This window comes from Syzygium oleosum, unplaced genomic scaffold (genome assembly GCF_021117445.2).
Source record: "Syzygium oleosum isolate NSW1041296 unplaced genomic scaffold, Sole_v2.1 Sole_v2.29, whole genome shotgun sequence".
In the NCBI taxonomy this organism is placed as follows: domain Eukaryota; kingdom Viridiplantae; phylum Streptophyta; class Magnoliopsida; order Myrtales; family Myrtaceae; genus Syzygium; species Syzygium oleosum.
This window is the reverse complement of record NW_026607513.1, coordinates 4,113,129-4,361,365: the sequence shown is the minus strand read 5'-3', so window position 1 is coordinate 4,361,365 and position 248,237 is coordinate 4,113,129. Positions and strand designations below refer to the sequence as shown.

Below are 248,237 nucleotides of genomic sequence, written 5' to 3'. Positions count from 1 at the left end.
CCAATTTAACGACTCACACACTTTTTCTCTTATACTTTGTGGAGTGACAGTTGATTCACCGGTTTGTACTCCCGTATACTCGCAAAGTATTTATTTCTTCAAGCATCGTCTTAAGTTTCCGTGATAGTCCACTAATGATACTGATTCCCTCTAGTTTGCTCTCCTTATTTGTAGATAGGAGTTGATCTTGAACAGAAGCAAAGGAGATTGAAGAACAATATCGTAGCCTTTGCTAGGAGGTACTTCACTCCACATGAAGTGCAAATTTCGAGTTACCCTGGAGTTCAGCATCAGCATTTTGTAAAATTGTGGACTCTCATGGTGCACGGATTCTCTCTATTATTTTGAGATCTCAAAGTGCATTTTGTAGCATTTTGGAATGATCACCCGCTTTGGTTTTTCTCATTTTATCATGTTCAGTATCAGTTTTGTGCCATGTGGCCTTCAATCAGAGAAAATAGTGGTATTTCTGGTGCATTTTCTTTTTCTTCTGTCCCGAAGGCGATATGCAATTTCTGCACCATGTATCATTAGTGATTGCTAGATGGGAAATATTTTGTGAATATATACTCTGTGTGATGTTTCTCATTAATGGTGAGGAATTTTGGAGAAACTGCATGAAAACCGCTGAGTGTGAGTCTCAAAAGTGAAAAAAAAAATGAAATTGTTTCAAGTTCTGCTGATCAGATTATCTTGCTGCTGAAGACATAAGCAAAACGCATTTATGAATGAAACATTGGTTTCACAAGGCTTAAGTAGCCTTTTCTCTGTAATCTTCCGTTTATATGAAATTCTGCTTCAGGAATCTTATGTGAAGGCATTGGGAAGAGGCTTCTCCGCACTACCCTTTAAAAGATTTTCCATACGATTCAGGAAAGCTGAGAAGAAGGCTCTTGTCCTTCTGGTGAATCACATAATGAGGTACAAACATAATTGTTCAACAGACCTGCAACCTGCTTCGGCTTTCTCCTTTATGCTTCACTTACAAATCTTAGCAAGCAATGATTTGCATCTGTGGCCAAATCTACAAATTCTGCAGCCAGTCCAGATCTGGAATCCTTTTCTCAATTTTCTTACAGGATAGCTGCTGAAATTGCCTGTTTTTGTCATGTTTATCTTGAGACCTAAAATTTAGGTCTGGATTATAGCAAATGCAATTGCAATATAGCAAACATTTTTTATGGGCTTGCTGTGCACTACATTTCATGCCTTGAGACTCATGTTCTATTTGTTCAATTGCAATTATAATCTTCTAATTTACTTGAACGAGTGTACTATAACGTAAAACTGTTGGAAAATATATGCCTTTCCTTCTTTACTTGGATGGTCCTAGTTTGTTGTTGATCTGGTTCCTAAGATATGAATAAATTCCTCTATACCACAACTTACCGATTTGATTTTGTCCTACTCTATTCATTTTCTTCTCTGTGGTTCATCATGTGAAGCCTGTCTTTTGTGAATTTATGGAATTCTAGAGTCTGCATTTCACTTTACAATATGCTCAGGGTGAGATAATTGTGGAATCTCTTGACGACCTTTATAGCTTCAGCAGTAATTGGCGGTTCACTCTGCTGAAATTAGCAGGCTCTCACCATGCTGCCATCTGCATGGAAAGGGGTGAACCTGTCAAAGGTAAGATCTTAGTTTTCACTGTACATTTTAGGGATAAAGCAGGTCCGTGTGCATGAGTCGGACCAAATAATTGTTGCAAAGGCCAGAATGTTTAAGTGTTTGCTATTACTTGCCGTATGTGAGAGATGAACTTGTTTCTGGACCCGGTGCTGTTGTAATCAGTGGCTTGACTTGACGATTTATTATTTGTGTTCTGTGGTACCATTTATGGCTATGCTGTGCGGTAAAAGCTGCCAGCAAGAATCTCAGTAATATGGATGTTAGCGTCAAATCCATAGTCATTTGATGCTCTTGATCCGCTTAAGAATAGACAAAAGAAAGTATTGGTTAATGGAAGATTTTACAGGAGTGGTATAATGGGCGCTTTTAGTGACCTTGAATGGTTAAGTGTGCTATCTCTGTATGGCATCATATTTGTGACTCTGATAATGGGGTCTTTTGACCATTATACAAGCACCATATTACAAATTAATTACTGAAATTTGATACGACAATTGCATTAATCACGAAAAAGAAAAAATTACTTTTCTGAGAAGAGAAGGCAAAGTAAGTGTATACACTTCCTCATATTAAAAATGAAGTGTGAGGTTTATCACCCTCATTACATTGTACGGCTCAAGTGACCCATGCACCGGGAGAAAATATTGGATACACCTAAATGCCTCGTCACCACTAGTGAAGTGAAGCTGATGCCGGGCCTACAGCTTCAGTCAGATGTCCCCATGGGCAACTTATGCCTGAGCTGGCTGCTGGTGCTAGGCGTTTGCTGGCTCCTGAGATTCTTTGGCTCTTCTTTTACAAAGATGCAGTAACTGTTTCCCTCGGTTTGGCTCACAATGTGGAGAAATTGTGTGAATGCTAGCGGCAAGAACACTTTGTCGTGCAATGAACCTTAATATGCATTACCTAGGTAGGCGTTTGCTGGTTCCTGAGATTATTCTTTGGCTCTTCTTTTACGAAGAAGCAGTAACTGTAGATCCTGATGCTCCTTTGGGTTGTCCTAGCTTCCCCATTAGTTCAGAGCAGTGCTCCCAGTGCAGTGAGAAAATTTCAGAAGTGGCATGCCTAGAAGACTCTACAGTTAGATAGATGCCTTTGTGAATACAGATATTGTTGATGGGCTTACATGTTCTGGCCCTTGTATCTTCACTTTGTGTACATCTGTCTGTTTGGATGATATGAGCTGATTACTTGGATGTTTGTTGATTTTTCTAATCATGGCTGTAGAGTGGTGGTGAACAAGCAGCGTGAAATGAGAAGCTAGCTGCCGGTAAAAGCTTTCCACTCCTTGCCTGTCACGAGTATTACTTGTTGCCCTTGGAGAAATTATGTGAATGCTAGCGGCAAGTACACTTTGTCGCGCAATGAACCTGAATATTACCTAGACCCCACCCGCACCCACCCGCCCCCCCAGGTGATATATTATATCTCTGCAACATCTTTATCTCCCTTCTTTCGGTTTTTCAGTTCCTGCTGTCCGCTTTTTGTATGTTTCTTTGTTATTGAAGATAATGTTTTTTTTTTGGGTAAGGATTATTGAAGATAATGTTTGTCTTTGCTTACTGTTAGGAATGTGTAAACAGCTTTTTAATTATTTATTAGAGCTTTGAAGAAGATGAAGAATGTAAAAGCAGTGGGTCTTTGCTGCATACCAATAGAAGTATGGAAGGTTATGGGAGAGATTGGGTATCTTGGCTTGCAACCGTTCTCAATAAAATTTTAAGATTAATTAAAAAGCTGGATGAATGAAGAAAAAGTACCCTGTACCTATCTACAAGAACAAAGATGACATTCAGAATCATGCGAACAACGGAGAGATTAAGCTAATGAGGCATACCATGAAGCTATGGGAAAGATTTGGCAGATGACATAGTGGTGGTAGATGAAACCCAAGTTGTGGTTTACCAGAAACTTGAATTTGGAGGGAAACTTTGGAAGCTAATTGACTGAGCCAGACAAAGAAATATATGGTGTGTAATTTTGATAATGGCAGAAGTTCAAATGACCCCTTTGGTGAAAATTAGAGATAAGGAAGTGTCGAGGAGTGAACATTTCCATGGCAGACTCACAGAGAGGGAGGGCGGGAGGGGAGGGAGGGGTGGGTATGGCTAACGTCTTTTTTTGTAGAAGGGGGGTGTGGACGTGGATGCCCCACCAGGCTTATCTGCCTGATTTTGAATATTTACAGGTGAAATAGCCAAATGGGCTTTATCTGCCTATTGTCCGTGAAATTACGGATATGTGCTTTCGAAGTACAATAAGGCTCTTTTGCAGGTAGAAAAAGTACAATAATGCTGGTCAAAACTCTCCTAAGTGGGCTTCTTTTAAGGATGATTAGTCACAAATAAATATTCCGGGTCAAAGGGAATAAATAAAAGCAAAAAGAAAATAATACCAAATGAAATCCAAATGAAAATTAACGAAAAAAAAATTATATTTTTCTTTAATTTTTCCTCAATTTCTTTTGATAAAAATGAAAATAAAATCAAGAAAAATACCAAATGAAATCCAAAAACTTCCAAAAAATAGTCATTAGTCTTATTTTAATTCCAATTTTATCCCTAGAACTTTAATTTTACAAAATTTCAATTGGGAATATGTTTTCCCCAAATTTGGGTAATTTCATATCCTAATTGAACTAAAAATCCAATCAAGTCATTTCTAGTCATTTTTGGGCTATTTTATTTTCACAACAATTGATTTTGGGACCTTTAATTGCATAGTGGTCAGTCCAATTTCACAATTTGACAAAATAATTGAAAAGCCCCAAAATTAATTGAAAATTAGGGACTTCAGGACCCAAATTGGGAATTTCATTTAATTTGAAATTTTCGATCAAAGCCTATACCTCCCCTAAGGGTGATTGATCATGGGAACTCCAATTTTGGCCTTGGAACAGCCTAATTAGGTCATTTGGACACTTAATTGGATAAAATCCCAATTGAATCAAGTTCAAATTTGGAGATTTCAAGCTTAATTGAAATAAAAATTCAAATTGATCCCATATTTTAGGGTAAAATGTGTCAAGGAATTGAAATTTGGGATCAAAATCATGAAAATGGGTCAAATTGGGGTTTAATTTGAAATTTTAGTCAAACTGGGTCAGACAGGTCGGTCGGAGCCAACCTGACCCGATCCGAAACACCATCTTCCTTACTCGACTCTACCTTGGACTAGGAAGGGAAGGAAAAACTCGGTCTGGCCCGCCCCTTCACTGACCTAATTCCCCCCATTCCAGCATGTGCCGAGGAGAGATTGACAACTGGGGACCTCCAGCTGTCATCGGGAAGGCGGTTAGAGGTCTGAACCACCACGGGGAAGAGATGAAAACGGGTGGGAAAAACAATTTCACACATACAACCTACTTGACAGAATTCCCAAGAGAGAGAGAAAACTAGAGAGAGGGAGTAGAGGTTCCTCAAGGCCGAGTGACCAGTGCCATTCTGATCATAAAGGCGCCGGCAAATTGACCTCTCAGGTGAATCACCTCCTTGAGTGCACAGTGAGAGGCTGATCGGGAAACCCTGAAACCAAGCTTCGATTAGCCAATCTAGAGCTTTCCTGACTAAACCGAAGCCATAACCTCTTGCAACACTCTTCCTTTCTCTAGGCTCCAGGCGAGAGATATAAGAAGCTGGGGTCTTTGTTGAAGCGAAGCAGAATTCCAAGTTCCGAAGATCTCTCTGCCTTTCACATGGGTCGATTACTCCCTTGATGCAAGGAACTATAGATTGATGTACGATTTGTTGTACTATATTATACACCAGCATTAGAATTATTTTCTTGTGTCAGATTGTATTGTCTTTTCTCTTGCTTTGATCTCAAGGATCGATGAGAAACAAAACTTGCGAATTGCATGATAGGTTATTTGCTTTGACTGCTTGATGTTATTCAGCCAAAAAAGAAAAAAATGTTTTACCACGTTAAGATTGAAGATGAGGATCAAGCTCTTTTATTTCTTGTTAAGAAACACCAAAAAAAGGACTTCACTTTCCTTCCATCTGTTTTTGCTATATATCGATATTGGAGGCAAATCATTGCTTACACCCATTTTGTGATGCTTACAACTTCCAAAAAAGATGCAATAATGTCCTAAATTAAGGTTATTCTCGAGCCAAATGAAAATAGCACGTTTCTGGCTATTATACCCGTGTTGCATATGTGTCTGCTATCGGGAATAAAGCACCAAATTGTCCTTTATCATAAAAATGACACAATTAGAAAAACATTATGAATGCACTAGATATATCGATTGTACAAAATGAAAACTTAGGGTACCCCACGATCCTTTGTCCTCCCCTCTCGTTCGAAGAAACCTCCACTGAAAGTGGCAAAGAGATTAAAATGCAACTTCACTTACAAGATGCAAAATTAACCTTCTCAACAACATCATGGAAACTGCTTCACACACCTTATCTACCTTGCTGCCAAACATCGTTCATGATAAATTAAGTTAAGAGGAAAAACATCAGAAGGCTCATTAGGAATATCCGCCAAACAAACAGTTGTATATTTTTTACCATATATATATATAAAAGCAGATGCATAAATGATCTACAAGAAAAATCGTTTGGAGTGTTAGTTCTCATCATTAAAGACAATGATCTCTCCCCCTTCTTCCCTCAAACTTGAACCCAAAATATTAGGAAGAAAGTTCAGTAACTCCCATACAGATTGATTCAAGGCCTTCAGGACCATTCCAAAAGCGTGAGTAAAGTTAATTTCAAAGGTGTTGTAATTATCGCAATAATAAAAATTTGACACTAGTTGTTCCCAGACAATACAAGGACTAGCCGGACAGATGATAGAATGATTAGTTCCTTGGTTACTCATTGCAAAATTTATAAGAGCAGATAAGTTATTTATCTCTTCCGTCTCTTTTCCCTAATTTGTGTCATTATAACTGTTCTCGACAAGTTTTCAGTTTCAGCTTCTTAATGCCATTGCCTAATACATTTCTAACGGTTCTTGTAGGTTGCATTGCTAAGATATTTGATGAAAGCCTTAGATAAGTTCTTTTTTTGGCTAAAAGGCCTTAGATAAGTTCATTCACACATTGCCTAATACATTTCTAACGGCTTCTTAGTGCTGTAGAGCCGCACACCTCGGCTCCTGCGACTCGGACATGCAATCGATTGGAAGAGCTAGTGGCCGGAAGCAGCAACGACAAGGAACCGAACTTGGAGCTCCTCACGTGGAGAGAGCAAGAGAAGTGCGGGATTGAATAGTGATTACTGCCATTGACGAGCATTGATGCAGTTGGTGCGAGGTTTAACCCGGTGGTCTGTATTTGGGATCCGGGCTTTGGGCCTATCCAGACGTAAATGTCAGCCCAACCCATTGTTGACTGTGCAAGTCAGTCATACAACCAAAAAATTCAAAAAAAAGGCGATGATTTTCAGCTGAATTACAAATCAATCTTATGTGAATGCTTTCAGAGCTTCTTGTGTACATTGACTAGCCATCGGAAATCCACGTCTGTCGCGCTGTATGGTTTGCCTAAATACATCGCGTTTGAATTAGGCGAGATCTTGCTAGAATAAAAAATTCATAGTCCCGACATTTTCTTCCTCACATGGTTCTAGAAAATCGAAATCAACTAGCAAACGAACTGTTGCAAAAGCGATGAAAGGAAGAGAGAATCGATGGTACTCGACGCTACATAAACACATTATTGCATCGGAAGTAACAATGGCAATGGGACATGGAGTACAAGGAATACAGGAAAAGAATGAGAAAGGACAAATCGCTTTGCATTGGCGAAATGTACCAAAAAATTCTTAAACCTATTGTATTGGTACTAATTCAGTCATACACCTTTTAATTGGACTTTGCCAGCCCTTCCTGATAGATGTAGCGGCAGCCACCGATGAGGGCACAACCATAGCTGTAGAGTTGAGTTTTTTTTTAGCTTTTTTATTTTTTTAATCTAAATTAGTTTGTGTATATTTTTTTTAATTTTCAATATGCTTAGTGGGTGCCACGTCATCGCCACGTGTCTTAAGAAAATAATAAAATAAACACGCCAGCATTTTTCATTAGCCTAATTGGACAGAGCTAACTGAAGGATTTGATTGAACTAATTTGACAAGTTTTAAGACCTGTTTGTACTTTTTAAAAGTTTTATTACTCAATTGTACTTTTGTGACATGTTTTAAAACTTCTGCGCATGTATCCCTTTATTTATTTTTTTTGGTCACTCATGTATCCCTTTGTTATTTTACTAATTATATACGTAAGATTATGCACTTCGTTTCATTTTCCGAATAATAAAGACACATGACCTATTCACGTTGCAACACTCCAGGGAGCCCACAAAATGGTGCTTTCGCTGCTCACATCAAAATAGTGCTTTACCTGAAACGCCCATTCTCTAATATATTTTGTGATTAGAGAAGATAGTTTGTACACTCAATTTTAATTGACATTTCAGTAAGATGTCTCCGGTTCAATTTCTCATTTTTATATGTACTTTATTAAAATCAATATTCACCAAATTGTCACCATTTATTTGATTTGAGTACGGAGAAAGGCACAGGTAATTCTTGAACTTTTACAAAATGTTCATCAGGTCCTCCGAAATTTATTTATCAAATCCTTGAACTCCTTCTTTTTTTTTTGGTTCGTGTTGGTTATTCAAGATTAAATATGCGTTAAAAAAAAAAAGCTGACATGTATTGTCATTTTAGTGTTGATTAAACCAAAAAGTGTTATTTGTAATATAAAATGTGAGAGAGAGAGAGAGAGAGAGTTCAATTTTTTGTTAATACTTTTTGCTCCACTTCACGCTTTTCGAGTTTTATCTATACATATCTCATTCCAAAAGCTAAACACAAAAATTAGGAGATCAAGAACTCAATAGGCCGCAGAAAGATTTAAGGATTTGATTAAATATTTTGTGAAGTTCATCCGTGACTTTATCCATTTGATTATAAATGTTTCATCGAAGTTTCCAATTACTCTCTTTACCGTAATTTTAACTCTCTCTAATCTTGCCTATAAGAATAAGATCGTTACAAGATTAAGGACTACTAAAGAATTTGAGAAACTAAGAGATAATCAGGTGGATAATGTTCATCATATTGTATTTCGACCTTTATTGTTGCAATGTGGTGGTCATTTCTTACTTTAAATGGCATTCTTAAGTTCTTCGTTCCGTGCATGCATTAGATAATCTGGCAACTCGAAGCCTATGCAATTACGTTGGAAGTTGGTATCAACAGAGAGGTTTTGCTGGACACAAATTGAAGAGCCCAAGAGACGGGCCCACAATCAGAGACGTCGAAATACCGTGAGCTTAGTCAGTTCTGTTTCTTTCCAATTATTTTTAGTTTGCAAACAAAATCGAGTACCGCTTGAACCGGACCGGACCGGACTAAACCGGTCCGGTTCCCCTGAAAACCCTGGTTCCCTTGCTCTGTCTCAAAATTCTCTCCGCTTCTCCACTCTCACACACCGTCGGTCCCCCTCACTCTCGCTCGAGCCGTCGTTCGTTAGGGTTTCTGCGGGCTCGACGATCTGAGCTTCGACCTGATCTGGGGGAGGGAGGGGTTCGCTCGGTCGCCTGGGTTGCAGAGATTAAAGATATTTTTGGCTTATGGAGGCGTCTCAGGTGATTTCTTCGGCCGCGCTTTGATCGCTGTTTCGGTATGATTTTTGCTCAAAATTTCGTGTTTGGAGTTGTGTTTATGCATTAGATGTCTAAGTGAATCACTACTAGAGCATAATGCTTGATTAACGTGTAAGATGAACATACCAGCCGTTGTACAGCAGTATTCAATCGTTGAAGTCACTGGATCCAAATCCTGTGTTGATAAAGAATGTTACAAGCATCCAGATAAAAGTTGAAAGTTGATCATGGTCATTAGCAAAAATTGCTTCAGCTAACCAAGAAATTACACTTGGTAGTATCACTCAAGTCCAAATATTCATCAGGGAAAACAAATCTGTAATGAGCAATACTTATTTATGGCAACACTTCAAATGTCAACCAGGAAATCTGAAAAGGATTTGCAGCATCAATCCAGAAGTTGATTATCAAGTAAAATGTATCACCAGCTTCATAGCAATTGACAATGATAATCAAACTAGAACAATCAGAATGCAAAAGGACTGAACAATAGTAAAATGATTTGTAGACTCACAGTCAATTACACATTCTGCCAGAAAATTCTCGATAGCTGGAGTAATTCATAGATGAAGAGACTATTCCCAAGTATTGATCGGTGGCAACTTCGAAGTAATTCAAAATATCTAGCTCACTCTATGTTACTTAGAATCTTCAGACTGTATGCTTCAGTCTGAAACTTCACAAATAAACTGCAATCCTAATGGCATCTGTAGGTTTGTTCTTTGGATTTTACACTGATAATATCAGATGAATTCAATGCATGTACATATTAAAAATGTTTTTAGAGTTCTAGTTACTATAGAATCCTTACTGAAGTAACTCTATCAATAACAGAAGTTAATCACTGTAGTACTTATGCTGTGGAACTTTCACGAGAAAATGTTAATTTTTGCGCTAGAGAAATGAGCATACAGCATGAATGCGTGCAATCTTGATGTTTTTGTCCACAGCATCCACACCTGTTACTGAAGCTCCCATCCTGGCCAACGGCTGAAGAGGCAAAAAGACAAGTATTAACCGATACCCCTCTCCACTTGAACCATTGAAGATGGATTATGATGTCCAAATATACTGAACGAACTCAAAATGCAACATAAGTGGAATTCAAAGCAAACCAATATTGTGTTATTTCAATAAAATGAGTACACCATCCTCTCTACTGATCAATTTCTAACCATAAATTACAATTGTAGTTCATACACCATTTATGCTCCCACAGCAATAGAATGAGACTCAATTTACAATTCACACCATCCAGCACATTGGCAACAGTTGGTATATGGTACGACAGATGATTAACCGGCCATTTGCATGACAAGTAATAACTAGGCAGATATGTTCCTCTATCGAAATTATGCTATCATTGGTAAATTAAAGCTGTTTTTACTTTCTTAAAATAAATGCTGCTGCCTTCTTGCTTTTTTTATGACTCAAACCATCTGCACTAAATAAACTAAATACTGCAAAAAACAAGCCTCGCGAGTGCAACAGTCCATGTCAAATCCTCATGTCGCTCATAGAGCAAAACCAGCAGCCTTGATGGTTGGGGACCAGCATTTTTGCCAAAAAGGTCATCTTATCAAGCTCCAACATATGGTGCTGCATTCCCACTGCCACACCACCAATGCTAATGACTCGTGTCCATATTCTTGATATTACTGTGATGGAAGCTACCTCAAAGTCCAGCTTCCAGCATCGAATGATAGAGATATTTAGATATAAGAACTATTGAAGAAACTTCAACACAGCCTAAGATAAACTCCTTATTCCTACTATTAAAAAAAATGTTCTCATTGTAACATAACAAAATCAGCCAATAGGATAGCATGTGCAACTGACAGTTGTACACCTGTTTGAGAATAAAAGAAACCTAGACCTCGTTATTGAGCATGATACATTTGCAGCTGTTTACCATATGACAATGACAGAATTAGGTGTACTTAAATGCTCAATTGGAGATAAGGAGAGAGATTTAATGGCCCTAGGTGCATCATGACTTCGTTATACAAGAATAAATAAGACCAACAAACTTGTTCAGCATTTGACACATGAAACCTATAAACTCTGCTGTGTAGGACCTTCCAGAAGGTGGTTACTCCCATTTTCTATCTAGACATTTATGCAAAGTAGACCAACAAGGGAACAGACTCCATACCTCTGAAAGAATTCCACCGCCACAACCAACGTCATGATTCACTTAGACATCTAATGCATCTAGTAGTGGTTCTCGGGTGGGTCCATGGAACAAGCGAGCGGTTCCAGATCCAGAAAAAGCGGTTAATCACTGGATTTTCTTTGTTTGACTTCTTAAAATTGAACTTAGTTTTTCTCGACCTTAGAAGCTCACGAAAATGAAACCACAATTTGCAGGATTCCAATGCAGAGATCGTCTCTGTTGTTGATGCACTAAAACCCCGCTCGTCGCCAACAGATGATCCATCTCACCCAGAGGTCAAGGTATGTGACATGACGTGCATTTTGAATTACCGTCTACATATTGCGACTCTCCTAGGAAATCATTAGCTGTCAGCGTAGGTTATTCAATTGCCCTTTTTTTGTGTCAATATATTCACTTTGTGTAAGTTTATGGTTGCTTTTCATTTATAGGAAGGTGACTTGTTGGGGAAAAATCCGATATCAGAGGAGACTCTTGTAGAATTGGAAAAGAACATGAGTGAAATGAACTGTCGAATATTAGAAGAGACTGTTGTGGAATTGGAAAAGAAGATTAGTGAACTGAATTGCCAGATAAAGTCTCATGAGGGAGAATCGGAAATGAATATGTTTTGGAACCCTCTCTATGAAGATTCAGGATTTAATATGTCTTGGAACAAACTATATAAAATTAAAGACTAGGTTCCGCAAGAAAATCAGCTTGTTGGTGTGGTTGCTTGCTGCTGGACACCGGTTGCGCATGTCTCCTGATACTTCCCCTGGAGAGAAGGTTTTATCAGGTTCTTCTGGTGGTGAACTAGGTATGGATCGGTCATTCTGGATTTTGGATTTTACGAGTTGCTGTGCATCCTGATCACTGGAAAGTCAGATTAGCTGGTTCCTTGGATTCTAATAGTTTGCTTCTATTTTGGCCATTTTGCACCATTACCATTGAGTTTCCTGGGTTTCCAACCATGATTCCCTCGTGGATTCTCCATAAAAAAGGACCGAAATATAGCAGCTTGGTCTGGGCACCTTTAGTAATGAATGATGACTGCATTGTTCAGTTCACCAACTTCCCAGTGATCTAATTATTGAAATATGAACAAAATCACTTTAAAAGAGTGATTTCCAGATCAAAGGTCTTGAAGATCAAAAGCAGCAGCCGCCGCTTCATCGCGATCGCGTTGCAACATCCCAGAGACCACACCCGAAACAAGTGACAACCGAACTAATTGATTGATTCAGGAAAAATGAAAACAAAACAAGGACTACATGTTTGATTCACGAAATATAAACAAATAAAGACGGAGATACAAGGAGAAGAGGTGGACTTGCTACAAAAGAATAAACAAATCAGCTTTTGTCACGGTATCGTGTAAACCTTGTGCACAGAGTTTCACTATATATGGTTGATGATACTGCTCCTTTCTTTTTCCTTTCTTATGGTTTGGGTGGCTCCGCAGCCTCCTTGGCAGGCTCCGGGGCCTCCACGGCCGCTTCTTCCTTCTTCTCTTCTTCGATGACGATCTCCTCCTTCTCTTCCACTACCGCAGTTGCCTCTCCAGAAGTTGCTGCTTCGGCAGGAGGAGCCTCAACATCCTTCTCCTCAGTGATTATGAAGGTGGACACCTTCTCAAATACAAATAACACGGGCCCCGATACCAAGGCTGGTCCATACTTTGTCGACGCTTCGGACACTGGCTTCGATCCAGGAAACTCTGCAAAGCCATAATTAATTACATATAGGTGATCAAGAGTGCGTACATGCAAAATCAGATCATGCATACTTGCTTCTCTCATAGATAAGGATGATACACGTACAGAGAAATACAAGGCACATACATTAAAGCACTTGTACATATGATGCGCACACTAATCACATGAGACATCGATGCATATATGCTAAGTTAAGTGACAAGTCGTCAAAAAAATAAAAGAAAAGAGTACCGATTTTCACGAGCTCTTCTAGGAACTTGTTGACAGCGGCTGAGTGCTTCTTGAGTCCTACTTCCTTGGGCTCCTTAACAAGAGCCTGTTTGTTGCACGGCATACCAAGCGCACTTGTTATTCTTAGGTCGTATGTATAGACATAGGACTAGAGATAATATACACATGTTGGATCGAAGTGTTGATGTTCAACTCGTACCTTAACTTCTACGGAGGAAGCCTCATATATCTCCACTACTTTAGGCTGAAGCTCTGTCTTCTTCTCCTCGAACTCCTTGTCCATCTCCCCCTGTTCAAGGAACCACACAAATCAATAAACCTGTAGAGATGTAATTAATTATGCTAGCTAGCCACGTTAACCAGGCTAGGAAAAACCATATCTCAACCCTCAAGGGACCTTAGAATCATCAAAGGACTTGCAAGCCTCCACAGCCGCAGTCTTCTTTCCGTTCTTGTCAAACACTTTCTTGATCTTCGGAAGCACCTTCGATGTCCAGTAACCCATGTCTCACTCCCTACTATAGAAGACAGAAACAGAAGCAAATCCCCACAAGGTGAGTAAGATGAACAAAGGAAAATAGAAACCTATGAAGTTCAGATATGGTGGAGAGGAATCAAACATTATATGGCGAAGCATCTGAGCTGAACTTACTCGTGCTGTTACGTCTCTTCTTGGTGCTGTCTGTAAGCGAATACGTTCGACCTGGGATGGGGAGGGATTGTTGTGGATTACAGATAGCCCAACTGTCCCTTCCAATCAAGGCACATATAGAGCCCAACAGAGAGAGGGAGAGAGAGGGAGATAAAAATATACACGCATCAAAGCATCACTTCACGTAAGATGATAGAATAATGGACAGGTTTCTTGGTCTTGAAATTCAGAAGAACTTGCCCACTTCATGATTGGTTGGTATCGGCCAACTGGGAGCGAAATGACCTCGGGAGCCCCTCGCTTCAGGTGGCTCGCTCGGGGGCATAGAGGCAAAATGGTCAGGAGAAAGACAGCTGGGCCGATGGCGACGTTAAACAAAGCTCGTTCATTCAAAGGTGGCAATCTCGAGCGCGGGGCCTACCTCCAACGTTGCCCTGATGTCTATCTGTAAAAGATTGATTGAGAGTCAATGGAATCTCACGTGGCTTCGCTGGTACACAGCCCCAATTAGGGCGTCGATGATCCCCCACCTCCTCCCCCATTTTGATTCCCATAACACGACATCCAAATATTAGCTAAGCTACGTCCCACCACCTTCATGAACATTTGATGAAATTCGACCAGCACATTTGCCTGTTTGTTCGTATGCACCCTTGTAATCAGATGCAGAATCTCTAGACAGCACCGGATTGGCTTTTCGAATGGTGGATTTTCCGTTTAGAGAGAGAGAGAGGACAAGTTCAGGCATGGTGTACATGTACGCCATTCGACAGATCATCGTGTATCCAATCCAAGGACTTATACGTATAATGTGACGACTCTCGGAGGGAAAATGTCGAAGGTACTCATTTATTGGTGGGAGAGGAGCTTTCGATGAATTCAAGCTGACCATCCCTAGCAACCTAAGCAATTCTATTTTAAATTATACTTATCCACTCTTAGAAGAAACTGCAACCATCAAGGTGCATAAATACACGTTATATTGAGATGATAGGTCTATGGTCGTAGATAAAGACAAGCAGAAGAGGGAATCAAACCCACATCTTTGGCACCAACCTCCAAACAAACAGACGGGGGGGAAATTTGCCATGAATTTCCCTTGTTCTTGATAATAGACTCGTTAGTGTTAAAAGCAATTCCTTGCAGAATTTCAATGTCAAAACTTTACCTACAAATTTCATCAAAGTATATCCGAAGGTATTTCAAACAACTTGCTTAGCCCCATCTGTCTTGGATGGGAGAGCGCTCAATCAGTGAGCTATTATATATACTTTAATTAGTACGATTGCTTCTAAACAAGTCTCCTGATTGTATCCATACATGCACCTATCTTATCACTATACGATCATGTAGGGATCTTAACGTGTTATCTGAATTTGTTTCCCTCCTGATGATGAAGCTTATACCCACCGTGACTAACCTTGATCTCCATTATCTAATTGTTACAATTTTAGAGTTTGCCTAGATCTAATAATGCTATCACTACTTGCATTACAATAGTGCTTTACCTGAAACACTTTATTCTCTAATATTTTATTTGATTAGAGAAGATAGTTTCTGCACTCAATTGTAATTGCCGTTTCAGTTAGATGTCTTGAGTTCAATTTCTCATTTTTATACACTTTATTAAAATCAATATTAACCAAGTTGTCACCATTTTATTTGATTTGAGTAGGGAGAAAGGCATCGGTAGTTCTCGAACCTTTGCAAAATGTTCATCAAGTCCTACGAAACTTATTTATTAAATCCTTGAACTCCTAATATTTTTTGTTCGTGTTGGTTATTCAGGATTAAATATGCGTTAAAAGAAAAAAGCTGACACGTGTTGTCATATTAGTGCCGATTAGACCAGAAAGTGTTATTTGTAGAATAAAAGGTGAGAAATAGAGAGAGATTTTTATTCCACGTCATACTTTTCGAATTTTATTTGTATATATTTCATTCTAAAGATGAACACAAAATTTAGGAGATCAAGAACCCAATAGGCCACAAAAAGATTTAGAGGTATGATTGAATATTTTGTAAAAGTTCATCGGTGACTTTGTACCATTTGATTACAAATATTTCAAGAGAGTTCCCAATTACTCTCTTTCGCGTAATTTTAGCTCTGCCTATATAGTTAAATCAAATAATTGCACCTTTATTGCGTACTTTGGGCAAAAATATATGGGGATTGCAAGAATTGATTATAATAGAGTTTCAACGGAGGGGCAATTCTCTTATCAATTATAGAAGAACATAGATAATCTTGTGGAGAACAAACAACATTGACCCACTTCACAAATTACCCATGACACATAAGATTAAGTATCCAGAGTAGTGTGCGCTGATATAGACAATCTCCATCCGAACATGTTGATTGTTGTGGGAAGAATTCCCGTATCTTGAAGCGTCCTAAAATAATCTAATCTTATTACGGATTGATGATATTTACCCCGCTTCTTGAACCTTTGCATAATTTACGTTTGCATTGAATGTTGAAAAAGATCGAAAGATACTTTTTATCTTCATGCAATAACCATTCAACTTGGTGCCTAATCTAGACTCCTCTTATCCGGTATTTGACTAATTCGTCGGTGGCTCATCCAAGTCTCCTTCACCACGGGCGGGGGGGATAAGTGAGAAGTCTGCGTCAATTGCTGTTTGCAGGAACCAGAAGATAATTACAAGAAAGATGACGCACTTTGGCTATTGAGTACACAACTCTTTCTTGACATGGACAGGCTCTGTTGTTAGTTAATCCGAGTTTATTGATACATTAGTACAACATCTTATTGACAAATTTCTCCCTGTCTAAATTGGACAAAGTCTCATACATCAGTACAGCATCCACTGACAGTTACGGCTTTTGTTTCCACCACCAATTAAGACCATGCCTGCTTAGCTCAACGTTCAATCTTTCTAATTGGTATCCAATTTCTTCACTCCGCACTTTTCCCAAGCCTAAGTACAGGTTCAAAGGACAAAAGAATGGATGCATTGCATACCAATCATGACAAGGCTTCAGGGAGAGTGAAAGAATTCACATGTCCACTTTGCAAAAAGCTTTTAAATTCATGCCGAACCGAGTTCCAAATTAACAAATACTGGAAACTCGAACTAAACAGACAAGTTCAATTTATTAAGTCATTGGTTGGTTTCAGTTCCATATCATCATCGTTTACTTGATTTAAGTATGCAAAAGCTTTACTAAACTTAAAGATAAGTACATACCCTCTCGAACTCCACCAAAAAACCAGAAAACAAGAACCCCTCTATGATTGCTAGGAAAGAAATAAAAAATTAAACCGACATGTCTTCAAGAGGGGGATAAAGGTTCCTGCTTTCCATAGCAACAAAGAAGTTTATAGTACATTTAATGATGATCAAGACCAGGTGCTACAGGTGGGCTCTTGCTTCTTTGTGGCGATGTCACTTAATTCTGTAGTAGTTACTAAAAGCAACAAACAAGAACCCAAGGAGCATAGATCAATACATCAAGCGTTGGCCTCCAGTCTATATAACCCAATCCAGCATCTATATGTTGGACAAAATAAAGCAGGCAATTTGTCTTTCACTGTTCCGGCTAGCACCAGTCCACAATTTGCAAATATACAGATAGCAGATTTGCTGTGATATTAAGGGAGGCATTGTGCCGTTCATCTAGTCTCTAGTTAGAGAGCAGCATGGTCATAGTTAGGGGCCACGGCCAAAATTCTGTCGTTTCGATTAACAGCCTGTCTAGCACCTTCGCCCTCTGTGGCAGCCTGAACACCATCGTCCAAAACTATTAAATAACCTTCTCTTCTTATCAAACTCTGCATTACAAAGTTTTCGGCATGAGAATGATGATGAGAGCTGTTGATACTTTTGTGATAAATGGTAAAGAGTTCTCAGCAATTGCATCGTACCTCTATGATAGTTTTGACTTTTTTGATTTCACTCGCTGCTTCCTCCTCCGAGATATCATTATTTTCATCAAACTGCTGATGGACATACCACATGATTAAGTCCCTTTGCCTCATTCCAACCAATCCATCCCCTGCAAGAGATAAGGAAACTCATAAAAATTGCATCCATCTGCCAACAAACTTCAAATAGTGAAAGTTCCCACTGGACCATTTATACAAAGAGCAGAGCATCGGGCAATATGTAACAACCAGTGGAAAAAATCAATCTCCAACCGATGCACCTTTAGATCAACTTATATGCCAAGAGGAGAAAGGATTATCTACCTTCTCGCATGACAGCTTCTTCATGCTGTCTTAGGCACATAATGAGTGCTTGGGTAACCTTTTGGAAATACTCATCACTGACCACAAGCTTTTCTCGTTGCTTGTCAGCGGAACTTGCTCCACTGTCTGCATTTCCATAATCAAATTTTTTTGAAACCCAAAATACAATCACAAGAATAATAAGCTAGTAGAGATTTCACACTCACTTGCATTACTAAACTGCGCGTCCGACGCAGCATCTACTGGTTGAGCATCATCTTGGGCGGGAGCATCAGGTCCATTACCGCTGCTATCGCCCAAATCACGAGTTCCCTCTTGAAACTCAGATAGATCAATCTCAGTTGACTCCACACTGTATGAGAGTACAAAAACCGAGAACAAATCACAAAAAACATTGTGATAATGGTATGTGAGATGGGTTGAGTAGTACGTGGCTGCTGAGAGGAGTGAAAGGCAGGGGAAAACACTTAAATGTGAGAAGGAAATCTTAAAATTTTGCTGAGATCTTGCCTTATTATAGATGTTTTCAACAGTTTCCTTGCTACATCAACATGGCGTGGTTGAACCTACAGAGAGCATCAGCTCAATAAATATTACTCGAATATACCAAATTAAGGGACAAGGAACTCAAGAAAAGTACCTGAGTTTCCAAATAACTTCGAGCAATGGCCTCAGACAGCCTGATCAATGCCTCAAGTTGCCTGACAGTCATACGGTAAGCAACTCTGCTACCAGGAGCTGTATCTCCTCTTCGAAGTGCAACATAAGACTCGACCAACACTTTTCTTGCTTCTGAGCTCAGCTGCATTAATTAGTCCGGTTAAAATGATTGATATATACCTGCAGATACTTTTCTGTAAAACAAAGAACAAAGTCACTGCCGAAAAATCAGAAACAAACCTTTGGTTTCAAGGTTTTTGCATATGCAATGTAACGTTTCAGTTGGGCAGTATTAAATGCAGGAACAATAGCTTCTTCACGTTTCTGATGAACTCTCACAATATGGTGGGCAATGTGGTAATCAATCTCATCATCTGGGTCATCAATCATTACATATACCAGATCGAACCTCGAAAGGATAGCAGGAGGTAGAGCTACATTATACTGGGTACAGGCATAACTAAATTAGTCAAGCATCATAAGTCTACAATGCTCCAAAAAAGTCAATTAAGAAAAGGTCTTAACTACAAGGCTTCCAAAAATTCATTCTCTCACCTTGAGTGGTTTAGATTTGTCATAACGGCCCCCTGTTGGGTTGGCGGCAGCTAGGATTGATGTCCGTGCATTTAGAGTTGCCTGAATACCCGCTTTTGTGATGCTTATTGTCTGTTGCTCCATTGCTTCATGAATAGCAACCTTCAAAACGAAAGTCAATTTCAGTCCTAAGTACCAGATTTAAATGTGGCCAATGTCACAGAAGCAAGGAATAAAACTCACCTGATCCCTGATGTCCATTTTATCAAATTCATCAATGCAACAGATTCCATTGTCCGCAAGCATGAGTGCACCGGCCTAAAATAATCATATGATCTCAGTAACCCGCAGTAATTCTTGCACAGGAGAAGTGACAAAAACATCAAAGAAAAGAGAGACAGCTTCCCTAGTTCTGTCAAATTGAACTTTATTTGTCCAAATTCATCAAGAAGATATTATCTTGACAAGAGAATGTAAGAAGATTGAAAGAAGAGGCAATCAAGAAGGTGCCAGTAAACACTCAGTAACAGGTCACGAATGTGCAAAGAGTGAAGCCAATTTCTCACATTTTCAACAGAATCGTGCAAAATAACTCCGAATAAGCAGCCTACTTAAAGGGGATATCTTCCTCAACTCTGCATTTACAACCGCCAAGAAAGAGCCAAAAGAAAATTTTCTTACTATTAGTTACATTGGAGGAGATGAATAGGAAAGGCAAATCTAGGACCATATACAGTTTAAGGTACATCTGCTAATTTCAGAATACCCTCAAAGATTTTGGTACTCTCAGATAATGAACAGATTGCTACTACATTTTGTACTTTACAAAGATGATTCAATCATAATTGCACCGTGCATTCTGCAAGTCCACCTTTTATGAAATGGCTCTAAATTGAGATTCAATAGTCAAACTTATAGCTTCCACGTTATTACAGAAATAATTACCGTTACAATGTTATTGCCTTTTTGTCACTATTGCAAGATCTCTAAGTGAACAGGTAAGAAGTGGACTTCTGCCTGAAGAACCAAGGAATATCCATTTGCAAGCAAAACACAAATAAGTATTAGATTTGGTAAATGTTTGTCATTGATGGTCGACAACATGTCTTGCCAAAAATTTTCATAACTAGAAAGTGTATAAACCCCCATCATTATCTAAAATATCCAGTGATTGCACTTAGTAGCATACAGTTGATATTTCCAATCTCATCATTGAAAAAGATATATACATATTATGGAAAAGGTAGACCCGGGAGATGTGACAGCATATTCAACAAGAATTATTACAAATCTGAAGTCACACCAGTCAAACAAGGTGATTGTTCTTTCATCGGAAAGACAAAACTTTGTGACAAACAAAGTAGACCAATCTTTCCTTCAGTGGGTTCTTCAACTTCCAGCAAGACACATGGTAGAAAAGAAATTGAATTTCGCAGGTACAAAGCACTGCAGCAGTTTAATTCTTCTTTCACCAGGAAAGATGCAAAGACAGCATCGGGCATATTAATGCCAATAACCCATTTGCATGTACTATATCAAACCAAAAGATATTCTAAAAATAATGAATAACAAACAGCTACCTCAATACAAAATTCCCCTGTTTCTGGTTCTTTGGCAACAGTTGCAGTCAACCCAGCAGCAGAGGAAGATTTTCCCGATGTGTATACAGATCTTGGAACTATGCTTGAAGTATATCTGAAAACACAAGCGAGCACATAAATAAGTCCATAAATCTAGTTATACATGAAAACACAAATTCCATTCAGCAAGCATGATCATAGGGTTGATGAATTGGATTAAAACAGACAGCATACTTGAGGAACTGAGATTTTGCACAGCTAGGATCTCCAACAATGCAGACATTGATATCCCCTCTCAGGTTGATGCCTTCATGCGTTAACTTGTGAACGCCACCGACGAGCATAAGGAGAATAGCTCGCTTTATATCTTGATGACCAAACACTGTTGGAGCAATGCTATTGACAAGCTTATTGAAGAAATCGGGGGTATTCCTCATTCTCTGAATTTCATCAATCTCTTCAGCCTGTGACAGACAGAGACGTGAGAAGCTGTTGGGTCAGCTGTGACTACTGTAACTCACCACGATTGCACAAGGTTGCCAGGGAAAGCCCCATTACAGGATAATTGTTCAGGTCAAATGATGTTTTAGCTACTTCGGAAGAATTCAAGTTACCGAGTACCACTAGAAGCGACTTCATACGACTTACAGAATATACTTAGCATACAGGCATAAGCTTTTTGCCTGCTATGTCAAAAAAAAAAAATTTCTTCAACTACAACTTCGCCAACTAAAGCCCAGAATATTATTTCAAAATCTTATATATTGGATTTCGGAATTACGAAAACCCCAACCACAATATACATGATTCAGCTACATTCTTAAGTCGCATTATTGTTCACACTATCACTTCAAAGAAGGTTGTTCATTAGAGACAAACCATGAATTGCTGGTTGTCATCTTCATCAGCACCCTTCTTCCTATTTCTAATGTCAATGTCTCTTCTACCATCCAAAATCTGAACCAATGCAAAAGGAGGTAAAAGTGAGCATTAGCAAATAATCCATGCACAATTTGCTTAATTAATATACTGATCTCCCAAGTGAGCAACCTGCACTGAATTGGCAATAAAGGCAAGCCGATAAGAGAGATCTCTCACGCCTAATGCTCGAAGACCTCTCACACCTTCCTTTCCAACAGATGATGGATTGCGCTGTGAAGCATCCTTTCGGCACTCTGCTCTCTCGCCAGGGGAAGCCAGGGCCAATATGTCAGGTATGACAACGACGGTACCGGTAAAAATAACCCTGGAATCATTCAGATGATCAAATTGATTCAGAAGAAGAAGCATCAAGAAGTACATGAATAAGAGAAGAAGGTTGACAAGCTAATTCTAGACAACTTCCTGTGCTTAATGTGAGTAGGAGAATGTTCCATCACATTCAAGAGTTATCAGTTGATCTGTGTAAACAAGTAGTCTTAGGCATTGTGTTTCTCCAAGAAAGACTATTCCTAAGCATTACACCAACTTTTTCGTTGTTCTTTTTTTTTTCTCACTGAAACTCGCATGTTTGCAAAAAAGCAAATCCAGGTATGATCAAATGGCCTGTGTAGGGGACATAAATTCAGATACACAGCATTTCTTCCGACAAGTCAGACATGGCAAAGACTCAGATCCAGCTTGACAATTGGCAAGCGATGGGCTAGAATTTACAGCAGGAGCAATAATTCTATCACAGCAATAATTTGCAATCTTAATTAGCTACCATCATTTCAAATAGATTGGCACGAGCAAGACCACAGAGTCTGCAATGAACATTGTCCAGAAGAGAGCATTGGTTGGATGTTCACTTGCTGCCATTGGTTAGAAAGACACGCCACATTGCCTTCTGTAATCATTCTAAGACTCGCCTTAATTCACGGGAGATGTTCCAAAGGTCAGCCAACAGGTAGTTTAACCAGATGTATTCTGGAATGAAGATGCTGATATTCGGAGCTTTGAAGGCAAAAGATTAAACTAATCATTTCTTTCATGGTAAGAAATTACATGCTGAGATTGGTAGCTTTCTACTCTAGGATCACCTGCCTGTTACTTTTTGGGATTTCCCATCAAGAAAAGAAATTCTGGAAGACTAAAAACTATAGAAACTATTTAACCAAAAAGATGACTGGACAATTAGGCCTCATAGTGACCCTGAAAAGTGAGCGACCGATCCTTACGTGTCACCAGCTCTAGCCTGCTCAACTATGTCGTGGCGGAGAATCACATCCATTGATCTGGGAAGGGATCCAGCAGGTATCTCTTTGGAGGTCTCCTGCATTCTCACCCTCTGCCAATCTGCGAATTTGCTCTCTTGGCGGAGCAATGCCCACTTCGCTCTATTTGTGCACGTAGGATCCACACAGATCGAGGGCTACAATTGAGCATGACACCACAGGGTCGATAAATATATTAGTAGGAAGAGATAACGCGAACTAGCAGAAAGCACTCGCGATGCATATGCTAGCCAAACCTCGGTATACTTGAATTGCTGCTCCACATTTCTTATGACACCTCCGCAGTCCAAGCACTTGAATGTGCCCTGGAGAAGCTCCGGCCGTACTTCACTCGTGCGAGTGACCACTCCGGTTACCGATACAAGCTTCCCTATTTCTGCGGTAGCCAGTTCCCTTAACCTACAGTTTTTAGATTAACTTAATCATTTTAAAAGTTAACGAATTCAGGCAATAGAGAATCTGACATACATAGGCAACAGAAAGGGCACAGGAATTGCCTCTAAAAATTCAAACTTTACTGTCCTAAAGGGCAAGTAGAAGCAAGGGGCGGGGGGAAAAAAAAGAAGAAGAGACCTCTTGGAGAAGGGGAGATTGAAGAAGGCGATGTTGATGTCCTTGTGGGGATTATCGTCGGCGATGAAGGTGGGCTTCTGCTCCATGACGAACCGCTTGCACGCATTCTTGAGGTACGGCTCGAACCTAATCAGAGACAGCACCCACAACGGTCAAATACTCACTCACAATCGAAGCGGTGGAACAGAGAAATGATAAGAGACCGCCGCTGCCGCCCACCTCAAGAACTCGTCGGAGATGGCGGACTGGAGGAGGTCGCTGAAGAGCATGACGTGGGAGAAGTCGATGAAGATGGTGCTGGACTCGCTGGCCTTCATCGCGTCGATCTCCGCCGAGTAGTAAGGAGGTTCCCTCGAGGTCGGATCCAGCGTGAAGCTGCGCAATGTTGCTCCTCATCGTGAATCGACAGACACAAGCAGAGATTGGACCAAAGAAGGAAGGAAGGGGAAGGAAGGGGAAGGGGTTACCTCTTGAGGAAGTCGAGGAAGACATCCTCGACCTGGACGGCCTTGCGGTCGACGAAGTACGAGTCCATGGCCGCACCGGAACGATGACTTTTCCTTTCTGCACAGCGGTTCCCTTCCGAGGGTTTGGAACGGAGGAAGAAGGAGGAGGAGGAGGCGAATTGGCGGGAAGATATGGAGGGGCCATCCACCGACTCCCGCCAAAAAGATCACTGATGGGCCTGGGCTTTGCTTCTTGGGCTTTTTATGGAAGCCCATTGGTCGTGAATCAATCCAACGTTGCCAAGGCAATGCTATTGATAGATCTAGCACATCACGTGACTTTAGTCAACACAACATCTTTTACCCAAAAACTCTACAGTTCTCGACTCGATCAATTCGTTTGATTTTGGGCTCACCCATCATTTTTCTTGTTTTTGTATGGGCCGTATATGATTGACATTTCACCTGAATTCGACTAAATCTCAGATGAGATGCGTAAAACCAATCGCAAGAAAGCCCCTGGCCGCAAGAGCGGAGGCACCGGCCGGCAGGGATCGTATGGACGTAGGGAAATGGAGGATTCATAGGATCAGAGAAGAGCTCGAGTGCCTATAATATCCTGGAAATGTGTGTGCATTGCCATTTTGATGTATGATCGACTCTATTGTCAATATGCGAAGAGGTTTCGAGATCGATTCCTCAGACAGAGAGAGCAACCGTAATGTTGTCATTAGCAGTGGTCAATGATTTGTAACAGTCGCCAACATTAGTACGTCAGTTCAGCTTTTCGACTAAATCAGATAGACTGCCGAGCAATATGGGCAGCGGCAAGAACTTGAACCGAACTCTCCGCCAAACCGATCGCCTGGCTCATATTTGGTCTCGAGGAGTCGGGGCAATTACATACAAGGTCAGTAGCTCAGGAAATCTCTCCTCGATTCTAAGAGAAGTGACAATACCCTTAATTAACCATTCACCTAGAACAGTACATATTCCCATGGGCCAAGCAGCCAAACTACTAGAACGCAAGAATCAATCTGGTCAGCTATTCTAGTACAGTTTAATCAACTGGACAGTCCATCCTCTAAGTACCGTTTGACCCTTCAAGAACTTCGGCCCGGGATATCGTGTCGACGGACTCGCAGCTAGTGTCCACGGAACGACTTGCACCTACGCTTCTGTTTGATTCAGATATCGGATGAATTTGAGAATTTCTACACAAGGTTGCGCACGGCATTGAGGTTGGAATAAACCATATCAAGACTCTCGAATTTGTCAACAAGAAAAATCCAACTCCAAGAAGTTCTTACGGCTACACGATCCACAACCTTCATCAATCATTTAGAAGAGGATTAATTTAAGTGTAGGGATTGAGACTTGTCTTCTCCAAATCCGTCATCCTGTTGTTGAATATGTGGAAAAGGAGATCGCACGCCTGCCTGGATGATGGCCTCTCTTGTGGGGCAGTTTTTGTGCACTGGAGTGCAATTTCGAGAACTTGAAAAGCTGCATTCTCTTCCCCGGCTAAGAGTGGCCTCAATGCGGGGTCCATCAACTCTTCCCGAGCCGAACCTTGCATCTCAATATGTGTCTCCACCCATCTGACCATGTCCACTTCTAAACCGAACGATTCATCTGCTGGCATTTTCCCGCTCACGAGCTCCATCAGCACAATTCCCATGCTGTAAACATCACTTTTCTCAGTTGCCTTCATGGAGTATGCATACTCTGAGAGAAGGCAAAGCAGCAAGTAAGAAGAGACTGTACTTTCTTTCCATATATTAGGATGGATAAAAATTTAGATTGGAACAAAGTAGCCATACAACCCGCGAACCACAAATTGGACTCGGTGTCGTAGAGATTCGTAATTCTCCACAAGGGATTTCGCGAGCCCAAAATCACCTAGGTGTGCCTCCATGTTAGAGTCCAGCAACAAATTGCTAGATTTGATATCCCTGTGAACGATCTTCGGAGGACAGTCATGATGCAGGTACTCCACACCTTGAGCTAAACCCAGTGCTATGCGTAACCTTGCTTCCCGATCGAGGCTCCTCTGCTTCTTACAATTCGATGGCTTCTGGTGCAACCAATCCCATAGACTTCCATTCTCCATGTACTCATAAATTAACAGATTGGAACCTGCTGCTTTGTTGCTGCAGTAGCCCATCAGTTTCACTAGGTGTCTGTGCCGTACCCTGCCCAGCGTCTTGATTTCCCTGACGAAGCTCCTATTCGATAGGAGATCTTCCCTCCACAATATCTTTTTAACTGCCACCGTTTCCCCGGTAGGCATCTCAGCCCTGTAGATTTTACCGGATCCCCCCACACCAATCATGAACTCATCACTAAGGTTGTTGGTGGCTTCCATAATATCTTCCCATCTATAGTATTGCTTGGCAGCGCCCTGGTGGAAGAGTAATCTCCGATTCGCCTGGGAAGAACTGGTAGAGGACATGCAGTTCACTTCGTTGAATCTTTTGAACACATCTCGCCTGTGCTTCAAGAACAGGGCAATACCAAAAACCAGAAGAGCAATAGCTGCCTAGGTCGACACTGCTGAGATGATCACGACCGTGGATCCACTCAGACCTGACTGACGCTGGTTGCCAGATATATAGCTGTTGCATGGGACAAGAGGACTCCCGCAAAGATGCAGGTTCCCTTGGAATGTCTGAGCTGGCCACCGTGAAAAGTGCTTCCCGAGTTTGGCCTGAAGCTTGTTGTAAGAGAGGTCAAGCTTGCCCAAGCTGCTCATTTCGCCAACTTCCAAAGGAATTTCTCCAAACCGCTGATTGTGAGATAGATTTTTTTTTTTTTTTGGTCGAAATTTTTTGACAGATCAAGTGCTTGATTGTGAGATAGATCGAGTGCTTCGAGTTTTGACAGCGTGGCTATAGAGGGTGGGATTTGGCCACTGAGATTGCTGTGGCTCAGATCAAGGATGCTTTGGAGATTCTGGAGGTGTCCAAGTTCTACAGGAATTCCAATAGTGACGTTGTTTTCCGAGAGTCCAAGCTCATAAAGCTTGCCCAACTCCCCTATGGATGAAGGGATAGGCCCAGAGAGTTGGTTGCGGTCGAGGTTGAGGACATTGAGTGAGGCAAGATCACCAATTTCGGCAGGGAGAGTTCCATTCAGCGAGTTTCCGTCAAGAGAAAGCACCAACAGCTTGGAACATTCGGATAGCTGTGGAGGAACGGGGCCAGTAAAGCTGTTCCTCGAAAGCTTAAGTTCGCCCAACTGAGGCAAGCTCCCAAGCCACGACGGGACTGGCCCGGAGAGAAGGTTATTGTTTAGATCAAGGTGGGTCAATTTCTGACTTGTCTGGAAGTTTTTGTTTTCTTTTTAATCTTGAGTTGAGGAACATTTATTTTAGGAACCGTCTTAAAGGCAATAAGTGCCCTTAAAGTTGCTTATTAGTAGAAATATATTACGTGAGAGGAGCCAAGGTGTCTGTATTTGAAAACAAAGACATCAACTTTTGAGGTAGACAATGTTAACAAATTAGCATCCTATTGTTCAATCACGCTCCAAGTTTGTTGAGCATAATGCATTAATTGGTTGCACAGAAGCTAATTGTGAATGAAACTTGCTAAGGGCAATGATGTTATGATGAGTAACGAGTTTACAAGTTGATAAGTTATGCCAATGTTCTTTTGTTTAATGTTCACTTCCGTAAACTTTGTATGGCTCATCCAAAAAGACATGGAAAGAAACTCCAGTTTATTTGTCAGTTAACATCTCTGTCTTGCTGCTAGTGTGTCTGCTAAATTTGTTAGAATTGCGGTGATATTGTGATAATAGTATAGTCAATTTATAAATCTGAATGATCGACATGCTGATTTGTCTACTGAGTCTCTTTGGGGTCCTCGTGTGAGTTACATTTGTAACAAGTTGGGAACATGTAGCAAATATACTCCTACTTGAGGGTGAGAGCTGAGGAGCTTAGTATAGGTGTTTATAGTGGCATATTTTGTAAATAGTCAGTCCGTGCATATTATAGTTAGAGAAGGGTCCCAACCATTCAGTTTAAATTTCTCATTTGTTCTTCTATTTTCAAAGGAGCAATGTGACAATGGAAGGTGATCATGATCATACATTGAATCGAATACAAATTGCATGCACGTGGAATGTCGCTAATTATTTTTTCAGATATAAGTCAATTTTGAGATAAATTTTCTGTTTAACCCTTCCAAGTGCGCAGAAAGTTTAAAAGTATACAATGTTGCTGCGTTGCTTGTCCCAACAGTTGATGATTTGACGCATACTCACACTAGATACCTCGGCACAATCTTATGAGCCTAAGTTTGATCCGATTTAGTTGACTGATGGAGACCAAATCACCTTGAAATAAAATGAGATTGAGCTTGGGCCCTTGGGGTATTACTTAATAGAGAAGTGGCTTTCTTTTGTTCTCGGAGGAGTTTTATTTATGGAATTTTTCTTCTTCTTCTCACAGGCTTATAGGGCATTGAAACTGTCATGTAGAGCTTCATGTACATACATTATGCATAATTGCCAGTTGCTTGGACGGAATCCTAGGGAGCTCGTTGGTTTGACTAGAGATGCCATTAACGATATTAATGAGGCATGTGCGAGGAGTGCTTTTTCTTTGGATGTTTTCCACCAATGTGGCGGCGATAAGGTTAATAGAGAATGCATAGGTGCCCTCAAAAATTGGTCAATGGCTATGGACTTGGTTCGTGGATTGCCGGGTCCTCTGCCTTTGGTGAAGCAGTGGGTTAAGGTGAAGTGCTGAAAACTCTTTGCTATTTCCTATGTTTTTTATTCTTATTTTTGGTTGTGTTTCAGATTCAATGTAAACAACACAGACATGCAGATGCTGGGGGTAGTCTGCCAATTTTATACCGATTTCTCTCATCCTGCAATTAAATTCCGAAAGCAACTCTTGCCATAATAGCAGAGCAGGTTTGACCTTGTATTGATACTTTTTGGGAAGAAAGTCCTAGTTGCTCTACCACTGTGCATGAGTATGTGTATGTTTCACATGTGTTTTGAAATGAGGCTTGTGCTTTATAATGAATTGAGGATAGTCGTTGCCAGGTGGCTGGGTGGCGTTAGTGTTTGTGCACGCATGCACATTTTTTGGACTACTAATAGTACTCGTCTTTCCTTCTATTGTGGTTAGGAGCTCCTTGCGTATGAGGAAATAAATTCCTCAATTCCAGAGCTATGCAGTAGAATGCAAATGAAAATCATAGACGAGCTTTTGCGAGAAATTTAATATGCAAAAGCTAGCTGTTTGCAGAAGGCAAGACTTTTAATATAAAAAAAAGGGAGGATTCCAAAATGCCGTGGAAGGGAAGGGTTAAACAGCTGCGTTCTGTGTTTGTCTGAAGCAATATCCACAATAGTGAGTATTCTCACTTTACTTACCCGGTTCGCACCAGAAGATGCATTCAGGTTGAATGGATTCTGTGTCTCTTTCTTTCTAAGATGGATTGACGATTTAACACGTGACTCGACGCAGGATTGTGTCAGTAAATCATCATCGTGCTCTGCTGTCTCGGAATGTCATTTATTAGCCTCTGCATATTCTCTGCGTGCTCTCTGTACTCAGGAAGCTGAACCGAAATCAAAGGTGCAAATGCATGGAAGGCTAGTCCCTCTTTTTTAGCACTTTAGTTCTAGCTGTGCACGCCCCAATCATGCTCTCTTTAACAATCCTTCTGTTTATTTTCTGTTGGTTTTGTTTATAAAGCAGGGAATACTTGAGGATATTAATGCGGCACTGAACCTCTGGCCAAATATCAAGAATTCGGACAGTTGCTCTTTGGATGAAGATGACAGCGTGTTGGCAGAAATATCACTGCCTGCCATTGTTATATAATATTGTCGATATTTCTGTCATTGAAGCTATTTTGAAGTTATGCATGCTCTAAGAGTGGAACTACGGTGGATGATTTTTGTTGGCAAAATTGTCAAAAAAGTCTTAAACCTTTTGCACTTTTGCCAATTCAGTCCTAAACATTTGCACTTCTTACCAATTGAGCTTAAATAGTTTATTCTTTGTTTATTTGTTTATTTTGATGTGGCATTTTTGGTATCCCTTTGCAGGGGTGCTCTTCATTTAGCCATAAACTATTTAAGCTGAGGATTGGATATTTTAATCTGAAGAATTTAGAGCCACAAAAGTACTTGACCCTCTTATGGGAGTCCAGAAGGATGAGTCATGCCCTTTGCTTTTCAAACCGAAAGTGAGGCATTCATAACAGTCCTTGCAGAACACCCCCGGTGAGTTCTTCAAGTCTGTGGATCATTGGATGTGTTGTCTTAAGGAATCACAACCGTTGTTAGTAGGGTTTCAGAATATTCTCTCTCTCATTGTTACTACTGCTCTATTGCAAGGAATCTTTCCGTGAAATTACCCTGGAGCCATATATATTGGAGGTGATCGAGTTAAGGAGGCAACCGTTGGACTTATTTCAAGTGTAAGGTCCTCACAAATAGTTAAATGGAACTTTATTTCCATATAGTTTGATGATTTGGACTTCCCTTGTAGGTCCCTCTATCAACTCGTGTTGTGTACTTAGCTGGATTTCTATATTACAATCTATGTGAAAGAATGATCTTGAATGGTTACTTACATGAGGTAATGGTTAACTAGGTTCGATCAGGAGCGCGAGTATGTATATGTATATGTATATATATATATATATGTGTGTGTGTGTGTGTGTGTGTGTGTTCAGGAATATGCTATAAAACATGGTTGACACATTTCCTAACAGTTTAAGCTTTTTATGAGAAAATATTTACCTATCATGGTATCAGAACACAGGCCAAGGGTTCAAATCCTGGCAGACCCTCTTGATTTTCTCTTGCCTTTAATCCCTGTTATTCTTCCTGTTTTCTTATTTTGTTGGCTTGATTATGTCCACGTCTAGTCTGGCACAAACCCTTTTTTTTTTTCCCAATAGCTTGAGATGTTATAAAACATGTCGAAATGCCAATATATATATCGTTACACAAACCCTTTTTGTTTTCCCAATAGCTTGAGATGTTATAAAACATGTTGACATGTTTTGTCCAGAATGCAAAAATTATTCCAGAATGCATTCCGGAAATTTTTTAACAAACGTCATTCTGTTCCGGAATGCATTCCGGAGCAGAAATTTTGCTCCGGAATGGATTCCATGCGCACCCTAAGTACCATTTGACCCTTCAAGAACTTCGGCCCGGGATATCGTGTCGACGGACTCGCAGCTAGTGTCCACGGAACGACTTGCACCTACGCTTCTGTTTGATTCAGATATCGGATGAATTTGAGAATTTCTACACAAGGTTGCGCACGGCATTGCGGTTGGAATAAACCATATCAAGACTCGAAAAATTTGTCAACAAGAAAAATCTAACTCCAAGAAGTTCTTACGGCTACACGATCCACAACCTTCATCAATCATTTAGAAGAGGCTTAATTTACGTGTAGGGATTGAGACTTGTCTTCTCCAAATCCGTCATCCTGTTGTTGAATATGTGGAAAAGGAGATCGCACGCCTGCCTGGATGATGGCCTCTCTTGTGGGGCAGTTTTCGTGCACTGGAGTGCAATTTCGAGAACTTGAAAAGCTGCATTCTCTTCCCTGGCTAAGAGCGGCCTCAATGCGGGGTCTATCAACTCTTCCTGAGCCGAACCTTGCATCTCAATATGTGTCTCCACCCATCTGACCATGTCCACGTCTAAACCGAACGATTCATCCGTTGGCATTTTCCCGCTCACGAGCTCCATCAGCACAATTCCCATGCTGTAAACATCACTTTTCTCAGTTGCCTTCATGGAGTATGCATACTCTGAGAGAAAGCAAAGCAGCAAGTAAGAAGAGCCTGTACTATCTTTCCATATATTAGGATGAATAAAAATTTAGATTGGAACAAAACAGTGCAGACCTAGGCAGTATCAATTTTTTAAGTACCTGGAGCAATGTAGCCATACGACCCCGCGAACCGCGAATTGGACTCGGTGTCTAGGGATTCGGAATTCTCCACAAGGGATTTCGCGAGCCCAAAATCACCTAGGTGTGCCTCCATGTTAGAGTCCAGCAACAAATTGCTAGATTTGATATCCCTGTGAACGATCTTCGGAGCACAGTCATGATGCAGGTACTCCACGCCTTGAGCTAAACCCAGTGCTATGCGTAACCTTGCTTCCCAATCGAGGCTCCTCTGCTTCTTACAATTCGATGGCTTCTGGTGCAACCAATCCCATAGACTTCCATTCTCCATGTACTCATAAATTAACAGATTGGAACCTGCTGCTTTGTTGCTGCAGTAGCCCATCAGTTTCACTAGGTGCCTGTGCCTTACCCTGCCCAGCGTCTTGATTTCGCTGACGAAGCTCCTATTCGATAGGAGATCTTCCCTCCACAATATCTTCTTAACTGCCACCGTTTCCCCGGTAGGCATCTCAGCCCTGTAGATTTTACCGGATCCCCCCGAACCAATCATGAACTCATCACTAAGGTTGTTGGTGGCTTCCATAATATCTTCCCATCTATAGTCTTGCTTGGCAGCACCCTGGTGGAAGAGTAATCTCCGATTCGCCTGGGAAGAACTGGTAGAGGACATGCAGTTCACTTCGTTGAAGCTTTTGAGCTCCTCTTTCCTGTGCTTCAAGAACAGGGCAATACCAACAACCAGAAGGGCAACAGCTGCCGAGGTCGACACTGCTGAGATGATCATGACTGTGGATCCACTCAGACCTGACTGACGCTGGTTGCCAGATATGAAGCTGTTGCATGGGACAAGAGGACTCCCGCAAAGATGCAGGTTCCCTTGGAATGTCTGAGCTGGCCACCGTGAAAAGTGCTCCCCGAGTTTGCCCTGAAGCTTGTTGTAAGAGAGGTCAAGCTTGCCCAAGCTGCTCATTTCGCCAACTTCCAAAGGAATTTCTCCAAACAGCTGATTGTGAGATAGATCGAGTGCCTCGAGTTTTGACAGCGTGGCTATAGAGGGTGGGATTTGGCCACTGAGATTGTTATGGCTCAGATCAAGGATGCTTTGGAGATTCTGGAGGTGTCCAAGTTCTACGGGAATTTCACCAGTGAAGTTGTTTTCCGAGAGTCGAAGCTCATAAAGCTTGCCTAACTCCCCTATGGATGAAGGGATAGGCCCAGAGAGTTGGTTGCGGTCGAGGTTGAGGACATTGAGTGAGGCAAGATCACCAATTTCGGCAGGGAGAGTGCCATTCAGTGAGTTTCCGTCAAGAGATAGCACCAACAGCTTGGAACATTCAGATAGCTGTGGAGGAACGGGGCCAGTGAAGCTGTTCCTCGAAAGCTTAAGTTCGCCCAACTGAGGCAAGCTCCCAAGCCACGACGGGACTGGCCCGGAGAGAAGGTTATTGTTTAGATCAAGGTGGGTCAATTTCTTGCACAAGGAGAGCTGAACAGGAACCGTTCCGGTGAGCAAATTTCCTGATAGGTCAAGCAACAAGAGCCCACGGATCTTCCCCAACGTCCACGGGATACTCCCGTTGTATCGATTGTTACCTAATCTGACTCTTTCCAGGAAAGGCGAATCACCCAGTTGGGGAGGTATTTCGTGCTCAAACGAATTATCCGTGACATCGAAAGAAAGGAAAGAGTGCGAGCTACACAAGGCAGAGACGCTGCCATTGAATCTATTGTTGGAAAGGTTGACCCTGGTCAGGTTCCTTAGATTGATGAGAGAGTCGGGAAGATTACCGGCGAGAGAATTGTTATAGAGCATGAGCTGCTCCAATGCCAGGAGACTCCCCAGTGTTGGGGGAATACCGCCAGACAGAGCATTGTCTGCCAAGTCCAGAATGGTTAGTTGGTGGCAGTTGCCTAAAGCTGCGGGAATTTCTCCTACGAGCTCATTCTGCCTCAAGTGAAGGAGATTAAGCTGATCTAGCCTCCCAATGCTGTCAGGTATCCTCCCACTGAAGTGATTTCCGAAGAAATCGATCATTTGCAAGCACGAGCAGTTGCCTATCTCCATGGGGATCTCCCCGCTCAAGCGGTTGTTGTAGAGATACAGCAACTGGAGCTCGCCAAGCATCCCAATCTCGCGTGGCAGGCTCCCCTCCAGATCGTTGTGGTACAGAGCCAGGGCCTGCAGGCTGCTGAGATTTGCTATGGATGGAGAAATGGAGCCCACCAAGCTGTTGTTGTGGAGATAGAGATCTGTCAAGGGGACCAACTCATATAGCTCGACGGGGATGGCACCGGTGAGTGTGTTGTTGGAAAGGTCGAGCTGCTTCAGAGCGCGGCAGTTGCTCAATTGCGGGGGAATGGGACCAGAGAGCTGGGCCTGAGCCAGGATCAGGTACTCCAGATGAGTGGCGTTGGAGCACAAGGCGGTGGGAATGGCGCCGGAGAGGTTGTTGTTGGAGAGAACCAGGTAAACCAGCTCCCCCAAGCTCCCCAACTCCGCCGGGATGCCGCCGGTGAGCCGGTTCGACGACAAATCCAGATTCTGGAGCTTGTGCATGCGGGCCAGGGATCTTGGGATGGGACCCTCCAGCTGATTCCCCAGCAAGTTCAAGTAGTGCACCTCGGTCATCTCGCCAATCATCTCATCAATCTCCCCGGACAGGCTGTTGTTCGCAAGGTTCAGCAGCCCAAGATTCCCAAGCCGGCCCAATTCCCTCGGGATGGATCCGTTGAGGCCATTTTGCGCGGCGGCGAATAGCGTGAGGCTGGAGCAGTTGCCCAGCTCGGACGGGATGGGGCCGGTGAGCTGGTTCTGCTGCAGGATGAGGTTCTGGAGCAGTGGGAGCTGTCCGAGCTGAGGTGGGATGGGGCCGATGAGGCTGCAGGAGGCCAAGCCGAGAGTAGTGAGGCTCGTGAGGCCGCCGAAGGACGGAGGGATGCGGCCGGTGAGGGCAGGGTTGTCGCCGAGGCGGAGGACGCGGAGGGAGGAGAGGGAGCCGAGCTGAGGAGGGATGGCCCCGGAGAGTTGGTTGGAGAAGAGGAGGAGGGATTCAAGGGAGGAGAGGTTGGAGAGAGCAGGTGGGATCGGTCCCGTCAGGCTGTTGGAGGAGAGGTCGAGGTGGAGCAGGTTTCGCAGGCGGCCCAGGGACGGCGGTATCGACCCCGACAGCGAGGACGCCGACAGGTTGAGGGCCACCACCCGTTGTTGTCGAAGCTGATCACAAGACACGCCAGTCCACGTACAGAAATTCGGGTTGCTCGGAGACCAGTCGGACAGCACCGTCGGGTCTTCTTCCACGAACGAAGCCTTGGCCTCCAGAAGTATTCTCAGGGTCGTCTCACCACGTCCCACCGCGCAGAACAACACCAGAAGCACGAGGATCGCAGCAACCAAATTATCAAGAGCTCTGCGAGGCATTACCCATATCGCCATTGCTTTCGCTCAGCACAACGCACGTCTAGCAAAGCATGGAACACCACACGCGCGTCCCCCACGATGGTTATGGCCGACTTAAGCGCTCCTGCTGCGACTGGTGGTCGTTGGAGGTGGTGGAAGGGGATGGGAAGGGGTGCATGGATTCACGTGTCTGCAAGCGTTGGAACTGGAAAGAGTTGGGTGTACTTGCAGGGTCTTTAAAGACCCTTTTGCCTTGAAATCCCACACGCAGGCCTGCCACTGCTAAGCTGTTAATGAACCGCCGTTGATGACCACCCAGCGGAGGAGAGAGAGAGAGAGAGAGAGAGGGAGGGAGGGAGTTAATGAGAGAACAGAGGAGGGGATAAATAAGGTCAAAGAGGGTCAGACAGGATGATGGGTCTCGTGTATGCATGCGGCGCGAAAAAGTCGTAATGAAATAGGAAAAAAAGGGTGCTACTGCTATCCGGTCAGTGGCTAACTCCAAACCTTGAAACCATAGTTATTATATTATCAATAATTCATAAGCTAACAATCTCAATTATTCATGAATTACACCAAGAGCATGATGAGCCCACGTCCAAGTCCAAAGAAAAGAGGAGGAAGATGCAGTGGTTGGATTGCTGATGTTGTTAGCTTTGCTGCTTCTGAGTGTGTTAGCTCTTCGAGTACCGAAACCTCCGTTCGAAAGAGCGGTTGAGTTGCCCCTTTCTCCCTTTCTTTTACTTTGGCATGTATAGGATAATACAATAGAAAAGTTTGAAGGGCTTCACCAAGTCAAAAAGCAGGCCCCACCATGTCCGCGTCCCCAAACAATTCTGAAATGATTCTGGTGTACACGAGCTCAATGCATTTGAGTCTTCGATATCGAAGGGTCTCACACGAGATCGACATGATCCGAGGGTCGGGATACACCAACCCCGCATGCGCTCGAAGCATCCTAAAAAGTCTCACGTCGACGTCCGTGATATTCCTCTTGTGTACCCTGCAGCAAACTTCCAAAGTCCAACAAACTCCAACTCCACCATAAATAGGCCCTCGCTTTTATTGTCTTGCAAGTCTCCCCCTTATTATATGCTCACGACTTCAAGCCTCCATTGAAAAGAATCAGATTATAATACCAACAAGTACCCTTTTCAAATTCTTGCTGGTTTCAGCTACCTCTTAAAACATTCTTTCTCATTTTGTCCCTTTGATTGACTTCTTCTCCTTCTTTATCCTTTGTCAAATCCTCTCAACTTTCGACTCCCAGCTTCTCCATTGTCTTAGCTACAGTCCTTTTATGCCCCCCTTCAGTGCTCTACTAAATGGCTATAGTTAAAAGCTGTGATCTGATACGAATCAACTATTGCTTGGTCTAGGAAGGTAAAATCTCGTTTAGAAAAATGGCCATCCACAGGAGAAGTCCAACCCAACTCGATTTGGCGCCGACAATTACTATGGAAAATGCCAAATGCTACTCCTTTAGCCCGACTCACAAGTTCATCTCAAAGGCATCATATCTCGAAATCTTTCTCACTTCACAGGTCATAAACACTCCAAAGTTTATCTTACCAACCCCCTTTTGTTAACAATTTTTCTGAATAGCTGATTCTAATCAATAGCTAATCTCTACTAAGAGTGTAGAGCATGTCAATAACTTTTAACACAAGTAGGTAAGTTTCTACTCGGTGGTAGATACAAGATTTGTTGAGGTGGGGCGAATGTGCAGGGGGGGATTGCAACACTGTTTGGGAAGTCCGACTGAACCGGCCTATCAACCAAGTATCGACCTGAGTTTTCCTCAATTTCGCTTGTTTTAACTTGAGCCTTTCACTCAGGAATGCGATTCAACATCGGTACAACTACGAAGACACGGAACTGTGGTCATACAGTGGACAAGTAGTTGGGCATAAGATCATTCTCATATTGTTGATGTCAAAGGCAAAACATTTAATGAGAAAAAAAATAATTCTTAGTAAAGCTTAAATTATGTTGTGTGTGAATCAAACTTTGACACTTCACGCTAGCATAAGGTCAGCTTCAACCACCAGATTGAGCATAATAAAATGGCTATCGTCGGGACTACTAGGCCGTAGGATTGGGAATGTCATCAAATAAAAATTTCAAGTCAAGAGTGCTAGGCTAGTAGGTCTTTCTAGCTTGGTAAAATGACACAAATAGTCTCTGAATTTTGGCTCAATGTGCAATTTGGTCTCTAAACTTTTTATTTGCTCAATGTAGTCCATGAACTTTAACCCAATGTTCGATGCAATCCCTGAACTTTTAGTATATGTTCAATTTAGTCCCTAAACTATATGAAAATGTACAATATAGTCCCTGAATTTTAATTAATTGAAGGACTATATTTAACATTTTTATAAAATTCAGGGACTGTATTGAACACGTACCAAAAGTTCAGGAACCACATTGAACATTAGGTTAAAGTTCAAGGAATACATTGAACAAATTAAAGGTTCAAGGACTAAATTGCATATTGAATCAAAGTTCAGGGACTTCTCATGTGATTTTCCCTTATAGCTCAAAAGTTCATCTTTCGCTAATGTGAGTTCATCATGGCGTACTAATGATTTGAATGACTGGGCTAAACAAAGGATCCACATGATATTATTCTAGCCAAAAAGCAAAAGAAAGGGCAACAAAGGTATCCAGAATCCCATTAAAGAAAGGGCATTTGGCTGAGGAGGACCAATCAAAACTTAGTTCTCCATCTTCATTTCAATTATGGATGGTCAGTGTAATACAAGGAGTTAGGCTGGCGCATGGGCTCAAATCCGTTTTGATAGGCACGACATGTTGGAATTGCCCCCAAAATCACACGGTGAGGATTCTCTCAACTCCCGTGACACCTAATTAGTGACCAATCTAATTTGCCTTTTCCTTTGTTCCGTTCGATGGGCCATGAAATATTATTTAAAAAAAGCACGAATTCCACAATTATCAGCAACAGGGCAACCAATCCAAGATTCCGCTACAACCGATGAGAGCATTGGAACCATCCGATACGTGGCCATCCCGGTAGGACAATTGGCGTATAAATTTGGCGAAGATGCTCGTTTCCAACATGAAAACGACAATGCCGATGACGATGCATGCCCCCAATGTTTCTCTATTATGGACGAGATTAATATCAGTAAGACCCTGATACTTTAAGTAATCAGAAAAGGAAAAGAAAATCCGACACCCACAAAGAAAAAAAAAATCCCCAAGAAGGATCTTGTTTTGACGTGAAGAAGCACAAGAAAACGACCTTTTTCTTTCTTTATTATTCCATAAATATTTAGTATTTTTATTTAAAATCATGTATGAGACACAATCCTAACACGAAAGCTGTTAACATTCGGCATGAGACTTATCTCGCGAATATTCATTTATTCACTGGCTGTTTTTCGTTCCAAAAGCAATAAAATTCACGCCCACATCATCAGAGAGGGACCATCTTCCTGTCAAGGGGTTGTACACAAATCCAGCCATCTCCTTGACCTGCACGAATCCGAGGATGGATGACCGAGTTTCAGCAAAAGTATAATGATCACATAAAAAAAAAATTTGAGGCATGGCGAAAGCATAAAACGGTCAAAAAGCATGTAATCGTGGCTTACACAAATAGAAGAACGTTGTAGGATCAACACTAGCTCTTCAGGGGTAAGGAAACTCGACCACTGGTGTGTACCTTTCGGAAGCTGCAATGTAGAAATACCAAGATGCATTGCCTTGTTAAATTCTAGATCTAACTGAGAAGCGATGTCTCCTAACTAAATCATTTTCACAATTCATTGTAATTTCATCATCTAATCAAGCAACCATCAATCTGAAGAGAACAAACTAGCTCAAACTGCAAGTGAAACCGCTGAATTAAGAGAATGATCGCCCAGTCAAAACTTTGCAATTATCTATGCTATTTCAGCACGGAGACACGTTCGTAAATATCAAGCCACTCACAAATTTCCTAATGAACAACAACAGAAGACTTGCTGCATCTCTTACTTTTGTCCACACACGTTTGAATTTAATGGCCAAGGAAAAACAGACCATTGTCTCCAGTGCAATGTTAGAAGATTACATGCATTTTAAAACATGACAAAGAACAGTACTCATGCATGGCAATGGAATCAATAGCGCAGATGAAGTCGGGGAGAAAGGAAAAGAAACATACCCAACGGAGGAGGTACTCAGCAGCAACAATAGCAGTCGCATATGCTCTCATAGAACGGTTAATAGTCGAAATCACTATAGCTCCCTCAGGAATAGTCAATGCCGAGAGTGACTTACAAAAGTCAGCAGGATCTGCTACATGCTCTATTACCTTTAGTCATTCAAAAGTGCACTTACATAAAAACCCTGTCATTATTTATTGCATCCATAATAAAAAGATGTCATCAAGCACCCATGACAGGAAAGTTAGATAGGATAATGCTGCTATAGCCAGAAAATTCGTTCCATGATTGAAAAGCAGAAAACTAGAAGGACCAGAAAGTAATGAAGCAAATCTGTCTTATCAAAGAATTTGGAGGATCAAAGTTAAACATTAACGAAATAGATTTGAAAGAAGTTAGTGTGTGATTTTGGGCAGAGAATAGGTACCTCTAAAGAGATCACTGCATCAAACTTCCTCTGTTCTTCAACAAGCTTTTCTGTCAATTGGATGAATCACATAAGCTTTCACAACTCATGTTTTGACTTAAGTAATATTATGAATAGAGTACTGTCTCTATGATTATCCTCCTTTTTTCCTCCCTTTGCGAAAAAAAAAAGCCAAGAGACGTATGTTCAGAACTCTTGAATTAATGGTCTAGGCTATAAGTTTGTAACCATTACCAAAAGTTAGTCTCCATATTTAACCACCAACAAAAGCTTTTCTGTCAATTGGATGAATCACATAAGCTTTCACGACTCATGTTTTGACTGAAGTAATATTATGAATACAGTACTCTCTCTACGATTATCCTCCTTTTTTCCTCCCTTTGCAAAGAAAAAAGCCAAGAGACATACGTTCAGAACTCTTGAATTGATGATCTAGGCTATAAGTTTGTAACGACACCAAAAGTTAGCCCCCATATTTAACCAGAAGTCTACATCTACATATTACAACACTTGCGGCTAACCACCTACTACAAGAATATATTTGAGCCACACCATGACTCTTAACACCTTTCCCTTTTGGTTTATTTTCTTGCTAAACCACCTTGTGCCCCTGTTACATGAGCATTGGGCAGCCTATCATGTTATGGTGATACAATCGCACGTGAGCCAAAAGACTCAAAACAGCGTTTGTATAGAAACATTGCAAAAAGTAAGCCGAAGTCCCTGCCCAAGTGCCTTATTATAGCTATAGCACTTCTACCATCCCTTTATTATACTGACATTTAGCCCAATGTTCTCTGTACCATCTCTTGTGAGTTCTGAAATTATATACTCCAGATATAAATCACCCCTCTTATTTCAAAAGATATAGGTTCCTGCCAAATGGTTAACTAAGGATAGTGATCCAAAGACCTTAAGCAGCAAAATAGGAGACTCTTGAAAAACACTAGTTAATCTGAACCAAAAGAGCACTGCCTTAGAAAGAGAATTTTATGCATCAGAATATCAATATTTTGCCAACCGCAGGACTTGCAGGTAGTAGGTCCGCTACATTTTGGATTGATGAAGATATAATCGCCAATCATGATGCTATCTTTCAAAACTTCCAGCTAGGAATTCTTAGTTCAAATATTAGAACATTTTGGTCTTTGCATTTACAAACATGATAACTATGAGGGAAGTCTTAGAAGTGGACAAGTCAAAAACTTGACAGAAAAATGGAATTCTCCCATCAGAGGGAAAGATCCAACTAAAACATGAAAAGATGCATTAGATGTCTGAGTGAATCACTACCAGAGCATAATGCTTGATTAACGTGTAAGATGAACATACCAGCTGTTGTACAGCAGTATTCAATCGTTGAAGTCACTGGATCCAAATCCTATGTTGATAAAGAATGTTACAAGCATCCAGATAAAAGTTGAAAGTTGATCATGGTCATTAGCAAAAATTGCTTCAGCTAACCAAGAAATTACACTTCGTAGTATCACTCAAGTCCAAATATTCATCAGGGAAAAAAAATCTGTAATGAGCAATACTTATTTATGGCAACACTTCAAATGTCAACCAGGAAATCTGAAAAGGATTTGCAGCATCAATCCAGAAGTTCATTATCAAGTAAAACGTATCACCAGCTTCATAGCAATTGACAATGATAATCAAACTAGAACAATCAGAATGCAAAAGGACTGAACAATAGTAAAATGATTTGTAGACTCACAGTCAATTACACATTCTGCCAGAAAATTCTCGATAGCTGGAGTAATTCATAGATGAAGAGACTATTCCCAAGTATTGATCGGTGGCAACTTCGAAGTAATTCAAAATATCTAGCTCACTCCTATGTTACTTAGAATCTTCAGACTGTATGCTTCAGTCTGAAACTTCACAAATAAACTGCAATCCTAATGGCATCTGTAGGTTTGTTCTTTGGATTTTACACTGATAATATCAGATGAATTCAATGCATGTACATATTAAAAATGTTTTTAGAGTTCTAGTTACTAGAGAATCCTTAATGAAGTAACTCTATCAATAACAGAAGTTAATCACTGTAGTACTTATGCTGTGGAACTTTCACGAGAAAATGTTCATTTTTGCGCTAGAGAAATGAGCATACAGCATGAATGCGTGCAATCTTGATGTTTTTGTCCACAGCATCCACACCTGTTACTGAAGCTCCCATCCTGGCCAACGGCTGAAGAGGCAAAAAGACAAGTATTAACCGATACCCCTCTCCACTTGAACCATTGAAGATGGATTATGATGTCCAAATATACTGAACGAACTCAAAATGCAACATAAGTGGAATTCAAAGCAAACCAATATTGTGTTATTTCAATAAAATGAGTACACCATCCTCTCTACTGATCAATTTCTAACCATAAATTACAATTGTAGTTCATACACCATTTATGCTCCCACAGCAATAGAATGAGACTCAATTTACAATTCACACCATCCAGCACATCAGCAACAGTTGGTATATGGTACAACAGATGATTAACCGGCCATTTGCATAGCAAGTAATAACTAGGCAGATATGTTCCTCTATCGAAATTATGCTATCATTGGTAAATTAAAGCTGTTTTTACTTTCTTAAAATAAATGCTGCTGCCTTCTTGCTTTTTTTATGACTCAAACCATCTGCACTAAATAAACTAAATACTGCACAAAACAAGCCTCGTGAGTGCAACAGTCCATGTCGAATCCTCATGTCGCTCATAGAGCAAAACCAGCAGCCTTGATGGTTGGGGACCAGCATTTTTGCCAAAAAGGTCATCTTATCAAGCTCCAACATATGGTGCTGCATTCCCACTGCCACAACACCAATGCTAATGACTCATGTCCATATTCTTGATATTACTGTGATGGAAGCTACCTCAAAGTCCAGCTTCCAGCATCGAATGATAGAGATATTTAGATATAAGAACTATTGAAGAAACTTCAACACAGCCTAAGATAAACTCCTTATCCCTACTATTAAAAAAAATGTTCTCATTGTAACATAACAAAATCAGCCAATAGGATAGCATGTGCAACTGACAGTTGTACACCTGTTCGAGAATAAAAGAAACCTAGACCTCGTTATTGAGCATGATACATTTGCAGCTGTTTACCATATGACTATGACAGAATTAGGTGTACTTAAATGCTCAATTGGAGATAAGGAGACAGATTTAATGGCCATAGGTGCATCATGACTTCGTTATACAAGAATAAATAAGACCAACAAACTCGTTCAGCATTTGACACATTAAACCTATAAACTCTGCTGTGTAGGACCTTCCAGAAGGTGGTTACTCCCATTTTCTATCTAGACATTTATGCAAAGTAGACCAACAAGGGAACAGACTCCATACCTCTGAAAGAATTCCACCGCCACAACCAACGTCTACGATTTTCAAACCTTCAAGAGGCCTAGCAGTGGATGGATCCTTCCTAAATCAAGAAAAGTCAGACAAATCTGCAAAATAGGGTTAGCCGGTACAAACTATATCAATCGCACAACAAAAAGTGATTGAGAAAAGAAGAACAGAGTTCAATGTATCTGATGGAAGCAATGCTAAACACCTGAGTTTTAAGTCCTACATGTCTATCGACCGAAATGATTGCAGAAATTGCAAACTTGTTGAAGTTTTGTCCCGAGCTATTGAGTTCGACTATATGTGGCGAACTTGAAACCCCATCCCCATTATCATTCATGAAGCCACCATGTCCAGTAATTAAACTTGATCGTGCAAAACAAGCCAGAAATGTCGAAGGAGGATCACACTTAAACGTACCCGAAATGTCGACAAAGAGTGGAGCGAATGAAAGCAAGTCTTGTAGGATTCATCCGGTGCAGAGGCTTAAAAGGGCCTTCAGAATCCCACCTAATCATCACATTTGCACAAGAAATCAACCCAACTCGCAAGCTATAACAACTACGCATTTCAAAGACTTCGAATTTCCTACAGTTTAAGCAAAATCGAAGAGCCTCAACTCCTAAGTAACTTCAGCCAAGCTGTTTCAGCTGCTAAAATGAGGGGAAAAATACAAAACAGAAAGCGGTTCCGCTGCGACCAATCGCAAATGTACAATGTCGAATTCAGGCGAACAAAAGAAAACCGCCGCATCGGGAGAATCACCGTTTACGAAAGAAATGAATCGGCAATCGACGAACTGACCACGTATCGGCGATGGCGGAGAACTTGACCAGCTCGGGATCCTTCAGAGACGAGCGAACGGAGGAGCCCTTCACATTATGCTCGAACTTCCCGGCGGTTCCGGAGGATTGAGGAGCTGGCGAGGTGGAAGCGGGAGGAGAACCGCCGGTCGCGGTCGCGGTCGCCGACGCGGGAAGAGACCGAGGAGCGACGTCGGAGAGGAGCCTCGAAGGGGCGACGGCGGCGAGGGTCGGCGACAGCGCCCGCGGATGTCTCAGACGAGCGGAGACGGCGCGGGCTCGGCTCAGGAGCTTCGACGCCATGGCGGTCCGCTGCAGCGCGAGGGGGTACTCGACGGAGGGAAGAGGAGCAGCGGAGCGAAGGCGGGTCGTGCTCGATCAGAAGCAGTGACGGCGAGGGATGTGCGGTCCGGTGTTGATGGGCCTCGTTCAGGCCCGCTTGTGCGACGGATTAGGCCCAATGGGTTGTTTGATGCATGCTGCGGTTGCATGAACGGGCACGGTTTGGGGGAAAAGGACATAAATAGTCCTTAAACTATGATCCAAATGCGTAAGAGTTTTATTTGGACATGTATAGATTTTGCTTAAATACATGTTGATCTGTGCAACTCAAACGCCGTTTCATAAACATAATAAAATTAACATAAGACGAAACAAATAAGAAAGAACGGATGTAAGAGAGGGGAGAAAAATATAGGAGAAAATTCTCCAACTTAGAAAGGATAGGCAAATAAAAAAATTCAAGGAAAAGCAAGAAAAAAAATGGGTCAAGAAGGTTAGAGAGAAGGTAACTCGATGTCAATTCAATATTCAATCAAGAAATAATGACATAAATGGTCTCTGAACTTTAAATCTATTCAACGTAATTCCTAAACTTTATCCAAATGTGCAATGTGGTCCTTGAACTTTTGGTATATGTTCAATTTAGTCCATGAACTATACGAAAATTTTCAATGCTGTCATTCCATTGATTCAAGTTCAAGGACAAACATTGAATATTTTCATACAGTTTAGAGATTAAATTGAACATGCAACAAAAATTTAGAGACCACATTGAACAATTTAAAAAAGGATCAAGAACCACATTACATATCGAGGTAAAGTTCATGGACCACGTTGAATAAATTAAAAGGTTCAGCTATCATATTTCATATTGGGTCAAAGTTTAGAGATTATTTGGGGCAATGACATGTAAAGTTCAAATGGTGAATGTTAAAGTCTCACGCAACGAGCAAGCGATGGATCACGTTGCCGATTAGTTCAATTACTAAGAAAGAATATATGATCCCACCGTACAGCATGAAAACCAATATAATTATGCAGAGTCCCATTTCCAAACAGACGAGGGAAATAAATTATGTACTACTTGATCAGCATCAAATTCCCAAAAGCCAATTAGTAGCATGCACCTTTGATTTATTATAAATCGTGGACAGAGTCTCCAAGCGAAAGAATGGAGAAAATCCTAAACATGTACAAGCAATACGGTACCTGCCTTTGCACGTGAGACTCTGATAGACAATATAATGACTTTGGACTATAACTACAACAACAGGATACAGCTTGTTCGAATTTCCCCTCATTTATCATGTTGCTCCTCCACAACATCCAAAAAGTCAGTGAACCGACGGGTCTCCCTCGACTAGCAGTTATTTTGATCAGAGAGAGAGTGCCCTACACCTTCAACACAATCGTCTGACTCTTTCTCGTGGACTTTTTGGTAGGCGATCTTCACCAGTAGTCGCCGCAAGAACATTTCCCATCCCTGAAATGATGGAATCTCCTCACATCCCTTAAAATGATCTCCCTCTCCTCTATCTTGGAGATAAACTTGGTAGCTGTGTGACAGTCGTTGCATACTCTGAGGTTCTTGGCAACTCTGATGGTCATTCCCGGAGGAGTGTTGAGGATACCAAAAGCTATAGCAAGCTTCTCACTGTGTCCACAAAGTAAGGCCTCTTTTTCCTCTTCGTTGACATTGTGCAGAACGCAGGAAGTATCAGGCACGTATCCTTCTTTTCTCATTCTATCTGATAACGTCTCTAAGAATCGGTGGAGCTCCTGACTTTGCGGATGTGATGATTCCCCTGCTATGAACTTGTGAACCTCATCCGCAAATTCAATCCAACTGCACCCAGGTTCTTTTCTTACTCCCCTTTCCTTCATCTTCCGCCTGACATCCATTGCCTTGTCCCAAAGTCCTGCAGAAGAATAAATGTTCGACAGTAGCACATAATGGCTAGCCACATCCGGCTCCAACTCAAGGAGATTCATAGCCGCAATTTCCCCAACCTCAAGATTTTGATGAATTCGACAAGCACCAAGCAAGCTGCTCCAGGCACCCGATCTGTCATATTCAGTAGGCATGGAATCAATCAACCGAAAGGCTTCGGCCACTTGACCCGCTCGACCAAGTAAATCGACAACACAAGCATAATGATCTGGCGATGGTTCAACTCCATATTCATTTTTCATACTGTAAAACAATTGCATTCCCTCTTCAACCATTCCAGAGTGACTGCATGCAGCAAATATGGCAATGAAGGTAACTTCATTGGGCATCACCCCTTCACCATTAGCTCCATCCTCCACCATATTGTTGAATAATTGCAATGCTTCCTTACCCTTGCCATGCATGCCGTAGGCCATTATAATGACATTCCAGGTGATTATATTTCTAACCGGCATTTGGTCGAACATTCTTCTCGATAAGTACAAGCAGCCACATTTTGCATACATATCTACTAATGCACTTCCCACTGCAACATCTAATGCTAATGAATTTCTGATGGCATAACCATGGATCTCCTTTCCCTTCAGAATAGCAGCTAGTGAAGCACAACCCGGAAGCACTGTCATTAGGGTGACCGAGTTCGGTTTCCAAAAATGTACTTTTTTATCATTGTACATAGCCTCCTCCTTCCTAGCATCTTTTCCTCTACTCTGCATCTCCATTAACAAAGCAAGTGCACTTTCGTGGCATTCAGAAATAACAGATGCAGTGATCATTGTGTTCCAAGAAACTAAATCTCTGAGTTCCATGCTGTCGAAGATAATTCTAGAAATGCCTATCTTCCCCATTCTGGCATACATATCCATGAGTGCATTTTGCACATACATATCGCTTTGCAAGCCCTTCTTTATAACATGCCCGTGAATGCTCTCTTTGACAGAGAATGCTTCGCAGCGTGCACAAGCAGGCAAGATGCTTGCGATGGTGGTAGCATTTGAACTAAGCCCCCAAATTGCTTCCATCTCTAGGAAGAGCGATAAAGCCTCATGATCCTGTTCATTTCGTGCATAACCAGCGATCATAGCATTCCAAAGCCCAATTTGCCGATCAGATAAACTGTCAAAAACTCGACGACCACTTTTAATCCGCCCACAGTTACAGTACATGTCAACTAAAGCACTGCCCACAAAAGAATTCCCAATCAAGGCCTCATTCCTCAAGGCATAAGCATGTATTTCCCTACCTGCATTTAACATCTTCAATTGGGCACAAGTAGGAAGAACACTAGCTATCGTTACTCCATCAGGACTAATTCCGTCACGAACCATGCGAACTAAGAGCATCAAAGCTTCCAAGAAGCATTCATTTTGGCCTAATGAGCTTATGATGGTGTTCCACGAAATCAGATCACGGTCTTCAAACGATTCAAACAAAGCCCTTGAGTCGCCCGCCCTTCCCAACTTTGAATACATAGCCATCAAAGAGTTGTTGGTAAACGTTTTCCGATCCCCTTTCCTCAAACTATAAGCATGAACCTGCTTCCCGAGCTTTAAGCCATCATCGCCTCGCGGCAAGTTTGAGCATGCGAGCGCCAGACTCACCAAAGTGAAGGAACTGGGCTCCAAATTTTCCGCCACCATCGAACGGAAGCAATCCAACACAAGAACCCACTCCTCATCCCGACACAGTGCCGCGAGCATAGAGTTCCAAGAAACTTGGTCCCTCTGAGGTATTCTGTCGAACAGCTTAAAGACGTTCCCGATGTCCCCGCACTTGTCATACATGGTCAACAGGGTATTGGCCACGGTAACGGAAGATTGCTCATACCCAAGTTTAACAGCATGGGCGTGAATCTGCCTCCCAAGATTGAGGTCCCGGAGGCCCGCGGCGGCCTTGAGGACGGCAGGGAAAGCGAACTGGTCGGGAGGGATACCGGCGAGAGCCATCATATCTGCGTAGGTGGAAACGGCGTCCCGGAAAAGGTTGGATCTGGCGTGGGAGCGGAGGGATTCGATCCATGAAGAGCGAGGAGGGGTGGGAAGCGAAGGGTGCGGAGGAGGAGGAGGAGGAAGAGCAGAGGAGGTGGTGATGGGGAAGGTGTTGCCGGGTACCGGCGGCGGAGGAGAGACGTGGGAAGGGTGGTGGCGGGGTGGGACGACGGAAGAGGAGGCAGAGACGGGGTGAGTAGTAGGAAGGGGAGGAGCGGGAATGGCGGACATTGCGGGCGTTTATTTACCGTTTGGGACGACGACGGCGGCTCCTCTGCTCTGGCTCTGCTTTCAACTGGACAACATCCGCCATTTGAACCGGGAGACTAGGACAAGCGAATCTGTCTCCATTTGAACCGTACAGTTCCAGCGGGCTAACTTGAGTATCAAAGGTCCGATTTCTTTCGAAGATTGTCCCTCACCCTTCGAACCTCCCATGCGTATCGTCGTATCGTTTTCGCTTGCAAGTACCATCTTTATCTCGAATGCGATTGTGGTCACCGGCCAGCAAGGGCTTCGCAACACTCGCCCAATGACTAGTGAGAGTCACCGGCCCTTGCTTGTGGTCAGTGAGGGTTGGCTGGCCCTTACCTATGACCAACAAGGGTTGGCAGACAACCTTAGCCGGATTTGATAGAAAAAAGAGAAAAGAATGAACGAAAAAAAAAAAGAAAAGGAAAAAGATAAAATTTATAAAAAAATTCAATCATTTTAAAAAAATTATAAAAAATTTGTTTACGTTTGTGCCGATCGTGTCGTGTAGGAAGGTCGGTGTCCAAATTCAATCTTGAAAAAATGTGTAAATGTTTTATGATTTAATTGACAAAATTGAAAGGTTTAGAACTGAATTGATAAAAGTGTAATAAATTTAGAATTGTTTGGATAATTTTTCCAAATATAATTCCAGAGTCTGAAGTTGCTTGAACGGTCAAGAACAATGATTACGAAATTGCAACATTTATGAATTCCGTCAGTTCAAATAACTGCTGCAACAAACTGAAGGACTATATAGCTCAGAAAGGCATTATAAACAGCTCATCCAAATCAATGCTGCATCATTACATCAACTTGTTATCGGCTGAATCGATTAGTGCCGAATCCTGCCGTAATGTGAACTCTCAAAAAGCAATTACGACGTCCAGCTTTGCCTACATTCCTGTGCCAAAACAAATAGTCCATTTACACGGGCACTTTACTCCAAATCTCACAACAGAACCACCTCCACATATGGTTCTCTTTGGGTTCCATGTCCCCAGATCAAGATGACACCGTTTCTTTTATCGTATATAGCACGATATGATATATCTTGCTATTTCAAACGTCCAGAACGAGCATCAATGGAACAAATCCACCTTGCCCATTGTAAAAATTCTGATTTTTGAGTGAAGATTACTTAAAATTAGAAGTCGATTTTTCTGGACAGGATGAATTTGATTAATATTCTGCCGTTGGTCAAATTTGACACGTAAACTTGATCAGTGAATCCAAAATGGCTAGGGAATCTTCTAAAGAAAATATAGTAGTGGATCATAACGTTCTAATGAATTACCACGAAAAGAATGGTTAAGGGACTGAGATAACTAGAGTTAAGGGATTTCTTGAAGAGTACGTGTGGCTTATTCGGAGCAATTGATCCTCCAATTGAGCATCCTCATGGATAGATATGAGATGGAAAGTATCTGCACAAGCGAATAAACATAAACCAAATAGATTTCAAGGGAGGAAGCCAATCAGCCTTCAAAATTAGTACTTCGAGAAGATTAAAACTCAAATTTGCTTGTGATAGTCATTGATAGGTTATCCAGGATAAACAATCTTTCACTTGTTGGCTCATGAGATCTCACGTATATGGAGTGCATTCTAATCGCTGTCAACGTTGTCAAGGGAATGATTTCTTTGAAGCATCATGTCATACTCCTTGATCAGCTTCCCCGTTCCTTGAATCACGTAATTGAAGGGAAACAATACCTTGTTGTCATGGAAAATGATTAAATTCAACCTAATTATTTTATGCAAAGGCAAAGCAGACAAAAAGAAATTTTTATTCACAGCTCCCTATTTCATCAATAAATGTAAAATTTTGGATATTGAGTATTTTTGGGCCCTAAATGAAAAATACAAATAAAATAAAAAGAAAAGAACTAGCATACCCGAAAAGAAGTTGGTTCATGAAAAGGTTTTTAGTTTTCGTGTTCAATATAAAGGAAAGAAAAGAGATTCTTCATTTCTCCTCTTTTTTGGTTCTCTTGAAAATATGTTCGGTTGGCTTAAAATAAGAACTTCGAATAGGAATGAAAATTTAAACATGTCTGTTGTGGCTTCGCAATCCATCATTTTGTACTTTCTTTGAACTAATAATCCATCTTTTCATTTGGTGATTACAAAGTACCATAGCGGGCTATCAAGAAAAATGGTCTTATCAAGCAGGAAATGCTGATGAAATTGGCAATACATCTCTGCCATGAATAATGTGACCTTTATTTACCTTTGAAAGGATACTGTTAGAACAAGCGATCAATTTTCAAGAAGCATCTAAATCTCTCCTCTATATACAAGCAACATATATCTTGGATTAGTCAAAGAGCCTATGAATTACTTGATGAGTAGGCAAAATTCCAGCCATTGGTCTTATAGTAGAGTTGGTGGATAGACATGCTTGACTTTTATTGGGTACAGTAGCTTAAAGAGCGATGCAGTTCGAGGTAGCCAGTCTCTTAACTATCTACTTTTTCAGGGCAAATGCAGTTACTGATAAAAGCAGGAAATGCTAGCACAAAACTAGACTCAGAAAATTAGAAAGAACATCACATACAAAAGGCAAAAAACCTATTATCTAATGATAAAAGTAAGGCCTCCTACTATGATTTGTACATGAGATCTGGTGTCCCAATCATCAATTCGGTATCGAGATGAAGGTACCATGAAATCCATAGGGTACTCTTTGAGGTAAAGTGATTTTGGCTACTGGCTCACCTTCAAACTTCTGCGCATCAATCACATGAACCTGCAAATTTCACAATCTCAAAATCATATTATACGTCGTTACTGGAAGGCAAAGCTACATGATGATTGTATCAGAACTCTTAAACTTAACATGGAACACATCTGTTTCTTCATTATGTACCCAAGAGATGATCCAACCACTGTCCTCTCTGACGCCGTCTTTCTTTGGGAGAACACACCCGCCGCAGAAGCTGTCCTTTTTGAAATTATGGTACTCAACCTTCATCAACTTCTTGTGATATCTTCCTCTCTAATTCAAGGCTGCAGTAAGGTACATTTCGACATGTACAATGGATAATTAGAATGGCTCAAAACACTTTCACTAATAACTCAGAGTCAGACAGCCCAGGACAAGGTTCGTCGAAGTATAATTTCACTAGACCTCCATATTTAGCCATTCCTGAATCAAATAAGTGATGCATAAACAATAGGAAACCGGTCTCATGCACTACTTTGGGCAATTGGACATGGACTAGAGAGTAGAGACTAGCATCGCATTACCACATTCAGAGCTTGACTTTGAATTGATGACTTGAGTATAACCACACTTGTTACGCAAGCCGGTCAAATTGGCATTTATGAAAGGGAAGTCCATAGAGAATTCAGTGCCCCTAGGATTCGACTCCTGAACTTCCCCAATTTCCATGTTCAATCTTCACTCGTAGGCACAGGTAAACAGATAGCCTCCATGTTTATTAGCATTTTGCATCCACCGGTTCTCTAAAGTTGAATCCTCTTGAGAACCAATCGAACTTGTTCATACCCCAACAGGGACACGGAAACACCAATGTAAGAGCTCTGCATCTTCTCACCACAACCTGCATTGTTGGGCGATATCATTCAAGTTGAGGCTTAGTCTAAGAGGATTTTAACCTTCAAATTAGGCTTCTAGGAAAAATATACCTCATAACCATCCTCAAAGCAGCTGAATATGTGAAATGTGCAGCTTGATTCTACATAAAACCATCAGACTGAACTCGCGTCTCCATAACGTAGCATCACCCCTATCCTCGCATATCTTCCTCGTCATACTTCAGTAACCTACATTCCAAGAAAACAATTAGCTGCTTCAACAAACTAAAAAACTTTCACTAAGAAAGGCATTAACAGCTCCTGCAAATCAACGCTATATCATGAGATCAACTTGTTATCCGCTAAATCAATTAGCACCGAAACATGCCGTACTATGCCAGTGAGGAATCTCCATGTTTCCAGAGCAGTCTTGACACCAAAACTCTCACAAAGCAATTACAACGCCCAGCTCTGCTTACATTCCTATGCCAAAACAAATAGTCCATTTACACAGGTTCACTCCTAATCTCACAACAGAACCACCTCCACATATGGTTCTCTTTGGGTTTCATGTCCCAGATCAAAATGACATCGTTTCTTTTGTCGTGTATAGCACGATATAGTATATCTTGCTATTTCGAATGTCCATAATGAGCATCAATGGAACAAATCCACCTTGCACAGCGTAAAAATTCTAATGCTTGAATGATTATAACATAAAATCAAAAGATGATTTTTCCAGACCGGATGAATTTGATCGATATTCTGCCCTTGGTCAAATGTGACACGTAAATCCGATCAATGAATACAAAATGGCCAGCGAATTTTGTGAAGAAAATATAGCCGTGTCTCAGAACATGCTAATTATTTACCATGAAAAAGAATGGTTAAGGGACTGAGATAACTGTAGTTAAGGGATTTCCCGAAGAGTACATATGGCTTATTTGGAGCAATTGATCTTCCAATCGAGCATCCTCATGGAAAATATGAAATCGAAAGTATCTGCACAAGCGAACAAACATAACCAAATAGATTTCAAGGGAGGAAGCCAATCATTCTTCAAAAGTAGTACTTCGAGAAAATTATAACTCAGATTTGGTTGGGATAGTAATTGATAGCTTATCCAAGACGAACAATCTTTATTTGATGGTTCATGACATCTGACGTACATGGAATGCATTCTGATCACTGTTTGCATTGTCAAGAAAATGATTTCTCTGAAGCATCACATCATTCTCCTCGATTAGATTTCCCATTCCTTGAATCACGTAAGAGCAGGAAAAAATACCCTGTTGTCATGGAAACTGACTAAATTCAACCTAATTATTTTATGTAAAGGAAAAGAAGACACAGAGAAAAATTTTATAGACACTTCCCTCTTTCACCAGTAAATTTAAAATTTTGGATATTAAGTATTTTTCAGCCCAAAATGAAATGTACAAATTAAAGAAAAGAACTAGAAAACCGAAATGAAGTTGTAAGGGGCCCTTTGGTCCATGAAAAGGTTTTTAGTTCTCATTTTCAATGTAAAGGAAAATTAAATTATTTTTCATTTCTCTGTTTTTTTGTTCTATTGAAATGTGTTTGGTTGATACAAACAAGAACTTCGAATAGGAATGAAACTTTAAACATGCTTATCGTGTCTTTGCAATCCATCATTTTGTACCTTCTTTAACTAATAATCCATCTTTTTATTCGGTGATTAAAGAGTACCATGGTGGGTTATCAAGAAAAATTTCTTATCAAGTAGGAAATGTTAAGTGCCCTTGGACCAGATGGTTTTAAAGAGAAATTTTTTCAGTTCCACCGGGAGACTCTTCAGTTCAAAGTATTTGCAGCAGTTAAGAATTTTTTTCGTATCAGGAAAACTGAATCCTGATTCAAACCCACATTACTCTAGTTTCAAAAATTCCTAACCCAGAAACTCTTGATCAATTCCGCCCCATTAGTTTGTGCAATTTTGCCTACAAAATCATATCCAAGGTAATGGCAAATAGACTCAAACCTTGGTTATTGAAATTGATAGCTCAAGAGCAAAATGCATTTGTGAGTGGGAGACTTATCCAGGACAATATCATGATAGTGCAAGAAGTGTTGCATCAACTAAAGAGCAAAGAAGAGGAAAAAAATTCCAGGCAGTTTTGAAACTTGATATGAAAAAGGCATATGACAGAGTAGAATGGGATTTCTTGGAGGCATCTTAAGAATACTGGGCTTTGATGAAAAGTGGATTACATGGGTTATGAAATGTGTATCTTTAGTCTCATTTATTTCCTTATCTCTTTAAATTGGTAGCAAATGTTTTACTCTAATGATGAAGAAGGCAATGGAGGATGGCTGTATAAACGGTATTAAGCTTAACTTTTTTTGCCCTACCATATCACATCTCTTATTTGTGGATGACTCCATCTTATTTTTAGATGGGAGAATTCAAGAATGCCATTCTATATCAAATGTACTGCATCAGTATTGTTTTGCTACTGGATAGGAGATAAACCTAAACAAATCAGGAATATTCTTTAGCTCAGGGTGTCCATAGACCTTAAGAGCCAATATGGCTTATGAACGGCGTGTCCCTGAACTGGATAAAACAGGAAAATACCTTGGAATTCCTTCGGATTGGGGAGAGTCTAAGAAGAATATGTTTCCCTGGATACTCGGAAGAGTTAACAAAAAATTGGAAGGTTGGAAGGAATCTTTAATTTCTAAAGCAGGGAAGGAGATATTACTAAAAACAGCAGTGCAGGCTCTTCCTCAATCTGCAATGTCAATTTTCAAGATTCTTATTTCCATATGTAAAGCGATTGAATAGAGAATGACAGCATTTTGGTGGAAAAGGAAAGAATCTCACTCTGGTATTCATTGGAAGAGTTGGGATTTCTTGAAGCAAAGGAAAGACAATGGAGGCATGGGATTCAAAGATTTTCTTTCTCTTAATAAGGCTTTCTTAGGAAAGCAAGCCTGGAGATAAATGCACCAGTCTTCCTCTTTATGGGGTCAAATTTTTAAAGGAATATACTTCCCAAAAAGGAGTTTCCGGCATGCTGGGAAAGGGCACAGACCCTCTTGGGGCTGGCAAAGCTTACTAGAGGGAAGAGACTCAATCTCAGAATCTTCAATATGGACAGTGGTAACAGGAGAAGCAATCAGTATCAGAAAGGACAAATGGTTCAAAAGAGGTGTAATTGGAGCGCCAGCGAATGAAAATGACCCACAACAGGTAGTAGAACTTATAAACCACGAAGAAAATTCCTGGAATGAACCTCTTCTTCAAAATATTTTCAGAGAGGGCACTGTGAAGGACATTCTGGCTATTCCTCTAAGAAGTAAGAACCCACTCTATTCAAGACAAACTGATGTGGATAAATTCATCAACAGGAAATTACTCAGTAAAGAGTGGCTACAACTACATAAGACTACTTACCGAGACTATCCGAAAGCTCCAATGGCCTCCTCATCTTTCTCGGCTCCTCGAGCTTCATGAAATGAGATCTGGAAAATGCGAACAATCCCTAAAATTAAGTTCTTTCTATGGAATGCATATCAGAATAGTCTACCCACAATGGAGGACTCACACAGGCGAAAAAATAGTACCAGATCCTTACTGCTCATTGTGCAAAGACCAGGTGGAATCCACAGAGCATCTCCTTCTCTTTTGTCCCTGGACGCGAGACATATGGGCTCAACCATCCCTAAACATTCAGGTTTCTTCCCAGGGGTCAAGCAGAATAGAGATATGGCTAACGCAATGCCTTAAAAGCACAGAAAACCCACCTTCTCTGGCGCTTGCAGCAACCATCTTTTGGTTTATTTGGACTTCCCGTAACGACTTCATCTTTCGAAAGAAACCCCCCTGATCCAGTTCAAGCACTACAGGGAGCTGTAACTTCTCTCGGAAATGACAGGAGATGGAATCCAAAGCAAAAAATCGGACCTTGACGCTCCCACCTCTTCTGAGAACTGGAAAACCCTCCCAAAGGTCGGATCTTTAAAGGTCGCCACTGATGGATCCCTTCGTCGAAAGCTCCATGGAAGGAGCAATCGCCTGCATCATTCGAAACTCAGAAGGGGAAGGGACGCTTGTGGACGGCTTGAGGAAATGTTGACGAAATTGGCGATACATCTGGACAATGAATAGCGTGACCTGCTTTTATTTACCTCCTTGGAAAGGACATGCGAATCATTCCGACATCGTGGCCAGAGCACTCGACTATTCGGAGCGTTATTTTCATGAACCGATTGTTTTTCTGCTGCAGCAATGAACCATATTCCAACTAGTTGCATCGCTCAACTTATTTGAGAATTTAGACGCCTTGATTCTCGGACCTCCGTAAGTTCATCCGACTTCTCCCGATATTGAACCCCCCCTCAAACCACCTTACAGATTTGAATCGGCCCTGAACATCATGAAGGTTCGGACAGTCATCAATGTACAATTCTTCGAGGTTATTGAGGAGCGAGAGGTGTGTTAGGGAATTGCACTCCAGGATATTCAAATATCTTAATTTTTTCAAACTCTCAAGGCATTTAATTTCGACTATATTTTCGCATTTAATGACCCATAACTCCCGCGGATGTGTTAATTGTGAAATGTCGGGTCTTATAAGGGACTGGCAGGAATCAATACGCAGCGATTCCAAGTTTTTCAATCTGCCAAGGCATTGAACTTGAGATAGATCATCATTCATTAGTGGAGCATCTAACTCTATCATTTCCAAGTCTCTCAAAGACTCCAGCTGTTCAAGGCCCTTGAGGTTGGACAACTTCTTGCATCCACATATAGATAGTTGTCCTAAAGATTTTAATCCTTCCAAACCCCTGATTTCTTCTAGCTCACTGCACCCTACGATACGTAATTCTGACAAGAGTTCCAAACTCGACAAATCTGGCAACGCTTTCAACTTACCACACCAAAAGACCCAAAGGTTCAAGATTCCTGAAGGAAGCACTGGGATGGATTCCAGATATTCGCAAAACTGCAAATTGAGCTCTTCTAGATGGATTAAGTGAGAAAGTTCAGGCAATGTGCGATTGTGACAGGTGACTTCCAAAACTGTTAAGCTGGCAGGAAGATTGCAATTAGTTAAATCAAGGTGTTGTCGAGAAGATAAGTCAGTGAAGTCTGCCAGTGGTGGACGACTTTTCAGGTACAAGTGTTCGACAAAAATATATACGTCATCGGAAATCTTCCCAAGTCGAAGGATCTTCAGTGAAGACAACCCATTTATAGGAACTCCCCCTTCCAAACTTTCGCACTCTGTGGCATCTAATTCTTCAAGTTCGCCCAACTCGCTAATAGTACTAGGTAAACTACTCAATTTCGCACACCTAGAAATTTTCAAAATTTTCAATTTTTTTAATTTCCCAATGGATTCGGGTAATTTCGAAATTTTTGCACATGTCAAATGTAGTTCAGTCAACGATTCTAACATCCCAATTGAATGGGGGATACGATCGAAACAAAAATTATCACTATAATCCCAATCGTTCATATGCCCTTCTAGAGATGGAGGAGGTATATTGCCTAGCAATAGGCATTGTAATTTCACAAGGGATCCAATACTCTCTGGAAATCCTTTAAATTTATAGCAAAGTCTCAAGTCAAGGGTCGACAAATTTACCAGTTGGCCAATTGAATCGGGAAGTCCAACCAATGATTCGCAGCCTTGGGCATCAAGTATCTCCAGCTCTTCAAAAAACCTATTGATGAAGGAATTTTTTTATTTTAACACCGTCTATTGCAAGTTCCTTCAGTTTTCCAATTTGCCTATTTTTTGGGTAGCTCTTGGAGTCCCCTACATGATGACAACTTCAAAGTTTCTTGAGTCCCAAACATGATGACAAGTTTAAAGCTTTCAACATGATGACAAGTTTAAAGAAAGCGAGGCCCTTCAGTTCACCCAGTTGTGAGGGCAATTTCTTGAGACTCCAACAATTACTCAAGTCCAAGAAAGTGAGGCGCTCAACATCTCCAATTGAAGTGTCGATTTCCTCCAAATTCTCACAAGATTCTAGGATTAGCATCTCTAAACTTTTAAACGCAGAGAGAATAGGGGTTCTCTTCAAAGCATTGCACCCAGAAAGATTGAGAACTTTCAACCTCTCCATCTACAAAAAAGAAACATGTTCCAAGATTAGAAGTTGGAAATAGAATGATTCATCATCAAAATGTAACAAAAGAGAAAGCATTTCTCATCTTTACCTTGATTAAATACCATCCTCCCCAATATTCACTAATATTCCCATCCGATAAATCAAGTATGAGTAATTTCTCCAAATGAACATTAGTCGCCTCGAAAGAGTTGGGACATTTCTCCCACTCTAGCCATCTTAATTCAGAAAGTGAATCCTCAAAATCTCCAACAAAATCCACTTTACTCAGACGAAGAAACTTCAGGTAAGGCATTCTTTTGAAGCTCTCTCGCTTCATGAACATATTTGAGCCATTTTCGTCGAGACGTAGTGCCTCAATATTTCTATTTTCTTCCTACGAAAGAAAAATTGAGGATAGTAAATATCAGCACAGGGCATTCCCCGATCTTGACATGAATAAAAAGTGTCATTAAACAAGGAATAGCATACCGCCCAACCGCCTTTTGTTAGCATACGTCTGCATGCTATTGTGGCCAATGCATTTTCTCTCCACTTACAGAGTATATGTGATCTTTTTATAACTACGCAATCATGTTGTATGTCAATTTTCACTTGCATGCCACAAATTTTAGTGATCTCATGTAATATTCCTCCATGACAATACTCTATGTCTCTTCTAAGTTTTTATATTAAATTCTGTGACACACGTAGCATTGACCACCAAGTAGTCCCTCCACCGGAGCACATATGGTGTCCCTTTGCAATTGTAAGGACCGTTGCACTTTTGGACAAAAAAATGTACCCAATCGGATTTATTACAAGCATTTATGCATTCATAAAGCATGACAACTTATTTCCTTTCCGTTCATGAAATATTGTTCATTTTGGCATATGGCTGAATGGAAACGAGAGTGTTTGGTCATTTTTTCTCTAGAAGTGCAACTCTTTGTTCATTTTCAATAGACGATTTTTGTGCAATCGAAGTAATATCTTTTCATTTCATCGAAAAAAAATAGGCTTTCAAATTAAAACGCAACTAACTAAGAGAAGAATAATTGACAAAACCTCTCTTTTTTAAAAAATTGGTTATTAATAAATAAATAAAAACATATTATTTAGTGCACAAAAGCCTATAAAAGTAGGTTAACAAAAAGTTACAATTACACAATCACGTTAACGATGTGCATCTATATTGGGAATTTCATTTGTCTTTCTTTTTACCTTAAGGTATTGTCCTTTCATTATATACCCTTTTGCAATTCCATACGGGTGTCTCTCTATTTCCCCAATTATCTCTTTATTTGCATGTTGCGTGACCAAAACTTTCCAGAAATCCACAGATTGCTAGAGAAGAAAGAAATTGAGGAAGGGAAGTTGAGCTTGACTTTTCAATTTTGGAGATTCAAGCTCGAAAAGATCAACACTAATCCTAAGATGAGCGCACTAGTCAATCAGCCATCATTCAATTTGCGCCAATTGAATGACATCAATTATCAAGCACGTCTTCTATCTATTAGAGTTTCTATTTTCATCCCAACAGTTTTACTTTTCTTACTTATATCATAGCGTCATTGGAATTTTTACATCAATTGCAAAGAGCCGACAATGAAAAAGACTGATTGCTTCTTTCACATTTTTGCATGCGAAATAGCATAGTGAGTTTTAGTACGCTTGATTGCAAAACCAAAATTATTGTCTCATGGAATTGCGTGAGATTAAAATTAAATAATTCTGTCGATCTAGTACTTTAATAAACGTCAATTATCTTCATGTATTTCCTTTGTTCTTTGATTTGGCCAAATCTTTGCTATAGTTCAAAAAGATGCTTTCGATGCCGGTTCGCCGGGAGAATCAAGATATAATTCAGCCTGACTTAAGAATTTGTTAGTGCATATGTGCATTCACATAAGAATCTATGATTTGGTATTTAAGGTTTGCGATCATTATTACTATTTTCCTCTTTTTGTATTCTATCATTTCTTAGTTTCTTTTCCAGTTATCTTATTTGATATTTAATATCTGTTTTTTTCTCCGCTCCTACAATCCTATCAAATCGAACATCTAATATCTAACAATAGTATTTTTATCTTCTCTTTGCCCATGGGCACGCGTAAAGGTCTTCTCTTGATTATAGAATAGGGTGATATTGAATTACCAATCGATAAATTGAAGATGAGTAGTCATAGTTTCTTCAAGGAAAATTACAAAATCCAAACCTATTACAATTGTGCCAATTCAATCCTAAATTTGTTTTTTTTTACTAATTGAGTCTTAAATTTTTTGCATTTATGCCAATTCAGTTCATCCCACCAATTTTTGGCCGAAATCATTGACATGACGTCAGTATCCTACGTGCAACCGATACTAACAATGGACAATTTTTAATAATATTTTAATATTTTTTGAATTATTTTGTTCTTTATTTTTCCTTTTCGTTTCTTTTCTGTCTCTTTCTGTTTTTTTTTCCTTCCCTCCTTCTTCTTCCAGACGATCACAGGATCTAGGTTGGATATTGAATTAAACCGAATGTAGATAAATTGAAGATGAGTAGTATATAGTTTCTTTCAAGGAAATTAAAAAAGAAAAAATATTAAAATATTATTAAAAATTATCCACGTCGCGCCAACCATTCCATGTAGGACGGTGGCGTCTATGTTAATGATTTATGGTCAAAATTAGCCGGATGCATTGAATTGGCATCAATGAAGAATGTTTAGGACTTTTTTGTTAAGTCTCCCATTTCTTTCATTTTTCACTGTTTCGTCCCTTACTTACTTCCAGTTATTTATTTTCTTATTTTGGATCTTTTCTTTTCAATTTTTCATCAAAAATTACTTTGTACAAGCATGTGCAAAATCACGTTTCCGATGTTACTTAGTTTAGATCGTAATTTACTGTTCTTTGATTTTGCACAACATTCATTAATGCTAAATTATGTGCTCAAAATACCTATGATTAGATCCGTGCACAGCACGGGTACGAACACCAGTGTATATTACGAAAGCAAGGTAGAATAGCCCTATGTTGTTGCATCACGTGTCGAAATATTGTGAGTTCTAACCTTTCATGTGAATAAACATGAACAATCCAGGTACGCACAGGCAAAGCTCATAATTAAACCAAAAACCTTAATTATGCGACTTACTCTATAATTAATGTATCTTGAATAGTCTTCCATCATTATATTATGAAATTTGTTTAATTTGACTATAACTTGGGCTAATGACAATAAAAGAAAAGCTAAAGTCGCAATTGAAAATTTTAATTTGAATTTTTTAAATGTATCATTCCTATAACAAGATAAATAAGATTCTTCCATTAATTATAGAGTGAGAGTCACCCAAATAATGGAGTGTTGTTTCAAGTTAGCAACTAACTCAATCATGTTACTAACATAATTGTACATTTTTTTGATTATTTGAAAAATTGATAAATTTCAAGGTGCTTCTTCAATTATGGTAACAACATTCCCTGGGTAATACAATAAAAATAATTTTCTTTCTTTCTATCATGCATTTACATTATCATAGTGCATTTCCGTTGTAAACATGCATAAGAAAACCTAGAAAACAAATTGTAAAAATCACTACGTAAGATTTTATTACATCAAATTGAATAAATTCTTACGTCGATAGCCAATAGTTATTAGGTGCAAATAATTTAACTGAGGTATTTCCTCTCTTATTTTTTATTTTTTTGCCGCAAAGTAGAACCTGCATATAGTCGATGATGATCAATGATGAAGTTTTTGTTATTTGTTCAAAAAATTATAAATTAATCGGCAAAAAATTATAGAAAACTTTTATGCATTGTTTAGTATTTTACGGTATTATCTTACCTAAATGATATTTGAATAAGTAAATTTCCAAACCGGGGCGAAGCTAGGATCTTCAACTTGTAATATAGTAAGAAGCAATACCAAAACTGCTAGAAAATGATGTTAAAACAGCAAAAGAGCAAGATAGTAAAGAGCCAATTATACACAATTTGATAGCCCTTTTCTGAGCCTCATAATTATGCATCAAGTATGACATGTGGAATACTGACGAGTGCAAACTTTTCATGAGCTAAAGGCCAAACTTGGATCTAAGTAGACAATTTTACCCAGAAAATGCTAACAACGTGTTGACACTGGTCAAAGATCTAGAGTACGAGAACAATAAGAGTAATAATATGAGGGACTACCATTAGAGAAAATGGGAGAGGCCAAAAGTTGACGTGATTGTTACCTTGCTTCGTTGAACTGTTATGGCTTCCTCGCCCCATAGTCTGCTACATTCCCAAGGCTTCTTATTTGCCGGACAGGCAATAGCTCTACCTAGATCTCTTAAATGGTCGTGCATTCTCAACTTATCATCGTCATCAAATTTTATTAGTGAGAGTTGAGTCAGTCTGTCCAGTCCAGAATCTTGGCACGATAGGATATCATTCCACAGGTAGATGGCAATTCTTTTGTCAATTCCAATGAAAAAGCATGCTATGTCTAGAAACATTTGTTGTTCCTCGTATTTCAATGAATCGTAAGTTATCCTCAACACTTTTTGTACATCCTCATCAGGCACCTTCTTCAATTTCTCCAGTGTCTCTATCCATATGTTTTTAGGTTTTCCTTTGAGAAGTGAACCTATAATCACGAGAGCTAAGGGAAGCCCTCCTGTGGTGGCAACAATATCACTAGAAAGAGCCGCAAGTTCTGTTGGAGGTTGTTCCTCTTCGAATGCATATCTACTGAGCAGAAGCAAAGAGTCTTTACGATTCATTTCTTTGAGTTCATACCTTTCATATTCAGACTTTAAGAGGGCTTTATCTCGACACGTAATAATGATCCTACTTCCCGGCATGAAATTACAATCTCCAATCAATTTATCAAGGTGGGCTTGACTATCCACATCGTCAAGAAGAATAAATACCTTCTTTTTTTCACAACTTAATCGAATCATTCCAATCCCTATATCAGAATTACGCACTCTACGGTCACTACTTTTTGTTATATCTGAGATTAGTAGAGATTGGACATGCTCCATACCCTTGCTTTTAATTGTTTCTCTAACATCCTTGAGAAAGCTGCGGTACTCAAATTTGTTAGAAAGCCTTTCATAGATGGTCGTAGCTAGAGTTGTCTTACCAATGCCGCCAATCCCATAAATCACAATAATTTGAGTTTCGGAAGGATCGGTATTCACCAATTTCTTTACCTCAGCCACACAACCATCAATTCCAACCAAGTCCACGGGAACAGATGGTGGCAAATCATGTTGCTGCTCGCGCATCATTGTTTCTACGAGTGCTTTTACTAATTCCCCTTCATGCCTATCAAACAACACAACACAAACCGACCCAAAAAAAAAAAAAACAACACAACACAAGACAACTAATTAATGGCTCCACGAAACAAGGATTAAGGATGATAAATAGAAAGTTCTTCTTCCGACAAGGGTTTGTTAAAACAAGGTAAACGACGTACCGTCCAGCCCATTTCTCCGATTCGAATATTTTAAGCTTAACTGCTTCTTTGAGCGCTTCCCGCCCTTGTCGCTTGACCTCTTCGTCAATGCTTGCGGCATTGAAGGCATTACCAAATTTCCCCAGCATTTCTCGCACCTCATGGGTTTTCACCTTGTAAAGCACCGGATAGACTTTTTGTTCTCCTCTTTTCACGCACTCCATTATCTGAATGATCTCACGGAGACACCATTCACTAGCAGCATAATTTTCTGAGATAACTGGGATTGAAACTTTAGAGCGCTTGATTGCACTGAGAAGATTTTCAGCATTGTCCTCGCCAAAGGGAAGGTCCTCGTCATCTCTGAACATGAAGTTTGGATGGAACCTCAGGCCCACATCCTTGAGTCTATGGTAGAGGTAATTGACAAAGCCTTTGCGAGTATCGGGGCTCTAAAGCTCAAGAATACGTGGTAGTTGTTTCCAATCACAGAGGTGTACGAAGCAGATGGCCCAGAATTCGCTCCGGACGCTGACGGCACGTTGATCTTCTCCAGTGAGTCTGAATAGGGACGAAGAGGCGATCCACTCTCGCGCTCATCCGATGGTAATTCAATCAATCCTTCACGTCTTTGTCGCTCCGAAACGGTCGAACTCGAAGCTTCGGCAGCTCGCTTGAGTTTCCCATCTTCCATTGCAGTGCTCTCTCTCTCTCTCTCTCTCTCTCTCTCTCACACAGAGACGCGACTATTATGGATGGGTTTGAGCAGGGTATGATTAGTGGACTCTCTCTGCGCCACACTTATAGCGGGCCTCTTAAAGAGGAAGGAGGGAAAGCAGGAGGCAAGGCATGATTACTCGACTATTATGTATATTTTAATCTCTCACAGTACGTTGGGCGTTTCGTGTATTTCATACGTTCACACATGGTATCTAGAGATAACTTCAAATTGAATAAAAGCGACTCAGTCCTTGCCTTCTTGTGGTCCTCACTCCCATTGGCCTTGACAACCTGCCCATTGTTCCTATTGGCTCTCAGGAGTCTCCAATTTTGTCACGAATTGAGAATTGCGCTCGAATGGATCCAACTTACGAATTAAGTCACGAATTGGGCGTTACACTTCATACACGTGCCTCTCCCAATTTTGTCAGGATTTCGTCAGTGACCACATTTTGGGTACTTGCTAAGCAATCAATCAAGTGAAATTTACGTTTTCCATTAATTAACTGTTCATGTGTCGTGCACAATCTCATTTTGGCCATCTCAGCATTTGTACCTTCGTGCTAAATGGATTTGGATGCAACATGTTGTTGTGGGCATGGGATTTTTACTTTAGTAAATGAGCTTTCACCATGCATGAGCCTTTTAAAAGAAAAAAGATAAAGTATGCCTTTCATATCATTGACAGGGAATAAAATTAAATTATATTCGTCCCACCATCGAATAAAGTCGGTTCCTTGCGCTATCACATGAATGAATAATAGTGAAAGATATATCGATCAGCATTTATTATTTGGACAAATTCAAGTACGAGTTGCGGTTCTACCGTCCATTTCTTTTTAACGTTTGTATTCTGTATTTAACATAGAATTTATTATTTAAAAAAATCTATGATTAACTCCCCCTCTCGAAAGATGTTCATCTGGAATTTATTAAAATGTGTCTGGAAGCATGAATTCAAAATTAAACTCGGGCTCTGTCAAGTGAATTAAAACGCGAGAGAAATCAAAAGGATAAAGGGAAAAACACCACTACATTGCTAAGGAGCTTTCATCAATTATTCTTCTCATCCGGCCCTGCCACCCTTCTTTCTGAGTCTCCAAGGCAAGGCAATGTGAAACGCACTGGTTGCCTTTAGCTGTCAAAAAGGGAAAGGAATGAGCTTAAAGCAATAGCACCCACATCAATTAGTATGTTCTCCGAGTCATCCGCCTATAGTTTTGTCCGCGTTACCTTTAGTTAAAGGGGGTGCACTCGTTTCGTAAAAAATAAGTATTTTGAAAAATATTTATCAAGAAATGATTACTTATAATGTTTGAAAAGATTAATCAACGAAAAATATTTTATCATCGATAACTATCTGTGTCTAATTATTTTCATGAGCGATAAAAATATTTTCTATATATTTATTTTTATAAGCGATACAAATAATTAATTTTAAAAAAAATAAAGAAAAATGAAAAGCATTCGAGCTTCCCAATTGAATCGGGGATACCATAGAGACGACAACATTACCGAAAGGCATTCATCAATTATTTTTCTCATCAGTCCCAATCACTCTTTTCTTTCCGAGTCTTCCAGGCCATCATGAACCTCCTCTTGTTGTTGGAGTCAATGGGAAACGCAATGGTTGCCAGTCCAAAAGAAAAAGGGAGGAGCTTAAAGCACCGACAAAATCAATACGTTCCCAGAAACTTCCGCGGGAAGTATTTGTCCTCCAATTGAACCGACGAGCGGGGGCACCATTGGATCTAGCAATCAACGTCTAAAGGCTACTGTCGCAAGAAAATGAAAGATGAGAAAGCTTCAGCATCCAAGGCTTCGCTAATAGAAATAAAAAGAGAGTTGGCTTGTCCGTCTGCGAGGGAAAGACATGTTCTTTCTTCTTTTGCTTTAACTTTTGGCCCGACTGTTCCAAGTAATATTGGTTTTTGCGGTTTTTTTTTTATGATAAACGGTTTTAATTTTGGGACCTCCTGTTCTGCTTGTTTATAATTTTTCTTGTGCCAATTTGCAATTTCTGAAAGGAAGCAAGCAACAAAAAATATATGACGTGATCTTAAATTGAAGAAAAAAAAGAGAAAACAAAAAGCAAAGTGAGTTAGGTGGCCACATGTCTACACCTTAGAGGCTGCCTCTCCATGCACCAACTATATGCAATCTCTCGTGTTGATGAGTTACAAATACAGACATCATTCATGTTCGATTTTAGTTAAGTTTGCATATTGGTATTTCTATAAGTTGAATACCAGTCAAAGATAGAGTTGGAGGTAATTTTTTCCAACTAGGCACGGAAGAAAAAGTTACATCAATGAGGAAAATCAGTTCAAATAACATACATTATGAATTTATGATGACTCTTACGCTCCATGCATTTGGAAGAAGAATGTGAGATCTCATTCTTACATTTCAGGGAATGTTTCATTCTACCCTTCATAACTTTGAAGTTGGTGCATGTCAAATCTTAAACTTAAAAAAGTGGCATCCCCCTTCTCTCTAACCCAAACTTGTATTTTGTCAAGCTCATTAACACTCCTCCGAAAGGGTGTTCGAATCCGCCGCGGACTTACGGGCCGTGGGCAGCACGTGTCGCCCCCGGTTTACCTCCCGGCTACCAAAAAAAAAAAAAATTAACACTGCTAACCTTTTTCCGTTAACGTGTAATGTGCACATGTCTTGGGATAATTAAGTTACATATCCTATATAGTCTAAAATGCTTTTGCCGAACGATATACACCCTTTATTGAAAGATAAATTCTTAATGTGGTGAGCATCGATTGTTTAATTTGTGATGAATTACTCATGATAATGAGATGTTATTTTGTTGCATTCGCGTCGCATCTCGCATCGCATCTATGGTGAATTACAAATTTATCCTAGTGCTAAGTTAAAGGAGTACCTTGTTGTCTTTTTTAGCATTGTAGAAAGCATTTATACGAAATGAAATAGTTCATCCCCTTTCGGATGTGTTCTTTTCCATTTTCCTCTCTTTTCTCCTTCCTTTTCCTTTAATTTATTTTCGTTATTTATCCTTTTTTTTTACCCTACCGGAAGAACCTACTGCTCCTTTCGCGCGTGGCCAGATGGAGACAGAGAGAGAGAAAGATAACAGTGGATTTTCTTGAAGAAATAAAAAGGTTGCGTTTGGGCGCGAAAGAACTACGGCAAGAAGAAGAAAAAGGGAAAATAAGAAAGAAGAATGTTGTGATTATTCCACATTTTTTTATTTATAAATGCGAGAGAGAACTTTTAAGTTTAAATTTTTTCAAATTTCATTTGCCTCTCCAATTAAATATATTTTTATTTAATATTAAATAAAAAAATTATACTAAAATCATTTCATTACCAAGCAATGCATCGCAATATTTAATTACACCCTACACTGCATCGATCGGTGGCTTTTTCTATCATTGTATTTTGCAATTGGAAAAATCGGTCTTTCTATCTCATGAATCGCTGACGCAGATCTCTCTCTCTCTCTCCCTTCCCTCTTTTGCTTTTCTACTTATCATTCAATGGAGAAACAGATGCGGAGAAACACAGAGGCCTCTACTTCACTCCCAGAACCCGTAGTCACTCTGTCTCATCTTCAATTCACAGCGATTGAGTTAACTGGAAACACACGTAATATTTGATCTGACTACTCCCATGGCACCTTTGTCACTTTCCTCATCCGTTCGTACCGCTCTTCTTTCCAGGACTGCAAAGGTCAATGTGAAACACGTTAGTGTCCTCCAGCTGTTCAAAAGAAAAAAAAGGAAAAGAGCTTAAAGCACCCACATCAATCAGTACGTTCTCCGAATCGCGAGCCTGAAGTTTTGTCCGACTAGCCTTTATTCACTCTGATTCAAGTACTGTGCAGCACCAGCAAAAATTGACCAGAGATACCGAAATTCTTTGTCTTCGACGAAAACAATTATGAGAAATCGATGTCTACTTGTCGAGGCTACTGTGTAGGAAATAGTAAGGGAACTATTTGGGCGACATACTATAGATACATGCTTTCGCAAGAACATGAAGATGAGGAGCTATTGAAGTCACATGATTAGCTAAGGTACTTTCAAAGTTTGCGGGTTTCAAGCTGAGAAGAAAAACAAAGAGTTGGCTCATCTATGCGGGAAAGAAATAAAAGAGTTTGCTTTGTTCCAACTGTTTTTGCGTGTCATGAGAAAAACAATCATAATAGTATGCGTAAGCTTCTATTCTACCAATCCCAACAACAATGGATGATGATAAATGACACTACTTTCAGAACGAAGTTCACCTTAAGAAAAATTTCCAACGAAACCATTAACGACCTTATTTTTTTTATTAAAATTTGAAGACATGGCATAATTTTTGCAATGCTCATAGCTCCAAGTTGGATACTCACATTGGTTACCTGATTTGGAATAGTGCCAAACCCACGTGGTGGGGGGCCATGAAATGACGTTTTCTTTGGCTAAATTAGAGACCAGAAAAAGCATAGTAGAAAATCTTGGTTACCTGATTTGGACTAGTACCAAACCCACGTGGTGGGAGGCCATGAAATGACGTTTTCTTTGGCCAAATTAGAGATCATAAAAAGCATAGTAGGAAATCTTGGTTACCTGATTTAGACTAGTATCAAACCCACGTGGTTGGGGGCCATGAAATGACGTGACGTTTTCTTTAGCCAAATTAGAGATAGGAAAAAGCATAGTAGAAAATCTTGGTTACCTGATTTGGACTAGTACCAAACCCACGTGGTGGGGGGCCATGAAATGACGTTTTCTTTGGCCAAATTAGAAATCAGAAAAAGCATAGTAGAAAATCTTGATTACCTGATTTGGACTAGTACCAAACCCACGTGGTGGGGGGGCCATGAAATGACGTTTTCTTTGGCCAAATTAGAGATCAGAAAAAGCATAGTAGAAAATCTTGGTTACCTGATTTGGAATAGTACCAAACCCACGTGGTGGGGGGTCATGAAATGATGTTTTCTTTGGCCAAATTAGAGACCAGAAAAAGTATAGTAGAAAATCTTGCTTACATAGCTTTATCTTTTGACATTGTCTTTCTATAGTTTTACTATTACTTGCTGTTGATAATTTATTTGTAAAACAAATTAAGAGGTGCCTTATCTCACGTCGAAAAGATGTGAGCTCGCACATAAATGAGATTTGACACTAATCAAGGATCATTAGTTTTTATTTATTAAATTCAAATTTATTTTTTTATAAAAAAGAATTTATTAAAGCTTCTCATTGAAATAGTGCGATTGTTCACGAAGGAATCATGATTACTTTTTACTTATTATTTATTTATTCCGAATTGTATGTGTCCTTTCAAGATAACTCTTGCGAATATACCTTTTCGTTTTGCAACCTTCTCAACGAAAGGTTGCTTCTGTTCATTAAGACGTAGTTATATAAGTACATCAATTTTGGGTTCAGTCAAGAAGAAGTCTTTTCAAACTTTCTTTCCAAAAACTTCGGCCATTGTTTTCGATTGTTTTCCTAAAGAGATTCTGAAGAAATATTAGAATTGCTATTTAGTATTTTCATTTGAGACTTTATTATATTTTGAAGGAAATTTGCCGGTGATCATTAGCAACTTCGTGGGGGCAAATAAATCCTTAAAAAAAGTGATATCAAACCTCAAAGTCCTACTTGATTGCTATATTGATTCGAAACTATATTTTCCCAACAATTTTAAGGACTCAAAGTCCGATTTCATTGTTCTACCCAAATTCAAAGACAGAATTTCCCAGCACTTGTATCCGTACCTGATTTGCTCTTTCGTTCGCAACACCTGATTTCCTTTGGACTCAATGATTCTCCTTTCCACGACTTCTTCATTTTGAGCTTCATTAGCTATTTAGTCTGTTATGCGAATTCACTATTCGAACCGATAAAGACAATAGGAGAAGTTCATCATTAAATAAAATTCTGATTTTTTTCTACCAACTACTTTTGAGATATTATAGGTTGATCATCTTGACTTCCAGCTTCTTAATAATTTATCATGATCTTTTCGAGTCATATGTCTATCAAAACTAAAGAATTGAGATGACTTGGCATCCAAGATTAAACTAGGTGATTCTTTGATGACATCAATCATTCTCGATAACCTTGGCTTTACCACGTCTTTAATCAACATAATACTTGACTTGGAGGAATCGTCTCTCTCTCTCGGACTCTTATCTTGAAATCAATTTTGACATCCTGAGCATAATATTTGACTGGTAGTGAGTATTTTTTAGCTGATTCCAAAAGTATAAATACTCCGATTTCGTTGCTATGTTAGAAATTTCACATATTTTACTATTTGGTTGTGCTATAACAATAGAAATAATAGAACGTCTTCCTTAGATTAAATACGCAATCACTTAGATGGATGGGTAGCTTTTTTTGTTTTTTTAATTGGTAGTCGAGCTCTTTCTTTTTCACCGATTTCGAAAAAGGACGCATTAATAGTTGCAATTACAAAGCTTCATTTTCTATGAGTTTAAGTCATTTCTAGAAAATCTCAGTTCTTCCAACGATAGCGTTCAAATCCTAAAGAGGTCGGCTCGATGTGGCGTGCTCCGCTAATCTCCGCCTCCCCGCCTTTTCAATAGAAATGCAACTCTTTACGTATTTATTCCTTTGTGAAACCCAAGTGGTCTCTTTAATTATAATAGTTACCAATGGCAGCATTGTTTCTTACACGAAAGAATAGTTTCGCAGAGCAAAGGATGTAGCAGAAAATGCGAACCTAATTCTACTCATGCATGCAGTGATGCTTGCTCTTCTCTAGAAAGAACTCAAATTTTTTTCTTCTTTTTGCGTGCATAATATGATGAAGGATTGTCCATCAATGTGGGGCTTTTTTTTGTGGTTGATCAACTACTACTGAACATGAGAAAAGTTATTATCGAAAATGACATGGTGCCTGCATCGCTGAGATATGGCAAGTAGTGTGGGCTTCTGTACAACAGATAGGTGTTCGGGATCGAGACCCTGCAATGGCGCCGGCATTGCTGCATGAAGCGCAAGGCCCGTGTTCAAGTTTTCAGCCCAAAATGAAAACTACAAATTAAAGAAAAGAACTAGAAAACCCAAATCGAAGTTCTAAGGGGCCTTATGGTCAATGATAAAGTTTTCAGTTTTTGTTTTCAATGTAAAGGAAAATTTTTCATTTCCGGTTTTTTTGTTCCCTTGAACATATGTTTGGCCTGTAGAAATAAGGACTTCAAATAGGAATGTAAATTCAAACCTGTTTGCGATGTCTTTGCAATCTATCATTATAGACCTTTTCCACCAAAATTTTACCTAATTGAGTAGAAATTCGTGGATATCCTCTCTCGATGGGAAGAGCTTATATCCAACCCCGACGGTGGTAGTTCTCACCCAAAAAACCCTCATGTTCTTCGCTGAACATAGCAGTCATTTCATCTAGTCTCTACCAAGATGCAAATCTCCCGTTTCCTTTACCCAAAATCCCTACCTACCCCATCGACCTCCCGAGCACTTTGCATTGTCTTTGGACAGACATTTTGCCATTACGGTGTATTGTGATACAACCCAGAATGAATTTGCGGGGAGTAGGCTAGCCTGCTGTACTTTTACGGCGGGGAGTAAGGCATGCGCCTCTCGTGCATCTTCAATGGAAGAATTAGACACCTCGGATTCTCGAGTTACTATCCTCTGCAGAGAAAATTGGGCAATTTTTGGTCGGAAAAAGACACAGCGGAGACATAGATGATATGGTCCCAAGCGAGAGAATATAAGAATGTCGCCTAACTATGTTTGGGCAATTCTTCTACAACCGCAATATCAATCTCCAAGCCTTCCAAAACACTATGAAGAGGGCATGGAGAGTGGACACTGATTACCTTTGATCCGGTAGACTCGAGAACTTTAGCCTTTACCTTTAAGTCCGAAAATGAAATGAACGAATTCTTGAGACAAGGTCTTGGTCTTTCTCTAGCAATCTTTAGGTGCTTAAACCATGGACACTGACTACTTCGCAGTACAGTTACGATTACACACATTGCTAGTTTTGGGTTCAAGTGCACAGATTACCTATGGATTGGGTCTCAGAGGAAACAATAAGGCGAATAAGCGAGCGGCTGGGCTTGGTAACTCAAGTGAAATTTGATACAAAGGGGTTCGGCTCCTATACGGGGGGAAAGCTAGCCTAGGGGAAAGAATGCATTGGTTCCTAATAGTGGGAACAATGCGGAAAAGTCGGCATAGATTTTTGCGAGAGGAGATAGAAGTAATTGGAAAAGGTGGCATCGGTTCATACACTAAGAAAAGAGCTTGATGCGATAATAGCTCCAAAACACTCTACAATGCGAAAGGCGGCTCAAAAGGCCCCCAAAGAAATTTAGCAACGGGAAGAAAACGAGGTGGAAACAAAACACGGTGAAGGAATAGTCCGTACACTTCTCAAAAGGTGAACTCTCTTGCCTTAGATGAGACCAAACTTTTGGAGACTCCAATTTAGGTTTTGGAGGATCCTAAGATACGGGCTTTGGTGGCTAGCACTAATAAGCCACCGAGATTCCCATGAAAATTTTATGTTGGAATTGTCAAGGGTAGGGCACATGCTAGACAATCTTGGCATTGAGGCTCTGGAAAGGCCCAATGTTATTTTTCTGATGGAAACAAAGAATCAAGAACCTGTGGTATGAGCTTGAAATGAATCCAATTCCATAACTGTGCAGTGGTTAATTCAAATGGAATTGCAGGGGGATCAGCAATTTTACGGAGTGACAGGGTGGCGCTAACAATGGAATCAGTCACAAATGAAATGTTTGACCTAATTTGTACAGATAGTGGAAAACAGATGAGAATTACCTTCGTACACGCTCCAATAATCAGCTTCCAAAACCAGCTTCCTTCAATTTGGTTGGGGGGGGGGGGGGGACTGAACTTCAATGAAATTTTGTATTGCTGGGAAAAAGTAGGCAGGCATATGGCGAAGCACCATAGGTTAGCGGCTCTTCGACACACTAGACATTATAAATGCATGCTCTCTAATGGATCTTTAATGCAAAGGATGGCATTTACACGGGCAAATAATAGGAATGGGGATGCCTATGTGAAAGAAAGACTAGATAGAGCTCCATGCAACGTAGACTGGAGAGCGACATTCCAAAAGTGGAAGCATATGCATTACCTGCTATCAACTCTGACCATAGTCCTATCTTGCTAACTCTCTCAGCGGAACCTGCACAAAGAAAGAGAGAAATTAAGTTTGAAGCATACTGGCTTGAAGATAACGAATGTGGTCAGCTAGTAAGTTCTTTTTTTTTTTTTTGGTCGAAAGCTAGTAAGTTCAGTGTGGAATACTCCAGGCATGGAAATGAACACTTTATGAAGAAACTACAAAAAGTAATAGAGGCCCTAAAGATGTGGAGCAAGCGGAAGTTCTCTAACGCTAATAGTCAAATCAACTGCTTGAATAGGAAGCTTTAGGAGTCAACAAATGAGCAGAGCTTGCATCATGACAGGGACAAAATGCAGCAACTGAAAATGCAAAATTGAAGATATGTGGAAAAAAGGAGAAATGTACTGACGTTTGCGCTCGAATATACTGGCTGAACAGGCGTGACAGAAATGCTGAGGAAGCGCAATGGAATGAGCACATGCTGTTCTCTCTTTTTGATGAGCATACAGTAAATGATATTCTAGCTATCCCCCTCTTAACAACACCGGCGGAAGACAAGCTAGTCTGGACACGCAACAAAGCAAGAGGTTACGCTGTTAAAAGTGGCTGCAACCAACTCCAGGACATTGAGACTAAGCATGAAGCAAATCAAGCCTCATTATCCTACCAAACTCCAAAAGCCCTCTGGACTAAGGCATGGAATCTAGAGACTCGACCCAAAGTACGGGTGTTTACGTGAAGTGTGCGCCAAAATGCCTTACCCACAAGAGAGAACCTATTCAGAAGGAAGATTGTACCTGAGTTGACATGCAGCCTTTGTGAAAAGGAAACTGAAACTGTTAAACATCTGTTCCTTCTCTGTCAAAGGACGAAATGTATAAGGTTGGCCTCTGAGATTGGCATTCAGATTTCAAATCAGGAAGTTATTTGAATTGAAGGATGGCTATTGAAGATTGGTGTCGCGACCTAAATTTTCTCAGGCTAATGGATTATTAAGTCTAAGTCTAACTCGGGCCCTCCCAAGCCCTACCAATTCGCAACTTAGGGTTTAAGTTTTTAACATGCAAATGCTTTCATGCTTGGAGTCGCCACTAATCTATTTGCGGTAGGTCGATTAGAAACCTAAATAAAACATAGGGAGATATGTTTTATTCCTACGAACCAGAGATTCTAAGCTCGGGGACTTGATTACGCTAGATCTAGTCTAACGCCCTTTCGGTACCTTTTCTTTTCAAAAAATGTTTTGGCAGACAGTTTAGATTCATTTCAACTTAGTCACTAGCATGTGAGGTGATCATGCGGGTGCGCAAACCACCAAAGTAACACCCAATAATCAAAACATTAAATAAATTGCAAGATTGGGAGAATTACTTACCTCGAAGCAACGTAAGCATCTGCATTGTTAGCTAGAAAATCGCATCAACAATCCTAATATGATTTCTAATTAACAAGCAGTTCACTCAATATTTTTTAGGATTTTCATTTATTTAAATGAAAACTAACCTATATGTAATGACGTGCAAAAATTAACATGCGATTAATGCAGCCTAACATACAAACTATATGTCATGCGACGACGTGACCTAATTCTAATGACGGACAAATGATTTATTTTTGAATGAATTTCGGAATTAAAAAAATGCCTAAATTAACATGCAATCTATTCTAAAAAAGGATAATTTAATCTATCCTAAAGTGACTTCTTTTTGATATTTTTATGAAAATTCGAAATCAAGAATTACCCTAAAATGAACCATCGAGATCAGGATAATATCTAAATTAAACTAGGAAATAAATTACTCTAGTTCCTAATTTAAATTAAAAAGTTATCCTATCGACTTATTCAAAGAAAGTTATTCTAAACCTATCCTAAACATGCATCATTATCTTCTAATAAAATCAATTCAAATCCTAACTAATCTTTTTTTGGAATTTTCTTTTTAAAGGAAATAAATCAAACAGACAGATAACCACCACGATCAAAACCAATCCACGCGATCCGCAAGATTTGTTTTATTATCTTTGAATTAGGGAAACGATATAAACCGGCGATCATATCCATGTGGTTATAGATATTGATGGAAGGCTATTCGTTTGAATTTGGGAACAAAATAAAATCCACTATCGTGTCCAAATAGTTATGGATAGGATAAAGATTTTCCGTGCCACCGAGTATCGTATCTCATGGTTGAGATTGGATAGTCGTCCCGACACGTTAAGTTAGGAATTTCCTAACTTAGTGTATTTTTTGGAATCTTGCGAATATGCCATGCATCATTTCCAAATCACTTCCAAATTCGAGCTTGATGCCGGATCGGGTTTGCGGATTTCTTTCCAAATTTGAATCGCCGGGATTGCGGATCGGGACGGTGACCGATGGTGAGTGATCGATGGCGGACGCGGCAGCAGTAGCGGCGGTGCACGCGGCGGTGCTCCGGTCAATCGGGGGCAGCGGTGGAGGACTCGCAGCAACTATTGGACACTCGTGCTCGAAGAGGATTCACGACAATGATTGTCGATCTTGGACCACGATGGACGCCAGAAAAAACTTTCAATCCCAAGGACTGCACCTGCACTTACTAAACACTCTTACACATAATCACCACTTCACAATTTTTTACCCTCGCGTTCTCCTTGTTTGTGAATGATCCAAAGTGCACCACTTCAGAATTCTTTCACCACTTCACTCACGGATCACACCTTCTCCGCGTGCGCGAGCGCTATACACGTAGAAAAGTCTAGATGATGAGGTCTCGGGACTCGCCGCAGGGAGCCTCGCCAATGTCGGTATGAGGACTGGATATGTCGGAAGTGGTCTGGAAGCAGCACGGATCGCCAATCACTTGTTAATCACCCGCCGGGAAACCTGCAAAATCATACCAAAGTTTGACCGTAAAAGTTAAGAAGCTATTGTGAATTTGCCGAGCTTGCTGTATCGACAATCGCGGACTCGACGTGCTGGTCTGTAGGGACTCGGCTGGTTGGTGCAGGGAAGGCTCAAATCAGCAGCTTCTTGTCGGGATGCTAGTCGCCGTCGTTGTCGGATAGGGACTTGTGGTGTAGCAGTTTCGCGGGATGAAGCAACGAAGCTGTTCGGGTCTCTAAGATGAAGAACTGGCGTGGAAGAGAGTTGATGCTGGATTCACCGTGGAGAATTGCTTTTACTTTGCAGAACGTGCGTACGGTGAGATAGTAGCAATGGTGGTGCACCTACGTGGAAGGAAACTCCCTCTCTTTTCATGTATAAGTGTTGCACTGTCTCCTCCCCAACCACTTCTTTCTCGTCTTTTGAATAATGGCCATGTGTTTCTCGTGCTCTCAAAAATCGTGTTCTGAAAATTGTGAGAGCCCCCTTTTGATTATGACGCATAACGACATATTTATATCGCAACCCTAGGTTAATTAATCGGGCTTCCTAGTCCTAATGGGCTTAGACTTAGGCTTTATCATTTAATTTTATTTTAATTCTAAATGGGCTAAATTAATTTGGGCTGATGTAAGCTCAAATTAAAACAACCAAAGCCTTTTAGACTTGTGAATTTTGGCCCCCAATCCCTTGAGTGAGCCGAGTGCTCGAGCTCGTTTTACGCGATGAATTTTCAGCTTTCTCGCCACCGCCGGTCCAATGCGGAATGCAACTAACCTATATGAACTTAAACTATATGCTATGAAATTTTAATATTTTTGTTTAGGGGTTAAAATTTAATCCCTAATTTTTCTATGCAATATTTAAATAACGGGATCTCCAAAATTTAGGTGTCAACAATTGGTAATCACCTCAAAGCCCCCCGTCTTTTCAACTGATCGCGGTCATTTTTTGGCACATTTGGACATAAAGATATTCCTCTATTTTCAAGCATCACTTGCCAGATCCTGCAACAACAATGGCGTCTATCATGGCTATGCATATGAATCTCTTGAAATGGAATGGCCGAGAATCAGAGAATAGAAACAACCCACGACACTTACCCATAAGATGGAAACCACCGAGTCCTCAAGCTAAACATCGACAGAACTTTGCATGAAGGATCTTCCGAAGGTTCCACGGCGTGCGTCTGCCATGATTTTGAGGGGAAACTAATTGATGGGTCCGCGATAAACCAATTGATGCCCCTTTTTCAAGTAATTGGGCCCATACTCAGTGAATGAAAAGCTCGCTTATGACCAAAAAAAATTTGTTAACACTGACTATAGAAAATTTTAGTTGATAAAATAAATTTCATAATGAAAGAAGTTACGAACTTACTAATTTATTGACATATTTGTAAATTTATTAGAGTGCTACACTTGTAAAATTTCAGAAAAAGTTGGTTACTAACTTTTTCATTGGAACGTTGGTAAAATCATTTTAAGGTTTGTAAAATTTGATGAGCCACTGTGACCCATCTTAACGCCTCCAATGATCCAGAGCATGACTACCCCTGAAGCACTGTATCAACTTCCACGAAATATTTAAAGACAAAAGTACGATGCATATGAAATGCTGATGAAAAGTGGCAATACATCTCGACAATGAATAGTGTGACCTGCTTTATTTACCTTTGATGGGAATCGTGAATCCTTCCGACTTTGTGGCCAAAGTGATCGACTGATCGGAGCATTCTTTTCATGAACCAAATTTTCTCTGCCGTAGGAGTGCCATGAACATATAAAATTCCGATAAGTTGCATCCCTGAACGTCTTAATTCCTGGAGCTCTATGATCTCCACAAGTTCATGCGAAATTGACCCCCCATCATTCCATTCAATCTTCGAAATTCAACCAATGTGGAGGCCTTGCGGTTGAATCACTCATTTTACGATCTGTCCACAAATTTGACTTTCTCTAGGCCCACGAACATCACAAAGATTCCAACACTTTCCAACGCACAAAAATTCCAGCTTATCGAAGCACAAAGGTCTGGTAATGTTTCAATGGATTTGCTCCCCTCGATATCCAATCTTTCCAAGTTTTTCAACCTCTCAAGGCCTTTAATTTCGATTAGATTGTGGCAATTGCTAGCCATCAATAGCTTCAGACGTGTTAACTGCAAGAGGTCCGGTCTTATGAGGGACTGGCAGCTATAGATTGTCAGCTCTTCCAAGTTTTTCAATCTGTCAAGGCCTTGAAATAGATCATCATTCACTATTGGACCATCTAACTGTAAATGTTTAAACAACTCCCTGCGTGTAGATAAGTCTATCCCCACCATTCCCAAGCATCTCAAGGACTCCAGATGTTCAAGGCCATCTAGGTTGGACAACTTGTTGCATCCAAATACATATAGCTCTTTTAAGGATTTTAATCCTTTCAGATCCTTGATTTCTGTCAGCTCCTGGCACGCTTCGATACCTAATATTGACAAGAGTTCCAAACTCGACAAACTTGGCAACTCTTTCAACTTATAACACCCGGAGACAGAGCTTCAATATTCCCGAGGGAAGCTAAGCAATTTGTAATCATGAAAACTGAGCTGTTTTAGATGGATTAGATGAGAAAGTTGAGGCAATGTGCGAAGATGACAGGTGGTTACTAGATCTGTTAAACTGGTAGGAAGCTTCGGTAGCAACCGAATCATGCTGCAGTCCTTTAAATCAAGTTCTTCGAGACAAGAAAGCTTCGCAGTTGCATCGGGGAAGTCATAAATGCACGTATAACTTAATCGAAGGATCTTCAATGAAGACAACCCATCTACAGGAACTTCCCCTCCTAGACTCAACTAAACAATTCGAGAGATGGGTGCAAAATGACTGACCCCCCTCCCCCCTCCAAACATCGAGAACCCAGATAAAGACATTCACTACATAGAACTGCGGAAAAACTGAGGATGGACATCATCGACACGAAAGCAGTTTAATTGCACGGATGACACAGAGAGAAAAGAGCAAGAAAAAATGGTCGTGGAAGAAACAAACTGAAGTCCCAGCGTTCGTGGAGATCAAAGAGAACCACCAGCGAGTCATGTAGCGAAGAATCCACCAGTTGTTCAGGCGACGGAATCCCCCGCAGCGAGTCGTAAGCGAGGAATCACCAGCGCACCAGTTGTTCGCGGGGGCTCGAATTCTAACGCATTTTATGTCATCAATCATTTCCTTGGAAATTCCATTTTCCTGAGTTTAATAATAAAGTTTAAGCGAGGGCAAGCAAAATTTTGATAATTAGTGGAAGGGAACTTACATACAGATTTTTCTAAAAGCTTGCTCTCGCAGTACAAATAAGGACATGAAATCGATCTCGTCATTTATTGATCTGGTCGTAATTTTAAAATCAAAGCACAGCATATTTACCTGTAAGTTACCTAATATGATATAACATGATTAGCACGTCTAGAAAATGAACCCTACCATATAAATGCGCAAGAGTTTTATTTAGACATCTATAGAGTTTGCTTAAATACATGTTGATCTGTGCAACTAAAATGCAGTGTCATAAACATAATAAAATTAACATAAGACGAAACTATCTTTGATGTAAAATAACAAAGAATGGATGTAAGAGAGGGGAGAAAAATACAAGAGAAAATTAGAAAACATAGAAAAGATAGGCAAATAAAGAAATTCAAGGAAAAGCAAGAAAAAAAAGGGTAAAGAAGGTTAGAGAGAAGGTAACTCGATGTCAATTCAATATTTAATCAAGAAATATTGACATAAGTGGCCTATGAACTTTGAATCTATTCAATATAGTCCCCGAAATTTATCCCTATGTACAATGTGGTCCTTAAACTTTCGACATATGTTCAATTTAGTCCATGAACTATACGTAAATGTTCAATATTGGCATTTCATTAATTTAAATTCAGGGATAACATTGAACATTTTCATGCAGTCTATGGATTAAATTGAACATGCAACAAAAGTCTAGAGACCACAATGAATAATTAAAGTCTATGGACCACGTTGCATATTGAACTAAAGTTCACGGATCATATTGAACAAATTAAAAAGTTCAAATATCATATTTTATATCGGGTCAAAGTTCAGAGATTATTTAGGGCAATGACATGTAAGGTTCAAATGGTGCATGTTAAAGTCTCGCGCAACGAGCAAGCGATGGATCAAGTTGCCGATTAGTTCAATTGCTAAGAAAGAATATATGATCCCACTGAATAGCATGAAAACCGATTTAATTATGCAGTGTCCCATTTCCAAACAGACGAGGGAAATAAATTATGTACCACTTGATCAGCATCAAATTCCCAAAAGCCAATTAGTAGCATGCACCTTTGATTTATTATAAATCGTGGACAGAGTCTCCAAGCGAAAGAATGGAGAAAATCCTAAGCATGTACAAGCAATACGGTACCTGCCTTTGCACGTGAGACTCTGATAGACAATATAATGACTTTGGACTATAACTACAACAACAGGATACAGCTTGTTCGAATTTCCCCTCATTTATCATGTTGCTCATCCACAGCATCCAAAAAGTCAGTGAACCGACGGGTCACCCTCGACTTGCAGTTATTTTGATCAGAGAGAGAGTGCCCTACACCTTGAACACAATCTTCTGACTCTTTCTCGTGGACTTTTTGGTAGGCGATCTTCACCAGTAGTCGCCGCAAGAACATTTCCCATCCCTGAAATGATGGAATCTCCTCACATCCCTTAAAATGATCTCCCTCTCCTCTATCTTGGAGATAAACTTGGTAGCTGTGTGACAGTCGTTGCATACTCTGAGGTTCTTGGCAACTCTGATGGTCATTCCCGGAGGAGTGTTGAGGATACCAAAAGCTATAGCAAGCTTCTCACTGTGTCCACAAAGTAAGGCCTTTTTTTCCTCAAAGGCTTTTAAATTCGATTAGATTGTGGCACTTGCTAGCCATCAATAGCTTCAGACGTGTTAATTGCGAAAGGTCCGGTCTTATGAGGGACTGTGATATGAATCTGTGCGGAAGATGATCGTTGTACAAAGATCTGTGAGTTACGAATTGCTGACCTCGACCCCCAATCGAACCTGTGATTGGTAATCTCGGTATGAACGCGACCTGTTGACGAACCTGTGTCAACCAATCCACGCTATAACGCCACGAACAAGAGAATTCGCGATCTTGCTCGATAAGTTGAATTCGATCGCTACAAGGGAACCTTGATAAGATTTAGTCCTCAAAAGAAAGAAAAATTCTGTATATAAAATTCTGCCTCCTCCTCTTAGAAATCTATAAGCAACCTTATATAGGGTGCTAACCCTAATCCTAACCCTACTAGGATTAAAATTACAAAAATAACCTTAATTACTAAAAATTCGTCCAAAAATAGAAAAAAGGCCTAAAAGTTCATCTAAACAACTCCAAATCGCTAAAAAACGTCATCAATCACTACTAAAGTAGTGAGTATTGATCAGCGGCCCGTTTCCAATTCTAATTCGGAGTTCGGAGTTCGTCAATTCTAAGCTCCTTTGGAATTCGCTGGACCAAGAGTAATCATGTTGCGCCAAGGAGCTTCAGAATCTTCAAGTTTCGAATCTAGATTGTCTCCATTCCAAATATCTTGAACTATGATGCCGACAGCTTGTTTGAATTCCTTCGCTCTCGCTCGAGTGATCGGACCTAGCGGATAGAACAACGGGTCCCTAGCACCTCCTCCTCGATAGGGTTCGATGTCCACATCAGACTGGCATCTATAAATTGTCAGCTCTTCCAAGGTTCTCAATCTGCCAAGGCCTTGAAATAGATCATCATTCACTATTGGACCATCTAACTGTAGATGTTCGAACAACTCCTTGCGTGTGGATAAGTCTATCCCCACCATTCCCAAGCATCTCAAAGACTCCAGATGTTCAAGGCCATCTGGGTTGGACAACTTGTTGCATCCAATTACATATAGCTCTTTTAAGAAATTTTAATCCTTCAAGACCCTTGATTTCTGTCAGCTCCTGGCACGCTTCAATACCTAATATTGATGAGAGTTCCAAACTCGACAAACTTGGCAACTCTTTCAACTTATAACACCCGGAGACATAAAGCTTCAATATTCCTGAGGGAAGCTCTCGCATAGATTCCGGCAATTTGCAATCATGAAAACTGATAAATGGAGTAGATGAGAAAGTTGAGGCAATGTGCGAAGATGACAGATGATTCCTAGATTTGTTAAACTGGTAGGAAGCTTCGGTAGCAACTGAATCATGCTGTGGTCCTTTAAATCAAGTTCTTCGAGACAAGAAAGCTTCGCAGTGGCATCGGGGAAGCCAGAAATGCACGTATAAACTTAATCGAAAGATCTTCAATGAAGACAACCCATCTATAGGAACTTCCCCTCCGAGACTTCGGCAGAATGAGGCAATTAATACTTCTAATAGTACTGGGTAAACTACTCAATTTCTTGCAGTAAACAATATTCAAAATTTCAATTTTTTCAAATCCCTAATGGATTTAGGTAATTCTGAAATTTCTGCACTAGACAAAATCAGTTCGGTCAATGATTCATCACACCTTACTTTGCTGGCTGGTGCTAGCGGCCTTTGAGCCTGTGCCATAAGTGAAACTTGCTTGCACTGCTTACAGCACGCCCTTCTACATCCAGGACTCACAATTTCTATTGTGAAGTGTTCCCAGATGATGGACTTCTTTTTGCTCCGCTTGTTGGGCTGTGTTTCAAGAGTTTTCACATCGTTGTTTTCATCTGGGGTTGCCATCTTCTATCTAAAAACAGATTGCTGCCCAATAAAGTCAGAGATAAAACAAAAAAAGAAAAAGACAGGTATTAAAGAGGAGATTTAGAATATTGTGACGGCATGAGGCAAGATATATTAGAAAAATCACTGATGAATGGACTGGAACCAAATATTAGAGTAAGATGGACAGAAGATCTGTACAAGGATTAAAAATCTTTTAAAAAAATTGAACAATGGTGGCCAATCATAGGGAATTGATAAATTAGCTTTCAATATGATGATGAGGGTTTAGAGACGTTTAGCTAGCAACAAAACATCAGTTTCCCCTTTGTATTGCATTATGTAGGTCAGGGATCCAAACTATGGTGAATGTTCCTGCATAAAGTCCAGACCAAAAGCACTCCAAAAACCAGAAGGCAGACTACACGGGTACCTGCATTTTATACTCAGGAAACACAATCTAGCAGTAGCTTTAACATTCGATACCTCATCTCACTGATCCAACATGAGTTATCTTGGTTGGTGGTTGGTGATCTGTGTGTCAAGAAAGAACCAACTTGCGTTGGCCTGTCTTAGTTATAGAATTCTAACTCTCGATCTAGCTGAAAAGTGCAAACAACAGTAGGCTAATGAATCTTTTTCACAAGCTAATTTAAATTCTCAAAGTCAACTTACACGCAATCATCAAGTGCAGCCAAAGAACTTACATCTGAATGGAAAGGAAGGGAACTACACAAATCACCTGAGTCTCCTAGATATATCAAACACGAAAAAGCATCCAAGCAGAGAGAAAGGTATTGAACAAAGGGAAAACTCCAAGCATATCCCAATAACAGAGAACTAACCGAGACAAAAAGTGAAAATACCGTGATTGCTAATGCCCTTTTTTCAGTCGTTGAAATAGAAGTAAAAGCTTAAAGGTATCCACTGGTATCAGACTTGCACATACCACTTTTCACTTTTCAGTCAATTAAAAGATTTCAGAACGTACCATACAAAATTCATTAAAAAGTCTGCCAGCATGCACTACGAATTGAGCGAGGGGCGGTTGCTCTTTAGAAATCCTCGATAACTCATGGAACAAGCAGACACGCATGTTGTGATTCCTCTCCACCAATAAGTGTATGCCCAAAAAAAAAAAAAACAAGCACAAAGGGAGCAAAATTTAGCCGATGAGTACGAGCAAAATTTAACTGATCAATGGAGTACCAACCAAATTCCCAATGCCCATGTTGAAAGACTCGAACTTTTTGTAAGAATAGGGTCCAAAGCTATCAAACCTCCATCGAGCAAGTCACACAGCGTCTCCACCTTCGAATCGAATCGGCCATGGTTGGGTTGGTGGTCGGAGCTTTCTTCCTGGTGGCAGAACCGCCGTCCGGTCCGGTCGCACGCCGCCAGCGCCACCGGACGTCGGCCCAATCACGGAGGTCAGACGAAAGACACAATCGAAACAATTTTTGAATTTGGGGGCGAAGGCATTGCGTGATCCGGAGTTTTTCCTTTCAACCCTCATCGCCGCCGCCGCTCCTCCTTTTGTTGGATGAATGTTGCTGCTGCTGCTGTTGAAGAGCGAGTAATTGGAGCTCCTTCTGGCTGATGAGAAGCACCATTCTCTCGTTCTCCAGCCCTCTTCCGCTCGTTCTCGAGCTTGGCTCTCTCCATCTCCATCTCCATCTGGGTTCCATCAACGAATCTTGAGTTCACCTCCATCCCATCTTCCAAAACGCCGGAGATTCAGACTGAATGGGCCGGCCCATGATTACGTGGAGAGGCCGGGCCTGCACCAATATTTTCTCGCGAGGCGGCTACCAAATTTTGTGGGCACGCTTGCACATGGAGAGAAAAATGGACGTGGGAGACGTGCGCACGGGCCCTTCAAATTTCCTCTTTCTTTGTCTCTTGAATAAGCGGAACCATGCGCTGCGGATCTGTCCCACTTCATTTAATAGGCCCAAATCTTGGTGTTCTTGTACCCCACGGATTTAATCGTGCGATACACGATGGGTCGATATTCATATCAACTGTAGACAAAAACATAGCAACCGTTCTCATCGATACACATGGGGACCAATTCTTCCTCGAGGTCTTTAATTTCAACTAGATCGTGGCATTTTGCGGCTCTTAAAAACTTCAGATGTGTTAATTGTGAAAAGTTCGGTCTTATAGGGGATTGGTACCTATCGAAAAGCAGCTCCTTCAAGTTTTTCAATCTGTCAAGGCTTTGAACTTGGAATAGATCATCAATCATCAATCATCAATCACTAGTGAAGCATCTGACTCGAAATCACACAATTCCAAACTTCTCAAAGACTGTAGGTGTTCAAGGCCATTGAGGTTGGACAACTTCCTGCATGTCGATACTTCTAGTTTTGCTAAGGATTTTAGTCCTTTCATACCCTTGATTTCTATCAGCTCATTGCACCCTTTGATACGTAATTTTGACAAGAATTCCAAACTCGACAAACTTGGCAACTCTTTCAACTTATAACACCGGGAGACAACAAGCTTCGATATTCATGAGGGAAGCTCGGGCATGGATTCCAGCAATGCGCAATGTTGAAATATGGGCTCTTTTAGTTGAATTAGGTGCGAAAGTTGAGGCAATGTGCGATTCTGACAAGTGACTCTTAGAACTGTTAAACTGGCGGGAACCTCTGGGAGCGATTGAAAATCACAACAACTAGTTAAATCAAGGTGTTGCAAAGAAGATAGCTTACTGATGCTTTGAGGCAACGATTGAATCATGTTGCAGTCCTCTAAATCAAGTTTTTGGAGAGGATAACGCTTCCTAATTGTGTCGAGGAAGCCAAAAATGCATGTATGACTTAATCGAAAGATCTTCGGTGACGACGACCCATCTATATAGCAACTTCCCCTCCCAGCCTCTGGCAAAATGAGGCATCTAATTCTTCAAGTTTGCCTAACTTGTTAATGGTACTGGGTAAACTACTCAATTTCTTACGGTAAGCAATATTGAAAATTTTCAAGTTTTCCAAATCCCCAACGGATTCAAGTAATTCCGAAATTTTTGCATGTGACAAGTTCAGTTTAGTCAACAATTCCAACTTTCCAATTGGATGGGGGATATGACACAAACAATAATCAACATCCGAATTATCATCGTCCAAATTATCATCGTCCGAATTACCATCATCCAAATGATCCACATTCGAATGATCATCATCATCCGAATCATTCGAATACGCATAATAAGATGGAAGATCCATATGGCATAATAGCAGGCACTTCAATTTCATAAGGGATCCGATGCTCTCTGGAAGTCCCTCTAAAGAGAGGCAACGCCTCAAGTCAAGGGTCAACAAATTTAACAAATGGTTAATTGAGTTTGGAAGCCCAACCAATGATTTGCAATTACGGGCATTAAGAATCTCCAGCTTCTTCAAAGAACCTATACATGGAGGAATTTTCTTTATAGCAGTACTGCCTATTATAAGTTCTTTCAGTTCTTTCAATTTGCCCATTTCTTGGGGTAGCTTTTGGAGTTCGGAACATCCCCACAAGTCCAAAGAAACAAGGCCCTTCAATTCACCCAGCTGTGAGGGTAACTTCTCGAGACTCACACAACGCCTCAAGTTCAAGGAAACGTGACACTTGACATCTCCAATGGAAGGGTCGATTTCCTCCAAATATACACAACCTTCCAGAATTAACATCTTTAAATTTTTGAACGCCAAGAGATTAGGGGTGCTCCGTAAATTGAAGCACCGCGAAAGATTGAGAATTTTCAATCTCTCCATCTACAAGAAAGAAACATGTTCCAAGATTAGCGGTTGGAAATAGACTGATTTATCATCAAATGCAACAAAAGAGAGCTTTTCTCATCTTTACCTTGATTGAACTCCATCCTCTCCAATTTTCACTAATATAATTTTCACTAATATCACCATTTGATAAATCAAGTATGATTGATTTTTCCAAATGAACTTTAGTCGCTTTGAAAGAGTCAAGACAACTCTCCCACTTTAGCCATCTTAATTTAGAAAGTGATCCTTTGAAATCTCCATCACATCATTCACACGAAGAAACTTCAGGTTACGCATTCTTTTGGAGCTCTCTCGCTCCATGAACTCTTTGGAGCCCCTTTCGTCCAGACGTAGTGCCTCAATTGTTTCGTTTTCCTCCTAAAAAAAATAAGGATTGTAAATACCACCCAACCGCCTTTTGTTGGTATACTCTGCATCTTGTTGTGGCCCATGCATTTTGTCTACACTTAGGAAAAACAAATATATGTGATCTTTTATAATTTGTTAAGTCACGTGGGCTTTCCCCCTCCTCTCTTTCTTTTTATTTTATTTATTATTTTATGGTTGTTTATTGGTGTTTAGGGCTTGGCCCATCTAATGTATTTTAAATAGAAGAAGTGTGTCAAACCTAGTGACACACCGTATTCTCTCTAACGCCGCTCTCTTCTCTTCTTCTTCTTCGCCATTTTCATGGTATCAGAGCAAGGGTTTGTTTCATCCATTGTTTTGATTGGCCCTCACCTTCTTCTCCTTCTTCTTTTCTTTTTTTTCTTTTCTTCTATAATGGACATACAACATCATGGCTTCTGAGCCATAGATTTGTGCAGCCTGCCCAGTGGTGTAGGCTGGTCTCCTTGTTCCGGTCCAGGGGTGCCGGTTTCTTTGCGTAGAGACCTAGCAAGTGTCTCCCTTTTCTTTTGCAACAACAATGGCAGGAGATGATCGACAGAAGGAGGTGAAGACGGGTGATGTTTCTACGAGCTCCAGCAGTACCGAGGGTGTTGTCTCTTTCCCAACGAGACTGTCCGATGAAAAATTGGAAGGAGCCCTAAATTTTCAGATTTGGCGAAAAACTATTCTTGTCTGTTTAAAAGGTATGGGTAAGGCTAAATACTTGACTGATTTGCCTCCTGAGTCTACCGACCCTAATTATTTGAGTTGGGAGATTGAAGAGAACCCTATCTTCGGACTTCTTTTAAATTCCATGGATCGCAAAGTTAAGGTTATGATTGCTAATTGTCCGACGGTTCGAGATGTGTGGAATCGTTTGGCACTACTATATTCAAACACCAACAACAAATCTCGTGTGTGTGATGTGTTGAAGAGATTATTTCAACTCAATCAGGAGGAGCGGCCTATTCAAGAGTTTTATACTGAGTTTCATGCCCTGTTTGATGAACTTGATTTGTTGTGGCCGATTCCAACTAGTCCTGATGAGATGATTGCACAGAGGGAGCAGCTTGGTGTTATGTGTTTCTTGTCGGGTCTTCATCCCGGACTTGAGCCAATAAAAAATCAGATCCTCTCCGAGAGGGTTCCCATATCTATTTCTGAGGTCTATAATCGGCTAAGTAGTGTTACCATTGGGGCTCATACTCCGTCTGTGCAACCAGAATCTAGTGACAAATCCGCACTGTTCTCTTTTTCTAGGAGTGGTGGATCACGTGGTGGTCGTGGAGGTCGTGGTGGCCGTGGTGGCCGTGGAGGCCGCGGTGGTAGTAAGGACCAACGTGTTTGTCATCATTGTGGTATGCCCGGTCATCTAATGAGCAACTGTTATAAGTTGCACGGTTATCCGAGTAGTAACAAGGTGGCTAATGTCTCGGCACTTGCATCTTCTGAGATCCAGGAGTCCTCTCCTGTTTCCGAGAGGAGAATGATTGAGATGACTGATGAGGAGTTTGCACGGTATACTCAGTTTCAGGTGGATGGGCAGGCTTCTACTGCTACATATGCACAGACAGGTAATCATACAGCATGTGTTTCCATGTCTCGTGGCAAATGGGTTGTTGATTCAGGTGCTTCAGATCACCTGACAGGAACAGTAGGTAATCTCACAACCTATTCCTCTTCATCACATGTTAGTGCTATTACTGTGGCGGATGGCTCTTCAGCAATTGTAAAAGGGAGTGGGACTTCTAGTCTTACATCAAATTTAACATTATCTTCTGTGCTTTATGTTCCAAAGTCACCTTTTAATCTACTATCGGTTAGTCAGATCACAAAACAATTGAATTGTTCAGTCTCATTTTTCCCTGATGGTTGTGTTTTTCAGGATCTTTTGACGAGGAAGGCCATTGGTAGAGGAAGGGTCGAAGGAGGAGTCTATGTTATTGAAGCCACACCACCGTCAGTAGCCTGCTCCACCACATTCCCTAGTCCATATGAGATTCACTGTCGTCTTGGCCATCCAGCTCCTACCACCCTCCAGAAGTTATATTCTCAGTTTAAGAACGTTTCCTTTGAATGTGAGTCATGTCAGTTTGCTAAGCACCATCGTGTGTCTTATTTTCCTAGAGTCAATAAAAGAGTCTCAACTCCGTTTGAGTTAGTCCATTCAGACGTATGGGGTCCTTGTCCTGTCCTGTCAAAGCTTGGCTTCAAATATTATGTAACTTTTGTTGATGACCATTCACGGATGACATGGGTCTATTTAATGAAAAATCGTTCTGAGGTGTTCCAAATTTTTTGTGAATTTTATGCTGAAGTTCGAACTCAATTCTCCACTTCTGTTAAGTGTTTGCGCAGTGATAATGGTCGGGAATATTTATCACATCAATTCATGTCGTTTCTTTCCCGTAATGGTGTTGTCCATCAAACTTCTTGCCCTGATACACCTCAACAAAACGGTGTAGCAGAACGCAAGAATAGGCATCTGTTAGAGGTTGCTCGTGCTCTCTTGTTCCAAAGACAATGTCCCTAAGTCATTCTGGGCCGATGCAGGTTTTGACCGCTTGTTATCTTATCAATCGTCTTCCTTCTGCTATTCTCAATGGAGAAATTCCTTTCCGTGTGTTGTTCCCTACTAAATCTCTGTTTCCTCTCTTTCCAAAGATGTTCGGGTGTGTGTGTTTCGTTCGTGATACGCGACCTCAGGTCTCTAAACTCGACCCTAAGTCTCTTCGTTGTATTTTTCTGGGCTATGCTCGGCATCAGAAAGGTTACCGTTGTTTTTCTCCTGATCTAGGTCGCTACGTTGTCTCTGCAGATGTTACCTTCCATGAGTCTCAATCTTATGGCACCAAGGATGATTCTCCATCTACTTTCTTGGAGGATGTTCTTGTCCATCGGTCTCGATCGGGTCCTACTTATGAGACATCATCCACCCCTTACGCTCAATCCACCGACGTGTGGTATGGTCGTATGTATCATCGGCGGCGACTCCGTGATTTCTTCTACCCCATCCAATGTGCCTTCCGATGACTCATTGGATCCTCCTCCGAATGCATCTTCGCCAACGCCACCTCCCCGGATACCTCTCGCATTGATACCGGATCTCCTCGCATGATGAGCCTATCGCTCTCCGTAAAGGTATTCGTGCTTGCCGTGATAGACCTGTTTATACCGACTCTTATAAGGGTTTATCGGCCGCATACGGGCGTTGATTGCCACTTTGATTCCATCTCGTTCCACGATCGCTTCGATGCCTTGGCTCATTCCGGTTGGCGTGCTGCAATGGTGGATGAGATACGTGCCTTGGTTCGAGAATGAGACTGGGAGCTTGTTCCTCTTCCCACGGGTAAGCAAGCTATTGGTTGTAAATGGGTTTATACTGTCAAGGTTAATCCGGATGGCTCGCTTGCTCGCTTGAAGGCTCGTCTTGTTGCTAAGGGATATGCTCAACAAGTATGGTGTTGATTATTTTGAGACTTTTTCCCGATGGCTAAAATGGCCTCCGTTCGGTTATTTATTTCTCTCGGGCACCTCCCATGATTGGATCCTCCATCAACTTGATGTCAAGAATGCTTTCTTGAATGGACATCTTGACGAGGAGGTGTATATGGAGCAACCTCCTGGGTTTGTTGCTCAGGGGAGTCTCATAAGGTTTGTCGGCTTTGTCGCTCCTTATATGGTCTCAAGCAGTCACCTCGTGCATGGTTTGGCAAGTGTTTACTACAATGTTGTACGGGATTTTGACATGAAGCGAGTATTAAGGATAGTTCGTTTTCTATCATACTTCTCCCGCAGTTGTATTTATATGGTTGTCTATGTGGATGACATTGTGATCACCGGCAAAGACTTAAAGAGCATTTCTAGGCTCAAGGAGTTTCTAAACAATCGAGTTTCAAACCAAAGATCTCGGTCCTCTAGGATACTTCCTTGGTATTGAAGTTTCTAAATGTAAGAATGGTGTTTTTCTGTCTCAGAGAAAATATGTGTTAGATTTATTGCAAGATACAGGGTTGTCTGGGGCAAAATATTGCGAGTCCCCTATGATTCCTGGTGATAAGCTCATGCCACAAGAAGGTGCCCCGATTCCAGAGCCTGAGAGGTATCGTAGATTAGTGGGAAAACTCAATTATCTCACTATGACTAGACCTGATGTTGCCTTTCCGGTTAGTGTTGTTAGTCAGTTTATGGCTGACCCTCGTGTTCCTCATTGGGAGGCCGCTTCTGCTGGATTGTAAAGTATCTAAAAAGGATCCCGGGAAGGGTGTTATCTATCAAAATCATGGACATTCCCGCATCGAAGCATTTTGTGATGCAGATTGGCAATGGATCTCCCGGCCGATAGGCGATCTACATCCGGTTTTACTATATTTTATGGGTGGTAATCTTGTCTCGTGGAAGAGTAAGAAGCAAGATGTGGTTTCTGGTCTAGTTGCGGCGTAGTATCGCTCAATGGCAAGTACGATCGCGAGATTATGTCTGTGCAGACTTTTGACGGAGATAGGTTATTCCGTTGATTATCCTTCTAAATTATGGTGTGATAATCAGTCAGCCCTACATATTAGAGATAATCCAGTTTTTCATGAGAGGACTAAACACATTGAAGTTGATTGTCACTTTGTTAGAGATGCTTTGCTCAGGAATGTCATCGAATTTGGATATGTTCGGACCAGTGATCAACTTGCTGACATCCTTACAAAATCGAGTACTGGAAAGAGGACAGAGTTCATTTGTAACAAGCTAGGCATGATGAACGTCTATGCTCCAGCTTGAGGGGGAGTGTTAAGTCACGTGGGCTTTCCCCCTCCTCTCTTTCTTTTTATTTTATTTATTATTTTATGGTTGTTTATTGGTGTTTAGGGCTTGGCCCATCTAATGTATTTTAAATAGAAGAAGTGTGTCAAACCTAGTGACACACCGTATTCTCTCTAACGCCGCTCTCTTCTCTTCTTCTTCTTCGCCATTTTCATAATTACATGATCATGTAATATGCCAATTTTCACTCGTACGCCCCAAATTTTGATGTTTTATGTAAAATTGCTATATGAAATTAGTTTTCTTATAACTTGTGATATTAAATTTTATAATATACGCACTATCTATGATTAACTAGATATAGTGTCCCTTTGAAATATGAGAAGAGTTACGCATTTGAAAAACAAAAAGTACCTAATCAGACTTATGCATTCATAAAGCATGACAGACAACTCATTCCCTCCCCGTTCATAAAATATTATTGGTTTTGGCATATGGTTGAATGGAAACAAGAATTTGGTCTATTGAACTTGACTTTTCATTTTTGGATATTTAAGCTCAAAGCTCAACAACTAAGCCTAAGACGAGGGAGAAATTGTCAAATCAGTCCTAAACTTATCAATTTTTCCAATTTAGTCTTAGGCCTTTGTGTGTATTCCTCACGGCCAATTTTCGCAAGGAATTGTTGACGTGGCGGTGTAGCCAACAATAATTGAACCGTCACGTCGGCGATTTTCGGCAAAAATTAATTAGAAGGACTACATTGGAATTTTGCATAAATTTTTAAAAATAAATTGACAAAATTGATAAATTTATGACTAAATTGACATCTGCATAATAGGTTTAGAACTGATTGAATAATTTTCCCCTAAGATGAGCGCACTACTAAATTAGTCATCATTGAATTTGCCACGATCGGTCGTAAAATTCGACTTGTTCTTACGTTATTGCATTTTTGCATTCACCTATTCACATATTCTACTCTGTAAGGCTCACTCCTTACAGAGTAGAGTTGAATATTGTATTACGCTAAAAGCAGATCCATCGAGGAGAATATATTTTATTTCATCTATGACTATTCCGTCAATTGCTTCCTACAATCATTTAATTTCTTAACTTCGGTCTTTACTTTTCAGTTTTTGGTTTGAAATTAATTTGTATGAATATGTACAAAATCACAAGTCAGTTATTATTTAGTTTCTTCTGTCGTGATTTACTTTTGTTTCATTTTGCATAACATTCGTTAATGTTGAATTATGTGGTCAATATACCTATGACTAGATCCGTGCATAGCACCAGCATGAACACTAGCATATATTATGAAAGCTGGTTAGAATAGCCTAATGTTGTTCCATCATGTATCGAAATCCTGTGAGTTCTCATCTTTCATATGAATGGACATGATTGATCCATGATACACGTTCAGAGCTCATAATTAAAACTAAAAATCTTAATTATGCCACTTCCTTTATAATTAATGTATCTCGAACAATTTTTTTATGTAATTTGTTAATTTGACCATTACTTCGTATACGTGACAATAAATAAAAAAAAAGCTAAAGTCGCCATAGAGAATTTGAATCAACTTTTTTTAAAAAAAATTTACTGGACCTTTAAGTGCCAAGATAAATAAGAATTTTCTATTATTTATTGAGTAAGAGTCATACAAATTATGTAGTGTTGTTTCAAGTTATCAACTAACCCAATTATGTTAATAACATAATTATGCATTTCTAGATTATTGAAAAAAATGATATATTCAAGGTGCTTCTTCAATTATGTTAATGACATTCACTGAGCAATACAATTTAGATTAAGTCTTCAATTGTCTTTTTATTAAGTACATGTGTACTAATGCATCTACATTATCATATTGGATTTAAATTGTGAAAAGGCATATTAAACCCTAGAAAACGAATTGTAAAAATTCTTCGTACATGTAAAACCATGGCATAAGATCTTATTACTTGAAATTGAACATAATCTTAAGTTGATAGCCAATAGTTAGAGGTGCAAATAATTTAACTGAAATCTTTCTTTTTGTAGCTCAAAGGTTGAACCCTACACACGAGCAAATTGCACATATTCACGGTTGGAAATTGATGATAGAATAATGGATTCGTTCCGTTAACTACTTGGTCGAGTAGTCCAGCTACAAACATTCTAGGAAAATTACAATCCTTCACAAAGAAGTCATGAAGAAAAAGTAACTTCAAAGTGGCGAGCACTGAAAATTACCATTCATAAAAAGTTACTAATGATAGAAGCCTTGTGGTCGCGAGCACTTGCAGAGAATTGCCATAGATAGGAAAAAGCAGAAAAGTGAATTGAGGAATTTTATGTATATTTCGATGTACGTTGAAGAAGAATACATGAGCTTATTCAGAGGCTTTATTAAATGACTATCTAGGATAACATATTAATTAAGAAATATACAATCAAATAAAGATATAGACACAATCTTAAAAGATACAAATAATCAACATAATTATCATAATATCTATAACATAGAGAAATCCCTAATTATCTCTAACATCATATACGGAAGTTATCTACTAGTAATAGATAGATCCGTCACTAATACATGCACATGAGGAGAACAATGATTTCACCGGTGAAATTACTAACCATTAGTATCCCCAAGGGCCAAGGTATGAGCATTTGAGGAAAATTACAATCTCACAGAAAAATTAGCAAAGATAGCACTTTTAAGTTATGAAAACTAACAAAAATTCTTTCAAAAAGTAGCTAAGACCGGTACATCCAAGTTACGACCACTTGAAAAAGATTATTGTCCTTATGTGAGATTTGCTACTGATAGTTATTGTTGGGTATATGTGGCCGATTGTGGAGGATCGGGATTACGGGCAAACCATTAACTAGTACCGCAAAAGATTGAGAATTTTCAACCTCTCAATCTATGAGAAAGAAACATGTTGCAAGCTTAGCTGTTGGATGTACTGGATTGTAAATATCAGTACAAGGCATTCCCCGATCATGACATGAATAAAACGGTCATGAAACTAGGAAGAGCATACCACCCAACCCCCTTTTGTAAGCGTACGTATGCGTTATTGTGGCCCATCCGTCCCATCCCGTCCCGTCCCTTCCCGTCCCAACCCAACCACTCTTTCTTTCCGAGTCTCCAAGGCCATCATGAACCTCTTCTTTTTTGGTGTCGGTCAATGTGAAACACACTGAGTTTGCCACCGGCTGTCCGCGTGGCCTTGGTGCCTTCGATTCAAGTCTTTCGCAAACGCGTCTTTGCGTTGAATTATCTACCGGAAATCTTGTCTTGCACGAAAACATTTGTTGGAAATCAACGGCGACTTACGCGAGGGAACTATTTGGGAGACATACCATAAATGCTTTCCCAAGAAAATGAAAGATAAGGAGCTCCTGAAAGTCATCGTGAAAGCTAAGGTTCCTAAAGGTTAAGGATCGATGTCTTTCCAAATTTGTGGGCTTCAGGCTTTGTGGTCAAACGTGTGAATGTTTGTTCGATGAATTTCGATTACGCATTTATCAGGATAAGGATACTTTTGTATGGTGTTCATTTGAGTGTCACGATATTTTTTTTTCGATCACTTAATTGTCATAACTTATGCACAACGCCCACTTGAGTGTTATAATATTTTTTTTATCATTTGAGTACAATATAACTTTTTAATTGATCAGTTGAATATCATAACTTTTTAAAAACATTCACCACAAGTGCTATGTCACAAAGTATTTTCGGCATTTGGGTGAACGTCTTAAAAAAAATTTCCAATTAAATAATCGATTGAAAGTTATGACACTCGAGGGCAGTCAAGTGGTCGAAAAAAAAGTTATAGCACTCAAGCGAGTGTCGCACAAAATTTATGACACTTGTTATAGTCTTATCCCTACATTTCCCTCACGGGGCTACAAGTGGAGCAGTAATGGTTTCCAATTTAGCAGGAAGAACGGTGCTCGTAAATAACAAGCGCACTGGAAAGCCGCGGAATAGAAGCAGAGAGAGAGTCTCCCAGATAGAGAGAAAAAGCAAGAGCTGGCTCATCCGCTGCCGAGTGCGGGCTCGTATGAGCTTCGATTGCTTCATTATTTGATTTTCGAAGCGCGCTCTTTTTGTAGTTCTTGATAAAATTGTACGCACCATTCATGTTTGTTTGAACAAAAGAACACTCAAACGCTAGATCACCTTTCATTTTTTTTTCCTTCTCCAATGACTTACCCTTCCTTTTTTTGCAATTTTCTACTTCAAGATGCAAATCAATCAGGGGGGAAAATATAGGCAAATTTATAAATAAATAAATAAAACGAGTGGATTTAATCGTGGAAGAGCCTCGACCGGCAACGTGGGCATCTCCTTGTGAACCAAACCATGGGTAACTGGATTTAGCTATGGTTGAGCCCCCACCGCTTAATGTGGAGTGAAAGGCTTTTCGTTTCCCGACTTCGGGTGCGTTTGATTCAGCTTTGGAAAGAGGCTTTCTGTCTCGAAAGCTCCTTCTCAAAATATTGAACTGTTTGGTTCAACTTTCGACCTAACATTGGCCAAATGCTAACATTTGGAATGCCGAAAGCCCAAAACTGGTCCGGACCAACTTTGGGCTTTCGGTATTCTACAAATGCTGAACTCAAATTTTTGTCCCCAAACTGCCCTCACTTATTTTGGCTTATTCCGGTTTTGCCCCACTTGTTACTGTTCATCTTCTTCATAGGTGGTCGGCGAGGGAGGCCAGCGAAGGTGGCCGACACCTCCAAATCTCACAACAGAACCACCTCCACATATGGTTCTCTTTGGGTTCCATGTCCCAGATCAAAATGACACCGTTTCTTTCATCGTATATAGCACGATATGATATATCTTGCTATTTCAAACGTCCAGAACGAGCATCAATGGAACAAATCCACCTTGCACATCGTAAAAATTCTGATTTTTGAATGAAGATTACTTAAAATCAGAAGACGATTTTTCTGGACAGGATGAATTTGATTAATATTCTGCCGTTGTCAAATTTGACACGTAAATCTGGTCAGTGAATCCAAAATAGCTAGGGAATCTTCTAAAGAAAATATAGCTTTGGATCATAACGTTCTAATGAATTACCACAAAAAGAATGGTTAAGGGACTGAGATAACTAGACTTAAGAGTACGTGTGGCTTATTCGGAGCAATTGATCCTCCAATTGAGCATCCTCATGGATAGATATGAGATGGCAAGTATCTGCACAAGCGAATAAACATAACCAAATAGATTTCAAGGGAGGAAGCCAATCAGCCTTCAAAATTAGTACTTCGAGAAGATTAAAACTCGGATTTGCTTGTGATGGTCATTGATAGGTTATCCAGGATAAACAATCTTCACTTGTTGGCTCATGAGATCTCACGTATATAGAGTGCATTCTAATCGCTGTCAACGTTGTCAAGGGAATGATTTCTTTGAAGCATCATGTCATACTCCTTGATCAGCTTCCCCGTACCTTGAATCACGCAATTGAAGGGAAACAATACCCTGTTGTCATGGAAAATGATGAAATTCAACCTAATTATTTTATGCAAAGGCAAAGCAGACAAAAAGAAATTTTTATTCACAGTTCCCTATTTCATCAATCAATGTAAAGTTTTGGATATTGAGCATTTTTCGGCCCTAAATGAAAAATACAAATAAAGAAAAGAACTAGCATACCCGAAAAGAACTTGGCTCATGAAAAGGTTTTTAGTTTTCGCGTTCAACGTAAAGGAAAGAAAAAAGATTCTTCATTTCTCCTCTTTTTGGGTTCTCTTGAAAATATGTTTGGTTGGTTTCAAATAAGAACTCCGGATAGGAATGAAAATTTAAACATGTCTGTTGTGGCTTGGCAATCCATCATTTTGTGCTTTCTTTGAACTAATAATCCATCTTTTCATTTGGTGATTACAAAGTACCATAGCGGGCTATCAAGAAAAATGGTCTTATCAAGCAGGAAATGCTGATGAAATTGGCAATACATCTCTGCCATGAATAATGTGACCTTTATTTACTTTTGAAAGGATACTGTTAGAATAAGTGATCAACTTTCAAGAAGCATCTAAATCTCTCCTCTATATACAAGCAACATATATCTTGGATTAGTCAAAAAGAGCCCATGAATTACTTGATGAGTAGGCAAAATTCTAGCCATTGGTCTCACAGTAGAGTCGGTGGATAGACATGCTTGACTTTTATTGGGTACAGTAGCTTAAAGAGCGATGCAGTTCGGGGTAGCCAGTCTCTTAACTCTCTACTTTTTCAGGGTAGATGCAGTTTACTGATAAAAGCAGGAAATGCTAGCACAAAACTAGACTCAGAAAGTTAGAAAGAACATCACATGCAAAAGGCAAAAAACCTATTATCTAATGATAGAAGTAAGGCCTCCTACTATGATTTGTACATGAGATCTGGTGTCCCGATCATCAATTTGGTATCAAGACGAAGGTACCATGAAATCCATAGGGTACTCGTTGAGGCAGAGTGATTTTGGCTACTGGCTCGCCTTCAAACTTCTGCGCATCAATCACGTGAACCTGCAAATTTCACAATCTCAAAATCACATCGTACGTCATTACTGGTAGGCAAAGCTACATGATGATTGTATCAAAACTCTTAAACTTAACCTGGGACACATCTGTTTCTTCATTATGTACCCAAGACAGGATCCAACCACTGTCCTCTCCGACGCCGTCTTTCTTAGGGAGAACACACCCGCCGCAGAAGCTGTCCGTTTTGAAATTATGGTACTCAACCTTCATCAACTTCTTGTGATATCTTCCTCTCTAATTCAAGGCTGCAGTAAGGTACATTTCGACATGTACAATGGATAATTAGAATGACTCGAAACACTTTCACTAATAACTCAGAGTCAGACAGCCTAGGACAAGGTTCGTCGAAGTATAATTTCACTAGACCTCCATATTTAGCCATTCCTGAATCAAACAAGTGATGCGTAAACAATAGGAAACCGGTCTCATGCGCTACTTTGGGCAAGTGGACATGGACTAGAGAGTAGAGACTAGCATTGCATTACCACATTCAGAGCTTGACTTTGAATTGATGACTTGAGCATAACCACACTTGTTACGCAAGCCAGTCAAATTGGCATTTATGAAAGGGAAGTCCATAGACAATTCAGTGCCCCTAAGATTCTACTTCTGAACTTCCCTGTAACAGTCTGAATTTCGATTCTTTTCCTGGGATTCATGAAATGAATATTTTGGCCAATGCACTTATAGTGAGATCTCACCCGGAAATGCGCATTCTCGGGATGCTAACCTTAGGGGTAAGGCTATTACGGGATTGAGTTCGCACGACCAAAGAACTCGACCTGGGTTCGATCTTCGACCATATGGATTGACGAGGGAATGTTTTGAGCCAACCGAGACCGATCTACTTGATTGATCGTGTCCAAAGGGCACTAGCGACAGACCCTCGCAATTATATGACAACCGAGGTCGTCCCGGGTGGAGTAAACCTAAACGTGATTTGACTTAGTGTCGGTCACGGGTCGAGAGCGCGTAATTCCAATGAGCCACCCGTTAGCCAGAGATAAGCTAAAGTCGCGATTGCTCGATTTTAGTCATTTCTTGGAATTCGGGCCCGGGAATCGAGAATTTTGAAAGTGACAATTTTGGATGGCCGATGACGTTTTTGGCTTGGCCAACCTTGGGGCCACTCATTTCTGCAAAAAAATGGATTTCGGTCCGGGGCCGGAAAAATTACGGTTTTGCCCCTGTGGGCACCGAGGCTGGATTCGGAGGCCGTTTGAGGTTATTTTTCGCGGCCAAGGTCATTTTGGGGTGGCCACGCACATTTAGAGTGGTTTTGGCCAAAAATTGGAATTTCGACAAAAATTGGAAAAATAATATTATTTTATTCCCGAGACTTTGACGTGGATTTTCGAGGGCTTGCGCGATGAATTTCGTGATTCCGACGCCATATTATGTTGGCCACGCACATATGGAACACGTATGTGCGAAAATTGAAATTTCGGTTCGGGATCGGAAAATTACGAAAATGCCCCTAGGCCATTTTTGATTAATTCCGAAAATTGGATTTAATTTTGGGATTAACCAAGGTGAGTTAGGCTTAACTCAGGTCTGGTCAACCATGGTTAAGAGCAAATGACCATTCTACCCCTAAATTATTGGATTGGATCAAATTTGGGCCCTTGGATTAGGGGCAAAATTGTCCAATGGGCCTAGATTGTGACACTTGGACTCCACTAAGCTATCTTTGACCCATTTGACCGGATAGTCTTCTCTCTCTCTCGTGCGCACCCATTCAGCCATATTTTCCCCGAATTTTCCTCTTCTTCTTCACGTTTCGGTTCTGCAGTCCCGTTTCTGCCATTTTCGATCGTTCACGCCGAACAAACATTCCGGCAGTCGCTTGCCCCCTAAGCCAACATCACCAGCAACCATTTCCACCTCTGTGCAGCCACCACAGCCCCGGCTTTTGTCCAAAACGGCCTTGTTTCTCTCGTTTTTCTCTTTCTCGGTCTGCAACAAGCAGTCACCGCCGGAGCTTCGCCGGAGCTCCGATCGCCATTCCGTCGACACCCGGCCGTGCATGGCCCTCGCCAGACGTCGCCGTCCGACACCGTCCGTACAAAGTGTCCGTACGGTTCATCGTTCACACGTACGTACGGATCACTTGCTTCGCCGCCGGGCCGTGGGCGCCGCATATGCACCGGCACTCGCGCAGGCCACCGTCCCCAGCCCTGTCCGTACGAAAGCACTGTTCACGCCCGTCCGTACGGGGTGCACTGCTCACGCCGTCCAGTACATCGCCGGCGACATTTTCTGCTGGCCGGGCTGTCCCGCCCGTTCAAGCCCCGATTCTGTATCGCCTTTTTGGGTAAGTGTTTTCCCCAAATGTCATTTAGGACCTCGGGTATTTCTAGACTCGTTTGAAGTTCGGTTTAAGTGATTTTAGGGACTGTTTGCTGGCTGTGATATGCCGTGTGATGTGCTGTGAGTGGCTGTTCGATACGCAGTTAGTACCATTAGGACCGGCTCGTAATTTTATGAAAGTGCCGTGAAGAGCCGGGAGTGAGATATGGTGATTTTGAGGGCGAAAAAGACTGATTGATGGCTGTGATGTGTGGTTTTAGGTCTTTGTGGGGTGCTTTGTTTGTCGTGTGGTTGGTACTTGGTTAGGTCCGGCCCGAGATTTTGTGAAATTGTCGTGAAGGGCCTGAACTGATTTGATAACGTTTGGGTGTGGAGAAATGCCAGTTTGTGTGTTGATCGTGTGTGTTGTGATATGACTGTGTGGTTGTGGCCGATTTGGGATTGTGCTTGGGGCGATTGTGGGTCGCCATGTGTCGCGTGTGTGTGGCCGTGAAGTGTGGTGGTGTGATAGTGCATTCGCGTATTGTATTCGCGTGCCAACAATGTGTGATTGGGTGTTCGTGCGGTGTTTGTGTGACGAGGTTGTGTAAATGTGAAATGTGTGTGAAGTGTGTATGTTTGGCAGTGTATTTGTGTGGTGGCGTGGCAAGTGTGGTTTGAGTGGAACGAGGATATGGAAATGTGGTTTGGTTGGAAAGGTCCGTCCTGAGGCATGTACGTTTACGCGGGACGATGCCGTCCCTGACGAGGTGACGATGCCCGGCCTGACGAGGTGTCGATGCCTGACGTGGTCAGAAGACCGTTGGCCTGATGCGTTTACGCGGGCGCGGTAGAAGGAAAGTGTGTGTAGGATTCCGTCCTGAGGCGTGTACGTTTACGCGGGACGATGCCGTCCCTGACGAGGTGACGATGCCCGGCCCGACGGGGTGGCGATGCCTGACGAGGTCAGAAGACCGTTTGGCCTGATGCGTTTTACGCGGGCGCGGTAGTGGTGGAAAGGTTGAGAATGAACAAGAATTGGCGGGACGAGTGAAATTAAGAAAATGACGCGTGGTGTGAGTTGGTGTGCGAGTGTGTTTGTATCGCGAGGTGTGATGCTCGATTATGGGGTAAAAACTGCTAGGCATGGTATGGGACGTGCCCAAGTGGGTTTTGCTCTATAATCGGGCACGCACGGCCTTGTGATGTATTTCGTGGCATACTTGGATGTGTGGTTGACTAACGTGCGAGGGACGTGCGTGAGGAATTCCAGGTAGGGTCGCATGTGATTGTTAGTTGGGTGATCGTTGTGTGTTATGTGTGTTTTTCGTCCAGCGGTACGTGAGTGCCTACGTGGGGTTTGGGGTTGTACACTTATTGAGATTCGTCTCACGGTTGTATAACCGTCACTTTGCACCCCTACCCTAAACCCGGAAGTGCGCCTTTTCTTTTTGGAAGTCCTGGGAGCTACCGTTGGTACCTGTGGAGCCGCAGGTGAGTTCCGGAGATTCGAGCGAGAGATTCGGAAGCGTACGGAGGAGGGCGATCCTTAGGTTTTTCCTTAAGATTTTGGGGGTTGTGTAAATCGGGTTGACCCATAGGGAAGTTAAGTTAACTGGACTCGATATTTTGTTGACGGTGATTTCGGATGCTAGTTTGTTAATTATGCCTGTAATATGATGTTTGTATATTTGGTGTTGTATGAATATGTGGTTGCTGGATTGTTCTGTTGTTCTACCCCGTTGTCGTCATTATTTGTCCGGGGTTTTGTTATTCGCTTCCGCATGTGGCTCTGATGTTTGGGTTGGGTCGGCGACGTTCCTGGGACGTCGCATCATTTCGACCGGAGCAGGGGATGCCGCGAGCTCGTTCGGGTTCGGGGCGTGACATTCCCCAATTTCCATGTTCAATCTCCACTCGTAGGCACAGGTAAACAGATAGCCTCCATGTTTATTAGCATTTTGCATCCACCGGTTCTCTAAAGTTGAATCCTCTTGAGAACCAATCGAACTTGTTCATACCCCAACAGGGACACGGAAACACCAATGTAAGAGCTCTGCATCTTCTCACCACAACCTGCATTGTTGAGCAAGATCATTCAAGTTGAGGCTTAGTCTAAGAGGATTTTAACCTTCAAATTAGGCTTCTAGGAAAAATATACCTCCTAACCGTCCTCAAAGCAGCTGAATATGTGAAATGTGCAGCTTGATTCTACATAAAACCATCAGACTGAACTCACGTCTCCATAACGTAGCATCACCCCTATCCTCGCATATCTTCCTCGTCATACTTCAGTAACCTACATTCCAAGAAAACGATTAGCTGCTTCAACAAACTAAAAAACTTTCACTAAGAAAGGCATTAACGGCTCCTGCAAATCAACGCTACATCATGAGATCAACTTGTTATCCACTAAATCAATTAGCACCGAAACATGCCGTAATATGCCAGTGAGGAATCTCCATCTTTCCAGAGCAGTCTTGACACCAAAACTCTCACAAAGCAATTACAACGTCCAGCTCTGCTTACATTCCTATGCCAAAACAAATAGTCCATTTACACAGGTTCACTCCTAATCTCACAACAGAACCACCTCCACATATGGTTCTCTTTGGGTTTCATGTCCCAGATCAAAATGACATCGTTTATTTTGTCGTGTACAGCACGATATAGTATATCTTGCTATTTCGAATGTCCATAATGAGCATCAATGGAACAAATCCACCTTGCACAGCGTAAAATTTCTAATGCTTGAATAATTATAACATAAAATCAGAAGATGATTTTTCCAGACCGGATGAATTTGATCGATATTCTGCCCTTGGTCTAATGTGACACGTAAATCTGATCAATGAATACAAAATGGCCAGTGAATCTTGTGAAGAAAATATAGCAGTGTATCAGAACATGCTAATTATTTACCATGAAAAAGAATGGTTAAGGGACTGAGATAACTGTAGTTAAGGGATTTCCTGAAGAGTACATATGACTTATTTGGAGCAATTGATCTTCCAATCGAGCATCCTCGTGGAAAATATGAAATCGAAAGTATCTGCACAAGCGAACAAACATAACCAAATAGATTTCAAGGGAGGAAGCCAATCATTCTTCAAAAGTAGTACTTCGAGAAAATTATAACTCAGATTTGGTTGGGATAGTAATTGATAGCTCATCCCAGACGAACAATCTTTATTTGATGGCTCATGACATCTGACGTACATGGAATGCATTCTGATCACTGTTTGCATTGTCAAGAAAATGATTTCTCTGAAGCTCACATCATTCTCCTCGATTAGATTTCCCATTCCTTGAATCACGTAAGAGCAGGAAACAATACCCTGTTGTCATGGAAACTGACTAAATTCAACCTAATTATTTTATGTAAAGGGAAAGAAGACACAAAGAAAATTTTTATGGACACTTCCCTCTTTCACCAGTAAATTTAAAATTTTGGATATTAAGTATTTTTCAGCCCAAAATGAAAAGTACAAATTAAAGAAAAGAACTAGAAAACCGAAATGAAGTTGTAAGGGGCCCTTTGGTCCATGAAATGGTTTTTAGTTCTCGTTTTCAATGTAAACGAAAATTAAATTATTTTTCATTTCTCTCTTTTTTTGTTCTATTGAAATGTGTTTGGTCGATACAAACAAGAACTTCGAATAGGAATGAAACTTTAAACATGCTTATCGTGTCTTTGCAATCCATCATTTTGTACCTTCTTTAACTAATAATCCATCTTTTTATTCGGTGATTAAAGAGTACCATGGTGGGTTATCAAGAAAAATTTCTTATCAAGTAGGAAATGTTAAGTGCCCTTGGACCAGATAGTTTTAAAGGGAAATTTTTTCAGTTCCGCTAGGAGACTCTTCAGTTCAAAGTATTTGTAGCAGTTAAAGAATTTTTTTCCTATCAGGAAAACTGAATCCTGATTCAAACCCACATTACTCTAGTTCCAAAAATTCCTAACCCAGAAACTCTTGATCAATTCCGTCCCATTAGTTTGTGCAATTTTGCCTACAAAATCATATCCAAGGTAAAGGGGAATAGACTCAAACCTTAGTTATCGAAATTGATAGCTCAAGAGCAAAATGCATTTGTGAGTGGGAGACTTATCCAGGACAATATCATGATAGTGCAAGAAGTGTTGCATCAACTAAGAGCAAAGAAGAGGAGGAAAAAAATTCCAGGCAGTTTTGAAACTTGACATGAAAAAGGCGTATGAGAGAGTAGAATGGGATTTCTTGGAGGCATCATAAGAAAACTGGGCTTTGATGAAAAGTGGATTACATGGGTTATGAAATGTGTATCTTTAGTCTCATTTATTTCCTTATCTCTTTAAATTGGTAGCAAATGTTTTACTCTAATGATGAAGAAGGCAATGGAGGATGGCTGTATAAATGGTATTAAGCTCAACTCTTTTTGCCCTACCATATCACATCTCTTATTTGCGGATGACTCCATCTTCTCTTTAGATGGGAGAATTCAAGAATGCCATTCTGTATCAAATGTACTGCATCAGTATTGCTTTGCTACTGGATAGGAGATAAACCTAAACAAATCGGGAATATTCTTTAGCTCAGGGTGTCCATAGACCTTAAGAGCCAATATGGCTTATGAACGGCGTGTCCCTGAACTAGATAAAACAGGAAATTACCTTGGAATTTCTTCGGATTGGGGAGAGTCTAAGAAGAATATGTTTCCCTGGATACTCGGAAGAGTTAACAAAAAATTGGAAGGCTGGAAGGAATCTTTAATTTCTAAAGCAGGGAAGGAGATATTACTAAAAACAGCAGTGCAGGCTCTTCCTCAATCTGCAATGTCAATTTTCAAGATTCTTATTTCCATATGTAAAGCGATTGAATAGAGAATGACAGCATTTTGATGGAAAAGGAAAGAATCTCACTCTGGTATGCATTGGAAGAGTTGGGATTTCTTGAAGCAAAGGCAAGACAATGGAGGCATGGGATTCAAAGATTTTCTTTCTCTTAATAAGGATTTCTTAGGAAAGCAAGCCTGGAGATTAATGCACCAGTCTTCCTCTTTATGGGGTCAAATTTTTAAAGGAATATACTTCCCAAAAAGGAGTTTCCAGCATGCTGGGAAAGGGCACAGACCCTCTTGGGGCTGGCAAAGCTTACTAGAGGGAAGAGACACAATCTCAGAATCTTCAATATGGACAGTGGTAACAGGAGAAGCAATCAGTATCAGAAAGGACAAATGGTTCAAAAGAGGTGTAATTGGAGCGCCAGCCAGCGAATGAAAATGACCCACAACAGGTAATAGAACTTATAAACCACGAAGAAAATTCCTGGAATGAACCTCTTCTTCAAAATATTTTCAAAGAGGGCACTGTGAAGGACATTCTGGCTATTCCTCTAAGAAGTAAGAACCCCACTCTATTCAAGACAAACTGATGTGGATATATTCATCAACAGGAAATTACTCAGTAAAGAGTGGCCACAACTACATAAGACTTACCGAGACTATCCAAAAGCCCTAATGGCCTCCTCATCTTTCTCGGCTCCTCGAGCTTTATGAAATGAGATCTGGAAAATGCGAACAATCCCTAAAATTAAGTTCTTTCTATGGAATGCATATCAGAATAGTCTACCCACAATGGAGGACCTACACAACCGAAAAAATAGTACCAGATCCTTACTGCTCATTGTGCAAAGACCAGGTGGAATCCACAGAGCATCTCCTTCTCTTTTGTCCTTGGACGCGAGACATATGGGCTCAACCATCCCTAAACATTCAGGTTTCTTCCCAGGGGTCAAGCAGAATAGAGATATGGCTAACGCAATTCCTTGAAAGCACAGAAAACCCACCTTCTCTGGCGCTTGTAGCAACCATCTTTTGGTTTATTTGGACTTCCCGCAACGACTTCATCTTTCGAAAGAAACCCCCTAGATCCAGTTCAAGCAGTACAGGAAGCTGTAACTTCTCTCGGAAATTACAGGAGTGTTGGGAAAAAGAACAGTATATGCGAAAAAGGCCTGGATAATTTTCCCACTACTATTTCTGTGACAATTAAATAGGATAAAATATTTGATGAAAGCTGTAAAGACGAATAGTAAATAACACCAGAATTTTAACGTGGAAACCCTCCAAGGTGAAGGGAAAAACCACGGGACCGTAGTCCACTTCAAACTTCCACTATGATAAATAATGGGATACAACTTCACCCTAAGGTGGATCTCCCACTGTCTTCAATTTGTGGATCTGAACCTCTCACAAACTGGATAACTCTCTTGAAGATAACTCTCTTGGAAGAAGAAGATTGTTTCTTCCGCTATACTATGATCTTCTTGCTTTTTGTATATATCTCTCCATTGAGGAGGACTCCTATTTATAGGAGCAAATGCAATCCCAATTGGAATTGTACGATATGAAAATCACGGTGATTTGTTTCCGAAACATTCATGATTTTCTGGATGTGGAAGATCATGTTGATTTATCTCCCGATCTCTCTTGATTTTCTTTCCCCCTCCCTTTGGCCTCTCCAATTGGGAGTGACCTACTCAACAAATCTCCCCCTCACGAACAATTCGGAGAGGGTGTCAAACCTGCAAAAGTTCGACAAGCTTGCATCTTCACTATAGATAGGGATTTTGTCATCATATCTGAGCCGTTGTTGTCAGTGTGTATTTTCTTTAACTGCAAGGCTTTTTCTTCCAACACATCACGTATCCAATGATATCTGATATCAATGTGTTTGGACCTGGAGTGGAAAGTTGCATTTTTGCTGAGGTGTATTGCGCTTTGACTATCCGAGTACAAGATATACTTCTCTTGGTTATGGCCCACTTCTTGTAGGAACTTCTTCATCCACAAGAGTTCTTTACATGCTTCCGTTATCGCAACATACTCTGCTTCGGCAGTAGATAGGGCAACACATTTTTGTAGTCGAGATTGCCATGAGACTGCTCCCCCTGCAAAAGTCATTAGGTACCCCGATGTAGACTTTCTTGAGTCCACATCCCCTGCCATGTCTGCATCCGAAAAACCTTCTAACATGGTTTTATCATTACCAAAGCATATACAGTTATTAGAAGTACCTCGGAGATACCTGAATATCCATTTGACTGCTGCCCAATGTTCCTTACCGGGATTGGATAGGAACCTGCTTACCACACCAACTGCATAGGCGATATCAGGCCTCGTGCATACCATCGCGTACATTAGGCTGCCAACCGCCGATGCATAAGGAACCTTTTCCATTTCCTTCTTTTCTGTCTCACTTTTCGGGCATTGCTCCAAACTGAGCTTGAAGTGGTTTGCAAGTGGAGAACAAACTGCTTTGGATTTATTCATGTTAAATCTTTCAAGAACTTTATTAACATACCGTTCTTGAGATAACCAGAGTTTACGGTTCTGCCTATCTCGGAAGATTTCCATCCCAAGAATTTGTTTTGCAGGTCCTAAATCCTTCATCGCAAAGGACTTGCTTAATTCCTTCTTTAAGTTGTTGATCTTGCTTTTATCCTGGCCAACAATTAGCATGTCATCGACGTAAAGCAAAAGAATTAGGAAATTACCATCGGTAAATTTCTTGACGAACACGCAGTGATCAGCGGTGGTTTTGTTGAACCCATTTTCTTCCATGAATGAATCGAACTTTCTATACCACTGTCTTGGTGCCTGCTTGAGCCCGTAAAGACTCTTCCTCAGTCTACACACAAGATTTTCTTTGCCTTTGATTTTGAAGCCTTCAGGCTGATCCATGTAGATCTCCTCGTTTAGATCCCCATGTAAAAATGCAGTCTTCACGTCAAGTTGCTGGACCTCCAAGTTCAAGCTTGCTGCCAAGCCAAGAACAACTCGGATAGAAGACATTTTAACCACAGGTGAAAATATCTCGTGGAAGTCGATATCTTTCTTCTGAGCGAATCCCTTCACAACCAACCTTGCTTTGTATCGTGGTTGTGAGTTACCTTCTTCAGTCTTTAGTCTGAACACCCACTTGTTTTTTAGAGCTTTTCTTCCTTGTGGCAATTTGACTAAATCATAAGTATGATTTTCGTCTAAGGATTTCATCTCCTCTTGCATAGCTTTTAACCACTTCTCTTTGTGCTCGTGGAACACAGCTTCTTGGTAGTTCTCTGGTTCTCCCCCGTCAGTGAGCATCATGTACTCGTTGGGAGAATATCTACGACTAGATTGTCGTTCACGGGTTGATCTCCTCAATTGAGGTTCTAATGGGACCTGTTCAATAATTGGTTCAAGTTCAGTTGAAGTAGTCATACCTTCAATGCTAGATTCAGCTTGCTCATTATTAGAATCAGTAGGAGGAGCGATTGGGCCAAGATCAACAGGGTATTCGTCTATTGATTGAGATTTCTTGTGCTTCTCGAAGTCCTCGATTGTCTGATCTTCAAGAAATACCACGTCCCTACTTCTGACTATTTTTCGGCTAACGGGGTCCCAGAGTTTATAGCCGAATTCTTCATGAGCGTAGCCCAAAAAAATACATTGTTTTGATTTCCCGTCAAGCTTTAATCTCTCATCCCTGGGAATGTGAACAAATGCTCTACAGCCGAACACCTTCAAGTGGACGTAAGAAGCATCTTTACCGGTCCAGACACTTTGTGGTACGTCACTGTCAAGTGGTGCTGAAGGTGATAGGTTGATTAAGTCAACTGCCGTCCTCATTGCCTCACCCCAAAAGTGGTTTGGCAGCTTTGCGCTGGAGAGCATGCATCTGATTTTTTCGCAGATGGTTCTGTTTATCCGCTCCGCGACACCGTTGTGTTGAGGTGTTTTTGGTACGGATCTTTCTAGTTTGATCCCGAAACTTTTGCAATAATCCTCGAAAGGTCCTCGGTATTCACCACCGTTGTCTGAACGCACACACTTCAATCGCCTTCCTGTTTCTCTTTCAACCTTCATATGAAATTGCTTGAAGATTTCCTGCACTTGATCTTTAGTTTTCAAGGCAAATGCCCACACCTTTCTAGAGTGGTCATCAATAAATGTTACAAAATAAAGCGCACCTCCAAGTGTTCTAGTTTGCATTGTGCATACATCAGTATGTATTAAATCTAAAATTTCATCTTTTCTAGATGGTGGGGAATTACGAAATGCTACTCTGTGTTGTTTTCCCATAATGCAGTCGACACAAGAATTTAACAGTGTACCTTTCATTCCCGGTAGGAGTTGCTTTCCAGTGAGAATCTTGAGTCCTTTCTCACTCATGTGTCCGAGTCTTTTATGCCATAACTCGGTGGTGACTCCTTTCCTGTTACATTCACCTCTCCTCTACACAACTTGGATTGTGTGATGTAGAGAGAGAGCAAGTTTTTTCTCCTTTGGCTACCACCAAATTACCTTTAGTAAGCTTCCATTTCCCATTACTAAAGAAATTGCTGTAGCCTTCATCATCGAGCTTGCCGGTAGATATAAGATTGAGACGTATGTCCGGAACATGTCTTACATCTTTGAGTAAAAGCCTACATCCAACATTAGTCTCCAAATAAATATTACCCATACCAGTAATTTTGGATGTACCGTCGTTTCCCATCTTTACAAAGCCAAAGTTGCCGGTGGTGTAAGATGTAAAAAGATCTTGACGAGCCGTGACATGGTAGGATGCGCCGGAGTCGACTACCCATGTCGAATCTTGGGATGCATGATTAATGGAATCATCACTTTGAATAATGATTACCTCGTCTGCAATATTTGTGGTGTCATTCGTATGGTTCTCGTCAGCTTTGTTGATGTTATGACTCTTTGATTTTTCTGCCTTTAGCTTTTTGCATTCTCGGATGAAGTGTCCCAATTTACCACAATGATGGCACTTCTTGTCTCGTCCGAAGTTGGATTGGGACTTTCCTCGCCGCGATTTCGAAAATTTCGGCTTTTGCTTCTCCCTCTCCGTTCTTGATTTTCTTGTCGGTTAATGACAAGGGCCTCGGATTCCAGTTTGACTCCGCTCTCTTTTCGCCGGGATTCTTCATTCAACATTCTATCTTTTACCATGTCCATGGTAAGCTTGCCGTCAGGAGCCGAGTTGCTGACTGACACAACAAGTGTGTCCCAGCTTTTCGGCAAAGAGCTAAGTAGCAAGACAGCGCCCGCAACTCATCATCTAATGTCATCTTCATAGAGTTGAGTTGGTCTACTATACCTTGGAACTCGCTCATGTGTTCCGAGACACTCGCTCCCATCTTCGTATTTCAAATTCACGAGCCGCCGCATGTGATTTGCTTTATTTTGCGCCGTTGTTCTTGCATACATTTTCTCTAATTTTTGCCAAAGAACACCAGCATCATGTTCATTAGCAAAATTTTGAAAAATACTCTTGTCGATCCATTGCCTGGATTTGAGCAAAGACACTTTCGATTGAGCACCATCCATTCACTTTCGGACATGGTCGTTGGTTTGCCACCAGAGGACGATGTCGATTTGTCTTTCGCGGCAGGATCTACCTCCTTGGACGTTGGTGTTGGTTCCTCCATTGGTATCACGATTGGCCTCCAAAGGTCTTTAATGTATAGCAGATCCTCCATCTTTGGTTTCCAGATCGCATAATTGAATGCGGTCAATTTTATCATGTTGCCAGAATTCTCCTCCATTTAATTCTGCACAGAAAAATAATATATAGAGCAACCTAGCTCTGATACCACTTGTTGGGAAAAAGAACAGTATATGCGAAAAAGGCCTAGATAATTTTCCCACTACTATTTCTGTGACAATTAAATAGGATAAAATATTTGATGAAAGCTGTAAAGACGAATAGTAAATAACACCAGAATTTTAACGTGGAAACCCTCCAAGGTGAAGGGAAAAACCACGGGACCGTAGTCCACTTCAAACTTCCACTATGATAAATAATGGGATACAACTTCACCCTAAGGTGGATCTCTCACTGTCTTCAATTTGTGGATCTGAACCTCTCACAAACTGGATAACTCTCTTGAAGATAACTCTCTTGGAAGAAGAAGATTGTTTCTTCCGCTATACTATGATCTTCTTGCTTTTTGTATATATCTCTCCATTGAGGAGGACTCCTATTTATAGGAGCAAATGCAATCCCAATTGGAATTGTACGATATGAAAATCACGGTGATTTGTTTCCGAAACATTCATGATTTTCTGGATGTGGAAGATCATGTTGATTTATCTCCCGATCTCTCTTGATTTTCTTTCCCCCTCCCTTTGGCCTCTCCAATTGGGAGTGACCTACTCAACAAGGAGATGGAATTCAAAGCAAAAAATCGGACCTTGACGCTCCCACCTCTTTTGAGAAATGGAAAACCCCCAAAGGTCGGATCTTTAAAGGTCGCCACTGATGGATCCCTTCGTCGAAAGCTCCATGGAAGGAGCAATCGCCTGCATCATTCGAAACTCAGTGAACGGCTTGAGGAAATGTTGATGAAATTGGCGATACATCTGGACAATGAAGAGCGTGACCTGCTTTTATTTACCTTGGAAAGGACATGCGAATCGTTCCGACATCGTGGCCAGAGCGCTCGACTGATCAGAGCGTTAATTTCATGAACCGATTGTTTCTCTGCTGCAGCAGCGCAATGACCGATATTCCAACAAGTTGCATCGCTCAACTTCTTCGTTTGGCGGAAAATATTCTCCTTTTGAAAAATATTTTCTCGAAAGTCATTTTCTTGGAAAATATTTTCCTGGAACATAATTTTTCGATGTTCGACGACCAATATGAAAAAACTTCGGAAAATATTTTTCGCCGGCGGCGGCGTCCGGCGGCCGGCGATCAGCGGCGGCGACGGCGGCGGCAGCAAGCCGACGACGCCAACGTCCGGCGTCTGCCGGCGGCGGCCGACGACCGACTACCAACGTCCGGCGTCCGGCGGTGGCCCGGCGGCGGCGGCGTCCGGCGGCGGCGTCCGGCGGCGGCCGGGCGGCGGCGCCGGCGTCAGCGGCGACGACCGGCGGAGGCAACGCAACCGGCGGCGGCCGGCGACCGGCGACCAGGCAGCAGCGGTGGCCGGCGATCGGCGGCGGCGACCGCGGCGGCCGGCGGCCGGCGACCTTAGTGAAGAAGAAGAAGAAGCTCCGGAAAATGATTTCTGCTTTTGAAGAAGCGGAAGTTATTTTCCGTAGACTTAGGTTATTTTGTGAGGGGGGGAAGGAAAATATTTTCCCACGGAAAACGTTTTCCGCCCCCCGAACACGGGAAAACCCGGAAAATATTTTCCGGGAGAATATTTTCCGCCAAACGAAGGGAGCCTTTATTCCCGGACCTCCGTAAGTTTATCCGACTTCTCCCGATATTGACCCCCCACCCCCTCAAACCACCTCACAGATTTGACTCGGCCCTGAACATCATGAAGGTTCGGACAGTCATCAGTGTACAATTCTTCGAGGTTATTGGGGAGCGAGAGGTGTGTTATGGAATTGCACTCCAGCACATTCAAAGCTCTCAATTCTTTCAACCTCTCAAGGCCTTTAATTTCGACTATATTTTTGCAATCAGCGAACCCTAATGCTTGCAGATGTGTTAATTGCGAAATGTCGGGTCTTTCAAGGGACTGGCAGGAATCAATACACAGAGATTCGAAGTTTTTCAATCTGCCAAGGCATTGAACTTGAAATAGATCATCATTCATTAGTGGAGCATCTAACTCCATCATTCGCAAGCCTCTCAAAGACTCCAGCTGTTCAAGGCCCTTGAGGTTGGACAACTTCTTGCATTCACATATAGATAGTTCTTCTAAAGATTTTAATCCTTCCAAACCCCTGATTTCTTCCAGCTCACTGCAGCTTACGATACCTAATTCTAACAAGTGTTCCAAACTCGACAAATTTGGCAACGCTTTCAACTTATCACACCAGAAGACCCCAAGGGGCAAGATTCCTGAAGGAAGCACTGGGATGGATTCCAGATATTCGCAAAACTGCAAATTGAGCACTTCTAGATGGATTAAGTGAGAAAGTTCAGGCAATGTGCGATTCTGACAGGTGACTTCCAAAACTATTAAGCTGGCAGGAAGATCGCAATTAGTTAAATCAAGGTGTTGTCGACAAGATAAGGATTCCTTGATGTCCTTCAGCAATGGACGATGTGGCAGGTTCATGTGAAAGGCAGACATATCTGCTGCATTGGAAATCTTCCCAAGTCTAAGGATCTTCAGTGAAGACAACCCATTTATAGGAACTCCCCCTTCCAAACTTTTGCAATCTATGGCATCCAATTGTTCAAGTTCGCCCAACTTGCTAATAGTACTGGGTAAACTACTCAATTTCTCACAGTAAGCAATTTGTAAAATTTTCAATTTTTTTAATTTCCCAATGGATTTAGGTAATTTCGAAATTTTTGCACATGTCAAATGCAGTTCAGTCAACGATTCTAACTTCCCAATTGAATGGGGGATACGATTGAGACTCCAACAATTACTCAAGTTCAAGGAAGTGAGGCACTCAACATCTCCAATTGAAGTGTGGATTTCCTTCAAATTCTGACAAGATTTCAGGTTCAGCATCTCTAAACTTTCAAACTTAGAGAGATCAGGGGTTTTCTTCAAAGCAATGCACCTAGAAAGATTGAGAACTTTCAACCTCTCCATCTACAAGAAAGAAACATGTTCCAAGATTAGCAGTTGGAAATAGAATGATTCATCATCAAAATGTAACAAAAGAGAAAGCATTTCTCATCTTTACCTTGATTGAACGCCATCCTCCCCAATTTTCACTAATATTACCATCCAATAAATCAAGTATGAGTAATTTCTCCAAAAGAACATTAGTCGCCTCGAAAGAGTCAGGACATTTCTCCCACTCTAGCCATCTTAAATCAGAAAGTGAGTCCTCAAAATCTCCAACAAAATTCACTTTACTCATACGAAGGAACTTCAGGTAAGATATTCTTTTGAAACTCTTTCGGTTCATGAACATGTTTGAGCCATTTTCGTCGAGACGTAGTGCCTCAATATTTCTATTTTCTTCCTACGAAAGAAAAATTGAGGATAGTAAATATCAGCACAGGGCATTCCTCAATCTTGACATGAATAAAAAGTGTCATTAAACAAGGAATAGCATACCGCCCAACCGCCTTTTGTTAGCATATGTCTGCATGCTATTGTGGCCAATGCATTTTCTCTCCACTTACAGAGTATATGTGATCTTTTTATAACTACGCAATCATGTTGTATGTCAATTTTCACTTGCATGCCACAAATTTTAGTGATCTCATGTAATATTCCTCCATGACAATAGTCTATGTTTCTTCTAAGTTTTTATATTAAATTCTGTGACACACGTAGCATTGACTCCCAAGTATTCCCTCCACCGGAGCACATATGGTGTCCCTTCGCAATTGTAAGGACCGTTGCACTTTTGGACAAAAAAAATGTACCCAATCGGATTTATTACAAGCATTTATGCATTCATAAAGCATTACAACTTATTTCCTTTCCGTTCATGAAATATTGTTCAATTTGGCATATGGCTGAATGGAAACGAGAGTGTTTGGTCATTTTTTCTCTAGAAGTGCAACTCTTTGTGTATTCATTTCTTTTCCAATAGACGATTTTTGTGCAATCGAAGCAGTATCTTTTTGTTTCATCGAAAAAAGAATAAGCTTTCAAATTAAAACGCAACTAACTAAGAGAAGAATAATTGACAAAACCTCTCTTTCTTAAAAATTGGTTATCAATAAAAAAAAACACATTACGGCCAATAAAAATACATATTATTTAGTGCACAAAAGCCTATAAAAGTAGGTTAACAAAAAGTTACAATTACACAATCACATTAACGATGTGCATCTATATTGGGAATTTCATTTGTCTTTCTTTTTACCTTAAGGTATTGTCCTTTCATTATATACCCTTCTGCAATTCCATACGGGTGTCTCTCTATTTCCCCAATTATCTCTTTATTTGCATGTTGCGTGACCAAAACTTTCCAGAAATCCACAGATTGCTAGAGAAGAAAGAAATTGAGGAAGGGAAGTTGAGCTTGACTTTTCAATTTTGGAGATTCAAGCTCGAATTTTCAATTTTGGAGATTCAAGCCCGAAAAGATCAACACTAATCCTAAGATGAGCGCACTAGTCAATCAGCCATCATTCAATTTGCGCCAATTGAATGACACCAATTATCAAGCGCGTCTTCTATCTATTAGAGTTTCTATTTTCATCCCAACAGTTTTACTTTTCTTACTTATATCATAGCGTCATTGGAATTTTTACATCAATTGCAAAGAGCCGACAATGAAAAAGGCTGATTGCTTCTTTCACATTTTTGCATGCGAAATAACATAGGGAGTTTTAGTACCCTTGATTGCAAAACCAAAATTATTGTCTCATGGAATTGAGTGAGATTAAAATTAAATAATCCTGTCGATCTAGTACTTTAATAAACGTCAATTATCTTCATGTATTTCCTTTGTTCTTTGATTTGGCCAAATCTTTGCTATAGTTAAAAAAGATGCTTTCGGTGCCAGTTTGCCGGGAGAATCAAGATATAATTCAGCCTGACTTAAGAATTTGTTAGTGCATTTGTGCATTCACATAAAAATCTATGATTTGGTATTTAAGGTTCGCGATCATTATTACTATTTTTCTCTTTTTGTATTCTATCATTTCTTAGTTTCTTTTCCAGTTATCTTATTTGATATTTAATATCTGTTTTTCTCTCCGCTCCTACAATCCTATCAATTCGAACATCTAATATCTAACAATAGTAATTTTTCTATCTTCTCTTTGCCCATGGGCACGCGCGTAAAAGGCTCTATGACCCTTACAAAGAAAGGCTCGTTGATTATAGAATAGAGGTCAATATTGAATTACACTGAATGCAGATAAATTGAAGATGAGTAGTATATAGTTTCTTTCAAGGAAAATTATCAAAAAAGTCCTAAACCTATTGCAATTGTGCCAATTCAATCATAAACTTGTTTTTTTTTGTCAATTGAGTCCTAAATCTTTTACATTTATGCCAATTCAGTCCACCCAGCCAATTTTTGCCAGAAATCATTGACATGAATGTCAGCCATCCTACGTGCAGCCGACACTAACAATGGACAATTTTTAATAATATTTTAATATTTTTTGAATTATTTTGTTCTTTTATTTTTCCTTTTCGTTTCTTTTCTTTCTCTTTCTTTTTTTTTTCCTTCCCTCCTTCTTCTTCCAGCCGATCGCAGGATCTTAGTTTCGGCTAGAGGCGAGGGTCGACAAGGTCGAGCCTCGCCCAACCCATGGCGGGCCGACCTCGCCTTGAGTGGCCATCGAGAGCAAGCTTTGCCAAAGGTCGGTGAGGTCGGCCTCGCCGGCCCTCGCCTTTGGCTGATTGCCGAGTTCCAGCTAGAGGAAGAAGGAGGGGAAGGAAAAAAAAGAAAAAAGAAAGAAAAGAAAAAATGGAAAAAGAAAAGAATAAATAAATAAATAAGTTTGAAAAAATATTAAAATAATATTAAAAATTATCCACGTCAGCGCCGGCCATGCCATGTAGGACGGCTGGCGTCCATGTTAATGATTTCTGGTCAAAATTAGCCGGATGCACTGAATTGGCACAAATGAAAAAGGTTTAAGACTTTTTTATTAATTCTCCCATTTCTTTCATTTTTCACTATTTCGTCCCTTACTTACTTCCAATTATTTATTTTCTTAATTTTGATCTTTTCTTGTCAATTTTTCATAAAAAATTACTTTGTACAAACATGTGCAAAATCAATTTTCCGATATTACTTAGTTTATTTTGATCGTAATTTACTGTTCTTTGATTTTGCACAACATTCATTAATGCTAAATTATGTGCTCAAAATACCTATGATTAGATCCGTGCACAGCACGGGTACAAACACCAGTGTATATTACGAAAGCAAGGTAGAATAGCCTTATGTTGTTGCATCACGTGTCAAAATATTGTGAGTTCTAACCTTTTATGTGAATAAACATGAACGATCCAGGTACGCACAGGCAAAGCTCATAATTAAGCCAAAAACCTTAATTATGCGATTTACTCTATAAATAATGTATCTTGAATAGTCTTCCATCATTATATTATGAAATTTGTTTAATTTGACTATAACTCGGTCTAATGACAATACAAGAAAAGCTAAAGTCGCAATTGAAAATTTTAGTTTGATTTTTTTAAATGTATCATTCCTATAACAAGATAAATAAGATTCTTCCATTAATTATAGAATGATAGTCACCCAAATAATGGAGTGCTGTTTCAAGTTAGCAACTAACTCAATCATGTTACTAACATAATTATACATTTTTTGACTATTTGAAAAATTGATAAATTTCAAGGTGCTTCTTCAATTATGGTAACAATATTCCCTGGGTAATACAATAAAAATAATTTTTTGTTCTTTCTATCATGCATTTACATTATCATAGTGCATTTCCGTTGTAAACATGGATAAGACATCCTAGAAAACAAATTGTAAAATTCACTACGCAAGATTTTATTACGTCAAATTGAATAAATTCTTAAGTCCATAGCCAATAGTTATTAGGTGCAAAAAATTTAACTTGGTATTTCCTCTTTTATTTTATTTTTTTGCCGTAAAGTAGAACCTGCATATATTCGATGATGATCAATGATGAAGTTTTTGTTATTTGGTCAAAAATTATAAATTAATCGGCATAAAATTATAGAAAACTTTTATGCATTGTTTAGTATTTTACAATATTATCTTACTTAAATGATATTTGAATAAGTAAATTTCCAAACCTGGGCGACGCTAGGATCTTCAACTTGTAATATAGTAAGAAGCAGTACCAAAACCGCTAGATAATGATGTTAAAACAGCAAAAGAGCAAGATAGTAGAGAGCCAATTATACACAATTTGATAGCCCTTTTATGAGCCTCATAATTATGCATCAAGGATGACATATGGAATACTGACGAGTGCAAACTTTTCATGAGCTAAAGGCCAAACTTGGATCAAAGTAGACAATTTTAGCCAGAAAATGCTAACAACGTGTTGACACTGGTCAAAGACAGAAAAATAACAGTAACAATAACAATGTAAGGGACTGCCATTAGGGAACATAGGAAAGGCCAAAAGTAGACATAATTGTTACCTTGCGTCTTAGAATTTTCAAGGCTTCTTCGTCCCATAGCCTGCTACAATCCCAAGGCTGCTTATCTTCTGGATGGGCGATAACTCTGCCTAGATTTCTCAATTGATCATGCATTCTCAACTCCTTGTTATCATCATATTTTATTAACGAAAGTTCAATCATTCTTGCCAATCCGGAATCTGGGTACAATTGGAGATCCTTCCACAGGTAGGTGGCAATTCTTTTGTCAATTCCAATGAAAAAGCATGCTATGTCTAGAAACATTTGTTGTTCCTTGTATTCTAATGAATCGTAACTTATCTTCAACTTTTCTTGTACATCCTTATGAGGCACCTTCCTCAATTTCTCCAGTGTCTCTATCCATATGTTTTTAGGTTTTCCTTTGAGAAGTGAACCTATAATCACGAGAGCTAAGGGAAGCCCTCCTGTGGTGGCAACAATATCACTAGAAAGAGTCGCGAATTTTGTTGGAGGTTGCTCCAATTCAAATGCATATCTACTAAACAGAAGCAAAGAGTTCTTGTGATTCATTTCTTTGAGTTCATAACTTTTATATTCAGACTTCAAGAGGGCCTTATCTCGACATGTAATGATGATCGTACTTCCTGACATGAAACTACAACCTTCAATCAATTTATCGAGGTGGTCTTGACGATCCACATCATCAAGAAGAATAAGTACCTTTTTTTGTGTGCAACGAGATTGGATCGTATTAATTCCTATATTAGAATCAGGCACTTGATGGTCATGAAGATTTAGGCTGCGCATGATAACTTGCCAAACAGTGTTTGATTCTGTTCTTTTGTTCCCAGAATCAGTTTGTGAAAAGAAATGCGTTTGTTTAATTTTTTGATTCTGAGCACAATTTTGTCAAAAATTGTTCCCAGAATCAGTTTTGGAGCAGAATCAAGACTAAAAAAAAAGTAGCTTCTTGATTCTGGGAACAATTTTGAGAATCAATTTTTTTTTCTTCTTCATTTTCTTGGTTTTTAATGTAGCTTCTAATGTCTGGCCCGAGGACCGCTCTCGCCGAATCTGATGAGAATAAAATATTTTAATAAAAAATATTATTAAAATAAAAAATATTTTATTGGCCATGGCCGGCGACCAGGCCATGGCCAAAAAAATAAAAATATATTTTTAATAAAAAAAATATTTTACCTGCCATAGCCGGTGACCAGGCCATGGCAAAAAAAGAAAAAATATATATTTTTAATAAAAATATTTTAATAAAAAAAATATTTTATCGGCCATGGCCAAATAAAATAAAAATGTATATTTTTAATAAAAATATTATTAATAAAAAAAATATTTTGTAGGTCATGGCCGGCGATCAGGCCATGGCCAAAAAAAAGAAAAATATATATTTTTAACAAAAATATTTTAATAAAAAAAATATTTTATCAGCCATGGCTGGCGACCAGGCCATGGCCAAAAAAAGAAAAATATATATTTTTAATAAAAATATTATTAATAAAATATTTTACCGGCCACGGCCCAAAAAAATAAAAATGTATATTTTAAATAAAAATATTTTAATAAAAAATATTTTTAATAATAAAAAATATTTTACCGGCCATGACCCAAAAAAATAAAAATATATATTTTTAATAAAAATATTTTAATAAAAAATATTATTAATAAAAAAAAATATTTTACCGGCCATGGCCCAAAAAAATAGAAATATATATTTTTAATAAAAAATATTATTAATAAAAAAAATATTTTACCGGTCATGGCCGGCGAGCAGGCCATGGCCAAGAAGGAGGAAAAGAAAAAAAGAAAAGAAAAAAAAAAGAAAGAAATATTAAAATATTTAAAAATATTATTAATAAAAAGAAATTTTGTGACGTTACCAAACGCATTTCTGTTCTTTTTCTATTCCAGGGATGGAATTTTGGGCCGTTAACAAATGCCTTAAAATGCTCGTGAATCAATTCCGGCATGTAATAAAAAGAATCATTTCGGTGCATAATGCTCCTCGGACGCACAGAATCGTTGTCATGCGCAGCCTTAGTATATCCGAGATCAATCGAGATTGCACATGCTCGATACCCTTGCGATTAATTGTTTCTCTAATATCCTTGAGAAAGCTGCGGCACTCAAATTTGTCAAAAAGTTTGTTATAAATAATCGTAGCTAGAGTTGTCTTACCGATGCCGCCCATTCCATAAATCCCGACAACACAAGTGTCAGGACGATCAGTATCCACCAATTTCATAACCTCAGCCACACGACCATCAATTCCAACCAAGTTCACGGGAAGACGTGGTTGAAAATCATATTGCTGCTCACGCAATATTATTTTTACGAGTTCATTTACTAATTCCCCTTCACGCCTGTCAAACAACACAACACAAGACAACTTATTAATGGCTCCACAAAACAAGGATTAAGGATGATAAATAGAAAAGTTCTTCTTCCGACAAGGATTTGTTAAAACAAGGTAAACGACGTACCCTCCAGCAATTTTCTCCGATTCGAATATTCTACGATCAACTGCTTCTTCGAGCGCTCGCCACCCTTGTCGCCTGACCTCGTCGTCAATGCTTGCGTCATTGAAGGCCTTACCAAATTTCCCCTCCATTTTTTTCACCTCATCGAGTTCCACCTTGTAAAGCACCGGATAGACTTTTTGTTCTCCTCTTTTCACGCACTCCATCATCTGAATGATCTCGCGGAGACACCATTTACTAGCAGCATAATTTTCTGAGATGACTGGGATTGAAACCTTAGAGTGCGTGATTGCATTGATAAGATTTGTAGCAATGTCCTCGCCGAAGGGGAGGTCCTTGTCATCTTTGAATATGAAGTTTGGATGGAACCTCAGGCCCACATCGTTGAGTCTATGGTAGAGGTGATCGACGAAGCCATTACGAGTATCAGGACCTCTAAAGCTCAGGAATACGTAGTAATTGTTTCCAATCACAGAGGTGGACGAACTCGAAGCTTCAGTGAATTTTACTCGCTTGGGCTGTCGTTCTTCCATTGTAGTGCTCTCTCTCCCTCTCTCTCTCTCTCACACAGAGACTCGACTATTATGGATAGGTTTGAGCACGAAATGATTACTCAACTACCTCTGCGCCGCATTTATAGCGTGGCTGGTAAAGAGGAAGAAGGGAAAGCAAGAGGCAAGGCAGGAAGATGAAGTAAGTTTGTCGTTTCATATATCGACAACCTGCCCATTGTTCCTATTGACTAAAAGCAACTCAGTCCTTGCCTTCTTGTGGTCCTCACTCCCATTGGCCTTGACAACCTTCTCGGGAGTGTCCAATTTTGTCACGAATTGAGAATTGCGCTCGAATGGATCCAACTTACGAATTAAGTCACAAATTGGGCGTTACACTTCATACACGTGCCTCTCCCAATTTTGTCAGGATTTTGTCAGTGACCGCATTATGGGTACTTCCTAAGCAATCAATCAAGTGAAATTTACCTTTTCCATTAATTAACTGTTCGTGTGTCGTGCACGATCTCATTTTGGCCATCTCAGCAATTGTACCTTCGTGTTAAATCGATTTCGATGCAACATGCTGTTCTGGGTGTGGGATTTTTACTTTTAAGTGAATGAGCTTTCATCATGCACGAGCCTTTTAAAAGAAAAATGTTAGAAGAAAATTTGAAATACTATTGTATTCACTTGTATATATAAAAAAAGATTACAAGACGCACATATATATAGGATTAGCACACGACTCTACGTTTACTCTAGTCACATGAACAGACACGTCTAGATTCATAACATTAAAGGCTATCTTAAAATACATAACCTCCTAGGTAACAACTTTCTAGATTCCAAGTATCAAGATGAACTTGGGTTACGAAGAGTCTCCTTGAGATCTGAAAAATCCTTTGCGATTTCCAACAGCCTCCCTCAAGCCGAGTTCATCTTGACCATGCCGATCATTCTCTTAAGTTTAAGGAAGGAATCTATCTTCAACGGCTTAGTAAACATGTCAGCTACTTGGTCTACTGACTTGCAATACTGCAGCACAATCTCCTCGAACTTCACCAGATCTCGAATGAAGTGGTATTTTATATCAATGTGCTTGCTTCTTCCATGGAAGACTGGATTCTTTGCAAGGGCAATTGCTGACTTGTTATCACAATAAATCACCGTCGAATGCTCCTGCTTATGCCGTAGCTCAGCGAGCATCGAACGCAGCCAAACTGCTTGAGTAGCACAATAAGCTGCTGCTATGTATTCCGCTTCAGCACTAGACAAAGCAACCACCCGCTGCTTCTTTGAAGCCCAAGAAAAAATTCCATTTCCTAAAGAGAAAACATACCCGGAAGTACTCTTTCTTTTTTCAATATCACCTCCCCAATCACTGTCTATATATCCCACAAGCTGAAAATTATCAGAAGCAGTGTAGAATACACCATCATTCACAGTACCTTTAATGTATCGCAGAATTCTTTTCGCTGCCTGAAAGTGTGATTGTCTAGGGTGCTCCATAAATCTGCTTACCATCCCAACACTAAAAACAAGATCTGGCCGAGTAGAAGTCAAATATCTCAGACTTCCAACTAGCCTCTTGAAATACGTGGGATCAATTTCGGAACCACTTCTGTCTTTTGTCAACTTCAACCTTTCTTCCATGGGAGTGCTGATTGGTTTACAAGTAGCCATCTTGAAACGCTCAAGAATATCATTGGCATACTTTTGTTGACAAATAAAAATACCATCCTCCGATTGTGTAACTTCTAGGCCGAGAAAATAATACATCAGACCCATGTCTACCATCTCAAACTCATGAGTCATAGCTTCCCTGAAATCACAAATCATCTCTTGACAATCTCCAGTAAATATGAGATCATCGACATATGAGCAAGTAATGAGCATCTCACCGTTCAAGCCATTCTTAACATATAAAGTATGCTCATAAGGACATCAAGTAAAACCATGATTAAGAAAATAAGAGTCAATTCTGGTATACCACGCTCGCGGTGCTTGCTCAAGGCCGTAAAGAGCTTTCTTCAATTTGTAGACAAAGCCCTCTTGACCTTTCTTGACATAACCTTCAGGTTGATCCACATACACTTCCTCCTCAAGTACGCCATTGAGAAATGCGGACTTGACATCCATCTGGTGTATTTTCCAATGTTTCTGAGCAGCCAAGGCAAAGATCATACGAATGGTATCCAGTCTAGCAACCGGAGCAAATACCTCAAAATAGTCAATCCCGGGTTTTTGTTTGTAACCCTTGACTACGAGACAAGCCTTCAACCGATCAACATCACCATTAGGCTTGTACTTGGTCTTATAGACCCATTTCACACCGATGGACTTTTGCCTTCCGGGAGAGATGTGAGCTCCCACGTATCATTTTTCTCAATCGCGTGGATCTCATCATTCATTGCGTGAACCCAACCATTATCTTGGGAAGCCTCCTGAAACTTTGTCGGATCACAATCTGCAAAGAGAGCAAAATTGATAATTTCTTCATCAGAGGGATCATCATCATTGGACAAAACACAATCCTTCAAACGAGCCGGTAAAACTCGTTCTCGCCGTGGATGTGAAGAACTTTCAGCAAAGATTTTCGATAGGATTTTCAACGAGAATTCGATGAAGTAATCTTTGTCGAAGTCTCTACTATCGAATCCGCTATCGAACCCGGTTCCACCGAAGCCGCTACTGGTTCAGATTGACTATTTGAATCGGGCTGAACCGTCTCCTCCTCATCTAGGACAAAGCGAAACTGCTTCTTTTCTTCCATGTTCCAAGTCCACTCACCTTCCTCGTTGAAGGTAACATCTCGACTGATTACCACCTTTTTCGTTACCGGATTATATAACCGATAACCCTTGGTTTCATTGTCTGTAACCGAGGAAGATGCACTTCTCGCTCTTCTCATCAAGCTTCTTACGAAGCTCATTTGGCACATGGGCATAAGCAATACACCCAAACACACGAAGATGCTGAACTGAAGGGATTCGACCACTCCACACCTCTGTCGGTGTCTTGAACTCAAGACCTTTAGTGGGACATCTGTTCAACAAGTAAACAGTACAAGCAACCGCCTCCGCCCAAAAATGCTTTGGCAAATGTTTAGAACAAAGCATAGTACGTACCATTTCGACGATAGTGCGGTTTTTTCTCTCCGCTACTCCGTTCTGTTGAGGAGTATATCGTGCTGTCAATTGATGCTTGACGCCGCATTGCTTGAAGAAGCCGTCACCAACCAAATATTCTGTGCCACGATCAGTTCGGAGAATCTGAATTTTGTGCCCACTTTGGTTTTCGACATAGGCTTTGAACTCCTTGAAAGTATCGATGGTGTCGGATTTCTGCTTCAAGAAATAAACCCATGTTTTTCTGCTAAAGTCGTCGATAAAGGTAACAAAATACTTGTACCCGCGATTCGACGATTCACCAAGCGGTCCGCAGAGATCGGAGTGAACTAACTCCAATGGCTTCGACGCTCTCCATGATTTTCCTAAAAGAAAGCTTTCTCTGGACTTCTTCCCAATGACGCATGGTTCACATATCTCCTTTGGAGAAGAAATTTCGGGCAGATCTCGCACCATCTTCTTTCGACACAACAGCTTCAAGCTGTCGAAATTCACATGTCCGAACCGCTTGTGCCAAAGCCATGAAGAATCTTGCACTGAGGCACTAAAACATGACGTAGCATAATTAATATACAAAGGAAAAAGGCGATTTCGGGCCATTTTTACCTTTGCAATCAATCCTCCTTTGCCATCATGAATCGTGCAAACCTCATCCTTGATGATCATGTGATAGCCTCGCTCGGACAACTGTCCCATGCTCAAGAGATTCTCTCGAAGACCGGGAACATAATGAACGTCGGAAATGTTTTGAACCGACCCATCTTTTGTTTTGATTTTAATGCTCCCCTTTCCCGTGATAGGAAATTTTGCATTATTCCCGAACCTCACCTCCGAACGAAAGGTGTCATCGAAATTCGAGAATAACTCCTTCTCGCCACACATGTGATTACTGCATCCGGTGTCTAAGTACCAAACATTCTTCTGGTTCTCCACTGAAGCATTACACGTGAATAAAAGAGCATTACCATGCTCATCATTGCTTTCAACAAATCTATCGACAGAACTTGCTACTTTAGCATGAAACTTTTGACCACCAATCCTTTTGCTTCGACACTCAGATTTATAATGCCCATACTTTTTACAATTAAAACACTGAATATGGGACTTATCTGTTTGTTGTCGAGGTTGCTTCTCCTGCCGCCTTTTATCTTTCTTTTGAGTAGAAAGATTTTTCTTTTCATCGGGTAACACCCACTGGCTTTGTAGAGCCTCCTCCACCGTCTTGGACTTCTCCTTGAGTCGTTGCTCGTGCATTTGTAGAGAGCCAATCAACTCATCCACGGTCAAAACTGAGAGATCACGGGATTCTTCAATGGAAGTCACAATATATTCGAACTGCAACGTTAGCGTCCGAAGAATCTTCTCGACGATCTGTTGATCACCAAAAGTCTCACCATTGGCCTTCATTTGATTGACAAGAGCCAATACGCGTGAGAAATAGTCAGAAATGGACTCCGACTTTTCCATCTGAAGGAGCTCGTATTGTCGACGAAGAGTCTGAAGCCGAACCTTCTGGACCTTCTCAACGCCTTTGTAAATTTTGATGAGAGTATCCCATGCTTCCTTCGCCGTCTTCGAATTCGCCACTTTTTCAAAGATTGACGAATCTATCGCTTGAAAGATGTAAAAGAGAGCCTTACGATCTTTCTTACGATTTTCTTTTATCGTCCTCTGCTCCTCCGTTGTCGAATCTGCCGCTGCTTCTGGCTCGACGAATCCTTCTTCGATAATCTCGGTCAGCTCCTGGAATCCGAACAGCACCTCCATCTGGATCTTCCAATGCTCAAAATTCTTCCCATCAAACCTTGGGAGTTGAGGTTGGACATTCCCGGCACTACTCACAGAAGCCATCTGACTCGAGATCTCTCAAAACTTAGCCAACCTGGCTCTGATACCAAATGTTAGAAGAAAATTTGAAATACTATTGTATTCACTTGTATATATAAAAAAAGATTACAAGACGCACATATATATATATGATTAACACACGACTCTACGTTTACTCTAGTCACATGAACAAACACGTCTAGATTCATAACATTAAAGGCTATCTTAAAAGACATAACCTCCTAGGTAACAACTTTCTAGATTCCAAGTATCAAGATGAACTTGGGTTACAAAGAGTCTCCTTGAGATCTGAAAAATCCTTTGCGATTTCCAACAAAAAAAGATAGTATGCCTTTCATATCATTGATAGGGAATAAAATTAAATTAATATTCGTCCCACCATCAAATAAAGTCAGTTCCTTGCGCTTATTCATGAATGAATAATAGTGAAAGATATATCGATATGCATTTATTATTTGGACAAATTCAAGTACGAGTTGCGATTCTACCGTCCATTTCTTTTTAACGTTTGTATTATGTATTTAACATAGAATTTTATTATTTAAAAAAATCTATGATTAACTCTCCCCCCCCCTCGAAATATGTTCATCCAGAATTTATTAAAATGTGTCTGGAAGCGTGAATTCAAAATTAAACTCGGGCTCTGTCAAGTGAATTAAAATTTAAAATGCGAGTGAAATCAAAAGGATAAAGGGGAAAACACCACTACATTGCTAAAGAGCTTTCATCAATTATTCTTCTCATCCGGCCCTGCCACCCTTCTTTCTGAGTCTCCGAGGCAAGGTAATGTGAAACGCACTGGTTGCCTTCGGCTGTCAAAAAGGAAAAGGAATGAGCTTAAAGCAATAGCACCCACGTCAAGTAGTGTGTTCTCCGAGTCGTCCGTTTCACGCCCCGAACCCTACGGACACGAAACATCTCGCTATGGTCGTTATGATGCGACGACCCCGGACTCGTCGCCGACCCTTTTCTTTTCATCTTTGAATGTTGGGATTATTCAACATTTTTTGATTTATAAGTGCGAGAGAGAACTTTTAAGTTTAAATTTTTTCAAATTCCATTTGTCTCTCCAATTAAATATGTTTTCATTTAATACTAGACAAAAAAATTATACTAAAATCATTTCGTTACCAAGCAATGCATGGAGACATTTAATTACACCCTACACTGCATCGATCGGTGGCTTTTTCTATCATTGTATTTCGCAATTGGAAAAATCCCTCTTACTATCTCATGAATCGCTGACGCAGATCTCTCCCTCTCTCTCCCTTCCCTCTTTTGCTTTTCTACTTATCATTCAATGGAGAAACAGATGCGGAAAAACACAGAGGCCTCTACTTCACTCCCCGAACCCACAGTCCCTCTGTCTCATCTTCAATTCACAGCGATTGAGTGAGCTGTAAACTCGCATAATATTTGATCTGACTATTCCCAGGGCACCTTTGTCACTTTCCTCATCCGTTCGTACTGCTCTTCTTTCCAGGACTGCAAAGCCACGAGCCTCCTCTTTTTGGCGTCAATGTGAAACACGCTAGTGTCCTCCGGCTATTCAAAAGAAAAAAAAGGAAAAGAGCTTAAAGCACCCACATCAATCAACACGTTCTTCGAATCGCGAGCCCGAAGTTTTGTCCGAGTAGCCTTTATTCACTCTGATTCAAGTATTGTGCAGCACGCGCAAAAATTGACAAGAGATATCGAAATTCTTGTCTTCAACGAAAACAATTATCAGAAATTGACGTCTACTTGCCGAGGCTACTGTGTAGGAAATTGTAAGGGAACTATTTGGGAGACGTACAATAAATAGATGCTTTTCGCAAGAACATGAAGATGAGGAGCTATTGAAGTCACATGATTAGGTAAGGTTCTTTCAAAGTTGTGGGTTTCAAGCTGAGAAGAAAAACAAAGAGTTGGCTCATCTATGCGGGAAAGAAATAAAAGAGTTCGCTTTGCTCCAACTGTTTTTGCGTGTCGTGAGAAAAACAATCATAATAGTATGCGTAAGCTTCTATTCTACCAATCATAAATAATGTGTCCGATAGTTGGGTGACATATTTTATTTGTATGTTATATTTATACCGCTTTTACAAATAAGTATGTCCCGAGTTGCTCATTATAATTTTTTCGTGTTACTATCATTGTGCTTCCATGCCCAACAACAATGGATGATGATAAATGACATGTATTTTCAGAACGAAGCTCACCTTAAGAAAATTTTCCAATGAAACCATCAACGACCTTATTTTTTTTTTTAAATTTGAAGACAGGGCATAATTTTTGCAATGCTCATAGCTCCAAGTTGGTAACTCACACTGGTTACCTGATTTGGAATAGTACCAAACCCACATGGTGGGGGGCCATGAAATGACGTTTTCTTTTGCCAAATTAGGGACCAGAAAAAGCATAGCAGAAAATCTTGCTTACATAGCTTTTATCTCTTGACAATGTCTTTCGGTAACTTTACTATTAATTGTTGTTGATACTTTATTTGTAAAACAAATTAAGAGATATCTTGTCCCACGTCGAAAAAATATGAGTGCGAAGAACAGTGTGTGAACAGTGCATTGCTATAGTACTTCGCCGACAATGAGCTGATTTTTTCAAACGCAACAAGAGCAGATTGTGCTTCCAAATTTTACAAGCATGGCTTTTTATAGGCTCAGATCGTCAACGGTTGGGGATTTTTACTTTAGTGAATGAGCTTTCATCATGCATGAGTCTTTTAAAAGAAAAAAGATAAAATATGCCTTTCATATCATTGACACGGAATAAAATTAAATTAATATTCGTCGCACCATCGAATAAAGTCGGTTCCTTGCGCTATCACATGAATGAATAATAGTGAAAGATATATCGATCAGCATTTATTATTTGGACAAATTCAAGTATGAGTTGCGGTTCTACCGTCCATTTCTTTTTAACGTTTGTATTCTGTATTTAACATAGAATTTATTAGTTAAAAAAATCTATGATTAAGTCCCCCCCCCCCCCCTCGAAAGGTGTTCATCCAGAATTTATTAAAATGTGTCTGGAAGCGTGAATTCAAAATTAAACTCGGGCTCTGTCAAGTGAATTAAGACGCGAGGGGAATCAAAAGGATAAAGGGGAAAACACCGCTACATTGCTAAAGAGCTTTCATCAATTATTCTTTGATCCGGCCCTACCACCCTTCTTTCTGAGTCTCCAAGGCAAGGCAATGTGAAATGCACTGGTTGCCTTCAGCTGTCAAAAAGGAAAAGGAAAAGGAATGAGCTTAAAGCAATAGCACCCACATCAATTAGTATGTTCTCCAAGTCATCCGCCTAAAGTTTGTCCGCGTTACCTTTGGTTAAAGGGGGTGCATTCGTTTCGTGAAAAACAAGTGTTTTGAAAAATATTTACCGAAAAATGATTACTTATAATGTTTGGAAAGATTAGTTAACGGAAAATATTTTAATCATCGATAACTATCTATGCCTAATTATTTTCATGAGCGATGAAAATTTTTTCCATATATTTATTTTTGTAAGCGATACAAGTAATTATTTTTTGGAAAATATTTTTCAAATCACTTATTTTTCGTAAAACAAACGCACTTGACTCGAGTCTTTTGCACCAAGCTGGTGGCATCTTCACATAAAATTATTAAAATTATTATTAATGATCAATGTGGACGGACATCAGCTAATTTTGTTATCATTTATACACCGGCAGTTTTGTTAACCCGTGATCCGCATGGTAGGATCGTTTAACGTTTTAATGGTGGTCTCTTTCTTGCCTCGGCATTAACATTGTATATAAAAGCCAGGAAGAAAATGAAAGAAAGAAAGTAACTTAATAGCTATATTCCCATTGTCTTTATAAATGCTATGATATTTCCATTTAAATACATTTTTGGCTTATGATTTTTATAATAAAAAAAGTAGAACTTAATAGATATATCCCAATGAATTCAGGTGCTTCCTAAATGCCTGGACATAACAAGTTAAATTCAGTAAACCATTCGAACTTCTCAATTGAATCAGGGATACGAGAGAGACGACAATCACCATCACATTACCGAAAAGCATTCATCAATTATTTTTCTCATCCGTCCTAATCACTCTTTTCTTTCCGAGTCTCCAAGGCCATCATGAACCTCTTCTTGTTGTTGGAGTCAATGTGAAACGCAATGGTTGCCAGTCCAAAAGAAAAAGGGAGGAGCTTAAAGCACCGACACAATCAGCACGTTCCCAGAAACTTCCGCGTGCAGTATTTGTCCTCCAATTGAGCCGAGCAGCAGGGGCACCATTGGATCTAGAAATCAACATCTATAGGCTACTGTGTAGCAAATAATAAGTCTAACGGTAGGGAACTATCTGGGGGGACATACAATAAATGCTTTCGCAAGAAAATGAACGATGAGAAAGCTTCAGCATGTAAAGCTTCAGCATGCAAGGCTCCGCTAATAGAAATAAACAGTGAGTTGGCTCGTCCGTCTGTGAGGGAAAGACATGTTCTGTCTTCTTTGCTTTAACTTTTGGCCCGACTGTTCCAACTTCAAATAGTGTCATCCCCCTTCTCTCTAACCCAAACTTGTATTTGTCAAGCTCAATAACACTGCTAACCTTTTTCCATTAACATATACTGTGCATATGTCTTGGGATAAATAAGTTACATATCCTATATAATCTAAAATGCTTTTGCCGAATGATATACACCCTTCATTAAAAGATAAATTCTTAATGTGGCGAGCATCGATTGTTTAATTTGTGATGAATTACTCATGATGATGATATGTTATTTTGTTGCATTTGTGTCGCATCTATGGTGAATTACAAATTTATCCTAGTGCTAAGTTAAAGGAGTACCTTGTTGTCTTTTTTAGCATTGTAGAAAGGCATTTATACGAAATGAATAGTTAATCTCCTTTCGGACGCGTTCTTTTCCATTTTCCTCCCTTTTCTCCTTCCTTTTCCTTTAATTTATTTTCGTTATTTATCCTTTTTTTTTCCCCTACCGGAAGAACCTACTACTCCTTTCGTGCGTGGCCAGAGAGAGAGAGAGAGAGAGAGAGAGAGAGAGAGAGAGAGAGAGAGAGAGAGAGATAACAGTGGATTTTCTTGAAGAAATAAAAAGGTTGTGTTTGGGTGCGAAAGAACTACGGCAAGAAGAAGAAAAAGAGAAAATAAGAAAGAAGAATGTTGTGATTATCCCACATCATTTGATTTATAAGTGCGAGAGAGAACTTTTAAGTTTAAATTTTTCCAAACTCCATTAGCCTCCCCAGTTAAATATGTTTCTGTTTAATACTAGACAAAAAGATTATACTAAAATCATTTCGTTACCCAGCAATGCATCGCGACATGTAACTACACCCTACACTGCATCGGTTGGTGGCTTTTTCTATCATTGTATTTCGCAATTGCAAAAATCCCTCTTTCTATCTCATGAATCGTTGACACAGATCTCTCTCTCTCCCTTCCCTCTTTTGCTTTTCTACTTATCATTCAATGGAGAAACAGATGCAGAGAAACACAGAGGCCTCTACTTCACTCCCTGAACCCGCAGTCCCTCTGTCTCATCTTCAATTCACAGCGATTGAGTGAGCTATAAACACGCATAATATTTGATCTGACTACTCCCAGGGCACCTTTGTCACTTTCCTCATCCGTTCGTACTGCTCTTCTTTCCAGGACTGCAAAGCCACGAGCCTCCTCTTTTTGGCGTCAATGTGAAACACGCTAGTGTCCTCCAGCTGTTCAAAAGAAAAAAAAGGAAAAGAGCTTAAAGCACCCACATCAATCACTGTTGGTCCTGAACATGACCTTAAAAGGTTAAGAGTTGTAGGGGGTCTAACCCCGTAAGACAACTCGTATACCCTCCTCTTACAGTAGAAAAAGATACAAGGCATCCCCATTCCTATTATAGGTTGATCATCTTGACTTCCAGCTTCTTAATAATTTATCATGATCTTTTCGAGTCATATGTCTATCAAAATTAAAGAATTGAGATGACTTGGCATCCAAGATTAAACTAGGTAATTCTTTGACGACACCAATCATTCTCGATAACCTTGGCTTTACCACGTCTTTAATCAACATAATACTTGACTTGGAGGAATCGTCTCTCTCTCTCGGACTCTTATCTTGAAATCAATTTTGACATACCGAGCATAATATTTTGACAGGTAGTGAGTATTTTTTAGCTGATTCCAAAAGTATAAATACTCCGATTCCGTGCTATGTTAGAAATTTCACATATTTTACTATTCGTTTGTGCTATAACAATAGAAATAATAGAATGTCTTCCTTAGATTCGTACGCAATCACTCGAATGGATGGGTAGCTTTTTTTGTTTTTTAATGGGTAGTCGAGCTCTTTCTTTTGCATCGATTTCGAAAAAGGACGCATCGATAGTTGCAATTACAAAGCTTCATTTTCTATGAGTTTAAGTCATTTCTAGAAAATCTCAGTTCTTCTAACGACAGCGTTCAAATCCTGAAGAGGTCAGCTCGATGTGGCGTGCTCTGCTAATCTCTGCCTCCCCCTGCATTTTTCAATAGAAATGCAACTCTTTATGTGTTTATTCCTTTGTGAAACCCAAGTAGTCTCTTTAATTGTAATAGTTACCAATGGCAGCATTGTTTCTCACACAAAAGAATAGTTTGGCAGAGCAAAGGACGTAGCAGAAAGTGCGAACCTAATTCTGCTCATGCATGCAGTGATTCTTGCTCTTCTCTAGAAAGAACTCAAATTTTTTTCTTCTTTTTGCGTGCATAATATGATGAAGGATTGTCCATAAATGTGGGGCTTTTTTTGTGGTTGATCAACTTCTACTGAACATGAGAAAAGTTATTATCGAAAATGACATGGTGCCTGCATCGCTGAGATATGGCAAGTAGTGTGGGCTTCTGTACAACAGATAGGTGCTCGGGATCGAGACCCTGCAATGGCGCCGGCATTGCTGCATGAATCGCAACGCCCGTGTTCAAGTTTTCAGCCCAAAATGAAAACTACAAATTAAAGAAAAGAACTAGAAAACCCAAATCGAAGTTCTAAGGGGCCTTATGGTTAATGATAAAAGTTTTCAGTTTTTGTTTTCAATGTAAAGGAAAATTTTTCATTTCCGGTTTTTTTGTTCCCTTGAACATATGTTTGGCCTGTAGAAATAAGGACTTCAAATAGGAATGTAAATTCAAACCTGTTTGCGGTGTCTTTGCAATCTATCATTATAGACCTTTTCCACCAAAATTTTACATAATTGAGTAGAAATTCGTGGATATCCTCTCTCGATGGGAAGAGCTTATATCCAACCCCGACGGTGGTAGTTCTCACCCAAAAAACCCTCATGTTCTTCGCTGAACATAGCAGTCATTTCATCTAGTCTCTACCAAGATGCAAATCTCCCGTTTCCTTTTCAACTATGACCCTTTACCCAAAATCCCTACCTACCCCATCAGCCTCCCTGAGCACTGCATTGTCTTTGGACAGCATTTTGCCATTACGGTGTATTGTGATACAACCCCGAGAATGAATTTACAGGAGTAGCTGCTTCTGCTGTACTTTTCTGGCAGGGAGTAAGCTGTCTGCCTCTCGTGCATCTTCAATGGAAGAATTAGACACCTCAGATTCTCGAGTTACTATCCTCTGCAGAAAATTGGGCAATTTTTGGTCAGAAAAAAGACCTGGCAGACATAGATGATATGGTCCCAACTGAGAGAATATAAGAATGTCGCCTAACTATGTTTGGGCAATTCTTCTACAACCGCAATATCAATCTCCAAGCCTTCCAAAACACTATGAAGAGGGCATGGAGAGTGGACACAGTTACCTTTGATCCGGTAGACTCGAGAACTTTAGCCTTTACCTTTAAGTCTGAAAATGAAATGAACAGAATTCTTGAGACAAGGTCTTGGTCTTTCTCTAGCAATCTTTAGGTGCTTAAACCATGGACACTGACTACTTCGCAGTACAGTTACGATTACACACATTGCTAGTTTTGGGTTCAAGTGCACAGATTACCTATGGATTGGGTCTCGGAGGAAACAATAAGGCGAATAGCAGCAGCAGCGGGCTTGGTAACTCAAGTGAAATTTGATACAAAGGGGTTCAGCTCCTATACAGGGGGGAAAAGCTAGCCTAGGGGAAAGAATCTGTTGGTTCCTAATAGTGGGAATAATCTGGAAAAGTCAGCATAGATTTTTGCAGAGGAGATAGAAGTAATTGGAAAAGGTGGCATCGGTTCATACACTAAGAAAAGAGCTTGATGCTGATAATAGCTCCAAACCACTCTACAATGCAGAAGGCAGCTCAAAAGGCCCCCAAAAGAAATTTAGCAACGGGAAGAAAACAGGTGGAAACAAAACACAGTGAAGGAATAGTCCGTACACTTCTCAAAAGGTGAACTCTCTTGCCTTAGATGAGACCAAACTTTTGGAGACTCCAATTTAGGTTTTGGAGGATCCTAAGATACGGGCTTTGGTGGCTAGCACTAATAAGCCACCGAGATTCCCATGAAAATTTTATGTTGGAATTGTCAGGGGTAGGGCACATGCTAGACAATCTTGGCATTGAGGCTCTGGAACGGCCCAATGTTATTTTTCTGATGGAAACAAAGAATCAAGAACCTGTGGTATGAGCTTGAAATGAATCCAATTCCAGAACTGTGCAGTGGTGAATTCAAATGGAATTGCAGGGGGATCAGCAATTTTACGGAGTGATAGGGTGGCGCTAACAATGAAATCAGTCACAAATGAAATGTTCGACCTAATTTGTACAGATAATGGAAAACAGATGAGAATTACCTTCGTACACGCTCCAATAATCGGCTTCCAAAACCAGCTTCCTTCAATTTGGGGGGGGGGGGGGGGGACTGAACTTCAATGAAATTTTGTATTGCTGGGAAAAAGTAGGCAGGCATATGGCGAAGCACCATAGGTTAGCGGCTCTTCGACGCACTAGACATTATAAATGCATGCTCTCTAATGGATCTTGAATGCAAAGGATGGCATTTACACGGGCAAATAATAGGAATGGGGATGCCTATGTGAAAGAAAGACTAGATAGAGCTCCATGCAACGTAGACTGGAGAGCGACATTCCAAAAGTGGAAGCATATGCATTACCTGCTATCGACTCCGACCATAGTCTTATCTTGCTAACTCTCTCAGCGGAACCTGCACAAAGAAAGAGAGAAATTAAGTTTGAAGCATACTGGCTTGAAGATAACGAATGTGGTCAGCTAGTAAGTTCTTTTTTTTTTTTGGTCGAAAGCTAGTAAGTTCAATGTGGAATACTCCAGGCATGGAAATGAACACTTTCTGAAGAAACTACAAAAAGTAATAGAGGCCCTAAAGAAGTGGAGCAAGCGGAAGTTCTCTAATGCTAATAGTCAAATCAACTGCTTGATTAGGAAGCTTTAGGAGTCAACAAATGAGCAGAGCTTGCATCATGACAGGGACAAAATGCAGCAACTGAAAATGCAAAATTGAAGATATGTGGAAAAAAGGAGAAATGTACTGACGTTTGCGCTCGAATATACTGGCTGAACAGGCGTGACAGAAATGCTGAGGAAGCGCAATGGAATGAGCACATGCTGTTCTCTCTTTTTGATGAGCATACAGTAAATGATATTCTAGCTATCCCCCTCTTAACAACACCAGCGGAAGACAAGCTAGTCTGGACACGCAACAAAGCAGGAGGTTACGCTGTTAAAAGTGACTGCAACCAACTCCAGGACATTGAGACTAAGCATGAAGCAAATCAAGCCTCATTATCCTAGCAAACTCCAAAAGCCCTCTGGACTAAGGCATGGAATCTAGAGACTCAACCCAAAGTAAGGGTGTTTACGTGAAGTGTATGCCAAAATGCCCTACCCACAAGAGAGAACCTATTCAGAAGGAAGATTGTACTTGAGTCGACATGTCGCCTTTGTGAAAAGGAAACTGAAACTGTTAAACATATGTTCCTTCTCTGTCAAAGGACGAAATGTATAAGGTTGGCCTCTGAGATCGGCATTCAGATTTCAAATCAGGAAGTTATTTGAATTGAGGGATGGCTATTGAAGATTGGTAATCACCTCAAAAGCCCCCCGTCTTTCGAACTGATCGCGGTCACTTTTTGGCACATTTGGACATAAAGATATTCCTCTATTTTCAAGCATCACTTACCAGATCCTGCAACAACAATGGCGTCTATCATGGCTATGCATATGAATCTTTGGAAATGGAATGGCCGAGACTCGGAGAATAGAAACAACCCACGACACTTACCAATAAGATGGAAATCACCGAGTCCTCAAGCTAAACATCGAGAGAACTTTCCATGAAGGATCTTCTGAAGGTTCCATGGCGTGCGTCTGCCGTGATTTTGAGGGGAAACTAATTGATGGGTCCGCGATAAACTAATTGAAGCCCCCTTTTCATGTAATTGGGCCCGTACGTAGTGAATGAAAAGCTCGCTTATGACCAAAAAAATTTTGTTAACACTAACTATAGAAAATTTTAGTTGATAAAATAAATTTCAAATGAAAGAATTTACGAACTTACTAATTTATTGACATATTTGTAAATTTATTAGAGTGCTACACTTGTAAAATTTCAGAAAAAGTTGGTTACTAACTTTTTCATTGGAACGTTGGTACAATCATTTTAAGGTTTGTAAAATTTGATGAGGCACTGTGACCCATCTTAACGCCTCCAATGATCCAGAGCATGACTACCCCCGAAGCATTGTATCAACTTCCACGAAATATTCAAAGACAAAAGTACGATGCATATGAAATGCTGATGAAAAGTGGCAATACATCTTGACAATGAATAGTGTGACCCGCTTTATTTACCATTGATGGGAATTGTGAATCCTTCCGACTTTGTAGCCAAAGTGATCGACTGATTGGAGCATTCTTTTTCAAGAACCAAATTTTCTCTGCCATAGGAGTGCCATGAACATATAAAATTCCAATAAGTTGCATCCCTGAACGTCTTCATTCCTGGAGCTCTGTGATCTCCACAAGTTCAGGCGAAATTGACCCCCCATCATCCCATTCAATCTTCGAAATTCGACCGATGTGGAGGCCTTGCAGTTGAATCCCTCATTTTACAGTCTATCCACAAATTTGACTTTCTCTAGGCCCACGAACATCACGAAGCTTCCAACACTTTCCAATGCACAAAAATTCCAGCTTATCGAAGTGCGAAGGTCTGGTAATGTTTCAATGGATTTGCTCCCCTCGATAACTAATCTTTCCAAGTTTTTCAACCTCTCAAGGCCTTTAATTTCGATTAGATTGTGGCAATTGCTAGCCATCAATAGCTTCAGACGTGTTAACTACGAGAGGTGTTAATTGCGAGAGGTCTGGTCTTGTGAGGGACTGGTAGCTATAGATTGTCAGCTCTTCCAAGTTTTTCAATCTGTCAAGGCCTTGAAATAGATCATCATTCACTATTGGACCATCTAACTGTAAATGTTTGAACAACTCCCTGTGTATGGATAAGTCTATCCCCACCATTCCCAAGCATCTCAAAGACTCCAGATGTTCAAGGCCATCTAGGTTGGACAACTTGTTGCATCCAATTACATATAGCTCTTTTAAGGATTTTAATCCTTCCAGATCCTTGATTTCTATCAGCTCCTGGCACGCTTCGATACTGAGAAATAGAGAGAGAGAGAGAGAGAGAGAGAGAGAGAGAGAGAGAGAGAGAGAGAGAGAGAGAGAGAGAGAGAGAGAGAGAGAGAGGGAAAAGCTTGTTATGTATTCACAACTAGTGTCCAATACATATACCAAAAATTAGACCTAAAGGTCCTAAGGACCACTTTACCCTTTTACTACTTCTAACACTCCCCCTCAAGCTGGAGTATAGATATTAATCATGCCCGGCTTGTTACAAATATATTCTATCCTCCCATTACCTAAAGGTTTAGTAAAAATGTCTGTAAGTTGTTCACCGGTTCGAATATGATTGGGAATGATCATTCCACTCTGCAACTTTTCCCGAATAAAGTGACAATCAACCTTAATGTGTTTTGTTCTCTCATGAAACACAGGGTTGGAAGCTATATGCACTGCAGCTTTATTGTCACACCATAGAATCATGGGTAGTGAAGCTTTGAAGCCTATCTCAGTCAATAACTGTTGAATTCACACTAATTCACATGTCACTCGTGCCATGGCTCTATATTCTGACTCGGCACTCGAGCGTGCAACAACATTTTGTTTCTTACTCTTCCATGATACTAGATTTCCTCCAACCAAGGTACAATAGCCAGTAGTTGATCTTCTATCATCTGGAGACCCTGCCCAATCAGCATCAAAGAATACTTCGACTTTGCTATGACCATGATTTTGGTAAATAATTCCTTTTCCTTGAGTCTTTTTCAAGTACCTCAATATCCGAATAATTGCATTCCAATGAGATGTACGAGGAGAAGATAGAAACTGGCTTACCACACTAACTGGAAAGGCAATATCTGGTCGAGTGACTGTGAGATAATTCAGTTTTCCTATCAGTCTCCTATATCTCTCCGGGTTATCAAGAGTTTCTCCTTCCTCAGCAGCTAGTTTGACCCCTTATTCCATGGGTGAATCAAGAGGTTTTGATCCCAACATACCTGTCTCATTAAGCAAATCCAGCACATATTTTCTTTGTGACAGAACAGTACCTTTATGTGACTGAGCAACTTCAATTCCTAGGAAATACTTCAATTTTCCTAAATCCTTAGTCTGAAGCTGTTGCTGAAGATAAATCTTTAGTTCAGCTATACCAGTCAAATCATCTGCCGTGATGATAATATCATCAACATATACAATCAAGAACAGTTTGCCTCCCCGTGACTGTTTATAAAAGAAAGAATGATCATTTCCACATCTAGACAATCCAAAAGAAAGTACAGCATCAGAACATCTTCTAAACCATGCTCGTGGGGATTGCTTCAAACCATATAAAGACTTTCTTAATTTGCAAACCATAACCCCAGACTCCCCCTGAGCAAAAAATCCCGGAGGTTGCTCCATATAAACTTTCTCATGAAGAGTACCATACAAGAAGGCATTCTTAACATCAAGCTGAAATAAAGGCCAGTTATATGTGGCAGCAAGGGATATCAAAATACGAACAGAAGTAAGTTTGGCAACAGGAGAAAAAGTGTCTAGATAGTCAACTCCATAAACCTGAGCATACCCTTTTGCAACAAGTCGTGCTTTTAAACGAGCCAGAGAACCATCGGGATTGACTTTCACAGCAAATATCCAACGACAACCAATAGCAGTTTTGGCTGAAGGAAGAGGTACCAAGTCCCAAGTCTGATTAAACTGGAGAGCCATTAGTTCTTCTTCCATTGCTGTCCTCCAGCCAGAATTTTGTAATGCTTCAGATACAGATTTGGGGATAGGATATTGGTCCACAGTAGATAGAAAGGATCGAAAAGAAGGAGAGACAGAAGAATATGAGACGAAGTTTGCAATAGAGTGTTGAGTACAAGTACGTGTACCTTTGCGATGAGCAATAGGAAGATCAAGATCAGATACAAGAGGAGGGTCAACTAATGGCGGATCTGGAGCTGAAGATGACGTAGTAGTGTCATGAGCAAGGGGGGAAATAGTAGCTACTCGAGGACGTCGAGTATAAACCTGGAGAGGAGGTGGTTCCTGTGTACCAGTAGTTGGAGCAGGTGACCGAAGGGTAGTCACATAGAAGTCTTCATCAAACTCAGAAACAGAAATTGGAACATCATGATAAGGCGTGGATTCGAAGAATAAAACATCAATAGTTATAAAATATTTTCTCAGTAACGGAGAATAACAACGATATCCTTTTTGAGTACGAGAATAACCCAAAAACATACACTTGATAGCCTTGGGATCAAGTTTTGATACTCCAGGTCGATGATCACGAATAAAACAGACACAACCAAAAATACGGGGTGGTAAGACAAACAGTAACACATTTGGAAACAAAGTAGAAAAAAGAATACCACCTCGCAAAACAGAAGAAGGCATGCGATTGATGAGATAGCATGCAGTTAGAACAACATCACACCAAAAGGTTTTGGGAACCTTCATTTCAAACAACATGGATCTAGTAACATCCAATAAGTGTCTATTCTTTCTTTCAGCAACACCATTCTGTTGTGGTGTATCAGGACAGGAAGATTCATGGATCATACCATGTTGAGTCATAAAGTCAGAAAAAGGTGCAGAAAAGTACTCTTTAGCGTTATCAGAACGCAAAACTTTAACCTACACACCAAACTGAGTATGAATTTCATATACAAATGCACAAAAAGTACTCTTTTTGTAGTTCTTGATAAAATTGCATACACCATTCGTGTTTGTTTGAACAAAAGAACACTCAAACGCTAGATCACCTTTCATTTTTTTTTCCTTCTCCAATGACGTACCCTTCCTTTTTTTGCAATTTTCTACTTCAAGATGCAAATCAATCAGGGGGGAAAATATAGGAAAATTTATAAATAAATAAATAAATAAAACGAGTGGATTTAATCGTGGAAGAGCCTCTCGAACGGCGACGTGGGCATCTCCTTGCGAACCAAACCATGCGTAACTGGATTTAGCAGTGGCTGGGCCCCACCGCTTTATGTGGAGTGAAAGGCTCTTCATTTCCCGACTTCATCGGAACGAGATGACTATTGGAGATTTTTAGGGGGCGAAAGTCAAAATGTCCATATTTCAGTCTCCTCGCTTGTCAAACATCTGAAGTTAATGCCGGTCGTTACTCGATAAGCATAGTTTGGTAGGGACTTATACTCGTTCTAATTATTGTATCGAAAATTGTCCAAAAGGTCTTACGAGAAAAGTGCCAAAAAAGTCATAAATCTTTTGCATTAGTGCCAATTTACTCCTAAACCTTTTTTTGGTGTCAATTCAGTCCTAAACCTTTTGCATTGGTGCCGATTTAGTCCTAAACCTTTTTTTTTGTGCCAATTAAGTCCTAAACCTTTTAAATTGATGCCAATTCAATCCTAAACCTTTTATTTTTGTGCCAATTTAGTCCTTCCGGCCAATTTTGATCGGAATTTGCCGACGTGGACGCCTGCTGGCCGGCGGCCGGTCACCGGCGTGGCACCGACGTGGACAACTTTAATAATATTTTAATATTTTTTTAATTTTACTTTTTTTCCTTTTTTTTCTTTTTTTTCCCACTTTTTTTTTTGTCTCTCCCTCCTTCTTCTGGCCGATCCAGCGACCGGCCAGAGGACAGAGGCCGACGAGCTCGACCTCGCTGGCCTCGCCCGACAAGGGTGAGCCTCGCCTTGGTCGGGCGAGGATCGAGCCCTCGCCGGAGGCCGCGGCGACCTCGCCAGATCCGGCGAGGTCAGGCCTTGCCCGACCATGGCAAGGCTCGCCCTCGCCGCGGCCTCCGACGAGGGCTCGAGCCTCGCCCGACCAAGGCGAGGCTCGCCCTCGCCAGTGGCCGGCGAGGTCGAGCTCGCCGGCCAGAGGAAGGAGGGAGAGACCAAAAAAAAAAAGTGGAAAAAAAAGGAAAAAAAGGAAAAAAAAATAAAAATTCAAAAAAATATTAAAATATTATTAAAGTTAATCCACGTCAAGGCCAAGGATGACGGCCAGTGGCCGCGCGGGCGTCACGTCGGCAAATTCCGGTCAAAATTGGTGGAAGGACTAAATTGGCACAAAAACAAAAGGTTTAGGACTGAATTGGCACCAATTTAAAAGGTTTAGGACTTAATTGACACCAAAAAAAGGTTTAGGACTAAATTGGCACAAATGCAAAAGGCTTAGGACTGAATTGGCACCAAAAAAAGGTTTAGGACTAAATTGGCACTAATGCAAAAGGTTTATGACTTTTTTGGCACTTTTCCCGGTCTTAGGTTTACTACACTTTTGTTAATTTAGTCATGAATATTTTAATTTACCAATTAAAACTTAAATTTTTTCACGTTTTGCTAATTGAGTACATTCGATCAATTTTAGCGAAAATTACCGCCTCACCAATTGTGAGCAATGAGCAAGGGCTACGATCCCTCACCAGAGGCTGGCAAGGGCTTCGCGACCTCGTCCAATGACCAGTGAGAGTCACCGGCCCTTGCTTGTGGTCGGTGAGGGTTGGCCGGCCCTTACCTGTGACCAACAAGGGTTGACCGACAACCTTAGCCAGATTTGATAGAGAAAAAAAAAGAAAAGAATGAACAAAAAAGGAAAAGGAAAAAGAATAAAATTTACAAAAAAATCAAATCATTTAAAAAAATCGTAAAAAATTTGTTTACATTTGCGCCGATCGTGCTGTGTAAGAAGGCCCATGTCCACATCAGCGATTTTTGATTAAAATTAGCTGGATTGACTCAATTGGAAAAACATGTAAATGTTTATGACTTAATTAACAAAATTGAAAGGTTTAGAAATGAATTGATAAAAATGTAATAAATTTAGAATTTTTTGGATAATTTTCCCAAATATAATTCCAGAGTCTCAAGTTGCTTGAATGGTCAAGAACAATGATTACGAAATTGCAACATTAATGAATTCCGTCGGTTCAAATAACTGCTTCAACAAACTGCAGGACTATATAACTCAAAAAGGCATTATTAACAGCTCATCCAAATCAATGCTACATCATTAGATCAATTTGTTATCGGCTGAATCGATTAGTGCCGAATCCCGCCGTAATGTGAACTCTCAAAAAGCAATTACGACGTCCAGCTTTGCCTACATTCATGTGCCAAAACAAATAGCCCATTTACACAGGCACTTTACTCCAAATCTCACAACAGAACCAATTCCGCATATGGTTCTCTTTGGCCTCTTACTATGATTTGTACATGAGATTTGGTGTCCTGATCATCAATTCGGTATGAAGACGAAGGTACCATGAAATCCATAGGGTATTCTTTGAGGCAGAGTGATTTTGGCTACTGGCTCGCCTTCAAACTTCTGTGCATCAATCACGTGAACCTGCAAATTTCACAATCTCAAAATCATATCGTACGTCGTTACTGGAAGGCAAAGCTACATGATGATTGTATCGAAACTCTTAAACTTAACCTGGGACACATTTGTTTCTTCATTATGTACCCAAGAGACGATCCAACCACTGTCCTCTCCGATGCCGTCTTTCTTAGGGAGAACACACCCGCCGCAGAAGCTGTCCTTTTTGAAATTATGGTACTCAACCTTCATCAACTTCTTGTGATATCTTCCTCTCTAATTCAAGGCTGCAGTAAGGTACATTTCGACATGTACAATGGATAATTAGAATGACTCGAAACACTTTCACTAATAACTCAGAGTCAGACAGCCCAGGACAAGGTTCGTCAAAGTATAATTTCGCTAGACCTCCATATTTAGCCATTCCTGAATCAAACAAGTGATGCATAAACAATAGGAAACTGGTCTTATGCGCTACTTTGGGCAAGTGGACATGGACTAGAGAGTAGAGACTAGCATTGCATTACCACATTCAGAGCTTGACTTTGAATTGATGACTTGAGCACAACCACACTTGTTACGCAAGCCGGTCAAATTGGCATTTATGAAAGGGAAGTCCATAGAGAATTCAGTGCCTCTAAGATTCGACTCCTGAACTTCCCCAATTTCCATGTTTAATCTCCACTCGTAGGAACAGGAAAACAGATAGCCTCCATGTTTATTAGCATTTTGTATCCACCGGTTCTCTAAAGTTGAATCCTCTTGACAAGCAATCGAACTTGTTCATATCCCAATAGGGACACGGAAACACCAATGTGAGAGCTCTGCATCTTCTCACCACAACCTGCATTGTTGGGCAATATCATTCAAGTTGAGGCTTAGTCTAAGAGGATTTGAACCTTCAAATTAGGCTTCTAGGAAAAATATACCTCATAACCGTCCTCAAAGCAGCTGAATATGTGAAATGTGCAGCTTGCTTTTACAAAAAACCATCAGACTGAACTCGCGTCTCCATAACATAGCATCACCCCTATCCTCGCATATCTTCCTCGTCATACTTCAGTAACCTACATTCCAAGAAAACGATTAGCTGCTTCAACAAACTAAAAAACTTTCACTAAGAAAGGCATTAACAGCTCCTGCAAATCAACACTACATCATGAGATCAACTTGTTATCCACTAAATCAATTAGCACCGAAACATGCCGTACTATGCCAGTGAGGAATCTCCATCTTTCCAGAGCAATCTTGACACCAAAACTCTCACAAAGCAATTACAACATCCAGCTCTGCTTACATTCCTATGCCAAAACAAATAGTCCATTTACACAGGTTCACTCCTAATCTCACAACAGAACCACCTCCACCTATGGTTCTCTTGCGGTTTCATGTCCCGGATCAAAATGACATCGGTTCTTTTGTCGTGTATAGCACGATATAGTATATCTTGCTATTTCGAATGTCCCTAATGAGCATCAATGGAACAAATCCACCTTGCACAGCGTAAAAATTCTAATGCTTGAATGATTATGACATAAAATCAAAAGATGATTTTTCCAGACTGGATGAATTGATCGATATTCTGCCCTTGGTCCAATGTGACACATAAATCTGATCAATGAATACAAAATGGCCAGGGAATCTTGTGAAGAAAATATAACCGTGTATCAGAACATGCTACTTATTTACCATGAAAAAGAATGGTTAAGGGACTGAGATAACTGTAGTTAAGGGATTTCCAGAAAAGTACATATGGCTTATGAGCATCCTCATGGAAAATATGAAATCGAAAGTATCTGCACAAGCGAACAAACATAACCAAATAGATTTCCAGGGAGGAAGCCAATCATTCTTCAAAAGTAGTAGTTCGAGAAAATTATAACTCAGATTTGGTTGGGATAGTAATTGATAGCTTATCCAAGACGAACAATCTTTATTTGATGGCTCATGACATCTGACGTACATGGAATGCATTCTGATCACTGTTTGCATTGTCAAGAAAATGATTTCTCTGAAGCATCACATCATTCTCCTCGATTAGATTTCCCATTCCTTGAATCACGTAGGAGCAGGAAACAATACCCTGTTGTCATGGAAACTGACTAAATTCAACCTAATTATTTTATGCAAAGGGAAAGAAGACGCACAGAAAATTTTTGAAGGAATATACTTCCCAAAAAGGAGTTTCTGGCATGCTGGGAAAGGGCACAGACCCTCTTGGGGTTGGCAAAGCTTACTAGAGGGAAGAGACTCAATCTCAGAATCTTCAATATGGACAGTGTTAACAGGAGAAGCAATCAGTATCGGAAAGGACAGATGGTTCAAAAGAGGTGTAATTGGAGGGCCAGCGAATGAAAATGACCCACAACAGGTAGTAGAACATATAAACCACGAAGAAAATTCCTGGAATGAACCTCTCCTTCAAAATATTTTCAAAGAGGGCACTGTGAAGGACATTCGGGCTATTCCTCTAAGAAGTAAGAACCCACTCTATTCAAGACAAACTGATGTGGATATATTCATCAACAGGAAATTACTCAGTAAAGAGTGGCTACAACTACATAAGACTTACCAAGACTATCCGAAAGCTCCAATGGCCTCCTCATCTTTCTCGGCTCCTCGAGCTTTATGAAATGAGATCTGGAAAATGCGAACAATCCCTAAAATTAAGTTCTTTCTATGGAAGGCACATCAGAATAGTCTACCCAACAATGGAGGACTTACACAAGCGAAAAAATAGTACCAGATCCTTACTGCTCATTGTGCAAAGACCAGGTGGAATCCACAGAGCATCTCCTTCTCTTTTGTCCTTGGACGCGAGACATATGGGCTCAACCATCCCTAAACATTCAGGTTTCTTCCCAGGGGTCAAGCAAAATAGAGATATGGCTAACGCAATTCCTTAAAAGCACAGAAAACCCACCTTCTCTGGCGGTTGTAGCAACCATCTTTTGGTTTATTTGGACTTCCCGTAACGACTTCATCTTTCGAAAGAAACCTCCCAGATCCAGTTCAAGCACTACAGGGAGCTGTAACTTCTCTCGGAAATTACAGGAGATGGAATTCAAAGCAAAAAATCGGACCTTGACGCTCCCACCTCTTCTGAGAACTGGAAAACCCCCAAAGGTCGGATCTTTAAAGGTCGCCACTGATGGATCCCTTCGTCGAAAGCTCCATGGAAGGAGCAATCGCCTGCATCATTCGAAACTCAGAAGGGGACGCTTGTGGACGGCTTGAGGAAATGTTGATGAAATTGGCGATACATCTGGACAATGAATAGCGTGACCTGCTTTTATTTACCTTGGAAAGGACATGCGAATCGTTCCGACATCGTGGCCAGAGCGCTCGACTGTTCGGAGCGTTATTTTCATGAACCGATTGTTTCTCTGCTGCAGCAGCGCAATGACCGATATTCCAATAAGTTTGCATCGCTCAACTTCTTTTAGAATTTAGACGCCTGGATTCCCGGACCTCCGTAAGTTCATCCTACTTCTCCCGATATCGACCCCCCACCCCCTCAAACCACCTCACAGATTTGACTCGGCCCTGAACATCATGAAGGTTCGGACAGTCATCAATGTACAATTCTTCGAGGTTATTGAGGAGCGAGAGGTGTGTTATGGAATTGCACTCTGGGATACTCAAATGTCTCAATTTTTTCAACCTCTCAAGGCATTTAATTTCGACTATGTTTTCGCATTCACCGACCCATAATACCTGCAGATGTGTTAATTGTGAAATGTCGGGTCTTATAAGGGACTGGCAGGAATCAATTCGCAGCGATTCCAAGTTTTTCAATCTGCCAAGGCATTAAACTTGAGATAGATCATCATTCATTTGTGGAGCATCTAATCCTACCATTTCCAAGTCTCTCAAAAACTCCAGCTGTTCAAGGAACTTGAGATTGGACAACTTCTTGCATTCACGTATAGATAGTTCTCTTAAAGATTTTAATCCTTCCAAACCCCTGATTTCTTTGAGCTCACTGCACCCTAGTATACGTAATTCGAACAAGAGTACCAAACTCGACAAATCTGGTGTCGAGTCTTATAAGGGACTGGCAGGAATCAATACGCAGCGGTTCCAAGTTTTTCAATCTGCCAAGACATTAAACTTGGGATAGATCATCATTCATTTGTGGAGCATCAAACTGTACCATTTCCAAGTCTCTCAAAAACTCCAGCTGTTCAAGGAACTTGAGATCGGACAACTTCTTGCATTCATGTATAGATAGTTCTCTTAAAGATTTTAATCGTTCCAAACCCCTGATTTCTTTGAGCTCACTGCACCCTAGGATACGTAATTCTAACAAGAGTACCAAACTCGACAAATCTGGCAACATTTTCAACTTACCACACCAGAAGATGCAAAGGCTCAAGATTCCTAAAGGAAGCTCTGGGATGGATTCCAGATATTCGCAAAGCTGCAAATTGAGCTCTCCTAGATGGATTAAGTGAGAAAGTTTAGGCAATGTGCGATTGTGACAGGTGACTTCCAAAACAGTTAAGCTGGCAGGAAGATCGCATTTAGTTAAATCAAGGTGTTGTCGAGAAGATAAGTGTTTGGCAAACAAATATTCGTCATCGGAAATCTTCCCAAGTCGAAGGATCTTCAGTGAAGACAACCCATTTATAGGAACTTCCCCTCCCAAACTATGGCACTCTGTGGCCTCCAATTCTTCAAGTTCACCCAACTCGCTAATAGTACGAGGTAAACTACTCAATTTCGCACACCTAGAAATTTTCAAAATTTTCAATTTTTTTAATTTCCCAATGGATTTAGGTAATTTCGAAATTTTTGCACATGTCAAATGCAGTTCAGTCAACGATTCTAACTTCCCAATTGAAGGGGGAATACGATCGAAACAAAAATCATCACTATAATCCCAACTGTTCATATGCCCTTGTAGAGATGGAGGAGGTATATTGCCTAGCAACAGGCGCTGTAATTTCACAAGAGATCCTATACTCTCGGGAAATCCTTCAAATTTGTCGCAAAATCTCAAGTCAAGGGTCGACAAATTTTCCAGTTGGCCAATTGAGTCGGGAAGTCCAACCAATGATTCGCAGCCTAGGGCATCAAGTATCTCCAGCTCCTTCAAAAAACCTATTGATGAAGGAATTTCTTTTATTTTAACACCGTCTATTGCAAGTTCCTTCAGTTTTTCCAATTTGCCTATTTCTTTGGGTAGCTCTTGGAGTCCCCCACATGATGACAACTTTAAAGAAACGAGGCCCTTCAGTTCACCCAGTTGTGAGGGCAGCTCTTGGAGTCCCGAACATGATGACAAGTCTAAAGAAACGAGGCCCTTCAGTTCACCCACTTGTGAGGGCAACTCCTTGAGTCCCAAACATGATGACAAGTTTAAAGAAACGAGGCCCTTCAGTTCACCCAGTCGTGAGGGCAACTTCTTGAGTCCCGAACATGATGACAAGTTTAAAGAAACGAGGCCCTTCAGTTGACCCAGTCGTGAGGGCAACTTCTTGAGACTCCGACAATTACTCAAGTTCAAGGAAGCGAGGCACTCAACATCTCCGATCGAAGGGTCGATTTTCTCCAAATTCACACAAGATTCCAGGATTAGCATCTCTAAACTTTTAAACTTAGAGAGATCAGGAGTTCTCTTCAAAGCATTGCACCCAGAAAGATTGAGAACTTTCAACCTCTCCATCTACAAGAAAGAAACATGTTCCAAGATTAGCAGTTGGAAAAAGAATGATTCATCATCAAAATGTAACAAAAGAGAAAGCATTTCTCATCTTTACCTTGATTGAACGCCATCCTTCCCAATTTTCACTAATATTACCATCCGATAAATCAAGTATGAGTAATTTCTCCAAATGAACATTAGTCGCCTTGAAAGAGCAAGGACACTTCTCCCACTCTAGCCATCTTAATTCAGAAAGTGAATCCTTAAAATCTCCAACAAAACGCACTTTACTCAGATGAAGGAACTTCAGGTAAGGCATTCTTTTGAAGCTCTTTCGCCCCATGAACATGATTGAGCCATTTCTGTCGAGACGTAGTGCCTCAATATTTCTATTTTCTTCCTACGAAAGAAAAATTGAGGATAGTAAATACCAGCATAGGGCATTCCTCAATCTTGACATGAATAAAAAGTGTCATTAAACAAGGAATAGCATACCGCCCAACCTCCTTTTGTCAGCATACGTCTGCATGCTATTGTGGCTAATGCATTTTCTCTCCACTTACAGAGTATATGTGATCTTTTTATGACTACGCAATCATGTTGTATGTCAATTTTCACTTGCATGCCACAAATTTTAGTGATCTCATGTAATATTCCTCCATGACAATAGTCTATGTTTCTTCTAAGTTTTTATATTAAATTCTGTGACACACGTAGCATTGACTCCCAAGTATTCCCTCCACCGGAGCACATATGGTGTCCCTTCGCAATTGTAAGGACCGTTGCACTTTTGGACAAAAAAAATGTACCCAATCGGATTTATTACAAGCATTTATGCATTCATAAAGCATTACAACTTATTTCCTTTCCGTTCATGAAATATTGTTCATTTTGGCATATGGCTGAATGGAAACGAGAGTGTTTGGTCATTTTTTCTCTAGAAGTGCAACTCTTTGTGTATTCATTTCTTTTCCAATAGACGATTTTTGTGCAATCGAAGCAGTATCTTTTTGTTTCATCGAAAAAAGAATAAGCTTTCAAATTAAAACGCAACTAACTAAGAGAAGAATAATTGACAAAACCTCTCTTTTTTAAAAATTGGTTATTAATAAAAAGAAACACATTACGGCCAATAAAAATACATATTATTTAGTGCACAAAAGCCTATAAAAGTAGGTTAACAAAAAGTTACAATTACACAATCACATTAACGATGTGCATCTATATTGGGAATTTCATTTGTCTTTCTTTTTACCTTAAGGTATTGTCCTTTCATTATATACCCTTCTGCAATTCCATACGGGTGTCTCTCTATTTCCCCAATTATCTCTTTATTTGCATGTTGCGTGACCAAAACTTTCCAGAAATCCACAAGAAGAAAGAAATTGAGGAAGGGAAGTTGAGCTTGACTTTTCAATTTTGCGCCAATTGAATGACATCAATTATCAAGTACGTCTTCTATCTAGTAGAGTTTCTATTTTCATCCCAACAGTTTTACTTTTCTTACTTATATCATAGCGTCATCGGAATTTTTACATCGATTGCAAAGAGCCGACAATGAAAAAGACTGATTGCTTCTTTCACATTTTTGCATGCGAAATAGCATCGTGAGTTTTAGTACGCTTGATCGCAAAACCAAAATTATTGTCTCATGGAATTGAGTGAGATTAAAATTAAATAATCCTGTCGATCTAGTACTTTAATAAACGTTAATTATCTTCATGTATTTCCTTTGTTCTTTGATTTGGCCAAATCTTTGCTATAGTTAAAAAAGATGCTTTCGGTGCCGATTTGCTGTGAGAATCAAGATATAATTCAGCCTGACTTAAGAATTTGTTAGTGCATTTGTGCATTCACATCAAAATCTATGATTTGGTATTTAAGGTTCGCGATTATTATTACTATTTTCCTCTTTTTGTATTCTATCATTTCTTAGTTTCTTTTCCAGTTATCTTATTTGATATTTAATATATGTTTTTTTCTCCGCTCCTACAATCCTATCAAATCGAACATCTAATATCTAACAATAGTATTTTTTCTATCTTCTCTTTGCCCATGGGCACGCGCGTAAAAGGCTCTATTGGCCCTCACGAAGAAAGGCTCGTTGATTACAGAATAGAGGTGGATATTGAATTACACTGAATGCAGATAAATTGAAGATGAGTAGTCTATAGTTTCTTTCAAGGAAAATTACCAAAAAAATCCTAAACCTATTACAATTGTGCCAATTCAATCATAAACTTGTTTTTTATGGCCAATTGGGTCCTAAATTTTTACATTTATGCCAATTCAGTGCACCTTGCCAATTTTGGCCAGAAACCGTTGACATGGACGTCAGCCATTTTACGTGCAGCCGACACTAACAATGGACAAATTTTAATAATACTTTAATGTTTTTTGAATTATTTTGTTCTTTTATTTTTCCTTTTCGTTTCTTTTCTTTCTCTTTCTTTTTTTTTTTCCTTCCCTCCTCCTTCCAACCGATCGCAGGATCTTAGTTTCGGCTAGAGGTGAGGGTCGACAAGGTCGAGCCTCGCCCAACCCATGGAGGGCCGACCTCGCCTTGAGTGGCCACCGGGGGCGAGCTTTGCCAGAGGTTAGTGAAGTTGACGTCGCCGGCCCTCACCTTTGGCCAGTTGCCAAGGTCCAGCTGGAGGAAGGAGGAGGGGAAGGAAAAAAAAGAAAAAAGAAAGAAAAGAAAAAATGGAAAAAGAAAAGAACAAATAAATAAGTTTGAAAAAATATTAAAAATTATCCACGTCAGCGCCGGACGTGCCATGTAGGATGACTGGCGTCCATGTTAATGATTTCGAGTCAAAATTAGCCGGATGCACTAAATTGGCACAAATGAAAAAGGTTTAGGACTTTTTTGTTAATTCTCCCATTTCTTTCATTTTTCACTATTTCGTCCCTTACTTACTTCCAGTTATTTATTTTCTTAATTTTGATCTTTTCTTTTCAATTTTTCATCAAAAATTACTTTGTACAAACATGCGCAAAATCATGTTTCGGATGTTACTTAGTTTATTTTGATCGTAATTTACTGTTCTTTGATTTTGCCCAACATTCGTTAATGCTAAAATATGTGCTCCAAATACCAATGATTAGATCCGTGCACAGCACGGGTACGAACACCAGTGTATATTATGAAAGCAAGGTAGAATAGCCTTACATTGTTGCATCACGTGTCGAAATATTGTAAGTTCTAACCTTTCATGTGAATAAACATGAACGATCCAGGTATGCACAGGCAATGCTCGTAATTAAACCAAAAACCTTAATTATGTGACTTACTCTATAATTAATGTAACTTGAATAGTCTTCCATCATTATATTATGAAATTTGTTTAATTTGACTATAACTTGGTCTAATGACAATAAAAGAAAAGCTAAAGTCGCAATTGAAAATTTTAATTTGAATTCTTTAAATGCATCATTCCTATAACAAGATAAATAAGATTCTTCCATTAATTATAGAGTGAGAGTCACCCAAATAATGGAGTGTTGTTTCAAGTTAGCAACTAACTCAATCATGTTACTAACATAATTATACATTTTTTGCTTATTTGAAAAATTGATAAATTTCAAGCTGCTTCTTCAATTATGGTAACAACATTCCCTGGGTAATACAATAAAAATAATTTTTTTTTCTTTCTATCATGCATTTACCTTATCATAGTGCATTTCCGTTGTAAACATGCATAAGAAATCCTAGAAAACAAATTGTAAAAATCACTACGTAAGATTTTGTTACGTCAAATTGAATAAATTCTTAAGTCGATAGCCAATAGTTATTAGGTGCAAATAATTTAACTGAGCTATTTCCTCTTTTATTTTATTTTTTTGCCGTAAAGTAGAACCTGCATATATTCGATGATGATCCATGATGAAGTTTTTGTTATTTGGTCAAAAATTATAAATTAATAGGTATAAAATTATAGAAAAATTTTATGCATTGTTTATTATTTTACGATATTATCTTTACTTAAATAATATTTGAAAAAGTAAATTTCCAAACCTGGACGACGCTAGGATCTTCAACTTGTAATATAGTAAGAAGCAATACCAAAACCGCTAGAAAATGATGTTAAAACAGCAAAAGAGCAAGATAGTAGAGAGCCAATTATACACAATTTGATAGCCCTTTTCTGAGCCTCATAATTATGCATCAAGGATGACACGTGGAATACTGACGAGTGCAAACTTTTGATGAGCTAAAGGCTAAACTTGGATCTAAGTAGACAATTTTACCCAGAAAATGCTAACAACGTGTTGACACTGGTCAAAGATCTAGAGTACGAGAACAATAAGAGTAATAATATGAGGGACTACCATTAGAGAAAATGGGAGAGGCCAAAAGTTGACGTGATTGTTACCTTGCTTCGTTGAACTGTTATGGCTTCCTCGCCCCATAGTCTGCTACATTCCCAAGGCTTCTTATTTGCCGGACAGGCAATAGCTCTGCCTAGATCACTTAAATGGTCGTGCATTCTCAACTTATCAACGTCATCAAATTTTATTAACGAAAGTTGAGTCAGTCTGTCCAGTCCAGAATCTTGGCACGATAGGATATCATTCCACAGGTAGATGGCAATTCTTTTGTCAATTCCAATGAAAAAGCATGCTATGTCTAGAAACATTTGTTGTTCCTCGTATTTCAATGAATCGTAAGTTATCCTCAACACTTTTTGTACATCCTTATTAGGCACCTTCTTCAATTTCTCCAGCGTCTCTATCCATATGTTTTCAGGTTTTCCTTTGAGAAGCGAACCTGTAATCTCGAGAGCTAAAGGAAGCCCTCCCGTGGTGGCAACAATGTCACTAGAAAGATTCGCGAGTTTTGTTGGAGGTTGTTTCGCTCCAAATGCATACGAGCTAAACAAAAGCATAGAGTCTTTGAAATTCATGTGTTCGAGTTCATACCTTTCATATTCAGACTTTAAGAGGGCCTTATCTCGACACGTAATAATGATCCTACTTCCCGGCTTAAACTTACAACCTCCAATCAATTTATCTATGTGGTCTCGATGACCGACATCATCAAGAAAAATGAGTACCTCCTTATTTTCACAACTTAATTGGATACCTCTAATCCCTCTCACAGAATCACGTACTCCACCGGGAAGATTTTGTGTTATATCTGAGATCAGTAGATGTTGGACATGCTCCATACCCTTGCGATTAATTGTTTCTCTAATATCCCTAAGAAAGCTGCGGCACTCAAATTTCTTAGAAAGCTTATTATAGATGTTTGTGGCCAAAGTTGTCTTACCAATGCCGCCAATCCCACAAATCCCAATAATTCGAGTTTCGGAAGGATTGGTATCCGCCAATTTCATTACCTGAGCCACGCGATCATCAATTCCAACCAAGTTCCCAGGAAGAGGTGGTAGGAAATCATGTTGCTGCTCATCCATTATTACTCGTACGAGTTCTTTTACTAATTCCCCTTCGTGCCTGTCAAACAACACAACACAAACCGACTCAAAAAAAAAAAAAACACAACAAAAGACAACTTAATAATGGCTCCACAAAATAAGGATCAACGATGATAAATAGAAATATTCTTCTTCCGGCGAGGATCTCTTAAAACAAGGTAAACGACGTACCCACTAGCAAATTTGTCTGATTCGAATATTCTAGAAGCAGCTGCTTCTCTGAGCGCTTCTGGCCCTTCTTCCTTGACATCATCCTTAAAAAGATGCATACTGGATCTGAAGGCCTTTCCAAAGGCCCCGTCTGAGGTGCGAACCTCTCGAACCTCAGAGGGTTTCACCTTGTAAAACACGGTCAAGACTTTTTGTCCTTTCTTCTGGCACTTCATTATGTGAATAAGCTCGCGAAGGCACCATTCGCTAGTAGCATAGTTTTCTGAGATGACTGGGATTGAAACCTTAGATTGCTCGATTGCACTGATAAGATTTGTAGCAATGTCCTCGCCGAAGGGGAGTTTCTCATCATCTCTGAACACAAAGTTTGGATGGAACGGCAGGCCCACGTCTACAAGTTTATGGTAGAGGTGGTCGACGAAGCCATTCCGAGTATCAAGACCTCTAAAGCTCAGGAATACGTAGTAATTGTTTCCAATCACAGAGGTGGACGAACTCGAAGCTTCAGTGAATTTTGCTCGCTTGGGCTGTCGTTCTTCCATTGCAGTGCTCTCTCTCCCTCTCTCTCTCACACAGAGACTCGACTATTATGGATAGGTTTGAGCACGAAATGGTTACTCAACTATCTCTGCGCCGCGTTTATAGCGTGGCTGGTAAAGAGGAAGAAGGGAAAGCAGGAGGCAAGGTTCATATATTTCATATGTGTTCAGATTGGGAATCTAGAGATGCCTTCTTATAGCCTAAAAGCAAGGGAAAAAAAAGGAAGAAAAAGAACGTAATAGCTATATTGACACTATAATTATATTCATATGCCTCTTGAACTAAAATTAAAAAATAGTTCAATTAATTACAGTTATTTATTTTCTTAATTTTGATCTTTTATTTTCAATTTTTCATCAAAATTATATTTCATATGTATATTTTAATCTCTCACAGGACATTGGGTGTTTCGTGTATTTCATACGTTCACACGTGGTATCTGGAGGTAACTTCAAATTGACTAAAAGCAACTCAGTCCTTGCCTTCTTGTGGTCCTCACTCCCATTGGCCTTGACAACCTGCCCATTGTTCCTATTGGCTCTCAGCAGTCTCCAATTTAGTCACGAATTGAGAACTGCGAACATACGAATTAAGTCACGAATTGGGCAGTACACTTCATACACGTGCCTCTCCCAATTTTGTCAGGATTTCGTCAGTGACCACATTTTGGGTACTTGCTAAGCAATCAATCAAGTGAAATTTACGTTTTCCATTAATTAACTGTTCATGTGTCGTGCACAATCTCATTTTGGCCATCTCAGCATTTGTACCTTCGTGCTAAATGGATTTGGATGCAACATGTTGTTGTGGGCATGGGATTTTTACTTTAGTGAATGAGCTTTCACCATGCATGAGCCTTTTAAAAGAAAAAAGATAAAGTATGCCTTTCATATCATTGACGGGGAATAAAATTAAATTAATATTCATCCCACCATCGAATAAAGTTGGTTCCTTGCGCTATCACATGAATGAATAATAGTGACAGATGTATCGATCAGCATTTATTATTTGGACAAATTCAAGTACGAGTTGCAGTTCTTCCATCCATTTCTTTTAACGTTTGTATTCTGTATTTAACTGAGAATTTATTATTTAAAAAAATCTATGATTAACTCCCCCCTTCGAAAGATGTTCATCCAGAATTTATTAAAATGTGTCTGGAAGCATGATTTCAAAATTAAACTCGAGCTCTGTCAAGTGAATTAAAACGCGAGAGAAATCAAAAGGATAAATGGAAAACACCACTACATTGCTAAAGAGCTTTCATCAATTATTCTTCTCATCCGGCCCTGCCACCCTTCTTTCTGAATCTCCAAGGCAAGGCAATGTGAAACGCACTGGTTGCCTTTAGCTGTCAAAAAGGGAAAGGAATGAGCTTAAAGCAATAGCACCCACATCAATTAGTATGTTCTCCGAGTCACCCGCCTATAGTTTTGTCCGCGTTACCTTTAGTTAAAGGGGTGCATTCATTTCGTGAAAAATAAGTAATTTGAAAAATATTTACCGAAAAATAATTACTTATAATGTTTGAAAAGATTAGTCAACGAAAAATATTTTTATCATCGATAACTATTTATACTTAACTATTTTCATGAGCGATGAAATTTTTTTTCATATATTTATTTTTATAAATAATATAAGTAATTATTTAAAAAAATAAGGAAAAATGAAAAGTATTCAAACTTGCCAATTGAATCAGGGATATGATAGAGACGACAATCACCATCACATTATCAAAAAGCATTCATCAATTATTTTTCTCATCCGTCCCAATCACTCTTTTCTTTCCGAGTCTCCAAGGCCATCATGAACCTCTTCTTGTTGTTTTTTTGTTAAAACAACCTCTTCTTGTTGTTGGAGTCAATGGGAAACGCAATGGTTGCCAGTCCAAAAGAAAAAGGGAGGAGCTTAAAGCACGGACACAATCAGCACATTCCCAGAAACTTCCGCGGGAAGTATTTGTCCTCCAATTGAACCGAGCAGCGGGGGCACCATTTGATCTAGAAATCAACGTCTATAGGCTACTGTGTAGCAAATGGTAAGTCTAACGGTAGCGAACTATTTGGGGGGACATACAATAAATGCTTTCACAAGAAAATGAAAGATGAGAAAGCTTCGCATGTAAAGCTTCAGCATGCAAAGGCTTCGCTAATAGAAATAAACAGAGAGTTGGCTCGTCAGTCTGCGAGGGAAAGACGTGTTCTTTCTTCTTTGCTTTAACTTTTGGCCCGACTGTTCCAAGTAATATTGGTTTTTGCGGTTTTTTTTTTATGATAAACAGTTTTAATTTTGGGATGTTCTGCTTGTTTATAATTTTTCTTGAGCCAATTTGCAATTTTTGAAAGGAGCAAGCAACACAAAATAAGACATGATCTTAAATTGAAGAAAAAAAAGAGAAAACAAAAAGCAAAGTGAGTTGGGTGGTCACATTTCTACACCTTAGAGGCTGCCTCTCCATGCACCAACTATATGCAATCTCTCTTGTTGATGAGTTACAAATACAAACATCATTCATGTTCGATTTTAGTTAAGTTTGCATATTGGTATTTCTATAAGTTGAATACCAGTCAAAGATAGAGTTTGAGGTAATTTTTTCCAACTAGGCACGGAAGAAAAAGTTACATCAATGAGGAAAATCAGTTCAAATAACATACATTATGAATTTATGATGACTCTTACGCTCCATGCATTTGGAAGAAGAATGTGAGATCTCATTCTTACATTTCAGGGAATGTTTCATTCTACCCTTCATAACTTTGAAGTTGGTGCATGTCAAATCTCAAACTTAAAAAAGTGGCATCCCCCTTCTCTCTAACCCAAACTTGTATTTTGTCAAATCTCATTAACATTGCTAACCTTTTTTCATTAACATGTACTGTGCACATGTCTTGGGATAATTAAGTTACATATCCTATATAATCTAAAATGCTTTTGCCGAACGATATACACCCTTTATTAAAAGATAAATTCTTAATGTGGCGAGCATCGATTGTTTAATTTGTGATGAATTACTCGTGAAGATGAGATGTTATTTTGTTGCATTCGCGTCGCATCTATGGTGAATTACAAATTTATCCTAGTGCTAATTTAAAGGAGTACCTTGTATTTTTTAGCATTGTAGAAAGCATTTATACGAAATGAAATAGTTCATCTCCTTTCGGATCTGTTCTTTTCCATTCTCCTCCCTTTCCTCCTTCCTTTTCCTTTAATTTATTTTCGTTATTTATCCTTTTTTTTTACCCTACCGGAAGAACCTACTGCTCCTTTCGCGCGTGGCCAGATGGAGACAGAGAGAGAGAAAGATAACAGTGGATTTTCTTGAAGAAATAAAAAGGTTGCGTTTGAGCGCGAAAGAACTACGGCAAGAAGAAGAAAAAGGGAAAATAAGAAAGAAGAATGTTGTGATTATTCCACATTTTTTTATTTATAAATGCGAGAGAGAGCTTTTAAGTTTAAATTTTTTCAAATTCCATTTGCCTCTTCAATTAAATATATTTTTATTTAATATTAGATAAAAAAATTATACTAAAATCATTTCATTACCAAGCAATGCATCGCAACATTTAATTATACCCTACACTGCATCGATCGGTGGCTTTTTCTATCATTGTATTTTGCAATTGGAAAAATCGGTCTTTCTATCTCATGAATCGCTGACGCAGATCTCTCTCTCTCTCTCCCTTCCCTCTTTTGCTTTTCTACTTATCATTCAATGGAGAAACAGATGCGGAGAAACACAGAGGCCTCTACTTCACTCCCAGAACCGTAGTCACTCTGTCTCATCTTCAATTCACAGCGATTGAGTGAACTGGAAACACACGTAATATTTGATCTGACTACTCCCAAGGCACCTTTGTCACTTTCCTCATCCGTTCGTACCGCTCTTCTTTCTAGGACTGCAAAGGCCAATGTGAAACACGTTAGTGTCCTCCAGCTGTTCAAAAGAAAAAAAAGGAAAAGAGCTTAAAGCACCCACGTCAATCAGTACGTTCTCCGAATCGCGAGCCTGAAGTTTTGTCCGACTAGCCTTTATTCAATCTGATTCAAGTACTGTGCAGCACCAGCAAAAATTGACCAGAGATACCGAAATTCTTTGTCTTCGACGAAAACAATTATCAGAAATCGATGTCTACTTGTCGAGGCTACTGTGTAGGAAATAGTAAGGGAACTATTTGGGCGACATACTATAGATACATGCTTTCGCAAGAACATGAAGATGAGGAGCTATTGAAGTCACATGATTAGCTAAGGTACTTTCAAAGTTTGCGGGTTTCAAGCTGAGAAGAAAAACAAAGAGTTGGCTCATCTATGCGAGAAAGAAATAAAAGAGTTCGCTTTGCTCCAACTGTTTTTGCGTGTCATGAGAAAAACAATCATAATAGTATGCGTAAGCTTCTATTCTACCAATCCCAACAACAATGGATGATGATAAATGACATCTACTTTCAGAACGAAGTTCACCTTAAGAAAAATTTCCAACGAAACCATTAACGACCTTATTTTTTTTATTAAAATTTGAAGACATGGCATAATTTTTGCAATGCTCATAGCTCCAAGTTGGATACTCACATTGGTTACCTGATTTGGAATAGTGCCAAACCCACGTGGTGGGGGGCCATGAAATGACGTTTTCTTTGGCTAAATTAGAGACCAGAAAAAGCATAGTAGAAAATCTTGATTACCTGATTTGGACTAGTACCAAACCCACGTGGTGGGGGGCCATGAAATGACGTTTTCTTTGGCCAAATTAGAGATCAGAAAAAGCATACTAGGAAATCTTGGTTACCTGATTTGGACTAGTACCAAACCCACGTGGTTGGGGGCCATGAAATGACGTGACATTTTCTTTAGCCAAATTAGAGATAGGAAAAAGCATAGTAGAAAATCTTGATTACCTGATTTGGACTAGTACCAACCCCACGTGGTTGGGGGCCATGAAATGACGTTTTCTTTGGCCAAATTAGAGATCAGAAAAAGCATAGTAGAAAATCTTGGTTACCTGATTTGGACTAGTACCAAACCCACGTGGTGGGGGGCCATGAAATGATGTTTTCTTTGGCCAAATTAGAGATCAGAAAAAGCATAGTAGAAAATTTTGGTTACCTGATTTGGAATAGTACCAAACCCACGTGGTGGGGGGCCATGAAATGATGTTTTCTTTGGCCAAATTAGAGACCAGAAAAAGTATAGTAGAAAATCTTGCTTACATAGCTTTATCTCTTGACATTGTCTTTCTATAGTTTTACTATTACTTGTTGTTGATAATTTATTTGTAAAACAAATTAAGAGGTGCCTTATCTCACGTCGAAAAGATGTGAGCTCGCACATAAACGAGATTTGACACTAATCAAGGATCATTAGTTTTTATTTATTAAATTCAAATTTATTTTTTTATAAAAAAGAATTTATTAAAGCTTCTCATTGAAATAGTGCGATTGTTCACGAAGGAATCACGATTACTTTTTACTTATTATTTATTTATTCCGAATTGTATGTGTCCTTTCAAGATAACTCTTGCGAATCTACCTTTTCGTTTTGCAACCTTCTCAACGAAAGGTTGCTTCTGTTCATTAAGACGTAGAGTACGTCAGTTTTGGGTTCAGTCAAGGAGAAGTCTTTTCAAACTTTCTTTCCAAAAACTTTGGCCATTATTTTCGACTGTTTTCCAAAATAGACTCTGAAGAAATATTAGAATTGCTATTTATTATTTTCATTTGAAACTTTATTATATTTTAAAGGAAATTTTCCGATGATCATTGACAACTTCGTGGAGCAAATAAATCTTTAAAAAAAGTGATATCAAACCTCAAAGTCCGACTTGATTGCTCTATTGATTCGAAACTATATTTTCCCAACAATTTTAAGGACTCAAAGTTCGATTTCATTGTTCTACCCAAATTCAAAGACATATTTTCCCAGCACTTGTATCCGTACCTGATTTGCTCTTTCGTTCACAACACCTGATTTCCTAACACCTGATTTCCTTTGGACTCAATGATTCTCCTTTCCACGACTTCTTCATTTTGAGCTTCATTAGCTATTTAGTCTGTTATGCGAATTCACTATTCGAACTGATAAAGACAATAGGAGAAGTTCATCATTCGTAAAATTCTGATTTTTTTCTACCAACTACTTTTGAGATATTATAGGTTGATCATCTTGACTTCCAGCTTCTTAATAATTTATCATGATCTTTTCGAGTCATATGTCTATCAAAACTAAAGAATTGAGATGACTTGGCATCCAAGATTAAATTAGGTGATTCTTTGATGACATCAATCATTCTCGATGACCTTCGCTTTACCATGTCTTTAATCAACATAATACTTGACTTGGAGGAATCGTCTCTCTCTCTCGGACTCTTATCTTGAAATCAATTTTGACATCCTGAGCATAATATTTGACTGGTAGTGAGTATTTTTTAGCTGATTCCAAAAGTATAAATACTCTGATTTCGTTGCTATGTTAGAAATTTCACATATTTTACTATTTGGTTGTGCTATAACAATAGAAATAATAGAACGTCTTCCTTAGATTCGTACGCAATCACTTAGATGGATGGGTAGCTTTTTTTGTTTTTTTAATGGGTAGTCGAGCTCTTTCTTTTTCACCGATTTCGAAAAAGGACGCATTAATAGTTGCAATTACAAAGCTTCATTTTCTATGAGTTTAAGTCATTTCTAGAAAATCTCAGTTCTTCCAACGATAGCGTTCAAATCCTAAAGAGGTAAGCTCGATGTGGCGTGCTCCGCTAATCTCCGCCTCCCCTGCCTTTTTCAATAGAAATGCAACTCTTTACGTATTTATTCCTTTGTGAAACCCAAGTGGTCTCTTTAATTATAATAGTTACCAATGGCAGCATTGTTTCTTACACGAAAGAATAGTTTCGCAGAGCAAAGGATGTAGCAGAAAATGCGAACCTAATTCTACTCATGCATGCAGTGATGCTTGCTCTTCTCTAGAAAGAACTCAAATTTTTTTCTTCTTTTTACGTGCATAATATGATGAAGGATTGTCCATCAATGTGGGGCTTTTTTTTGTGGTTGATCAACTACTACTGAACATGAGAAAAGTTATTATCGAAAATGACATGGTGCCTGCATCGCTGAGATATGGCAAGTAGTGTGGGCTTCTGTACAACAGATAGGTGTTCGGGATCGAGACCCTGCAATGGCGCCGGCATTGCTGCATGAAGCGCAATGCCCGTGTTCAAGTTTTCAGCCCAAAATGAAAACTACAAATTAAAGAAAAGAACTAGAAAACCCAAATCGAAGTTCTAAGGGGCCTTATGGTTAATGATAAAGTTTTCAGTTTTTGTTTTCAATGTAAAGGAAAATTTTTCATTTCCGGTTTTTTTGTTCCCTTGAACATATGTTTGGCCTGTAGAAATAAGGACTTCAAATAGGAATGTAAATTCAAACCTGTTTGCGGTGTCTTTGCAATCTATCATTATAGACCTTTTCCAGCAAAATTTTACCTAATTGAGTAGAAATTCGTGGATATCCTCTCTCGATGGGAAGAGCTTATATCCAACCCCGACGGTGGTAGTTCTCACCCAAAAAACCCTCATGTTCTTCGCTGAACATAGCAGTCATTTCATCTAGTCTCTACCAAGATGCAAATCTCCCGTTTCCTTTTCAACTATGACCCTTTACCCAAAATCCCTACCTACCCCATCAGCCTCCCTGAGCACTGCATTGTCTTTGGACAGCATTTTGCCATTACGGTGTATTGTGATACAACCCCGAGAATGAATTTACAGGAGTAGCTACTTCTGCTGTACTTTTCTGGCAGGGAGTAAGCTGTCTGCCTCTCGTGCATCTTCAATGGAAGAATTAGACACCTCAGATTCTCGAGTTACTATCCTCTGCAGAAAATTGGGCAATTTTTGGTCAGAAAAAAGACCTGGCAGACATAGATGATATGGTCCCAACTGAGAGAATATAAGAATGTCGCCTAACTATGTTTGGGCAATTCTTCTACAACCGCAATATCAATCTCCAAGCCTTCCAAAACACTATGAAGAGGGCATGGAGAGTGGACACAGATTACCTTTGATCCGGTAGACTCGAGAACTTTAGCCTTTACCTTTAAGTCGAAAATGAAATGAACAGAATTCTTGAGACAAGGTCTTGGTCTTTCTCTAGCAATCTTTAGGTGCTTAAACCATGGACACCGACTACTTCGCGATGCGTTACGATTACACACATTGCTAGTTTTGGGTTCAAGTGCACGGATTACCTATGGATTGGGTCTCGGAGGAAACAATAAGGCGAATAGCAGTAGCAGCGGGCTTGGTAACTCAAGTGAAATTTGATACAAAGGGGTTCAGCTCCTATACAGGAGGGAAAAGCTAGCCTAGGGGAAAGAATCTGTTGGTTCCTAATAGTGGGAATAATCTGGAAAAGTCAGCATAGATTTTTGCAGAGGAGATAGAAGTAATTGGAAAAGGTGGCATCGGTTCATACACTAAGAAAAGAGCTTGATGCTGATAATAGCTCCAAACCACTCTACAATGCAGAAGGCAGCTCAAAAGGCCCCCAAAAGAAATTTAGCAACGGGAAGAAAACAGGTGGAAACAAAACACAGTGAAGGAATAGTCCGTACACTTCTCAAAAGGTGAACTCTCTTGCCTTAGATGAGACCAAACTTTTGGAGACTCCAATTTAGGTTTTGGAGGATCCTAAGATACGGGCTTTGGTGGCTAGCACTAATAAGCCACCGAGATTCTCATGAAAATTTTATGTTGGAATTGTCAGGAGTAGGGCACATGCTAGACAATCTTGACATTGAGGCTCTGGAAAGGCCCAATGTTATTTTTCTGATGGAAACAAAGAATCAAGAACCTGTGGTATGAGCTTGAAATTAATCCAATTCCATAACTGTGCAGTGGTGAATTCAAATGGAATTGCAGGGGCATCAGCAATTTTACGGAGTGACAGGGTGGCGCTAACAATGGAATCAGTCACAAATGAAATGTTTGACCTAATTTGTACAGATAGTGGAAAACATATGAGAATTACCTTCGTACACGCTCCAATAATCGGCTTCCAAAACCAGCTTCCTTCAATTTGGGGGGGGGGGGGGGGACGGATTGAACTTCAATGAAATTTTGTTTTCTTTGGGAAAAAGTAGGCGGGCATATGGCGAAGCACCATAGGTTAGCGGCTCTTCGACGCACTAGACATTATAAATGCATGCTCTCTAATGGATCTTGAATGCAAAGGATGGCATTTACACGGGCAAATAATAGGAATGGGGATGCCTATGTGAAAGAAAGACTAGATAGAGCTCCATGCAACGTAGACTGGAGAGCGACATCCCAAAAGTGGAAGCATATGCATTACCTGCTATCGACTCCGACCATAGTCCTATCTTGCTAACTCTCTCAGCGGAACCTGCACAAAGAAAGAGAGAAATTAAGTTTGAAGCATACTAGCTTGAAGATAACGAATGTGGTCAACTAGTAAGTTCTTTTTTTTTTTTGGTCGAAAGCTAGTAAGTTCAATGTGGAATACTCCGGCATGGAAATGAACACTTTATGAAGAAACTACAAAAAGTAATAGAGGCCCTAAAGAAGTGGAGCAAGCGGAAGTTCTCTAATGCTAATAGTCAAATCAACTGCTTGATTAGGAAGCTTTAGGAGTCAACAAATGAGCAGAGCTTGCATCATGATAGGGACAAAATGCAGCAACTGAAAATGCAAATTGAAGATATGTGGAAAAAAGGAGAAATGTACTGATGTTTGCGCTCGAATATACTGGCTGAACAGGCGTGACAGAAATGCTGAGGAAGAGCAATGGAATGAGCACATGCTGTTCTCTCTTTTTGATGAGCATACAGTAAATGATATTCTAGCTATCCCCCTCTTAACAACACCGGCGGAAGACAAGCTAGTCTGGACACGCAACAAAGCAGGAGGTTACGCTGTTAAAAGTGATTGCAACCAACTCCAGGACATTGAGACTAAGCATGAAGCAAATCAAGCCTCATTATCCTAGCAAACTCCAAAAGCCCTCTGGACTAAGGCATGGAATCTAGAGACTCAACCCAAAGTAAGGGTGTTTACGTGAAGTGTATGCCAAAATGCCCTACCCACAAGAGAGAACCTATTCAGAAGGAAGATTGTACTTGAGTTGACATGCCGCCTTTGTGAAAAGGAAACTGAAACTGTCAAACATATGTTCCTTCTCTGTCAAAGGACAAAATGTATAAGGTTGGCCTCTGAGATCGGCATTCAGATTTCAAATCAGGAAGTTATTTGAATTGAGGGATGGCTATTGAAGATTGGTAATCACCTCAAAGCCCCCCGTCTTTCGAACTGATCGCGGTCACTTTTTGGCACATTTGGACATAAAGATATTCCTCTATTTTCAAGCATCACTTACCAGATCCTGCAACAACAATGGCGTCTATCATGGCTATGCATATGAATCTCTTGAAATGGAATGGCCGAGAATAAGAGAATAGAAACAACCCACGACACTTACCCATAAGATGGAAACCACCGAGTCCTCAAGCTAAACATCGACAGAACTTTCCATGAAGGATCTTCCGAAGGTTCCACGGCGTGCGTCTGCCGTGATTTTGAGGGGAAACTAATTGATGGGTCCGCGATAAACTAATTGATGCCCCTTTTTCATGTAATTGCGCCCGTACTCAGTGAATGAAAAGCTCGCTTATGACCAAAAAAAATTTGTTAACACTGACTATAGAAAATTTTAGTTGATAAAATAAATTTCATAATTTATTGACATATTTGTAAATTTATTAAAATGCTACACTAGTAAATTTTCAGAAAAAGTTGGTTACTAACTTTTTCATTCGAACGTTGGTAAAATCATTTTAAGGTTTGTAAAATTTGATGAGGCACTGTGACCCATCTTAACGCCTCCAATGATCCAGAGCATGACTACCCCTGAAGCATTGTATCAACTTCCACGAAATATTCAAAGACAAAAGTACGATGCATATGAAATGCTGATGAAAAGTGGCAATACATCTCGACAATGAATAGTGTGACCCGCTTTATTTACCTTTGATGGGAATCGTGAATCCTTCCGACTTTGTCGCCAAAGTGATCGACTGATCGGAGCATTCTTTTTCATGAACCAAATTTTCTCTGCCGTAGGAGTGCCATGAACATATAAAATTCCGATAAGTTGCATCCCTGAACGTCTTAATTCCTGGAGCTCTGTGATCTCCACAAGTTCATGCGAAATTGACCCCCCATCATTCCATTCAATCTTCGAAATTCAACCGATGTGGAGGCCTTGCAGTTGAATCCCTCATTTTACGATCTATCCACAAATTTGACTTTCTCTAGGCCCACGAACATCACGAAGCTTCCAACACTTTCCAATGCACAAAAATTCCAGCTTATCGAAGCACAAAGGTCTGGTAATGTTTCAAGGATTTGCTCCCCTCGATATCCAATCTTTCCAAGTTTTTCAACCTCTCAAGGCCTTTAATTTCGATTAGATTGTGGCAATTGCTAGCCATCAATAGCTTCGGACGTGTTAACTGCGAGAGGTCCGGTCTTATGAGGGACTGGCAGCTATAGATTGTTAGCTCTTCCAAGTTTTTCAATCTGTCAAGGCCTTGAAATAGATCATCATTCACTATTGGACCATCTAACTATAAATGTTTGAACAACTCCCTGCGTGTGGATAAGTCTATCCCCACCATTCCCAAGCATCTCAAAGACTCCAGATGTTCAAGGCCATCTAGGTTGGACAACTTGTTGCATCCAAATACATATAGCTCTTTTAAGGATTTTAATCCTTCTAGATCCTTGATTTCTATCAGCTCCTGGCACGCTTCGATATCTAATATTGACAAGAGTTCCAAACTTGACAAACTTGGCAACTCTTTCAACTTATGACACCCGGAGACATAGAGCTTCAATATTCCTGAGGGAAGCTCTGGCATAGATTCCAGCAATTTGTAATCATGAAAACTGAGCTGTTTTAGATGGATTAGATGAGAAAGTTGAGGCAATGTGCGAAGATGACAGGTGGTTACTAGATCTGTTAAACTGGTAGGAAGCTTCGGTAGCGACTGAATCATGCTGCAGTCCTTTAAATCAAGTTCTTCGAGACAAGAAAGCTTTGCAGTTGCATCGGGGAAGCCAGAAATGCACGTATAACTTAATCGAAGGATCTTCAATGAAGACAACCCATCTATAGGAACTTCCCCTCCCAGACTCAACTAAACAATTCGAGAGATGGGTGCAAAATGACTGACAACCCTCCCCCCTCCAAACATCGAGAATCCAGATAAAGACATTCACTACATAGAACTGCGGAAAAACTGAGGATGGACATCATCGACATGAAAGCAGTTTAATCGCACGGATGACACAGAGAGAAAAGAGCAAGAAAAAATGGTCGTGGAAGAAACAAACTGAAGTCCCAGCGTTCGTGGAGATCAAAGAGAACCACCAGCGAGTCATGTAGCGAAGAATTACCAGTTGTTCAGGCGACGGAATCCCCCGCAGCGAGTCGTAAGCGAGGAATCACCAGCGCACCAGTTGTTCGTGGGGGTTCGATTGCTAACGCATTTTATGTCATCAATCATTTCCTTGGAAATTCCATTTTCCTGAGTTTAATAATAAAGTTTAAACGAGGGCAAGCAAAATTTTGATAATCAGTGAAAGGGAACTTACAGACAGATTTTTCTAAAAGCTTGCTCTCGGAGTAATTTAGGAAAAATTCCAAATAAAAGCATGAAGTCAACCTTGTCATTTATTAATCTTGTCGTAATTTTAAAATCAAAGCACAACATATTTACCTATAAGTTACCTAATATGATATAACATGCTTAGCACGTCTAGGAAATGAACGTTACAGTATAAATGCGCAAGAGTTTTATTTAGACAGGTATAGAGTTTGCTTAAATACATGTTGATTTGTGCAACTAAAACACGGTATCATAAACATAATAAAATTAACATAAGACGAAACTATCTTTGATGTAAAATAACAAAGAATGGATGTAAGAGAGGGGAGAAAAATACGAGAGAAAATTAGAAAACATAGAAAGGATAGGCAAATAAAAAAATTCAAGGAAAAGCAAGAAAAAAAAGGGTAAAGAAGGTTAGAGAGAAGATAACTCGATGTCAATTCAATATTTAATCAAGAAATAATGACATAAATGGTATATGAACTTTGAATCTATTCAATATAGTCCCCAAACTTTATCCCAATGTACAATATAATCCTTGAACTTTCAGCATATGTTCAATTTAGTCCATTAACTATATGTAAATGTTCAATGTTGTCATTTCATTAATTTAAGTTCATGGACAACATTTAGCATTTTCATGCAGTCCATGGATTAAATTAAACATGCAACAAAAGTCTAGAGACCACATTGAAGAATTTAAAGTCTATGGACCACGTTGCACATTGAGGTAAATTTCACGGATCATATTGAACAAATTAAAAGGTTCATATAACATGTTTCATATCGAGTCAAAGTTTAGAGATTTTTTGGGGGCAATGACATGTAAGGTTCAAACGGTGCATGTTAAAGTCTCACGCAACGAGCAAGCCATGGATCACGTTGCCGATTGGTTCAATTACTAAAAAAGAATATATGATCCCACTGAATAGCATGAAAACCAACATAATTATGCAGAGTCCCATTTCCAAACAGACGAGGGAAATAAATTATCTACTACTTGATCAGCATTAAATTCCCAAAAGCCAATTCGTAGCAAAAGCCAATTATGTACCTTTGATTTATTATAAATCGTATACAGAGTCTCCAAGTGAAAGAATGGAGAAAATCCTAAACATGTACAAGCAATATGGTACCTGCCTTTGCACGTGAGACTCTGATAGACAATATAATGACTTTAGACTATAACTACAACACCAGGATACGGCTTGTTCGAATTTCCCCTCATTTATCATGTTGCTCCTCCACAGCATCCAAAAAGTCAGTGAACCGACGGGTCTCCCTCGACTTGCAGTTATTTTGATCAGAGAGAGAGTGCCCTACACCTTCAACACAATCTTCTGACTCTTTCTCGTGGACTTTTTGGTAGGCGATCTTCACCAGTAGTCGCCGCAAGAACATTTCCCATCCCTGAAATGATGGAATCTCCTCACATCCCTTAAAATGATCTCCCTCTCCTCTATCTTGGAGATAAACTTGGTAGCTGTGTGACAGTCGTTGCATACTCTGAGGTTCTTGGCAACTCTGATGGTCATTCCCGGAGGAGTGTTGAGGATACCAAAAGCTATAGCAAGCTTCTCACTGTGTCCACAAAGTAAGGCCTCTTTTTCCTCTTCGTTGACATTGTGCAGAACGCAGGAAGTATCAGGCACGTATCCTTCTTTTCTCATTCTATCTGATAACGTCTCTAAGAATCGGTGGAGCTCCTGACTTTGCAGATGTGATGATTCCCCTGCTATGAACTTGTGAACCTCATCCGCAAATTCAATCCAACTGCACCCAGGTTCTTTTCTTACTCCCCTTTCCTTCATCTTCCGCCTGACATCCATTGCCTTGTCCCAAAGTCCTGCAGAAGAATAAATGTTCGACAGTAGCACATAATGGCTAGCCACATCCGGCTCCAACTCAAGGAGATTCATAGCCGCAATTTCCCCAACCTCAAGATTTTGATGAATTCGACAAGCACCAAGCAAGCTGCTCCAGGCACCCGATCTGTCATATTCAGTAGGCATGGAATCAATCAACCGAAAGGCTTCGGCCACTTGACCCGCTCGACCAAGTAAATCGACAACACAAGCATAATGATCTGGCGATGGTTCAACTCCATATTCATTTTTCATACTGTAAAACAATTGCATTCCCTCTTCAACCATTCCAGAGTGACTGCATGCAGCAAATATGGCAATGAAGGTAACTTCATTGGGCATCACCCCTTCACCATTAGCTCCATCCTCCACCATATTGTTGAATAATTGCAATGCTTCCTTACCCTTGCCATGCATGCCATAGGCCATTATAATGACATTCCAGGTGATTATATTTCTAACCGGCATTTGGTCAAACATTCTTCTCGATAAGTACAAGCAGCCACATTTTGCATACATATCTACTAATGCACTTCCCACTGCAACATCTAATGCTAATGAATTTCTGATGGTATAACCATGGATCTCCTTTCCCTTCAGAATAGCAGCTAGTGAAGCGCAACCCGGAAGCACTGTCATTAGGGTGACCGAGTTCGGTTTCCAAAAATGTACTTTTTTATCATTGTACATATCCTCCTCCTTCCTAGCATCTTTCCCTCTACTCTGCATCTCCATTAACAAAGCAAGTGCACTTTCGTGGCATTCAGAAATAACAGATGCAGTGATCATTGTGTTCCAAGAAACTAAATCTCTGAGTTCCATGCTGTCGAAGATAATTCTAGAAATGCCTATCTTCCCCATTCTGGCATACATATCCATGAGTGCATTTTGCACATACATATCGCTTTGCAAGCCCTTCTTTATAACATGCCCCTGAATGCTCTCTTTGACAGAGAATGCTTCGCAGCGTGCACAAGCAGGCAAGATGCTTGCGATGGTGGTAGCATTTGAACTAAGCCCCCAAATTGCTTCCATCTCTAGGAAGAGCGATAAAGCCTCATGATCCTGTTCATTTCGTGCATAACCAGCGATCATAGCATTCCAAAGCCCAATTTGCCGATCAGATAAACTGTCAAAAACTCGACGACCACTTTCAATCCGCCCACAGTTACAGTACATGTCAACTAAAGCGCTGCCCACAAAAGAATTCCCAATCAAGGCCTCATTCCTCAAGGCATAAGCATGTATTTCCCTACCTGCATTTAACATCTTCAATTGGGCACAAGTAGGAAGAACACTAGCTATCGTTACTCCATCAGGACTAATTCCATCACGAACCATGCGAACTAAGAGCATCAAAGCTTCCAAGAAGCATTCATTTTGGCCTAACGAGCTTATGATGGTGTTCCACGAAATCAGATCACGGTCTTCAAATGATTCAAACAAAGCCCTTGAGTCACCCGCCCTTCCCAACTTTGAATACATAGCCATCAAAGAGTTGTTGGTAAACGTTTTCCGATCCCCTTTCCTCAAACTATAAGCATGAACCTGCTTCCCGAGCTTTAAGCCATCATCGCCTCGCGGCAAGTTTGAGCATGCGAGTGCCAGACTCACCAAAGTGAAGGAGCTGGGCTCCAAATTTTCCGCCACCATCGAACGAAAGCAATCTAACGCAAGAACCCACTCCTCATCCCGACACAGTGCCGCGAGCATAGAGTTCCAAGAAACTTGATCCCTCTCAGGTATTCTGTCGAACAGCTTAAAGACGTTCCCGATGTCCCCGCACTTGTCATACATGGTCAACAGGGTATTGGCCACGGTAACGGAAGATTGCTCGTACCCAAGTTTAACAGCATGGGCGTGAATCTGCCTCCCAAGATTGAGCTCCCGGAGGCCCGCGGCGGCCTTGAGGACGGCAGGGAAAGCGAACTGGTCGGGAGGGATACCGGCGAGAGCCATCATGTCTGCGTAGGTGGAAACGGCGTCCCGGAAAAGGTTCGACCTGGCTTGGGAGCGGAGGGATTCGATCCATGAAGAGCGAGGTGGGGTGGGAAGCGAAGGGTGCGGAAGAGGAGGAGGAGGAAGAGCAGAGGAGGTGGTGATGGGGAAGGTGTTGCCGGATACTGGCGGAGGAGGAGAGACGTGGGAAGGGTGGTGGCTGGGTGGGACGACGGAAGAGGACACAGAGACGGGGTGAGTAGTAGGAAGGGGAGGAGCGGGAATGGAGGACATTGCGGGCGTTTATTTACCGTTTGGGACGACGACTCCTCTGCTCTGGCTCTGCTTTCAACTGGACAACATCCGCCATTTGAACCAGGAGACTAGGACAAGCAAATCTGTCTCCATTTGAACCATAAAAGTTAAAGCGGCTTAACTTGAGTATTGAAGGGTCCGATTTCTTTCCGAGGTCGTCCCTCACCCTTTGAACCTCCCATACATATCATTGTATCGTTTTTGCTTAAAAGAATCTTCTTTATCTCAGAATGCGAGCGACCATGGTGGCTCAATCCTAACTACGTCGGAGAGTGAATACATTGAAGCATAAGCAATGGTAATTTCCATTTTATCGATTGGATGTATTTGCCGCACGGCCAATTCAACATCGGTCTTAATAATGGGTGGCAATATAAGAAAGGCGACTCATGTCCAAATCCAGAAAGTTGGGATCATGTCTACATTTGCTGCCTATCATTGGGAGTCCCTTTTTTTCTCACTGACAGTAGAAGTAGCAATAACGATTTGATCCCAACACCTACCCAATCTGCTTGACCACGAATTTGATCGATCCAGACTTAACTAAGAAGAGTGACAAATTGCGAACTTGAACAGTATTTAAACCTGCGAAAATCAAATTATTTAACGTTTGCAATTTAACTTAGCTTGAAATTGCAGAAACCGAAAGCCAAGTGAACCAGAATCCGACATAAAGCCAAGATGGATGAACCAAAAAGAGACCTCTGTTGTCTCGCCGACATCATCGGCACATTTGTTGGTTCTCACAACCTCATACATACAACACTTTCTCTTCGACTCCAAAGCCTCGTTCGGCATTGGAGAGGTCACAAAATCTGCGATTTTGACATCTTCTCACACCCATTTTGGGCTTCTCTGACACTTGGGAAGTACGATGCATGAGTGTAAAAACAGAACAGATTAAAGGGAAGGTGAGCCATAAAATAGACACCAAATGCTCCCTAATAAATTCAATCACTCCATTCCACAAGTGTAACAGCTACATTCTCTCACAGTAGTGAGAAGCCAGTTGAAATGAAGGCAAAGATAGTACTACAAGAATAGCTACATCCACGCAAAGGCTTCAATACTTTAGAAAGCACAGAAGCTAACTTTTATAAACTTACGTCTGTTTACTGAACAACAAAAGGGAAAAAAAAAACACTATGCAGCCTAAGAAACAGGTTTAAGAATTTGCTCACTATTGTTGAACTAAGAAGAAAAGTTATAGCTATATAAAGTCAGCACTGCTTCTTGGGGGAAAAAAAGGTCTCGTGAATGAACCTCAGTTCGTATCCTCCATGGAGATGAGTTATTCCTCAAGACACTCGAAAGTGGTTATCACAACCCGGGAGTGTAAAAGGTCAAATTGGAATGATGTCCCGACGCGCCAGCAAGGCTTGAGCATCCAACTTCAGCATTCATTTTCCAGATGCATGGATCGTTAATAATGGAGAGTCATATATCAGAATCATGAATCAGTACCATTGCACATAGTATAATCCATCCCGTGACCCAACCCACGACCCCCAGCTCTCATGCTGCCCATGTGAGTATCCCATATGGTTTTGTCTGCCATCCAACTCGCTTGGATATCCTTTGAACAAGTTAAAACAATCAAGTCAACGAGCAAAATTAGTAAAGAGTACTCAAAAGAAATGTCAAAAACCAACAGAACCACGGAATTTGGGCTTAATTATGTAAAGATAAGTTGTATTACTTTCAGTCGACTGGCAGCAAGAAACTAAGGGGACCGAAGTTGAAAATCTATCCTCAAACAGAAGTTTCCCAGACTTGATATTCCAGAGCCGCATATAGAAGTCCTCTCCACCTAAGATCAAAGGCACAATAAGGAAGTCAGTAGATTCTAGAGACAATTTTAAAACAAAAACATTCAGAGAACAGCCATAATCACCTGACAACAGAAATTTCTCTGACGGGTCCGTCCCAAGCTGTGTATGGGTATGGGAATTCACTTGCCCTTCATAGGACTGCATAGGCCCTTTTTTAATTTGGCGATGATCATACAGATTGATCTGTTCATTAACAAGACAAACAATGATAACGAATCTCTCTTGGAATGTGGAGAGGCCATTTTTCATATTAAAGTGTTCAATGACCTATGAATAAGACCTCATACCACTCATATAGAGACATAAATTTCAGAAGATTACGAGACTGCATGGGCAAAGGAAACTATTTTACATAGATAAACAAATAAAAGTAGATAGATCATGGACACTGACCGTGCCATCCATAGAACTCGCTAAGAAGTATTGGTCGTACAACTGGAGTGACACCAAACTAGTTATTCAAAGTGGGTAAATGTTAGCAAAAGCATCACATGAAACAAATCAGAACAATTATTTCGATGACATTAAAGGTAAACGAACCTGCAAATAGACTTAGGCATATAAGTTGTATCGGTTGGATATATTTTTCCAGAGAGCTGCAGGTATCAAATCCCAAGTTTCATTACCAATCACTTGACAAACCCATGATGCAGTCAAATAAAGGACATCAAGACAAGGAAATTTTCATAAAAGATTTTCATAAATGTTAAAGGAAAAGACATTCACTCGACATTTTCCTAGTACTCTCCTTTATTCTGGCAAGAGATTCGGACAGCATTGATGCCAAAAATTATATAAGACAAGTTGAGAAAGTAAAGATGAGACTAAAAGTACTCTTGGCCAAGCATGAAAAATTTACAAGAATCCAAGATTCCTAAAAGAGCGTAAGGCAGGTTTTTGTTATAAATGTGGGTGAAACAGAAAGCCAACAGTTTCTCTGAATGGAGGGGGAAAAGATCAAAATAATGGTCATTCGGAACAACTATTTTATAATTCACATCATCAAGAAGATTTTACTTTTTGCATTTTTCTTTTTCTTTATCTCTCGAAGGTCATGCACTCGACTACTTTTTAACCCAAAACATCAGAAGCTTTCACAATAGACAAATATCAGCACTCAAATTTGAATATATTCTTTTCATTATTTTTTGAAATTAGAATCATTTATTAAATTTTGGTGGGAAAGCAAATAAGTACTTTTCACTTCCTAAGCAAAAGTGCCCGTAACGATTACCTTAAACCACTGCTTTTGAGAATGCCCACGAAATCTTTCTGAAGGAGAGGAAGGTATCTGATGACTAATCAGTCTAGAAGAAGACAACCCTTGGTTTTCTCGGACATCGACTGTAACAATAGCCCCATTTCTGAATCCGCACAATGCGATATTTCCCTTCAAGAAGGATTAAAGGTGTCAGCATCCAGAGAAAAGACGAGACTGCTTATCCAATAAAGGCACAAAAAGAAAAGGTTGTTTTTCAACAAAAGATAATTTTGTGATTGCCAAAATAATAATCCACTAAAAAAAGGAAAAGCACAAAACATCATGATTCTATATCTTTGGAATCTCGAAAGACATGAAGAATTACCAACTGGTCAAATTGCAGCGCGAGAACATCACTTTTACCACGACACACCCAGGATACCACCCCACTTTCCAAATTGACCAATGCAGCTCCCAGATTCGTGCCTAGAAATACAATGACAACATATAAATACTGGAAGAACTAGCCAGAAAAAGTACAAAGTGAATCAGAAAAACATCCTTGCTTTTGCTTAAAAGCTAAAGTTTGAGCTTTATACAAACATGCAATGTTGAAAATGCATTCACAGTGCACAGAGCAAAACTTGGCACCGGGAATTAACTCATAAACTTAACCACAAGTTGAATAAGTGCATCTAAAAAACCCTCAAACATGAATCTAGAAGCAAAAAATAAAATATAGGTCAAAGAAGAATTAATGTATATCATCGGTCATGCAAAGGGTTCAGCCAAGCAAGAACCTGATGTGACATACTAAAGTAGGTTCTTCATGCTCGAACAATTACCAAGCTCTCACAGCTTCAGAGATTCAGTAACTAATTGAAGCTTCCCGAAAACAATACTATTTGTGTGTGCACTGGAGGATTGTCAATGAGAGAGAGAGAGAGAGAGAGAGAGACTTGCCAACAATTGCTCGACTGCCATTAGAAGAGCAATCTGCTGTCCATATGGTGCAATGGAAAGAAGTAACATCATGCAGCCTCCGCCTTATAGTTGAAGTATGCAGAGGAAAATCAAAAGGTTCAGCTAGATTAAGAATATGAACAGAACCACCAGATCTCTCTGAACCTAAAGTAGTAATCCTGCATGCAGGTTAAGGTATCTCAACTTGAAAGAATGTCCTAAATAATCATAACCACAAAATGCTAAACAAGTTTGTTTGCTGAATGCAGAGAATGCTTCTTTCCTTTCAATTTGTTGTGAGTATTGAAACTAACTGCATGAGTGACTATTTTAAATTGTTTCAAAAAAGATGGTGGAACTCACTATGTTGCTAATCCAGATGAGAGATAATTAGAACTAAGATACAACAGAGTTTGTTATTCATATTTGTAATAAGCTATTTGCTTGAGTGAACCATTGTTTTGAAGTGACAAATTTCAGTTTTCACATTTTGTTAAAGCAGCAGATTTTTGTGCTGATTATAGGTAAAAGCTCTTTCTATGCTGTCTTTGTGCTTTGATGTTCCAGGTTTTTTCTTGATTCATCATTTGTTCCAATTTACTAGAGAGCAACAAAAGAATAAATATAACGTCAAACAACAAAGTACATAACCTATTGAATAAACCTATATTTTCAGTTCACAATGTCCAGCCTCAACATGTGAATTGGAGCATAAGACAGTGGGAAGCAAAGGTAAAGAGATCGCAAATCTACTCATTAAGCAAAGAACATTAAACGCGATGATTTAAATTCCAGAGAGGTGCCAAACACCAGAGTGAAACTGAAGCAAAGAAAAACAAGAAGACCAAGCAAGTATGTAATGATTTTATAACTTGAGGAGGACAAGAGGCGAAATATCATGTAATTGTGACTGAAGAATACAGCACATCCATACAAGTAAAGGATACAGTGCATGTTGAATATGATCACCATCAACTATAATGGATCGCCTTCCTGGCATTTTAATGCAGGAGACATCTGAAGAAAATTGTACAGTTGGAGGTCTCCAAAGATGAACAGGTACCTTGCACTCTTCATGTTCTCTTTTGAGAGGCCACACATGTTCTGGCATGCATTTTACCCCATAATCAAAATGTTGGCCAACTTTTCCAACTTCACAAAAACTGCGAAAAGCATCAAACTCTCGATGCAATAACTTGTAATAGCTTCATCTTAACTAATAAAACAAGAACGATATACATTCTGTCTTGATTTGAGATTCCATTCAAGCAACAAATTGGGGTTCTCTGAAGAGTAATAAAAGTTCTATTGCTGTATGATCTTCATGCTGCACACAGCTTGGCATTTGAACTTTCAGTCCAAAATCTCAAGTTTCTTGTACTCATGCATTTGAACTTTCAGTCCAAAATCTCAAGTTTCTTGTACTCATGCATTTGAACTTTCAGTCCAAAATCTCAAGTTTCTTGTACTCATCTATATTCTTGGATGAACATTTTAAGTAGAAAGCAATATCCTTATTCTTTCACATAGTTCTTTGTATCTCTATCTAACAAGACTATATCTGCATATCCCAAAAGTTGCAAAACATTCAGAATACTCTTTCAGATTACAAATAAAGAAATTCTGATAAGAATAATGATGCAGCAATGTCAGCCACATACTCCACAATGTAACGATTATATTATTAGATATAGCTAAAGAAAAGTGGCCGCAGAAAGAACATAAAATAAGAATGATGTGGCTTTTTTTTTTTTCTTTTTGAAAAACCAAAACCGACAAACCAAGCTGTGAAGCCATTCATTATGAGATAGTGCCCTCAAGCAGGCGTGCATGGAATAACAAGGCCACAAATTGGCCATACTTGAGAGCAACTAAACAAAAATCTTGCGCAACCTAGATGGTTGTCAAGACAACAGGTATTTCAAGCAGAAAGCGCTCGAAAGTCCAGATGCTCCATTGCAACTGATCTATAAGAACACAGAGGACTTAGATATCAAATTAGATCTTTAGCATCAATTATGTGGACAACACTAAAGAAAGATGGTCAGGTGAGAGCATATAGACAGTGATGTTAGAATGAAGAAGGAGACTCAAAGAAGCCACGAAAAGATTTAGTAGACTAAGCTACAGAGTTCATAGGACATTTGTTTCATTGACTTGTCAAGCAACAAAAGCGCACATTTAAATCGAAAAGGAATCATTCTACATCAGCTTGACTTTAGTATAAACTGACAAGATAATGGCTGACAATACTTTTGTGCAGACACATGTTCGACATTTCAACTCCACATACCCACAGAGCAAACTTGGAGGAAGGACAACACTTGCTTATTGCCCTGCAATTCCAACTAGGGATCAAAACGCTCAAATGCAGAGAGCATAGCAAGCAACACACCTCAAAGAGCCATTTCTGCCCCCAGCCAGCAGGCCAACCGTTGCAGTTTGACCCTCTGGTGTCATTATACGGAGACGCATCTGTTCCAAAGCACCATCAGCTATCTTGTCTGTCCCGTGAAATGCCCACACCTGCACAACGAAGCATAAAAAGCATAAAGATAAAGCTGCACTCGGGTTGGACAACAACAGGGAGATCCTGTTGGGTTTAGATAGCCGTATAGGCAACTGCAGCAAGTCATATCGTCTTCACAACAAACTTCACATTCCGGGTTCTTAATCAAGCACTTATTACAGTTTGAAAAAGAATGTTTTGATCGAGCATACTCTCATCGACTTAAGATACTGCGCGTGACATTGACAAAGGTGCGATTCATACCTTAAGGCCAATTGGTGAATGAACAGAAGCAATAATAGTACCTGAGGACGGGAAGCCCGAATCTTGAGGAACTCGTCCTGGAATCTACACTTGGCGCGCTTCAACCATAAAGGATTGCCATTCAATTCCCTCGCATCAAGAAGAATGGATGTTCGGCTCGAGACGGGTCCACGCTGAAACCATTAGGGGGGAAAAAAAACTAATCACGTAAACATTATGCAAGGAAAACTAATTACTCCGATCACATGGCCTCAAAATCAAAACTTTTTTTCTGATATGAGAAAATTTCATGCAAAAAAAGTAAGAATGAAGAGTACCCGAGTGGGGGTGGGGCTTGGGGTGGAGCTGGAGGGTTTTGATTTGGAGCCAGGAATGGGGCCTTTGATGGGGAAGTACCTGTTCTTCTCCGCATCGAAGTAGAACCCCGGAAGCTCTGTTCACACCACATTCCACAAACAATCCATCAACATAAAGAAGAAGCAAGAAGAAGAAGAGACAGAATACCAAAGAAAGACCACAAAAGCCAGGGACACGACTCGACCCAGAGAACAAACAGAATCGTGGAGAGCTCGGGGAGACCAACCTTGTGGCATATCTCCGCGGGGCAAAGAAGAGAAGAGAGCAAGGCTTTGCGTCTGTGATTCCACCGCCAGCAAAAGAACGAGTCGGTGGGAGGGTGCTGTGAGTGGCCTTCTTCTGGTCGGGGCCAAGCGGCGCGGCGCGGTTCGGAGGAGGGTCGGGTTCTGGCCAAAAACGAACTGGAAAACACGTTTAAAAGAGTCGCCTTTTGCTCAATATATAGGTTCTTTTCTGTCAATTTCCATTAAAGTTCTCTTTTTTTAAAATAAAAATAATAAGTACAAATAAAAGAAGCGAAGACGGATTGACTGCTGAAGATGGGGAGGAGGAATTATCCATTTGCTGTTGCTTCAGCGTAAGCTCCCTCGGGCTCAGCTCATCTCCGCTGCGGTTGCTGCTCTTCTTGGAGAATCACTGCAGGTGTAGGCTTGTCAAGAATGACGCTCTCTGTTCCTCTCCCTCGGCCAAACCACTACTTCAACTCTTCCATTCAACAGGTCCAACCCACATCTCTCTCTCTCTCTCTCTCTCTCTCTCTCTCTCTCTCTCTCTCTCTCACGCACGCGCACGCACACAGAGTATGGAATGATTGTGGACAGACACTCAAAGTCACCTTCTTGTTGGTTTCGTATTTGGTGGGTGGGGAAAAACACGACAGTGGAGGCGTTTGCCTGGGGTTATACCACCTGCAAGACCCGGATATCGCCTGGACCGCGACTGGCGAGCGTCTAACGTTGGACCCATCACAGCAGCTCCTTCGCTGGCGGACTCACCTTCCTCATTCCCACTCTTTCAGCCTTCCCCTACCCAAGAATCTCTCTCTGAGGTAGCCCCCAACCCAGTTACCATCATTCGTCTGTATGCAATACTAGCACTACGTAGCGAATCGTGAGTCAAAGAAAGAGCTTGCTGTTTCTTTCATTCACTTCTTCCATTTCCACCGCAAACTTTCGCGGGTCTCTGTTTGCCTGCCTATTTATCTCGAATTGCAGCAGAAGTTGCCCACCATCTATTCGTAAAAGGTCTATATTGCATGCACATTTATGTCTTTTACTGCGATTAGGAAGGCCTAGATGATTACTTTGACCGTCATTCATAAATCTACAAGGGTATTGAAAGATTTTGGTGGGATTACTGCCAACTGTTCTAAAAGCTCACATGGTATCAGAGCTGGAGGTCCTGAATTCAGATCTTTTCAGGCCCTATTTATCTCCTCAATTAAATATGTTCTCGCTTAGTACTAGGCAAGAAGACCAGACTAAGCGTGAGGGGGAGTCTTAGAGTAATTAAATATTAAACCACGCATTCATCTAAACAGCTTAAGCTTTTAGAACAGCTGGTTGTGGTCCCACCAAATCTCACAGGTACATTGATGCGTATCTACTTTCATTGGCTAAGTGTGATTTTCAGCTCTGAATTGTACTCTACAGCTCGAACCAGCGGACCCCGATTTTTACAAGATTGGATATGTTCGAAGTATGCGAGCTTATGGAATAGAATTTAAGGAAGGGCCGGATGGATTTGGAGTCTATGCTTCCAAAGATGTTGAGCCACTGCGCCGTGCTAGGGTGTGTGGACTGCTTACTTTACAAAACATTTCGTTGAATGACTAACCCAAGGATGACTGTGAATCTCCATGTTCTTGCATTCTTCTTCTTCTTCTTTTCTCGGTGTTTGATGTGAAATCTATTGTCCTGCCGTCGGTAATTTACAGTTGGATTCTCTCAAGACTACCTTAAGATAAGGCATGATGATCTTTTACTTTTGTTCAGGTAATCATGGAAATTCCACTGGAACTAATGTTAACCATTAGACAAAAGCCCCCTTGGATGTTCTTCCCAGATATAATACCGATTGGTCATCCCATTTTTGATATTATTAATTCAACCAATCCAGAGGTAATTCGCCCCTGTTCTTATTCAGTAACATTAATGACCGTTTGTTCAAGTCTTGTGTTCCCAGAAACAGATGCTGCTTCTGCCATTTTTTTGTAGCATGTATATAACTGACAAGAGAATTGCATGTGATAATTTACATGCAGACGGATTGGGACCTGAGAATGGCATGTCTTCTTCTCTATGCATTTGATAAGCCGGACAACTTCTGGCAGTTATATGGAGACTTTTTACCAAGTGCAGATGAGTGCACTAGCTTGCTTCTAGCAACAGAGGTTATTATTTCCTATTATTTACCTTTTCCTTTAATCTTCCAATTTTTTTTCTATTTAGATGAATTTCTGATTTCTTTTAATTCTTTAAGCGATGAGATCTTTTAGTTTTGTCTCTTGTCTGTTTTTTCTACTTGGACTTTGACAATATTTTTGCCTCAAACTCTATGTAAACTCTATGTCAGACTTCCCGTCTCCATGAGTATCCACTGATTTTAATCTTAGTGCAATATGTCTTGATCATTAAGCTTTTGGTTGATGAAAGGCTGGAGCACTGCACATATGCATCTATTAATGTACTGACATGGAGCCGTTACGCTTGCTTCTGTATCTAGTATCATCTTTAACTTATTCCTCTTTGTAGTTAAGTTTCTATGTTGATGGTTGTCTAGAGTGCGGTTGCAGAAGTTGTTGTGTTACAGTAGTCATGAATGTTGGCATTGTGGCGGCCAAACAGTGAATTGCAGTCATCAGAGGTGTGACATTCTTAAAGTGTTCACACAACATATGGTAGAATCATAATACTTCCGTGTGTTAAATATACGTTCAGAGTGCTTTTCAATGTGTCTAAAGATGTTAAGAGGTTAAGTTATATGAATATTTGAATGTATTAGATAGCTGTGTATTAGATAGCTGTCTAAAGATGTCTAAAGATGGCTCCATTGCTTCTAGTACTAATAACAGAAATGCTGAATTTGAATTGGCAGATTTGTTGTTTCATCAATCTAAGATTGGATTGATTCTAATTATAGTGCAACTTTTTTGGGGTTATTCTGTGGTTGAATGGCAAATGATGGCAATGACACTGGGACCGGCATTATTACTGAAATACCTCTGATAGTGGCCTCTATCGACCGCTAATAGTGTGACTTTTTAGCTCAGCACTATACTGGTGATATTGGTAGCTGCGATGGCCGTGACTGCTATATTGTAGCCACTATAATGGACTACTAGGTTTTTTGGGAACACTCCCTTCCTTCTCCAGCTTTTTCTTAGGATGTATCTTGCTCATTCATGAATTAATTGCTACAGGGGGATCTTTCGGAGTTGCAGGATCCAACCCTTGCTTCAACTATGAAACAACAGCAAAGACGTGCCCTGGACTTTTGGGAAAAACATTGGGTTAGTTGATCCATGCTGTCTGTATGTTCTTCAGTAATAATTTTCGAATGGTATACTTTTCTCTTTTGCTGAATATTTGTTTGTGGACTTAACATCCCCCAGCATAATGGTGCACCACTCAAGATTAAGCGTCTCGCTCGCGATCCTGAGAGATTCACTTGGGCAGTGAGTGTGGCACAGTCACGAAGTATTGGCATGCAAATAAGGATAGGTGCTCTTATTCAGGATTCTAATATGCTAATTCCTTATGCTGGTTAGTTTTACACACCTTCATATAGTATTTAGCTGTTATTTTCTCTACATTACACGATTCATTTGTTCACAGTGGAATTTGCTGTCTACTTTGATTTTTTGTATTTTGTCAATGCTCTATGTATTGTTGAATCTGTTGTATTCTCTTCATTAATTCCCACTTTTTGTAACAGTTGTCAGACTGACTTAACTTTATATAATACCTTTGGGTGGACATGCAGACATGCTCAATCATTCTTTCGAACCAAATTGTTTTCTACATTGGCGCTTTAAGGATCGCATGCTTGAGGTGATGATAAATGCTGGACAAAGGATAAGAAAGGGAGATGAGGTAATAGTCACATTTTTTTCTGCGGCACATTCACCTTTCAACACACTAATGTTTGTTGTAATTGTTAGAAGCAGGCCAATGAATCTAAGTGTTATGCACTGAATGTTTAAACCATCAATTAGTACACTCGGTAGAATGAACCAAGGCCCTGACATGTCGAGGAATGTCAGATGGCATGGTGGTTTGGTTAATGATCATTCTTAAATGATTGGCATTGTGTTTTACCTGCTAGCTGGAACCAACACTTGGTGATTCTGACGTGTTAGATGTGAAGTTGCTTCAATTTCACGGCTTATACAGTTCTGGACCTGGAGCAGCTACTTATGTCAGTACTAGTGATGCTACTCTAGCTCATGGGGCGAAGGCTTTTTGAAAGAGTTTTTTTCGTCTTGTAAATGAATAATTGGGATGGTGATAGACTGTAATCTGGTTGGGTCTTTCGATTTGACAGATGACAATCAATTACCTTGGTAGCCAGAAGAATAACATGTTCATGCAAAGATACGGCTTTTCATCACCTGTGGTAAGTTAATGCTTTGTGAATATACCATTTTCTTATGTGTACGAGCACCAATTATGCAAACTGCTTGACTGAGTTGCTTGTCTTTATGCATGTTGCACCTCATAGAACATACAGTTAGGGTTGTGCTTCATAGTCACCAGAGTGGTATATACATTCGCTGTCCTAAATAGGCCATGGTTTTGTGCTTCATTTAGGACAACTTTGGCTAGCTAACACTATTATTCTGGCAGTAACACCTTCTATAGTGTTCTAAACACACGGGCAGTTTGGTGATATTGCTTTCCTTAGAATGAAAACATTAATTTTTTTATACAAAAAAGAATATGATCTAATTGAATGGAGTGATATGATGGAACTTAAAAAGGACATGTAAAAGATGGTGCTTGTAGAAAGGTGACTGCTAATGCTCTGACACTGACAAATGAGGCGGAAGCAATGGAAAATGCTATACCATGGTGACAGATTAATGAGAATTAAGTAGACAACATGGACATTAGCCTAAAAATACTTTTTTTAGTGGTCTGTCATGCCTGATCAAACAAAGCATTAGTTATTTTGAGAGTCGATTCGCAATTCTCTATTTTAGATGCCATTCGGCCTTGGTGCTGGTAGCTTGCACAACTTGTCAAGAATCTATAATTTGATTGAAAATGAAAGATTGATAATAGAGGTGAAACAAAATAGAAAACTCTAATGATTACTTTACCAGAAGATTGACATGAAAACTCCAGGACAAGATGTCAACAATCTCAGCCAACTCCAGATGTTCTTTCATCACAACCCTTTGCTTTGGCTCTTACATCATTGCTAGCAAGAGGCCAAAAACTTCATCCTACTCCATTTATGTTGGTGATCGAACGTGTCTAAATGACTCTTGAACTTATGGTATTGCAAACTGAACAGCATAAGTCAGGAGTGAGGCTGTGGCTGAAGCTGTAGAAATACCTTTACATCCAAAGCCATCAATAGCCCTCGGCATATACTTAGTCCTCTTTGTCATCTGGAGAGCTTTCTTGCAAGATCTTGTAAGGTCTATTCGTGAAATATGGATCTGACTGTGTTACTTTCAGTGTTGCACGAAACATATAGTTAATAATTTCTGAGTCTATGATTTCAACTGTTTTAGACAGTATTTATGTGTCTTGCTGGTTATGAAGCATGAGTATGGTGATTTTTTTACTACTAGTGAAGTCATTCTTCAGTTCCCAATTTGTACCTGCAGTAATTTAAGTATCTTCGTGGAGCTAACTTCTTGATATATATTGCTAAATTATGACAGAATCCTTGGGATGCTATTGAGTTCTCTGGCAATGCTCATATACATTTGGATTCGTTCTTGTCTGTCTTCAACATATCTGGCCTTCCTGATGAATATTACCATAGGAGTATGAAAAGAACCAATTCCCTCATCATTGTTTCCACTATATTACAGCACCCCAGGCATCTTACTCTGGCATTATTGTCTGAATCTCATAAACAGGTCCAGATCATCTACCCAATGTTGGAGGCACTTTTGTGGATGGGGCTGTTCTTGCAGCCGCAAGAGCACTACCCACTTGGTCAGATAGAGATCTGCCTGCAGTGCCCAGCGTGGAAAGAAAGGCGGCAAAAGAATTGCAAGAAGAATGCCAACAGATGCTTGCACAGTTCCCTACAACATTGAAGCAAGACCAGGAAATACTAGGTAAAGAAAACATTACACTAAATCTAGTTGCTTGGTTGATTATCATTTGATATGTGTGATATCCACTTTAATGCTATTCGCAGATTCCATGCCACAAAGTTGGACATTTGAAGCTGCAATTAAGTAAGTTTTCTCATCTGAGCATCCTAGGAACTTCATGCTATTTGAGTACCAAAGTGTTGATTTCTGTTCTTTCCGGTGGTCGGTGACAAAGTATAACCTTTGATATTGGCAGGTATAGGTTTCATCGGAAGTTGTACATACAAAAAGTCATCCAGGCGTTGGATATGTATCAAGAGCTTTTATTGTTTTAGTTCGCACATATTCAAATAATAATACACCAAATCTTTTGAGAGAGCAGTGGTGTACTCCATTTTTGAGTGTTAAAGGTGAACCTTTCATGTTAACAGTTATGGCTATAGTATAGCAACAACAGTATGGACTTATTTCTTTCCTGTTCTTTTGGGTTTTGGTGTAAACATATAGTAAGGCAGTTCTACATTCCCGTGGGTTTATGCACGGGAGATTTGCCCCATCTCTTGCATCTTTTCTTCTGTCTGTAGCTATAATTAGTTTACACTGTACCAATTTAAAGCCACCATGTTACAGATAAAGAAAACCAAAGCAACCGAGTTAAACGAACCAGAGAGCTCATCTACTACCAAACATCAAGTATAACATCACAAGTAAAGATTAGAAGATCAAGAGTTTTCCCTTGGAAAAGGAAGAATTAGAAGATGAGAAGATGAAAAATTTTCAAAATTTGATGAATTGAGAACATCAAGTCACAGGTTTTTTATACATAGAAAAATCGAGTCAATGAAATATCATATGAAAAATTTATGCCCAATCAAAGTTCCATCAAATTTGTCTAAAAAATACATAAATATGATTTTTCAATATTTCTCCAATTTGATGAATTCAAAACATCGAGTCACGGCTTTCCATTAGTGCAAATATTTGAGTCAATGGAATGTCAAACCAAAAATTCTAAAATATGATAACTTTTACGTCTTTCTTCCCATTGACTGACTAAATTTTTGCACACAGACTTTTTTTAGGTGCAAAAATCGAGTCAATGGAATATCATATAAAAAACTTATGCCCAATCAAAGTTTGGTCAAATTTGTCTAAAAAACACATGAATATGATTTTTTAAAAATTTTCCCAAATTTTTAAAATTTAAAACATCGAATCACGGCATTCAAAACATATGAAGCGGTATAAATATTATTTTTTTCTCAAGTTATTATGTTGAGAAGGAAAGATGGAATCAATTTTAGGTTTTTTGAGCCACCTTTTGTAATCCTTGAATTTCCATATTGGATTTTGTTTCTCCTTTACCCGTGGTTTTTCCTGCAAGGGTTTTCTGTGTAAATCTGTGTATTCTTTTATTTTTCTCAATTTTAATTTCGTTATAGTTTTTTGCATTTGCCACAAATAGATGATAAAGCAAAGTAAACACATATGATCGAGTATTGGATAGCATGGTGTCATAAGAAGCGGTGTTAGAGCCTCATTTTTATTCTCGTTTTCATTTTTATTCTATTTGTAGGAACACCTAGACCATTCCGGAGTGACTACAGCGGAGAGAGAGAAGAGAAGAATAATAGATTTTAATTCGGTATTTGAAGTACATTTGAAGTCTCATTTACCTAAATACTTAGTGGCTAGAGTACCAAAAACAATTTAGTGGTAATGAAGTTTAAGCGCAACGAAGGTTTGATCAACATAGCAGCTAAAGCGGCCTATGTGGCCTATTACAATAAAACCTTCAAAATCTAAAGAAGGAGAAGATTGTTCTCCATTCCTCGAGATTATGGCTCTTTTGCAAGTATTACTCGAAATTCCAAAAAATCGGAAGTGAAAATAGTCTTAATCAATTGGGCATATCCAACTAGCATAAATCACTTAGGAATTATGTCATGCAATTCTTTATAACACTCTTTGCTTAGGAATTATGTCATGCAATTCTTCTTTTAGGGTCATGCTTATAAATGTGTCATGCCTAAAAAGTGTTGCTTGTTTTGAGTTATTGTTGATTTTTGGTTCTTTTCAATCTCTCAATCTAATCAAACTCACTCACTCGTATGGGGCTAGTATGGTGATTTTGTCCGATGACAATTTTTATCATAAGCATATAGGCTAAGGATAATCAAGTATTGACCTGGATTTCAACGATAAGAAACCAATAATGTTACCATTCTGGGCATAATCTTAGGTTTTTTGAGCCACCTTTCGTAATCATTGAATTTTCATTCTTTTGTTTTTCATCTCCCTGTGGCTCTTCCCGCATAAGTTTTCCATGTAAATTTGTTTGTTCTTTTATTATTTTCAATTTTAATTTTGGTATCTTAATTTGCCATGATAGATGATAAAGCAAAGCAACACATAAATGATTGAGTATTTGATGGCATGGCGTCAGGTGTTTGAGGTCACAAGCATAAGTTTTAGATGCTAGTGAAATTGAAATATTTGTAAGTATACAAGTATGCTATTTGGTAAGATATCCGTATGTTTTTTTCTTTTTACCCTTTTTCCCTCTGCCGGTCGCCAAGTGATTGAAGCGGAAGTTAAGACAAAGGAAGAGATGGCGTCGTATCTAACTCGGGGTTCTTTGGCTCGTGCTACTGCGAGTACCAACATGAATAGTCAATCTAGGTAATATGTTTATATTCTTGATACATTGATTGATTTCTTCGAACCTACCATATATGAGTTTGTGTATGTGAAACGTATCTCTCTTACACATGTTTTGGCCGACCCACAATTCAAAATCGAAGATTTTGCATGTAGGCACCTTATAATTTTTCGATACATTTTGCATCCTATAAATTAAAACCGCTTTGTTGACCTTATGAACGAGTCATGAATTTATGAGTTTTTCTCACAACAACAAATTCTTTTTTTCATTAAAGCTACTTTTAGGAATGCTCCTCATGCAGTCAAACCTAAGTACTATCGATTTTTCTTATTACCCGAAAATATGACCACTTGTTAAATCTCAAGAACATATCACGTGTGATGATTCGCTAGTGACTTTAGTACTCAAGTACTTCATTCGATATCAATGCCAATTTATAGGCTAGAGTTGTATTAAGATATGCTTGTGGATATTCTACTTCCTAAAATTGTCAAATGCTTGAATTTCGACATAAAGAAAGACTCAAAGGAAAGTAAAAAAATATCTTGATTTGGTTAGTTAATTTAATGAAAATCGAAGATATCGAGTCATGGTTTCCGTAGGTGCAAAAATCGAGTGAATGGGATGTTGGTTTGTGTATGTGAAATGTATCTCTTCCGTAAGGTATAGTAATATAATATGGTCGAAGCTTGATGTATTTCGAATTAACATGGAAGCAAATTGTTTCGGGCCTTGTCTTATAATTGTCATTTCTGCTATCGTCTATGTTTTCAATGTTGTAACTTTTAAAGTTGAAAATATATTCAAACATGTCGCGGCCTATCACATGCTATCTTCACAATCACTATGGAGCAAAAGAAGATGGCTCATTTTCGGGATAAGAACACCACAAGTGCTATAACTTTTGTACGGCGCTCACTTGAGTGCCATAACTTTTTTTTCGATCACTTAAGTGCCATAACTTCTAAAAAATGTTCACATGAGTGCCGTAACTTTTAATCGATCACTTAAGTGCCAAAATTTTTTGAAACGTTCACTCAAGTGCCAAAAATCCAACATGGCTTAGCACTTGTGGTGAACGTTTCTAAAAAGTTATGGCACTCAAGTAATCAATTGAAAAGTTAGATGGCACTTAAGTGTTTGAAAAAAAAGTTATGCCACTTAAGTGAGCACTTTACAATAGTTATGACACTCACATGATAGACAAAAAAGTTATGGCACTCAAGTGAGAGCCGTACGAAAGTTATGGCACTTATGGTGTCTTTATCCCCTCATTTTCATAGTGATGATGACTTTGCTCTTTCTGATCTAGCAAGATCAACTAAATGAAGTTTTGCACACAAGATATCATCACAAACCTCATGTGAGGGGGCCCATAGGGACGCCGGCGAGGCTCAAGTACTTCATTCGATATCGATGCCAATTTATAGGCCCACAAGGTGGAGTTGTATCAAGATACGCTTGTGGATGTTCTACTTCCTAAGAATGCCAAATGCTTGAATTTCGACATAAAGAAAGACTCAAAGGAAAGTAAAAAAAAATATCTTGATTTGGTTAGTTAATTTGATAAAAATCGAAGATATCGAGTCATGGTTTCTGCAGGTGCAAAAATCGAGTGAATGGGATGTTGGTTTGTGTATGTGAAACTTATCTCTTCCGTAAGCTATAGTAGTATAATCCCATATAATCTCTCATAATCTCTTATAATCTCTCATGATCATTTATAATCCCTTATAATCCCGTATAATCCCTCATGATCCCTTATTGTCACGAACCCCAATTTGTGCTAATTATCTCTTCCGTAAGCTATAGTATATAATCCCATATAATCCCTCATAATCTCTTATAATCTCTCATGATCCTTTATAATCCCTTATAATCCCGTATAATCCCTCATGATCCCTTATTGTCACGAACCCTCATTTGTGCTAATTATCTCTTCCGTAAGCTATAGTAGTATAATCCCATATAATCCCTCATAATCTCTTATAATCTCTCATGATCCTTTATAATCCCTTATAATCCCGTATAATCCCTCATGATCCCTTATTGTCATGAACCCCCATTTGTGCTAATTTTCTTAGGGGAAGTTTAGTGGAACTTGTCTAAAATTTGTTAGTAACCCTGAATCATGCACATGAGTAACGATTTTTCCATATCCTTTCTCACTAAAGCCCTGCTGCACATAATATATGCAGATATTGCTGACATTTTATTTTCTAGTTGATTTGCATATTTTTGGATCAGTGAGCTAAGTGGAACTTTAAAAGGATTTTATTTGTTTTAAGTTTTTAAGCCACTCGAGGAATCTTCACTTTGGGGCTTCAATTTTCTCGGTGATTGGACTTCCCTTTGGAACGTTTTCTCCCTCAACAAATTGCAATTACCAGAGCAAGGAGGGAATGGGAGCCGGATATTCTCTTGCGATATCGGTCAATGGTGAGATAGTGATCTAGATGAAGCTCTTCAATGAAAAGTCTCTCACTCTCCCATCCTCTGTCATTTGTTACTTTTGTAGCGTGATTGCTAACTCGAACTGAATAGCTCACTTTCCTTTTCTTCTCTCCGCCTTCTATACTATTGTTTAGTTGTCTTAATAATACTTAACTTGTGTATATAATATACATGAAACTTGTCTTACGTGCACTTGAACTTCTTACTTATTCTTCATTACTGTTGGCTTTTGCACAAGAGCAATTTACAAAAGATGGTGCAATGCAACAATTCATCTGAATCTTCTGAACACTTCCCTATGGAAATTCAGTTTTCTTTAGCGGCGGACCGTATCGTTCTGGACATCAATAAGCGTGCGGTTAGATTTACCTTGCCTTTATTTTGATGCTCAAAATCAACTCATCTTTTTTGTTCTAATGTCCTCTCGATTTTCCTCGACTTGTACATAGGTTCATTTTTTTTTATCCTAGATCCAAAAAGACACTTACATTCTGCTGAATTACAAGATATAATCCAGTTTGCCTGGAACGATGCTATTATTGCTTTTAAAACGAGAGAGCAGGAGCTCTTCACATGTTCAAATTTGAAACGAAACAGGTTCTCGTGACTTCTTTTATTTATTTATTTTTTCCGTGTGAATTGCATATTTTCGAGTTCCTATGGAATCCATTGTTTCATAGATAGACGGCTGAGTCTTTGTACTTCGTTTTCATGCAAGGTAAAGAAATTTATGTTGCTCTTGAGGAACATGTAGAAGATGCCAAGCTACAACAATATTCTAAATCTAGGTCCACGGCTAGCCGTTCTGTAAATGTGGATGCTTCGAACAATTTAAAACCACCTAGTGTGGAAGTTCATGAAGAAAGTGTGCAAGATATATCTAAAGCTCTGGAAGATTTTCAGAACAATGCTGATCAGGTGAGCGACTAAACATTCTACATACAATAATTACTCACAAACTTTTATTTTCTATAACACAATAATTGAAGTAAATTTTTCGTTGTTGCTATGAAAAACATATTTAGTGCTTTAATAAGGGCTTTTTTCTATGGGTTCTTTTCCTTCCTGTCTCTTTTTTTGGGTAGAGATGGTGTAAGTGTGCTAATAACCCCTGTTTGTTTTTTTTTTTCTGACCAGCATTAAGACTACGGCTTTTGAGGTATGTTTTTTTCAACCAATACAACAAAGTCCGTATCTTGTGAAACTCTAGTTTGTTAATTAGCTGTCCAAGTAATTATGTACATTCGAACTCTCATTTAGCTAAATACATCGTGGCTTAAGTACCAAAAAAGATTTAGTAATAATGAAGTCCAAGGTCTTTCATAATAAATATTCTCTTACTTTGTTTCTTACTTTGTCTTGCATTTATGGACTTCACTTGGAAGAGATGTTTAAGCACAAAGTAGGTTCGATCAACACATTGGCCAAAGCGGCCTATGTGGCCTATTGTAGTAAATCCTTTAAGATCTAAAGAAGGGGAAGATTGTTCTTCATTCCTCGAAGGAGATTGTGGCTCTTTCGCAAATATTACTCAAAATTCCAAAAAATCAGAAGCTAAAAATAGTCATAATCAATTGGGCATATCCAACTACCATAAACCACTTAGGAATTGGGTCATGCAATTCTCTCTTTAAGTGTTTAATACGTCTTTACTTAGGAATTATGTCATGCAATTCTTCCTTTGGTGTCATGCTTATAAATGTGTCATGCTTAATTGCTTGTTTTTTTCAACCAGAAAATAAATTTGCTTGCTTTGAGGTATTGTTGATTTTGGGTTCTTTTTAAACTCTAAATCTAATTAAGGTCACTCACTAGTATGAACCTAACATCATCCTACCTCGACTTGAAAGTAGATGATTTTGTTCGATGACAATTTTGTACATAAGCACATAAGCTAAGAATAATAAAGGATGGAACTGGATTTCAATATTAAGAAACCAATAATGTTGCCATTCTAGGCATAATCATAGGTCTTTTAAGTTTCATAATACTTTAATTTTCTTAAAGGATTTTGCTTCTCATCTTCCTATGACTCTTTCCTAATGAGCATGTAAATTTGTTTGTTCCTTTATTCTTCTTAGTTTTAATTTCGTTGTAGTATCATAATATGGACACAAGCGTCAGTTTTGGATGCTAGTGAAGCCAAAATATTTATAAGTATAGAGCTATGCTATTTGGTAAGATATTTGTATGATTTTTTTTTCTTTTTTCCCTTCTTCCCTCCGCTGATTACCGACCTCAGACAAGGGAGACAAGGCCAACCGTCAAATTGGTTCAGGAAAAACCTTCATGATTTATGGATCTGACAGCAATCCTAGTCTCACTCCTTGAGCTACTATACAACTTTTCAAAAAAAGGGACGCCTGGGTGCCTCGTCGGCCTCCCTCCGGCATCCTAGCATGAGATAAGCAGTCAAATTGGTTTTAGAAAGACTTTCATAAATTATGGATTGAGAATAATCCTGGTCTCCCTCCTCAAGCTACTACAGAACTTTTCAAAATTTTAAAATGGGATAGTAACAAATTCTTTTTTTTTTCAGTAAAGCTACTTTTAATAATGCTGCTCATGGAGTCAAACCTAAGTATTATTGATTTTGCTTATTGCCCGAAAATATGTTAAATCTCAAGAACATATCATGTGTGATGATTCGCTAGCGACTTTTGTACTCAAGTCCTTTATTTGATATCAATGCCAATTTATAGGTCTACATTGGTAGACATAAAGAAAGACTCAAAGGCAAGTAAAAAATATATCCTAATTTGGTTAGTTAATTTGTAAATTGAAAATATTGAGTCAAGGTTTCCGTAGGTGCAAAAATAGAGTCAATGTGATGTTGGACGGAAAAATTATGGCTGCTCAAAGTTTGGTCAAATTCGCGGCAAAACTTTACAAAACTCTTTTTTCAATTTGATGAATTGAAAACATCCGGTCATTGATTTCCAGAAGTGAAAAGATTGAGTTTGAACATAGGACGGAAAGACTTTCATAATTTCTGGATCTAAGAGCAATCCTAGTCTCATTCCTCGAGCTACTACATAACTTTTCAAAAAAAAGGGAAGCCTAGGTGCCCTCACCGGCCTCCTTCCAACATCCTCGCCCAAGGCCGACTCCCTCCTCGAGCCACTACAAAACTTTTCAAAATTTTAAAGCGTGATAGCGATAAATTCTTTTTTTCATTAAAGCTATTTTTAATAATGCTGCTCATGCAGTCAAACCTAAGTATTATTGATTTTGCTTATTGCACGAAAATATGTTAAATCTCAAGAACATATCATGTGGGATGATTCGCTAGTGACTTTAGTACTCAAGTACTTCATTTTATATCAATGCCAATTTATAATTCTACATGGTAGAGTTGTATCAAGATACGCTCCTAGATCTTCTACTTCCAAAGAATGTCAAATGCTTGAAATTGGACAAGTAAAAAAATATCTTGATTTGGTTAGTTAATTTAATGAATTGAAAATATCGAGTCACGGTTTTTGTAAGTGCAAAAATCGAGTCATTGGGATGTTAGACGAAAAAATTATGGTTGCTCAAAGTTTGATCAAAATTCGTGGTAAAATTTTTCAAAACTTTTTTCAATTTGATGAATTGAAATTGGTTTCCATTAAGTGCAAACATCGAGTTTGAAAATGGGACAAAAAGACTTTCACAATTTATGGATTTGATAGCAATCTGGTAGCAGTCCTCATCCTACTAAACTTTTCAAACGAAGGGTTCCCGGGTTAAATTGGTTTAGGAAAGACTTTCACGATTTATGGATCTAACAGCAATCTTGGTCTCCTTCCTCGAACTACTACATAACTTTTTCAAAATTTTTAAAGGGGGATAGAAACAAATTCTTTTTTTCATTAAAGCTACTTTTAGGAATGCTGCTCATGTAGTCAAACCTAAGTATTATTGATTTTGCTTATTGCCTGAAAATATGTTAAATCTCAAGAACATATCATGTGATGATTCGCTAGTGACTTTAGTGTTCAAGTATTTCATTTGATATCAATGTCAATTTATAGACCTACATGGTAGAGTTGTATTAAGATACATTTGTGGATCTTTTACTTTCTAATAATGCCCATTGCTTGAAATTGGACATAAAGAAAGACTCAAAAGCAAGTAAAAATATATCTTGATTTGGTTAGTTAATTTGATGAACTGAAATATCGAGTCATGATTTCCATAAGTACAAAAATCAAGTCAATAGGATGTTGGACGGAAAACTTATGGCAGCTCAAAGTTTGGTCAAACTATGACATCGGGTCACTAGTTTCCGCAAGTGCAAATATCGAGTTTGAATATGGGACCGAAAGACTTTTCACAATTTATGTATCTGACAACAATCTTGGTCTCACTCATCGAGCTATTATAGAACTTTTCAAAAAAAAAATGCCTGGTGCCCTTGCCGTGAGCTCAATGAAAGAAGGACCCATATTCTCCCATGCCTTGTCCAAATAAGCCCTAACCAACTGCAACGTCTCGCGTTCATCGCCTACAGATTCTCGCGCTCACCCCAACATACATCGCTGCCTCGACGCAGATCCTCCACCGGAGCAACTACAACGAGAGTAGCCCCCTCTTGGTCTCCAACTCATCCATCCTCCGACAAATCCTCTCCACGGCGACGAAATACTAGCCTGCTCGTCCAAACGCCCCGTGCAGGAATATGACGGTGCAATCCACAATGACGAAGGGATAGGCCTCCTGCATGGCGTCGGAGGCAAGGAGGCTGCCGGCCATCCTATCCGCCTCTTTAATTATGTGCACATCGAAAAATGGGGTCGTTGTCGTAGCAAAATACGAATGGGATAAAGTCATCCCATTTCGGGCCAGGCTTCATTGAAGAGAGTTCGTTCCCTGGCTCGTACTAGTTTTGGTTGAGTTCGTCGAGCCATAACTCTATCCAAATCCAAACTGTCTCTATAGTTGTTCGTTCCCAATGTGTCTTATTATCTAGAGAATGAAATGAAGCACCTTAAGTTACGTACAAAATCAGTAAACTAGCAAAAGATTCATCAGAATTCAAGTCACATGAAAGAAGATTGTCAAACTACACAATGTACACATGAAATCTTCCATTAGAAGACTAATTTATTTTCTGTGAAACAAACGCCGAAAAATTCGAAAAATATTTTATTGAAAGTTATTTTTCGTTAAATGAACGGAGCCTAAGAGTTTTCTCTCTAAGAAAGGAAGGGAGTTAGGAGACGAAAAAATTGACAGAAGATGAAGATTCTTGAGTCGTCTATTGAATCTTTGAGAAGGCAATGTCCATTTGAATCGTCGTTAATTCTTTAAAAACCATTTTAAGCTGTCATCAATAGTGTCTTAATCTTCTTGTTAGCGAAGTTGGAAGTCTTTTTACATTTTTCATGCAAAAAGCATTAAGTTAGTGGACACTAATCCTGTCAAAAAGAACGGCTCTTAACCCATACATCAGTAAATTGATCACTTATATTTAGTAAATATGTCATAAATGGGTATAAATATAATATGAGTGTTAAATGGATCGTTAATTGATCATAAATGGGTTTACAATTTATTTAAACTCAACTCATTTTTCTCGTCCTCACTCAATTTTCTAGATTGAGTTAAATATGGAAGTGTTTTAGAAACATAAGTCGGGATCGGGTATGGGTTGAATATGAGTCGGGTCGGGCATTGGTTATTACATTTGCATTACGCGAAAAATGGGTCAAAACAGGTTAAATATGTCTATTTGGATGAGACCATTTTCGACCCGACCCACTCATTTGTCAGGTGTAGTGGACACGCACCAAAGTATAAGATATATATATTTTTTTATCCTCAATTTCAATAAAATCAAAATGCTTCAACCTTAATATTTATGAAGAGCTTTTGTTTTGGATTATTATCACGAAAAGCCTCAAACTGGTACACATGTGATAATTTTACCCAAAACTAATTTTTGACCACAAAAAATCTCAAACTGGTACACCTATGACAGATTTACCCCAAAATAATTTTTTAATCATCAAAAACCCCAAAAATGGTACACTTGTGACAAATTTACCCTCCTTTAAATTGAATTAATGCCACAACAAATCACAAATTAGTAAATATGTGACAAATGGTTGGGTAAAACTCCAAATTGGTACATCCGTTAACTCTCATGTATCATCCAACTCAACAATTCGGCGATAAAATTTCACGAAAACTAACGAAGTGTAAATTTATCATCAATTTGGGATTTCTATGGTTAAAAAATTAATTTGAAGTAAATTTATTACTGATGTATCAATCTGAGATTTTTTAAGGTATTAACATTTGTTTTTTTAAGAAGCTAATTAAGAGATTGGACTACAGATAACGAAGCTCCACCCTCAAGTCCAGGGCCCATTAGCCCATGAAGAGTGGTCTCCATTTCGTGGTCTCCCTCCCTCTCTGTCCACGTCGAAACCTAAACCCTCTTCCTCCCCCTCCCCTCTCTCTCTCTCTCTCTCTCTCTCTTTCTCTCTGTCTTTGCCGAAACACGACGGAGCCCGGCGCTCGAAGCGGAGGGACGGAGGAGCCTCCAAGCGAGGAAGTCAAAAGAGGTTCGTCTCATCTCCCCTTCTCCGTCGAGCTTCGTCTGCCATTTGCTCGGTCGTGCTTTCGTTTTGCTTCCCAAGTGGGTAGAGTAGATGGGTTTCTTTGCTTGATTGATGAGATGTGTTTGCCCGCCATTGTATTTGATTCTCAGAGGGGAGTGGAGTGGAGGAGGATGAGTGGCGGCGGCGGCGGCGGCGGGGGCGGGCTGAAGAGCTTGATGGCGGCGGCGGTGGCGAGGGGGGTGACGGAGGCGAGGGAGAGGATCTTCGGGCACATTCTGAATCCCACGGCGCAGCGGTCCCCCCACAAGCTCCTCAGGAAGAAGCTCATCGGCGAGAAAGTCGCGCAGTGGTACCCCTACGACATCAAGAAGGATGACCCTCTCGTCATGGCCCGTCAAGAGCAAGAGTATCCCCTCTCTCTCTCTCTCTCTCTCTCTCTCTCTCTCTCTAGCGGACACGACGAGATATGCATTTGTATGTGTGTGTGGCGAAGCATGCCTGACTCTGTGGTGTTCGGTTTCACTGTATTTGGCCAAGATTAGACTGGTGCCTGGAAGTATGGTGCTGTTACCTAGTGAAGGAGAGGTTCCTCCTTTAATGTTATTATATATTTAGAGGGAACAAACGTGAGATAGCTTACTTAGTGTGGGGATCTTGAGTGCACGACAAAGAATCTGAGAAATCATGTACATTGTGCAGTAACCAAGGAATTAGCCTGGGATGCTGGGAATGCTAGTACTAGAATGTTGAACTACTTTCTCCACCGCACTTGAGTAGGCAATTCAATTATCACTGCCAGTTGGCTTCAAGTACAAGCTTAATTTGTGCCGTTAAATGCGTGCTCGATCCATCTCATCTGCTATTGTCTTGGACAGACTTTCTAACTATCAATGTGGCATCAAGGGGATACCAATTGTGTAGAAGTCTGTATGCTTTGTTACAGGATAAATGGTGAAAGATGAGATTTCAACAGTTTGCAGTATCTGGGTTTGGTGTTTGGTCTGCATCTGTATTGCAAGTTCTAATGGAAGTTTTGGTCCATATTCTTTTTGAGTTCTTTCTTGAGCCTTGTTGTATGCTGCAAGTAGGGATATCTCCAGTACAAAAGGCAGGTTCTAGGGTCATTGCAGTTTTCTTTGGTTTCTCTGCCGGGTTTTTGGGGGAGATTCTGGCTGCTGAATTAGTGCTGTGCTGAAATTATCCGTGATCAGTAATATTTGGCCTCTAGTCATTGGAAGAAAAATAAGAAAACGAGATCGCCTGCATTTTACTATATGGTACCATCCCTAGCTTGTTCTCTTCACTGTATAAACTGTTTTTCATTCTGTTTATGGGATCTTACTAGCTAGGATGACATCCAATTTTGAAGTCTACTTCTCGCGCTAGATAATGATGATTTTTGTATAATTATGCACTATGTCCTCTACTATCTGACATTTTTTCCTTGAACTCTTTTCCAGGCGCTTATCAAAGCTTGAAATGTTGAAGCGTCGTGGGAAGGGACCACCCAAGAAGGGCCAAGGAAGACGTGCTGTGAAGCGCAACAAATGAAACTGGGATACTCACATTATTTGTGCACATTTTGACTCATTGTATCAGTTAGAATTTTATTTTTGGCGGTTGATATTCTGTTTATCTAGTTCTCTTTTTTCCTTCCCCTTTTTTAATGAATAAGTTCTGGCGAAATGAATGGGACATGATAGCATTTGAGCCATAACTTAACTTTGTCTATATGACTTTATCCCATTAAAATCAGCCTTTGTTTATCAGTTTGCCTGGTGCTATGCACCATGGACTCTGGAGTGCTTGTATCTCAGCCTTGAGAAATTGTGATTGAGGTAGTTAAACTGACTTTCACCCTTCAGTATAGATTGGTTGGACATGCATCACAAACTCATCTGAATTACGGATGTTGATTGTCTTGTGTGATTACCAGTAACATGTTACTAATCCAAAGTATGAGATTATCTCTTGTAATTCCAAGTCAATTTTCATGCTTTCATCAGTTACGAAATCAACTTCAGGAGTCAGTAGGCGTGTAGTCCAACGGAGAGTAAGACAAATTTCAGCGGATAACACAAAACCCTTTTGAATCAAATTGGAAGCTTTAGGATTCGTTCTGTGTTTACGGACTTGGCATATTGGTTTGCATGCATCACAAGGAACAAGAAACCAATGGCAATGCATCTTAGTCAAGTGTTGGTGTGCTGAGTAATTTGATGCAGCAACAGGGGTTTCCTCAAGTATCAGTAAAACCCAGAACATGCTGGAGTGATGGTAGAGTGTAACAGTTGTTATTGCGCATTGTAGTTCTTACATTATGACCGAATGTAAATAGAAGGTCCATAGCTCAGTACAATTATACTTGTGAGATCGATGATTTGAGCCGAACTTTGGGTTTCATTCGTACACATCTCTTGGCACTGATTTTGGGTATTCTCTGTGAAATGAATACGGAGAAGCTTCTCACCGACTGAAGAAAGTTTGCTCGAAAGGCAGCTGCAAAATGAAAGCAGGTGATGCTATGTAGACTAAATGGCAAAAACGCTAGTAACTTTGTTATTTCTGGCAAGGAAGAGACAGATCCTTGCTATTATCTATCTAAAACTTGCTGAAGTTTCTTCATAATATGTTTGTGCACCTAGATGGCGGATAAATATTTAGATCTTGAAAGTGTGAGACCTTTAAGGGAAAGAAACATTCCCCTCCGGCGTCTTGCTTTTGCCATCGTCTTCAACATCAGCCTGCTGAAGTTTCGCCTCGGGTTGCTGTGGCTGATGTGCCATATCATAGGTTGCATGGAGTCCGATGAGAAGATAGTAAAGAAGCATTACTACGGTGCATATCCCAAATCGCACGAAAGCCTCATAACCCAATGACCCCATTAGAAACAAATTTGTTGCTATAGACAATGATGGAAGCCATGGGACGAGCGGAACTCCCCAAACTTTTGGTGTTCTCTGCTGTGGCAAGAACTTGTAAATCCCTAAAGTGCCCAAGAACCAAAGTGGTATGGTTACGCAATACCCAATCCAACCATTTGGGTTCAATCCCCAGTAAGCTGAAGTCCCCATAGAGGAAGCTACGATTATCAGCAAGAAAGCAACCAGCTTCAACAGGTTCTGTTGAGGTGTTTTGTCTCGTACATAGTACCTCCTCACGAGAAGAGCAACTGCCATCATCATGAAAATGAATAGTGTGCTCACAGATAACAAGCTTGCAAGTACGTCCAGGCTGGAGAAGAAAGCAATGAGAGCACTTGAAATAGTAATCAGAAGGGTTGCGTTGATGGGAGTTCCAGTTTTCGGGTGGACAAGGGCAAACCACGGTGGTATCATGTGGGCTCGCGCGATATGAGTGGTGTACCGTGCTTGGCCAAGTGCCCCAACAAGAAGAACTGTTGTCATGCCCTTAAGAGCACCAAGAGCTACCAGATACTTCGCCCACTTCATTCCCACGCTTTGAAAAGCCACAGAGTAGGCTGCATTTTCATCTATTTCTGTGTACTTCTGCAGCATGCTAAGCGCTAGAGCCATCAAGCAGTATATCACCATGATGATCGACATTGATCCGAGCAGTCCTATTGGTATATCTTTCGAGGGGTTCTTTGTTTCCTCAGCCATGGTAGCTATATTATCAAATCCACCATATGCAAAATATACAATAGCCGCTGCTTGGAAGACCCCTTTAGCCCCGAAAGGCATAAAAGGTGTCAAATTAGAAGTGTCTGCATGAATAAATCCTGCAATTATGACGAACAGAATTACCACGGTGTTGATTGCAGATGCTATCCAGTTGATGGACGAAGCGTGCCTTGTGCTAATCATTGCAATTGTGGCAGCAATAGCCAGAACAGCAACGGCGATCGGGTCCAGGAGATTGTAACCGTCCTGAAGACTCGTATGTATGCGTAACGAGTTGGAGGGACGGTTCAGCAAGTTTGTGAAGTAGGAAGTCCAGGCCCTGGCAACGGCTGCAGTCCCAACAATGCTTTCCAGGAGTATGTTCCCTGCTGTTATGAAGGCAGCGAAATCTCCTAGTTCTATTCTCAAGTAAGCAAAAGATCCACCGGCCACTGGAATTTCTACTGCAAATTCCGTGTAGCAGAAGACTGAAAGCATAGCGGACACCCCCGATGCGACATATGACAGGACGATGGCCGGCCCGGCATGTTTATGGGCTTCTTGGCCAGTAAGCACGAAAATGCCTGCTCCGATGACCGATCCGAATCCAAACCATGTGAGGTCCCACCAGTTTAGGCAACGTTTCATGTCGTTCTCGCTCCGTTTCCTGAGCTCCCCGACCTCTGTGACATCATCCGACCTGCTTCTGATCCTATCCTTCAGCCGGAAACACGTCTGCCGCAACGCAGATCTGTAGGATCCCCAGCTCTTGAATGATTCTTCTGGGAAGAAATCTTGCTTGCTCCACCTCCAGTAACCTTTTTCTCCAACCTGATCATTTGCCAATTCTTCATTTGAAACTGTCATGGTTTCTCTGAATTGAGCTCTAGAGATGGAAGTTTGAGATACTACTCGTTGGAAGCTCTACTGGCCATTCCCGGATGGACGTGTCTTATTTGTAGGAGAAAGATGCGCTCAAATGTCTTGACACTCCTCGGTCACTCCTCCAATCACTACTCGTCTTGACCTTTCTGTAGACGACAAAGGCTGGGAAGAGGTGGGTCCTTCGAAGTGGGGCAGTTTTTGGACGTTTGCTCCATAGGCCTGTGACGGTAGACTCACAGAGATGGTGATTAACTTTTGAAAAGTCCATGTCCTTGAATATTATAATGCATTCGCTTGTTGTCTTGTAAGAGATTCTTCTGCAACAGGCAGCGAAGATACCCTCGATCTCAACTAGGGACGCTTCATGAACTTGCAACCAACAAGTTGATAACGCTGCCCCTCTTCTTTTATTTCCCTCCCAGTCTCCCAGCCACAACAGCTAGTTATACATAGCATAGCACTTTGAGGAGTAAGCGACACCCTGCTGGAAAGTTTGACTAGTTCATGCACAGCTAGAAGTTGATCTTTCCAATCTTGAATCATGACCGCTTTCCTAATTTTTCTAATCAGCACGGAGATTCCTAGATGGGAAAAGTACAAGAGAAGTTCCGAGTTTTCATATGGCACTTGGTGTAAACACCACGGCTTCTTGATTGCTCTTTTTAGATTATTAACTTCTTTTATTTAACTTACATTGACCACTTGCTCGTCGAAAAAATTGACGTGACATTATTATAAAAAAAAGCACGTACGAGCGACTTTATCATTAAAATAATGTCACGTTGCCATTCTCGGCGAGTAAATGAAATATCAAAGTAAAAGAACTTAGGCGAGTAATCCAATAATTGTAACACTGAATTAAGTGCCGTATGAATTTGAAATTTTTAGTATACTTTTCTGAGTTTTAGCAAGATTACGGGTCCATCTCAGATTCTTTAGATGTGAACCAATATTTGCAAGTAGATGAGGTGAACCCAATTGCACGCTTGCACGAAGCGAGAAAGAGTCGAATTCTTTTTGTCGAATGATTTAGAGAGAAGTTTGGTGTTGGTGTTGGGCAAAATTTTCCCCCCAAGGGACCACTGATCCCTACAAATTTGCCTTTTGGCAATCAGTCCAAACCTCTCAACTTGAAAAGAGGAAGGTGACATCGACCGATAGCTGTGTCTGCCGTCCCGTTCCTCCAATATCCGGCTTTGATCAGGACAGGTACTCGTCCCATCACGCGGACTTTTTATCGAAGACGACGACTTTGTACTTTGAAAAACTCCAAAGCCCTCAGCATATACACGCCTCTATTCGGGACCAAAAGTCTCAGATCCACTACATCACTCGATCATCTTATTCTCGAATTTGTTCCCGGCTCCCTGATTGGTTCATTAGTTGCTAGAAGAATGCAAAAACCATACCTTATCAGTGCCTTTTTGATCTTGTGATCACTTCCCATCCTCGTTAGATTGCCTATGGGCCTAATCCATCTACGAATCATATATCTCTTTAAGAGAGCCCTGCTCGCATACCATTTATAACGATCACGCATGTTATATGGGAGTTCAATCCCTAAAAGACACACTTTAAATAACCACACAGGATATTGACCATTTGAATTACATGTTTACTTTTAAGTTACACCATAAGGCATCTCCATCAAATCTGGAATTTGAGATGTTTCACCAGCCAAACTAAACTACCTACCTGGCAAGAAGTTCACTATGTGAAGTTTGAGAATTGACCACGTCTCCATCCCATCTGTTTGACAAGCCCCCAAAAGTAATCTTAGCACCAGCACAGCAGCAAACACGCCATCAGCATGACACCAACCAGAATATTTCGTGTGTCATCTCCAAGCATAAAACAGGAGGACAAATTACAGGTTCGACAGCCTTTGCTCTATCGCTTCCTTTAGCACTGAGAGCTGATTTGTTGCCAGATCAAACGTATTCTTCCCAAACGGTTGATTTTGTATAAATTTTTATCTTCTGTCTGGCTTTCTACTACGCCTAGTTTGTAAGTTCATTATACTTTGCCGTTGGAGAACTTCCATTATACAGGAGAATTTTTGTGCACAAGATTGTAGTCTGCCCTTGCGAGATACCATATCAGTGCAATCTAAAAGAAAATGGCCAGAATGCAATCTCATGTAATTTTCTCTCTGTTACACAAGGTTCATTGAAATCAAGCCCAGAAAATGGTTCCTTAAGACTGTAAGTTGCAGAAGGTAACAAAAATTTTTAGGAATGGCACCTCCTGCCCAATACTAGTAACAGAGATGGATATGCGTACAACAACAGTTTCTTTTGCAAAAAATAGGAGAAACTACGATGGAACTTGCTCATCCCTGGACAACCATTCTTGTGCAGCCACCAGGTCGGGAAGCACAACTGCACCGGATTTCCTCCATTCCTCAGCGTCGGACGTCTTGAACCTGTCTAACAACAATGCATGCATTCCCACGCTCGTTGCTGGCACATAGTCCTTGCGCATGCTGTCTCCTATGTGCAGTGCTTCTTCTGGTGCAATATTTCCAGCCCTCTCGAGCGCAATCTCATAAATTCTTGGGTCTGGTTTCTCCACACCCTCCAGCCCCGAGAATACACCAAAGTCCCACTCTGACCCCTGAAATAGCAGTTCACCCTCTTTACTCAATGTTTTTGAACATGAATAACTCTATCACGATTCTGTACCAATTAGCAACTCAAATATTTAATAGCATATGCATGCCATTGTGAAGTTAAGCTATAGATACACACAAAAATATCACACTACATGTACATGCATATACATGACCAATTACATTGAGAAAGCAAGCTAAATCAACTTGTCTAATGCTGAGATAAGAAAAAAATGATATGCTACAGGAGCATTCATGTGCACAGCAAACCACAAATTCAGACTTATTACAGGATAAACCTAAATTGCGAACGTTGAAACCACAATTTTATGTTAGTCATCTAACAACAGTTTGTCCACCTGGTATAATCCCAAGGCAGGAAGAATCACATCCTTATATCGGTACTCAGCATTGCTCACAATTCCAACTTTAAGGCCTCTTTGACGCAACCACCTCAAGAATGGTTGGGAGTCTGGAAAGACGGTGTAAGGTGCAGCTGAACCGAAAGATGCATATATGCGTCTAAATATCTTGTCAAATGTCTCTTCATCATACTCATAACCTGCCTGTTAGCAAAATATTAAGATTATTAACACATCCAGGCATAGGATTTCGAGAAGTAAATGGAACTCTCAAGCTACTAGCAGAATTCTTCAACTGGCAGTACTAAAATCACAAAACATCACAATCAGAATGACCACTACAGCATACAAATAACTCTATAGCTTCATTAATTTAATAAGATAAAACTGGAACCAGGATGACATACTCAGCATGCAAAAGGCAATAGTAGTCTAGCTGCGTTAAGCAACTCACCGAGCTCCACTTCATAGGCTTGGCTATCTTACCTGGACAAATGAATTTCTCACGCAAGTTTTCCACCACACAATGTTTGACATTTTGGCAGCATGTCCGAAGCATGGATAATTTTTTGCCATTTCTGTATATGCAAGTTTAAAGCCCTCATGAACGCGTTTATAGTCGGGGCATGGAAGACCAACTGATTTGGCAGCCATGCAGTAATAGTCACCAAGCTCCCCTTTGTAAGCCATGAGTGTGCCAGTGACATCTACAGTGACGCATCGTAATTTGGATAGGATTTTCATTTGCAGATTCGGGAGGATAAGGCTTTTAGAGTAAATTCTAAAGTCAACCAAAGAAAATCTGGACAATCAACTCTTGAAGTAACTTGAGTCCCCACAAATCTGCAGAGGAGGATGAGTTGGATTAATAAGTAAGCAAAGGAGCACTGACACCAATTTCCAATCATAGATCTATTAAACATACAAGGATAATGTCAATATGTTAGAATTTCATTCAAGCTCGTGAATTATGTTGTGCACAAGAGATAAATGATCTCTAAACACTACAGAGGTTGATTCAAAGGGTTCAAGTACTCGTCTTGCAGATATTAGTGATATCCACATTATATGTAAGAGCCTTTTCAAAATGTTTTCAACATGATAATTGCAAAGGAAGAGCTCAAAGAAAGGTCTAAGTTCTCCATGCTTATTGCTCAAGCATTCAATCTACAACATGACACTTAGGGATTCAGCTTGGAAAATGTTCTACGACAAAGGTTAACCCAGCAGTAGGGCCAGTCCTTCCTCAAATTTGGCTTGGATTAGATGATTTTGATCCACAACATCCTCCCTAGTTCACTGAGCATGCCTCTGTGTTGAGTGTGCAGTTGTCCAAGTTTAATAAAAGCAAATTCCCAAGAAGCAAAACCTAACATATGCCATGACACGTTTACCAAAAATGGAGGAAAAGTAGTCGATTAATTTGGCAGACAGATAATGAGCCTAAATATAACTCAACAACATATGCATGACATCCCAACAATTAGATTGTCAGAAAAGAGGAAGCCTATCAGTGCATCCTCACAATGAGAGAAAGAAACCAGAACAAATTACGAGTTAAACGACAGATAAAAAGCAAGGCAATTGGATGACCTGTTTCTAGTTCAGATAAACCAGGAAAAGAAAATCATAATACCTCACAGATTACTCAGTATCTCATCATGAGCTCAGAAAGCAGGACGTGCATAGGTAACTGTCTCTGGAAAATTACAGTCTCAAAGTAACGAACGCACCCCTCGAACATCCTTTGAGCTTATGGAATTAATTGATACCTATACTTTGGATTTTATTGTGAAGAATCCACATTTTGAAAAAAGGAAGTTCTTGTTTTCCTTCACACGTCTAAAAAATATGAATATGATTGCACTGACACATTGAGCTACTAATACTAGCTTCCCCAAAAGAAGCATGAAACATCAAGCAAAAACTCGGTGGGTAAATTCTTGTAAAACAACACCAATGTTGATAGCTCAGGAATTCTAGGCAGATGAGTTCTGGTCATACATCCTCAAAAAATGAACTACTCGCAATGCAACAAGAACTTCAATATCTCCTAAGACAGTAAGTAGTAAACTAAAAAGGTTGACTAAAAACAATGATTAATGAAGACAAGAGTGCAGAGTGTGAAATACAAACTGCCATCTGCTTAAACAACAAAATCTTGTTGAGTCGTCACAGAATCCACACAAACTGGTAAGATTCATAACAAAGCCGTGTCTTCAAAACCAAAATCATAGGCACCAAGGAATAGAAGTTCAAGCGACCATCACTAATTAGGAAAAAGCAAGGGTGATGCTTTGTACACGGAGACACAGGAAGTTGTATCCAGTTTCCCGAGAAATGGAAAGCTGCCCAACCACAAACAAACGTGGAGCATTTAGCAGCCACAGATTCAAGAACACGCGTACTTTTGTCAGCTGAATAGGTTTAGCTCCGAAAGAACAAATCCTGTAAAGTGACAAGACCAACAGATGAAGCATTGAGAAGACGGTAAACTCATTGAAAACACACAATGGCTTAATCTTCGAGTCAAAACTGTCAACTATCTGGCCAAAAATGGCGATCAGTACTCAGACATCACTATCAGCAGGGTGTGCAGTCTATTGACTTTGGCATATCCGCCGGTACGACCCAATTAGTTTCTTGATCACTGAATGCGGGCATCCACAGCTAGATCACATAATCAAAGAAATGCAAATCGGAAGCACCCGAGCTCGTTGAGCAGAAAAGGCATATGATCAGACACAAAGAAACGCAGATTGAATCGAATCTTGATTACCCAGAGAATAATCCGTCGGATATAGCCGAGAGGAAAGCACGACGAGCATTTGGGGAAGCGAAAGGAGGGAGATTGAGGCATACCCAGAAGCGGAAGAAGCTGACGGAGCTGAAAAGGAGACGACTTTCCCCGCAAGTTGCTTCGGACAAATCGACGAGGCACGACAAGTTGGCTTCAGCTACACATTTGTTATGGCGTGTGGATGGAACCGAGATCCCTCATTTACTATGACCATCGAAGCGTCCACTCCAATCCCACGAAGAGAGAGAGAGAGAGAGAGAGAGGGAGAGAGTCGTGTGAAGAGACAATCACTTCCCAGGTATGCAAGTTTCATCTTTTAAGACATCCCAGCAAGGAAAGAAAGAAGGGGGTCTTTAATTATTCAGCTGACGAGGAAGAAACAGAAGAGCAGAAGAAGGAAGAGATCAGCGGATGAATCAACCTGTGTTGTTGAGGAAGGGCTGCGTTTAAGTCACTATATAAAATAAGGAAGAGAAAAAAGGAAAAACATAATAAAACCTGGAGCCAAAAACCAGGGACTGAGAGCCTGCGGTATCACGGTGTTTGAGGACTCAAACAGGATCTGGTTTCTGGCCACCTCCAAGAGGGGAAGAATACCAAAATCTAGGACTCCCCCCCCCCCCTGTCCTTGTCTGGACAACCTAGTACCTAGTACCAACACAAACCCAACCGATCATAAAACTTATGATTTCTGAATTTTAGCTCAATGTATAATATGATTCATAAATTTGTAAATTATTTGATGTGATCTCTAAATTTCTGGTAATATTTAATTTAGTTTATTGGCTATATGAAATTATTCAATATTATCCCTAATTTTAAATTAATGAAAAGACCATATTGAATATTTTCATACCAAAAGTTTATTGATCATATTGAATAAATTAAAAGTTCAGAGATTACATTATATATTAAGCTAAAGTTTAGATACCATATTACACATAAAGATCATTTGTATTATTGTCACCACGCACCATGCATCGCATGTCACTCTCTTCCTTTCCGTCAATAATTTTGGTTTTCGCTTCTTGTTTGCCAGAAATCTTTTGAAGCCAACCCGGTTTACACAGGGAGGAAACTCTGTGGGTGCCAATCTCCCCCATTCCCATCAATATGCCGACATGATAGCATTTGATTATGGAATCCATTATTTGATGATGTTACTAGCTAAAAGATGAAATGTCGATAATCTCTCCATCTAGTCGTGATAAGAATCAAAACGATATTACACCACGGTGATGGATAAGATATGCATCCAACTGTTACAAAGTCCAGCGAATGTGGGTGTAACCGACGGTCAAATGATGTACATCACGGGCTCGTTAAGTCGTGTTTATGAAACTAGATCCATCCAACTTTTGGGTGAATCGGGTTTTTCATTAGAAACTCCATATGATTTAAGGACTCGACTTCATCGCAGTCTGCTTTCTACATCTAAATTAAGTCGTGTACAATTTTGTGACGGGTCACATCTTGTAATTGTAAATGCGATCGAGCAACCACAAAAATATGAGCGTAGGCTCTTATATTCTTTGCAAATCTTGGAATTTCCTCATGTGGCTTGACCTGAAATTGAATGATTATCATCAACAACAACCACATGATATTAGGAGTTTTAATTGAGTGAATAATTGAATGCTAGTGCATTTACAGAAAGACGGCAGAGAATGTAATTAAACAATGTACACAGAAGAGGATAATGAATAAAATGAGCATGAGCATATGCTACACTATGTACAAGACATTTCTTCAGAGGCTACAACTTCTTATTTCGAGAAAAATAGTCGGCGATGCCAACACTCCGTCTAACTGAGTTAGCTTGCCGCTTCTGAGGACGAAGCCAGGCATGGACTTCTTCTTGGATTTCTAAAGGCAGCTCATCAATTACAGAGGGGTCAATCTCATTGACATTGTATTGCCACATCTCCTTTCTTTGTACATCTTCACTCAAGCTATCCCCACGAATAGAATTGCTGTTTTCTGTGATAAATAAAAATAAACCCTTCTCAAGAGCTTGGCATGATTTTGTCTAAATGAATGGACATGGGTCTGATTTTACCTAAAGAGGAACATATATTGGTATTGTCAAAAGATTGGGCAAGGACTTGGCTCTGGAGAGAGCAAGAAGGATCAACCCTCCTGAAAAATCTCAAGAGTGAAGGCGTTCCCTGCCACAGCATGCCACGACATACTAAAGAGTTAAAATCCATTAAATCATCTGCTTTAGATCATCGTGAGACTAAATGTTGGGATTGCACATATCAAATGACCAAGAGCGATTTCTACATATTACTATTTATCAGACAAGGGAAGGTAGCATCCCGCAGTAAAACAACATCACCGCATTACTCCAAGTGACAAGTCATTAAGCACCATGAATATACAGTCACTGTGCACACTATATATAACAGAAATCAGAAAGATAAGTTACAAGTTATCATTTTCCTTCTATATTGTAAAAACAATTCTTTATCCATTCTCAATGTGCATTAACTTCAGTTATCAAAAACGTTTAATAAAATTTACCGCATTAGTCCGATTAGGAGATGAAGGACAGATCAACAAAGGTAGCATGGAATGATGAGTAAGACTGTGTGTAAAAGAAGAATTGCTAAGAAAAGATATGGACATAGCTGGTCCACGTTCAAAACATCAGAATACAGTACAATTAACATATCAAATGTGTCATAAGTAACAGATATTGGGTTCATATGCATGTATAACTTCAGCGTACATTGTGTGATAGTTAGGATTATAAAGCACGCATGAACATGACCTTAGTAGTAGAGTTTTCATTTCCATAATTCAATTTTTGAATCCTACACTTAAGCGCCAAAAGAAAAAGACAGCAAAGTGCATTATTGAACAATCAAAACTAAGATCTCACAACATTAGCTGAAGATTCTTGATTTCCAAGGTGCTACCAAAGTGAAGAATATATAATAAATTGACAGTCTGAAATAAAAATCCTTTGCAATTATATCAGAGGGTTCTGGCAATATCATTATCATATATTATTGAAATGACTCAGAGAGTAGAAGCGCATAAAAGAACCTTGTCTCTCAGTGAGTTTCTTTTCACTCGTTGCTCTGAAGCAGGTCTTCCAGACTCAAACATAGATTCTTCACTGGAAACTTTACTTTGCAGCTCAGTCAGTTTTGGTTCTAGATGGGATTCTCTTCCTACATTATAGAAAGCCTTGAAATACTTGCGCAGGGTAATACCAGAAAAGCATTCTATGAATTACAAGAGAGTGACACCACCTACTAAGACAGTACCTGAAAATGACAATGGAGTTTCCTGGCTGAAATCTGCATTTTTCAACGAAGACATTGAAGAGTCAAAGGGGACCTGCACATCAGGTAATCTGAAGAATGACAACTTTCCCAGTTTTCCCAATCAAAAAACTGGCAGACTCGGAAGTATCCAAAGGCAAAAATGGTACACTCAAAAACTATTGTCAGCCTCAAAGAAGCAGATGCTCTTAATTGAGCCATTACAGCAGTCTATTATCAAAGTAGATTGGTCAGTAAGTTTCTCATCCTTATTCATCATATAAGAATCGCTAGTTGTTGAAATGCTGTTCGCATTCAACTCACGACTGCCCACTGATTCAACCAGTATTACGATTTTATATGAAGTTCAACTTATTTCATCCTTTATAACGGGGTAAGGATTGATTGTCTAATTTAACGAGTAACAGCTTGAAGTATCATATTTCTGTTTATCAAACTAGATAATGCCCAATCACCTTCATCAAAATCAATTGTAAAAGAAAAGGAAAACTTGTGAAATTCATACCTCTAGTGAATTTTTACTTGTTTTATGTTCCATTGACTCCAAATCTGAGGATTCAGTCTTGATAGTGGGTTCCCCCTCTGGTAGTTTCATATGTCCGATTACATTCGAAGTCGAATTGCTTTCATTCTCTGAACAAAAAGCCAAGGCACATTCATATTGTTCCAGAAGTTTACTAAGTAAATAGAATGAAAGAAAATAAAACTGTTACTCATCGAGCCATAGAGTACCAGAAAATGAAGAGGGATTTTCTAGCTCAAATTTGTCCTTTCCTAGCTTTGACGGAGAGCAAAGTTGATCTTGACCTTGGAAGTATTTCATGATTGATGACGTCCCCTGGCAAAATGTTTATCGTTAAGTATATTTCACAAAACTGCTACTGTTAAGTGGACTTCCTTACAACTGAAAATTGATGTATCTAGCACAAACCGAAAAATACAGAAGTAAAGACTACAGTGGCGTGGGAAATACTCTTTTTATTCAAAGATTAGACAGTTACTACACAGAAAGTCAAATATGACATCCACCAAACGTCACTCATGGTGAAAAAAGCACGTAAATCTCACTGCAGTCCAGAAATTTCTGGACTACTTTAGTCAACATAGTCAATGGTTTGCCAGATGGAGCTAAATTTCTCAAACTAGAGGCAATACGGTGTTAATTTGCCTAGTTAATAAGGGAAAACCAAGTCAACATAACCTTAGGCCCCAACACAACAAAAAGTAAACCTAACCTAAAATTGCTTGTGAACTAATAATGTAGACTGGTGCTGCCTCCACGGGACAGGACAACTTAGAAGATTTGCTGGCATTAAAAGCATGCAAACCAGCTTGAAACAAATTTATCAGCTTTATAGACCAAGAACTTCTCAACTTACAGATGGTATATCAGAAATTTTGCTTGCTGATACAGAAAGTCCTGTGATTCCCCATCCACCTTTTTTCTTCCCTTGCATCTTAACCTTGAAGGGACCCAAATATTCACGCAATCCAGCTTGAAAGAGGTTCATTGCATCTTCTTGAATCTTGGTAGTCCCGTATCTTAAGGGACAAGATTTAGAAGGGAACTTCTTATGTGAATCTGAGTCCCTGGACTGAAGGATGATATTGAGGTGCATCAAGTACTCATCAAAAGGACAACTTTTAGAGCAAAGCATGGCAGAATTGGTTGAAGCAAAGATATGGCGCTACCGTGTATGCTCCAGCATGAAGAGTCAGTGTGCGGGCAATCCGTCTATTCTGATCCAAGTCAATGTGAAGACGTTCACTCAGCTCCTCACAGAGTTCATTAAGCCAATGTTGCACCTAAAATAAAGCAAACAGATTGCCGAATTATTTTGTGCCCAACACAAAAGCAAGTTCACCAGATTTTTAACATGGCATTACCAAATTTCATGTGGATCCGTATAATGGATTTGCACGAAATTATAAGCTTAACCTTACCGAAACCAAATACTACCGGGCAAATTGATCTCCATAAATAAAATGGAACTTCTGGTAGGCATAAATATTTTACAAAATACAGTAACAAAAAGTCAAGCAAGTTCAAGTCTAAAATCGAAGGAAGCTACCAAACAAAAGCCAACAATCGAACCTTTTTGGTTTTACCAGTGATAGTTTAATGATATGACAATGGCTTGTAGGCATGGTGATGGATTTTTAGGGCCACCCAAATATCACAGACAAAATCCAGAAACACAGTTCAAAAAGAACTAAGGCTTTTATGTTTTTCCTTTCCAGAGCTAGTGAGCACTTCGAACAATTCAATCTCATATATAAAATAATATGGTCTTACTTATAGTCATCCAAATGACAGATTAAAGGAAAGGAAAAGCGCTACGTGCAGCAAAATTTATCTGATTAACTTATTTATCAATGATCACATATACTTTTTGGCTTCTAAGTTCAAAAGGCTAGTAATGACACCAATGGACCCTGCAGCGTGCAGTCAGCCCTAAACAAAGCAGTGACACAACAACCAATGACATGCATAGTTTTAGGTTTCCAATAGGTGTTTCTAAGCCATATTAATAAAAATAACAAGTATGAATGACAGAAAGCATAGGAAATCAGGGACAGTAAAAGAAGAACAAAAAATTTGGCACAACCAAAATCATTTTAGTACTAAAGAAAATTCATTAGTTGGATGCGGATTCTTTGATATGGTGGCAAACCCTTTAAAAAAAAGCCAAAAAGCACTAATCCGAATGAAAAAGAAGTACTTACAGAAGGAAGCGACTTCAAAGCCCGAGGACCAGGAAATGTCTTTCCAGAGCCATGACTCTTGGGAAGAAGGCGCCCTTCAACTTCTTCGCCACTAATTCCCCTCGCGACATTCCACAGCCAGGTGCTAAGGTTTGTTTAAAACAGAAAAAAAAAATTACAAGGAAGCACATATCAAAACTAGCTGATCCATAAATACAACAACAGTATCTAATAGAAACAAATGCTAATGTTGAACAAGTGCTCCAGATTAGAATAATCAAAGAAGAATATGACAAAATGATAAAGTAGCAGATGCAAAGTAAATTTGTCAATGCCTAAATGATTAGACAAAATAAAAAGAAAAACATCCCAATAAGGAAGCAAAAATATTATCAGTCTATATACAAAAAATCTGAAATTCGAATGGACGAAATCAGCTTACAAAACCATGATCGGCTTTTTCTACAGTAAGCAAAGCAGAAGAAATTAAAAATTTGTAATAATGCAGAACAGACAACTACCCAGTGTTTGTGCCACAACATTCTTGTAGCTTTTGCTCTGAAAATTGCAATAGATCGCCAACAAAGTTCACCCCCAACTCACTTTGCAAGGAACTCCCTAGCTTTCCTCCAAGTTGTTTCCTGCAATATTTTTGTTGGAAAGGGGAAATGAGAGACTCGAAAGAAATCTATTAGGAGGATCACGCATAAGCACAGCTAGCATACAAAATAAAGTGAAATCATCATTGCATCAACAATGCTGCACAAACAACACATTTCTTCTTAGAATAGCCAAATAAAGACAGCAATACAGAATATTTAGGTGCCGGTTACTATATTGAAGAGTAGAATAGTTTATAGTACTGTATCTAGTAAAAACCTACATTTTCTTGATTGGCAATGACTCGAGCAACCCTTGAACTGACGAGCAGGGCACAACAGTTTGTTGTGCAGGTTTGTTCATGGCACTAGCAAGCTTGGATAGCATCTACTAAAAATTGAGTCATTAGATGCTGAGACGAAATTAAGTTATAAAAAGATGATAGAGGAGAAATCATAATTCCACCTTGTTGTGAGAAATTCCCGCCGAACATGTGAACTGAGTTTCCCGTAAAACTTGCATTCTGAGATCCGCAACAATGAGGACCCCACAAGCTAATAACTTATCTCGATGATCAGCATTGCTCCGACATAGCCACTCCTTCACAGTTTCCTTCATGTCACTTCCATCCTACACACGAGAGATCCCACTCCAGAAATGGTCACCGATGGAAAAATAAGTTCATGACCAGTAAAAAAAAAGGTTGAAGAACAAAGAAGGAGAAAATCCATAGCCTTACCTCATGCTTAAGGCCCAAAATATGCGATTTTAGAGCTTCGTCGTCAATTACTTCTGAGCACTCTGGAGGGGTTTCTGCTAGCATAGTTTCGGCCGCATCGGTAAGGTCAAGATAAACCTCATCAATAGAAGCTCGTTCGCATCGACCCATCCTAGCAAGAATGGAAACCACCTATGCAAAAGGATAGAGTTGTCACCACTCACACGTCCGGAGCTAGCTACCATCAACACAAATGGTGAATTGACCACAAACTAAAGACATCACGAACCTCCGAACCCGCTTCACGATAAGAATTCAAGTCAGCTTTACCGCGGGCAACCGGTACCTGGACCAGATGTATTTGCGGACAAACTTCTTTCGCTTCATCTCCTCGCATGGAGCTGGAAAAAAGTCGAGCAATCTCAGTTTCCGACATCCGACCCAAGAAAATAACCTCGGAGAGAAGGCGAAAGAAACCCATTTTTTCCTCCTCCTTTCGCTCACCGCTTGACACCGAATTTACGGGCTTCGTAGCCGACGGCAATCAGACCTCCGCCTTTCCAAGAATTGTACTGCACGACGGCGGTGGGCAACCCCCTGAGCTCCGGCCGTTTGCGCTGTTCCACTGCGAAGGAACAGGAGCTTTGTTTACTCGCGGGGTGGGAAAAATCGCTACCGAGCCAGAATCGGACAGGATTTGAGGGAGGGGGGAAATGACAACACGCGGCAGGATTGAAGGAAGGGAAGCGCCAAAGCACTCGAGGGCAAGATTGACTGGAGGAAGAAGAGTGGTGGGCAGGGAGAGAGGGAAAGGGAGAGACCTTGAACGTAGAAGCAGTCCATGTCGAGGTGGGCGATGACCCTTCCATCGGACGATACAGGCTTCGCCACCGGCATTCCTTCTCCTTCTTCTTCTTCTTCGTCTTCGTCTTCTTCCTTCCGCTCCTCTGTTTTCCCTCCAACAATTCCTTCCAAAGCATTTGGGGACGCAACCCCTCCTTTCTTTTCTTTTTCTTTTTTCTTTTCTATTTTACCTTTTATTTGTTATTAACATTTTATGTTAAAATAATAAGTACGCATTTATCATTAATTATTGGTATTCCGAGTGATTAGCGATTCCCAATGAAGAGAATTGTGATTAGCGGGGACTATTGACAATTAATAATGGATCGGTAACTTTCTCTGTTAAGTAAAATAGGTATTGTGCTAAGTTACTTTTTCATTGCCATTAGTAGTTCTTTACACTCCAAAACTAAATATGTAATCTTTCTAGTCTCATTTACCAAACGTTATTTCGTGTCCTTTGTTCTTCCATCCACATTTGTCAATCGCATGATTATTATTGAAAATATGTCTCGAGTTTAAGCCCAAAGCGAAAATTTGAATATTCGAAATTGGTATTTTGTGGACGTCCGAAATCGAGCAAAAGGAAATATTGGAAATTTGCTTTCCTAATATGCAAGAGTTGGCAGCAAACAAAAGAAAAGAAAAATAGAATGAATATTTATTCTTTCGTAATTTTAGTGGGAGTCACGGTCTGCCAAAGAAAGAAGAAATAGGAAAGTCCAAACTTGGACTTGTTGACCGCATGGAATCTCTTTCCAAGTTGGAGTCGGCCACTGTACGTGGGGATACAAATATATACATATATATTCTTGAACTTGGCCGCAAGAAGAAGAAGTCTTGATGCGCTATTATTGATAAAGAAGTCTTGAAGCGCCGCGGTTGACGTGAAGACGTTCGTGAGTGCTTGGCGGTGGGTGTTTCCATGGATTCTCGTTCGTGAATTACATCCAAGAAGAATTAGTGTTCAAGCGTAAATCTTGTGCTAAGATTTGTATATAATTCCTTTGCGAGATTGAGAGATTATTTCGTGAGAAATTGTGAGGCTAAACACTGTGTGAGTTATTGGGTGTAATTGGGGCTTGGGAAACACTTAGAGTGTTTGAGTGACTCGAGCGTGGTTGTAATCTCCGTTGTATCGCTTGATCTATAGTGGAATTCCGTGCTGCTCTCCCCGTGGATGTAGGTCACTACGACCGAACCACGTAAATCTGATGTTCGACTTATTTTCTTATTCTGTCAATTTTATTGTTCGATCGCTTGGCTTCCGCAACAATTGGTATCGAGCCTAGCTTGGCTGAGTTGAAGCGAATCGATGGCGATAGAAGAAGGAAAAGTGAGAATCGACGATTTGATGGGAAAGATTTTGGTTTTCGGAAGATGCAGATTGAGGATCATCTATATCAGATGAAACTGCACTTGCCCCTGTCTGGGGAGAAGCCAGAGACGATGAAGCAAACTGATTGGGAATTGCTGGATAGACGAGCTTTGGGTGTTATTCGGCTGACGTTGGCCCATAACGTCGCGTTTAACATCGTGAATGAGAAGACCACTGCGGGTTTGATGAAAGCCCTGTCGGACATGTACGAGAAGCCCTCTGCGATCAACAAAGTTTACTTGATGCGACGTCATTTTAATTTGAAGATGAGAGAAGGTGCGTCGGTTGGCAGATCATATCAATGAATTCAATGTGATTGTTAGTCAATTGAGTTCAGTTGATATTGACTTTGAAGATGAGGTACGTGCTTTGATTCTATTATCCTCATTGCCTGATAGTTGGAGTACTACTGTTACTGCTGTTAGTAATTCCTCTGGGTCGACAAGTTTGACGTTTGATGGTGTTCGAGATTTAATTTTGAGTGAGGACATCCGTAGAAGAGAATCCGGCGATCATATATCTGCTGCTTTAGTAGGTGAAAATAGAGGAAGAACTGGTACACGTGTTAGCAGGAATAGTATGAACTCGAATAGACGAAGTCAATCTAGGACTTGTGGTATAGTCTGTTGGAGCTGTGGCAAGAAAAGGCATCTTAGAAGGGATTGCCTTAAGTCAAGAACGACAAGGGTAAGGGAATTAGAGTTGAGTCTGCGGATGATGTTGCAGCTATTGCTGACAGTAATTCGGATAATGCTGATTTTGTCTTGTCTGTCACTGAAAATTCATCGTTTGATGGATGGATTATGGATTCTGGTTGTTCTTTTCACGCTACATCAAACAGAACCGGTTTACTACTTATCGTGCACGGATAGTAGTAAAGTGCAGTTGGGGAACAATTCAATGCGATGTTATTGGTGTTGGTGATGTTAGAATCAGAATGCATGATGGTATCGTGTGGACATTGACCGGAGTGAGGCATGTTCCAGAGTTGAAGAAAAATCTGATTTCCTTGAGTGCCCTGGATTCAAATTGGGTGTCAATATTCTTCGAATGTGGAGTTCGAAAGTTCTTCGAGGTGCCATGGTGATAATGAAAGGAATCAAGCATAGTGGCGTATGAGCTTCAAGGTGAGACAACGGAATTCGCTCAGAGCGTCGAAAGCATCGGTTCGAGAGTCCGAATTGTGGCATATGCGTTTGGGGCACATTAGTGAGAGAAGCCCAAGGTTCTAAGTGAAAGAAATTTGCTATGTGGTTATGTGGCTAACGAACCGAATGTATGCGGTCTTGTGATTTAGATCAACGGCGGAAAGTGCGATTTAGTACGGTTGTCGAGAGAAACCACGAAAATTGCAGAATTAATTCACTTAGATGTTCGCAGGTTGTCGCGATTTCCTTCGAGGAAAAGTGCTAGATTTATGCTAACAGTTGTTGATGACTACTCGAGGAAGACTTGGGTGCTTGTGCTAAGGCACAAGTTTGATGTTATTGTTAGGATCAGGCAGTTGAAAGCTTTGATCGAAAAGGAGACTGGTAAAACGATCAAGTAGGTGCGGACTGACAGTAGTATGGAGTTTTGCTCGAAGCTGTTAAACGAATTCTGCATGAAGGAAGGCATAATGAAACACCGCACTAGTGCCATTGAACCACAACAGGTTGCAGAGTTGATGAGCAAAATATTATTAGAGACGGCCCATAAAATGGTCTCTAGCGTTTGGCTATGCTAGGAGATTCCCGGCGGATGCGCTTAGTACGGCGAGCTACCCGAAAAATATATCCCCATCGACCGCGATTGAATGTCGGACTCCCGAAGAAGTGTGGTCGGGTAACGTTGCGATTATTCTGTTATTAGAATATTTGGTTGCCCATGTTATGTTCGAGTTAGTGATGGTAAGCTCGATGGAAGGACAAGAAAGTGCATGTTCCTAGGCTATGCACAAGGTGAGCGGGGCTATAAGTTGTGGTGCCCGGAATTAAATTCACCTATTATCAGCAGAGAAGTTACATTTGACGAGTCTCCAGTACTTCTGGCTAGGAGTGTTAGTAGCAGTGTTTATACGAATCTGGACGGTGTTCAGCTTGAGGTGGAGTTGCAACCAGAAACTCCCGAGGTAGCGGGTGCTAGCAAAGTAATCGACACGGATGGTGCTTGTAGCGAGGTGGAGCCTATTGAGCCAACGGTTGCCGTAACTGCTGAAATTGACAAGGTGCGTATTCGATCTCTCGATAGATATGGATGCAACAATGGTTTTGCTTTATCTATGGTTGAGGAGGTTGTGTCGGAAAATCCTTATGGAGCGGTTAAAGGTGCATGTGGAGTTGGTGTTCTGATGACGTCCACGGCTATGACAAAGTTCAAGCGAGGCTTGGACTTGAAAGACGTCTGTGGCGGTTGAGCCCATTGGGGCTGTGGGAGAGTAGTAGCGGAATTCGGATTCTATTGAAGCGATTGTTACTTGGCTCAAACGTCGAGCCAAGGTGGAGATTGTTGAAAATATGTCTCGAGTTTAAGCCCAAAGCGAAAATCTGAATATTCGGAATTGGTATTTTGCGGACGTCCGAAATCGAGCAAAAGGAAATATTGGAAATTTGCTTTCCTAATATGCGAGAGTTGGCAGCAAACAAAAGAAAAGGAAAATAGAATGAATATTTATTCTTTCCTAATTTTAGTGGGAGTCACGGTCTGCCAAAGAAAGAAGAAATAGGAAAGTCCAAACTTGGACTTGTTGACCGCATGGAATCTCTTTCCAAGTTGGAGTCGGCCACTGTACGTGGGCATACAAATATATACATATATATTCTTGAACTTGGCCGCAAGAAGAAGAAGTCTTGATGCGCTATTGTTGATAAAGAAGTCTTGAAGCGCCGCGGTTGACGTGAAGACGTTCGTGAGTGCTTGGCGGTGGGTGTTTCCGTGGATTCTCGTTCGTGAATTACATCCAAGAAGAATTAGTGTTCAAGCGTAAATCTTGTGCTAAGATTTGTATATAATTCCTTTGCGAGATTGAGAGATTATTTCGTGAGAAATTGTGAGACTAAACACTGTGTGAGTTATTGGGTGTAATTGGGGCTTGGGAAACACTTAGAGTGCTTGAGTGACTCGAGTGTGGTTGTAATCTCCGTTGTATCGCTTGATCTATAGTGGAATTCCGTGCTGCTCTCCCCGTGGATGTAGGTCACTACGACCGAACCACGTAAATCTGGTGTTCAATTTATTTTCTTATTCTGTCAATTTTATTGTTCGATCGCTTGGCTTCCGCAACAATTATCATGGATCATATGGACAGCAACAATATCTAGGAGCTGTACTAGTAAAAACCATTGAAAAAACTCCAAACAACCTACATCACCAATAAAGAAATTCAACTCGAGATATACATGCACTAACCGATTAGATAATGCAGGAACGAAGCTAATTAACTGACATCGCAAGTAAAATTCAACCCATTCTATGCAATGTAGATTAGAGCAATGTAGGTGCTCTTGTGAAAATTTGTTGTATTCAAAGATCTTGATGCCTATGTCCATCAAAGAGAAAACATTACAGATAAGACTGTCCAAAGGTCATAGACAATATAACTAATAATAATCTACTGACGAATGAATTGAACCCAAAGAAGCCTTCAAAAGAATGGCGCTTCAATTGCCGTGGCGCTGTATTATGTACATGATATTGAAATACATAAAAGCTTTAGATCTGAAATGAGGTATACAGTGATTACCGCAAGAAAAACAAAAATAGTAACTCCCTTCATCAAAGAAAATATAAGATGGCCTTTCACCATGATTGACCCTAATTAGAAACAAAACCAGGGGAAGGAACAATACAGCAATAGACTAAAAGAGGAGGCATTCCATCTTGAAACTTTCTCCACTGAGTGTCATGTGGGAAACGCCTCGTAGGAATTTGAATCGGCATCTTGTCCCGTCTTGTTCACCACCTTTCTCACCACGGCATGGATGCACAACAATTTCCATCATTGACTGCTGCTTGTCACGAGACTCGTGACAGGACGTAGGTGCAAATGCAGCATGAAGAACTTTACTTGTGTACCCACCATAAGGACGGTAAGGGAAAGATCCTGCTGTAGAAATCATCTCGATGCAAATGGTGTCACTTTACTCTAACCTGGAGAATGAGATGGATATGCCTCTGAAGATGGATCTTAGCTCGTCGTTTGCTTCAATCCCTATCGTTCTGCATAAGAACCAGCATAAGTTGTTCCTGAGTTCGAATATTCTCGAGCTAAAGTGCAATTTGCATGGTCGAAGCAGAAATCAGCACGCAAGCCTTTGGAATTTAAAACAAGAAACCAAGAGGTAAGAGCATTGTACCCTATTTTAGAGCCTTTCTTTCCAACCAAAATCTTGCGCTGACTTTGCTTGTGGGTAATGAGGTGCTGCTCAATCCTCAGAGAACCATCTCGCAACTCTTTCCAGTCCATCAAGCGATGCTCAATCTCATAGGGAATTTCCTAGATGGCCAAAATGTATTTCCATGGTCAATATCCTTCCACAATTTTTTCAAGTTCCAAACGACTTGTAAATAGAGGGCAAACTGTAAACTGTACCTGGTGTATGTAGTTCAACAACTTCTCTCTCACAACTTCCAGAGAGATGTTTTTCATGACTTCCTCACTCATCTCCATTGGATCTTCATCCCAAGGTCTTTGAATTGCCTGTTTATTAAAAGATGATCACATGTAGTAATCAGATAGTTACTTCTGAAGGTATTGTTATAAATTTTGTCTGAAAGGCCACAGAACCAATTATCATGAAATCCGAGGATACAAAAAACTGGAAGAGGAAATCAAAACTCGACTTCCTTGGAAAGAATTTGCATGTAAGAAGCAGATTTTTCAGCGAGGACATACTTTTATGCCTCCAACAAAGTCGATTCTCTCATCTTTGAATGTACAGTGACTTTTCACCACTGATCGATCAAATTATTTTAAACGAAGTAGATGCTAGACAGGAGGCATCTTGCACTATCAGCAAATACGTACTAGACCATTCTCGTGGCTTGACGCATTCAATGTTCAAGATATATCATTTGTGCAAAAAGAGGGCATGAAAAGGGATCCCAAATCTCTTGAGAAACCAAAATTCCATGTAAAACAATTCCAAAGAAGCATATTTTTTCTGTCATCCCCAAATAGCTAAATTTAACAGACCGCACTTCTCATACTTATCCCCAAAAAAGAAATATCTGAGATGTCTTGGTGCAATTAAAATCAATGAAGACTCAAATGAATTGACAGACTATGTGAAAAGTGAGTTTGGAAATGGAATTGATGGATCATATATTAAAAAGATCTTATCGTAAATCAATGAGCATGACCAAATGCAAAAAGATATAAAAGTAGATGGGAAGAATAGCGGTCGCATGAAGGAGGAAAAGGGAGCACACAGCCCAAAAGAATGTGGTTTAGGGAAAAAGGTGAGGTTTATAAGAGTAGAGAGATTGATAGAAGGACCGTGCCAGAGTGAGTGAAAAATTTCAAGAAGTAATAGGTTATGATTTACTTTAGATGCTTCAGCATTTGCCTGCTTTGTTCACAGACTGAACTGCCTTAAACGATTGCCGAAAATCAAATGTCACGCTAAAACAAAAAGAGAGATTTTTTCCATGTAGAATCGTTGAACTTGAACTATTGCAGATGATCAGTAAAACAGAGCCTTGCCTGCTCCATAAGATACTGAGAAAGATCTTTCACCCCAGAACCCTTCAGTCCAGATATCATGAAATACCTGATAATGGAAGCAAGAGAAATTGCAGTCAATAAGTTATCCAAAGCACCCACAAAATACTCCCGACAACCTCTTAAGTTTCTTTCCCCATTTTCCTTTTTTCCCTTGTTTGCTAGATACCTACATATATTCTTGGGTTACAGTGACGGACAACACTAACCTGTCATAACCAGGAAGATCTTTAAATTGGTTTGCAACCTGTAGGAGGTCCTTCTTTTTCTCCACTAAGTCAATCTTGTTCATGCACAATACCCGCTTTTGTCCAGAGTGAGCTTGAGCTCCCATTCGCTCAATCAATTTAGTTACCCTTATATGAGGTCTACATGGTTTAAAAAGCAACAAATCAAGACTATAAGTGATAATAAGGAAATAAAAGCTAAGGAGGAATTTACAATTTGAGAATATAATCAAAAGAACTAACAACTCCAGTATTTCGCTAAGCAAAAGAACAACCCTAGCTCTAGCTCTATCTTCAATTAGTTCTTTTCATTTCATAATTAGAATATAGAAAGAGACCTATGACCTATACTTGTTGGAAGAACTAAATATGTCAGCTCAACAAAAGAATACAAATATTTGCAAAGCTTATATACAGGGTCATGGAAGCGGAAGATAATATCTAAAATAACTCTACATTTCATAAATCATAGCAAGTTGACCACATGAATCCTAACTTGCAATAGAGCCTCGGTCTAAGTACAACACACTCATGCTCATTTTCTTCTAGGAGTTCTTGGTCTAACTTGCATAATTCCACCTTCATATTTCAAATAAACAGTAAAGTTCAAATCAAAGCATGATTAAGGAACTCAAGCTTTCACATTTTAAATTCCCATCACTAATAAAGCACGAATATTTAGTGCCAGCATCTTATGCTATAAAAATGTACACTCGATTCCTATGCTTTTGAGTACATTGATACTGCAAAGTTTATTGGACATGTGATAGTATGCAAAAACTTTGCACTTATGGAACCAACTCTAATCCAGCCATCGGTTAGATCTATGCTTGCAACAACAAACTGCGTAAAATTGCTTGATTAGATTCCCGCGAACCCACTTTGGAAACTACGATGAGCGGGTATTGAGTAATATGTATATGTAATTAGTACTCGCAAAACAAAAAAGTCATGTGCAACCAATTTTATCATCCTCATCAGCAGCAGGATAAAATATGATCAAACTACATGCCACGATATTTCTCTAATGGCGATATAACAAAAGTATCTGATAATGTATTTTAAATGAAAGATAGACACAAAAACAACAAGATATTTAGAAATTTAACTTTGTGAAAAGTAACCTGGTAAGATGCCTGTGAACATCAAATAAGACTATGAGCACATCATAGAGTTTAACTGCACTCCAAGCACTTTCAACACGTGCTTTCAAGTCCTTATGGGGAAATCCACTGCAAGTCAACGTAAGCCCGGGGGTATCAAAGAAGCACTGCATTGAATTTTGAAGAAATAAGATCATGATAATGATGGTTTTCTAAGATACAAGGCATTTGACTGCATCAATCTACATCCCTCAGCAAATGGCGCAGACCTATGTTCATAATTATCATCATCATGCCAGACAAAAACAAATTCATAATCAATCTAAGCATAACGAGCAAAGACAAATGACTGAAAAAATTGAACGAGTATAAGTAAGTGCGTATTGGGTTGCACATAGTAATAAAAAAAGTAACTTCCCACCAAAATCAAAAGATTTATATTATTATAAGAAAGTTCCACATCATGACTTTAAAAATATGTAAAACATGATTAATATTAAATATAAGGTTTGAAGTGTTTAGTGTTAAGACAAAAAATAAAATCTCCAACTCTAAAAGCAAAAGTTGAGCAACTTCAAGAAAGTGAAAATCATACGAAACGCACCCCAAATGACACTAATGGTTTCCTATTATAAGTCTGCGCAAGGGAAACTCTACTACGTACTATGCCGACATGATAGCATTTGATTATGGAATCCATTATTTGATGATGTTACTAGCTAAAAGATGAAATGTCGATCATCTCTCCATCTAGTCGAGATAAGAATCAAAACGATATTACACCACGGTGGTGGATAAGATATGCATCCAACCGTTACAAAGTCCAGCGAATGTGGGTGTCACCGACGGTCAAATGATGTACATCACGGGCTCGTTAAGTCGTGTTTATGAAACTAGATCCATCCAACTTTTGGGTGAATCGGGTGTTTCATTAGAAACTCCATATGATTTAAGGACTCGACTTCATCGCAGTCTGCTTTCTACATCTAAATTAAGTCGTGTACAATTTTGTGACGGGTCACATCCTGTAATTGCAAATGCGATCGAGCAACCACAAAAATATGCGCATAGGCTCTGATATTCTTTGCAAATCTTGGAATTTCCTCATGAGGCTCGACCTGAAATTGAGTGATTATCATCAACAACAACCACATGATATTAGGAGTTTTAATTGAGTGAATAATTGAATGCTAGTGCATTTACAGAAAGACGGCAGAGAATGTAATTAAACAATGTACACAGAAGAGGATAATGAATAAATTGAGCATGAGCATATGCTACACTATGTACAAGACATTTCTTCAGAGGCTACAACTTCTTATTTCGAGAAAAATAGTCGGCGATGCCAACACTCCGTCTAACTGAGTTAGCTTGCCGCTTCTGAGGACGAAGCCAGGCACGGACTTCTTCTTGGATTTCTAAAGGCAGCTCATCAATTACAGAGGGGTCAATCTCATTGACATTGTATTGCCACATCTCCTTTCTTTGTACATCTTCACTCAAGCTATCCCCACGAATAGAATTGCTGTTTTCTGTGATAAATAAAAATAAACCCTTCTCAAGAGCTTGGCATGATTTTGTCTAAATGAATGGACATGGGTCTGATTTTACCTAAAGAGGAACATATATTGGTATTGTCAAAAGATTGGGCAAGGACTTGGCTCTGGAGAGAGCAAGAAGGATCAACCCTCCTGAAAAATCTCAAGAGTGAAGGCGTTCCCTGCCACAGCATGCCACGACATACTAAAGAGTTAAAATCCATTAAATCATCTGCTTTAGATCATCGTGAGACTAAATGTTGGGATTGCACATATAAAATGACCAAGAGCGATTTCTACATATTACTATTTATCAGACAAGGGAAGGTAGCATCCCACAGTAAAACTACATCACCGCATTACTCCCAGTGACAAGTCATTAAGCACCATGAATATACAGTCACTGTGCACACTATATATAACAGAAATCAGAAAGATAAGTTACAAGTTATCATTTTCCTTCTATATTGTAAAAACAATTCTTTATCCATTCTCAATGTGCATTAACTTCAGTTATCAAAAACGTTTAATAAAATTTACCGCATTAGTCCGATTAGGACATGAAGCACAGATCAACAAAGGTAGCATGGAATGATGAGTAAGACTGTGTGTAAAAGAAGAATTGCTAAGAAAAGATATGGACATAGCTGGTCCACGTTCAAAACATCATAATACAGTACAATTAACATATCAAATGTGTCATAAGTAACAGATATTGGGTTCATATGCATGTATAACTTCAGCGTACATCGTGTGATAGTTAGGATTATAAAGCACGCATGAACATGACCTTAGTAGTAGAGTTTTCATTTCCATAATTCAATTTTTGAATCCTACACTTAAGCGCCAAAAGAAAAAGACTGCAAAGTGCATTATTGAACAATCAAAACTAAGATCTCACAACATTAGCTGAAGATTCTTGATTTCCAAGGTGCTACCAAAGTGAAGAATATATAATAAATTGACAGTCTGAAATAAAAATCCTTTGCAATTATATCAGAGGGTTCTGGCAATATCATTATCATATATTATTGAAATGACTCAGAGAGTAGAAGCGCATAAAAGAACCTTGTCTCTCAGTGAGTTTCTTTTCACTCGTTGCTCTGAAGCAGGTCTTCCAGACTCAAACATAGATTCTTCACTGGAAACTTTACTTTGCAGCTCAGTCAGTTTTGGTTCTAGATGGGATTCTCTTCCTACATTATAGAAAGCCTTGAAATACTTGCGCAGGGTAATACCAGAAAAGCATTCTATGAATTACAAGAGAGTGACACCACCTACTAAGACAGTACCTGAAAATGACAATGGAGTTTCCTGGCTGAAATCTGCATTTTTCAACGAAGACATTGAAGAGTCAAAGGGGACCTGCACATCAGGTAATCTGAAGAATGAAAACTTTCCCAGTTTTCCCAATCAAAAAACTGGCAGACTCGGAAGTATCCAAAGGCAAAAATGGTAAACTCAAAAACTATTGTCAGCCTCAAAGAAGCAGATGCTCTTAATTGAGCCATTACAGCAGTCTATTATCAAAGTAGATTGGTCAGTAAGTTTCTCATCCTTATTCATCATATAAGAATCGCTAGTTGTTGAAATGCTGTTCGCATTCAACTCACGACTGCCCACTGATTCAACCAGTATTACGATTTTATATGAAGTTCAGCTTATTTCATCCTTTATAACGGGGTAAGGATTGATTGTCTAATTTAAGGAGTAACAGCTTGAAGTATCATATTTCTGTTTATCAAACTAGATAATGCCCAATCACCTTCATCAAAATCAATTGTAAAAGAAAAGGAAAACTTGTGAAATTCATACCTCTAGTGAATTTTTACTTGTTTTATGTTCCATTGACTCCAAATCTGAGGATTCAGTCTTGATAGTGGGTTCCCCCTCTGGTAGTTTCATATGTTCAATTACATTCGAAGTCGAATTGCTTTCATTCTCTGAACAAAAAGCCAAGGCACATTCATATTGTTCCAGAAGTTTACTAAGTAAATAGAATGAAAGAAAATAAAACTGTTACTCATCGAGCCATAGAGTACCAGAAAATGAAGAGGGATTTTCTAGCTCAAATTTGTCCTTTCCTAGCTTTGACGGAGAGCAAAGTTGATCTTGACCTTGGAAGTATTTCATGATTGATGACGTCCCCTGGCAAAATGTTTATCGTTAAGTATATTTCACAAAACTGCTACTGTTAAGTGGACTTCCTTACAACTGAAAATTGATGTATCTAGCACAAACCGAAAAATACAGAAGTAAAGACTACAGTGGCGTGGGAAATACTCTTTTTATTCAAAGATTAGACAGTTACTATACAGAAAGTCAAATATGACATCCACCAAACGTCACTCATGGTGAAAAAAGCACGTAAATCTCACTGCAGTCCAGAAATTTCTGGACTACTTTAGTCAACATAGTCAATGGTTTGCCAGATAGAGCTAAATTTCTCAAACTAGAGGCAATACGGTGTTAATTTGCCTAGTTAATAAGGGAAAACCAAGTCAACATAACCTTAGGCCCCAACAGAACAAAAAGTAAACCTAACCTAAAATTGCTTGTGAACTAATAATGTAGACTGGTGCTGCCTCCACGGGACAGGACAACTTAGAAGATTTGCTGGCATTAAAAGCATGCAAACCAGCTTGAAACAAATTTATCAGCTTTATAGACCAAGAACTTCTCAACTTACAGATGGTATATCAGAAATTTTGCTTGCTGATACAGAAAGTCCTGTGATTCCCCATCCACCTTTTTTATTCCCTTGCGTCTTAACCTTGAAAGGACCCAAATATTCACGCAATCCAGCTTGAAAGAGGTTCATTGCATCTTCTTGAATCTTGGTAGTCCCGTATCTTAAGGGACAAGATTTAGAAGGGAACTTCTTATGTGAATCTGAGTCACTGGACTGAAGGATGATATTGAGGTGCATCAAGTACTCATCAAAAGGACAACTTTTAGAGCAATGCATGGCAGAATTGGTTGAAGCAAAGATATGGAGCTACCGTGTATGCTCCAGCATGAAGAGTCAGTGTGCGGGCAATCCGTCTATTCTGATCCAAGTCAATGTGAAGACGTTCACTCAGCTCCTCACAGAGTTCATTAAGCCAGTGTTGCACCTAAAATAAAGCAAACAGATTGCCGAATTATTTTGTGCCCAACACGAAAGCAAGTTCACCAGATTTTTAACATGGCATTACCAAATTTCATGTGGATCCGTATAATGGATTTGCACGAAATTATAAGCTTAACCTTACCGAAACCAAATACTACCGGGCAAATTGATCTCCATAAATAAAATGGAACTTCTGGTAGGCATAAATATTTTACAAAATACAGTAGCAAAAAGTCAAGCAAGTTCAAGTCTAAAATCGAAGGAAGCTACCAAACAAAAGCCAACAATCGAACCTTTTTGGTTTTACCAGTGATAGTTTAATGATATGACAATGGCTTGTAGGCATGGTGATGGATTTTTAGGGCCACCCAAATATCACAGACAAAATCCAGAAACACAGTTCAAAAAGAACTAAGGCTTTTATGTTTTTCCTTTCCAGAGCTAGTGAGCACTTCGAACAATTCAATCTCATATATAAAATAATATGGTCTTACTTATAGTCATCCAAATGACAGATTAAAGGAAAGGAAAAGCGCTACGTGCAGCAAAATTTATCTGATTAACTTATTTATCAATGATCACATATACTTTTTGGCTTCTAAGTTCAAAAGGCTAGTAATGACACCAATGGACCCTGCAGCGTGCAGTCAGCCCTAAACAAAGCAGTTACACAACAACCAATGACATGCATAGTTTTAGGTTTCCAATAGGTGTTTCTAAGCCATATTAATAAAAATAACAAGTATGAATGACAGAAAGCATAGGAAATCAGGGACAGTAAAAGAAGAACAAAAAATTTGGCACAACCAAAATCATTTTAGTACTAAAGAAAATTCATTAGTTGGATGCGGATTCTTTGATATGGTGGCAAACCCTTTAAAAAAAATGCCAAAAAGCACTAATCCGAATGAAAAAGAAATACTTACAGAAGGAAGCGACTTCAAAGCCCGAGGACCAGGAAACGTCTTTCCAGAGCCATGACTCTTGGGAAGAAGGCGTCCTTCAACTTCTTCACCACTAATTCCCCTCGCGACATTCCACAGCCAGGTGCTAAGGTTTGTTTAAAACAGAAAAAAAAAATTACAAGGAAGCACATATCAAAACTAGCTGATCCATAAATACAACAACAGTATCTAATAGAAACAAATGCTAATGTTGAACAAGTGCTCCAGATTAGAATAATCAAAGAAGAATATGACAAAATGATAAAGTAGCAGATGCAAAGTAAATTTGTCAATGCCTAAATGATTAGACAAAATGAAAAGAAAAACATCCCAATAAGGAAGCAAAAATATTATCAGTCTACATACAAAAAATCTGAAATTTGAATGGACGAAATCAGCTTACAAAACCATGATGGGCTTTTTCTACAGTAAGCAAAGCAGAATTAATTAAAAATTTGTAATATTGCAGAACAGACAACTACCCAGTGTTTGTGCCATAACATTCTTGTAGCTTTTGCTCTGAAAATTGCAATAGATCGCCAACAAAATTCACCCCCAACTCACATTGCAAGGAACTCCCTAGCTTTCCTCCAAGTTGTTTCCTGCAATATTTTTGTTGGAAAGGGGAAATGAGAGACTCGAAAGAAATCTATTAGGAGGATCACGCATAAGCACGGCTAGCATACAAAATAAAGTGAAATCATCATTGCATCAACAATGCTGCACAAACAACACATTTCTTCTTAGAATAGCCAAATAAAGACAGCAATACAGAATATTTAGGTGCCGGTTACTATATTGAAGAGTAGAATAGTTTATAGTACTGTATCTAGTAAAAACCTACATTTTCTTGATTGGCAATGACTCGAGCAACCCTTGAACTGACGAGCAGGGCACAACAGTTTGTTGTGCAGGTTTGTTCATGGCACTAGCAAGCTTGGATAGCATCTACTAAAAATTGAGTCATTAGATGCTGAGACGAAATTAAGTTATAAAAAGATGATAGAGAAGAAATCATAATTCCACCTTGTTGTGAGAAATTCCCGCCGAACATGTGAACTGAGTTTCCTGTAAAACTTGCATTCTGAGATCCGCAACAATGAGGACCCCACAAGCTAATAACTTATCTCGATGATCAGCATCGCTCCGACAAAGCCACTCCTTCACATTTTCCTTCATGTCACTTCCATCCTACACACGAGAGATCCCACTCCAGAAATGGTCACTGATGGAAAAATAAGTTCATGACAAGTAAAAAAAAAGGTTGAAGAACAAAGAAGGAGAAAATCCATAGCCTTACCTCATGCTTAAGGCCCAAAATATGCGATTTTAGAGCTACGTCGTCAATTACTTCCAAGCACTCTGGCGGGGTTTCTGCTAGCATAGTTTCGGCGGCATCGGTAAGGTCAAGATAAACCTCATCAATTGAAGCTCGTTCGCATCGACCCATCCTAGCAAGGATGGAAACCACCTATGCAAAAGGATAGAGTAGTCATCAAGCACACGTCCAGACCTAGCTACCATCAACACAAATGGTGAATTGACCACAAACTAAAGACATCACGAACCTCCGAACCCGCTTCACGATAAGAATTCAAGTCAGCTTTACCGCGGGTAACCGGTACCTGGGCCAGATGTATTTGCGGACAAACTTCTTTCGCTTCATCTCCTCGCATGAAGCTGGAAAAAAGTCGAGCAGTCTCAGTTTCCGACATCCGACCCAAGAAAATAACCTCGGAGAGAAGGCGAAAGAAACCCATTTTTTCCTCCTTCTTTCGCTCACCGCTTGACACCGAATTTACGGGCTTCGTAGCTGACGGCAAGCAGACATCCGCCTTTCCAAGAATTGTACTGCACGACGGCGGTGGGCAAGCCCCTGAGCTCCGGCCGTTTGCGCTGTTCCACTGCGAAGAAACAGGAGCTTTGTTTACTCGCGGGGTGGGAAAAATAGCTACCGAGCCAGAATCGGACAGGATTTGAGGGAGGGGGGAAATGACAACACGCGGCAGGATTGAAGGAAGGGAAGCGCCAAAGCACTCGAGGGCAAGGTTGACTGGAGGAAGAAGAGTGGTGGGCGGGGAGAGAGAGAGAGAGGGAGAGACCTTGAACGTAGAAGCAGTCCATGTCGAGGTGGGCGATGACCCTTCCGTCGGATGACACAGGCTTCGCCACCGGCATTCCTTCTTCTTCTTCTTCTTCTTCGTCTTCTTCCTTCCGCTCCTGTGTTTTCCCTCCAACAATTCCTTCCAAAGCATTTGGGGGCGCAACCCCTCCTTTTTCTTTTTCTTTTTTCTTTTCTATTTTACGTTTTTAAGGTGGAAGTGGCCCCTTTTTATTTGTTAATAACATTTTATATTAAAATGATAAGTACGCATTTATCGTTAATTATTGTTATTTGGCATAATGACACAAATGATCCAGAACTTTGGCCAAGCGCATGTGACTCTTGATCTTTTAATTTGTTTAATATGATCCTCAAACTTTAGCTCAATATATAATGTGGTCCATGAACTTTTAATTTGTTCATTACGATCTCCGAACTTTTGGTATATGTTCAACTATGAAAATGTTGAATATTTTCATTTCATTAATTTAAGTTCGGAAACAATGTTGAACACTTTTATATAATTTAGGACTAAATTGAACAAAATACCACATTGAACAAATTAAAAGTTCGGGATCACAATGCACATGCGTAGTTTAAGGATCACATTGAACAAATTAAAAATTCGAGGACTACATTACATATTAGGCCAAAATTCAAAGACTAATTGTATCTTTTTTTTTTTTTGTTATTTCAAGTGATTAGTGATCCCAATGAAGATATTGACTTGTGGACTATTAACAATTAATAATGGATCGGTAAGTTTCTCAATTAAGTAAACAGGCGGTATTCATTGCCATTAGTAAATTTTTGACGCTCGAAACCTAAATATGTAATCTCTCTGTCTCATTTACCAAACGTTGTTCATGCCCTTGTTCTTTTATTTCATCCACATTTATCAATCGCATGATTATCATGGATCATGTGGACAGCAACAATATCTAGGAGTTGTTCTAGTAAAAACCATTGAAAAAACTCCAAAAACTAAACATCACCGATCGATAAATTCAACTCAAGACATAACATACATTTACCGATTAGATAATGCAAGAACAAAGTTAATTAATTGACATTGCAAGTAAAATTCAGCCCATTCTCTGCAATGTAAATTAGAGCAATGTAAGGTGCTCCTGTGAAAATTTGTTCTACTCAAAAGATCTTGACGCCTATGCTATGTCCATCAAAGAGGAAACATTACAGATATAACTGTCAAAAGGTCATGGACAATATAACTACTAATAATCTACTGATGAATGAAATAGCCAGGTTCCAAATTATCATTATAACATCAATTAAGTACCGCAAGGCGTTGGAAAAGAACCCAAACAAGCCTTCAAAAGAATGTTGCTTCACTTGCCTTTTGGCGCTGTGTTATGTACATGATATTTAAGTACTTAAAAGCTTTTGATCTGAAATGAGGTATACAGTGATTACCCCAAGAAAACAAAAATAGTAAGATGGACTTTCACCATTATTGACCCTAATTAGAAACAAAACCAGGGAAAAGAAAGAAACAGCAATAGACTATAAGAGGAGGCATTCCATCTTGAACTTTCTCCCACCGAATGTCATGTGGGAATCTCCTCATAGGAATTCGCATCGGCATCTTGTCCCATCTTGTTCACTACCTTTTTCACCGCGGCGTGGATGCACAACAATTCCCATCATTGACTGCTGCTTGTCACGAGACTCGTGACAGGACGTAGGTGCAAATGCAGCATGAAGAACTTTACTTGTGTACCCACCATAAGGACGGTAAGGGAAAGATCCTGCTGTAGAAATCATCTCCTTGCAAATGGTGTCACTTTACTCTAACCTGGAGAATGAGATGGACATGCCTCTTGAAGATGGATCTTAGCTCTTCGTTTGCTTCAATCCCTATCGTTCTGCATAAGAACCAGCATAAGTTGTTCCTGAGTTCGAATATTCTTGAGCTAAAGTGCAATTTGCATGGTCGAAGCAGAAATCAGCACGCAAGCCTCTCAAATTGAAAACAAGAAACCAAGAGGTAAGAGCATTGTACCCTATTTTAGAGCCTTTCTTTCCAACCAAAATCTTGCGCTGACTTTGCTTGTGGGTAATGAGGTGCTGCTCAATCCTCAGAGAACCATCTCGCAACTCTTTCCAGTCCATCAAGCGATGCTCAATCTCATAGGGAATTTCCTAGATGGTCAAAATGTATTTCCATGGTCAATATCCTTCCACAATTTTTTCAAGATCGAAACAACTTGTAAATAGAGGGTAAACTGTAAACTGTACCTGGTGTATGTAGTTCAACAACTTCTCTCTCACAACTTCCAAAGAAATGTTTTTCATGACTTCCTCACTCATCTCCATTGGATCTTCATCCCAAGGTCTTTGAATTGCCTGTTTATTAAAAGATGATCACATGTAGTAATCAGATAGTTACTTCTGAAGGTATTCTTATAATTTTGTCTGAAAGGCTACAGAACCTATTATCATGAAATCCGAGAATACAAAAAACTGGAAGAGGAAATCAAAACTTGACTTCCTTGGAAAGAATTTGCATGGAAGAAGCAGATTTTTCAGCAAGGACATACTTTTATGCCTCCAACAAAGTCAATTCTCTCAACTTTGAATGTGCAGTGACTTTTCACCACTGATCCATCAAATTATTTTAAACGAAGTAGATGCTAGACAGGAGGCATCTTGCACTATCAGCAAATACGTACTAGACCATTCTCGTGGCTTGACGCATTAAATGTTCAAGATATATCATTTGTGCAAAAAGAGGTTATGAAAAGGGAGCCCAAATCTCTTGAGAAACCAAAATTCCATGTAAAACAAGTCCAAAGAAGAATATTTTTTTTGTCATCCCCAAATAGCTAAATTTAACAGACCGCACTTCTCATACTTATCCCCAAAAAAGAAATATCTGAGATGTGTTAGTGCAATTAAAATCAATGAAGACTCAAATGAATTGACAGACTATGTGAAAAGTGAGTTTGGAAATGGAATTGATGGATCATATATTAAAAAGACCTTATCGTAAATCAATGAGCATGGCCAAATGCAAAAAGATATAAAAGTAAATGAGAAGAATAGTGGCAGCATGAAGGAGGAAAAGGGAGCACACAGCCCAAAAGAATGTGGTTTAGGGAAAAAGGTGAGGTTTATAAGAGTAGAGAGATTGATAGAAGGACCGTGCCAGAGTGAGTGAAAAATTTCAAGAAGTAATAGGTTATGATTTACTTTAGATGCTTCAGCATTTGCCTGCTTTGTTCACAGACTGAACTGCCTTAAACGATTGTCAAAAATCAAATGTTACACTAAACCAAAAAGAGAGATTTTTTCTATGTAGAATTGTTAAACTTGAACTATTGCAGATGATCAGTAAAACAGAGCCTTGCCTGCTCCATAAGATACTGAGAAAGATCTTTCACCCCAGAACCCTTCAGTCCAGATATCATGAAATACCTGATAATGGAAGCAAGAGAAATTGCAGTCAATAAGTTATCCAAAGCACCCACAAAATACTCCCGACAACCTCTTAAGTTTCTTTCCCCATTTTCCTTTTTTCCCTTGTTTGCTAGATACCTACATATATTCTTGGGTTACAGTGACAGACAACACTAACCTGTCATAACCAGGAAGATCTTTAAATTGGTTTGCAACCTGTAGGAGGTCCTTCTTTTTCTCCACTAAGTCAATCTTGTTCATGCACAATACCCGCTTTTGTCCAGAGTGAGCTTGAGCTCCCATTCGCTCAATCAATTTAGTTACCCTTATATCAGGCCTACATGGTTTAAAAAGCAACAAAATCAAGACTATAAGTGATAATAAAGAAATAAAAGCTAAGGAGGAATTTACAATTAGAGAATATAATCAAAAGAACTAATAACTCCAGTATTTCGCTAAGCAAAAGAACAACCCTAGCTCTAGCTCTATCTTCAATTAGCTCTTTTCATTTCATAATTAGAATATAGAAAGAGACCTATGACCTATACTTGTTGGAAGAACTAAATATGTCAGCTCAACAAAAGAATACAAATATTTGCAAAGCTTATATACAGGGTCATGGAAGCGGAAGATAATATCTAAAATAACTCTATATTTCATAAATCATAGCAAGTTGACCACATGAATCCTAACTTGCAATAGAGCCTCGGTCTAAGTACAACACACTCATGCTCATTTTCTTCTAGGAGTTCTTGGTCTAACTTGCATAATTCCACCTTCATATTTCAAATAAACAGTAAAGTTCAAACCAAAGCACGATTAAGGAACTCAAGCTTTCACATTTTAAATTCTCATCACTAATAAAGCACGAATATTTAGTGCCAGCATCTTATGCTATAAAAATGTACACTCGATTCCTATGCTTTTGAGTACATTGATACTGCAAAGTTTATTGGACATGTGATAGTATGCAAAAACTTTGCACTTATGGAACCAACTCTAATCCAGCCATCGGTTAGATCCATGCTTGCAACAACAAACTGCATAAAATTGTTTGATTAGATTCCCGCGAACCCACTTTGGAAACTACGATGAGCTGGTATTGAGTAATATGTATATGTAATTAGTACTCGCAAAACAAAAAAGTCATGTGCAACCAATTTTATCATCCTCATCAGCAGCAGGATATAATATGATCAAACTACATGCCACGATATTTCTCTAATGGCGATGTAACAAAAGTATCTGATAATGTATTTTAAATGAAAGATAGACACAAAAACAACAAGATATTTAGAAATTTAACTTTGTGAAAAGTAACCTGGTAAGATGCCTGTGAACATCAAATAAGACTATGAGCACATCATAGAGTTTAACTGCACTCCAAGCACTTTCAACACGTGCTTTCAAGTCCTTATGGGGAAATCCACTGCAAGTCAACGTAAGCCCGGGGGTATCAAAGAAGCACTGCATTGAATTTTGAAGAAATAAGATCATGATAATGATGGTTTTCTAAGATACAAGGCATTTGACTGCATCAATCTACATCCCTCAGCAAATGGCGCAGACCTATGTTCATAATTATCATCATCATGCCAGACAAAAACAAGTTCATAATCAATCTAAGCATAACGAGCAAAGACGAATGACTGAAAAAATTGAACGAGTATAAGTGCGTATTGGGTTGCACATAGTAATAAAAAAAGTAACTTCCCACCAAAATCAAAAGATTTATATTATTATAAGAAAGTTCCACATCATGACTTTAAAAATATGTAAAACGTGATTAATATTAAATATAAGGTTTTAAGTGTTTAGTGTTAAGACAAAAAATAAAATCTCCAACTCTAAAAGCAAAAGTTGAGCAACTTCAAGAAAGTGAAAATCATACGAAACGCACCCCAAATAACACTAATGGTTTCCTATTTTAAGTCTGCGCAAGGGAAACTCTACTACATACTATGTCGGTCTATGCTAGTCCAATGAACAAACTATCTACAGCTGACTATTAGTGAGAGCAGCATAAAATTTTTGCGCATGCTAGGAATGAAAGGCAACAAGTGAAATTATACACAAGATACTTGAGCATATATCAAAAGAAACATACTATTTGAGTGTCTCGCTTTGTCATGACTCCTAGCACTTCATGAACGGTTGTATTTGTTTTCCGTGAGACAGCAGAAACCTTTGTTCCAACCTATAACAGAAAGTGAAAATTCTAAGCCATCTGCAGATGCCATAAGGTAAAAGTGCTCAATGTAGCGGGTAGAAGAAGCAGAAAATAGTGACAGCAGGTCAAATAACAGAATTGAAGGTGCTCGGGTACTTTAATGGTGAGTGACCTAATTCCTCAAAAACTTCACAAAAGAATTGTCCTGTATGGAAGCTAGATTTGGACAACCAAGCTCCACGAGCAGACCATGATTTAGGAATACAAAATATACGTCATTTTATATTCTAGGAGGGAACATAAGGCTCCAAAGCTCTAGTTGACAATTAATATTTAATAGATCTAATACATTAGTCAAATTGATGGACTGAATCCTTGATATTCGTCTCACGGTCTCCAACAAGGATCAGCCACTTAATTTCAGAAAGTTCAAATGTATCATCTAAATTATATTTGTCCTGGGATTCTTAAGAGTTTATATGGGTTAAAGGTCACTACAGTTTTCTAAACTATGCTTAGTATACCGTATTTACAAGACCATGCCAAAACATACATGACAGATGTCAAAATTACAAGATTTAACAAGACAAAAAACCAGTACGGGAAGTTTGTTTCTGATGACATATAATGCAACAAAAATTCCAAAAATTCCAAATTGAAAAGGAAGTTTATCGGATATCCAGCTCACGCTCCAGCTAAGCAAAGACAGTACAGGTCAAGTGGTCCACAGACTTGCAGGAGGGAAGAAATCCTGCTAATCTTCAGGAAACTAATAAAATGGAAGTTTACCCCTTTTCACAGGACAAGTAACTTCCTTTAGAACATGTATAAGCACAAACTGGCAGTCCTGCTACCAGCCATTTGCAATGAACCTATGAACGCTTCTGCTTGTAGTGAGCTGATCCGAATATTTCGCAAAACTGTAGTTCAATCAGATACAACCAAATTCAGTTTGAACCACCAACTAAATTAACCTTCCACAGAGTTTCTCCTTACCCCGATGAACTAGAGTGTGGATTACACAATACTAAGCTAAAGACTCGTTCATAATCAGCTGACCATCTCATGCACCTCAAAAAACATCATGAAAGGTTAACAGTCAATCAAAAGATCACTAAATCAACATTAATCTCGGCCCAAAAGCTGAGTGGCATAGTTCCAAGAATAACTAAGCAAATACACATCTTCGAAAATCAAGAACCACACCATAAAATTGGTGAGAGCGGACTTCCCGGCATTGGGAGCTCCGATTATCCCGACGGCCAGAGACTTCTGATCTTCCTCCATCACAGCCATCTCCTCGTCGTCGTCCTCAGCATCCGGCGCCCCCAAGGCGGCCTCGAGCAGGGCCTTGGCGAGCACTCTCCGCTTCTCCTCCTCCAAATCGTCCTCCTCCTCCTCCACCTCCAGAACCCTCATGGGCTTATCACCAAACAACACCTCGTCAGCTCGCCTCCTGTTCTTGTCGCTCCAAGTGGGCTGCCGGGGGGCACGGTCATCGCCGGCGGCGGGGACGGCGTAATCGGCGCTGTTGAAGACGGAATCGGAGTCGTTGTGGTCGGAGTCCTCCTGAGGCTGGGCGGCGTAGGGGCGGAGCAAGAAGGCGGGGGAGGCGAAATTGGAGGGGTGGGGGCGCGCGTGGAGGGTGGCGAGAGCTCTGAGAGCTCGCAAAGTTTTCATCTTTGTTGTTGGGTTTTCAAGGAGGCTTCTACAGGAGTCTCATGAATCTGAAGAAGAAGAAGCAAGAAGAGGAGAGAAGAGAAGGGTTTGTGAGTCTTCTGGGTCTTCTTCTTCTTTGAAGCTTTGGCCTTGCTTTGCTTGCTTGGTTGCTTCAGTTCTCAGAGGGTTTTAGGGGTTTTTCTTGCTGCTGCTGCTGCTCTCTCTCTCTCTCCTCTCTTTCTACACTCTTTCTCGTCTGGTAATCAAGGCCATTTAGCATTTTGTCTGCATCAAACTAAAATCCATGGAGTGAAATGAATTATCCAAAGCCCAAATTGAACATTCATATGGAAGTTCATTTTGATTTTTCGGTCATGACATCCGTGAGGAATTTGCTTGCTCTTTTTTTACATCGAGATCGAATCGAATATGAGATCTCGCGCGCTTAGTAAATTAGTCGATTAATAACGCGAACCGTTTGTGGCATGTTTGGCCAAATGAAATCGGGCCTCCGATGGATTAGATGTTCGATTGAAATAATTAATGTTTTCGATTAATTTTCTAATATATCTGCAATGTTTTAGAGTGGTATTTGGTGCACTATTGTACAATAATTTGACTAAACTTGATTTATTGAAATATCCATTCCACTCCATGATTTTTCCCTCTTACAACCAAACAAGAGAATCCTTATTCCATTCTATTCTCTTGCATTCCCATTTCCTCGTTTCATTTCAGTCCATCACTCTAGAGCAAAATTAATTTCTTGTCAACTATTGTGCTGGCCTATATTTTGTTCGCTCACCTCAAGCTAGCTTGACCTCTGATAATGAACATTTGGAAAATGAAATAAATAAAATTTACCAAACTCTTTATACATTTCGTGAAGCCAATATATATCACCAAATGTCCGCCCTAGAGTGACAGCATGCATCGGCTTAAAAACTTGCCATTTTATATCGTGTAAGATTTTAGAAAATTAGTATCATTAAAGGTTTATGTAAAAATCACTATAAAAATAAAGATAAGTATCTATTTGTATTCTGAAATCATAAATATGACATTCTGTTCGAGTTTGGCTCAAATTTCAATTTCATATTACATGATTGAGTTTAATTAAAGTTAGTGTGGAGTTCAACCTACCACGTTTGATTGAAGTGAAAATGACATAATAATCCATAAATTTTGGCTCAATATGTAATGTGGTTCATGAATTTTTAATTTATTTAATGTGGCCCCTAAACTTAAACCAAATGTGCAATATGATCTCTTACCATCGAACATTTTCTTATTATCTAAAGACTAAATTAAACGTGTTCCAAAAGTTCATGAGTCGCATTAAACAAATTAAAAGATTAAGCATCACATTACACATTCATCTAAAGTTTAAGGATTATATTGAATAAATTAAAAGTTCATGGATCACATTGTACATTAGACCAAATCTCACGAGCCATTTGCATCATCATCTCTTGATTGGAAACTCGAAACCGCCATCCAGCGTCGAGTTCTCATGTCAAGTCGAGGCCGACTCGACCCAATTTCATTTGTGTCATTTTTATCTCCACAAAGAGATTTCTTTGGGGCAAAGAATCAACGGCAAATTGCAAAGTGAAGTATAAATAGCTGCTGAGTCGAGAGGATCACGGCCGACCCAACAACAAAGGAAAAGGGCGTATTAGCAGGAGCGGCAGCGAGCGCATCATCTCCTTTGCTTCGCTCGCTCGCTCCAAGCTTGCAGCAGGTCGAATGGAACGATGACGAAACCACGTAAAGCAAGCTCCTTTAGCCTCTCGTTCCACCTACCGAGCTGAACCCGGCATGCCCATCATCCACATCTCCACACATGTGCTCAAGCTGAAGCCCAACCTCCCTCCCCTGGGTCGATGTAAGCCCTCCCTCCCGCCGTCCGCCGCCCCTTCCCCCCGCCGCCGCTGCCGTTCCTCGTCAGCTCTCGCCGTCCCGACCCGCGAACCCGTCTCGCCTCCCGAGCCCCCGATCCCCGAGCGCATCTTCAGCTCGGGCGCAAAGTCGGGCACCTACACTCCCGGCGATTCCACATTCTACTCCCTCATCGACAGCTACGCCGGGGCGGGCGATTTCGGGTCCTTGGAGAAGGTCCTGCATCGAATGAGGCGCGAGAGGCGCGTGCTCGTCGAGCGGAGCTTCATCAGTATCTTCAAGGCTTACGGCAGGGCTGGCTTGCCCGAGATGGCCATCGATTGGTTCGACAGGATGGTCGACGAGTTCCAGTGTAAGCGGACTGTCCGGTCCTTCAATTCGGTCCTCAACATTATTATCCAGAATGGTCGTTATAATCGCGGGTTGGAGTTCTATTCTTATGTCATTAGTTCTAGCCAGATCAATATTTCGCCGAACGTGCTTAGTTATAATCTAGTCGTGAAGGCTGTGTGTAAGATGGGAATGGTGGATAGAGCAGTCGAACTGTTTAGGGAAATGCCTTTGAGAAGCTGCGTACCTGATGTGTTCACGTATTGCACTTTGATGGATGGGTTGTGCAAGGAGGGTAGGATCGAGGAGGCCGTTTCCTTGTTGGATGAGATGCAAATGGAGGGTTGCTTTCCAAGTGCCGTGACGTACAATGTTTTAATCAATGGGTTGTGCAAGAAAGGTGACTTGAGACGTGCAGCCAAGCTTGTCGACAATATGCTTCTCAAAGGATGTGCTCCCAACGAGGTGACTTACAACACACTCATTCACGGTTTGTGTCTCAGGGGGAAGTTGGATAAGGCTGTAGACCTTTTGAATCAGATGGTTGCTATTAAGTTTATGCCCAATGATGTCACATATGGAACAATTATCAATGGACTGGTTAGACTGGGACGAGCCGTTGATGGGCTTCAGGTATTGAAATTCATGGTGGAAAGAGGATCCCGTGCAAATCAGTATGTGTACTCCACCCTCCTTAGCGGGTTATTCAAGGAGGGAAGGTTTCAAGAGGCGAGGAGATTGTGGCAGGACATAGTTGAAGGGAGATGCGAACCCAATACTGTAATGTATAGTGCTTTTATCGATGGTTTATGTCGAGAAGGGAAGCCGGAAGAAGCCAAGGAAGTTCTCTTGGAAATGATGAATAAGGGGAGCGCCCCCAATGCTTTCACTTATAGCTCATTGCTGAGGGGTTTTTTTAGGACAGACAAATCAGAGAAAGCTATTCTTATGTGGGAAGAGATGGAAAATAACAATGACTTTACCAATGCTGTCTGTTATAGCGTTCTTATACATGGATTGTGTGAGAAGGGAAAGCTGGAGAAGGCTACGATGGTATGGAAGAACATGCTTGCTAGAGGATTCAAACCTGATGTTGTGTCTTATACTTCATTTATTCAAGGCCATTGTGATAATGGAGAGCTCAAAGAAGGTCTGAAGCTATTTAATGAGATGCTCTGTCAGGGGCCCGGTTGTCAACCTGATGTCATCACTTATAACATACTTTTCAATGCATTATGCATGCAGGGTAACATCTCCCATGCCCTAAATCTTCTGAACAGTATGCTGCATCAAGGATTGGATCCCGACTTGTACACATGTGACATTTTCCTAAAAGCTTTAAGCGAAAAGTTAAATCCACCTCAAGATGGAAGGGAATTCCTAGACGAGCTAGTGCTACGTCTATTCAAACGCCAGAGAGTTGTGGGAGCATCCAGAATTTTAGAAGTGATGCTGCAAAAGTATTTGCCTCCAAAATCATTTACATGGGAAAAGGCTGTTCAGCAGCTCTGCAAACCTAAAAAGGTTCGAGCTGCAATTGACAGGTGCTGGAATGACCTAGTTTGCTGACTTTTTCGTGGTGAGTGTCTTCTTTTATTACACTACATATTTGTCGATTTATTTTTCACAAGTAAAATGTTAAATTTGATATGCTCATCAACATGTCAAATATTGGTTTGGTCAAAGCTAGATAAGCTGAGGGTTAGCTGGAGAAACCATTTGAACGTTGTAGCTTTGCTGTCATCAATTTGGTTTTGGTGTGGCCTATTGTGCGAATCCGTTAGTATATTTCAGCTGTTCACTGACATTAGGTTAAGGATATCAATTGTTCAATTGAGGCTAGCCTGTTAAGACTGCCATGTAGACTCTTTTCTCTATATATCCGACAGCTTTCTCAAGCAAAGCAATGGGTGACACTATCCTATCCTGTGCGCTATTGTTCCCTTCAGGAAACTGAGACCAACATTTTGAAGATCTTGAAGCTTTTGTTGCCATATATGACGTATTGTTCTGTTAATCAAATACTGACTTTAGAACCATTTACAAGACTTCAAAACTATACATGACGATCATTTGCTAACAATCTTCCTGAAGCACTATGTCACGCTGAATAAGATATCATAATTTTGCTATAACTTTGCGGATTAATGATTTGGATATCACCGATATCGGGGCAGCTTCATTATTTTCTCTTGCCGTTCCCCTACATGTATTGCATTTTCACTTCAGTATATGTTTTCTATGTTTGGTGGATGAGAACAATAGTTGGAGTTTCAGCAGTTGGAATTTCATCATGGGTCTGCACATTCCGAGTATCTTACAGAAGAACTGGAGGAGAACATGTCTACAAGACAGTCTTAAGATCTTGGTACCCAAAGTTGGAGAATGCACGGATGCATTGGGAAAGGTAATGGTTTCCTGAGCAGAAGCAGCATTATTTTCTTGCTCTTGATAATTGTGTGAATTTCTCCTTCAGGAATTGAACTCTCTCCCTCTGTCTCGCTTGCACCCCCGAGCACACACTCAGAAACACTTGTACTTCCTAACTATTCCTCCTTTAAATCATCAAAAAGTTACACAGGTAGTTTTACCAGTTGACTGATCTATCATAATCATCTGTTGATGGATACGTAGATTAAAGACCTTGGCACGAAATTCCAATGGCAATGACAGAAGTCGGGGGAAGCATGTAGTCAGAAGTTGTAAGAGAGTTGTTGAGCAAGTTTTCTCAGACAGGTTATAGAATATTTTTTTTTTCTGGATGATGTTATATAAATAGTCATTGGGATATTGACCAATGTGAAGGTGTGGCCATTTCAGAAAATTCCATGCGCTGTTGAGCATCAATTAATGGGCCCGAAAGAGTTAGGAGATGGTTCTTTTAGGATTGAGCAGCTAGTCATTTCCCACAAACGTCACGCAAGATTGTGGTTCGGAAGAAAGGCTCTAAGGTCAGGTACTATGTTCTAGCCCGGTTTCTTAGAAATTGTAAAAATCTCTGTGTCGGTTTGTACCGGTAGATGATGCTGATTTTATGTCTTGTTACTGCTCTAACCATGCAAAGAGCATCCTTTACCTCAGGGCATGCAAACTAAAAGAGGAGTTAAGAGCTAAAATCTGCCTTTGTCCGGGATTTATATCTTATCCGCCAGGTTAGATTATAGTCAAGAAGAATTTATCATCAAGAATTTGTTACTCCTCTAAGCCATTGTTCCGTTATTTTACTAGGCATGTTGTTTACGGCGCAATCACCCTACTTCCTAATGTTGTGATGACGGAGTGTCAACTTGCCCTGGAAGATGATGATGAACTAGCTTTGATGCAATGCAAAAAGGAGATAGAAGATGCATAGAAAACGTTGTTGTTTTTGTATTGTTGTGACCGGTGAATTGTCTATTTATTCTTTGCCAAAATGTCCATCTGTTTCTTGATGAAGGTATTTCATTCTCGTTGCTTACAGCAATTAATTGTGCCTCACCGATCACTGCATAGGAAAGCTTTCTCAGTTAGTTCTGTCTTCAACAATCATGTACATAGGACACTTCTCTATTTCACTAATTTGGGTAACGTTTCATTCAGGTAGTGTAAGATTTAAACTTGGGGAAAGAAGAACTGCAATGTAAATATTTGTGGAGGGAATAGAGGAAAAACCCTGTAAAATGTTGCAAAAAGATCGCAGGATCTTATTTGGACAAACAAAGACAGGTGCATTTGCTGTTTTCTATGCCCAGGTGGCCAAGAGAGACATGGAGGCAGAGCCCAAGAGGAGGGATAGATTTGCACCCATCTGGAGCTTGAGATTGTGGAGCATGATGGGGTTCATGTAATCGGCTGCAATCAGATCCACGAGCGCCATGTAAGTCAGTATCCCAGCCGATGCAGAGTTGAGCGACCCTTCCACCACGAGAGCGCTCGGCTTACCCTCCTGATACATGCTTGACATCCCCATTCCCACTCCTATTCCTACTGGCGTCGTGAGGCAGAAGAACGCCACCATCGCCGCTATTTTCCGGGACTTGAACTTGGCCTGAGAAATACACCCTCCAAGTCCGATGCCTTCAAATAACTGGTGAAAGGTCAGTGCTGCCACAAGAGGCTTGATGGTTCTAGGATTATCGGATGCTCCTAGTGATACTCCTATAATCACCGAATGGACCACCACCCCTAATTCCAGCACCTGCAGTCCAATCCAATTCAAGGTGCCAAAGCACGAATCAGACTCTCCTCTTTGATTTAATGACTGAAGAGACAAAAGATGGTAATTAACTCTTGTTTTGTCAAAGTCTAGAATATGTTCTCAGCACTAGCTGTGGTGGAGCTTTAGAGTCAATAAAATGCTCATCCCCCATCACTAAGCCCATACCCAGCATACATATATGTTCATGTATATTTGAATATTTTGGTTACAAATGCTTTATGATTAACGTATTGGATTGTGTATCAAGATATGTCAACGCTCAACGGTACGGATGTTACGGATAATTCATTAAGGTCTCGATCAACCGGCATGATAACACAAACATTCGACCGTCCCATTCTACATGAGTTTCAACCTTAGAAATGCTAAGAGGGTCGATTTTTTCTTTTCTTTTCTTATTTTCGGCTCCTCTGTGGGGTTCCCAGTTGGTGCTTAATGGGGCGCAGGGTGTGAACCACAGCCAAAGTTCCTTCAACAGTCCATTAAAATAAAATAAATAAAATTCTTCTCATTTTTGAACGAATAATGAAAATATCTACCGCTATTTCTGCTATTTCAAAATGTTCTATTCGTACTTCAAAAATTATTTGGGGGCGTCTAACGATAAATAAAAAATGGACATTAATTGAATCATGAAAGTGAAAGAACTGCTGATGTGTTTAGAATAACTTTCTATTTTTTACTTCTTACCTAATCCCGATATGGCTTAGTTTTAAACCTCTGAGAAGTTAAATGAACAAAAGCCACGTCCTATCAAACTCTTCCAAACATAATTAACCTTATAAACGGTACCAGATCATCTCAAGAACATGCATCTGAGAAACACAAACTGAAATGAACTGGGGCTTTTTCAGAACCTGAGAAATGATACGATGCCTTGTGAGCTCAGAAGACTTGAAGTCGTGGGCGGAGCCATGAGCATGTCCGTGAGTCGCATGAGTGTGCACGTGCACGTGCCCCTCGTGCATGTCCTTCTCCTCGTCCCCCTTCCCTGCCGCTGGCGGCGGCTCGTCCGCCGCCTTGCCGAAATGCGACCGCTCGAAGTAGCTGGTCGCGAACGTGTCCACCATCATCGTCCCGATCGCCGCGAGCATCGCGATGAACCCCGCGAAGGGGAAGTTGTGCCACGGGTTCTCGCTGAGGTCGGGGCTGGCGAGGCTGGAGAAGGCGTCGGGGAGGATGTGGACGAAGGCCGTGGAGAGGATGACGCCGGCGGCGAAGGACTTGATGAGGAAGAAGATGGGGTTGTCTGGGTGGAGGGAGGGAAGCTTCTTGCCCAGGATGGGGAGGGAGACGCCAAGGAAGCTGGCGGTGAGGATGGAGAAGATGGCCGCCAGCTTGTACTTGAGAGCTTGGTGCTTAGTGTTATTGTAAGGTTTCTCAAGATCAGACAACTGGGTTTTCGTCATACTCTCACACCTGCACTCGGCAGATGCAGCGAGGAAGACTAGGAGCAGCACAAGCGACAAGAAGATGCATGAGAGCTTCATCATGGCGTCTTCTCTCTGCTCTCTTTCTTTCTTTCTGATTTTGGAGACAGAAATGACAGTATGGTGCTTTGGGAGTTGGGAGTATTTAAAGAGTTTGAGTGATGCGCTGAGGTGGTACGGCGACGACGACTGATTTATAAAAATGGATGGCTAACATCAAAGAGAAAGATAAGGTAGTCATATTCCTTCAAAAGCCTATTGATGCGATCGTAGACGTTATGTTTGATATTCATTTGGCAACACCACAAAGACAAAAGAAAAAAGAAATGCCGCTACAACACATCGTAGCTTCAGTCTCTAGATATTATCATATTGCTGCAGAGAAGCCACACCATCCACTGAACTTGACAGAATGACTCGTTTCAAACATTATTATAACCGGTGTAAAATTCTTATGTACAAAAAAGGAAGAAGTAAATTTTGATTCGTACCTCATAACTTAGTCTTTAAATTAATGATTAAAAGGAAAAGATCAAGTTGCATTATGAGTGGCAGGGGGATCTTAGTGAGGAATGCAGAAATATGGCGACATGCAGAGGGCATGCAGCCTGCGAGGAACAGGAGGGGAGGACACAAGTGTGTGGGCGGCGAGCGACCCAAATGTCGACATTATGAGTTTATAACACACCCCCACACCCTCGATTTAAGCGATAGATTTTAAGAAAAGTTCCCCTAATCTCTCCTCAAAAGGCCTCAGCTTTTGTTTACTGTCATTGCTAAAAAAAATGCTAAAGCGAACAGGTTGGTGGAAGTAAGCGTACATCATCTGATTGGACTCCACTTCCACTCGCAGCCCTGTGTCTGTAACACGCACCTCAACAGGTGTTCTGACCAGGGATTCACTTTTTCTAGAATTTGTGTGAACGACATAGGCTTAGTCTTCGCCTTCGTCTGTTTGGACCCCATTGCTTATTAGAGGAAGTAGGGGTGAAAGGACATGAAAACCCACATAACTCACCAACCCGAGAGATAAAGAGAGTTCAAAGAGTGGAATTTG

General features: G+C 39.9%; 20 protein-coding genes, 4 long non-coding RNA genes and 4 pseudogenes across 38 annotated transcripts; 5 read left to right on the top strand and 23 right to left on the bottom strand.

Moving 5' to 3' along the window:
* Window positions 1-8,624: 8,624 nt before the first annotated feature.
* On the top strand, window positions 8,625-12,750 carry LOC115694447 (uncharacterized). The gene is made up of 3 exons (XM_056303921.1): window positions 8,625-9,244; window positions 11,633-11,719; window positions 11,870-12,750. Exons 1-3 carry the CDS (start codon window positions 9,230-9,232, stop codon window positions 12,116-12,118), a joined length of 351 nt encoding a protein of 116 aa, XP_056159896.1. The 5' UTR covers window positions 8,625-9,229; the 3' UTR covers window positions 12,119-12,750.
* LOC115694446 (uncharacterized) lies at window positions 9,397-11,451 on the bottom strand. Its single transcript, XR_004007389.2, has 3 exons — window positions 11,418-11,451; window positions 10,175-10,252; window positions 9,397-9,437 (listed from the first exon to the last, which is right to left on the bottom strand). It is a non-coding gene; the product is annotated as an uncharacterized LOC115694446 (long non-coding RNA).
* Window positions 12,635-14,249, bottom strand: LOC115694443 (plasma membrane-associated cation-binding protein 1). 4 transcript variants are annotated; one of them, XM_056303920.1, is made up of 6 exons: window positions 14,181-14,249; window positions 14,019-14,069; window positions 13,764-13,884; window positions 13,566-13,655; window positions 13,367-13,451; window positions 12,635-13,137 (listed from the first exon to the last, which is right to left on the bottom strand). In XM_056303920.1, exons 3-6 carry the CDS (start codon window positions 13,869-13,871, stop codon window positions 12,860-12,862), a joined length of 561 nt encoding a protein of 186 aa, XP_056159895.1. In that variant the 5' UTR covers window positions 13,872-13,884; window positions 14,019-14,069; window positions 14,181-14,249; the 3' UTR covers window positions 12,635-12,859. The 4 variants fall into 4 exon arrangements, with proteins under 4 accessions (XP_056159895.1, XP_030477436.2, XP_030477435.2 ...); XM_030621576.2 differs by lacking the exon at window positions 14,181-14,249 and having other exon boundaries at window positions 14,019-14,174; XM_030621575.2 differs by lacking the exon at window positions 14,181-14,249 and having other exon boundaries at window positions 13,764-13,881; window positions 14,019-14,169.
* A 3,075-nt stretch (window positions 14,250-17,324) lies between these two features.
* On the bottom strand, window positions 17,325-24,423 carry LOC115694442 (DNA replication licensing factor MCM6). Its single transcript, XM_030621574.2, has 18 exons — window positions 24,263-24,423; window positions 24,015-24,170; window positions 23,796-23,921; window positions 23,459-23,621; window positions 23,166-23,359; window positions 22,057-22,252; window positions 21,886-21,963; window positions 21,241-21,470; window positions 21,007-21,121; window positions 19,670-19,744; window positions 19,448-19,588; window positions 19,133-19,336; window positions 18,873-19,034; window positions 18,743-18,798; window positions 18,439-18,584; window positions 18,233-18,358; window positions 17,909-18,039; window positions 17,325-17,815 (listed from the first exon to the last, which is right to left on the bottom strand). The coding sequence occupies exons 1-18, from the start codon at window positions 24,328-24,330 to the stop codon at window positions 17,672-17,674; spliced, it is 2,511 nt and encodes an 836-aa protein (XP_030477434.2). The 5' UTR covers window positions 24,331-24,423; the 3' UTR covers window positions 17,325-17,671.
* Window positions 24,424-25,598: 1,175 nt separating this feature from the next.
* On the bottom strand, window positions 25,599-27,044 carry LOC115694451 (LRR receptor-like serine/threonine-protein kinase GSO1; annotated as a pseudogene).
* A 2,232-nt stretch (window positions 27,045-29,276) lies between these two features.
* On the top strand, window positions 29,277-30,077 carry LOC130135216 (uncharacterized). Its single transcript, XR_008814667.1, has 3 exons — window positions 29,277-29,615; window positions 29,733-29,843; window positions 29,967-30,077. It is a non-coding gene; the product is annotated as an uncharacterized LOC130135216 (long non-coding RNA).
* Window positions 30,078-31,592: 1,515 nt separating this feature from the next.
* On the bottom strand, window positions 31,593-36,249 carry LOC115694450 (LRR receptor-like serine/threonine-protein kinase GSO1). Its single transcript, XM_030621581.2, has 2 exons — window positions 32,172-36,249; window positions 31,593-32,049 (listed from the first exon to the last, which is right to left on the bottom strand). The coding sequence occupies exons 1-2, from the start codon at window positions 35,584-35,586 to the stop codon at window positions 31,679-31,681; spliced, it is 3,786 nt and encodes a 1,261-aa protein (XP_030477441.2). The 5' UTR covers window positions 35,587-36,249; the 3' UTR covers window positions 31,593-31,678.
* A 2,555-nt stretch (window positions 36,250-38,804) lies between these two features.
* Window positions 38,805-44,698, bottom strand: LOC115694441 (ubiquinone biosynthesis O-methyltransferase, mitochondrial). Its single transcript, XM_056303717.1, has 9 exons — window positions 44,322-44,698; window positions 43,938-44,027; window positions 43,515-43,593; window positions 42,272-42,349; window positions 41,485-41,533; window positions 40,153-40,202; window positions 39,725-39,874; window positions 39,171-39,251; window positions 38,805-39,051 (listed from the first exon to the last, which is right to left on the bottom strand). The coding sequence occupies exons 1-9, from the start codon at window positions 44,621-44,623 to the stop codon at window positions 38,944-38,946; spliced, it is 987 nt and encodes a 328-aa protein (XP_056159692.1). The 5' UTR covers window positions 44,624-44,698; the 3' UTR covers window positions 38,805-38,943.
* A 1,003-nt stretch (window positions 44,699-45,701) lies between these two features.
* On the bottom strand, window positions 45,702-48,925 carry LOC130135249 (pentatricopeptide repeat-containing protein At3g57430, chloroplastic-like). Its single transcript, XM_056303902.1, has one exon. It carries the CDS (start codon window positions 48,770-48,772, stop codon window positions 46,052-46,054), a length of 2,721 nt encoding a protein of 906 aa, XP_056159877.1. The 5' UTR covers window positions 48,773-48,925; the 3' UTR covers window positions 45,702-46,051.
* Window positions 48,926-51,184: 2,259 nt separating this feature from the next.
* On the bottom strand, window positions 51,185-64,734 carry LOC115666434 (disease resistance protein RPV1-like; annotated as a pseudogene).
* A 7,414-nt stretch (window positions 64,735-72,148) lies between these two features.
* Window positions 72,149-122,226, bottom strand: LOC115666151 (disease resistance protein RUN1-like; annotated as a pseudogene).
* Window positions 82,993-85,001, bottom strand: LOC130135234 (uncharacterized). Its single transcript, XR_008814688.1, has 2 exons — window positions 84,514-85,001; window positions 82,993-84,238 (listed from the first exon to the last, which is right to left on the bottom strand). It is a non-coding gene; the product is annotated as an uncharacterized LOC130135234 (long non-coding RNA).
* LOC115662847 (uncharacterized) lies at window positions 98,194-107,006 on the bottom strand. 5 transcript variants are annotated; one of them, XR_008814687.1, is made up of 8 exons: window positions 106,876-107,006; window positions 106,677-106,793; window positions 106,526-106,593; window positions 104,031-104,099; window positions 103,209-103,346; window positions 102,936-103,123; window positions 98,834-99,372; window positions 98,194-98,743 (listed from the first exon to the last, which is right to left on the bottom strand). It is a non-coding gene; the product is annotated as an uncharacterized LOC115662847 (long non-coding RNA). The 5 variants fall into 5 exon arrangements; XR_008814683.1 differs by having other exon boundaries at window positions 98,309-98,743; window positions 103,970-104,099; XR_008814685.1 differs by having other exon boundaries at window positions 98,309-98,743; window positions 103,970-104,099; window positions 106,696-106,793.
* A 12,005-nt stretch (window positions 122,227-134,231) lies between the features above and the next one.
* On the bottom strand, window positions 134,232-168,096 carry LOC115663115 (uncharacterized; annotated as a pseudogene).
* On the bottom strand, window positions 145,615-147,372 carry LOC115665156 (uncharacterized). Of its 3 annotated transcripts, none has more exons than XM_056303831.1 (5): window positions 147,144-147,372; window positions 146,767-147,035; window positions 146,587-146,684; window positions 146,416-146,483; window positions 145,615-145,639 (listed from the first exon to the last, which is right to left on the bottom strand). In XM_056303831.1, exons 1-4 carry the CDS (start codon window positions 147,212-147,214, stop codon window positions 146,421-146,423), a joined length of 501 nt encoding a protein of 166 aa, XP_056159806.1. In that variant the 5' UTR covers window positions 147,215-147,372; the 3' UTR covers window positions 145,615-145,639; window positions 146,416-146,420. The 3 variants fall into 3 exon arrangements, 2 of the variants coding, with proteins under 2 accessions (XP_056159806.1, XP_056159807.1); XR_008814682.1 differs by having other exon boundaries at window positions 145,623-145,639; window positions 146,598-146,684; XM_056303832.1 differs by lacking the exon at window positions 145,615-145,639 and having other exon boundaries at window positions 146,568-146,684.
* LOC115663112 (disease resistance protein RPV1-like) lies at window positions 147,952-155,797 on the bottom strand. The gene is made up of 4 exons (XM_056303768.1): window positions 155,103-155,797; window positions 153,870-154,950; window positions 149,609-149,893; window positions 147,952-149,514 (listed from the first exon to the last, which is right to left on the bottom strand). Exons 1-4 carry the CDS (start codon window positions 155,642-155,644, stop codon window positions 147,952-147,954), a joined length of 3,471 nt encoding a protein of 1,156 aa, XP_056159743.1. The 5' UTR covers window positions 155,645-155,797.
* A 1,263-nt stretch (window positions 168,097-169,359) lies between the features above and the next one.
* Window positions 169,360-172,969, bottom strand: LOC115668878 (pentatricopeptide repeat-containing protein At3g57430, chloroplastic-like). The gene is made up of 2 exons (XM_056303829.1): window positions 172,514-172,969; window positions 169,360-172,481 (listed from the first exon to the last, which is right to left on the bottom strand). The coding sequence occupies exon 2, from the start codon at window positions 172,421-172,423 to the stop codon at window positions 169,703-169,705; it is 2,721 nt and encodes a 906-aa protein (XP_056159804.1). The 5' UTR covers window positions 172,424-172,481; window positions 172,514-172,969; the 3' UTR covers window positions 169,360-169,702.
* Window positions 172,970-173,382: 413 nt separating this feature from the next.
* On the bottom strand, window positions 173,383-180,119 carry LOC115692111 (uncharacterized). Its single transcript, XM_056303833.1, has 13 exons — window positions 179,797-180,119; window positions 179,531-179,646; window positions 179,255-179,386; window positions 178,836-178,966; window positions 177,388-177,603; window positions 176,441-176,619; window positions 175,863-175,963; window positions 175,511-175,666; window positions 174,817-174,872; window positions 174,670-174,727; window positions 174,339-174,459; window positions 174,144-174,254; window positions 173,383-174,020 (listed from the first exon to the last, which is right to left on the bottom strand). Exons 1-13 carry the CDS (start codon window positions 179,804-179,806, stop codon window positions 173,902-173,904), a joined length of 1,506 nt encoding a protein of 501 aa, XP_056159808.1. The 5' UTR covers window positions 179,807-180,119; the 3' UTR covers window positions 173,383-173,901.
* Window positions 180,099-186,231, top strand: LOC115692116 (protein PLASTID TRANSCRIPTIONALLY ACTIVE 14). 2 transcript variants are annotated; one of them, XM_030618883.2, is made up of 13 exons: window positions 180,100-180,289; window positions 180,451-180,618; window positions 181,223-181,360; window positions 181,565-181,690; window positions 181,834-181,962; window positions 182,992-183,081; window positions 183,184-183,334; window positions 183,555-183,664; window positions 184,116-184,187; window positions 185,467-185,572; window positions 185,668-185,871; window positions 185,955-185,994; window positions 186,107-186,231. In XM_030618883.2, the coding sequence occupies exons 1-13, from the start codon at window positions 180,230-180,232 to the stop codon at window positions 186,183-186,185; spliced, it is 1,473 nt and encodes a 490-aa protein (XP_030474743.2). In that variant the 5' UTR covers window positions 180,100-180,229; the 3' UTR covers window positions 186,186-186,231. The 2 variants fall into 2 exon arrangements, with proteins under 2 accessions (XP_056159805.1, XP_030474743.2); XM_056303830.1 differs by lacking the exon at window positions 180,451-180,618 and having other exon boundaries at window positions 180,099-180,289.
* An 11,203-nt stretch (window positions 186,232-197,434) lies between these two features.
* On the top strand, window positions 197,435-199,289 carry LOC115692140 (uncharacterized). Its single transcript, XM_030618902.2, has 3 exons — window positions 197,435-197,523; window positions 197,670-197,926; window positions 198,981-199,289. Exons 2-3 carry the CDS (start codon window positions 197,691-197,693, stop codon window positions 199,069-199,071), a joined length of 327 nt encoding a protein of 108 aa, XP_030474762.2. The 5' UTR covers window positions 197,435-197,523; window positions 197,670-197,690; the 3' UTR covers window positions 199,072-199,289.
* A 503-nt stretch (window positions 199,290-199,792) lies between these two features.
* On the bottom strand, window positions 199,793-202,135 carry LOC115692137 (cationic amino acid transporter 5-like). The gene is made up of 2 exons (XM_030618899.2): window positions 200,203-202,135; window positions 199,793-200,019 (listed from the first exon to the last, which is right to left on the bottom strand). The coding sequence occupies exon 1, from the start codon at window positions 202,008-202,010 to the stop codon at window positions 200,205-200,207; it is 1,806 nt and encodes a 601-aa protein (XP_030474759.2). The 5' UTR covers window positions 202,011-202,135; the 3' UTR covers window positions 199,793-200,019; window positions 200,203-200,204.
* Window positions 202,136-204,138: 2,003 nt separating this feature from the next.
* On the bottom strand, window positions 204,139-208,393 carry LOC115667571 (uncharacterized). Of its 4 annotated transcripts, XM_056303883.1 has the most exons (5): window positions 207,864-208,393; window positions 207,572-207,671; window positions 205,488-205,844; window positions 204,999-205,205; window positions 204,139-204,644 (listed from the first exon to the last, which is right to left on the bottom strand). In XM_056303883.1, exons 3-5 carry the CDS (start codon window positions 205,743-205,745, stop codon window positions 204,345-204,347), a joined length of 765 nt encoding a protein of 254 aa, XP_056159858.1. In that variant the 5' UTR covers window positions 205,746-205,844; window positions 207,572-207,671; window positions 207,864-208,393; the 3' UTR covers window positions 204,139-204,344. The 4 variants fall into 4 exon arrangements, with proteins under 4 accessions (XP_056159858.1, XP_030444992.2, XP_056159859.1 ...); XM_030589132.2 differs by lacking the exon at window positions 207,572-207,671 and having other exon boundaries at window positions 207,864-208,392; XM_056303884.1 differs by lacking the exons at window positions 207,572-207,671; window positions 207,864-208,393 and adding an exon at window positions 207,410-207,429.
* Window positions 208,394-209,348: 955 nt separating this feature from the next.
* On the bottom strand, window positions 209,349-216,117 carry LOC130135212 (DNA polymerase eta). The gene is made up of 16 exons (XM_056303773.1): window positions 215,943-216,117; window positions 215,626-215,746; window positions 215,411-215,522; window positions 215,143-215,313; window positions 214,869-215,033; window positions 214,687-214,790; window positions 214,325-214,444; window positions 213,825-213,948; window positions 212,790-212,903; window positions 212,477-212,692; window positions 211,830-211,935; window positions 211,603-211,730; window positions 211,080-211,152; window positions 210,856-210,983; window positions 209,861-209,969; window positions 209,349-209,781 (listed from the first exon to the last, which is right to left on the bottom strand). Exons 1-16 carry the CDS (start codon window positions 216,016-216,018, stop codon window positions 209,558-209,560), a joined length of 2,091 nt encoding a protein of 696 aa, XP_056159748.1. The 5' UTR covers window positions 216,019-216,117; the 3' UTR covers window positions 209,349-209,557.
* Window positions 216,118-220,960: 4,843 nt separating this feature from the next.
* On the bottom strand, window positions 220,961-224,563 carry LOC115668400 (GTP-binding protein ERG-like). The gene is made up of 6 exons (XM_056303774.1): window positions 224,395-224,563; window positions 223,253-223,411; window positions 223,026-223,092; window positions 221,913-222,020; window positions 221,677-221,816; window positions 220,961-221,539 (listed from the first exon to the last, which is right to left on the bottom strand). Exons 1-6 carry the CDS (start codon window positions 224,544-224,546, stop codon window positions 221,461-221,463), a joined length of 705 nt encoding a protein of 234 aa, XP_056159749.1. The 5' UTR covers window positions 224,547-224,563; the 3' UTR covers window positions 220,961-221,460.
* A 934-nt stretch (window positions 224,564-225,497) lies between these two features.
* Window positions 225,498-232,227, bottom strand: LOC115667262 (DNA polymerase eta-like). The gene is made up of 16 exons (XM_056303726.1): window positions 232,070-232,227; window positions 231,751-231,871; window positions 231,536-231,647; window positions 231,268-231,438; window positions 230,994-231,158; window positions 230,812-230,915; window positions 230,450-230,569; window positions 229,950-230,073; window positions 228,914-229,027; window positions 228,601-228,816; window positions 227,954-228,059; window positions 227,727-227,854; window positions 227,204-227,276; window positions 226,980-227,107; window positions 225,985-226,093; window positions 225,498-225,905 (listed from the first exon to the last, which is right to left on the bottom strand). Exons 1-16 carry the CDS (start codon window positions 232,143-232,145, stop codon window positions 225,682-225,684), a joined length of 2,091 nt encoding a protein of 696 aa, XP_056159701.1. The 5' UTR covers window positions 232,146-232,227; the 3' UTR covers window positions 225,498-225,681.
* A 1,399-nt stretch (window positions 232,228-233,626) lies between these two features.
* Window positions 233,627-239,433, bottom strand: LOC115668284 (GTP-binding protein ERG). The gene is made up of 8 exons (XM_056303723.1): window positions 238,868-239,433; window positions 237,599-237,688; window positions 236,813-236,958; window positions 235,670-235,828; window positions 235,443-235,509; window positions 234,331-234,438; window positions 234,095-234,234; window positions 233,627-233,957 (listed from the first exon to the last, which is right to left on the bottom strand). Exons 1-8 carry the CDS (start codon window positions 239,339-239,341, stop codon window positions 233,873-233,875), a joined length of 1,269 nt encoding a protein of 422 aa, XP_056159698.1. The 5' UTR covers window positions 239,342-239,433; the 3' UTR covers window positions 233,627-233,872.
* A 1,513-nt stretch (window positions 239,434-240,946) lies between these two features.
* LOC115692135 (pentatricopeptide repeat-containing protein At4g20090) lies at window positions 240,947-243,958 on the top strand. Of its 2 annotated transcripts, none has more exons than XM_056303811.1 (2): window positions 240,947-243,131; window positions 243,833-243,958. In XM_056303811.1, exon 1 carries the CDS (start codon window positions 241,142-241,144, stop codon window positions 243,119-243,121), a length of 1,980 nt encoding a protein of 659 aa, XP_056159786.1. In that variant the 5' UTR covers window positions 240,947-241,141; the 3' UTR covers window positions 243,122-243,131; window positions 243,833-243,958. The 2 variants fall into 2 exon arrangements, with proteins under 2 accessions (XP_056159786.1, XP_056159785.1); XM_056303810.1 differs by having other exon boundaries at window positions 243,818-243,958.
* Window positions 243,959-245,214: 1,256 nt separating this feature from the next.
* Window positions 245,215-247,398, bottom strand: LOC115692139 (zinc transporter 8-like). Its single transcript, XM_030618901.2, has 2 exons — window positions 246,608-247,398; window positions 245,215-245,729 (listed from the first exon to the last, which is right to left on the bottom strand). Exons 1-2 carry the CDS (start codon window positions 247,241-247,243, stop codon window positions 245,274-245,276), a joined length of 1,092 nt encoding a protein of 363 aa, XP_030474761.1. The 5' UTR covers window positions 247,244-247,398; the 3' UTR covers window positions 245,215-245,273.
* Window positions 247,399-248,237: the final 839 nt, after the last annotated feature.

What these genes read in the sequence shown, in the direction of transcription:
- LOC115663112 (XM_056303768.1), bottom strand. Translation starts at nt 155,644, where the DNA reads ATGGAAGAACGACAGCCCAAGCGAGCAAAATTCACTGAAGCTTCGAGT. An exon ending in TCAGACAAATTTGCTAGTGG is followed by an intron (nt 154,951 to 155,102) that starts GTACGTCGTTTA and finishes GTTGTTTGACAG; the next exon opens with GCACGAAGGGGAATTAGTAA. An exon ending in TAACAGTTCAACGAAGCAAG is followed by an intron (nt 149,894 to 153,869) that starts GTAACAATCACG and finishes TTTCTTTCGTAG; the next exon opens with GAAGAAAATAGAAATATTGA.
- LOC115668400 (XM_056303774.1), bottom strand. Translation starts at nt 224,546, where the DNA reads ATGCAGTGCTTCTTTGATACCCCCGGGCTTACGTTGACTTGCAGTGGA. An exon ending in GATCTTCCTGGTTATGACAG is followed by an intron (nt 223,093 to 223,252) that starts GTTAGTGTTGTC and finishes TTCCATTATCAG; the next exon opens with GTATTTCATGATATCTGGAC. An exon ending in CTCAGTATCTTATGGAGCAG is followed by an intron (nt 222,021 to 223,025) that starts GCAAGGCTCTGT and finishes TTTAATAAACAG; the next exon opens with GCAATTCAAAGACCTTGGGA.
- LOC115694441 (XM_056303717.1), bottom strand. Translation starts at nt 44,623, where the DNA reads ATGGCGTCGAAGCTCCTGAGCCGAGCCCGCGCCGTCTCCGCTCGTCTG. An exon ending in GCGGTGGAATTCTTTCAGAG is followed by an intron (nt 42,350 to 43,514) that starts GTATGGAGTCTG and finishes TTGCCTCTTCAG; the next exon opens with CCGTTGGCCAGGATGGGAGC. An exon ending in CTGAGTACCTCCTCCGTTGG is followed by an intron (nt 39,252 to 39,724) that starts GTATGTTTCTTT and finishes TCTACATTGCAG; the next exon opens with CTTCCGAAAGGTACACACCA.
- LOC115692139 (XM_030618901.2), bottom strand. Translation starts at nt 247,243, where the DNA reads ATGATGAAGCTCTCATGCATCTTCTTGTCGCTTGTGCTGCTCCTAGTC. An exon ending in GGCATCGTATCATTTCTCAG is followed by an intron (nt 245,730 to 246,607) that starts GTTCTGAAAAAG and finishes ATTGGACTGCAG; the next exon opens with GTGCTGGAATTAGGGGTGGT.
- LOC130135249 (XM_056303902.1), bottom strand. Translation starts at nt 48,772, where the DNA reads ATGTCCGCCATTCCCGCTCCTCCCCTTCCTACTACTCACCCCGTCTCT.
- LOC115694442 (XM_030621574.2), bottom strand. Translation starts at nt 24,330, where the DNA reads ATGGACTCGTACTTCGTCGACCGCAAGGCCGTCCAGGTCGAGGATGTC. An exon ending in ATCTCCGACGAGTTCTTGAG is followed by an intron (nt 23,922 to 24,014) that starts GTGGGCGGCAGC and finishes GTCTCTGATTAG; the next exon opens with GTTCGAGCCGTACCTCAAGA. An exon ending in CAAAAACCTTGAAACCAAAG is followed by an intron (nt 19,035 to 19,132) that starts GTTTGTTTCTGA and finishes TAATTAATGCAG; the next exon opens with CTGAGCTCAGAAGCAAGAAA.
- LOC115692135 (XM_056303811.1), top strand. Translation starts at nt 241,142, where the DNA reads ATGCCCATCATCCACATCTCCACACATGTGCTCAAGCTGAAGCCCAAC.
- LOC115668284 (XM_056303723.1), bottom strand. Translation starts at nt 239,341, where the DNA reads ATGAAAACTTTGCGAGCTCTCAGAGCTCTCGCCACCCTCCACGCGCGC. An exon ending in CAAAGCGAGACACTCAAATA is followed by an intron (nt 236,959 to 237,598) that starts GTATGTTTCTTT and finishes AATTCAATGCAG; the next exon opens with TGCTTCTTTGATACCCCCGG. An exon ending in TGTTGAACTACATACACCAG is followed by an intron (nt 234,235 to 234,330) that starts GTACAGTTTACA and finishes TTGACCATCTAG; the next exon opens with GAAATTCCCTATGAGATTGA.
- LOC115692111 (XM_056303833.1), bottom strand. An exon ending in CAAGCCCCACCCCCACTCGG is followed by an intron (nt 179,387 to 179,530) that starts GTACTCTTCATT and finishes TAATGGTTTCAG; the next exon opens with CGTGGACCCGTCTCGAGCCG. An exon ending in CGAGTTCTATGGATGGCACG is followed by an intron (nt 174,460 to 174,669) that starts GTCAGTGTCCAT and finishes GTTAATGAACAG; the next exon opens with ATCAATCTGTATGATCATCG.
- LOC130135212 (XM_056303773.1), bottom strand. Translation starts at nt 216,018, where the DNA reads ATGCCGGTGGCGAAGCCTGTATCGTCCGATGGAAGGGTCATCGCCCAC. An exon ending in TGTTGTGGCACAAACACTGG is followed by an intron (nt 213,949 to 214,324) that starts GTAGTTGTCTGT and finishes AACAAACCTTAG; the next exon opens with CACCTGGCTGTGGAATGTCG. An exon ending in AAATTTCTGATATACCATCT is followed by an intron (nt 211,936 to 212,476) that starts GTAAGTTGAGAA and finishes ACATTTTGCCAG; the next exon opens with GGGACGTCATCAATCATGAA.
- LOC115692116 (XM_030618883.2), top strand. Translation starts at nt 180,230, where the DNA reads ATGACGCTCTCTGTTCCTCTCCCTCGGCCAAACCACTACTTCAACTCT. An exon ending in TTAATTCAACCAATCCAGAG is followed by an intron (nt 181,691 to 181,833) that starts GTAATTCGCCCC and finishes ATTTACATGCAG; the next exon opens with ACGGATTGGGACCTGAGAAT. An exon ending in GCTTGCTTCTAGCAACAGAG is followed by an intron (nt 181,963 to 182,991) that starts GTTATTATTTCC and finishes TAATTGCTACAG; the next exon opens with GGGGATCTTTCGGAGTTGCA.
- LOC115694443 (XM_056303920.1), bottom strand. Translation starts at nt 13,871, where the DNA reads ATGGGTTACTGGACATCGAAGGTGCTTCCGAAGATCAAGAAAGTGTTT. An exon ending in CTTCCTCCGTAGAAGTTAAG is followed by an intron (nt 13,452 to 13,565) that starts GTACGAGTTGAA and finishes TGCAACAAACAG; the next exon opens with GCTCTTGTTAAGGAGCCCAA. An exon ending in AGAAGAGCTCGTGAAAATCG is followed by an intron (nt 13,138 to 13,366) that starts GTACTCTTTTCT and finishes ATGGCTTTGCAG; the next exon opens with AGTTTCCTGGATCGAAGCCA.
- LOC115665156 (XM_056303831.1), bottom strand. Translation starts at nt 147,214, where the DNA reads ATGAAAATAACGCTCCGAACAGTCGAGCGCTCTGGCCACGATGTCGGA. An exon ending in ATTCGCATGTCCTTTCCAAG is followed by an intron (nt 147,036 to 147,143) that starts GTAAATAAAAGC and finishes CGAATGATGCAG; the next exon opens with GCGATTGCTCCTTCCATGGA. An exon ending in CAATGAGCAGTAAGGATCTG is followed by an intron (nt 146,484 to 146,586) that starts GTACTATTTTTT and finishes CGCATTTTCCAG; the next exon opens with ATCTCATTTCATAAAGCTCG.
- LOC115692140 (XM_030618902.2), top strand. Translation starts at nt 197,691, where the DNA reads ATGAGTGGCGGCGGCGGCGGCGGCGGGGGCGGGCTGAAGAGCTTGATG. An exon ending in ATGGCCCGTCAAGAGCAAGA is followed by an intron (nt 197,927 to 198,980) that starts GTATCCCCTCTC and finishes ACTCTTTTCCAG; the next exon opens with GCGCTTATCAAAGCTTGAAA.
- LOC115692137 (XM_030618899.2), bottom strand. Translation starts at nt 202,010, where the DNA reads ATGACAGTTTCAAATGAAGAATTGGCAAATGATCAGGTTGGAGAAAAA.
- LOC115668878 (XM_056303829.1), bottom strand. Translation starts at nt 172,423, where the DNA reads ATGTCCTCCATTCCCGCTCCTCCCCTTCCTACTACTCACCCCGTCTCT.
- LOC115694450 (XM_030621581.2), bottom strand. Translation starts at nt 35,586, where the DNA reads ATGGCGATATGGGTAATGCCTCGCAGAGCTCTTGATAATTTGGTTGCT. An exon ending in GTATGGCTACATTGCTCCAG is followed by an intron (nt 32,050 to 32,171) that starts GTACTTAAAAAA and finishes GCTTTCTCTCAG; the next exon opens with AGTATGCATACTCCATGAAG.
- LOC115667262 (XM_056303726.1), bottom strand. Translation starts at nt 232,145, where the DNA reads ATGCCGGTGGCGAAGCCTGTGTCATCCGACGGAAGGGTCATCGCCCAC. An exon ending in CTTTGAAGTCGCTTCCTTCT is followed by an intron (nt 229,028 to 229,949) that starts GTAAGTATTTCT and finishes GCTTTATTTTAG; the next exon opens with GTGCAACACTGGCTTAATGA. An exon ending in AAATTTCTGATATACCATCT is followed by an intron (nt 228,060 to 228,600) that starts GTAAGTTGAGAA and finishes ACATTTTGCCAG; the next exon opens with GGGACGTCATCAATCATGAA.
- LOC115667571 (XM_056303883.1), bottom strand. Translation starts at nt 205,745, where the DNA reads ATGAAAATCCTATCCAAATTACGATGCGTCACTGTAGATGTCACTGGC. An exon ending in TGAGAAATTCATTTGTCCAG is followed by an intron (nt 205,206 to 205,487) that starts GTAAGATAGCCA and finishes TTTTGCTAACAG; the next exon opens with GCAGGTTATGAGTATGATGA. An exon ending in CTGCCTTGGGATTATACCAG is followed by an intron (nt 204,645 to 204,998) that starts GTGGACAAACTG and finishes CTGCTATTTCAG; the next exon opens with GGGTCAGAGTGGGACTTTGG.
- LOC115694447 (XM_056303921.1), top strand. An exon ending in CATCTCACCCAGAGGTCAAG is followed by an intron (nt 11,720 to 11,869) that starts GTATGTGACATG and finishes TTTCATTTATAG; the next exon opens with GAAGGTGACTTGTTGGGGAA.